Below are 288,358 nucleotides of genomic sequence, written 5' to 3'. Positions count from 1 at the left end.
ATTTTGTGAAAAATGCTAACTTAATAGCATTGTGGAGGCCTATTATTTTAATGTGGTCTAACAAGCCTTATTCTAACACTTTATTGTATTTGGAAATACATATTGGCCCACTAATTTATGCATTTTCTGAAGATGCTACCTTGGTGTTGATGTTTCTTTGTGTCCTTGGCCCATGTTGATAGGAGTTTATTTGCACACATTCATATTCTCTTCTGATTAAGATCAGTTGGCAAGAAGGCCTTAAACACAGTTATGGATCTTTCATAAACCCTCTCTTTCCTCAATCACATTGGGTATTTTGCTTGACTAACTCCGGTCAGTCAAGAGAAAGAACAAGGAGGAAAATGAACTTCAGTTCACACACTGGGGTAATTGGGTGTCGTTCCTGCCCCCGGCAATGATCAAGGCCAGCTCCCATCAAGACATCTAAATGCATAGATAGAAGTCAGCAGTCCTCTGAATGGAGTCCCAAAGTCAGCTTGTACCAAACTCCGGTTTCTAACATGCATTTCAAACATGAGACATAAGCACGGATTGCAAATCTGAAGACATTTTCATTTTGCCCCAGGCCAGGATTTTTAATTTAAAAAAAATAAACCTATCAAGGTCTGCAAGAAAGGCTGTTAGGTATTCTAGCCAATGGTTTATTTAAAAATTCAATAATGCAATTTTCACAGCACCAGGAAGCGAAAAACCTTCTCTAGACTGAATGTCCCATAAATGGATGGTGGCTGGATTTCCAGTATATGAAAGAGAAAGAACTTTACAAACAGGATCTACCTCATGGGCCTAGGGCAGGGTATTCAGAATGTCATTTCTGTAAGAAATAGCTATATATATGGGAGCAAGAAGAACTGGCAATTAAGTCTCACAATCTTGTTAACTGTATGAACTTGTCTCTTGATATGGATAATTTGAATGTAAGATTTAATCTACCCAGATGTCCATCAACTGGTTACCACATAAAGAAAATGAGGCATATACACAATGGAATACTATTCAGCCATAAAAAAGGAAGCACTGCTGTCTTTTGCAACAAAACGGGTATAATTGGAGATCATTAGTCTTAGTGAAATAAAAAATTCCCAAAAAAGACAAACATCATATGTCTTCTCGGGTATGTAGTTGTTAGTTAATACAGAATACAAATAAGGATAAGAATGAAACTGATAGCTTGTGATATTATTGTTGTTTTTAGCATTTATTTATACTCCTGTATAATCAAAATCATTCTACTTTTGAACATTATAGTTAGCGGGCACTGAGCCTATGAATATAAAATGAACTGAAATTAGATTGTTGCAAAGGGAGCCAAGATGGCGGAATAGTGAGGGCGCGCACTGATAGTCCGGGAAAATTTAGTTTAATAAAAGGGGAGTTACGGTAGCCGCAGAAAAAAGAACCAGGAAAAAATTGCACGGGAATCGTGAATCAGAGGACCTACTGGGAGAACAAGGTCGCCCACCGCGCGGAAGCCAAGTCGCGGGACCCAGCCGCAGAAGCCCCAGTGCTCCAAGGGGAGTGCATGCCACACAGACAACAGCGGGGAGACTTGGGACGCTCAGGGCTCCGAGTCCACACATCGGCGCTGGAAGGGGAGGTGAGCTCAATAACCCGAGACATTGGTGGGGAAACGGGGGTCAGAATCTAGAGGGGGGCCAGAAAGTGCAGCAAACTCACTACCGGAAAGAAGGAAAAAAAAGCTTCGGGGTTTCTCTTCCCCCTAACCTTGCAAAGGTTACAAGGCTGTGAGGCTAGAAGAATTCCCAAGAGACAAAGAGCAGGCCTGCTCTCTGGTTTTACATATCAATGGGGGAGAGCTAAGGAACTGAGTCACTACAATTCAGTAGCCTAGGCAACCCAGTGGGAGTCCAGAGGAGCCAAAGACTGGAAGCTAAATACCATCAATTCTGCACAGCCGTGCCGTGCGGTGTTACTTACCCCCTGAATAAATAAAATAAATAAATAAATAAAAAGAGAGAGATTTACCACGCATAACCTGAGGGTGTCACCTTTGCACACCCTTAACCTGGAAGAACCAGGCAGAGCTCTCAGGCCGCACCCATCTCAAGCCTCCAAGGCTCCTCCAACAGCAGGCAGTCCACTTAACACGGACACAGTATAAAAAAAAAAAAAAAACGCACAGTGACGCAAGAAGAATTAACTATGCCGAGTAACAAACACAGAAATAGAGGGAGCAAGATCAACGATGACACTATGATGCCTCCAAATAAGCAAAACACCCCAAGCCAAGAGTATGAAGATGATGAGATAGAAGAAATGCAAGATACGGATTTCAAAAAATTTATGATAAGAACATTTAGAAGTTTTCAAAAGCAAATCCTTGAACTACAGAAATCCTTAATGGACAAGATTGAAAATCTCTCTCGTGAAAACGAAATTTTAAGGAAGAGTCAAAATGAAACTCAGAAACTAGTAGAACAGGAAAGTGTAATAGTCAAGAGAAATCAAAATGAAATGAAGAGCTCAATAGATCAAATGACAAACACATTAGAAAGCCTTAAAAACAGAATGGGTGAAGCAGAAGAGAGAATATCGGACTTAGAAGATAGAGCACAGGAAAACATACAGTCAAACCAAAGAAAAGAAGAGGAAATTAGAAACCTAAAAAATATTGTTGGGAATCTACAGGATACTATTAAAAAAACCAACATTCGAGTTCTAGGAGTTCCTGAAGGCATGGAGAGAGAGAAAGGATTGGAAGGCCTTTTTAGTGAGATACTAGCAGAGAACTTTCCAGGTTTGGAGAAGGACAGAGATATCCTAGTACAGGAAGCTCATAGAACCCCCAATAAACATGACCAAAAGAGATCCTCACCACGACACGTGGTAATTAAACGTACCACAGTGAAACATAAAGAAAAGATCCTAAAATGTGCAAGAGAGAAACGTCAGATTACTCTCAGAGGATCTCCAATCAGACTCACAGCTGACTTCTCATCAGAAACCCTACAAGCTAGGAGGGAATGGCGAGACATAGCACAGGTGCTAAGAGAGAAAAATTGCCAGCCCAGAATATTATATCCTGCCAAGCTCTCATTTGTGAATGAAGGTGAAATAAAGACCTTTCATAGCAAACAGAAATTGAAAGACTTTGTGGCCACTCGTCCGGCCCTGCAAAAGATACTTAAAGATGTGCTACACTCAGAAACACAGAAACACGGCCATCAATATGAAAGAAGGGAAAGGAAGAACACCTACCAGTAAAAGAGCATGGGAAGCTCAAAGCATATACTAGAAAATATTTCCGGGAAAATGGCAGGGCAAAGTCACTACGTATCAATAGTCACATTGAACATTAATGGTCTGAATTCTTCAGTTAAAAGACACCGTTTAGCTGACTGGCTCACAGAACACAACCCAACTATTTGTTGCCTACAAGAAACACATCTCTCTAACAAAGAGGCATGCAGACTGAAAGTGAAAGGTTGGAAAAAGATATTCCATGCCAACAGAAACCAAAAAAAAGCAGGTGTAGCCATATTAATATCAGACAAAATAAACTTTAATACAAAAACTGTTAAGAGAGACAAAGAGGGACACTATATAATGATTAAGGGTTCAATTCAACAGGAAGATGTAACTATTATAAATGTATATGCACCTAATTACAGGGCACCGGTCTATTTAAAAGATATGTTAAGGGACTTAAAGGGAGATTTAGATTCCAATACAATAGTACTGGGGGACTTCAATACTCCACTCTCAGAAATAGACAGATCATCCGGACAGAAGATCAACAAGGAAACAGCAGATTTAATTGACACTATTGCCCAAATGGATCTAACAGATATCTACAGAACTTTCAACCCTACATCTACAGACTTCACATTCTTCTCAGCAGCGCATGGAACCTTCTCTAGGATTGATCACATACTAGGCCATAAAGCAAGTCTCAGCAAATTTAAAAGAATTAGAATCATACCATGCAGCTTCTCAGACCACAGCGGGATGAAGTTGGAAATTAGCAACTCAGGAAACCCCAGAAAGTATGCAAACACATGGAGACTGAACAACATGCTCCTGAATGAACACTGGGTCATTCAAGAAATCAAAAGAGAAATCAAAAACTTTCTGGAAGTAAATGAAGACAACAACACAACATATCAAAACTTATGGGATACAGCAAAAGCAGTATTGAGAGGCAAATTTATAGCAATAGGTGCCTATACCAAGAAATTGGAAAGGTACCAAATAAATGAGCTTTCAGCGCACCTCAAGGACCTAGAAAAACTGCAGCAAACCAAACCCAAATCTAGTAGGAGAAGAGAAATAATTAAAATCAGAGAAGAAATTAACAGGATTGAATCCAAAAAAACATTACAAAAAATCAGCCAAGCGAGAAGCTGGTTTTTTGAAAAAATAAACAAAATTGACACCCCATTGGCCCAACTAACTAAAAAAAGAAGAGAAAAGACCCAAATCAATAAAATCAGAGATGAAAAAGGAAACGTAACAACAGACACCACAGAAATAAAAAGAATCATCAGAAATTACTACAAGGACCTGTATGCCAGCAAACAGGAAAACCTATCAGAAATGGATAGATTCCTGGACACATGCAATCTACCAAAATTGAACCATGAAGACATCGAAAACCTAAATAGACCCATAACTGAAACAGAAATTGAAACAGTAATAAAGGCCCTCCCAACAAAGAAAAGCCCAGGACCAGATGGATTCACTGCTGAATTCTACCAGACATTTAAAGAAGAACTAATCCCATTTCTTCTCAAACTATTCAGAACAATCGAAAAAGAGGGAATCCTCCCAAATTCTTTCTATGAAGCCAGCATCACCTTAATCCCTAAGCCAGAGAAAGATGCAGCACTGAAAGAAAATTACAGACCAATATCCCTGATGAACATAGACGCAAAAATCCTCAATAAAATTCTGGCCAATAGAATACAACAACACATCAGGAAAATCATCCACCCAGACCAAGTGGGATTCATCCCTGGTATGCAGGGATGGTTCAACATTCGCAAATCAATCAATGTGATTCACCACATTAACAGACTGCAGAAGAAAAACCATATGATTATCTCAATTGATGCAGAGAAAGCATTTGATAAAATTCAACACCCTTTCATGATGAAAACTCTAAGCAAATTGGGTATAGAAGGAACATTTCTCAATATAATCAAAGCAATTTATAAAAAACCCACAGCCAGCATCCTATTGAATGGGGAAAAGTTGGAAGCATTTCCACTGAAATCTGGCACCAGGCAGGGATGCCCACTCTCACCACTGCTATTTAACATAGTTCTGGAAGTTTTAGCCAGAGCCATCAGACAAGAAAAAGAAATCAAAGGAATACAAATCAAGAAGGAAGAAGTCAAACTATCCCTCTTTGCAGACGATATGATTCTGTACTTAGAGGATCCAAAAAACTCTACTAAGAGACTATTGGAACTCATAGAGGAGTTTGGCAAAGTGGCAGGATATAAAATCAATGCACAAAAATCAACAGCCTTTGTATACACAAGCAATGCCATGACTGAGAAAGAGCTGCTAAGATCAATCCCATTCACAATAGCTACAAAAACAATCAGATACCTTGGAATAAACTTAACCAAGGACGTTAAAGATCTCTACGATGAAAACTACAAAACCTTAAAGAAAGAAATAGAAGAGGATACCAAAAAATGGAAAAATCTTCCATGCTCATGGATTGGAAGAATCAACATCATCAAAATGTCCATTCTCCCAAAAGCAATTTATAGATTCAATGCAATCCCAATCAAGATACCAAAGACATTCTTCGCAGATCTAGAAAAAATGATGCTGAAATTCATATGGAGGCACAAGAGACCTCGAATAGCTAAAGCAATCTTGTACAACAAAAACAAAGCCGGAGGCATCACAATACCAGATTTCAGGACATACTACAGGGCAGTTGTAATCAAAACAGCATGGTACTGGTACAGAAACAGATGGATAGACCAATGGAACAGAATTGAAACACCAGAAATCAACCCAAACATCTACAGCCAACTTATATTTGATCAAGGATCTAAAACTAATTCCTGGAGCAAGGACAGTCTATTCAATCAATGGTGCTGGGAAAACTGGATTTCCACGTGCAGAAGCATGAAGCAAGACCCCTACCTTACACCTTACACAAAAATCCACTCAACGTGGATTAAAGACCTAAATCTACGTCCTGACACCATTAAGTTATTAGAGAACATTGGAGAAACCCTTCAAGATATTGGCACAGGCAAAGAATTTCTGGAAAAGACCCAGGAGGCACAGACAGTCAAAGCCAAAATCAACTATTGGGATTGCATCAAATTGAGAAGTTTCTGTACTGCAAAAGAAACAGTCAGGAGAGTGAAGAGACAACCGACAGAATGGGAAAAAATATTTGCAAACTATGCAACAGATAAAGGGTTAATAACCAGAATCTACAAAGAGATCAAGAAACTCCACAAAAACAAAACCAACAACCCACTTAAGAGATGGGCCAAGGACTTCAATAGACATTTTTCAAAAGAGGAAATCCAAATGGCCAACAGGCACATGAAAAAATGTTCAAGGTCACTAGCAATCAGGGAAATGCAAATCAAAACTACAATGAGGTTTCACCTCACCCCGGTTAGAATGGCTCACATACAGAAATCTACCAACAACAGATGCTGGCGAGGATGTGGGGAAAAAGGGACACTAACCCACTGTTGGTGGGAATGCAAACTGGTCAAGCCACTATGGAAATCAGTCTGGAGATTCCTCAGAAACCTGAATATAACCCTACCGTTCGACCCAGCCATCCCACTCCTTGGAATTTACCCAAAGGAGTTTAAATTGATAAACAAAAAAGCGGTCTGCACCCTAATGTTTATTGCAGCACAATTCACAATAGCCAAGACCTGGAACCAACCTAAATGCCCATCAACGGTAGACTGGATAAAGAAATTATGGGATATGTATTCTTTAGAGTACTATACCGCAGTAAGAAACAATGAAATCCAGTCATTTGCAACAAAATGGAGGAATCTGGAACACATCATGCTGAGTGAAGTAAGCCAGTCCCAAAGGGACAAATACCATATGTTCTCCCTGATCGGTGACAACTGACTGAACACCAAAAAGGAAACCTCCTGAAGTGAAATGGACACTATGAGAAATGGTGACTTGATCAGCATAGCCCTGACTGCTAATGGACAACTTAATACATTATCCCTCATAGTATTTTTTTTTGTCTGTTCTACTTAATATGACTGGTTTAATTCTGTAATTATCACACAGTTATTCTTAAGTGTTGAAAATTAACTGAAATGTGATCCCTGTTAAATACAAGAGTGGGAATAAGAGAGGGAAGAGTTGTATAATTTGGGGCATGCTCGGGCTGACTTGCCCCAATTGGTAGAGTTGGAAACATACCAGGGGATTCCAGTTCAATCCCATCAAGGTGGCATGTGCCAATGCCATCTCACTACTCCAAGTGATCAATTTCAGTTCACAATTGATCATAATGAAAAGACTAAGAGTCAAAGGGAGCACATAAACAAGTCTAGTATCTGCTAACACCAACCGATAGAATAAATAAAGGGGAGAGTGATCCAACATGGGAAGTGAGATACTCAGCAGACTCATAGAATGGCGGATGTCCTAAATAGCACTCTGGCCTCAGAATCAGCCCTAAAGGCACTCGGATCTGGCTGAAAAGCCCATGAGAGTATTTCAGGCATGGAAAGCCAAGACACTCTGGCAAAAAGATCTCTGTGAGTGAGATCCCAGTGGAAAGAACAGGTCTTCAAAGAGGGAGGTGCCTTTCTCTGAAGGGAGGAGAGAACCTCCACTTTGACTATGACCTTGTCTAAACAAGATAAGAATCGGAGAACTCAGAGGGCTTCCATAGCCTTGGAAACTCATAACTGGTGCATAGGGAGATTACTGATGCCATAAACAGGAGTGTCAATTGGTAAAGTCCACAACAGGAGTCACTGTGCACTTACTCCTCATGTAGGATCTCTGTCCTTAACGTGCTGTACACTGAGGCTTAATGCTATAACGAGTACTCAAACAGTATATTTCACTTTGTGTTTCTATGGGGGTGCAAACGACTGAAATCTTTACTTAATGTACACTAAACTGATCTTCTGTAAAAAAAAAAAAAAAAAAAGAAAGAAAGAAATTATCAATTCCCAACTTGACTCTCACTGGGATTAAACATGACAATAGGTCTGATCTGATTTCATCATCATTTAAAAAAAATCATCTATTATTTTTCACTTTATGTTTTTGTGTGGGAGCAAACTGTTGAAATACTTACTTAAGGTATACTAAGCTGATCTTCTGTATATTAAGATAATCGAAAATGAATCTTGATGTGAATGGAAGGGGAGAGGGAGTGGGAAAGGGGAGGGTAGTGGGTGGGAGGGACGGTATGGGGGGGGAAGCCATTGTAACACATGAGTCGTACTTTGGAAATTTATATTCATTAAATAAAAGTTAAAAAAAAAAGATTGTTGCAAAAATTAAAGAAAAAAATAAAGAAAGAATGGGAGGAGGAGAGGATTGGGGAGAGAGGAAGAGAAATATGGTTATCTTCCTTGAATTGTTATTTATGAAATGCATGAAATCTGTTCTCTTTATATTAATAAAAATCTGAAAAATAAAAGTAAGCATAAATTTTAAAGAAAAAAAAATTGAAGTTTGTTATAGTAGCCAATCATATTCCAATTCTGGCCATTTATAGTCCACGAGAAGATAAAGTGCTTCTCTACAGCACTAAGAAGCAACACAGAACCAGTCAGTCAGGCAGTCAGACTATCAGACTCCTTCTTTCTGGATTTTAAAACCCCTAAATTGAGTTAAGGACTCAGTTAGCTGTGAAGCTATAAGAGCCAATTATCTTAAGGGCTAAAACAACCATTTTGGAGTAACCTCGATGGGCTATCATTCATCTGAAGAAGAGAGTCCCTAAAAAGACTAGGGAATCTGAGTAATAATAACAGAGATGGGAGGCCATATGCCCCACAGGAGGGAGAGAGAGAGAGAGACAGAGAGAGAGAAAGAGAGCAAATAATGCTGCAGTTCCTATCAGAGCTGAGACTCAGGTTCCATTAGCGTTTCCCACTTCTCTTGTCACAATTTTCTTTGAATAAATTTTTATTCCTAGAAACCGACTACAAGAGAATTTGTACCTTAATATAACTTTGTACCTGAACAGACTTTAGGTATCCTATGTCTTACCAGTTAATTCAGTTAACAAATATTTACTTAACATATTTCATGAACAAGAATCTATACTGAAAGTGCAGACAAAATAATGGACAATTCAGGCACATGGTTTGACCTCCTGGATTTTGAAAATTTTAATGATGGAAGACCAAAAGCAAGACATGAAAATAAATCCCATAAGTAAATAAAGAAGCAAATGAACACATTAACAAAACTGCTAAATGGACTAAAGAAAACTATAGGAACCTGAGGAATAGGATAAGAAGAGGGATTTTTTATTTTATTTTATTATTTTTTAAACTTTTATTTAATGAATATAAATTTCCAAAGTACAGAATATGGATTACAATGGCTTCCCCCCAATAACGTCCCTCCCAACTGCAACCCTCCCTTTTCCCACTCCCTCTCCCCTTCCATTCACATCAAGATTCATTTTCGATTCTCTTTATATACAGAAGATCAGTTTAGCATACATTAAGTAAAGATTTCAACAGTTTGCTGTCGCTCCCCCACTTCGTGGAGGAACGACACTAAACCCTGCCTAGGCTTCATATCCGAGTCACGGCACCATTATGTCGCTCCCCGTCTTCGTGGAGGAACGACACAGGACCCTGCGCTGTTCTTTTGTCTGCTTGGCCCTCCCCGGGTTTGCTGCTGGTTCTTCCCAGGTTGGCTACCATCCCTTCCACCTCCGTGGAAGGGCGGTTCCCCCTAGCCACTTCCCCCTAGCCACTTGCCCCACTTCTGCGGGGGAGCGGCACACCGCGGGCCGGCTCTCTTGGGGGCTGCACAGGTGTTCCTTCAGATAGATGTTCCTCTTAGATGTTCCTGGTGCATGTTGTCTCTCTCCTCCTTTATAGTCCTCTTCCACCAATCCCAACTCTGCTACCCACACGCCGAGTACGCTGCTCTCCTCCAATCAGGAGCAGGTCCTGCAGCTTGTTGGTTGAACTGGAGGCAGCTGAGTAGAAGCTGTTTCCTCCTCTCCCAGCGCCATATTGTGGGAGACCAGATGCATAGAATAAGTCTTAATTCCAGTAACTTAGTCTAGTCCGAGTTGCTCCCAGTTGCTCCCCACATTTGCTCCCACACAGAAACATAAAGTGAAAAATACTGTTTGAGCACTAGTTATAGCATTAAATCTCAATGTACAGCACACTAAGGACAAAGATCCTACATGAGGAGTAAGTGCACAGTGACTCCTGTTGTTGACTTAACAAATTGACACTCTTCTTTATGGCCTCAGTAATCACCCTAGGCTCTTGTCATGAGCTGTCAAGGCTATGGAAGCCCCCTGAGTTCACTGACTCTGATCATTTTTAGACAAGGCCATGGTCAAAGTGGAAGTTCTCTCCTCCCTTCAGAGAAAGGTACCTCCTTCTTTGATGACCCATTCTTTCCACTGGGATCTCACTCGTGGAGATCTTTCATTTAGGTTTTTTTTTTTTTTTCTCCCAGAGTGTCTTGGCTTTCCATGCCTGAAATACTCTCATGGGCGTTTCAGCTGGATCCACATGCCTGAAGGGCTGATTCTGAGGCCAGAGTGCTGTTTAGGACATCTGCCATTCTATGGGTCTGCTGTGTATCTCACTTCCCATGTTGGATCAATCTCTCCCTTTTTTATTCTACCAGCTAGTATTTGCAGACACTATTCTTGTTTATGTGATCCCTTTGGTTCTTATTATTTTATGAATGACAGTAAAGGAATGATTAGAAGTAATGCAGAAGCCAAGAATCAATGAATGAGGAGGTATAGACTTCAGAGAATTGAACAGAGTTTCAGACAGAATGTTGGTGCACCTAGTAAACATAAGCTTGAATGTAATAACTCAGAATTTTATGCTCTTGTTCTTTTTCTATGTAGAGACAAAAGCCATACTGATTTTTGAGTGAGATGGAAGTGGATGTACTTCTTTGCTTTGATACATAGCACCGGGGACTGCAATTTGTTGCTCTGAATACAATTTCTTATTTAAAAATGAGGATAAGCTGTCTCTCTTGCAGAATTATTATGAAGTTTAACAATAATATATGCAAAGGTTTATCTCGTAGACAATAAGCAGTGGCTATTCTTTATGACTATTATTCTCTCTGAGACAACGTGACATGTAAATAGAGGAGTAAAAATTATCTCAGCTTCTAAACTCATGAGATTTTGGAAAAAGAAAAGCAAGCTAAATTAAAAGTGAACAGAATGAAGGAATAACAAACATTATGGAGAAAAATGAAATGAAGCAGAAAATAGAGAAAATCATCAAAAGTAAGACTCACTTCTGAAAAGATCAACAAAACTTCAGTTAGACTGGCAAATGTTTAGACTAACAAAGATGAAAAGAAACATTTACATTAGAACATTCTCATTACTAAAATCAGGAATAAAAGAGAACTAATTACTTGCTTTACAAAAACAAAATGGTTAATATGGAATATTATGAATAATTATTTTTCACAAATTAGATAATTTAGAAAAGACTTACAGTGTCCTAGAAAGATAGATCCTACAGAAAGATACATTCCACTGAAGAAGAAAAATAAAATCCAAGCAAGAAATAAAGAGATGGAATTAATACCCACCATGCCAAAAAATAAATAAACAAAAACAATATGCACAAATAAAAGTATAAGGCCAAAGAATCAACACCAATTCTTCACTAAGATCTTTGAAAATTCTAAGAGAAGAAGGAGCTTTCCAACTCATTCTATAAGATCAGTAATGTTCTGATACTACACTCAGACAAAGACATCACAAGAGAGAAATACCAGTATCTCTTAAGAGTATGGGTGAAAAACTCCTTTCAAAATACTAACAAATTGAATCCAGCAGCATGTAAAAATGATTATTTAGTATACCTAAGTCAAATTTATCCCAGAATGTAAGGTTGGTTTCACATGTGGAAATCAATCACTGTAATGCATTACATTAATAGAACAAAGGATCAAAACCCTCTGATAATTTCTTTTTTTAAAAGATTTATTTATTCTCTTAAATAAATACTGTTAATGAACAACTTAATACATTATCCCTCTTAGTAGTTTTTTTGTCTGTTCTACTTAATATGACTGGTTTAATTCTGTAATTAATACACAGTTATTCTTAAGTGTTAAAAATTAACTGAAATGTGATCCCTGTTAAACATAAGAGTGGGAATAAGAGAGGGAAGAGATGTATAATTTGGGACATGCTCAAGCTGACTTGCCCCAAATGATAGAGTTAAAAACATACCAGGGGGAGTCCGGCGCCGCGGCTCACTAGGCTAATCCTCCGCCTAGCGGCGCCGGCACACCGGGTTCTAGTCCCGGTCGGGGCGCCGGATTCTGTCCCAGTTGCCCCTCTTCCAGGCCAGCCCTCTGCTGTGGCCAGGGAGTGCAGTGGAGGATGGCCCAGGTGCTTGGGCCCTGCACCCCATGGGAGACCAGGAAAAGCACCTGGCTCCTGGCTCCTGCCATCGGATCAGCGCGGTGCGCCGGCCGCAGCGCGCCAGCCATGGCGGCCATTGGAGGGTGAACCAACGGCAAAAGGAAGACCTTTCTCTCTGTCTCTCTCTCTCACTGTCCACTCTGCCTGTCAAAAAATAAAAAAAAATAAAAAAAAAAAAAACATACCAGGGGATTCCAATTCAATCCCATCAAGGTGGCATGTACCAATGCCATCTCACTATTCCAAGTGATCAATTTCAGTTCACAATTGATCATAATGAAAGGACTAAGAGTCAAAGGGAGCACATAAACAAGTCTAGTACCTGCTAACACTAACCGATGGAATAAATAAAGGGGAGAGTGATCCAACATGGGAAGTGAGATACTCAGCAGACTCATAGAATGGCAGATGTCCTAAATAGCACTCTGGCCTCAGAATCAGCCCTAAAGGCATTCGGATCTGGCTGAAAAGCCCATGAGAGTATTTCAGGCATGGAAAGCTAAGACACTCTGGCAAAAGATCTCTGCGAGTGAGATCCCAGTGGAAAGAACAGGTCTTCAAAGAAGGAGGTACCTTTCTCTGAAGGGAGGAGAGAACCTCCACTTTGACTATGACCTTGTCTAAACAAGATAAGAATCGGAGAACTCAGAGGGCTTCCATAGCCTTGGAAACTCATGACTGGAGCATAGGGAGATTACTGATGCCATAGACAGTAGTGTCAATTGGTAAAGTCAACAACAAGAGTCACTGTGCACTTACTCCTCATGTAGGATCTCTGTCCTTAATGTGCTGTGTATTGAGATTTAATGCTATAACGAGTACTCAAACAATATATTTCACTTTGTGTTTCTATGGGGGTGCAAACTGTTGAAATCTTTACTTAATGTATACTAAACTGATCCTCTGTAAAAAAAAAAAAAAAAAAGAAAAGAAAAAAAGAAATTATCAACTCCCAACTTGACTCTCACTGGGATTAAACATGACAATAGGTCTGATCTGATTTCATCATCATTTAAAAAAAATCATCTATTATTTTTCACTTTATGTTTCTGTGTGGGAGCAAACTGTTGAAATCCTTACTTAATGTATACTAAGTTGATCTTCTGTATATTAAGATAATCGAAAATGAATCTTGATGTGAATGGAAGGGGAGAGGGAGTGGGAAAGGGGAGGGTAGTGGGTGGGAGGGACGGTATGTGGGGGAAGCCATTGTAACACATGAGTCGTACTTTGGAAATTTATATTCATTAAATAAAAGTTAAAAAAAAATTATAAAAAAGATTTATTTATTCTCTTGAAAGTCAGAGTTACACAGAGAGAGGAGAGGCAGAGAGAGAGAGAGAGAAAAAGAGAGAAAGAGACAGGGAGAGAGATTTCTTCCATCCTCTGGTTCACTCCCCAATTGACCACAATGGCTGGAGCTGCACCCATCTGAAGCCAGGAGCCATGGGCCTCCTTCGGATCCCCCACATGGGTGCAGGGGCCAAGGACTTGACCATCTTCTACTGCCTTCCCAGACCATAGTAGAGAGCTGGATCAGAAGTGGAGCATCTGGGTCTTGAACTGGCACCCATATGGGATGCAAGCACTTCAGGCCTACATATAATAATAAATAATCTTGGGAGGAAAAAAGAGAACAAGTAGTAAAACTGTTTCTGATTTCAAAACCCAACACAAAATGACCATATGTAGGGCTGTATGATAAGGGTATCAGAGAATAAATATTTATACAAATGGAATAGAATTGAGGAGCCTCTCATATTTCTGGTCAATTGATTTTTGAAAATACTTTTCTTTTTTTTTAAATTTTTAAATTTTTATTTTTTTGACAGGCAGAGTGGACAGTGAGAGAGAGAGAGACAGAGAGAAAGGTCTTCCTTTACCGTTGGTTCACCCTCCAATGGCTGCTGTGGCCAGCGCACCGCGCTGATCTGAAGCCAGGAGCCAGGTGCTTCTCCCGGTCTCCCATGGGGTGCAGGGCCCAAAGACTTGGGCCATCCTCCACTGCCTTCCCGGGCCACAGCAGAGAGCTGGATTGGAAGAGGAGCAACCGGGACAGAATCCGGCGCCCCGACAGGGACTAGAACCCGGGGTGCCGGTGCCGCAAGGCGGAGGATTAGCCTATTGAGCTGCGGCGCCGGCCCAAAAATATTTTTTAACAAATAAATCCAAGACAATGGCATAGTAACTTTGAGAGGAATAAAATTGGATCCATTCCTTGCAACATGCACAAAATTTAACCAAAATGGATCAGATCATAGATATGAATGTCGGAGTTAAAACTACTATTAAATACTTAGAAGAAAACATTAGATAACATTTATGTGACCTTAGCTTTGGCAGCAGTTTTTTAGATACAACACCAAAAGCACAAGTGACAAAGAACAAATAGATTCCACTTGACCAAAACTAAAAATTGTCATGCTTCATAGGATCCAGTGAACAATGTGAAAAGACAACCCTCAAAGTGAAGGAAATATTTGTTAATCACGTATTTGATAAGGGATTTATATGTAGACTATATAAAGAACTCATATAGCTCAATAATATAATGCAATCCCACTTAAAAATGGGTAAGAATATGAATATGTGTATATCCAAAGAAGATGCACAATTGGTCAATAAGTACAAGAAATGATGTTAAATATCAATCATCTCTAAATAAATGCAATCAAAATTACTTCATATACATGAAGATGGCTATAATTCTAAAAGTCAGATAATAACAAATGTTGGCAAAGATGTGGAGAAACTGAAGCCCTCATACACTGCTCTTGGCAATGTAAAATAGTATAGCCAATTTGGAAAAAATTTGGTAGTTCCAGAAGAGGTTGTGGGAAAATGTGGATTGATTACTTAATACACATGGCATTTCTTTTAAGAGTAATAACTTTTTTTTTTTTTGACAGGCAGAGTGGACAGTGAGAGAGAGAAACAGAGAGAAAGGTCTTCCTTTGCCATTGGTTCACCCTCCAATGGCCGCCGTGGCCAGTGCGCTGCGGCCAGCACACCGCACTGATCCGATGGCAGGAGCCAGATACTTATCCTGGTCTCCCATGGGGTGCAGGGCCCAAGCACTTGGGCCATCCTCCACTGCACTCCCTGGCCACAGCAGAGAGCTGGCCTGGAAGAGGGGCAACCGGGACAGAATCTGGTGCCCCAACCGGGACTAGAACCTGGTGTGCTGGCGCTGCAAGGCGGAGGATTAGCCTACTGAGCCGCGGCGCCGGCCGTAAATATGTTCTAAAATCAATCATGATAGGATTGCACAATCCTGTAAATCACTAAAAACTACACTATTTTATACTTAAATTGAATCAGTTGTGGATTATGTAAAGAATACCTCAGTAAAACTGTTAAAATAAAAATATGATTTCTATTATTTTTTTTCCATTTTTAAATGGTGCAGTGGAGTCTTAGATAGGTTAGGTAGCTTACCCGAAGTCACATACTCAATAAGGTAGGTTTGAAATACGAAAGCTAGGTATGTTTGATTAAAAAATTCACAGTTAACTTCAAATTACGCTACTTCTTAACAACTATATTTGAACTTTTGGTTTGTTTTTCTATTGTTTTTATGCTTTAAGTACATAATTAAAGCATTCTCATTGTAGAAAATCTGAAAAACATTAGAAATCTCATAAGTCATACTTGGGGATAACTGGGCACTTGAAATTGCTGGTAAAATTATACTATAACTCATTCTTAACACTATTAATTAAAACATGATATATTAAGTGAAATGTAGGTTATAAAGCAACTTACTTGTATTATGTCTTTACGTGAATTGTATGTATGTTTTATGTTACTTAAACACATTATAGAATAGTTTAAATATACTAAGTATGTAGATTACTTAAATGAAAATATTTGCGAAGAGAAAGGTTTAGAAGTATATATACCAAAATGCCAACTGTCTGTAAGTGTATTTAGGCAAGTATTCTTCTTTTTACTTTTCTGTATTTTCTAATTGTTTTAATATGATCTTCTTTGAATTCTGGGTTAATCAGTTTCAATGCTTTCCATTTTCTTTGGAAATATGACTAATGTCCCCTGTAAATTAGACCCTCCTAGCCTAGTAGACTGCTCTTGAATGCTCTAGCATACTTCTGCTTTTAAGTGACTTTCCATTAACCTACAATTACAGATCTTGATCTCATCAGATAAGAAGGATTTTATAGTAATGGGGGCAGGGGGAGCATGCAATGTCAAACAATTAGTGAACAGACTCTAGTCACACAGTTTTGTTCTTTGAAGGGAAAGAACCTCACATATGAAATTTCCAAATGACCATGTTCCATGTTCCCAGGCTCTTTTGTTGTGCACCTCCTCTTACTAGTCTTTGAGGTTCTTCTTTTTCCTCATCAGTTCTCTCATGCTTTTAACCTGCATTATGTACAGGGAAATCACAGCAACAGCAGCCAACAAATCACACTTTGGCAGCTCAATTAGTTAGTTAAAAAGGAAAAAAAAAAAAGAGCTTTAGCTGTGTTTTGTGCAAACTCCACAAAGTATTTTCTAAATGGAGAACACATTGGCAATATTAGAATATTTTCAGCTCACTTTTTGGAGTAACTTGGGAAAGCAGAAAAGTCAAGAAGGTTGATGGCAGATCCATCAGTTTTTAGGATTAGAGATTGCATTCACAAAAATGACAACAACATATGCATCCACCCCTCTGCAGGGAGTTCAGAAAAAGGTCACTGCTTTTCCAAAAAAAGTTATTGAAAGTGCAGTTTTTTGCTCATGAGAATGGAACTCAGAATTCTAGAGCAGAAAGGGACCTTAGATATTAAATCCAACTCAATTATTTTTACAAGCAAGACACAGAGACTGGGGTGAGAAAGCTATTGACAATTATTGGCAAAAGCATGGAGCTGCACTGAGTTGCCTTGCTTTTCATTTTGGGTTCTTTTCATGCAGAGTCAGGCAATTAAAGTAAATAGGGAGCACTTACTAGAATATTACAATAGAGAATGGTATGGACTGTGGTTAACTGGAAAGAATATGAAGTGCTATTGTTCTGGAAAGTATACATCTATAGACAGGATTTAGACTCTAGTGCTCCATGTGTAGTCTACTACAAAAAAAAAAAAAAAACTCTCATTAAGAAACTCCAACAGTTTGTTTATGGCTTATTTTACTTATATCAGGTGAAACACTTCAAGATTTTAATGAAAGGGTCCTAGAGATCATTTAACTCAGTCCTCAGTTAAAATAACTTTTTTAGTCACCAATCTTAACTTGAATCCTTTAAGTGATGTACAGCTTACAATCACACAATTTAACTTATTTGGTTTTCAGATGACCTAGTCATTGAAAATTTGGTTTTTTGAAGCAAACAAACACAAAAACTTCCCTATAACTTTTACTGGCCAAATTTTCACTCTGAGAGCCCATGAGGAATAAGTCTCATCCCTTTTAAAGCTGACCACTTTTGAAATGCATGAATGTGGCTGGCATGCCCTCCCAAATTTTCTCATCTCCCTTAACCATTCTTCATATGATGTATGATATTCAGCGGCATAGTGTATTCAAAAAAGCGGGGGAATGTCCCCCCAAACCAAAATAGCTCTTCTGATAGTCCATCATCATGCCTACAATTAATCCATGGTACTAAAGTATTCAAAGAGATGTCAAAAGAAGTAGAAGAAAGGTTCAGAAAGGAAACATGGGGAGGGTATTTGAAGTTAATATTAATAATAATGGCATTGACCATCTATCAAAATCTTATAATATGACAAGAACTCTGCTAAAACCCTTACATATATTATTACATTCAACTTTCAGAATTATTTCAATACACATTTTGCCACTGATTTATAAATGAAGAAACTGAGCCTTGAGGATGTTAATTAGCACCAAAGTGGCAGAGCCAGGACTTTAATCAGTCTGTTTAGTTCCCATACCAATGCTTTTATTTGCCTTCTTGGTAAAAATTTTGGAAAGACACTTGAATTTGAGTCAAAGCACTGAGTAGATCTACCATTGCTTATTGTGTCCCAAGAAATTTATTTAACCTATTTGAACCTATCTTTCTGTACTTCATATGTTTCCTGTTCTCTCTTCAGTTTACAGAAATTCAATTTCCAAATGAGATCTGGATATTTTTCTGTGAATAACAATTTGTGATTCTTATTGGACAAGGATAATAATGTATAAATTCATTTGCATAAAGTGAAGACTTTTTTCCTCTAAGCTCCTATCCACCTTTACAGAGATTTTTGCAACTCTTCAGTGAAGTACCCAATGCTCTCGGTATGCATGACTACCTGCTGCCCAGCAAATTTGCTATACGTTCTTAGCTTTGTCCCTTTTTCTCTGCTTTGAACGGCTTTTTATACCTAGAGAAATTATGTCATTTTAGAATCAGAGCTTAATTACCTCCCCATTCCTCTTATGTCCTGGACCCACCAGAACTAATTCATCCTTACGGTCACTTAATCATTACATTCATACCTTTATCACCATAACCCTGTTTACATGCTGTTTTTACTAGTGGGCTGAATTAAATCAGAGGTTATATTCTAATTGTTACTTTTTTTAGCCACCACACATAACACAGGACTTGCATATTAAAAACATAGCTCCTACTATGTACAAGATGCAATTCATGCATGACAGTGCTTAGTTCTCTAATGAATGAACAAACATACAAAACTTGAAAGACCAGGCTTCCTTCCTCAACATCAATTAGCATTTTATTAAATGTGATGAATTCTGTTTGCTGCAAAACTACAGCCCTTAAATGATTATCATTTGGATATAGAGATGTGCTTTCACATGCAGAAAGCAGAAAATAAAATCAGATGCCCTGTCATTATTACAACCACTGTCATTATGGTTATGAAGATGAATATGAGATTATTATTATTTTTATTATCTTTAGTAAATGAGTTTTCTTTCTTTTCCCCAGAGCTTCCAGGAACACTTCTCACATGTTTTCAGCAGCCCCATCTCATTTTGACACTCTTGCCAGAGATCTGTGTAGATGGGGGAGACAGGAAGGGGACCTGGAAACTAACCTTGGACTTGGGCTGGCCTGTTAGTAACAGACTGCCCAGAGGCTGCTGCCAGTACTTTGTCTCTCCCTCCACCGCACTCAAGGCTGCCATTGATCAGCTGGCTGAACGCTTTACAGCTGCAACCTTGGACAGGCCAGGCCATGGGAGAAATTGATTGCAATCAATTCCTAGTAGATTAAGCCACATCGACTTGTCTCCTGCTCTCACCAAAGAGCATCTTGACTCCCATTTTTAATTACCTTGTAGTCTTCTGCATTTGGACTCGGGCACAGACTGATATAAAAGAGAGAGAGAATGAGAGCAACTGTTGAGAGAGAGAAAGAGAGAGAGAGAAAATTTAGGGCCTGAAATAAAAAGGCCTTTCTCAAAGCATGGTGTTTTCTTATCTTATATCAGCAAACTGGACCACAGTTTCACATTATGAATTTATTACATGCATTTTTAGAAAATTTGATTATAGAATCAAGAATATATTTCAGTTTGAGAACCAACTTAGCCAACTAATTTTGTAAATCTGCAAATGATTTAATAAAACTGGACTCAGTTTCACATCTTTAAAGAAGGAGGAGGAGGAGGTAAGGTAAAGTTGGTATCTACAAATCTATGTAAATATAAACAAAATCATCACCACTACTTACAATTTGATGTAGACAAAGATGGTGATGAGCGCTAATACCTATTTAGCAATTAGAGGCACTAAGCAGCATGATAAATGGGTAATTTCTTTCTTAACAGCTGGTAGGATATCACCCTTTGATATGATACAGGGAAATGAGTTTCCTCTGTTTCATGTCAGCAGACACTGAGGCCAGGATTTTTAGACTATTGTACAAATATATAAATTAAGAATCAAACTCATATTCTCATATACTCAGAGCCCTGTTTATTTTGTCCAAGTGAGATACCAGGCAGCTTACAAAGCAAGTTTACATAAATTCCCTGATTTTATGTTCAGCCCTGAAGTTCTATAGAAGCAACATAGCAGGTACGGTTGATATAGGCATCTCGGCTAAATATTCTTGTGGTCAAAAGTCCTGATGTCTATTTCTTTTTCAGCAAGAAAGGAAGCTCTATTCTCCCAATATTTACATACTTGCATCTTTGAAAGTTTGAAATGACAGTTGTTTCTACCTTTCACATCACTCTCATCAAGGCCTCAACATCATACAGTGACTGATTCTTATAGTATGAGTAGCAGACTGCCTGCATCAAAGTCTCCTGGAGAACTCGTTCAAAGATACATTTCTGGCTTCCTTCCAACACCATTTAGTCAATTCATAGAGCAGGGGCCCAAGGCACTGCATTCTAACAAAGGCCCCTAGTGATTTTTGGGAACATGAATATTTGAGAACTGCTGACAGAGAACCAGATTTCATCTATGGCTTAAATACAAGATAATATCTCACTCTCAACTTATCCAGCAAGCTGTGCATACCACAGTCTTCACAGTGGGATTTGGGGTCTTCTTTACTCTTTGCGATCTGAAGTCTTGGCTACCTACCCATCAGCCAACATCATCTGCCTTCCCTCCTTCACATTTTCTCACACAAGAGAAAACTACATAACGGGACAATTTTTCACTTTTAACACAGATCATAAGTATGTGATGCTTGAAGGTAATACATCTGTCTTACCACTATGAGGTGATATATGAGAAGACAGCATGGTGAGAATCAAAAAGTTAAAAAATGCAAAGATCCTGTGTCCAAGACAAGTTTAGAGCCACTCAGACAATTGTAAGTTCAACTGACTCTGTTTCAATTATATGAATAATAAATATCTTCAGGTTAAACCACTGTTAGTTAAGATCTCTTATTGCAGCCAAAGACGTTTGGAAACTTTCTCCTTTCTTTCTCTTGCCCTTCAGCACTTCTTTCCTGCCAAATCAATGTAGGAAATTCATATTGAAGCTTTATCAACCCAGCATGCTACCTATCATGTGAGAGAATTAGATGAAGAGAAATTAACATGGCCATTTGACTTTCCTGTCAAGTATCATACGTCATAACTACTCTTTGCCAGACTCCATATTGTAGTAAATTGATGGCAGAATACTCTAACTAGAATTGGTTCTGATAAGAATTCTGAAAATTGGGGCCAGCAGGTCAATTCTGGACCACTGCCTGTCTCTATCAACTTTCTTGGAACACAGTCACACTTTCATTTGCATATTGTTTTTACACTACAATAGCAGAGTTGAGTAGTTGACACAGATATCTAATGGCCCCAAATTCTCTCTCTCTTTCTCTCTCTCAATATACATATATATATATATACCTATATATGTATAAGAAATAAGATTGAATGTAAACAGAGTCTGGAACCTTGAATATTCTCCAACTTTTGGACAGACAGAAGCTAGAAAATTGCAAAACTGAGGCCTAGAAGCATTCCAGGGAAGCAGGAGAACCCAAGGGAAACATTGGCATAAATTAAGAATGAAGCTGGCAAGCAATTACTGGGATTCATCAGAGAAAGCCATCTCAAATTGAGTACTGTGGTTTATAAAATTATCAACTTAAAGTTGTAGGATTTGGAGAATCTGGAATGGAAGGTCAAGTGGCCCATCCTAAGTTTGCTTGACTGTAGCTTATGGACATGGAGTTGCCATTTAACTTGCTTTGAATGGGTTTCCTAGGGATATCCTGGCATACAAATACCTGCTGGGACACAACTTGGAAGCTGATGGGTTACCCACACCTTTGGATAGCGTGTGAGCAACTACATGAGCCTCATTTTCTTAGTTTTGGATCTTTCCAGGTAATCTCCTTATCTGTGAAGGATTATTTAGGCACACAGGCAGATATATTGTTTTATTAAAAATTCTCCCAAATAAGAATATATCTGCTTTTTAGTCTTTAAAGGGGGCATTTATGGTCAACAGAGCTGCATGTAAGCCCAGACTTGCCATCTTAGGCATCAGCTCTACCTCTGAGCCTGCTTTCCAGTCTGTAAAAGGCATCATAGGGGGTATTGATAAAACCACACAGGTGTAAGATATTGAATTCAGAAACACATATAAAAATGCTTCCTCAATCATGAAGTGTTCTGCAAATGTGCAATGTCACTGTTATTCTGAAACAGAACTGCATTCTGATAGACTTGCAGTTGAAGTGGCCATGAAAGTTCTCCTAAAGCAGCTGTCTAAATTAACCTGTTGTATGGGGATAATTCATGACTCTCTTTAAGATGTTGGTGAGAATGCCTGCTAAAATAGGCTTTCTCTGTTTAGGGTAATCGATGCAGAGGAGATTCTTGTGATAGTCCCTAGCTACCAGATTCAATCTCTTCCAAAGACTATTTCTTGTCAGTAGTAAGACATCTTTTATTTATTTATTTATTTATTTTTATTTTTTGACAGGCAGAGAGGACAGTGAGAGAGAGAGACAGAGAGAAAGGTCTTCCCTTTGCCGTTGGGTCACCCTCCAATGGCCACTGCGGCCAGCACGCTGCGGCCGGTGCACCGCGCTGATCCGATGGCAGGAGCCAGGTACTTCTCCTGGTCTCCCATGGGGTGCAGGGCCCAAGCACTTGGGCCATCCTCCACTGCACTCCCTGGCCACAGCAGAGAGCTGGCCTGGAAGAGGGGCAACCGGGACAGAATCCAGTGCCCCGACCGGGATTAGAACCTGGTGTGCCGGCGCCGCAATGCGGAGGATTAGCCTAGTGAGCCGCAGCACTGGCCAGTAAGGCATCTTACGTATATGGAAGTGTATGCCCATTTCTCTGCTTGTTAAAAGGAGATTGTGTATGCACCTTGGTCTCCTAATAGTTCCAACACGCAGATCAAATTTAATACTGAGATCTATCTAGAGCAAGCCCACAAATGCATGCATGGGGCACCAGGATGTTCATAAAAGCACTATCTGGAAAACCAGAGACTACACTAACACCCAGCACCAGTTGAAAGGATGAGGGCAGTTGAGCAGGATGCTCCTGGCAGAGGTGACATACACATTTAGGCAATTCATGGTGTTATGTCCAGGGAGAAATGGGCAGAGTTCAAACTATGAAGGTGAACGAGTCAGTGAGAAAGGATTACAGAGCAGGGCTGGGGACTTTTGTTTCTTGGGCAGAGTGATTCATTTGATGTTTAGTGTAGGGTTCATATCTTTCTAAAGAAATCCTTTGAAATATTTCAAAATTCATAATCATGTGTAAGCTAGTGGGTCCTGAATAGTACATAGTCTTTACTGCAATATACTTACATGATATATCTAAAATAGTCACAGAATCAAAGAACAGAATAAGACTAAGAGAACGGAGAAATGAGGAATTACTAATTGATGGGCATGAAGTTTCAGTCTAGCAAGATGAATGAGCTCTAGAAACCTGCTGCCTATCATTGTATCTGTAGCCAACAATAACGTGTTTTGCAGTTAAAATTTGTAAAGAATGTAGGCATCAGATCAAGTGTTCTCATTACAATAAAATTCCCCAAAATAATACATGAATCGGATGTTGAGCCTGCAGGGTGTTAGTTTATTTCATTTCTTTGTACTTTTTAACACACCTATAGCCTGTGTATAGCTGTAGTATCAATCCTATTTTTCCAGTTGTTGAATATTGTGATTATTCAGATTCACAGAATTTTCTCTGTGGAAGAATTGCACATGTCCAAGTCCATTTAACATTGAACTTAGAGGTCACCTATGTGAAATACCTCATGAGAATGAGAATAAATGATTTATAACAGCAGCTAACAGTATGTATGAGTCTCATATACATATGTTGATCTAAAGAATCTAAGCACAAAATAATGCATTCTGTATGATTCCATTAATATAAAGTACTAGAACAGAAAACAACCCATACTTTGATCATCACAATAGTGTTTAATACCAGGGAAGCAGTGACAAGAAGGGATGCTAAGAAGAAATTTTAGGGTGCTTCTATGTTCTTTATTTCAGTGCATGCATGTATACACTTTTTTTTTTGACAGCAGAGTTAGACAGTGAGAGAGAGAGACAGAGAGAAAGGTCTTCCTTCTGTTGGTTTACCCCCCCAAATGGCCGCTATGGCAGGTGCGCCGATCTGAAACCAGGTGCTTCCTCCTGGTCTCCCATGTGGGTGCAGGGCCCAAGCACTTGGGCCATCCTCCACTGCCTTCCCGGGCCACAGCAGAGAGCTGGACTGGAAGAGGAGCAACCGGGACAGAACTGGTGTCCCAACCAGGACCAGAACCCGGGGTACCAGTGCCACAGGCAGAGGACTAGCCCAGTGAGCCATGGCACCGGCCACATGTATACACCTTTTATAAACTCATTAAGCCATGCACTTGTGATATTTCCACTTTTATATGCATATTTTGCTTACATAAAAAGTTTTTAAAACAATAAAGGAGTCATGGATATAGAATAATCAAGCCAATACACCACTCAGCCACAAACGAGCTGTTGTACTGTGAGCAAGTCATTTTACCCAGCTAAACCTGGGATACATTATCTATAAAAGAAATTTATGACTTTTGTCTCACTGGGTCACTGTGAATGTTATTGAAAGGAAACAATACACATAAGCATTTAGTACTGTGCTTGGGTACAAACAGGCACTCAATGCCTGGTTGTTACTGTGGTTATATATAGTCCTTACATTTTCCAGACTGACACCATTTCAGAATGAGAGACTTGATGCCAATCCTGGCCTCAAGCCTGTCAAAAGTATTTCCGTGTGCTGAAGGGCAACCAGACAACACAATAAAAGCAGAGAAGAGGTGAAGAATGGTATAAGACAAGGAAATAAATCTGGAAAAGCTTATTGAGAGACAGATTATTAAATTTAAGGGACCCCAGAGGTTGGATTTTATTCTGCAAACAGAAGTTACCAAAGACCTTTCACTTGAACAGAGAAGTTACACAGAGCTGAGACATAGACACATCAATATTCTAGGAAAGTTAAAAGATTAAAACAGAGAGTATCTGAAAATGAACCTTAACTTAGAGAAAGTGTTTCATGTCTGCAGAAGTCAGAATATGATAGTGTTGTTCTTCCTGTAATTATCAATATTGTGAACAATAGCAACTGTTACAATCACCATTATTTTATTGTGCATCTGCTGGGTACCAGATATGTAAAAGCATTATCTCATCTAATCCTTTCTCAAAGCACAATGAGAATAGTTGTCCTTTATCATATTCTTACAAGTGCTAGGCGCCCTTCCAAGCCTTTTATACATATTAATATATTTAATCCCCATAACAGCCCTGTGAGATAGACAGTATTGTTATCTGGAGTTTATAAACGAGAAAATTGCAGCAAAGAGAGATTAAATTACTTATCTAAGGCCATACTATTATCAAGTAATGGGACTGGGATTCAAATCCTGGAAGCTTGACTCTAGTGTCCATTATCACACCCACTGTATTATATCAACATTGTATTATCATTCCCAAGCTCACATGAACTAACTGAGACAGTCCAATCACCTTCTCAAAGCCACAAAGTGGAGAGACTCTAGCTACATGATGATAAGGCTTATGCCATCCTCCCCTATTCTATGTACTAAGAGAACAGTTTCTATGCATGGCTGAGGACAAATGAAATATCATTTATATGTTTTAGGGATGAAGGGAACAGCAGTAGCAACAGTGATCTCTTACTGAGCACTAAAGTGCCAGGAAATTTGTATGTTACCTATGTTTGCATATATTAATTAGCTCTTTAGGCAATTCAACAATTGTCTAAGGCAGCTGCATTTTTAATCTTTCTTTCAGGAGTAAGGAAACTGAATCTAAGTGAGATCACAAAACTAGTAAGTGGAAGATTCAAAATTAGGTCTTATACAGTTCAAGAAAAAAAGAATGCTGGTATCACTCCATTCAACTATCACTGTCATCAGAGCTGAATCCAGGATCTGATTCCTCTTCTCTCCACCCCCATCTCCAGTGAATTCTGTACTCACTGGTGTCCTGGGGCAGTTTTCAAAGCATTCCAAGTTTTAACACTCATGAAGAATTCTCAGGTAACCTTTCCAACTTGAGCTGCTGCAGCATTCCTTCCCAGGTTAGTAGAAAGCCTCAGGCTCCAGAAGAGCAGGTGCTTGCCTGGCCCAAGTGTCACTTGCATCTGATATATCTCATTAGCCTCGGGGAGAAACTCAGTCTGGTCTGTTCCTTCTCTCAGATGCAGCCTGGTTCAGCAGAAGGAAGAGTCAAAGGCCTGCCTGCAAAGCAGCTAGGGCTGCTCCTCTTCTAAGAGCATGGGAAGGGAGTGGATCCTCCTTTCTTCACACCACCATGAATGTCTTGGGCCCTATTATATGGTCTATGGAAACCACTAGTCCAACAGCGTGGCCATGGCCAGCTGTAGGATTTGAGGAAACAGATTCTCCCATGGCAGCCCATGAGAGGAGTTCAAGGATTCCCTTTCTAGTCCTGTCTGAGAGTCCAACCCTCCCCCATGTAATGAAGTCTTTGCATAAATTTACCTTGTGTCAGTTAGGGTGCAAGCAGAGAAATAGAAGCAAAATCAGACTAGAAGCAGAGCTAGTAGGACATACACACACACACACACACACATGCACACACTCTATCATCTGTCAATCTATCAATCATCATTTATCATTATGGGGCAGGGCAGCAGACAAGAAACTCTAGGGTAGGAGCTATCCTCATTTGGCAGGATTTCTTCTTCCTCAGGAAAACCTCAATCTTGCTTTGACGGTCTTAAACTGACAACATGATGCCCATATTAAGGAGGGTAATCTCCTTTGAAGTCAATTGATTGTACCTGTTCACATCCACAAAATACAGAAACACTCATTTTAGTGTTTGATTGCATAACTGGGTAATACAACCTATAGAGCTAGGTGCATAAAACTTGGCAACACATCACCTCTTCATGGTATAATGGAAAGCATACTGTTACAGGTGAAAGTGCAGCAGAGAAAAGACGACCTTGTATCCTGTGAAAGAAAAATTTCCATGTGGCCAAGGCAGAGGGTGATAAGCATGATTTATTTAAGTCAGAAAGCGCCTGCTGAAGTGGTCTGGAAGGGGGTCCAAGAGAAGCTGGTGAAAGTGGGATTTTTTTAAGCACAGTTTTGGGGAAAAAACTAACAATAAGCTAAGGATCAGAAGGCGGGGACAAACCCCATCAAATCTGTCATTTTGTCCGGCCTGTCTAGCTTGTTCATGATAAAACAAAAGAGCCATCACAAGGGTGGAATCTCTTTTCCGGGTAAACAGAACTCGGAAGGGCGGAATTACCACTTCCTTGCTACTCTCGTGATAGAACTGGAAGTTTCCAAGGAGTGGAACAGGCATTGTGTCTGGTGAAAGGCAGCTCTGGGGGAAACAAGCAGTGGGATTTGGTATCTTGATCTTGCTAAGGATAACTTTTGGGGGAAGTAAGCATTTTGTACCATCTTAGGGGGACTCTCCTTTCCTCATTTTCCACCAGGACCAACCTGACTGTCTATTGACCCATCTGACTCCTCACCCTACCAGAATGGTAACTATGGGACTAACTTTCTGTTTCTCAGTTCATAAAATACTTTACACTGGGTAATTTGTAAAGCATAGAAAGGTATTTTTCACAATTCTGTTGGATGGAAAGTCCACAAGAAAGGAATCCACAGATTCAGGATCTGGGAAGGCCTGTTCCACATAGAAGACACCTTCTTGCTGAGTTCCCATGTCCAGGAAGGGCAAGGGGTTTCACAGGAGCCTCTTAAACAAGCGCAGCAATCCTATCCATGAGGGTGGACTCCCACAACAAGGCCCTGTCTCCTAACACTAACACTGGTATTGTCGTATGTCTTGAGAGGGGGCAGAAAAATTCAGACTGTAGCATTTCTGGGAGTACTTTCTTCATTCTGAAACATTGTGAACTGAGGAATGGGTGGAGTGTAGAAAGTGAAAATGAAGAAAGGCCGGCGCCGCAGCTCACTAGGCTAATCCTCCGCCTTGTGGTGCCCGCACACCGGGTTCTAGTCCCGGTCGGGGCGCCAGATTCTGTCCCAGTTGCCCCTCTTCCAGGCCAGCTCTCTGCTGTGGCCAGGGAGTACAGTGGAGGATGGCCCAGGTGCTTGGGCCCTGCACCCCATGGGAGACCAGGATAAGTACCTGGCTCCTGCCATTGGATCAGCACGGTGCACCGGCCACAGCACGCCAGCCGCAGCGGCCATTGGAGGGTGAACCAACGGCAAAGGGAAGACCTTTCTCTCTGTTTCTCTCTCTCACTGTCCACTCTGCTGTCAAAAATAAAATAAAATAAAATAAATAAATGAAAATGAAGAAAGCCTGAGCCACCTGAAATATTTGGAACCTTGGGTCCTGAAAGTAACACCTATGCTTTCCTATGGAAATACAGAGGCCAGTAGTAGGCCATTACATTGAGGTAAAACTTGCCATGTAGGCTTGTCGTGGGAAGTTTATCTTATGATGAGATTCCACCAAGACAGAGGCTGCTTTATGAGATAATGACCCACTTGCCCTAGAAGACATTAAAACAGTAACTGAAGGAGAATTTATTTTGGGGAGAACAACATAGAATATGTTACATAAACTTAAAAATGCCTTTCAGCGTGATTATTCTTTGCTAGTAGAGAGGTTTGCCTTCTCTTCTTTCCTCCCCGGGGACCCTTCTCTGCACTCAAAGTTTCTCAACTTACTGTGCTTGGCAACACAAAATGGAAACACATCCTGGAAGAAGTATTGCTCATTAGCAACCATCAAATGCATTCTTTGGATTTATTCATGAGATTAACTATCACCAGGGTTATCTCTCAAACTAATTTAGATACTCTTATCCAGAAAGGCAATGAAAGATGAAACACTGTAACATTTTTTTGATTTGGTGCATTTAGTAGACGTTGATGGCTACAGCATGCAAAATAGTGCTTTGAATAAAAATCCATCATAAGCTAGGTATGGCTCCTGGTCATAGGCCACGTGGTTACTGAGTAGTGATAAAACGGAAGCCTATAAAAGGTGTCTTATCAGAAGTCCAGTTGGATAGCACATGGTATAGGGAGACATTAATTATGATAACAAGAAGCGATTACATTTTTGTGGATAGCAAATTTTAGCTGATATTGAAGATGTAAAAGACTTGGACACACAGGTCTCTGGATGAAAGTATTTTAGATGCAGAGTACAGGTTGATAGATTCATGGTAACAAGTATTGTTGAGCTGGAGCTGAGATAGTAAGAAAGATAGCATGAATGACATAGGGATAAGGTGACATGGTTCTTATAGAAATGGAAAAGAAGATGAGGCCCCAAACAAGGGGAACATTGAAAAATGAAAACAGTAACAATTTCTAGGTTTTTTTTTAAGTAAAATGGGGCAGACTTTTTAGTTTTTCTTTCCTTACTGCCGTTATAAGCCTCCTACATGAAGGTGGCACAGGGAGTTTCCACTTGGCCAAAAAGACCACTATCCCTGTACAGAGTGTGTTAAGCTCATTATGTGGTGTGGTACCTGTCAAAGCCTTGGTTTTCCAGTGTGCAAGACACATGTGATGTCCCTCTGCTATGCAGGTCTGCATGAATGCTGCTTTATAAGTTACTAACCTCTGTATAGACACTCATATACTCAGGGATAGGTTGTGTTGGTCCTGGGGGAGCTCATTGCAGCTTGAGACCAAGTCCAAAATGAGCTAAATCTTGTCACCAAAACACAGGCAGGAGAGTTTGACATGGAGCCTGGTGGCAGAGACGTCCACCTTGTGGCCATCAAAGCTGTGTGCTGCTGTCCGTGGAGCATGTCAGCTGCTTGGATTGTTCAGTAAGAAATTTAATTTGGGCTTCTGGGTGAGCAGGGAGGAGGGCGTGAAAGATATGACACTGGTTAATTTCATGTTTTACAGGCCCAACAACCCCAAACGTACATTTCTCAGTGAAAGCTGAAAACCTGCAGGCCACTGCATGCAATGATATGCAGTCCAGAGGGAAAATGAAGATAAAGAGGGGGGAAAATAACATGAAGAATATATCATTTCCTGAAATCAAATAAACTCAAAAACCTTCCATTTCAATGGGTTCGATTGACAGGCAGAGAGAGAAAGGGAAAAGTGGTTTCTTTTAACTCTTGCCAATAGATTTGCAGATAACTGCAAACACTCCTTAGCTTGGCATTCGACACCCCTACTCCTTACCCTAATCCATCTTTTCCATAGTCAGATTGGATCTTCGCTCACTCTTGTTTAAAATTGTTCTATGCCTCCCTATAAACCATAGAATTAAGCACAAACTCCTAAATGCAGTACCAAAGACCCTCTGCACAACTGGCCCTCATGCCACCTCAACCTCTTGCATGGTGCCTTTCAACTCTCTTTCCCAGCCAATTCCCTTTCTATCAACGACATTGAGTAATGGGTTCTCAAAACTTCTGGCTCTTCTACACCTCTTTGCCTTTGTGTGTGAAATTCTTTCTGCCTATAATTCCTTTTGGACCTCTCCTGGGTTTCAGGGAAACTCAGAGAGTAAATAGACAAGACTTTGGCACCAAGTAGACCTGACGTTGTCTGGTCAATACACTCAACGCTGGCTTCCTTCACAGCTTGACATGTTCCTTAACTTCTCTCTATCTATGCTTGATATTATGAGTATATGGATATATGGAGAAAATGCCTAACACATAGAAAATACTTCATAAATGGCTTATTTCCATGACTAACAATATTATTTAATTATTATTAATATTACTTCATTTATGTAGTCTCCCTAATTCCCATATGCAGATGTAGGTGATGTTTAAAGGAATGATCCAAATGTACCTTGAATTTGCATCAATTTCTGCATTCATTGTGTTGTGTGCATTGTGTGTGTATATCTATCTATCTATCTATCTATATCTATCTATCTATATCTATCTATCTACCTATCTAACCTGTATGCAGTCTGCAGTCCACCATAGTTAGATTGTGTGTATGTGTGTGTAGGGGCATGGATGAAATTTGTTCATATCTATACTCCTAGTATTTACCCAAAAGCCCAATATTTAATTGGTACTTGATATAATTCATAAATGACTGACTGAGTGAATTATCACATGTATGAATCACACTTCAGTGTCCAGATCGGGTACCAGATCATCCTTCTCTTCCTCTTCTTTATAATCACCATTTCATGGTGCTCAATTGGGACATCATCAAGGTGAGAACAGGAAAAGAACATGCCAGATGCAGGGCTGCTATGTGGGTGGGTTTAGTGCATAAACCACACATACAAATGCAGGCTGTGACAGGAGCCTGCACAAGACTGTCCTTGGCTGCTACGGAAAATCAATATTCAGGAGAGACTATGAAAAAAGAAAACCAAAAAGCTTTACTCATAAGAAAGAGAAACTGTGTCAGCTCATGTGTAATATCTTGTGCCATTTTGACTCTGCTTATGAAGTTATTAATTGATTCAAAATTTCAGAACAAAGAAAAGCTTTTAAATGCTTCCATATAAACAATGCAGGAATTAAAAATAATTAATGGTTTGGTACATGAGTATTTTAAACTAGTTGTAGAATGTGTTTGTACATGAGGGAAAACAAGCATAATACAAACAGTGTATTTGTGCTGTATCAAGCACCGTCCTAAACACTTTTTATTAACTCACTTAACACACATAATAACCTGATGAGGTAGGTATTATTAGTGCCATTTTGAAAATAGGACTCAAGTACAGTAAGTAACTTGTTAAAGGTCATGTGATTAGAAGGTAACAAATCTGCATTTTCATCTGGGTAACTTACTACAAATCTCATGTTGTCAGTACATGTAGAAAATATTTGTGGACTTTTTTTTTTTTTTGACAGGCAGGGTTAGACCGTGAGAAAGAGAGACAGAGAGAAAGGTCTTCCTTCCATTGGTTCACCCCCTAAATGGCCGCTACAGCCAGCGTGCTGCGCGGATCCGAAGCCAAGAGCCAGGTGCTTCCTCCTGGTCTCCCATGCAGGTGCAGGGCCCAAGCACTTGGGCCATCCTCCACTGCCTTCCTGGGCCACAGCAGAGAGCTGGACTGGAAGAGGAGCAACCAGGACTAGAACCCGGAGTGCCAGCGCCACAGGAGGAGGACTAGCCTAGTGAGCCGCGGCGCCAGCAGATTTGTGGACATTAAGATTATTTGAAGCCAGCGCCCTGGCTCACTAGGCTAATCCTCTGCCTTGCAGCACCGGCACACCGGGTTCTAGTCCGGGTCAGGGCACCGGATTCTGTCCCGGTTGCCCCTCTTCCAGGCCAGCTCTCTGCTGTGGCCAGGGAGTGCAGTGGAGGATGGCCCAAGTGCTTGGGCCCTGCATCCCATGGGAGACCAGGAAAGTACCTTGCTCCTGGCTTCGGATCAGCGCGGTGCGCCGGCCGCAGCGCGCCGGCCGCAGCGGCCATTGGATGGTGAGCCAATGGCAAAGGAAGACCGTTCTCTCTGTCTCTCTCTCTCTCTCACTGTCCACTCTGCCTAACAAAAAAAAAAAAAAAAAAAAAAAAAGATTATTTGAGAGTGGGGCCGGCACTGTGGTGTAGTGGATAAAGCTGCTGCCTGCAGTGCCGGCATCCCATATGAGCGCTGGTTCTAGTCCTGGCTGCTCCACTTCGGATCCAGCTCTCTGCTATGGCCTGGGAAAGCAGTAGAAGATGGAAGATGGCTCAAGTCCTTGGACCCCTCCACCCAAGTGGGAGACCTAGCAGAAGCTCCTGGCTTCTGACTTCAGATTGGCGTAGCTCCAGCCATTGCGGCCTTCTGGGGAGTGAACCAGCAGATGGAAGACCTCTCTCTCTCTCTCTGCCTCTCCTTCTCTATGTAACTCTGACTTTCAAATTAATAAATCTTAAAAAAAATAAAAAAGAGTATTTGAGAGACACATGTATTTGGCAAGATTTAAAAAACACATTCAATAGTTAGATGTTTATTGAGTACCCTTTGTTATTTCATGTGCTAGGTTAGTAGGGTAATAACAGATTAAATAGAACATAGTCCTTTTTTCAAGGAGTTTAGAAGCTCATGAAAGAGAAGGTAGACCTATTAAGGCAACTGATTTAGTTCAATAAATTATTTTTACCATTGATTCTGTGTTAACTACTATACCAAGTCCTGGAGAAATAAAAATAAGTAGGACATGATCCAGATTTTCAAGATAATCACATTGTGTCTGATCATGGTAAATTTCATAGCAAAGATATTAAATGCTCTGGGCTCATTCAACATTGGCTTCCTCCGTGTGTTAAATTCATTACTCTTCTTTGCTGATTACTTGTTGAGAAACATCCTCACCCTTCACACACACACATTTCATATCTTCTCCCTTTGCCCTAATACTCACCCCAAACCATTCTTTGTGTTGAGTGAAGGTAATGATTTCAACAGTGTCTAAACTATCAATGTACTTTGGGTGTTTGCTCCCACAAAGAGAGAGAAAGCACTTTTAAGAGAGCCAACTAGGAGTAGCATACAAAAGTAAATCTCAGGGCAGGCATTTGGCCTAGAGGATAAGACTCAAGTCAGAGTGCCCAGGTTCAACGCCCACCTCTGGCTCCTGATTCCAGCTTCCTACTAATGCAGATCCTGGAAGACAGCTGTGATGGCTTGAGTAACTGGGTTCCTGCCACCCATGTGGGGGACCTGAGTTGAATTCCTGGCTCTCAGCTTTGGCCCCTGCCCATTCTCAGTAATTGCAGGTATTTGGGGAGTGAACCAGTGATAGGAACACACACTCTTACTCTCTCTCCCCACTCCCACGCCCATCTTTCTTTCTATTTGTCAAATAAAAGAATTTTTTAAAAAATGTTCAGGCCAGTGCCACGGCTCACTAGGCTAATCCTCTGCCTGCGGAACCGGCACACCAGGTTCCAGTCCTGGTCAGGGCACCGGATTCTGTCCCGGTTGCTCCTCTTCCAGTCCAGCTCTCTGTTGTGGCCCGGGAGTGCAGTGGAGGATGGCCCAAGTGCTTGGGCCCTGCACCTGCATGGGAGACCAGGAGAAGCACTTGGCTCCTGGCTTCGGATCGATGCAGCGCACCTGCTGCAGTGGCCATTGAGGGGTGAACCAACGGAAAAAGGAAGACCTTTCTCTCTGTCTCTCTCTCTCTCACTGTCCACTCTGCCTGTCAAAAAAAAAAAAAAAAAGTGTTCAATAACTCTTGAGCATCCACTTTAGGCCAAGGATACAGAGGTAAAACCACTGCCCTGGAGGACTTCCCAGACTTGTGAGAGAAATAACACTGTAAACAGAGAGAATATAGCTTAAATCTTGAGAGAAGAAGCATTGGCAACTAGCCAGGCAGTAAGAGTCAAACAAGTTGGCCTAGAGAGGGAGGGCAGATGTGGGGTGTGTATGGGTGAATGTATGCAGGTTTCAGCATTGGTCAGGGAAAGTTTGGAGGAGGTAACCAAAGATCTAAGTCTTTTTTAAGTTTTATTTATTAATTTGACAGAGTAACACAGAGGAAGAAAGAAAGGCAGAGAGAGAGAGAGAGAGAGAGAGAAAGAGAGGTCTTCCATCTGCTGGTTCACTCCCCAGTTGGCCGCAACGGCTGGAGCTGTGCTGATCTGAAGCCAGGAGCCAGGAGCTTCTTCCAGGTCTCCCACATGGGTTCAGGGGCCCAAGAACTTAAGCCATCTTCTACTGCTCGCCTAGTCCAAGCAGAGAGCTGGATCGGAAGTGGAACAGCCAGGACTCGAACTGGAGCCCATATGGGATGCTGGCACGGCAGGCAGCAGCCTCACAAGGTATGCCACAGCGCCGGCCCCAAAATCTAAGTCTTTAAAAATAAGGAGGGGTTATTTATCAAAAGTAGGGAAAGAACAGAGGTACCAGGGCAATCCTAGAGATAGGAATAACACATGCGAAAAGAAGTTACAAGAGAACAGCAGAGATGAAACAGCAGATGCGGCAGAAGAGGCTGATTTTTTCTGTACCCTCTTGGAGAAGGGCTCATTTTCATCAAGGGAATGGCTGACAAGGTGTGGGACCTTCATTAGTGCTGGACACCTGATAGCAGAAACCTGACAAAGCTCTGCAGAGCACTGCAAGTTTAGGAAGAGGGTACAGACCTGATTGCAGATGGCATGAGTGCACTTTTCCCCAGAGAGGCAAGGACCTGTGAAGAAATGTCTAGAGGTCATCCTGACCTGGGTTCAAATGCCCACTTGGTAATGGTCTAACTGTGGCTGTGGGCAGCTCCTGTCACTTCTTAGAAATTCCTCTCTCAGTTGAAGAACAAGACTTAGGGAAATCAGTTGTGAAAGATCTGGCTGTATTTCATGTTGTCTGTTATTTGTTGGCTAATAGTAAGTAGGGATGTGTGTGTGTGTGTGTGTGTGTGTGTGTGAATGGATGGTATCTTGTGTAGCTCTGTGAAGGAAATTAAGAAATGTCTGAGACCTCAGATTTATCTCAAAGATGAGTGGAAATATTCACTACCAAAAAGCCTGATTCTCATTCTCCATAAAACCACAACCACAACCACAAAAAATCTCATAGATAGAGCAGCTGGCACTGACTCCAATGTGTCCACATTCTTTGCATCAAGCAGTTTTATTTATTTATTCAAAAGAAAGAGTGACAGGGAGTGAAGGAGAGTTCCTCTATCTGCAGGTTCACCCCCTAAATGGCCGTAAGAGCAGGGGGTGGGCCAGGCAGAAGCCTGGAGCCTGGAACTCTGTCTAGATCTTCCACACTTTTGGCAGGAGCCCATGTACTTTGACCATCTTTCACTGCTTTCTCAGCCACATTAGCAGGGACATGATTGGAAGCAGAGTATGGGATGCCACCGTCACAAGTGATAGCTTAGCCTGCTGCGCCACAGTTCTTGTCCCAAGTATGTTCCTTGGTACTTTCACAAAACCACCCTGTGGCCCATCAAGACACAGAGCTATGAAATGTTCATCATTAAAGCTAGATCTGAAGCCAGACATCAAGCAGAGGCATCAAATACAACTTTTAAAACCTCTCTCTCACTCTCTCTTTCTTTCGTGTGCATGCACGCATACACACACATACACACCTTTACAAATTTTCTTTTTTTTTTTTTAAAGAAAAGCAGTCAAACTGCAGAAAATAATTTTAATCAGTGTCATGCTAGTGTAGGCTGAGGGTGAAATAGGATATTAATGCTTTTATCTCTGCTGGGGACATGGCTGACTTCACCATTGATTCCATTCGAAGTTGCACCCCAGGTGTGTTCCCATAGCATTTCTGCATTAAGCAGCTGCGAAACCAGGTCTAACATCTTTTATTATCTCAGCAAAGCTGCACACACTGAGTGGTGGGGCCATAATAAAAAGATTCAATACCCCATTAGCGCAGCTAAATATTTGACTTCTAAACTCAAGTGGAAAATGAAACTCAGTGCCTGGAGAGGAGCTGGTAAGGAGTTGCAGTGTCTGGGAATTGAACCACAAATCTTTCTTGTTTTATAGCGCTGTATAGTTTATGTAGACTTGCAGATGCATCTTTTCATTTAATTTTCACAACTGCCACTGGATGTAAGCAATATGATTCTTATTCACAGGTGAAGGGACTGAAGCTTGGAGAAGTGGGGGAACTTGTAGAGATGACTGGGGCTTGAACCCACATGGTCTGACTGCCAGGCAGATGAAGTCTGTAAAGTACATTAGTGTCACTGGAGCCACTGATTTATATTGGTTTCCTTTTTTTTCCATTCTCTGGTACAAACTTTCAGTTCTATATTGAGAAATTTCTAAGCTAAAAATAGGACTGCAATTTCACAAGGGGGGAGGAACCTACCTTCTTTCCTCCCTTCTAGTCCTCCTTTGTTATACTTCCCTTCCAACAAACAGTCACCATCATGACCTACCAGGTTCTAGTCCTGTGTTGGTGCTTCAGATGGGTACTAAGACAGGTAATACCTGCATCACCATGGATCTTCCCATTTATCAGGAAGCATAGAATTGCATTTCTAAATCCTCACCTTATAACTGAAAGTCAAGTTTGTATCCTTTTCCAAAAGTGTGCTTAAAACCCCAGTACCACCAGCTCCTTTGGGTTTTGCCTCTCTCAGAACCCGCCCCCCTCCATGCCACTCTGGCTAGAGGTCTTTGACTCTAATAAATCATGCTTTTAAATTTCATAAATAAATAAATAAACAAATTTTTATAGAAAATGGAATCATAAAGAAATGCCAGAGAACTTCAAAAAGTTCATGGAAAATATGCATTATAGAATTATGCATGGATTTCAAATTTTTGCACCAAAGTAGACTTGTTATTTAATTTCATGTTCTATGAACTTTTTGAGTTATTCTCATATAAAGGGTTAGAAAATTTGAGGTGATATAGAGGGTAGATGGATTTTGGAAGTGATTAAAAATGATATCAAAACTAAATTTAAGTAGGACTCAGCCATGAGAAGAAGGGAAGGGTGTGCAGATAGATGGAATCCCTCAAAGAATCAGCACTATGCTGCTTCACTTCAAGTGCTGAGAAGCGTGAGTGGACATGTGACTTGAGTCCCTGAGCATCATTTATGGTGGCTGGAGGGTACATCAGTGGTACACTGGCCAACCAAGCAAGTAATGGCCAGGTCTCAAAGGGTTAGGAGACTTGGTGAAGAGACTGCTTTTCTAATAAAAGGGAGAGTGAACAGTGGCCAATGGAAAGCATAAGACCTTCTGATCTTGTTAAAAATGCAGATTCTGATTTAGTGGATTTGAGAAGGAGCCTGAGATTATGCTTTCAATCTCTCTGGTATTGCACAAGTTATAGTCCATAGCCCATACTTGCATGAGAAAGCCCAAATCTGTGCTGTTCATCTTAGTAGTGCTAGTCAGTGGTAGCTATTGAGCATTTAAAAGGAAACTGGTTCAAAAGGCAAGGTAATAGTGTAAAATCCACAATTACTCCTGAAGACCTAAATAGAAAAATAATCTAAAATGTTTCATTTGTAATTCTTAGCTTGCATGGTGAAATACTATTTTCTATGTATTAAATGAACTATACTTATTTGTGGTTTTTGAATGGCTAAAAACATTTAAATTTAGTATAATGATTATATTGGTTTACATAAAACATATTATTACAATTAATTCTACCTACTCCTTTCTACTTTTTAAAATGTGGGTGGTAGGACATTCAAATTACTTGTAGTGCTGTCACTATTTGCAAGACAGAACTACCTGGACTATCTGTCTGCAAGGGTTAATTTGCTCACTGTTCCTGTAATCAGTGTACCTTCCTACCCTGAGATCTGTGTTGACTACCTCTCTTTCTTAGAATGACCTCCAAATTTTAAATATTAGTCAACTAGTTTAATGTCGGTTCACCTAGAGCAAAAGTTCCTAACCTTGGAATCTCCTCAAACTTGCAATACTTGTGATACTTCATCTCCTCAAATGGTTTTATGTGTTGCAAAGTATGACTATGCTTAAAGAGAATTCAAACTTAACCCTTATTTTGCAAAGAGATAAACCAAGGCTCAGAGACAGATTTTGTTAAGATCACAAAACCACTCAAGTTCCTTGATATTTTTCTTACCCTCCTTTTCTTTTTTTTCCATTTTATTTGAAAGGTAGAGAGAGCAGAGAGAGAGACAGACAGACAGACAGAGATCTCCCATCCACCGGTTCACTCTCCCAAGTGCCCACAACAGCTAGGACTGGGCCAGGGCAAAGCCAGAAGCCCCTAACTGAATAGAACTCGCCTATATGTGTGACAGGTACACAGCCACTTGAACTATCATCTACTTCCTCCCAGGGTACACATTAGCATGAAGATGGATTGGAGGTAGAGTAGCTGAGACTTGAATCAGGCACTCCAAAGTGGGATATGAGCATCTCAATGTGCAAATTAACTGCTGCAGCAACCCCCCACTGGCCCACACAGTTTGATTATTCTCCTGCTTCAATAATATTTGCATTTTAGTGCCAGGATCATACCTGAAAGAACACTGCACAGTGTGGACAGGCTGGGGAGGTGGAAAAAGACTTCCTTCAAGGAACAGCATATCTGTGAATCCATGAAAGACCAAGGTCACATACCAAAGGAATAAATGCCCAAACACTATTAAAACAAAAGGGTGTTCTATTTAGTAATTGACAAACATTGTCTGACAAATTTAGTGTTTTTTACACACATGCACACACCTATGACTTCACACAACTTCATTTGTAGATAATGTCAAAAACCTGAGGCCTTCCATGAACATGAAATGGCTTGTCACGTAGGGCTCCAGGGTTAGGACATACCTGGAACCCCACACAGCATTCCTTGCAGGCTGCCACCTACTTTACCGAAGCCCAATTTGGTTGTAGTTTATACGGAGAGCTGGTCTCTTGTGGATTGAACAATTCCCTGGGTTTCCTTCTGTGGTCTCTGAGGGATTATCCTAATTATAACCTCTGAATGGATTTTGATAGATGATCACCAGGCAGCTTTGGTAGCGGGACAGCAATTCTGTTTTCCTTAGAAGGGTGAATCCTTCCCCCTTCTCTGTAGATCATATTTTAAGTTTGACACAACACATTTAGAGAATTTTCCATTATTCTAATTTTCCCTGAATGTCCTTCTTGGCAACAGTTAGTGTTTATAAACATACCTAATGACTTCTAATAAATTAGAAGGTAGTTCAAGGCTAACATCTGATGGGATATTTGGGCTTAAGCTTCATCATTTCAGTTTCATAGGATTCCAGGCCAAGATGGGCCCCAGAAATCATCCCGATCAATTTCCTTATGTTCAGATTGGTGAGAGGTGGGGTGATTTAGTCCTCTGCGAGGCAGTTAAGCAACCAAGAGCAAAGTATTTAGACATCCACCTCTCTTCAGGACTCTCCATACAATTGTGTTGAAAAGAGGCTCAGCCAGGAACAGCTAACATGTTTCTCAACTGACCAGGCACACCAAAATGTAGAAGTCCTGCTCTATTCCTTAAAACGCTTAAAATCGATCTGAATTTGTGACTACAACTGGGGCTTCATTCCACATACTTTGTGCCTCTGGTTATATGAGTTTCCATCCTTGAGAGATTTTCATCTTTTTCATTTGTTGTTATATCTCATGGCACCTCTGTTGAACAGAAATATAATGTGAACTATATATGCAATTTAAGATTTTCTAGTAGTCACATGAAAACAGTAAAAAGAAATGTGTGAACATGTTTTTAGTATCTTATTTGAATGAATATATTTTAATGTTTCTTTTAACATGTAATCAATGAAACTAATATTAATGAGATATTCTACATTCTTCTTTTCAACCTAAGTTTTTGCAATCTGCTGCACATTCTACACTAACAGCACAATTTAAGTTTATGGTGGCTCTATTTCAGTGGGCTGAAGCCAACGTGGCCTGTGACTACCACATTGGACAGTTCAGCTCTAGAACTTAGAAAAGTGCCTGGGACTCAGTAGGAAATCAAAAACGTGTTTAGGAATGAACATCTGAGACAGCTCATCAGTATCAGAGGAGGGAAAACAAGTCAGAGAATTGCAATTTGCTCATTAAATTACCTTCCTCCCGGACTAGAAACTAAGCACAGAGCTCACCCAGGGAGCAGGTCTTGCCTACCTTGGGCCATGATTACTCCGGGGCTCAGCAAAACCTCTGACATATAACAGATGCCCACAGAATGTATGTTGAGGGAAAGGTCACCTCACTAATTGGTAAGAAAGCTGGGTAGAGAACCTGGGGCTCCTGCCTCCTGCCCAGGACTCTTTGTATTGTACCCTGCTGTCATGAAAATTGATTTATGTTCAGGATCTGGAAGCATGGATAACAATTGCACGAAGAACATGCTAGTGGGATGCAGAAGCTGAGGCTCTGATTACTATTTAAATTTCTTTGTGAATAGGTGTCCAGTGGGCACAGTTGGAACTCATTGTGTCAGGATCTGAATTTGCCTGTGGAAGGGATGCTGGATGCCATTTACATAGCAGAAGACAGGCGCCTGCTACCCTGGCTCCTTTTAAACAAACATATGCTTTGGGATATGCCTGGGGCTCCCTGGATTCCAAACCTTCCCTCTTAAGCCACAGGGTGTCAGAGCTACAGAAGGAAGTGTGCCTCTGAAATTTTCTCCTCTCCTTCATTCTGTATATACTTTTCCCCCATTCCTCAGGGCCCAGTCAAGAGTAACAGCTACAACGCTTCCCCAGACTTGCCCTCTGCCTCCCCAGACTTGCCCTCTGCATCCAGGAACACCCTCTTCCTACTCTGATTGAGACAGGGCAGAGTTCCCATCTCTGTCCCTGTACTGCTTTCTGTTGTATCTCACACAAACACTGAACTCCCAGGGAGAAGTTGTCTCTAAGAATCAGGTAAGTATAACATATCTGAGCTCAACGAGACCTTGCACATCTTCCAACACAGTTCCTCAAACTTCAAGTACTTGCATACCCACTCACAACCTTTGTTATAGTTATTGCTGCATTCATAATGACACATTTTCTTTAAATCTTTCTGATTTCTAGCATTAAATAACTTCACTTTTGAAGGAATCAATAATAACCTTATAAATATAGGTAGGATATGTACCTTATATAATTTATCCATATAAAATAAATGGATAGCTATTTTACTACAATCATAATGTATTTAATGTTTATAAATGGCTATATAAAACTATAGTCTCTATGCTCCTTATCCACACATGTATGACTTTTAAGAAATTTTACAAGAACCTTACACCCATTAGACAAAGCCTGCAACTGAGGCTCAGAGAAAGCAGGCTCTGTTTTGTAGAGTTTTGGTGCAAAATTGTGTTAGCATTTTTACTGCTGGTTCTATGACCAAAACTCCATCAGCACATTCCTCCCCAGTAGTAGCAGCCAATGATGTGCTCCATGCCTCAGCTTAATATTACAAGAAAACAGGCCTTGTAAGTCATAAGGCTTGAATCTCAGCTGCACTTCTGTGTCAGCATGAGTTTATGCCAAATTTTTGTGGAACCCTCCCCATCTTGCTCCCTTTTAGGAAATGGGGATGATACATTTCTTGCAGTTGTGGGAATATTTTCATTCTTTTAACCAAGCTCACTATGACCCAATTCTCATAGACTAGCCAGGAACAGTCCAATAGCAATGTAAAAGCAGTCACACAGGTGATTTAAAATTTTCTAGTGGCCACATTAAAAGGAAGTAAAAAGAAACTTGTGAAATCCACTTTAATAATGTTTTGTTTAATCTAGCATATCCTAAATATCCTTATTTCAACATGTCATCAATTTCAAGTTTATTAATGATATGGCTTCCATTTTCATACTAATATTTCAAAACCTGGTGTGCATTTTATACTTAATGCACATCTCAATTCAAACGCTGAATTTTTATTGAATAACTTGACCTAAATTTAGATTTCATGATTTATACACTTGATAGATGAGATTCATATACTCAAGTTCCCCAAAAATACTGAAAATTATTCTATTAATTGAAGTATCTGCAGTTAGTCTTATACTTAAGGAATTTAAAATTAAATAAAATGATTACAAATTCGATTCCTAATTGACCTGGCAATATTTCAAACAGTCAATAATCAACTGTAGCTAGTCTCTACCACACTGGCCAGAACTTATCTAGCATCTAACCTTGTTTCTATATGTCTTTCCTTGTGTAATGGCTGACATACGTGTGGAACGTAAACACCTTTAAAGCGCTTGCACCTGTGAGGGTTTAGTTTCTCATCACTACTACTGATGAGACAAATTACATAGACATTAATATTTCCATTGTGGAGATGGCAAGAACAATATTCAAAGAGGCTAAATGGCTAGGTTAGGGTCATACAGTTAGCAAATGGCAGAGCCAGATCTAGAACTCAGATTACCAATTTCCTGAACAGAGCTTTGCTTGAAATCTTTATTGAAAATTCTAAGTTTAGCTACTATTTAAAGCACAGCTAGATTCAGAGATCAAGCCATCAAATGTATTCATTTAAAGTACTCATTTTATCCTATACCTAGCGTTATATGCTAATAATGTGAACCCATCATTTTTATTTTAAGCTGGAGGTAAGAGAAATGAGGTTATTGGCAAAATGCTGAACTAATTAGCTCCACTGTAGGTTTACTTAGAAGGCTCATTTTAGCAGCTGTATTATTTAAGCATCAGATAACTGATTTGTTAATAACTCTTTTCTTCCTCTAGTGAGTATAATTTTCTTCTCTAGAGTTCAAAAAGGTAAAACTTTTCCCACATAGAAGCCTGATTGTAGTGTTCATTCTTTGATAAGGTTTATTCTTATGCCAGGTTTTCTAGTTTTCTTTCTCTTTCCCTTTCCCCCCAGGTTGTGGGTGTGTGGGAGTGCTAATCTATATAGGATCATTTTTTCTCCACTGTTTGTCTTCCTTTGACTACTTTCTCATGTGAAGGCAAATACAATAATAACATCTTACTTTCTAAGGCTCTTTTCATCCTGATCCAGTTCCGAGTGCCACAGAGCACATTGCATTTCAAAACTTATGGAAATGCAGTCTTACAGGTTACAAATTTAGACAACATAAAAAGTCAGACACACAGAGTCCTTGAAGCACATTAATTCACTCACGACATGCCCCATCCTCTGAACAGCTACAATTAATCGTCTCTGAGTAAAGCCAAACCTTTTGCTAAAGGTAGCACAGACCTTGTTAAAGGAAGGGAAATGATGTTTATTTATATGTCTACATTTCCATGTGATTATTGGGAGCACACACAGATCTATTGGGTTCAAACCTGCAGTGTTAGAAGAGGAGCTTGTACTCTCGCAGTAGGCAATTCTGCAGACAGACTCAGCAGTCACATCTTTTCTAATGCTGCCTTCTTTCAAGGAGTCTATTTCCTTTTACAAACTGCAAAGTCTCCCTATAATCATTCAGCTAAATAAAACCCAACTTCTATTACATTGTACAAGGCTATACTTAAATAATAGCCCTGCCTCATCTCCAATTACGAGTACTTTTACCCACACTGCCCAGCCTCATCACCTTAGCTGCCTGCACTCTCTACTCTCTAATATGATGGGATTTTTGTCTAGACCAAGCTCCTTTTAATCTCCACTTCACCAGCATATCTCCCGATGTTTCCTTCCAATCTCACAGGTCCTTGCTCAAATTGTATCTTTGAAAATGAATTTACTGTATGCACCTGCCATTATTTATCATGCTTTCCTGTATTACTGTTTTCTTTTGTAGCTCTTCATTATAAACCATTTGTTCTGTTGTGTTAATTTGTGTAATTGTTTAGTGTTGCATTCTACCCATCAGAGTATAATTACAGCCATAAAATTGAGTGTGTCATGGTAGCCCCAGAAGCCTGGTCTCCTCAGATGCATCAGAGGCATAAGGAATCCTCTCAATGTCTTGTTTCTGCAAATACCAGTTTTAGGATCCAAGAGTGATTTTTCAATCCATCATACATGGTATAAGGAAGAGACTTCAAGAGCTGTGACTCTATCCATGTCCCCTCCACCTCATGGCTGGATGAAATCATTGCTCAGCTGGTCAGATCGATCAAGGAATATAACCAGGGGGATTTTGAATAATTAAGTTTACCATCCAACTACCTTACATTATTTTTTCCATTAGTATTCTCTCTGGGAGCATCTTATCCTGCTCTCATATTTATAACAAAATTCTTTCAACTGTGTGAAATGTAAAGAAAATCCCAAAATGAAAAGGAATATAAAAGGCCGGCGCCGCGGCTCACTAGGCTAATCCTCCGCCTTGCGGAACCTGCACACCAGGTTCTAGTCCCGGTTGGGGCGCCGGATTCTGACCCGGTTGCCCCTCTTCCAGGCCAGCTCTCTGCTGTGGCCAGGGAGTGCAGTGGAGGATGGCCCAAGTACTTGGGCCCTGCACCCCATTGGAGACCAGGATAAGTACCTGGCTCCTGCCATCGGATCAGCGTGGTACGCCGGCTGCAGTGTGTCGGCCGCGGTGGCCATTGGAGGGTGAACCAACGGAAGAGGAAGACCTTTCTCTCTGTCTCTCTCTCTCTCATTGTCCACTCTGCCTGTTAAAAAAAAAAAAAAAAAAGGAATATAAGCAAATTCCTTTTACTACTTAAATCAAGACTTAAGCTGATTTTTGGCAGCAGAAATGAACATGTACTACACTACAGACACCTAAACTTCAGATCAGAGAGGGATATGGAGGACAGGGAAAGAAGAAAATTCACCTTTGTTTAATATCAGGACTTCCAAAAGATTTTTCACTCACAAATACTATTGTTTCATTTAAAATTTAAATGAAGCTAAAATAGGGATTATCATGTTCATTTTCTACTTGAAGACTATGGGACACAGACAGGAAAGAAAATCCATGTTTGGATAGACTGATGGGTTGCTGTATGCAACATAAGGGGTATGTTTGTATGTATGTGAATATGCATTATATTTGAGTTTCAATTCAACTGTTTGATACATTAGTAGTAACTGTAGAGAGAACTGCTAGAAACGATTCTAAAGCTGTCAAGGTATATCCAGAAAGTATAATGATTGATTAGTAATGTCTTCCAGGGACATTGCAGTGGTGGTGATCAAAAGGAAACACATAGACAATATAATTTAAAAGTTTAGTAAATCCAAAATCCCAAAGTATTAGCCACTGGTATAATCTGGACTTTGAATCATTGAGACACCTACATTTGATTTCTGACTCCTCCAACTTTGTTTTTTATTTTTTATTGTGGTTTTCAAATGATTGGTTCCTTCAAAAAGGTTATTATTAGTATGTAAAATCAGATATTGGAGGAGATGACTGATAAGACTTCATTCAGCTGAAATAGTCAATGATTGACTTTATATGTTCTATATTATTAGAATAACATATTCTTGTATAATGGTACATTCCATTCTCATACAGGAGCACATTTTTTCTCTTCTTTTTCACTTGAATAGATGGCTTAAATGGAGCATTTATTTAAATAAATAATGTAACTATTTAAAATAACCAGTATTGACTCATTTGGTGTAAAATTTGAAGTATGTCATGTATTTGCTCAATGCATAATGGGAGGCAGTCAGGTTTTTATTTATTCTTATTTTTCATGGTGACAGCAGTTAACCTACACTAAGTGCTCTGTGCATTGGATGTAAACTGATGATCATGAAAGTAGCAAAATAATGCAAAAGAGAAGCAAACTTGTAAGGAAGGAGAGTCAAAAAAGACACTATCTTTCATGAAATCACTAAGAATTTTTCTCTTTTCTTTGATAAATTATAACATGCATTATACAAAGTTTAGGAAATGCAGAGGAGGAAACTGTCAACTCATATATATGTTGTACATAAGAATAAAAACTATGTCTATCTTGAAAATTGTTTAATTGATGATTTGTAGAGTGCCTGATACTAATTAACAAATATATTCTGAATATATGAATAAGTAAATGAATGCCAGCAAGAAGTAAAAACAAAAAAATCACAACTTACCCTGAAGCAAAGATAATCAGCATCAACAAATAGTATACCTTCACCTTGATTTTTTATTGAAAACTATATTCATTTTTAAAAACTAATTTTTTCAAGTATAATTTTTATGCAATAATATTCATCACTTTTAAGTAGTGAAACTATAGTTCAATGAGTTTTGACAAGAATGTACAATAATGTAGCACTACAATTAAGAATGAGAAGATTTTCTTCACCCTCAATAAATCCTTACGGCCTTTGCATTAAAATTCCTCTCTCCATCCCTAACACTTGTCACCACTGATTTGATTTCTTTTATTATGGTTTTGAATTTCCTAGAATTTCACGTGAGTGAAATCAAATAGTATTTAATCATTTTTGTTTGGCTTAAATCATATTGCATAAAAGTTTTGAGATGCACCCTTGCCATTTGATCAATATTTTCTAACTGATTTTTTGTGGTTATACAGCTATTCGTTTATCCATTTACCAGTTGTTACATATTTAAAGTTGTTTTCTGTTTGGCTATTGTAATGAAGCTGTTATTAACAATGCTGTACAAGTTGGTGTGTGGACAAAGGTTCTAATTTTTGTCAGGCAAATATTTCAAAATGGAAATGCAGAGTTAAATTTTGACTTAGTAAGAAACCACCAATTGTTTTCCAAAGTGGTTGTATCATTCTGCATTCCTACTAGCAAAATATGAGAGTTCTATTTGCTCCATATTCTCAACATAATGTACTGTTGTCATTCTTTTGCATTTTAGTCATTCCAAACAGGTGAGTAGAAGTCTTTGACTGTGGCTTGAATTTACCTGGTAAATTCATCCCTTCCTGTGCTTATTTGTTATGTACTATGGTTTGAACACAGTTTGATTTGTTGTTGCTCCAAGGATTCTCTTCCCACTCTGGAAATCCGGTTTCCAGTGTGGCAGTGTTCAGAAGTACTGGATTCTGTAAGAAGTGGGGTCTGGTGGGGGGTCTTTAGATCACTGGGGGAGCTGTCTTTGGAAGAAAGCCTGGTAGTTCTCATGGAGCACTGAGTTAGTTCTCTCAAGAGTAAGTTTTGATAAAGGAGCTTCTCCTTCTCTCTGACTTCCTGACTCGCCATTGGATCTCTACCTCTCCTATGTTCTTCCAGTCTCTTGGTGTCATCCACCATGAGACCTTCCCCATTGCTGAGCTTTTAAACATCCAGAACTGTGAGCTAAACAAATCTCTCTTATTTATGAAACTTATTTTATTTATGAACATATTTTATTTATGAAATGACTCACCTCTGATATTTCATTAGAGTAACAGGAAACAGACCAATACACCAGCAGTATCTTCTTTGGTGAAGCATCTGTTCAGATTCTTTCTTCCTTTTTTTCTTTCATTCTTTTTCTTCTTAAAATCTAGTTGTCTATCATTTGGTAAGGAAGTTTCATGGTGTTTAATATATGCATTTATGATTTCTTTTTCCAGATATATATTTCTTATGTATGTTTTCCAGCCAGTAATTTGCCTTTTTATTTTCATTATAATGTCTTTTGAGGAGCAAAAGATTTCAATGTTGATGAGGTCCTACATAAAAATTCTTTATGGTTTGTGGTTTAGGTATCCTGTGGATGAAATCTTTCCCTAACTCAAGGTCACAAGGATTTTTCTCCTTCATTTTCTTCCAAAATTATTTTTAGGTGTTACATTTTACTCTGATTTATTTTGAGTTATTTTTTTGTGGCTGGCATTGTTACTGCTGATTTGAACACAAGGAAATTGTTCTTTCAATGAAGAATGTGTCCTATGAATGAACAGATGAGAATGTAAATAACAAAGAATTTTACTAGAAAAAGTGAAGAAACAGAAGTTACTACACCTGATAGATCAGGTGGGTCTGTCAATGAAGGAAGCTGCATTCAGACTAGGGTTTTTATGGACATGATATGGGTCCCCCGTTTACTTTACCCTCCTCCCTCTTCTGGGAAAGATTGAGTAGGGGATTTTGGGATGAGGAATTCCCCTCAACAAACCACTTGGACCATACTGGACATTGGGTTCTTATCTATTGGAGAAGCAAATGACTCCTTGAGTCTAGTAGGGCTACCTGTATCACTCTTTCACTCCAGTGAATTTCTTTTCATGAAGGACAGGCAATGACATCTTGGGCATGGAAGGAAGACAAGAGGCTGGGTCCCGCTTTCAGGACTTGTTTCCTCATTCCATTGCACATAAATTTATTTTCTTTAAAACTTTTCTTCAGCCCCTGTTACACACATAAGGCAAAATCTACCTAGCTGCCTTAACAGTGAGGTTTACATAGGTGCATATTCAATTGTACCAGCACCATTTTCCCCAAACAGATTGATTTCCTGCATTGAATTACCTTGGCTCCTTTGCCAAAAAATCAATTGATCAATTATATTTGAATTTACTTCTCATATTACACTCTGTTTCACTGATCTATTTGTTGTCTGTATGCAAAATAAGCATGTTTTAATTCTGTAACTTCATAAAGTCTTCTAATCAGGTAGTTTAAATTCTCTAACTTGTTCTTTTTTTTAAAAGATTTATTTGTTTATTTGAAAGAGAGAGAGAGAGAGAGAGAGAGAGAGAGAATCTTCCCTCTGCTGTTTTACTCCAAAATGGCCACAATGGCCAGAGCAGGGCCAGGTCAAAGCCAGGAGCCAGGAGCTTCCCCCAGGTCTCCCATGTGGGTACAAGGACCCAAACTTGGTCCATCTTCTGCTGCTTTTCCCAAGCTATTAATAGGGAGCTGAATCAGAAATGGGGAAAGCAGGACACAAATTGAAGCCCACATGGGATACTGGCATTGCAGGCAGTGGCTTTACCCTCTGCACACAATACCAGCCCTCTCCAATTTATTAGGTTTCAAGATTGTTGAGGATTCTGAATTACTTGAGTTGTTGTATATATTTAACAAGCAACTCCTGAACTTGAACAAAAACTGCCGCTAGGGATCTATAAATCAGTTTGAGGAGAATTTACAGCTTAAAATATTCAGTCTTCTAATTCATGAATGTATCATTTATTCACTTTTTCATTATCATTTATTCATTTTTTATTTTTTCATTAACATTTTCTAGCATTCAGTGTACAAATATTTCCATAGTTTATTAAATTAGTCTCTAAAAGTTTCATTTTTGGTGCTATTCTAAATAATATCTTTAAATTTTTGATATCTTATTCCTTGCTAGTATATACTTATGGAAAGAATATTTTTGTATATTTACCTTATATCCCACAATCTTGCTAACATCACTTCTTGGCTCTAATAGCTTTGTAACAGATTTCTTCTGTGATTTTGTACATATAGTCATGTAATCTGAAAATAAGACAAACTTACTTGTTATTTTTTTATCTATATATCTTTTTTTCTTTTGTTCTAGTCTTATTGAATAATATAAGGCCTTCGGTAAATAATAACTAGAGCAGTGAGAATAAATAGTCTTTATTTCTTTCTGGCTTTATAAGGAATAAATTCAGTCATTTAAAATGAGCTATACCAGTATAGGTTTTTTGTAAATGAGTGTTTTCAGAGTGAGAAACTTTTTTTCTTTCCAGTTTGCTAAACGTTTTTATCAAGGTTAACTATTTAATTTTTCCAAATCTTTGCTCTGCATTGCTTAACATAATTTTATGGGCTTTCTTGTTAGCCTAGTAATATGGTTGCATTGACAATTTTTGAATACTGTGTAATAAAGAATTTGTCTCTGTGTCAGTGTTGTGACATAGTAGGTAAAGCTGCCACGTGCAATGCCATCATCCCATTTCCATCCAGCTCCCTGCTAGTGTTCCTGGGAAGGCAGCAGAAGATGGCCCAAGAGTTTGGATCCCAAGGGGCCGGTGCTGTGGCTCAGCGGGTTAACACCCTGGCCTGAAGCGCCGGCATCCCATATGGGCACTGGTTCAAAACCCGGCTGCTCCTATTCTGAGCCAGCTCTCTGCTATGGCCTGGGAAAGCAGTAGAGGATGATTCAAGTCCTTGGGCCCCTGCACCCACGTGGAGACCTGGAAGAAACTCCTGGCTCCTGGCTTCAGATCAGTGTAGCTCCAGCCGTTGCGGCCAACTGGGGAGTGAACCAGCAGGTGGAAGACTTCTCTGTCTCTGCCTCTCCTCTCTTTGTGTGTAATTTTGACTTTCAAATAAAATAAATAAATCTTTAAAAAAAAATAAGAGTTTGGATTCCCCCCACCCATATAGGACACCAGGAAGAAGTTTCTGACTCCTGACTTAGGATCTGCCCATGTCCGACTGTTGCAGCCACTGGAGAGTGAACCAGGGGATGAAAGATTTCTCTGTCTCTCTCTCTCTGTCTCTCTGTGTTTTCTCTGTAAAACTCTGACTTTCAAATAAGTAAATAAATCTTAAAAAAAAAAAAAAAAAGAATTTGTCTCATCCCTGTTCCTGGAATGGATCTTCAAAACCCTTCTGATTTCCATATTAATGAGAGTGTCTTTTTTATTCATGGTGGGTCCGTACACATGGTTTCTGGAGGGTGGCTGGCCACACTGGAAATATCAACAATGTAAATAGATGCTAGAGGTTTTGATCTAGATGACAGTGATATTAGCATGAAGTTGGGAGAAAGATAAGGTTTGGATACTGAGTTAAATATTGTTCCCCTTCTATAAATCATGTCTATATGATGAAACCCAAACAAAAACTCTGAACACCAAAATTGAGCTTCCTAGTTGAGTAACATATTGGTGCGCCAGGATGATGACACAGCCTGATTCTACAGATAGAGGGCCCAGAATCTCCATTTCAGTACTCTTCCATCCTCATCCAAAGAATTTCTTCCTTTAACTAGTCCTGATTGGTATTCTTTTTTTAAAGAAACCACTTATTTTTATTTATCTGACAGGCAGAGTTACAGGGGTAAACAGAAAAAAGGAGAGACAGGGTGATCTTCCATCCCCTGGTTCACTACCCAAAAGACTGCAACAGCCAGGTCTGGGACAGGCTGAAGCCAGGAGCCAGGAGTTTTTTCTGGGTCTCCCAAAGAGTTCAGGGGCCCAAGTACTTGATCCATCCTCCCGCTGCTTTCCCAGGAGCATTAGCAGTGAGCTAGATAGGAAGCAGAGCAAATGGGACTCAAACCAGTGGCCATATGGGATGTCATTGTTGCAGGTGGCAGCTTAACCCATTACACCATCACACCAGCCTCAATTTATATTCTTGATAGCAAACCTGTCGTTATTAAGTATAGCATGTTCCTGAGTACTGAGAGTCATTCCAGTGAATTGTTAAAACCAAGGGAGCAGTAAAATCCACCAAACTTGAAGCCAGTTGGTCAGAAACACAAATTGCCTTGGAATCCTGAAATTTGTGGCCAGTGTGCTGTTGGGGACTTTTCTCTTAACTTGTGCAGCCTGTGTTGACTCAGGGTAGTTAGTGTCAGAGTTGCATTGCAATATTGCAAATATTAAAACAACTTTTTAGTCCTGAGAGAAAAACTCTGTTCACTCATAAAGATTTGAAGTATCATTTGAAGTATCTTTGTACTCACTCTGTTAATATAATCAGTACTCTTGAGCTACAACTTCTATATCTGCTCATTCCACTAATGGCAGACTGAAAAACATTCAGGTAACAAAATTCTAGAAAATTCCAAAAAGCAAAACTTATATTTGCCATGCCAAGTGCTATGCTGAGTCCATTTGAATCAAGTGATGTGAAAACATAGCTTATGACAGCTTCCTTCCATTTCTCAGATCCTCAATTTCTCCAGCACGGGACTGGGGGTGGGAGGGCAGGTATGGGGGGAAGAACCACTAGATTCCTAAAGCTGTACCTATGCAAATTGTATTCATTAAATAAAAGCTTTCTTAAAAAAATAAAAGAAAGAAAAAGAAAAAAAAAAAGTTGACTTTACAGCTCAGTTTGTGTAGTATTTACAGTTATGTGTCACTGAATTGAGATGTTACCACCACTGTAAATGCAGTCCATCATTGACTGGAGCATTATTACGCAGTGCCTGACTGCAGTTCAGCTTACGAAGATTGCATCTGTCCTGATTATGTACAGGCTTTCTTCTTCTTCTTCTTCTCTAAACAATACAGCATACTAACTACTTAGAGTATGTATATGAGGTATTATACTTATACTAGATATGTTTAAAATGTATAGCAAGATATACCTATGGAAATATCATGTCACTTTATACATATAAGATACTTGAATCTCTGCCAGTGTTGATGTTTGTGGGGTGTCCTGGATCTTAGAGATCCAGAAGAGTGCGTTTTGCTTAAGTTTCTTACATGTACCTTTATGAAAAACATTTCTCTGTATTTTTCTTTTTCTTTAATTATCTCAGGTAATTTTAACAACAGGGTAATGCTAAATTTGTAAAATGGGTTGAGAAATTCTCTTTTTAATCTGAAGTGTTTTTGTAGAGTTGGTATTATTTTTTCCTCAAACATTTGATTGAATGTACCATTGACAATACTAAGTCTACAATTTTCTCTTTGAGAAGATTTTGGAATATAAACTCCATAACTTTAACAAATATAGTGTAGAAATTAGAATTAGTATTTTTAGTGGGATATGGCAATTAATGTTTTTTGACTGCTTAATATATATCATTTGAGTTGTCAAAATTTGGGGCACAAAATTGTGATGTGATGAAGTCTTACTATTCATTTACTGCATGAGGTTATGTAATGTAATTCCCTTTTCCATTCCTGATATGAGTAATTTGTCTTTTTTTCAACCTCTAAATCTGGATAGAGTTTTGTCAAATTTTATTATTTACTAAAATAAGAATTTTTAATTGATTTTCTCAGCTATATGCTTTCTTTCCATTTCTTTATCTCCATTTTTATCATTAGTGTTTTCCATTATCCCTTCTTAATGTTAAATTTTACTGAGTTTTCTTTTTCTAGCTTTTAAGTTGACATTAGAACATATATATATATATACATATATGATTTATCACAGTTTACCATCAAAGAACATTTTGCTAAATGACACATCACATAAAAACTTTACAAACAGGGGCCTATGTTATGGCACAGCAAGTTAAGCCACTATCTATAACACCAGAACCCCCTTTCAGAGTGCCTATCCTAGCTGCTCTGCATCTTATTCAGTTCCATGCTAATGAGTCTGGGAAAGCAGCAGAAGAAGGCTAAAGTAGTTGGGCCCCTGACACCCAAGTGGGAGACCAGAATTGAGTTCCTGGCTCCTGGCTTCAACCAGGCTCAACCCCAGCAAATGAGCCCATTTGGGGAGTAGACCTGCAGATTGAAGATCTCTCTTCCAGCTCCCTTTCTCTCTGTCACTCTGACTTTCAAATATGTAAAATAAATCACAACACTATACTTCCATTTCTCTTATTCTGGCCTTTATGCTATTTTTTCAAATATTTTAACTTACACATATGTTAACCTATACATATGTTAAAAATTATGAAAATATAATATGTTGTGCTTAAAATAGACACATATTTTAGTGATATTTAAATATTAAAAATATATTAAATATTAAAAACTAAGTATATATCACCATATACTTAGTTTTTGGTTCCTTGTTCTTTGTATGAGTCCAAATTTCTGCATGATGTTATGTACTTTACATGTACATGTGGAAGTCTTTGTTTAATATTTTCTATAGTCCACATGTGCTGGCAAAACATTATCTTGACTTTCTTTTGTTTGAAAATTCTTTGTTATACTTCAAAAATATGTGTGTGTGTGTGTGTGTGTATGAGAGAGAGAGAGAGAGAGAGAGAGAGAGAGACTACATTGATGGGAAGCTGGATTCTATAGTTGAGCTGAAAAATCAAACCCAGGCACTCCAATGTGAGACATAGATTCTTAACCATGAGGCTACAGTCTTTAAGTTCTTAAAATATATTTCCATTGACTGCAGAATAGCTGCTTGATAGGGTTTGCTATTGGCCCTTTAAAACTGTGGTTCCATTGTCTCCTGACCCTCATGATTTCTGACAAACTGTCTGCTGTAATTCTTATCTCTGTTCCTTTGAAAGAGATGTGTCGTTATGTCTGACTACTTTTAATGCCTTCTTGTTACTATTGATTTTAAGAAATTTGTTTATAATATGTCTAAATTTGGTGTTCTTTACTTTTTTCTGCTTAGATTTTGTTGATGCTATGGGATATTTGGGTGTACAATTTTCAACAAATTGGAAAAAATAAATAAGCCACTCTTCAATTTTTTGTCTTTATCACTCTTCACCTTGTCTCTGATTATGCTCACAATAGTTTGCTTGATCTTGTCTCATCTGTCTAAGACCTTGTATTTTCTTTTTATTCTCCCTTGTATTTTCTCCTCTGTGTTTTATTTTGGACTGTTCTCATTACTTTATCTCAAATTCATTGATATTTTCTTTGACAGTGGTTAAAAGTATCTAATAGCTAACAAAATATTATAGTAGCTAATAGTGTCTTTTCATCTTAGAGTTGTATTTCCTATCTGTAACCTCCATTTTTATGTTTTTAATCTCCTATTTCACCTCCTACTGTATTTGTTTATTTTTCTGAATATATTTAATGTTTTTATAATAATTGCTTGAAATTCCCTGACTTCACATTTCATTATCCACAATATAGGTTTTATTCTATTTGACTTTATGGTAGTTGTTATCACAGCAACATCTTCTAGCTATTTTTCATTCCTTCTAATATATTGTGAGATGCTTTGTACTTTGAGTTTTGTCATTGGAAGCTGAGGATTATATACAAGATGTCAGGTTTATATCTTATTTTTCTTTGGTTCTCGCACATATTACTATACTTGAGAATCAGTTTATTTCAATACTTACTTTTAAAAACTTCTATTTTGACTAGTCCTGAAGCATGTATTCTGAGACTAATTTAATCACACTCTTAAGGAAATACCATTTTCAGAATTTGGCCCCCTGCCTCACATATTGCAAGTTCTTTTTGCCATATCTGGTGAGAATAGGTACTATTCTTAGCTCTCTATGAGTTTCAGAAATTGTTCAGTCTACTGCTACTGGAATTTTTTCCTCTGGTCTCAGTTAATTTTATATCACACATGTACAAGTCATAATAAACTAAAATCTTAAGAGAAGTTCTATGCAAAACTCTAGAAATCTTTCTTTGTATAAATACTTTCTCACTAATAGTATGCCCTGAAAATTCTAGTTACCTTGGCCTCCCAGAAATACAGTCTTCATTATCTCAATTTAGAGAAGGTCCCAGAACACAATTCTGTTTTTCCTGTTTGTGCTACAACCTGGAAAAGTTCTCTAGGATTAACTAAGGTATTTATTTATGTGTGCTCATTTCACAATTCTGCATTGTACAGCACTCAAAGTCTTATCTTTCATTGGCTTTTATTTTGTCTAGGTTTTTAGTTACAAAGGCTAATTCTTATAAGTGGGTATGGAAGTCTTATATATACATTTTGAAAGGGATCATATGCCTTCTGATAAACAGTCTTACAGATTGTTTTATTTTTCTACTCATTGTGAAATTAGTTTCTAGAACATTGATTGTTCTTCAACAACTCAATTATAAATGCTGTTTAGTAGTAGACTTCACTTAATTAATACTTTATAGTTGCCACTGTAGGTAATTTCATTATCATAAACAACACCATTGGTATTTGTATACTCTAAAAATAACCCCAAAAACAAACAAAAAACTTAATTATAGCTGTCTAAGAGTACAAAACAACTAAAAAGGAATTATAGAATATTTATCAGGTATGACCTTAACCAAAAAATGGATTATATAACTGGCTTAAAAAAGAGATCTGGGGCTGGCACCATGGCTCAATAGGCTAATCCTCTGCCTGTGGTGCCAGCACCCTGGGTTCTAGTCCCGATCAGGGTGCCAGATTCTGTCCCGGTTGCTCCTCTTCTAGTCCAGCTCTCTGCTGTGGCCCGGGAGTGCAATGGAGGATGGCCCAAGTCTTTGGGCCCTGCACCCTCATGGGAGACCAGGAGGAAGCACCTGGCTCCTGGCTTCGGATCAGCGCGGTGCACCAGCCGCAGTGCGCCGGCTGCAGCTGCCATTGGGGGTTGAACCAATGGAAAAGAAAGGCCTTTCTCTCTGTCTCTCTCTCTCTCTCTCACTGACTAACTCTGCCTGTCAAAAAAAAAAAAAAAAAAAAGAGAGAGATAGAGATCTGGAACAGAGAGACATAATACACAGTAGCAAATATGCCATTGAAGTTGGAATTTTATCCACTTGATTTCTTTGAGCAAAGTCTTTTGTAAAGACTGTGTACTTCAACCTTATTAGAGAAAGAGGAGATACATAAAAATGATATAATTAGTTAATTTAAAATGTATCCCCTAAGTAATGTCTTTATATTAGAATAGTTTAATTCCATTTTCTTTATCTTCACTATCTTCAATTGTTAAAAATTTATAAAAGCATGACAACATCCCTTTAGAGACATAGTCTTTGTAATATGGTTGTTAGTGCATCCCTAACAATAAAAATATCTTATATATATATTCTGTATATAATTTATTTATTCATAAATATAATACATTGTTACGTTTATATAGTGCTTGCTATTACCTATGAGCACAACAACAACAAAACTTCCAAAGAGTGAGTTTACAGAAATAGAATTCTAAAATCTTCTTCTCAAAATTCAAAATGGATAATCTTTCCATCTCTAAGATATATCCATATTTACTCACTTTTGAGGTCGCTGCTTTCAAATATAAAATAACATAAATAGATGAATAACAGGCCAATGACTTATTAAGTTGACAGCCCAAAAGGTGCAGGGTTGTTATTCACTTTGCACACACAAGGAAACTGAAGCTTTGATAGTCATGAGATACTGAGTATTGCATGTAAGATAAAAAAGAGCCCAATATACATGCAATTTCCCTCATTCTGAATCCAATTAACTTTCCTTTTGCACCACTGTGTCCCACCCTTTGAAACAAGATATATCATGCCTGGTATATGCAGACAATATATTCAAGCAGTTTGCCACCACTAACTAAAAAAATCCATGATATGATTACAGCTTTAGTTTCCAAAACAAAACACATAAGATATCTTATGTAACTAATACAATTTAATGATGATAAAAATAACCATATTAGAATATACATGAGATGACATTTAATTCCTTGCTTCTGTGTCATTTGCTGTTCATTCTTTCTTTCTCTAATTTCAGGTATGGGAGGAACTGAGGTCAGTGGGAATTAAATTTCATTTTCAATTAATGGGGGGAGGTTTTTTAGAGAAAAGTAGAAATAAAACAATGGCATGGAAATGGGCTAGAAGGTGGGAGGGAGAGCACTTGGAGAATAGAGGAATCTTTGGGGGAAGTTTTAAATCCCGGCTGCTATCCACCAAGTAATCATATACAGCAGACAGTGAAAGACTGGACTAGATCAGTCACTGACCTGGAGATGAAATTCTCTATTTTCCATTATCAACTCGGCCAGAAATCTGCTCCCCCTGGAGCCATACTTAGCCAACTTGCTATCTCCCTCTACCCTGCCTGGTTCATAAACACAGATACAGTCATGGAGGTGCACATACCCAGCATTGTCTTCCCAAAGGGTGAACTATTTTTGTACTGCATCAAGCAGAGTGCAGGGGCCAGAAATGGTTGTAGTAAATAAAATAACAGTATTAAGTCCTGTTCACAGTCCTGAGAATGATAGGTAAAAGGAGATAAGAGGAGATGACAGAAAATCAGAACTGAAAATCTTCAGCCCACTGGCTATAGTAAACACATATTAGAGAGATCCTGTTTGGTAGAGACAGAGCATGGGTTTGACAGTAGAAAGGCCTGTGTTTATGCTCCCTATCCTATCATGTCCTGTGGCTAGATTTTTAGCACATTATTTCAGCTTTACTGACTTCAGTTAGAAGACATTTCAAGTGAGAATGCAATTCTTGATGTCACCATAGAGTTGTTCTGAGTACCAGGATCATGCTTAGTTAGCATTTATCATTTATCTTCTACTATGCTCCAGGGTCATGACTAAGTTACTCCTCCCTCCACTCTCCACTACCTTCACCTAAAATGAACATTTCCTCTTCCACAATCCTTTGCAGCACTAGTAGTTGCATTAGAAAGGATAAAATGAAATGGATGAAATCAATTATAATGGCATTTTATTAAATCTCATATATCAAAATGCCATAATTTCCATGGGTAACCAATATAAAAGTTATTATAGACATTTTACATCCCTTTTCCATACTATGTCTTCAATATCTGGAGTGTATTTCACACTTTGGTTATAATTCAATTCAGACTTGTCATACTTCTGTTGTTTAACAGTCATGTGTGCCTATCTGCTGTCTCTTCCAAGAGCTACTCCAAGGAGACAGAACTTCATTTCTGTAGACTTGATGCTGAGTAACAGGAATCGTTCAGGGTTCTGGGGAGTTCTCCTAAAACCAATCCCATTTGGGGTTTTTAATCAGTATAAACATTTTTTCTGATATTTGAGATTCAAGCATCAGGTTGAAAATGAAATGGAGCAGAATGCCAAACTTGACCTTTAAAGATCAGAGCAGCCTTGATTCAGGGGTCTGTGGATACTTCTAAAGCTATGCCCTGTCATTCAGATAAGTAAAGGTAGGAAGAGAGTGGACCATCCCAGATTAGAACCCCAGTGATCCTCTTTCTTATCCAACAGTGTTCAAGAGTTAGAATGCCATTGGATTCTAAGGGATTCTATTTGTGCAGTGTGAATGCAAATATACCCAAGTGTATGAGACCCCTGCTCAGTGTACCATATCCTAAATTTGGCAGGCTTACTAAGGCATGGAGGATTATGCAGTTTAAATCGGATGAGAATGGTAAAGGTCATTTTAAAATAACATTAACAATAGCAAAAATGAAAAACAAAAATAAAACAAACTCACTTACTAATAAAAATCATATTTTATCTTAAGTATCTAGATTAAACCAAAGATTTCCTAGAACCAAATACTTTTCATAAAATCTGTTTACTCTGAGGTTTGGTAGCTGTTAGTGTTTGGAAAGTTGCCCTTAAATTTCTAAAACTACAGATGCCCTTGGAAGGGTCTGGATTTTCCTGTTTTTGCAGAGGTGTGGGAGTTAGAGGCCTATGGTCATTTAGTAGGGAATGGAGGCCCACTGATCTTATCGAAGGTAGACAGCAACTTCCCAGGAGACAGATGTTTGTGCGATGAATTCTAGGCACAGTGAAATGGGATCAGTACTTAGAGGGTCATTTGTTTACAGAGGAGAAACGCAACTAGCATTCCACTAGAGACCAAGAAGGATGCAGAATATCAGGGCAGCTCTCTAAGGAGCCCATACAACTGGGTTTGAATTTGTGATGAACAAGCATAACTATTCCCACTTGACTATGAAAATGAAAATGGTTTGGAAAAGAACACCTCCTTGCCTCTTCCCAGCTCACAGACTGTGTTTTTTGAGAACAGTGAGAAGAGCAAGAAATCAGGTCTGATTCTAGTGCATCGATCAAGGGACTTTGCAGTGAGTCTTGTCTACAGAATGTCAATGGGAAATGAAAGGTCCCTTCCTCAGAAAACCCTTGGCTCTTTTCAAAGAGACTCTGAAAAGCAGACAGGACTTTTGTTGGCCTGCCCTTCATGGTCTCTCAGGGACCTGGGAAACAGCCAGAGCTTCAACACTTGTTGAGCCTCTTTCCAGCAATCAGGTGCACTTTCATTTGCAGGTATATTTTTTTCAAAAGACTGAATTAAAAAAAAAATAGGTGCTTCATCTGTCTTGTATAGTTGCCCTTCCTCACTGTACATGATAACAATAGTAACATTGTACACAATAGGGGAATGTTTTCCACTGTTTGACAAATTTTCAGAATCCAGATTAATGCAGAAAATATATTCTAGTTGTTCACTAAGTGATAGAAGCTTCTATTATCTTTGCACCCAGAAAGAAAAAAAGATGAGATTAAATGTTGGTGATCCTCGTTGCCTGGTTGTGTTATTTTTCATTCAGTCACTCAAAAGATGTTTACTGAATGCACATCCTGTGCCATATGATGCCCTAAATTCTGAGTGTTAATCCTGAAACTGCCACTTACAAACTACACTATCCAGGGCACTTTCTACAGGTTATTCTTGGCAATGAGCTAACATACAATCCGAGTTAGTCATACACTGAATTAAGAATAAAGTGTGTCAGGTTCTGCGCCACATAATAATATTTTTATTCTTTATCTAGTTAGTTCTCTAAACTAAATGTTACGTGGCTAGTTTTACATGTGAGGAAAAATGAGAATGACACAGATGAAAACAGCCTGAACCAACTGAACTAATGGCACAGATGGAATTTGAGACCAGGTTTATCTGGCTCCAAAGATTATATTCTTAGCCACCATGTGAAGGTCTTTATTACCACCTAGATCTGTTCTATGTTTTGCTATGATAAATATTTCTATGGTACCTTAGGAGATTTGTGGCTGCTTTTGCCAGCCATGTTTAGAAGGTTGGAGATGACCTGGTAGGTTTTCAAGTATGTTACTGTCCTTTTTGTGTCCAGTGCATCAGAATAAAGTATTATCCAGGAATGCTGTTGCCATAGAGCTGCACTTGGGCAGCGGAGTTTCTGTCACACCTGATTCTGTATCTATAGCTTCTAAATGTGATATAGCAAGCTGTCATGCTGCCAAGAGCTGATGCATATACGATAAAGCTCATGGGCTCACCAGCTGGCAGGGATGAAGGTACACTTGAGATGTCTTCATTCAATACTCTCAAAACAGAGGTCCAGTAGGATCGAATAATTTCCTTAGAGTCTGTGTTAGAGTACTCCAGAGAAACAGAACTAATAAGATAGATAGATTGATAGTTAGATGATAGATAACAGACAGATGATAGATACATAGCTGATAGATAATGGCAGATGCTAGATAATGCATGGATGATATATAGTATATAGGTGATAGACAAATACTGAAAGTTCTGCAGGGTGATGTGACAGGCTAGAGATCCAGAAAAGCTGAAAGTGAAGGGCTAGTTTGAGTTCAAAAGCTGAGAACTAGGTGATTAAGTATTTCAGTGCAAATATGAAAGAAGGAGAAAATAATCACTGTTCCAGTTAGAAGGCAATCAGGCAGGAAGAATTCTTTCCACTGGGGTAAAATGGTTGCTGGCCAAGTTAACCACTTTGGTCTCTTCAGGCCTTCAACTGATCAAGTGAGACCATTCACATTAGGAAGGGCAGCTTCTTTGTTCAATCTACTGATACAAATGTTATAGAAATAAAAAAAGTCATAGAAATACCCAGAAAAATGTTTGACCAGATACCTGTGCCCTCTGAGGCCTGGTCTACTGGACACATAAAGTTAGCTATTATAGGTCAGACTGTTGAAAGAATGCAAATGCCAGCCGGCGCTGCAGCTCAATAGGCTAATCCTCCGCCTTGCGGCGCCGGCACCCCAGGTTCTAGTCCTGGTCGGGGAGCAGGATTCTGTCCCAGTTGCCCCTCTTCCAGGCCAGCTCTCTGTTATGGTCCGGGAGTGCAGTATAGGATGGCCCAAGTCCTTGGGCCCTGTACCTGCATGGGAGACCAGGAGAAGCACCTGTCTCCTGGCTTCAGATCAGCGCCATGCGCCGGCTGCAGTGTGCCGGCCGTGGTGGCCATTGGAGGGTGAACCAACGGCAAAGGAAGACCTTTCTCTCTGTCTCTTTCTCACTGTCCACTCTGCCTGTCAAAAAAAAAAAAAAAAAAAAAAGGAATGTAAATGCCATGAGGAGAACCTGGGCTTCTGGATTAAATTCTTGGGTTCTTTCCTTTTTTTTTTTTTAATTTTTTTTTGACAGGCAAAGTGGACAGTGAGAGAGAGAGACAGAGAGAAGAATTCTTTCCTTTTACACATTGATTTCGTAGATTGCTCAACATATTGACTAAAAAATGGCCAGTTGTGTAAGTTAAATAAACCAATACATTAAAGGTATTGATAGAGATAAAGCATTAGGAGAATGCCATAAACAGGTTATTGTTAAGTATTTCATTGACATTTTCAATACATAAGTTATATAATTTTTCTCTGCAATGTGCTTGAGCCAGGAAAAAGAAGCAATTAAAAAAATTTAGCTTCCAATTCCTAATCACATTCAGTTTCCCCTTTTCCATAATGCTTGTGAGTTTGGGCATGTAAAGTTAAAAAAATAGAATCAATTTTTTACTATCTATGGTAATGTTTAATAACATCATTAAAATGTTTCAAGATTAACTGTGACCATTGAATTGTAAAATGTGTAAGGTTCAGCAGTATTTAAGAATCTTGTCTGATAAAGTATTCTGGGATTCTGAAATGACCCTGAGAAAGATATAAGAAAAACATTATCTCAACATTCAAAATGAAGACACCAGTTCTAAGAGGTTAGTGAGGTCACCCAAGTAGCTAGTGGTGAAGGTGACAATCTTAAACTTTGCCAAGTGTTTTTCAGGATAATGCTCTAAGATTTTAAATATATATACATATGTGTGTGTGTGTGTGTGTGTGTATCCATGAAGGCACACACATATACACATGTACATATATCCATATTTAAATTAAAAATTATATGTATATTTGACTGTGACTCATTAATAGAAATATTTGAGGAAGGCGTTGGTGATGTGGACATTTGCAGTTTTTGTAACTCTTTTATGTTCTCCCTGGTTCTGTTAATGGCAGCCTCATTTTTTGAGGAGCTACCTTTTCCACTTAATCATTCTGGATGAGATAATGTTGTTGCTTTCTAGGTTTTGAGCACTGGAGGATCAGGATGAAAGTTCAGTGATGGGAACACAACCCTTTCATAGTCATATGGACCAAATCCTAAAACTTTGGTTGTGATTATGGGGAGAAGTTAAGATGGGTACTGAAGCTATGTGTGTAAAGTCTACCAACCAAGAAGTGGAAAGTGCTGAGAAAAGTAGGAGAGGTGGTGGCAATGTGGGTCAAAACCTGAAGCAGGTTCAATCTTTGGATTTTTTATTTACATGCATGCACAAAATTCTATTTTCTTCTTCATTCAATTTCATGTTTCTTATCATTTATAAGCAAGAGCATATTAGTTGACACAGCAAGTTTGATTGACTACCCCCTCCTACAGTCTGTCTGAAGTTGTTATAGCCTCCTGAAGTATGTAGTGATTTTGCAAGATGAATAATATGGAAACACATATGGCTTGGTTGTATCATGGTCTGATTATTAATAGTGCTACTATCGATGATATCTAATATAGGCAAAATGTCCTAGCACAGAAGAACAATGACTAAATTCATTAACCATGACATTGTTTACTCTCTAATTGCTAAATCAAACAGACATAATTTGTTTCTTAGGACACTTGTCCCTAGTAAAGCCTTCAGTGCCCACATATTAAGGAGAGACAAGTTTGACATCTACAAATATGTCTGAATTCCATAAACATTGCATTTTGCACATGAAATTGGGGGAGGGGCACCCAGGCACTGTAGGCAATCTTCAGTGCCAATATCTCCAATAAAACAGTGATACAAGGTATGCAATTCTGGACTTACTTAGTAAAAAGATAGTTTCCCTTAATTTATAATTTTTATAATTCTTTCTATTCAGTCTTTTTTTCCCAGGAAAGAGCGTGAACGCAGTCCCTCACTACCACAAATTATGCGATCGAGTTTCCCACATTTGGGGAAATCGCAGAGGTCTTATTGAATGTACATGCTGTAGCTTCAAAAATCCACAAAGGGCCTCACCTGTCTCAGGAAGAGAACATACAAGGCTAGTGACACAGGTTTCATCACCTGAGTCAGATCTAATGGATAGGTAGCTGTTATTTGATTGCTGTACTTAAGAAGTGCTTTAGAATTTTCAAAGGGGAGTATCATAATCGATTAGTGATGACTGTTCCAAGGAACATACTGACAAGAGGTGATGCCCAAGAAACATCAAGAGCATTTTGAAAACCTGGGACTCATATTGTAGCCTATGAGCTTACACTTCTGCTTACAAGATTGGCATCCCATGTAGGAGTGCTGGTTCAAGTCCTGGCTGCTCTGCTTCTGATCCCACACCATGCTAACTCATCTGAGAAAGCGGCAAAAGATAACCTAACTGCTTGGATCCCTGCCACCCATGCAGAAGGCCCAGACGGAATTCCTGGCTCCTGACTTTGGCATGGCCCATCCCTGGCCATTGCATCTACTTGGAGACTAAATTAGCAAATGAAAGATTTTTCTCTTTATTTCTCTCTTTCACTCTGCCTCTCAAATAAATAAATCTTCAAAATTAAAAAAAAGAAAACACGTGATGAACATGCAGCAAAATAAATATTAGCTAGATGAACTCAAGCAAATTGCATAAGTCAAATATGAAGTGACAAATATATATTCTATATAATAAAATAAGAAGCCAACCATATGTATCTCCTTAAAAATGTGAACCTGAAACCATAAAGAAAATGCGTTTATGTGCCTATGTGATGTCAGTTTGAGTCAAGTAGATTAGATTCACAGTCTCTTTGTTACATAGCACAGTTTGGAAAAGTGCAACTGAGGTGAACATGGAAGAGCATAGCAATTAAGAACACAGATTACAGGGTTGGGGTGAGCTCTTGCTATTTGTGTATTCTTGAGCAAATGTAGTTCCCAGTTTCATCATCTCCCATAAGTAGATAATCTATGAATTAGAATTTTTTTTTTGTAAATTTCTTTTAATTTATTGACAGTATTTGTGAATCACTTAAATTTTGAGGAATATTATAAGCATGGAATGAGGCCGGCACCGTGGCTCACTAGGCTAATCCTCCGCCTGAGGCGCCAGCACACCGGGTTCTAGTCCCAGTTGGGGCGCCGGATTCTGTCCCGGTTGCCCCTCTTCCAGGCCAGCTCTCTGCTGTGGCCAGGGAGTGCAGTGGAGGATGGCCCAAGTGCTTGGGCCCTGCACCCCATGGGAGACCAGGAGAAGCACCTGGCTCCTGCCTTCGGATCAGCGCGGTGCACCGGCTGCAGTGCGCCGGCCGCGGCGGCCATTGGAGGGTGAACCAACGGCAAAAAAGGAAGACCTTTCTCTCTATCTCTCTCTCTCACTGTCCACTCTGCCTGCCAAAATAAATAAATAAATAAGTAAATAAATAAATAAATACAGTCAAGAACAACAGCATGGATGGTAATGTCATTTAGTCTAATCCTTGATCTGTGGTGGTAACTGGATCAGGATTTGTTATGCTTGGGTGGGGCTCTCAAGGTGTGGAAGCAGCATAGGTAATTGAGGTATGGGGAAGCTTTCACCATTCAAATGAACGGAAGCTCTCTACTGTCTTACGTTTCTGCTCAGAAAGCAGCCACTGACAATTGATAGTGGCTAGGTGCATTGGTTATCTGAATTTACATCTTTGTTCGATACTTACTAGTTCTTTTTCATTGTGGATGAAATAATAGTATTTACCACCTAGTATTTTTGTGATACATGACAATATATGTAAAGCACTTGGAGAAATACCTGACCCTATGTGAGTACTCAATAAATTCTACTATTTGTAATTAAATAATTCCCATAGTGAAGCGTGGCATCTGTAAGCTTCACTCCCTTTGACTTTGTGCCAGGCTCCATACTAAACACTTACCTTGTTTAAACATTACAACAACCTTACAGGGATAAATATTACTTTCTGATGAGACTGTACATCTTCAAAAAGTTAATGTTATCATTTTATCTTTTTTGTTTGTTTCTTTTTTATTTTCAGGTTTTTATTAACAAGAATTATAAATGTTTATAGGCTACAGTGTGAAATTTCAACCCATGTATACAATGTGTACTTGTCAGATCAGGGTAATTAACATTTCCCCTTTTTTAACATTACTTTTATGACTGGAGGCCCAGAGCGCTTTTTCTGTTTATGAATTATCTTTTTTCTCTTTAAATATTTACTTATTTATTTGAAAGAGTTACACTGAGAGAGAAGGAGAGGCAGAGACAGAGAGGTCTTCCATCCACTGGCTCACTCCCCAATTGGCTGCAATGGCCGGAGCTGTGCCAATCCAAAGCCAGGAACCAGGAGCTTCTTCCAGGTCTCCCATGTGGGTGCAGGGGCCCAAGAACTTGGGTCATCTTCTACTGCTTTCCCAGGCCATAGCAGAGAACTGGATTGGAAGTGGAACAGCTGGGACTCAAACTGGCATCCATATGGGATACAGGCATTGCAGGCAGTGGCTTTACCAGTTATGTCACAATGCTGGCCCCCTATGCATTATCTTTTAAAAATATTTATTTATAAACCTTCATTTTATTTGAAAGGCAGAGATACATATAAAGAGATTCAGAGACAGATACAGAGAGATTTTCCATCTGTAAGTTCATTCCCTAAATACTTTTAATGGCCATGGTTGGGCCAGGCTGAAGCCAGGAGTCTTGAACTCAATCCAAGTCTCCCATGTAAGCGGCAGGTAACCAAGAACTTGAGCCATCACCTGCTGCCTTCCTGGGTATGCCTTAACAGGAAACTAGATTGGAAATAGTTTTGCTAGAACTTGAACAATGCATTCTGTTATGGAACAGAAATGTCCTGCTTGGCAACTTAACTGACTATACGTATTTATCTTTTAATTCTATTTTCTAAGAATTTTGTGAGACCCCTCATATGATCCAAAAGGGAGTGGGTTGTTCCGTGCTGTGGATCAGATATTTGAATCAGAGGTGGGATTCAAAACATAAGCTCTGAATAAAAAGATTGGGTCCTCATTTGCCAATGAGGATATTGAGACTAGACAGAATTAGTTACATGTGTATATTCCTGGTAAGGCTTATTGTGTATCTTCTTGGGTGTGGCAATACCAGGTTTGGACTCACATCTATTTGGTGATGCTAGGTTGGCCTCCAAAATGCATTTTTCATATCCTGTATGCTCACTGCCTTGAAAGTAATTAGTGTTGGTTCACACCTTAGAAAAAAATGATGTCAGTGGATTGGAAGACCATTTTACTATGGGCAAACTGTGGGGCAAAAGGAATTCATTTTCATACCCCTCACCCCCAGTAATTGTACATTCAGATGGAACTACAAAACTAAGTATCAACAGGGCAGTGCTCTATATAGAAGAGAAGTCACTGGATGAAATAGCTTTGAAAGCTGAGTGAGAGGATTTATTTTTTTTTTTATTTCCTAGCCTGGGGGTCCTTTACAAATGGACATGAAGTGGGTTCTCAAGGATTGGAACAAATTTTAGGAATTTCCAGATAGTTTAGCACCAGAAGATATTGCTATCTTATCACACAATTTTAGAGCTGAAAGAGAATACAGTAGATATTACTTGATCCTACTATCTTTATAGATTTGTCTTGCTGTGCAACAAATTTAGTAGCTTAAAATGCACATATTTATTGTTTCACAGTTTCTGTGGCTGAGAAGTTCATACATAGATTGTGTGGATTCTTCTGTCCGAGTAACATCAGACTTAAATTAGTAAATCAACTAGCAGTTGTCATCTGGGACTTGTGTCCATTCCCAAACTCACTCATTGTTGGCAGAATTCACTTCCTTGTGGTTGTTGGATTAAGGTTCCTGTTTTCCTCCCAGCTGTCAGTCAGGCAGACCTAGAGGTCATTCATTACTCCTTGCCATGGATGCTCCTTGCCTCTCATACATGGTGCCACACAACCTGGGAGTCTGCTTTCCGTCAGATTAGTTGGAATACATTTCTCAGACTTCTTTTTCTTCAAAGACCCAAAGAAAACTCTCTGCATTTTTTTAAAAGATGCATTTATTTATATGAAATGCAGAGTGGCAGAGTTACAGAGAAAGAGAGAGAGAGAGAAATATCTTCCATTGGCTGGTTTTCTCCCCAGATGGCTGTAACGTCTGGAGCTGGGCTGATCCGATGTTAGGAGCCTGGAGCTTCTTCCAGGTCTCTCTGGGTGGGCACAGAGGGCCAACGACTTGAGATGTCTTCCACTGCCTTCCCAGACCATCAACAGGGAGCTGTATCAGAAGTGGAGCAGCCAGAACTGGAACCGGCATCCAAATGGAATGCGAACATTGTAGGTGGCACCTTTTACCTGCTACACTGCAGTATTGGCCTCAACTCTCTGCTTTTAGAAGATAAAATAATTTACCTGGTCCACCCAGAATAATTTCCCTTCATTCATATAATACTACATAACTTTGAGTTATCTCCAAATTATGTGAAGATACTTGAAAAAGCTAGTGAAAATGGAATTTAAATATAAATTTATTTTGGTGCTAAAATTTTTGAAATCTCTACAGATGAGAGGGTCTTCAGAAAGTTCATGGAAATGCATACTATGAAAAGATTGCACAGCTTTAAGCATCTTTCCATGACTTCAGAATCCACTGGATCCATTTTCTGATTAGTTCATTTCCATGTTGCCTTCATTTCTGATCAGTCTTTCTCATTGTGATGGAACTCTAGAGTCAAATCCTGTGAACTAAGTGCTAAGGAGTACTTTTTTATAATAGTCCTACCATGTGTTTTCAAGGTCACTCTAACTGGACCAAATTATATTAATCCTCATCTCTGACCCAATCACAGTAACCACTGGGATAGAACACTGATTGGTCAGCCTTGGTCATGTGTCTTAGAGGGTAGGTGTATCACCTCTAGAACACAGTGAAGTGAGAAACTTAGAAGGGTAGTTCTCCAAACATAAATAAAGGTGCAATTAGCAGAAGAGGGGGATAAATGTGAGGTAGAAAAGCTAAAAATAGCCTATGTAGGGCTCCCCCTAGTGTCATCTGGCAGAGAATGAGAGCTGGCATGCTTTTTAGCAGTTACTGGGACAGAATAGAGTGGGAAAAGATTCATTATTCAGTGACTGACATTTTGAGATTCAATTATTGTTTACAGCCCATCTCTATTGTTGAGGAACAGTGCTTTTTTTTTCTTCATACTATTTGTTGAAATCTTTATTTAGTATAGGGTTAATCTTATGAGTATAAAGTAAACTGAAAATAGATCTTTGTAAAAATTAACAGTGGGGATAGGAGAGAGAAGAGAAAGAAGGCTGGGATTATGGGTGGGAGGGAGGGTGGGAAAAATCACTATGTTCTTAATTCTGCATATATGAAATGAATGAAATCTGTATACCTTAAAAGATTTTAAAAAAGAGAGAAAGGTCTTCCTTCCATTGGTTCAGCCCCCAAATGGCCGCTATGGCCAGCGCACTGCGCAGATCCGAAGCCAGGAGCCAGGCGCTTCCTCCTGGTCTCCCATGTGGGTGCAGGGCCCAAGCACTTGGGCCATCCTCCACTGCCCTCCTGGGCCACAGCAGAGAGCAGGACTGGAAGAGGAGCAACCGGGACAGAATCTGGTGCCCCAACCGGGATTAGAACCGGAGTACTGGCGCTGCAGGCAGAGGATTAGCCTAGTGAGCTGCAGCACCGGCCCCTTAATGAGTTTTAATATCATGCTCAAGCTTTTGGTCCCTCAAGACAGAGTGTAATCTTCATGCAAGTCATTCTATGGTTATGAACCTCTTTACTTTTCTGTAAAGTGGACCACCTCCTGTGTTTGCCTCATTTTCAGTCATTGTAAAAAGGTAAAAATTTCAAAAAACAAAGTAAGGGATAGGCTATCTAATGTTACAAAAATTTCTGAATTATTAATTCAAATAGGATATTGAAGGAGTTTGAAATAAGGATATTCACTAGGCCTCAGCCAACAGGATAGTGTTTTTCTGTAATCTCCTTTTTTAAAAAAAATATTTATTTATTTGAGAGGTGGAGCTGCAGACAGAGAGAGAGATAAAGAGAAAAGACTACCATTCGCTGTTTCACTCACCAAATGGCCACAACAGCTGTTGCAAGGTCAATCCAAAGCCAGGAGCCAGGGGCTTCTATCAGGTTTCCCACACTGGTACAAGGTCCCAAACACTTGGGGCATCTTCCACTGATTTCCCAGGCCATAGGCAGAGAACTGGATCAGAAGAGAGGCAGCTGAGACCTGAACCAGCACCAAGATGAAATGTGGGTGTTGCTGAAGGAGGCATAGCCTGCTATGCTATGGCGTGAATCCTCTGGAACACTTTTTATAAATTACATGTCATCAGGACAAAGGTCTCGTTAGTAGACCCAAGCTATGAAAGTTGGAACTTTAGCAAAATGAAAGTGGGCAAATGCAGGCATAAAGAACAGCCATGTCTAGCAAAATCAGTGTGCATATGCTTATATCCAAACACTTTTATTCTTGTGGCTGGGACAGATTGATGTGAGATCCAAAGGTACAACTCTGGTAAATGAGTTAGTAGGGAGCATGGCTCCAGAATTTCACTATGCTTGCTAAAATACCACAACTGACAGCTGGGAATACCTAAGGCAAGGTCCACATAAGCAAACAGCCATCATGAAAAGGAAAAAGTGAACAACCATTCAGATTCAGGAGAGAAATAATATACATATACATAAAGCTTGAAACTGAGAAGAATTCTGTTTTGGATAAATATATCCTGGGTCTTTCCCACATAAAGTGCTACATAGCCTTGCGGTCATATATTTGATGGTATAGCGTAATAGTCTGGGTTTGAATCTTAATTTTGTATGTGATATTGGGCAATTTATTGAATCTTCTGTACCTCAGTTATCCTCACCTCAAAATGAGAATGATAATTGTAAGAACATTAGTGACATCACAGGTCTTTTTGAAGGATTAAATGAACTAATATTCATGAAACATACAGAGTAATTTCTGAGACATAGGCAATAGTTAACATGTGTTTCCCGTATCTTTATATATCAAACTTCCATCATGAAGGTATCCTTTATGTCTTTGAGTTTTAATTTTAACTAAGAAAAAGCACAGTAAACAATGCTACCAATAATTGTTTAATTATATGGGTGATACATATAATGAAAGAGACATCCAGGGTTGTGAGAGAACTAATAGCCTTGGTTTGGGTTCAGGAAAGTTATGTTTACAATGAGACTTGATGAGGGGGGAAGACTTGGCTAGGAATAGAAAGTTAGCACAAGACCCTAGAAGCAGGAAGGAACTTGGTAAACTCTCATAACTGAAAGAGATACAGTATGTTTAGAAAGTAGAGGAGTCCTATCATTATGATCAATTGTGAACAGAAATTGATCACTGGGACTAGTGAGATGGCATGGGTACATGCCACCTCGTTGGGATTCAATTTGAATCCCCTGGTATGTTTCTAACTCTACTGTTTGAGGTAAGTCAGCTTGAGCATGTCCCGAATTGCACATCTCTTCCCTCTCTTATTCCCACTCTTATATTTAACAGCAATCACTAAGAACCAAAGGGATCACATAAACAAGACTAGTGTCTGCAAATACTAGCTGATAGAAGAAAAAAGGGAGAGAATGATCCAACATGGGAAGTGAGATACATAGCAGACCCATAGAATGGCAAATGTCCTAACAGCACTCTGGCCTCAGAATCAGCCCTTAAGGCATGCGGATATGGCTGAAATGCCCATGAGAGTATTTCAGGCATGGAAAGCCAAGACACTCTGGGGGAAAAAAAAAACCTAAATGAAAGATCTCTGCGAGTGAGATCCCAGTGGAAAGAATGGGTCATCAAAGAAGGAGGTACCTTTCTTTGAAGGGAGGAGAGAACTTCCACTTTGACCATGGCCTTGTCTAAATATGATCAGAGTCGGTGAACTCAGGGGGCTTCCATAGCCTTGGCAGCTCATGACAAGAGCCTAGGGTGATTACTGAGGCCATAAACAAGAGTGTCAATTTGTAAAGTCAGCAACAGGAGTCACTGTGCACTTACTCCTCATGTAGGATCTCTGTCCTTAGTGTGCTGTACATTGAGATTTAATGCTATAACTAGTGCTCAAACAGTATTTTACACTTTATGTTTCTGTGTGGGAGCAAACTGTTCAAATCTTTAATTAATGTATGCTAAACTGATCTTCTGTATATAAAGAGAATTGAAAATGAATCTTGATGTGAATGGAAGGGGAGAGGGAGTGGATAAGGGGAGGGTTGCGGGTTGGAGGGACGTTAAGGGGGGGAAGCCATTGTAATCCATATTCTGTACTTTGGAAATTTATATTCATTAAATAAAAGTTAAAAAAAAGAAAAAAAAGAAAGTAGAGGAGGAGGGGACATGACATTAAATAGAAAGTTAGCACCTTCATATCCTTGTACTTCTCATGTGAAAGTGTGATTTATCCTATTTGAAGTGGTAGGAGAGATAGTATGTGTATTTAAAGAGAGGTCAGATTTAGTCAGGCGGAAATAAAGGGCTGCTGGGGAGAACATGAAATGGAAGGAGAGGGACCAGCATGAGTAAGGTGTGAAGAAAGAAAATCTCAGCACTGAGAGCTAGTGAACAGTTAATTGTGGCTGACAGAGAAGGTACAGCATGATGACTAGGAATAAATAAGGTTGCAAAAAAATACAAAGGTCTGATGATGAAAGCATTGAATTCTGGACAGAATGATTCTGACTTTGATATGCAGTTACAAGTCCACCAGAATTTGGAAAGTAGACTGATTAATGAGAATTTCACTTCAATCATATTATTTATTATGGTTTTGATGGGCTAAGAATAGGAAGGGAGAGAGGGGATGACAAAGAGGGATTAGGAGAGATAGAGATAGGGAGACAGATTGAATGACTGACTTCATACCAATGAAAAGATGCTCTTAAACAGCCTAAATGAGAGTCATGAAAGGCTTGAGTGCTACTCACATTTAGTAGTCACTCAACAAATGCTAGTGCTTGTTAATTTAACTGCTTGTAAAGCTAAATTGAAATGCTTTTGACAGTTACAGAATGCTATACATTACATGGAGGCAAAATTTTCCTCCTCTTAGCTTTTCTAGTATTTCCTAATGACCCCGAACATGCCAACTGCATCCTGTTCCGTGATTACTTAGGCATTAATATGCGTACTAATCAGCTTTTCATTCCTTTAACTGAAATATTGGAGGGAAGCTACTCATGAGAGAAGATTTATTTTGGCTTATGGCTTTGGAGATTCACAGCTCAAGTTTGGGAAGCTCCATTAATCTGACATCTGATGATGGTGGCAGAATGCATGTGGAGGATCATGTGGAAAACCAAGAAGGAGAGAGAGAGAGAGGAGAGAGAGAGAGAGAGAGAGAGAGAGAGAGAGAGAGAGAACAGCTAGCCCAAACTCAGCTTTCATCATCAATCCTCTTATGAGAATTACCTTCCAAGGGCATTTTTCACAATCCTAAAGACCTCCTACTGGGCCCACCCCCCAGACATCATAATTAGATCAAGTTTATACCATTAATTTATTAAGCATTAGTTAACAGCAATCCATTAATAATTGACATAAGACTTTGGCGGTTAAGCCCCCAGTACATGGGGATTCGGAAGACACTCAAACTACTATGCCAATCATAACAGTATAAATCTACAATAGATGTCACTTTGAGCAGGCAGAGACCAGGCAAGACATCCATCTCTAAAGCTTTCACACTTCACTTTAGTAGGCATTTAAGAAATGTAGGCTTCTTTCTGTACTTATTCAGTCAGTTCTGAAACCAAAGGACCTCAGATTAAGGGATTTTAACTCCTTTGGGATTTGATAGGAGTTGTAAATTTAAGCCTTTGAGGCAGTAGCAGGTGGCTCAGAGTCCTGCACAAACACAGAAATATCTTCTTATCTAAGGAGGGGGTAGCAAAATCTCCATTTCATCATCAAACATTTATCTATATTTCTAGGAATAAAACATGACTGCTTACCTGCTTATTGATTTCCCTGCTGGCTTCTCCTTTCGAATTTTTAAGCTAAAATTTAAATGATTCAACCTGTAAAAACTAAGGTCAAGCTGGAGACCAGAAAAGCCATCTATTCTAGAGATACTAAAGATGGGGTTCAGTGATATTCATTCATGAGTAAAATCAGTAAAGAGAGATTCAGTGAAATTCTGTGCAAAATTTTGTGAGCATATTTGTAAATACATTTTCTACAAAAGAGTGAAAGGCAGTGTTGGTATCTTAAATTTGGTCTGTAACATTAAAAATATTATCCCTTGTTTGTCAAATCCAATGTATTATGAGTAGGATGCTATGAAACATCCCTTTTCTTAGAAATTCCCTTAAAATAAGGTCCTATTCTAGTATCATTCCAAGATTTACAGACAGGAAGTTCTTTCCTAAGTCTACCTTAATTTTTTGGCAACTCCTCCCCATGTAAGCCCTTAGTAAATTCAGTGGAAATAGCAAACAGCTGCTCACCAACACCCACCCCAAAGAAAGAACAAGACATTTCTCACATATCTCAAGCTGCTTTAAATGTTCTTTCTTTGGCAAAGAAGAAAAAAAGAGAAATATATTTTTGGCCTCTAAACCTTTTCCCACCCATGTGTATTTCTGCAGAAATGTTATCCATATGGTTCTGATTGCTTTCTCCATAAGTCATTAGGAATGCTTTGCGCTAAGAACTTTTCTGATGACCAAGGAATCTTCAGAGACATTTTAAAATGGCCCTCTTAGTCTTTTTTTCATAGAAACAGAGAAGCTAAACAGAGCCAAATGCAAATGAACTAAGACCTGGAAAGGTTGGAGTTTTATTCAAAACTCAGAAACCATAAGGCTCGGGTGAGCCTTAAATCTGTCCATGCAAAGCCCTCACCTCCTCCTCTAGGGACAAGAACTACTAAATCCTCCACTGGTTCAAATAATACAATGGTCAAAGCCATTTAAGTTGATGTTTAGGGTCAGGTGCAGTGACTTAATTAAATTCCAACACTTTCCAATCACCCCAGGGCTTTGAAATTATTCCTAGAGGACACAGTAAAGATTTTAAACTTAGACATAGGTGTAGAATTCCCAGCTCCATCCTCTATTGACCAGCTGCATGTTGGAAAGCTAGTCAAGCTCTCCAAAGTACAATTCTCTATAATTTAAAAACAGAGTAGCATCATATATCTCATGCTTTACAACATTTTTAGAATTATAAGCAATCATAAAGGGATTCCAAATGAAATTTTTGCTGCCTGGTAAATTTTGAAAATTCTCTCTCCTCTTCTGAGTACCAGTTGTTGGATTGAATATATTTTTGTTTCTTGAAGGTGATATTGACTGCGTATGGTGGGATAGAGGAAGAAGGAAAAATTATCCTCATCATTAAGTCTCATAAACATAAACCATGTTGAGAGATTCTTTATAATGGGAGAGCAAAGAAAAAGCATTTGAAGCTGCCTGACTTGGTTGTCTCGACTGATCTCAAAATTGCCTTACTAGCTAGGCTGTTGTTGCCTATTTTAACTCAAGGAGGCAGATCTGAGCTAGTCACGATGGAGAAACAGAAGGAAAGGGAGGGAGGAATAAAGGAAGGATTTGGGTACGGAAACAGAGAAATGTATGAGAAAGCAGAGTGTGGCGTGTGTATTTCTTTGTGATCTGAATCAGTCGGATCATAATCAAAGCCATATCTGCCTTGAGAAGCACTTTCCAAGCACTTTTCCAAGACCAGAAGCCAAAGGAAGGAGAAAGGTATCCAAGTCACATGGGAGAAGTTCCTGCCCGGCAGAAAAGAGAAAGTCCTGTTGGTCAGTGGCCATAGAGCTGTCCGTGGTGCTGACTTCTGAAGTAGAGAAGTGGAGAGCTCTAGAGCTCTGAACGGGTTGCTCCTCTTTTCTCCTCTTGCTCTCCTCCCTCCCCCAGCAGTCCTGCACTCTTGAGGACCAGACTTATTCTGGATAGTTCTGTATCGGACTTTCTCCTTCTCCATCGCTCTTTGTCAAGTAAATATATTTTCTCAGTTTGTCATGCAAACATTTCTCTTCCATTTTGTTTCAAGAATTCTCTTTCTCTGATTACTTTATTGGCTCCTAGATCCTCCTAAGTCTCCCTGGAGGTCACATCTTTCTCCTACCAGACTTTGGACAATAAACGAAGAAGCCTTTAATTACAATAGGAAGCATAAACGCAGACTAGACACATTGAACATTCACCAGATGTCAGGGAGTATTTTATGCACTTTCACATACATCAACTCATATAAATCCCACACCAACAGTATTAGATAGGTAGTTATATTATCCTACTAAACAGATAAAAAATTGAGCTCATAGGGTAATTTGACCAAGACTGTGTAGCTACAGAATTCCCCTCTAAAGCCTGCACTTTTGCTGTATTTGGTCTCCTTTAAATTTCTCATCACTTTTTGCTTAGGGTTTCTGTTCCTCCATCAGGTAGATTCGTTGACACTGATGCTGCCAACCCTTGCCTAAACTTTAAGAAACTAGGAATCTGCATTGCTGACATGGTTTACATCTCAGAGGAAACAAAGTAATAAAAAACGCCATGACACTCGCCCCACGGGCGTGAGAGGGCCTTCCTTTCTGCTTCAGGGAGAGGCCTAGTGTTAGCCACCTGGGTTCCCACCTCAAGCAGTGTGCGGGGGCCTTGACTCCCTCTCTCTGTGTCTTAGTTTCATTACTTTCGCCCCTTCCCTGCCTCCGGTGGTCTCCAGAGAACTTTGCGTTCCCTTGGGCTTCTCACTCCTACATGCTGCCCACGCAGAAAAGCACTCGCTGCAATCTGGGAGGTTATGTGGGCTCTCGCCTCCACCCAGAAACAAGCTCAAATAACTCAAGAGAGGCACAGACAAGCACGGACCCACACAGGCACCTCCCCATACAGAACCCACACTCGGATAGCTGCACACCGGCACACACTAGCGCCCGCGCATCCGGAGACACCGGGACAGAGGCGCCACGCACGGCGGCAGACTCGCCGCGAACACCACGATCCGGGGCTTGGGTACACACACAGTCCCCACTAGACGCTGCCCCAGAGACGCGCCGCTCTGTCCACCCCCAGACCCCGGAGACTCGCCAGCTGCCCACCCAGGCCGCCCCTCCCTCCCAGGCGGTCTCCCTCAGCTCTGCTCCCATCTCCTCCTCCTTCGCCTAAAGATGTACAAAACACTCCTCGGAATCAGCTCCGGCTCTCGGCTCCTCCCTCCCCGCCCCCCGGCAGCCGCTCCCCCATTCATTTTCGCCCGTCGCCGGCTAAGTCCCTCCCCCGGCGTAGCCCGGCCTCCGCTGCTCCCCGCCCGGAGACCGCGGCGCACTTGGACTTCCCTGTCCATTCGCCAGCCGCCTCGCTCCCGGTCCCTACGGCTGCGAACTGATCCGGCGCGGGGGGAGGAGGAGAGCGCAGGCGAGCAGGCGAGCGGGTGCGAGCCAGGGCAGAGCGCCGGGGGCACAGCGAGTAGTGACCGCCTTCCGGAGCCGGGATTCATGCCTGTCCTCGGGACCAGCGGAGGGGACTTGACGGCTGAGTATGAGCCAGGCTGCTAGGAGCCAGGTACCCCCACGCCTGCAGTCCCCGCGCCGTCCCCGGTATGCGAGCTGGACGCAGGGCTCTCCCAAGTTCCCACCGAGCCGAATAAAAAGCGTCAGCCCGCAGCTCTCCACCCAAGACAGACATTGACTCCAGGTAAGGCGGCGCCGGCAGCAGCACCCGGCAGCCCCGCTGCCCTTGGAGTCGGCCCCGGACCGCAGTCGGAGCGCCCCCTCCGCCCCGCCCCTCCCCCTCTCAGCACCCTCGTCCGCTCTCCCCGTTTGGCCTCTCCGGTTGCTGGCTGGGCGCGCGGCTTGGAGGGGGGGGGGATAGGATCCCTGTGCCTGGGGCTCGAAGGGTTAAATGCGGGTTTCAGTGAGTGGCGTGTGTGCCCCCGCGCGCTCCCGACGTGTGTACCATGGTGGGAACTTGATGTGGTGCTGGTGTGTGTTTGCATGTGCGGCGTCGTTGGCATTTGATGCGTGTGTTTGTTGTGTGCGTGTACGTGTATGTCTGTGTATGTGCAAAGGAGGTGGTGAAGAGGGAAGTCCTATAACCTACTTATGTTGCGATGTATGTGTGTGCATGTTTGTACGTATGTGTTTGTATGTGCGCGTCTGTGTGTCTTTTTAATTAGGTCTCTCTAGCTTACACAAAACCAGAGATCTTACTACAGAATCACGTAGCCATCGGGAAACCTGCTGTGGACTTCCTCCTGGGGCTATGGGTTCTGGGTTTTGGGAAGATGCTGGGATATGGATAGCGCCTTATTTAGCCTAATGTGGGTACCCTTGAAGAAAAATTCCTCCAAACGATGGGGTCTGCTACACTTGGACCCACCGTTTAATACGAAAGGGAAATGACCAAACCTTGAAGCAAATGAGATGCTGTCACTTTAAATTCCACACTGGGCAGACTCCAGGATTCTGATGGGAATTTGGAGACACTGGCAGTGGGTGACAGAAAAAGGGGGAAGCCGGTGGTGTGCTCCTTATCTGGGGCTTGGCAAGCCTGGGGTAGAGCTCTGCCCTGTCTCTCGGGTTGGAACCAAGCAGCAGAGCAGCCCCTCCTGCTCCTGCTGCTTTGGGGAAGGAGGATCTGGGCAAGTTTGCATGGCTCCCTATCAGGGGAGAAGGGGAAGGTGTCCCCCAGGGACTTGCTCATCCATCACAATTGTCCAGGGTCTCAGAGGAAATCTCATTTGAGCGCAGATTTGGGTGATAGGGAAAGAGATGGATGGGGCACTTCCCTAAGACAAATTCCTCTTTGATCCCCCATTTCAGGCAGGCTTTGGAAGCCCCCAGAGAATTGTTTCCAAACTGTGCTTCCCCATGGCTCCACTGGAATTAGAATACTGAAGGAAGGCAGAGAAAGAGAGAGAGGGACGGAGAGAGAGAGAGAGAGAGAGAGAGAGAGACGGGGAAAGAGACAGAGAGACAGAGAGAGTGTTTTAGTGCTGAAAGAGACAGACCTTCAATTTGGAAGGGCCTTGGGTGGGGATCCCAGGAAAGAATGTGGCAGTGATTGACTTAAACTGCTGGCGATTTGCACCTCACATTTCTTGCTTGGCTCCAAAATACTGCCAAGGGCAGGGGGATTCTGGGAGGAATCTCAGTAAAGAAGATAGTTTGTGCCAAGGGCCTCTGTCCTCTACCTTTTAGGAGCCTCCATAGGTAAGTGTCTCAGCTACCCTAGCTAGGTGCTGTTGAGCTTGGGCTCTGGGGCCAGCCATTGATTTGATTCCCGGCTGCCTCTGGAAGCCTTGCCCTACTCAGCAAAAATGCTGAGTTTTACTGCTGTTAGCATGGCTTCCAGACTCGGCAGCTGTTACTTTCTCAAGGTAAGCGGCAGCTGTTCTGCTTTCAGGCAGTGAAGCTGGGAGAAGACAAGGGTTGACACAGTGGGACACAGTCCCTTGTCTACCTCTGCTTGAAGGGACCACTGAAAAGGCCTCTTGGGGAAAAATTGTAAACATATACTTAGCTTAAATATTATATGTATATAAATATTATATGTATATCTGTATCTTCTGGGGAGTGATAAAAGCAAACACGTGTTTGCAGGAACCTGCCGTGGCAGATGGATGATTGTTCTACCTGCAGGCACTTGCAAACATACCTTTCTCTGGCCAGAGGCTGATACCTCTGGCTGAAGCCTTCACACAGCCCGGGGAATCGCTTTCAGGGAGCTCATGTCAGGGCAAAGCTCCTCAGTTCGTTTTGGGCAGGCATTGCGGAGACAGAAGAGGAGACCCTGTGTTGGGAACTGTTCTCATTTATTTTTGCTCTTTTCCAATTCATAGACAATCGAAGCTGGAAGGAATACTAAAGAGCAGACAGGCAGGACTGTGTGGCCCAAAAAGGGAATGAGAATTTCCCAGCATTCTCTGGCAAAATGATGGCAGGGGCAGCACTAGAACCTAGGTCTCCTGTCCACTAGATTGATGTCCTTTCCATTATGCCACACTGCTCTGGCACTGTGTATGCTGCCACCATGTTCCTATCCAAGATGATCACTTGTCTTCCCTCATCAAACTTCACATTTCAGACATGCACTTCAGGGCTTCTCCATGTGAAAGCACAACCCAAGAGAGAAAGGGACAGATGCCTCGATCACTCTCCATGCTAAACACACACACACACACACACGTGCACACGCACACACATGCACACACATTCTTTCTCCAGTGTCTTCGGAGAATCACACACAAGCAGAGAACCAATGCTGATTATAACTAATAGTCAAAACCCAGCAACTCCTCTGGACTTTACTTGTTTTACACCCAACAACTGATGCAAATTCTTCAGTCCAATGAGTTTCTTTATAGTAATTAGAATATCCTTCCTATATATTTATGCAAATGACAATCACAGGAATATGTGGAAGCGCACATGCATACATGCATTCATGCACACATGTCACATACAGATTCAGACACCTTTTCTGCTTCCTACATCCCCAAAAGAGAATTTCAACCTCCACACTAAATTGAGTTCCCCCACATAAAGGTATCTCCCATTTGAAGACTGAGACTCATAACCCTTAGGGAAGATGAAATACAAAGTGTTTGTGCAAGAGAGGCCTTTGAGAAGTCAGAATCCAGATCACTCAAAACTGCTCCCAGACTTCCAGATGTTCCTTCTAGGGTACAGGCAAGTACTGAGAAACTTGAGGGTTTTAGGCCCATCTGCAATAGAACCTTTTCCACACAGGCTTTTCTGGGGCTGGATGGCACTTTAGCTCCCAGAAGGGGGAGCTGTGACTCCATTTCAACCACAGAGAACAAGCTCAGATTCCGGAATCAGATGTGGGCCCCCGTTGAGTTTAGACTGTCCAGCTCAGGCTGCAATGAATATTAGCAGCCTTTCAGGCAGGGACCATAAAACCACTTTCCCTTGTTCAGTCCAAATACGATGTCTCTTTCTCACTGTTTGCAAGAGTTTTTGTTATTGACCACAAAGTCCTCTACTTCTCTGAAAAGGTCTTTACCCAAAGGCCTTTCAGTTGTCTGAGGAGACATTTTCTGATTTGCATGCTGTCTCTTTTCCTCTCCCACTTATTTAGGTGAAATCACTTTAACTGGTCACTAGGGTTAGCCATATCCTGTTCTTCTTGTTTCTCTGTTTCTCCTTTGCTGACACCCCATGTGTAATAGATTGGCTACCAATCCATGGTAACCATGTTAGAGTCAAGATGGGGGTCATAGTAAGAGGACACATCTTTAAATGTCACTCTTTAAATAATGACCCTGACCCTGATGATTTTCCTCTCTAACCCTCTGCGAGGAATATTTTCATTATTCTTTGCTCCATTTTTCACCTTCAGCCTGTTCTTTTGTTAAAATTCTACCCATATTTCAACATTTACTTCAAATGACCCTTTCAATAAGTCTTCCCAAGACCTTATTTTGGAATTAGTTTCTTTCTGTCCTGTTTTTCTATATAATTTTGTCTGAAACTCTATTTTAATTTCTGTTTTTTTAGCTCCGTGGGTGTAGGTCTATCTTGCCCTTATCAACTTGGTTTTCTTAAGAGTTTTCTATTCCCATGGACTGACACATGCAAATGTTTGCTTTTGCATTTCATGTCCAGTCTCCACAGCAGCTGTCATCTCTTTCTGTCTCTCATTCTTTCATTCTGACAATTGCTTCATATTCACTTGAAGCAATGCAATTATGGTTTCAAAATTATACCCTCCATGCCAACAACACAGTGATACAGATAATGATACAGAAAGGTAAATTAATGTCTTACCTGGAAGTGATCATTGCCCTTCTGTGTACCAGTGTCTTTAGTTTTGTTCTGTTTAATCTTAATTCTCACCCAGTAAGGCAGACACAGCTTCTTTTACAGAAGTGAAACTTATTCTGTTTAGATCTGTTGCTCAAGGTCACATAATCAACTGAGCTAGAATTTGAACCTAAGTATGCTTTACTTCAGCATCTATGCTCTTTCTTCTGTGCCACTAAATTAATGGAAACTGGAAAAAATACAGTCTTCTTTGGGAGATTTCTCTGAGGAAACCTCTGATGGTATCTCACAACCAAATCATGCTCCTTACTCAGGAATTGAGAGTCCTTTTCGTGATAACCATAATACATGACACTCAGCTTCAGCTTCAGTCCTCTAGGCAGCATATTATCACATAGATCAGCCTATGTTCTACTTGGAGAGTTCTGTTGGATTATCTTCCAACTCTGACCTTAAATCTACTGACCAACCATTAGTCTCTGAATTCACACAAGTGTAATTCTCTTCCAGTTATAAGTCCTTCATGTAATATGGAAGAATAATTATACCACATGTATTCTCTTTCTATATACAAGGGCCTGTCTCCTCATCTCTACCGCCCTATCTCCTGTTGCATTGGTTTGGAAGCTCCTTACTCCTTATCATACTAGATATTATCCTGTGGGAATTCCCTAGTTAGTCTTACTTTTAAGATTTTTGAAGAGGGAAAAGATGAGCTGAAATGGAATGGAGCTCACTAAGAGGAAATTCATCATTTATCCACAAATAGCTATTGGATGTCTCCTATTTGCTAAATATTGCTCTAGCCCACACTGTTAAAATTCTCTGTGCTGTGCAGCATGTGGTATCCACATGTGACCACTGAGCATTTGAATGTGACTTGTGTTACTGATGGACAGAAGTTTTCATTTTATTGAATTTGTATTATTTGTCTTTTTTTAATTCCTAAAGTTCATATGTATGTGGTCACTCTATTGAACAACACATGTCTTGCATTCAGAAATGTAGTATGAGTGTGGTGCTATTTCCATTCAGCTCATGCTCTAGTGGGAGATATGGATAATAAATGAGTAAACAGATAGGCAAAGTAATTTCATACAATATTAAATGTTACACAAATAATTGAGGTAATAGGCTGGAAAAGAATGTTGATGGCATAACCTTAAATTGGGTAGTTAAAAAAAGCCTTCTCTGAGGAAGGGATATTGAAGCTGAGATTTAAATGAGGAGGAACCAGTCATGGGATTATGTGGAAGAAGGACATTAGAGGCAGAAAGAAGAAGAAAAACAGTCCTTGCATAGGGGCAGGCTTAGGAAGCCTAAGGGATGGGCCAAACTCAGTGTGGCTGAAGCTTTTGAATGAAAAAAATGACATTATACGGGTAAGAAAGGTAGGCAGGAACTAGATTACAAAGGCCTTGTATGAATGAGTGAAAGGCCTTGACATCTCACCCTTTACATCTCCTTGATTGGGAAGCAGGTAGTCTGAGGACTGAGGAGAGTTAAAGAATTCACAGAAGCTCATCATCAGGTGTTTCCATTGGGTCTTTATCATATCCAGCTTTAATTAGTCTTTTCAATGAGTTTTCCTAACCTTAAACTCTGGTTCTGCCTTGAGTGTCATGCCCTGGAAATACTCCAGGGTCAAGGGAGGGGGAGAAATAGGAATAGAAGAAATTGACTGAATATGAGGAAGAGAATCAATAACTGGGGAGAATCTATAAAGTTTGATGAAAAATGATAAAAATTGGAATCTAGTTGAATCATCAAGTATTTATTGTGTATCTTATCTTGGAAAGACCCTGACTTTGGGTGTTGGGATTGAATCCTGCTACTTACTGGCAATGTAATAGAAAAGATCTGCATATCTACAAATAGTTATCATTTACGATAGACTGATAATGGTCATTTTCAAAATTCTGATGAGAGTTTGTGGAAGACCAGAGAAAGATTAGCAGTGCTAGAGGTGGTAAAGAGGAGGAGGGCAGTAACTAAGATTTTGAAGAGTCGAGACTATATCTTTTCATTTTATTTCTTCATTGTTTCAAATGTCATATAAGAGAGAGCACAGGGGTCTCTCTACCTGATTCTAGTCCTGGCTCGTACCACTGCATATCTTGACATCCTTATGAATATATTTTTCCTCTCTCTGGCTTCTCCTTCTGTAAAATGAGGAGAAAACTGTGGCTTGCCTCACTGAAGAGATGTTGCCAGTTCTGGGGAAATGTCACATCACAAAGTTCTTGTAAAAGCAGAGAGACACATGTATGGTGGCCGTGCTGCACCATAAAGTTTAGATGTCTTCTCAACAATGAGCAAATCTGAAAGAAGTCATACCTCAGAGCACTGAGTGTGACTCCAGACAGGGTGGTTGAGTGGATAGATGATGACCTTGTGCTGGTGTTGCAACCCTTAATATCAAAATGATTAAGTGTTAGCATGAAATGCTCTCTTCTCTTGAGATGCAGTAGCCCAAAAAGGCTGCTTAGAAATCCATGGGCATTCCTTGCTACTGAGGGAAGAAAGATGACAATTAAGAAGATAATGAGTCTGAGGAAAAGAGAAATTAATTTTTTTCATATGAGGGTAAAGTGGATCTTTGTCTCCTAAGGGGACCGTCTTTTGGAGATTGCAGGTGGACTTAAGGAGAATAGATTGAATAGCACCGGGTGTGAGAAAGTTAATGGTGGTGAATTCCTGTGCCTGTCTCCTAGCCACACAAAATATGTCATTCTGAATAAAATCTGTTGTCAGTGTGTGTGTGTGTGTGTGTGTGGTGGGGAGGGGGTTTCTACAGGGTGCAGACCTGAAAACAAGTATACTGTCTTGAAACTCACTAGGAGACTGAATCCCCCAAGGGTGGGAGGTAGATACATATGGCAATTAACAAAATCAAGGTGCAGTTGTTTGGTGGAAATGCAAAGGTCTGAGCGGCAGGACTCCAAGTAAATGGCCCATCTGAACAGTTAGAACCCTCTGTAAGGTTTAACCCAGTACTGGCCCCCAAGAGCTTCCTGAGATATAATTTATCTAGCTTTTAAAAGGTCCTGCAAACAAGCCAGTGGAAACCTTAGGGAGAAAGAGTGGATCCTAGGGGTAATGTGAAACAGCCGAGTTACAGATTACATTTGGATTCAGATAAAGGCCAGGCGTCTAGGTTGTGATTGCTGTTTAGAGTACCCTCTCCACTCAGTGGTGAGTTCGCAAGTCTCCATTCTAAGAACTAGCCATCTGCAAAAGTAGATGGAACTTTGGAAGGGCTGTGGAATTCCTGGAGTCTGCTGAAGCTCCTGGAAGAGCATTTTGAGAACTGATAGAGACGTCTGCCTTGAGTAAGCACCGTTCCTTTTAGATGGTGGTGGATAGGCTAGATTTCTCAGGGAATTCTATGAGTTCTGAGTTTACAGGCACATCACAGAGGAAGGACCTACAAGGAGGTTTGGCTGGTAGTATAAACATCTGCACAGCCGGCCACAGCGCAACGGCCGCGGAGGCCATTGGAGGGTGAACCAACGGCAAAGGAAGACCTTTCTCTCTCTGTCTCTCTCTCTCACTGTCCACTCTGCCTGTAAAAAAAAAAAAAAAAGACATCTACACATGCACAGCCACCATTAAAAAATGAAAATCAGCAGTTCAGTATGTTTAGGAGGGTCGGAGGAAGATTGAAAAATAGATTACCCGGCAAGGGTTGGTAAAATGGTTTTTGCTGCTGGGACACATTTTAGACATGACTCTTTAGATGAAGTGGTCCTCATCAAATGCCATTTCCAGAGATGGCTGAGGCTAGGGAGGGCTGTGAGGGGTCGTAAAGAGTTTTATTCTGAATGCATATCAACAGGACAGCATCATTCAAAGTCCAGTGAAGCCTTACAAATGATTCCTGAAAATATTACCAGGTCAGCCACAGTTTTGTTTGCTCTCTCCACTCTTGCCTGACAGTGGGAATTACATATTTAGGCAGAGCATAGGATCTTTACCCACAATGGTTAGAGAGGCTGATATGTCACCTTCATAAAACCATTCTTGGAGTGAAAAGGTGTATGTGCCAAGCATGTCACATGTTTTGTGCTATAATGGGCACCTCTGTAGATTTCTCATTGAATATTTTCAATAAGCTCATGCACATGTAGTATTGTCTATCCTTCTAGGTAAGAAGAAACTGAGGCACAGAACAGTAACTACACCTAAGGCCACACTGAGTCGCAAATGTGTTTTTGAGGATTTGAATCCGTTTCTGTTTGTTTTGAGAGGATAGTCATTGAAAACTTCCGTGCTGCCCTTTGAGTACCTGCTCTGTCACTTACTAGCTACATGACCTTGGCCAGATTACTTAAAGATTCCATGCAGGATTCCTGATCTGTAAAATATGGGTAACAACAGCAGCTTCATATAGAGGACTGTGGGGATTTATGCACTTATATGATAGATGTTTCACACAATGCTTGACAGACTATCAAAAGTATATAAACATCTATTATTATTACTTTTTATGACTGCTACGCTCTGTTGTGTTGGATTAAGCATTGCCCATATTTAGGTATGCTCTTAGGGAAATATCATGTAGCAGGAGATTATTAGTAGGTCCCAGACACTATTTTACAAATTAACTTAATCATTTTTATCAGACTCTCCCCAAATATGGAGGTATGATAGCAACATTTGAGGAAACACTGAGAAAGTGGAAAAGGCATGGAAAGACAAAAAATGATGGTAGAAATTTTTTTAATCCTCTGTGTTACCATGGATTAAGACCAGATGTAGACATAAAATAATCTGCCATCAAAGTCATCTTCCACGTAGTCTACTTCTTCTTTCTCTTGTATTTGTTTTTGTCTGGAAGTTAATATAAACTCTCACTTTTAAAAGATAAAGTGGCATCTTAGTTGGATCAAGAACCCTGGCCCCTTACAATCTAGCTCACTATTTCTCTTGACTTAGTTTTCTAATCTATAGGGCCATGGTGTAAATCAGGCATATATGGGACAGTGGTTGTTTGATAGCATGCAGGATACTCTTGTACCAGCCATGGTTACCTTCCTTCTGTATAGGACTCCCCTCTTTATCATTATTGTCATTTATTTTTATTGAGGTTTTGCAAGTCTTGACACATTTTCATCTAATTTAGCCTTTATAATAGCACTCTGAAGTTGGAGTGATTCTTCCCATTTTTCCAATGAAGGCATTGTGTCTCAGAAGTGAAAGAACTTTCCCTTGTTCTTTTATTGAATGGCCCTCATTCCACCCACAGTTCTAAGACATTGTCCATCCACCTGTTAGAAGCTTGGTGGCCCCCCAAAGCTGAGGTGGATTATAGCTGTTTGGTCTCTGCTGTGTTGGCACAGGTCAGACATTACAAATCTTCAACCATTTTGTATCCCAGGCTCTGCCCTCAATCCTGGTCTTGTATAAACTAAATAAGAAAGGCATCCATCTTCCATGTTTCAAGAGATGTTAGAAATTTTGCCACTGGGGATGAAGCTTCTTACATTTAACAACCTTCATTTTACTTTCTTTGCTGTATCTGTCAGCATCATGACTATCTCCCAGGTTTCCAGTGCTTTCTGGCCGCTGACTTCATAGCCTTTTAAAACAATAATTTAACATCACAAGGCTTGGCAGAGCACTTTAGCTTAGCATGTTTATTTCTAACCCTAAGTTGTTGAAATCCAAATGCTGATAAGACCAAGGCCAGAATAACCAATGTCTAACTCTAGGCCAGATCCAAAAGCCAAAATCTCTTACTTTTCTTGGGAATAGAACCACTCAAGCCACACTTGATAGCAGGAACAAAGTTAAAACAGTTCCGGAGATTAGCAGGGTGGATGTGGCATGAATGGTGACAGGTAGATATTGCAAGAGAAATATACAAATATATATTTTCTCAATTCATCTCTCTCTGTCTCTACCTTTCTCTTTCTCCTCCCTTTTCTGCATTTATGCTACACAGGGTATTTCCATAAAGAAAGGAGAATTGAACATGATTGAGAAGGGTTGGAGGGAGAAGAGCAGTGGGCATAGGGGAAAATGTCTAAGACAGAACGCTCTTAGTCATGGAACATGAGCCCATATGTGGCCTTAAGATCACGTAGTATCAGAATTTGATTTGGGAGTGGAATCTCCAACTAAAAATGGAATATACATATATACATATGGCCAGTAAATACATAAAAACCAAGATATTAAGATTCCTTATATATCATAAAAATAGCAAAGTAATATATTCAAGCATCATCAAAATGGCTATTTTTAATGGCAACATTCACTTGGGGCAACAATCTAGGGAAAAGGAAACTTTCATTTGGTATTGATAGAAATCTATATGAAACATTGTCTTTTATGAAACATGACTTTCCTTTTTTCATTAAAAATCAAACAAAAAAGAGAAAACCTTGCTTACTGAGTGCTTATTCTATGTCACTGTTCTAAGATCTGTGGATACAGCAGTGAATAAAACTGACTATGTCCCAGCCATGTTGTAGCTAATGTTCTGATGGAGAGAGAAGATAGATGGCATGGTGAGAGAGAGCTTGCTGTTTCATATAGATGGGAAAGGGAGCCTCACTGAGATGCTGACATTGAAGAAGAGATCTGTAGGAGGTCAGAGAGAGAGGCAGGAGGGAAAGCATTCTAGTTGGAAGCAGAAAGAATAAAGTTTCATGGTTGAGACTGCACTCAATGTAGGGAAGCTACTGCGGCTAGAGTGAGTCGTGGAAGGAGAGGGAGATGGAGGAGATTCATTATCAAGAGAACAGGGAATAGATCTCTATCCCAATCTCTATCTTCCCCTCTTTCCTATCTCTCTATCTATTCATCTATCTATGTATCTTTCTATTTATTTAAGACTGTATCTGTCTCTATATCTATCTATCCATCTATCTTTATCTCTGTCTCCATGTCTGTATCTCTAACTCTACCCCTATTGCTAAAAAAGAATGTGCAACTACTTACATTTTACAGAATACCCCATTGTAAGATGTCAGTTAATTAAATGTGCACAAGTTTGTGAAGAAGGAAATTTATTAGAATATTTGGGTAAAAAAGATAAAGAAACGAATCAAAACACACAATAGAATACTCTACTGTCCTTAAATGGTTTTGTAAAACTTTGTACCTTTGTCAAACCAATGGTAAAGAATGTTAAACTACTATAGTTTTAATGATCTGTGGTTAGTTTAAAATATGCTTTATATGAGCAAAATGGTCATTTTCCCATTCAATTATTGTTTATATTCCCACTAAACTAGGGTCTTTTTGTGTTTTACTTGTTAAACTTCTTATCTGGTGAAACAAAAAAGATAAAAATATATAAATAAATAAATATATAAATAAATACAATCATGAGTGAACACATACACAAAAAGAATGACATCAGAGAAGCAAACAAATGTCCTGTACATGGCACTAAGGATATTTACCAATCTCGACCTATTTTTGGTGAACTATTAAGTCAAAAGAAGCAAAAGGCACAAAACATTATGTATAGCATAGCTATGTTTTAAGATACTCCTGTTTAAGAGTGGTTATCTTTTGGTGATGGGTATGAGTGAATGTAATTCTCTCTTTTATGCTTACCTGAATTTCCTAGTATTCTTTAATGAATGTACATTACTTGGGTAATCAACATTTTAATTAGTAGGATGTGAAGGATCACTGAGCAATCCATGGTAGGAAAAGGGACAAAAGCAGAGAAGCACACACTGGTACAGAGTTTTCTAAATTTCTTACTAATGTGTCCTAAATCAGATTTAAATGGACTCACATTTTGGTATTTTTTTTTTCTCATGACCTTGGCCTGAGCAATAGCAAAATAAAAACTTAAGACTTTCTGAGAGATTTATGCTTTCCAATACACAATTAATTAGTTATCATACCCTTAAAAGAAATGTTATGCTTTTTTTGTGTCACCTGGAATTATTTCATGTACTGATAGTACTTTGTGTATTGCAATTTGGAAAACATAGATTTAGTATTTCTTATCTTAGAGTCAGAAGACTTTATTTCCTAATGCTATCTTCATTTTTAAGTTGGGGTAAATCACATCATTTCTTCAGTCCTCAATTTCCTCACTTGTAAACTGACAGCTTGAGATTTAATAGAATTTCTAATGGACCTTTGAAAGTCTATCATGGGAGTGAGTGAAGCTGGATCGCAAACTGCTCCTGCTTTCCACCTACATCAGGGCACCTCCCCTTTTCATACTTCACTTCATTATACTTTTGTATGATCTGAATAAGGGATCCCAAGTCTTTAAATTGATTTGAAATCATTGGTTTAAACTTTAAATAGTTTCTAAAGTGGACTTATGAGTGACATATTTTGTCCTAGATTAAGTCATTGTACTGAGCTTTTTGGGGGCTATGACTAAGGCACATCCCCAAGGGCTTAGTGGGAAGATTGTGCCTTAGTCACCTTTGTAATCACAATGCATAGCATATAATTGCCATCCACAGATGAAATGAATTCAAGAAAGTATGTGCTATGTTTAAGACAGCATCTTACAGAAATGTAACATTTGCAAGGAAGCTTATGGAATGAAAGAATGTTAGTTCAAGTTGACAAGGAAAAACTGGGCTAGTGGCAGTGGTAGAGATGGGCCTGGAAGGTCCTGTAAAAAGGTGGCAGGCATACCAGGTAGAAGAAATGATGGGCACAAAAACTTGACTCGAAGCTTGCATCTGTCTTTCATCACAGAAACATGCAGAATGTTAGAGCTGAGTTAGAAAAGATTGTAGGATCCACTGTATCCATCCTATCATGTTATCAGAGATAGGAAGATTCACAAGGGAGACTGTCTTGGCAAAGACTATGATCTTTGTTAATAGGGACAGCAAACTGAGAACCCCAAACTCCTGTTTCTCAGACAGCAGTCTTCCTACTGGTAGAACATGTTTATGTTGTTTTTCATGGTGCATTAGTTCTTTGAAAACACTGAGAAAAATATGTTGAATGGCCAAACAAATTTGGAAGGAGTTTCATGATTTGCCCTTTTCTTGGAAATCATAATGTCTATTGAGACACTCAAGACTGACAAGTCCTGTAATAGAGATCACTTTAACAATCTTTAATTCAAGCTTTCTCACTTATTTGACCTCAGAACTTCTAAGTCTTCTATATTTTTTCTTTAATTCTTATTGATACCATGTATAATATATTCTAGGAAACTCTGCACTGGACAAATCTGTTTTCCATAAAAAATAAGAATTAATATGTGTGGAAGAATTATATAAGCAATTTGATGGTCCACATTACTTCAGACATGATGGGTCATATTAGAAAGTTATCAAAGGGCCGGCGCTGCGGCTCAATAGGCTAATCCTCCACCTAGCGGCGCTGGCACACTGGGTTCTAGTCCCGGTCGGGGCGCCAGATTCTTTCCTGGTTGCCCCTCTTCCAGGCCAGCTCTCTGCTGTGGCCCGGGAGTGCAATGGAGGATGGCCCAAGTGCTTGGGCCCTGCACCCCATGGGAGACCAAGAGAAGCACCTGGCTCCTGCTTTCGGATCAGTGCAGTGCGCTGAACGCAGCGCACCACCCGCAACGGCCATTGGAGGGTGAACCAACAGCAAAGGAAGACCTTTCTCTCTGTCTCTCTTTCTTACTATCCACTCTGCCTGTCCAAAAAAAAAAAATGTTATCAAAGAATAGTAAGAAGAGAACTTTCCCAGATTTAATGTAAGATTTACTTTTGTCTTCCCTTGTCTCTTTAGAAGCTCTTCCCTCCTCTCTCTTTCTTTTTCTTCTGTCTCCCTATATTATTCCACTTTCCTGCTTTTTTTTCTTTACATCCTTCTTCTTCTCCATTATCCTTCTTTTAGTTTATTCTTACTCTCTTTTCATCTTTAATCTAAAGAAAACCCACATTTTTAGGAGCTATTTTGTTCCAGATTCTGGATAAGCTCCAATGAATAGTACATTTTTTCTAACCTGAAATTGCTACCAATCTGATAAGGACACAGCTGTGCAAGCTGAGGAGAACAGAAAAGGTGGTGCTGCAGTTAGAGCATCCACAGCATGCTGAGTCCTAGAGAAGTCTGTCTGTGTGAACCATGAAGGCTGAGTGGCCAGCTGGATTGGTGGGGGAAGTCAGACCAAATAAGAGTGAAAGAGGCAGTGGTTCAGTGACTGGAAAGCACATTAGGGAGATAAGGGCAGACAGATGATTTAGGGGTAGATTCTATCAAGCTTCAGAATTTATAGGAAGTAATCTGTAGAACTGATGATAACTTTTAAGTCAAGAACTGACTTGACCAGATGTGGAATTAAGAAAGACAAAAGTGAGAATAGGAGGAGGAGTAAACCTTTAGTAGATTATAGTGATGGTTCAGATGATAGACATAAGATGTCCTTGTAGACTAGAGCAGTGTGAGGGGAGCTGATGAAACCCTGTGATGGTGGGACATGGAAAAGGGAGGGGTTAATGATGACTTCTTCCAGGGTTGCACCAGATCTAGGCCTGCTCTCTTTATATAGTGCTTCCAGAAACAGCAGGGTCTCAATTATCTCACCGTGGGCTGTGAAATTCTAAAAAAAGTTCTCAAAACAAAATTAAGTTTAATTTGCTTTAATTGAAAAATAAACACATGCCATGTACAACACTCTCAAGAGGAGAAGAAATGGCTAGAAAATAAAATGAACAGTTGGATATGGAAGGCCCAATCATTGGATATCCTGGAATGGGAGTTTGAAGTGATTGAGAAGATGAATTTAGAATTAAATGCAGAAATATAATGTACTGGTGTTCTCTCTAACCACTGGTTTTCTTAATATCTTTTTTGACATCATCATCATTATTATTATCACTGTTATTACAAAGGACATTATAAGACAGTAGTAGAATAAAGAAAGGAGCTCTGAACTTAAGTCAGAAAATCTAGATTTGATCCTTTTTCTATCATTTTTCTATCCTTTGATCCTTTTTCTATCATTTCAGTTATGTGATCTTTGGTCAGTTGTGTCATTTCTTAGCCTCAGACTTCTCACCTGTGAAAAGGACATGATAATCCATACATGTGAGTTCCTATGGAAATTGAATAATTAATATACATAGGTATTCTAAAGTGCTATTGATAAAAAGGAAAAAGAGAAGGATGTGCAAGTGTTGGAAGGTTAGGAGATGACAATGACAAACAAGAAAATGGAAAAGTACTTACTACAATAACTCCAACTGATTCAATTGCATGGTGTTTACTGATGGCCTATTATGTTCAGGCCTTGTTGTAGTTACTGAAGTAAATGACAAGAAACAGCTGAGACTTTCCTCAATGGCACCTGTGTTCCAGTAGTAACTATTCTCAATCTTTAGGTGATAGAATGGAGCCCAAACAGGATGATTTGACTAAGGGGAGTTTTTGGAAACTCTTGAGATCTGCTTTAATAGCTCTTTTCTTTACTGGGGATTCTTTTTTTTCATGACTACTCTACCTTCCCTATTTAGATCTCTTTGACCTTGACTTAGGCATCTACTGTCTCATAATGAATGGGAACTGAAAATTTTAAGTCCTATTATCATTTTAGAATACTGGCATTTTAGAATCACAATAGAATTCTAGAATTTTAGAATACTGGCATTTTAGAATCACAATAGAACTCTAGAATTTTAGAATATTGGCATTTTAGAATCACAATAGAATTCTAGGGCCGGTGCCATGGCTCACTAGGCTAATCCTCTGCCTTGTGGCGCCGGTACACCGGGTTCTAGTCGGTTCTAGTCCCTGTCAGGGTGCCGGATTCTGTCCCAGTTGCCCCTCTTCCAGGCCAGCTCTCTGCTGTGGCCCAGGAGTGCAGTGGAGGATGGCCCAAGTACTTGTGCCCTGCACCCCATGGGAGACCAGGAGAAGCACCTGGCTCCTGCCATCGGATCAGCACGGTGCGCCTGCCGCAGCGCGCCAGCCGTGGCGGCCATTGGAGGGTGAACCAATGGCAAAAGGAAGACCTTTCTCTCTGTCTCTCTCTCTCACTGTCCACTCTGCCTGTCAAAAAAAAAAAAAAAAAGTCACAATAGAATTCTTGAACTGTCAAGACTTGAAATCAGAGACTCTTAGAACAATGAAAATTCAGAGTCAGAATCTTCTAAGTTCCTAGAACGAAAAATTCATCAACTAAAAAAGTCAAATCTTGGCCCTATGAAACCTTAAAAAAATCATAGAATGATGAAATTAAGAGGCTTTCAGAAGAGAATAGCATTTTGTGGTTATCTGGTGATCCTCCTTCCCAATTCATAGAAAATCTTATTATAGCAGTAAAAATACAAATAGTATTGAAGAATATTTATGGGGAAAATATCCATGAAGGAGACACATTGCTTAATAACAGAAAGGGTAAATATATTGGCCAGGGGATGCTGATGGCCGAGATAAATGGAGCTTCTGAACATTATAAAAGTTCTTGGTGGAATGATTCTTGACTTTACTAATTCTGCAACATATCTTCAAAAAGTTCATAGAAAGTGTGTATTATGCGAAATCTGTGCATGGTTTTCAAAAAATCTTTTACACCAGAAGAAACTTGTCTTTCCCTTAAAAATAAAGATTTATTTTATTCACTTGAAAAGCAGAATTATAGAGAAAGGGGGGGCAGAGGGAGAAAGGTATCCTCCACCCTCTGGTTCATGCCCCAAATGGCCAGCAACAGCTGGGACTCGAACCCGCACCAATATGGGATGCCACATCACACTAACCTTCTATGCCATAATGCTAGCCCCAGAAACTTATCTTTCAATTCCATTTTCCAAAAAATTTTTGAAGTGCCTTTGTACATGTTAACTAAACTTCTCTAGAAAATATTCCCCTAAATATTGATCTTTCTTTGGACTGTAATCTCCAGGAAGGCAGGAATGATTCAAAGTTCAACAGGATTTCTATAGGGTTTCTGAGTAAGTTGTTTGCAAAGCTCAGTGCTTCAGCCATCCAATCTTATTATCTTTTTACTCAGAATATTGTGTCTTCATGAGACATTGCTTTTGATCTATGTCCTTGCTTCCTCTAAAGCTTCGATTTGTACTGACAGAACTCCGTTTTGAAGAACTAGGCATCCATTTCGTGTATTATAGTTGTTTCTTCCATATTCTCCCACGTTCTCCATTTTGTCACAGGACCTCAGATGCAGTCATACATTTTGACAGGTACAGAAAGAACTTGAAAGAAGTGCATAAAGTGAGGAGAATTATTGGTTGAATATCAAAGGAGCTGTGTGTGCATGTGTGTGCATATGTGCAGCTTACATGAACTGTGATCTGGGTGTTTTACACATGACATGCAATTGAGCTTGAATGGATTCATACATGCATTCATATCTAGATACACTTGTATGGAAATCAATGTGCTTATCAATAGATAAGGTAGTTAAATACACGTGTGGTCCTTGACACACATTTGCTGAGGATCTACAGTGTCATTGACAATGAAATGACTGATTTCATGGATGTTAATATATTTGATTTTACAATTATGAAATAGGCATTTTGTTTTTTATTTTGAATATTTGTTAATACAAGCTCACAGTATTGATGTGATGGTTGTTATTTGAAACGGGGCTTATGTGTTTGCATGTGTTCAGTGTACAAGTGTGGGGATTTTGTGTGTGTTCATACATTTGTGCAACATGCAGTCCTTTTTAATTCTGCATTTCTGATACATGTGAAGATACATAAGCTTATTCCCGAGTATATAATCATGCACTATATATAATATTTTGGTAAATAACAGGCAGCATATATGACAGTTGCTCTTATAAGATGTTAATGGAGCTGAAAAATTTCTATCATCTGGTGACATTGAAGCTGTTTTGAAGTCATAGTGAAACACTTTACTCATATGTTGTGATGACGGTGGTGTAAATAAACCTACTATGCTGCCAGATCAATAAAAGGATAGCACATGAAATTATGTACCGTACATAACACTTGATAATGATAATAAACAATTATGTTGCTGGTTTATGTATTTGCTACACTATACTTTTAATCATTCTTATAGAACACATTTCTTATACATATAAAAAGTAGTTTACTGTAAAATAGTATGTTGTGTTATGCTGCCAGCATATGTGATTATCCATGCAGGAAAAATGTATGCACCAGCTGGAACCCAAGTCATCCAGCAAAGCAAACCTGTGTGGTTGGTCTTGGGGACTAGGGTAGTTTTGATTATGTCAGCTCTATGGGAAAAGCATCCAAGAGACAGAAGATGGCAATTTAATATAAATTCATCCACATTATTGCCATGACTGTGTGCTTTTCAGGGATTCTATACCCTGAGTTATTAACCCCCAGAGTCTTTTTTCAAAGCTAGTATTTCTGGGCCCAGCTCAGATCCACTGAATCGGATTTTCCTGAGTAGAGCACTGCCTTGAGTGTTTTATAAAAGATCCCCTGACGGTGCTGAAGAGCATCCCAAGCTCAGAATCTGTGTCTGGCAGCCTTCATCCAGAGCAGAGCAGTATTTCAAAAATGCGGCTGTGTGTCCTCAACTCTGGGATGTTGATTGGCAGGCAGGATCTCAGCTTCCAAAGTGTTAGACGCCTTACTCAGAAAATCAATGGTCAGAATCCAAAATCATTTGTAAAGTACTCAGGTATGTCCATGTCAGGAGAGACTGAGACTGCAATTTGTGAGTTATTCATCTAGATATTAAAGTAGAAGAAGTTGGAAGAAGAGGAAGCAGAAAGAAGCAAATCCCAGAAAGAGTTCCTGATTACTGAAGATTCAGGTAAAGAGTTAGGAGAGTATATAGGAAGATAATAGGATGCTCATGTGGAGTCAATTTTGGATGGTGTAGGACACGTGCAAACCTGCATGGATTATTTTGCTTGTGTCCCAGTGACATTATTTCATCTCAGACCTGTAGGAATCCCTGAGGCAGGTCTTGTTTTTCCATTTCACAGGTGGCATAAATGAGACTCAAGGTTAAATGATTTTCTTGTAATCACATAGGAACAGAGCTGAGATCTAAATCAGGTTTTCCTGCCCACGCACTTTCCTCTGCACTTCCCCTTCACAGTTGTCTGTACCAGGGTGGGGGAGGGGTGGCTTCTCAAGCAACAGTGACCTGAACCCACATAAATCTCAACCAGTCAGACACTCAGCCAAGCCACATAAACATTCCACATTCACTGTGCTGACTCTTGGAGGGGCTGAAATAGAACTTTGAGATTTTCCTTCACTTTTAATTAAAAAAAGATTTAGGCCAAGCCTGGGTTTCCAGTTCTATTTAGCTGAGACTGCTTTTAATTGTTGCTGTATTTTTATTTTTGCAAATGTGACTCACTGATCCATTCCATCTTTCTTGTAATGCTTCTTGGTTTCTGCCCCATCTGTTGGAGAGAAAACACTTGCAGAAATCTCTCGGCTTCTCTCCAAGGCCTGGAACTTAGGTTGTGGCAAGAAGTGCAGTATAGGAAATGGGGCTGGCCTTTGGTGGAATTAGGAAATTGATGAAATCTGTATTCAGTATCTTTTTTTATTGTCTTTCCCCCAGACCAAAAGCTATCCCATATACATAGCTCATGTTATTTTATTCCCCTGTGTGTATCTGTGACTATGCTGGGTACTACACATTTAAGTTTTCCCACTATCTTTTATTATAATGAGGCCATCAATTCTGTTCTCATTTTTGCTTCTCCCCAATTCTTGGCAAGCTCCTACTCTGGTGTTTATCTAATGAACTATCGTTAGTTCTTAATAACAAGTGCCATGTTTTAGTGTGGAAGTCTGGAGTTTAGGTCTTTGATTTGCCAAATTTTGACTGGGAAATTAATTCAACTCTCTGAGCTTGGACTTTATGCAAAAGCCCAGGAGGTTCTGAGGGTCAAATTTTTTCACTGAAGAGCAAATACTTTGCAAATTGCAAAACACTACACTCAACTACACATACTCATCCAAGCCATTTTGTTTGTTCATTTATTTCTTTTTAATGGGTCATGTGCTAGATGAATACTATGCATCTGACTCTGCATACCTTTCTTTGACACGGAGATGAAATGAAAAAAGCAAGTCCACAGCCTCCAAAACCTCATGCAAATGGCAGCATGGTAACTGTTGACATAGAGTCATGGAAAGACTTGTTTCCTATTCATTCGAAACTGGAGGATTACTTAAAGAGAATGTTACTTTAAACTGAATTTTAAGGGATACACAGTTATAAAATCCAGAATACTTCCTATTTCAAGTACTGGTGAGGCTGTAGCCAACATGGATCTCTTTTTCATTGTTGATAGTGGGGCAAAGTGATAAAGCTACATCTACAAAACTAAACACATTCTTTTTTTTAACTTTTTTTTTAATTTGACAGGTAGAGTTAGACATTGAGAGAGAGTGACAGAGAGAAAGGTCTTCCTTCCATTGGTTCACCCCCAAATGGCCGCTACGGCCGGTGCACTGCGCCAATCCAAAGCCAGGAGCCAGGTGCCTCTCCCCAGTCTCCTATGCAGGTGCAGGAGCCCAGATACCTGGGCCATCCTCCACTGCCTTCCCTGGCCACAGCAGAGAGCTGGACTGGAAGAGGAACCACCAGGACTAGAACCCAGTGCCCATAAGGGATGCCGGAGCTGCAGGCAGAGGATTAACCAAATGAGCCACGGCACTGGCCCCCTAAACACATTCTTACCACAGGATTCAGGGTCATGTCTATGGTATTTAGTCAAAGGCACTGAAAATATATATCCACACCAAAACATATATATGGATGTGTATAGCAGCTTTACTCATAATTTCCAAAACTTGGAATCAACCATGATATCTTTCAGTAAGTGAATGGATAAATAAATTGTGGACAAAAGAATATTATTCACAATTGAAATGAGTTATTGAGCCAGGAAAGGTATGGAGGAAACTATAATGCAAATCAATAATTGAAAGAAACCAACCTGAAAAGGCTGGATACCATTTGATTCCAAACATATGACAGTCTGGGAAAGGCAAAGAACTAAAGCCAGTACGAATATCAGTGTTTGCCAAGGGTTGTGCTTGGGGCAGAAAGGATGACTAGATAGAGCACAGAGGACTTTTAGGGCAGTGAAACTATTATGTGTGATGATCTAGTTGGGGAGACCTGTCATTATATATTTATCCAAACTCATGAAATGAGCAGCACAAGAGTGAGCCCATTTGTAGACTATGGACTTTAGGTGATAATGATGTGTTAATGTAGGTTCCTTAGTTGTTAACTAAAGTACGACTCTTATATGAGAAGTTGATAATGGGAAGGTATGTAGGTATGTTGGCAACTGGAACATGGGAGATCTCCATATCTTCCTCTTAATCTTGCTGTGGATCCAAAACTGGTCAACCCATATGAAAGCCTTCAAGCAAGAGGAATAAAAGGATGTGGGATTTATTAGATTTGGGGTGGAGATAAGGTAGAAAAACCATTATAGGATAAGAAGGAGCTTGGGAAAAAGTGGCAAAGGGGTGACACAGATAGGGGACTTGCTAAATATCTCTGAAGTGAATTCAAAAAGCAAATTCAGAGGTGAGGGAATGGTGGAGGTGAGATGTGAGGAACAATGTTCACATGACATTAGTTTACATTTAGAGATGAGCGGGAGCTGTTGATCAAGGAGTAATCAAGGAAGTACTCCAAAATAATGACAGCTGCTGAACACTTCCCATGTGCGAGATGCCGTGTTCATGGTTTATAGTTTTCACTTCATTTCACAACAAGCAAGGCCCTATAAAGGAGGTATAGTTTAACTTAAATGGAAACTGAGTTTGAGAAAAGTTGCTGTGACATTCTCACATAAATAGTTGGCTCCATGGCTTGAACTCAGCCAAGTTTGTCTGTTGGTACTCTCTGCTCCTAATCTCACTGTTAAGGTTGGCATGTGCTGAGTTTCTGGATTGTTCTGAGAAGGAGTTGATACAGGCAGAGCAAAGAAAGGATTATGACTACCCCCCCTTTTTTTGAAGATTTATTTACTTATTTGAAAAGTCAGAATTACAGAGAGGCAGAGGCAGAGAGAAGGGGGGTGGAGAGAGAGAGAGAGAGAGATCTTCCATCCACTGGTTCACTCCCAACAGCTGGAGCTGGGCCGATTGGAAGCTAGGATCCAGGAACTTCTTCTGGTTCTCCCACACAGATGCAGGGGCCCAAGCACTTGGGCCATCTTCTGCTTTCTCAGGCCATAGTAGAGAGCTGGATTGGAAGTGGAGCAGCCGGGACTTGAACTGGCACCTATATGGGATATACCGTGAGTGGTGGCTTTACCCAGTACAACACAATGCTACACCCTGGATTATAATTACTCTTGAGGGTAAGAAAATCCCCTAGAACTTTAAAAAAGAAGTCATTCAAGTAATGGAATTCCAGGAAAAATTTTGAGCTTTTCAGGATGATATTTTGCAGCAAGAAGGAGTATCCCAGAAATAAGTCTATGTGAGCAACTTCCTGCTGCACCTGGAGAGGAGATGGATATCTGTGAGGGAGTTGTGCTCCGTCTGGCTTATGTTAATTAATATATTTCACACTGAGCCTAGTGGGTTCTGCATAGATAGCTAACATTTCTGGATAATGTTGTGGCAGCTGTCTTCTTTGGCAATCCACCAAACCCAGAACCCCAAAGTGAAAAAGCCATACAACATCAATACTTTTTATTTTTTTCTTCTATAATTACATTTGCATAGCATTTAAGGTCCTTGGAGGAAGAGCCATAGAATCAGAAACTGATCTGAAATGTCATTGAGATTTTTTACCTCTTTTTCAATTTGTGTGAATATCAGTGTGGGGACCCCTCAATTATGCCACTTCCTCTTCCAGTTGGGCATTTCTTTCAGTTATGTACCTCTCTGTTCCATCTTCCTTTTCCAGCCCTTGTTGGCTGATGACTGTCAAATGATAATCTAAAACTCAATGTCAAAATTTGAAGGACAATCTTTCATTTTTTAATTGTTCCCTTCTTATTATGTGTTGGTGACTAAACTATATTCTCTCTTACAGTGTTGTTGATGGTAATTGTGATTTCTGTTTAATTAAATGCCCCTTTTTAGAAAAATAAAATGTTTATCATTTTATGTTTGTTTAAAAATTCAGCTTTACACATTTGAATGGCCATGGACAAAAAGTTGATGCTGATGCTGTAGGTTACACAGAATAAAGTCAGTCTTTCATTCCATTTTTGATTCCAGAATGTTATTACCATAATTTTATATATTGTTTTATCTCTTGTAATATATTGGTAATGTTTTGCCCATAGTGGGCCACCATTATATATATGATAAGCAAGTGAATCTCCAGACAATCAAAGATCTATTGTGTACCTTTGTGTTAAGGCCTGTTTACTGTATGTCAAATAAAATTCAATCTGATATGAAACTTACAGTCAAGATAGAGTTGAGTAAAATTAGTGTTTAAGAGCTGAGATTCTGAAGGCATATGTTTTGGTGTAGTGGGTTAAGCCGATATTTGAGGTGCCCACATTCTGTACTGTAGTGCCTGGGATTATGTGTGCTTCCTGCTTATACCCACCCTGGAAGGCAGCACATGGTGGCTCAAGTACTTTCAGTCTCTGCCACTCTCTTGGGATACCAGGTAGAGTATCTGGCTCCTGGTTTTGGTAGACTGCTCCAGCCTTAGCTGTTATGGGCATTTTGGGGAGTGAACCAACAGATGGAAGATATTATCTCTCTCCTTCCCCACCTCTCTCTCTCTCTCAAATAAATAAAAATGAATACATATTCATTTTATAAGTTTTGAGAGCTCAGATTCTGGAACAAGCATATTTGGATAGAATATGCTTTCCTAGGATTAAAGAGGAGTGAACGCTCCAACATGGGAAGCAGTCCATACAGCAAACTCATGGAATGGCAATCACTTTAAGTAGAATTCTGAGCTCAGAGTCAGCCCTAAAGTCATTCTGGTCTGGCTAACAAGCCCACAAGAGCATTTCAGGCATAGAGAGCCAGACACTGTGGCAAAAAGTGTCCCTATGTGAAGGACCTCTGTGGGTGAGACCCCAGTGGAAAGAAGCAGTCATCAAAGAGAGATGTGCTTTTCTCTGAAGGGGGTAAGCACTTTGCTCATGACCACTTTGTTTATGGCCTTTTCTAAATACTGACAGAGTTTGTGGATTCAAAAGGCTTCTATAGCCTAGGCAGCTCATGTCAAGAGCTTCGAGTGATCATTGACATATTTATGAATGTTAATTGTTTAATTAACAACAGGGGTCACTGTGTACTAACTTTCCATGCAGGACCTCTATCCTCAAAGAGCTACAGTATTTGAATTAATGGTAAAACTTGTTCCCAAAGATTTACTTTGTCTTAGTGTTATATTCTTATGTCTCATAAGTTTTAGTTATGTGTAAGTGTCCAACTCCATTGCCTGTATTCTTAGGTTCTTCTTTGAAGTTAATTAAGTGTCTCAAATACGGACTCTTGAATACATGTCTCTGTGATATTCCCGTCTTGTATGTTTCAACATAAGGTCAAATGGAGCATACAGAATGGTTCAAGACCTCAGGGCTACTAATGAGACAGTTGTATCAATGCATCTTATTGTGCGCTAAACCTTTGCCTAAGGGATAATTTCTTCTGCATCCCATTAAACCCAGAATCTGGGAAAATAATATTACAGATTTTGCCCAATAAAAGTTCAGGTTTCTAAACAAGACATAGATTACTTGGGATATATTCTAACCTCAGGAGAGCATGCTCTTTCAGTCAGGGGAAAGGAAACTATTCTCTGCATAGGATCACCGCAGTCTTAAAAGCAGTTAAGGACATTTCTAGGAATGGCAGGATTCTGAGGAATATAGATTCCAGGATTTGGATTCTAAGCTTTTGTCTGAAGCTTTAAAATGCCCTGACACAGACGTACTACAAAAGGTGTTCCAAAGAATTTAAGAGCTTTTAACAGAAGCTCCAACATTAGGAATCCCTGAGTAAGCCATTCACATTCTCTATAGAAGGATTCCCTTCAGACCAGTTGCACCATAATTGGAAGGGATCTTACCAGGTGCTACTGGGCATTACTACCTCAGTGAAATTAGGATTAAACTTCTACCTCTTGAGTCTTCACAGGTAAACTCAAAAGATATGTCTGCTTATTCCTCTGACCTCTTCAAAAGCAAAAGATTAGTAAAGCCTTTTTTTGTCACATCAAGACTGCTTCACCTTAAGGCAGACATGTTGTACCTATCTCTCCTTTTGATTCTCTCTGGGAGCTGTTATTGGCAAGAAAATTCCTTCATGGGTTCTTCTATTGTAATTTCTTCATGCCCAGGCTAAAATGGTTTTATAACTGCATAAGGATAGCTTATCACCACTCAATATCTAGGAGTCTATATGATATGTTCTTTCCATCTTAAGGGGCACTCCACTTGAAATCAGTTTTGTTACAGTTTTGCTTATGCTGACTAATAAACTTAGATGTTTCAGAACTCAACGACTTCTGAGAATAACTATGACTATGCTGGGGACACAAGCATTGGCAGTGACTGAGACTACTCCAGCTCATGGAACAAATTCATTAGATGAGATAGGAAGACACTTCCAGACCCAGGGCAGGCAGGGCCTGTGGCCCTGATAAGCAGGAAGTAGCTATTGAAGATATGATGATTCTATGCCCGTCAGCATCCCTTAAGATTAAGGTCTGGAATCCCTGAGGGGGGAATGATGTAGGAAGGCAGATAGGATTAAATCAATTAGACTGATGAGCTGGAAGCCCATGCTTTTGCCCTGCCCCCTTTTGTGATCTCATCATGCCCCTGCCTGATCTTACCTGTATTTGTCCACTACATAACCACTCCTCTTTTGGAAGTAGATAAAAGGTGTGGAGTGCACTGGGCCCTTCTCTTGTCCCATGCCTCCAGACATGCTGCCTTCTGGCCGCCACACTCTGCTGTCCTGCCTGCCTGCTGTGCTACCTGTGGCTACTCCTAACCCACATTGAGCTCCATGTGGCTCTCAGCGTGCTCTCTGTCTAGATGGACCTAGTTTATGCTTCTAGACTCCTTCCTCTCTTAAATAAAGCACTCACTTTCCTGTGTATTTCTCTCACTAAATATAAATGTTAAAACTTAAAAAAAAAAAGAATACACTTTCCCATTAACTAGTGTATAACCTCAGACAAGTTCCTTCATAATGTCTTTTTTTTTAAAGATTTATTTACTTATTTGAAAGAAAGAATTACAGAGAGGCAGAGGCAGAGAGATCTTCTATCCACTGGTTCACTCCCCAGATGGCTATGATGACTGGGGCTGCACTGATCTGAAGCCAAGAGCAAGGAGCTTCATTCAGGTCTCCCATGTGGGAAATCTTGTGTACAGCTTTCCCACACCATAGCAGAGAGCTGGATTGGAGGTGGAGCAGCCAGGATTCGAATGGGCACCCATATGGGATACCTGCACTGTAGGCAGTGGACTTACCCTCTACGCCACTGTGCCAGCCCTAATGATGTCTTAATAATGCAATATGTCACTTGCTCTGTCAGTGAGGTGAGTGTAATAAGAACTTCAAAGAGTTGCTTTGAAGATCACATGCATTTATACAAATAAAGACTGAAGAGCAATGCCTGATTCAGAGTCAATGCTCAGTGGAGGTTAATTCTCATCATCAAGAGTTATACATCAGAAGTACTATAATAGGGCCGGCGCCGTGGCTCCCTAGACTAATCATCCGCCTGCAGCACCATCACCCCAGGTTCTAGTCCCAGTCAGGGTGCTGGATTCTGTCCCAGTTGCTCCTTTTCCAGTCCAGCTCTCTGCTGTGGCCCGGGAAGGCAGTGGAGGATGGCCCAAGTGCTTGGGCCCTGCACCCGCATGGGAGACCAGGAGGAAGCATCTGGCTCCTGGCTTCGGATCACCACAGCACGCCGGCCATAGCGGCCACTTGGGGGGTGAACCAACAGAAAAAGGAAGACCTTTCTCTCTGTCTCTCTCTCACTGTCTAACTCTGCCTGTCAAAAAAAAAAAATAATAATAATAAAAAAGAAGTACTGGAATAGGCAGTCCAACTTGAATTGGATTAGAAGATCTAGGTGCAAATTTCTGCTCTGCCATGTAATTAGTTGAGTAAAGTTGGAAGAGTCATGTGACTCTTGTATATAAAACAAAATCCAGATCTAACAATCGCTTAATCTTCATAGGAAGCTAATGTGAATGGGATGCCTTCAAGAATAATGTGAACAGGTGAATAGGGCATTGCTATGAAGAAGGCAGTGGGATCGGCAAAGAGGTCAAATAATCTATGGAAGTGATTTGAAGCTGTTTAGTGTCCTTTTTCCTGAAAGTTCTTTGAGGAATGAGTAAGAACACTCTTTTCTTTTGAGCTGAGGGATATTGAAAGATATAGCTGATCAGGTTTGCTATTCAATAGAGACACTAGACATAAAATTTCCACTCTCTCTACAAATTCACTGCCAAGATAGAAACCTTCTTATCATAAGAGTTGGTACAAAGATGAAACTGAAGTTGAAAATCGAATTAAAGGAACTTACATTTTAGAGGGATGTTCAGGCTGGAATTGTTATTGAGTATACTTAAGCTGGGATCAATCTGGAAAGGGCTTCTGCATGACCCTAGTGGAATCAGATGTGTGTGTAAATATTCAATGAGACAGTAGTTGTGGGTGCTTCCAGCTCTCTGGATTTTGCTTGTTGCCGGAGATTAGGCTGCCATCTGGATGCTACCTGCATTCAAGATGTTGCATGGATTCTTGACGATTTTCAGAAGTTTGTCAACAATCCCTTCAATTTAATTTCATGCAGGAAAGAAATAAATGCTGTGACATGAAGGTTCTGAGAGGAAGCTGATTGCGATGGGGAAAAGGAAGTTCACTGCAGTAGTTTTTTACAAGCTTGGGGGCTCTTGGTAAGCTGCAGAAAGGGTTGGGCTTTAAAAAATCAATCCTGAGCAGGCATGCAGAATGGAAAATCTTACTGAGTACCCCTCTTAGTCAAATAAAGGTATTTCACAATTGAGTGATGATTGTAGTATTTGAAATTCAACATATGGTCTCAGAAAATAGGAGGGAGACAAGTGTATGACCTCAGCCCTGGCTATCAGGTAAGGATTTTAACTCTACCATTTTGGAAATCCATGGATGTGCCCACATGTTTATCCACTCAAGCAATGAGCACATGTGGAAAGGCACCTCTTTGTGCTACAGGATGTAGTTAGAGTTCGAAGGCAGATGGGTCTCTTCTCTGGAGAAACTCGGCAAGGTGATAAGTGTACACTGTACACCTTGTGTGAGTCCTGGTGATATAACTCTGACCAAGGCAGTGTGACTTTTACTATTAAGGAGCTTATGCTTTATGAGGAAAGTTAATAATAGGGAGATAGAGTATAATATGACAGTGTCAGAGTACGCATGGGAGTATTATATTCCAAATAACAGTAGTGTATATTTACTGAATGTTAACTATGTTATATTCAAGACGTTGTTCTGAAATGTTTTCAATGTGCTGACTAAAATAATTCTGCTACCCCCCCAAGTGAAGCCAAGTGAAGAAGAAAGAGGGTCCAAGTCTCTAATTGTAATATCAAAGGGGAATTGTTGATTCTGTTGTTTTGATCAGTACACATTGTATACAGGTACCAGAATATCACACTGTAGCCCAGATATGTACAGTTATTGTTAATAATTTTTAAAAGTCATCACCTGAATTTTATCAATTAGAAAACAGATTCTGGGATATTTAATAGCTACTTAAGGAAACTATAGGAGTCTCAGCAAAGAGGGAAATAAACTAAGGTCATCTGCCTCTAGTGCCCTTCTTCTTCTCTCCATTGATACTCTCTCTCCAGCAAACTTTTGGGGGTCTGGGGGAAAGAGCAACTATGAGGATTGTAATCTGGAAGTGGGTAGAGGCAGGCAAAATGTTCAACCTGGGTATTTATTTTTTAAGTTTGATTTTTTTAAACTTTTATTTAATTAATATAAATTTCCAAAGTACAGCTTATGAATTACAATGGCTTCCCCCCCATAATGTCCCTCTCACCCGCAACCCTCCCCTCTCCCACTCCCTCTCCCCTTTCATTCACATCAAGATTCATTTTTGATTCTCTTTATATACAGAAGATCAGTTTAGCATACATTAAGTAAAGATTTCAACAGTTTGCTCCCGCACAGAAACATAAAGTGTAAAATACTGTTTGAGTACTAGTTATAGCATTAAATCTCAATGTACAGCACACTAAGGACAAAGATCCTACATGAGGAGTAAGTGCACAGTGACTCCTGTTGTTGACTTAACAAATTGACACTCTTGTTTATGGCATCAGTAATCACCCTAGGCTCTTGTCATGAGCTGCCAAGGCTATGAAAGCCCCCTGAGTTCACTGACTCTGATCATATTTAGACAAGGCCATGGTCAAAGTGGAAGTTCTCTCCTCCCTTCAGAGAAAGGTACCTCCTTCTTTGATGACCCGTTCTTTCCACTGGGATCTCACTCATGGAGATCTTTCATTTAGGTTTTTTTTTTTTCCTCCAGAGTGTCTTGGCTTTCCATGCCTGAAATACTCTCATGGGCTTTTCAGCCAGATCCGCATGCCTTAAGGGCTGATTCTGAGGCCAGAGTGCTGTTTAGGACATCTGCCATTCTATGGGTCTGCTGTGTATCTCACTTCCCATGTTGGATCATTCTCTCCCTTTTTGATTCTATCAGCTAGTATTTGCAGACACTATTCTTGTTTCTGTGATCCCTTTGGTTCTTAGTCCTATCATTATGATCAATTGTGAACAGAAATTGATCACTGGGACTAGTGAGATGGCATTGGTACATGCCACCTCGATGGGATTGAATTGGAATCCCCTGGTATGTTTCTAACTCTACCATTTGAGGTAAGTCAGCTTGAGCATGTCCCGAATTGCACTTCTCTTCCCTCTCTTATTCCCACTCTTATATTTAACAGAGATCACTTTTCAGTTAAGTTTCAGCACTTAAGAAGAATTGTGTATTGATTACAGTATTCAACCAAAAGTATTAAGTAGAACAAACAAAAAAAATACTAAGAGGGATAACATATCAAGTTGGGTATTTTAAGTATTATAAGAGTTTATTAGAAAGATACATCAGAGAAAAGCATTTCAAGCTGTGGGAACAACATGTACAATCACACCTGTGGAAGAAGAATAATTAGCAGTGAGCATAGTGATACTTCCATCATATACATTACATTTTTTATACTCCATTAGTTATCACAGATCAGGGAAAAATGATATTTGTCTTTTGTGGACTGGCTCATTTCACTAAATATAATGGTTTTCAGTTGTATCTAGTTTGTTGCAAAAGGCAGGATTTCATTATTTTTTATGGCTGTGTAGTATTCCATAGTGTATATATGCCACATTTTCTTTATCCAGTCATCAGTTGATGGACATCTGGGTTGATTCCTTGTCTTAGCTATTGTGAATTGAGCTGTAATAAACATGGGGATACAGGTAACTCTTTCATATGCTGATTTCATTTTGTTTGGGCAAGTTCGCAGGAGTGAGATTGCTGGGTCATATGGTATATCTATTTTGAGATTTCTGAGGAATCTCTATATTGTCTTTCACGATGGCTATGCTGGTTTACATTCCCACCACCAGTGTATAAGGGTACTTTATCAGCATTTATTGCTTTTTGATTTCTGTATGAGAGCCAATCTAACTGGGGTAAAACCTCATTGTGGTTTTGGGTTGGGGGCAACAGGGAGACAAACAGGAGAGAGGCATTCTAATCTCTGTGGCAGAGCTATGGGCAGAGAACAGCATCTCTGATTCAGCATCTGCCAAGGATCACTTACGTCTCAGGGCTGGAATGAGGGAGGAATGATTCACTGACCTGATTAGGAAACACCTACAGAGATGGATAAAGATGTTGCTTGGGCTTCCAGGCTTACAAATTCCCTAGGGCGGCAGAGATGGCTTTCAGACAGGGTGATGGTACTGTTCAGGAGGGGTAAACCTGTGGCAGAAGCCAGAGCCATAAACTTAAATGCAAATGCAGTGAATGTGTTCGGCGTGAGTGGGTAAGTGGGGGGAAATGCTTCATGGTGTCAGGCAGAGAATGGAGCAGTTCTTAAGTTCGGGGTTTATGACTTGAAGAACGTGACCCATATAGCCAGCTTTCTCTTACTGATGTGTTTTTAATCGGATGTTCTAAAATTCACCCTTCGCTGACTGCATATCTCATTCCCTGGAGGCAAAGCAGAGCAATCTGTTTGCATGTGCACTTTTTACAGCTGTGGGTCCGTCTACCGTCACACCTGGTGGATTCCATCTTGGACACAGCACAGCCACAAAAGTACTGTTGTGCTGAATGATCTGGAAGAAACTCAGCTTGAAGCTTTGTCCTAATAATAGTGGAAGCATTCAGTGTTTCCTTCCTATGTTCCAGGCACTCTAATAACTGCTTTACAAGTGTTAATTGATTTGTTCCAGGCAACAGCCCAATGTGTTTTAGTATTCTTTGTTTCATAGATATGTAAACTGAGGCAAATAAAGAAAAAGCAATGTGCCAAGGTTGAATAAAGACAAACCTAGGATTTGAACTGGGATCTCGGTTCTAGAGCTTCCTGCACAATTTCTCTGGCATGTTGTTTGCTTGAGGTTGTGCATGGATTTTTCTGGCACAAATGTAGGTAGAGGTAGCCAATGTTAAAACAGTTCTGATATCTTTTTTTTTAACTTTTATTTAATGAATATAAATTTCCAAAGTACAGAATATTGATTATAATGACTTCACCCCCATAACGTCCCTCCAACCCGCAACCCTCCCCTTATCCACTCCCTCTCCCCTTCCATTCATGTCAAGATTCATTTTTGATTCTCTTTATATACAGAAGATCAGTTTAGCATACATTAAGTAAAGATTTCAACAGTTTGCTCCCGCACAGAAACATAAAGTGTAAAATACTGTTTGAGTACTAGTTATAGCATTAAATCTCAATGTACAGCACACTAAGGACAAAGATCCTACATGAGGAGTAAGTGCACAGTGACTCCTGTTGTTGACTTAACAAATTGACACTCTTGTTTATGGCATCAGTAATCACCCTAGGCTCTTGTCATGAACTGCCAAGGCTATGGAAGCCCCCTGGGTTTACTGACTCTGATCATTTTTAGACAAGGCCATGGTCAAAGTGGAAGTTCTCTCCTCCCTTCAGAGAAAGGTACCTCCTTCTTTGATGGCCCATTCTTTCCACTGGGATCTCACTCATGGAGATCTTTCATTTAGGTTTTTTTTTTTTTCCTCCAGAGTGTCTTGGCTTTCCATGCCTGAAATACTCTCATGGGCATTTCAGCCGAATCCGCATGCCTGAAGGGCTGATTCTGAGGCCAGAGTGCTATTAGGACATTTGCCATTCTATGGGTCTGCTGTGTATCTCATTTCCCATGTTGGACCATTCTCTCCCTTTTTGATTCTATCAGCTAGTATTTGCAGACACTATTCTTGTTTATGTGATCCCTTTGATATCTTTTTTTTAAAAAAGATTTATTTATTTATTTGAAACAGTTACACAGAGGTGGGGGGGAAGAGAGAGAGAGAGAGAGAGAGAGAGAGGTCTTCCATCTGTTGGTTCACTCCCCAATTGGCCGCAACACCTGGAGCTGCACTGACCCAAAGCCAGGAGCCAGGAGCCAGGAGACTCTTCCAAGTCTCCCATGGTGGAGCAGGGGCCCAAGAACTTGGGCCATCTTCCACTGCTTTCCCAGGCCATACCAAAGAGCGAGGTTGGAAGAGGAGCAGCCAGGGCACGAACCTGTGCCCATATAGGATGCTGGCACTGCAGGCAGCAGCTTTAACTGCTAAGGCACAGCGCCGGCCCCAAGTTTTTGTATCTTATGAACAGTGATGAAAGTAACATTTGGCCATCACAAAAATCATTCAATTAATTTTGCTCATAAATCACTAGTCATGCACAGAGGGACTCCTTCTAGACTCATGTCTAGAGGTCACCCAGATGCTAGATATATTAGCCTTGGTCTAGCTTCAGATCAGGGAGCAGTTGCATGTGTTTCCCATTTTGTGAAGATGTAAATGGAATCTTGGGTATGTGATGTGATAGTCCCTAGGTAGTTGTGGCGTTGGCAGATGTGGGCCTCAGACTGAGGCTGACTTGGCTGTGGAATCCTTGTTCTGAAACGAGATGCTGTGCAAGCCATTTTCCTTCTTTGCCTCATTTTTTCCTTAAAACAAAGACACTGGATTAGATAAATGTTTCTGAAATGTCAATCTTCCAACTACTACTTAACATTTCTGATTTTTACTCTCTGTAACATTTAATACTTTTCTTTGACTCCATCCATTCATTTAAAGGCACACATTTCCATAAGAAACTTCATATCATTACAACAGATTTTCAAAATGGTGTTCTTTTCACTAAATAGATTATAACTGTATAAATAAAGTGAAAGCAAAAACAGTACAATGGTATTGTAGTATGGAGTATAGCTTATATATCTCTGTGTTAAAAAGGAGTAGTTATGGCTGGAGCCACGGCTCACTAGGCTAATCCTCCGCCTTGCAGCGCCGGCACACGGTTCTAGTCCCGGTCGGGGTACCGGATTCTGTCCTGGTTGCCCCTCTTCCAGGCCAGCTCTCTGCTGTGGCCAGGGAGTGCAGTGGAGGATGGCCAGAGTACTTGGGCCCTGCACCCCATGGGAGACCAGGATAAGTACCTGGCTCCTGCCATCGGATCAGCATGGTGCGCCGGTTGCAGCGCGGGTGAACCAACCGCAAAAGGAAGACCTTTCTCTCTGTCTCTCTCTCTCACTGTCCACTCTGCCTGTCAAAAAAAAAAAAAGGAATAGTTATGGCCGGCATCACGGCTCACTAGGCTAATCCTCTGCCTGTGGTGCCAGCACCCTGGGTTCTAGTCCCGGTTGGGGTACCCGGTTCTGTCCTGGTTGCTCCTCTTCCAGTCCAGCTCTCTGCTGTGGCCCGGGAAGGCAGTGGAGGATGGCCCAAGTGCTTGGGCCCTGCACCCCATGGGAGACCAGGAGGAAGCACCTGGCTCCTGGCTTCGGATCAGTGCAGCACACCGGCCGTAGCAGCTGGGGGTGAACCAATGGAAGGAAGACCTTTCTCTCTGTCTCTCTCTCTCTCTGTCTAACTCTGCCTGTCAAAAAAACAAACAACAACAACAAAAAAGGAATAGTTATAAACACTGCAGAGAGGCTAAAGGCAGTAAGAACCAAACTAGTCTTTCTCCTTGATATAATCAGAATTGAAAGGAATTTTTTTTACACTATTTGAATGAAAGTTAATTTAGGAAAAATTGGATCTCAACTGAAGCCATGTCTTCTCCGGCCATTGCAAGTAGCTCTCGTTTTGGGTAGTGATGGATGTGGGATTCAGCTGCATTTTTTCAGCTTCTTCACCCTTTAATGCTTTAAAGGTCCCCACATGCTTAGAGATGCAGTTTAACAGAAGTAGCCTTGACTGGATGATGAAGTGAAAGGCAGGAGTCTAGACTGAGATTCATAGGTAGGAATTGAAAAGAGAGCTGATTCTATGTTCTTTTTTTTAAAAATTTATTCAGTAAATATAAATTTCCAAAGTACAGTTTATGGATTACAATGGCTTCCCCCCCCATAACTTCCCTCCTTCTTGCACCCCTCCCATTTCCTGCTCCCTCTCCCATTCCATTCACATCAAAATTCATTTTCAATTATCTTTATATACATAAGATCGATTTAGTATATATTAAGTAAAGATTTCATCAGTTTGCACCCACACAGAACATAAAGTATAAAATACTGTTTCAGTACTAGTTATAGCATTAATTCACATTGGACAACACATTAAAGACTGATTCTATGTTCTTGGAGATGAAATGTTGGGATTGGACCCTTTAAAATAACCACTGCTGGAAATTCAGTTTCAGAACTAAGATTTATTTAGTTATCAGAAAGGCAGAGTCACAGGAAAGCAGAGGGAGAGAGAGAGAGAGAGAGAGAGAATGAATCTTCCATTTGATTGTTCCCTCCCCAAATGGCCACAACATCTGGGGCTGAGCCAAGCTGAAGCCGGGAGCTTGGAACTCCATCTGGATCTTCCACATGAGTGTCAGGAGCCCAAGAACTTGGGCCATCTTCTGCTGCTTTCCCTGGCACATTAGCAGGGAGCTGGATAGGAAACGAAGCAGCTAAGACTCAAACCAGTACTCATATGGAATACCAGTTTTGCAGTTGGCAGCTTAACCATCTGCACCACAGTGCTGGCCCCAAGTCATATCCTCTTACTCTCACCTTTTCACCCTTACCCTTTTGCCTTTGATGTCCATTAAGTTCGTTCACCTGATTCTTACCTAATTATTCCTCTCTTATTTTCCAAGACCTGATATCAATTTTAAAAGCTATGTCTAATGAGAATTGCCTTTTAACAAGTATGTAGGAGAAATGAATATGAACTACAGGTTTACTCTGTCCCCATCATTAGTTGAGCATTTGGCATTTATTATTTCACTTTTTCTCAACAGCTCAATGAAGTAGGCAAGGGTTACTGTCTGGTATTTGGAGGGTATCCATCACTCAGTGAAGTCCCAAATTTCTGAGGCCCATGACTTGTGACTGTCTCCAAATCTGGGGCTCTATTTTCCTTTTGGTATGTTGAAGAGTTGCCTGGGTTGGGGTAGAGGAGGTTCTTGGATTGGGGGCAGAGCCTAGAGCCTTCCCAGCACCCTGGAGGTGGGGCCCACTGCCACATCTCTCAGCCTTGCTTTGTTCAGTGGTTGGAGTCTAAAGCTAATAAGACCCTGCGCATGGATTTTCTCCCCGTGGGGGCCAATTAACTTCACTTATTTCAGCTGCCGGGAACCTCAGAACTAAATCCAGATCAATTAGTTCATCCCAGGTGTCTGTTAATACCTATTTCTTCGCTCATTTTAACTATTCTTTGTTCCATTTTTATTTTTAATTGTCCTGATTTATATCTTATTTAACTTTGTAATATCTCTTTAACTGTGTCTTGAGGGTAGATGGGGTGTAAGTTCTAAATAAATAAGAAAATCATATTCATTGTCATCTCTGGAAAGAAAGCTCATGGGTCCTCTTCTGGAGGGACACTGAGTTTGCTTCTGAGCCAGTGGCTTGGGGAGGTGAATCGTTTCTGGAATACAGGGACACTTGGGGAGAATCAGGGAAAAGGAATGGATGTGGGAGCCACTTGGGAGACAAGCCGAATCCACTTGGGTTAGTGAGTTCAGCTTAAACATGAAGCAAGACTGTTGGCAAGAACTCATGAGGGGACCAAAACTCCAAGTACCCTGGATATAGCCCATGACATTCATTCAATATTTATTCATGCATTCATCCCCCAAATATATATTGAGCTCAGTCTCTTTGCTGGGTACTATTCTAGGAGCTGGGGTATAGGGTTAACCTAGACAGAGTTTTTGTCCTCTTGGTGCTGCTGTTCTAAGGCAGAAGACTGAAAATAAGCAATCAAATAAGAATTGGGGCCCAGGTAGGATGTAACCCTGAAAATATATTTCAGAGCAAGTTGGATTTGCTGTGATATGGTGGGATGACCTTGGATTTGAATCCTTGCTCCTTAACTAATGAGTGAGCTGTGTGATTGTGGGTTAGTCACTTAACCTCTCTGAGCTTGTTTCCTTATGTGTAAAATGGGAGAATTAATTCAAGCAGAAAAGTAAAAAGACAATGAAGTTTGGTGCCCAGCACTTGCAAGGTAATAGCTGATGTCCTTCATGTTTGCATTTCTTCATGCATTCAGTCCAGAGGTATGTATTAAGCTCTCTGCTGGGGACTGTTCCAGGAACAGATGATACAGGATTGTCTCAAACAGATAAATGTTCTGCCCTCTTGGTGCTGATGTTCTGGTAGAGACTGAAAATAAGTAACCAAATAGGTATAAAAGCTGCCAGCAGGTAGTTGCAAGTTCTATAGGGAAAGGGAGGGAGAAAGAAATAAATATCCAGCTCAGAAATCAGCAAACTGTGGCCCATAGGCCAAATCTGGCACTGTCCCCATTTTGGCAAGTGATGTTTTACTGGAACACAGCCACGCTCATTTGTTTACAGATTGTCTGTGGCTGCTCTCTTGTTACAGTGGTAGAGTTGGGTAATTGAGACAGAGACAATGTGATCCATAAATAAAATGTCTACTCTCTGGACCTTTACAAAACAAGTTTTCCATTCTTGGTCTAGAGGAAAGCAAGATTATTAGGCACTGCTGTCCAGGTAAAACGAGAAGCTAAGGTTTTCTGTGTATCGTCCTCATTTGTCCTTTCCTCCCTATTTATTCTTCCTTCCACTCTTCCTACCTTCCTCTCTCTCTCTTTCCTTTTATTCTTTCCCTCTTCCCCCTCCTCTGGTATTTGAACTGAAAGATCTCTTGTAGTGCAGTCTTGCTCATTTTTGTGGGGCACACTGAGCTCCAGAAACAAGAAGTGATTTCCATGATAAAGTAGCCATGAAGAGCACCCATTCCCAATTGGTGCTGTTCTCCATGCCTTGTTCACTATGCACCAAGCACATTGGAAGGTATATGAATAGATAAGAGATATACAAATACAGAATAAGCCTTCAGTATAATGCCTGACATACAATAAATGGTCACTGAACATAACTGAGGTCAAGCAAAGCTCAGTTGAATTACAAGGCCAAAAATATCAGGTACTTACAATCTGAATTCCAGAAACTAGTCAGAGCCTTTTTTCTTTATAATGAGAGAGAGAGAGAGGGAGAGAGAGACAGAGAGAGAAAGAGTGTTGGCTCACTTCCCAGATGCCCACAATGGCCAGGACCTGGCTAGGCTGAATGCAGTAAAGATCTCAATCCCAGTCTTGTGTCTGGTAACTGGAATTCAACTACTGGAGCCATCAGCTGCTGCCTCCCAGGGCCTGCATTGGAAGCTGGTGTCAAGTGCAGGAGCTAAATGTTGAACCCAGGTACTTCAATATGGGATGTGGCATCCCAACTGGAATCTTAACCACTAGACCAAATGTGCACTGCTGGTTGATGTTTAAGGCAGAAACAGCTTTGTAGTGCATCTTCATCCCAACATCCCTCTCAGTATTGTGGACACCTCTGAACCCATGTTCAAACTGTCTGGTGTAAGCTAATATCCTCATTTCAAAAGCAGTAGAAATTGAGTGTCAGAGAGAGAAGGTGATTTGCCCAAGGCTAAACAACAAGATGTGGGGATAGCCAGGATAGTGAGGATTAGAAACCAAACATCCTGGGGCCACCATTGTGGTGTTGCAGGTTAAGCTGTTGTCTGCGATGCCAGCATCCCATGTGGGTGGTGGCTTATTTCCTGGCTGCTCCAGTTCCAATCCAACTCCCTGCTAATGGCCTGGGAAAAGCAACAGAGGATAGCTCAAGTGCTTGGGCCCCTGCCATTCATGTGGGAGAACTGGATGAAGCTCCTATCTCCTGACTTTGGGCTGATCCAGTGCTGGCCATTGCAGCCATCTGGGGAATGAAACAGTGGATGAAAGATCTCCCCCACCCCACCACCAAGTTTTGGAAATGAGAAAATGCTGATACAGTCAGAAAAGGACTGAACTACCTGGAAATGGCAAGGCTTACACTGTATTTGAGCTATGAGTTCATGATGGGAAAGCAGGAGGCAAAATACTCTGCATCTATAAAGACAACTGCAAATCTCCCAATGGGTTGATATTGGCTTGCCTGTGGTCAGAGGATAGAAAGCCAAAGCAAGACTAGGACTAGATCTAGTTAAGGGAGAGGTTTGGATTTTTAAGATATCTGGGCTCATCCCCTAACTAGAGATCACAGGCATGTGCAGCTGTCAGAATATGGTTGTGTTGTATTAGACCTTCACAGGCCAGGGATGAGTCATTTGTTAATTCTTACTAATGGAGAGATTTTATATACAAACCTGGATTTCCTCTGGCTTCTTCTGAGAAACCATGTGGCCTAGCAGCTTAAACATCACATTCCGACATGGAAATTTGTTGCCATACTCTTTAAACTCTACACTTGGCCACTTTGTCTCCTCAACTTTACTTCCTGGACACTCTATGTTTTGAGTTTGTATTCCCTGTAGAAGTGGTGATGCACTAAAATTTTTTCATATTGACATGATTAAAGCAATGTTTAAAGATGGTTATTTGCTCATCAAACATTTATTGAGCATCTATATCCTGCAAGGCGTTAGAAAGGAAAGGGTTGAATTCAGGAGCTGAGTTGGAAGCCTGCTCCAGTCAGATGAGAGAACACGCAATATACTTGTGACTGCAGCCACCACAGTGAAGAAGAGGTTGGCCCCTTCTCCCTTGATTCCCTTAGTACTCCTTTTAAAAAAGAAGGCTGCCCATCCCATTTCCATAGAATCCTGTACCTGTGCTTTGAGACATGTTTTGTATATTGCATTCATTTAAGAGGGATGGATTCATATGTTCATTCTTGTATTCTCTCTTCCTCTCTCTTTCTGTCTTCTCTCTCATCCTGTCAAGTGAATGCATCCCATCTGGTTCCCATTCCCCCCATTCACCTTCTGAATACTAATTAGAAAGCTCTGAATCTCTGAGGGTGGGTATCTGCCTTCACAGACCCGCAGAGAAGACCTGCTGAGAGCAGACCAGGAAGAGCCAGGCTGGCAGCACCAGCTCAGTGAGCTGCCTTTTCAAATCAATACAACTGCTTTATTTCCACTTCTGCATTTGACTGCAGCATTCTCCTTGCCTCTGCTCCCCAGAACAAGCTCCCTCTCCTGTGTTTTGCTCCCACCCTTGCAGCCCACAATTGTGTCACCTCTCCAATGAGTTCCCTACAGATAATATCTCTTCATCCCTCACACACATTACAGTATTATTGCTCTCAGAGTGATGACAAGCTGAATTTGGAAAGTTGACTTCATTAAAAATGGTGTTTATGCTAAAACAAAGGAAACAATACTTGACTAAAAAAATCAATGTCTGTAGCAGGGGAGGATGCACAGACCAGTAAAAATAGTATGAACAAGGGGGCATGGTAGCATTTTGTATACTGTTGGTTTTTTGTGTGTGTTTTTTTTTTTTTTTTTTTGACAGGCAGAGTAGACAGTGAGAGAGAGAGACAGAGAGAAAAGTCTTCCTTTTGCCGTTGGTTCACCCTCCAATGGCCGCCGCGGCCGGCGCGCTGCGGCCGGCGCACCGCGCTGATCCGATGGCAGGAGGCAGGAGCCAGGTGCTTTTCCTGGTCTCCCATGGGGTGCAGGGCCCAAGCACCTGGGCCATCCTCCACTGCACTCCCTGGCCACAGCAGAGAGCTGGCCTGGAAGAGGGGCAGCTGGGACAGAATCCGGCGCCCCAACCGGGACTAGAACCCAGTGTGCCGGCGCCGCTAGGCGGAGGATTAGCCTAGTGAGCCGCGGCGCCGGCCTATACTGTTGGTTTTTGCCACTAACTACCTGTGAGACTTTGGACAGGTCATAGTTTCATTGTTCCTAGAATGGACGAGTTGTATTTGATTCTACTGAAGGACAACTCAATCTACAACATCCCATGGCACTAGAAGGAAATATCATCCTGACATTTCTGATGGATTTTCTTTTCAATCTGTACTTCATATGTCTATGGTGATGTCAGTAAAAACAGTAGATAAGCATAACAAGAGACATCTACCTGTATGTATCAGTCTTAGCAAGGATAATTTGCAGAGAACAAGGAAGACTCAGTGAGATGCAGAAGAGGAAACCCCCAACCACCTGATATCTCAGTAGCTTTTAAGGGATCTCTCACTCCTTCCCTGTGGTTCATCAGGAATGAGATGAATATCAAACCACGAATTTTAAGACTTTATACTTCCTGAAGACAGAAGGCTAGGATCGATGGTACCGTTGAGCTATTCCCCCATCTTGGGAGAGTGTTGGTAGTTTCACAGAAATGAGATTCTAGGTTTTCCCAAACCAATTTCCCATTCTCTAGCACATTGGGAGGCACAGGAAATGTGGCCAAAAAGAACTTGTTGAGTGAAAAATCATTGTTGATTTTTGTTGCTTGTTTATCAAGTGTGATGTTGAACACCTGAGTGAAGAATCCTTATAAATCATTGAAAATTTCCAAATGTTATCTACACAAACAGGTTTGTGAGTGGGATGTCCCTTGACCCAGATCATATGATGAATTGGAAACCAAGCTGGCACTTGAGTCCAGGGTTCCTGACTCCCAGACCAGTGCTTTTTTGCATCCAACAACATGTAACTTGGCTCAAACAGCCTTAGCTTAACCATTTCAAGAGACCCTTCAGGATTTTGTGTAAATTATCTGAGCTTTTTGAGGGAGGTCCAGCTGGTGCCTTCTATACTCCTCCTGGGCTGGCTCTTTCTATTGGTCTCAGTAAGGAGAGCATTATAATCTTTCTCCGCACTCTGCAACAGCACACGGCCACCCCATCACTCACTCTAACAGACCCTGCTGAGCACCCACACTATATCTGGAAGACATTTTCTGTTTGGAAGTCAGTGGCGGTCAGCCAACATTTCAGTAATATTTGCTTTCCTAAGGCTTAGACAAATCAAATCCATTCACTTCCTCGGACTCATTCTCTCCTGTCTGGCACAATGTGCCCTCATCCAAGGCGAGCCAAGATTAAACATGGCTCTCTCTCTCTCTCTTTTTCTCTCCCTGCCCCTCACACACACACACACACACACACACACACACACACAATGTGTCAGTTTATTCTTTATCTCACCATTATAGAGTCATAGCTCTCAAGCTGAGGTTAAATTTAGAAGAAACCTAGGAAAATACCTAAGTCAACGTTTCTTATTATACAGGCCCAGGGACTAAGTTCTAGAGAGTTGGGGATATCAGTTACTCCAAGTCTCTACAGTGGTAGTATTGGGGTAGAATGAGGACATCCTGATTCAACTGGGTGCAGTGTCAGCTAAATCTCATGCCGTACTCTGGTTTATCTTCCACAGATAAGCTTACTTCAGCCTTTATTTTTACCTTGCTGATTGTTCAGGGGCTGGGGCCAGATAGAAGATCCATGAGCCAGTGTTTGGGTAATCTTAGCCATACTGCCTCTACTCTCTGGAACTCAATTTCCTTGCCTGTGAAGGGAGGACTCAGTTTCTCCACTGTACCAGCCACACAGTGTTCCTGTGGGAATTGGATGAGGTAATGTGCCTGCTCAGGTCTAAGGCACTAGCTGCTCCTGCTGCTTGGCATTATTAGTCTTCCTTGAGCAGGAACTGCTAGTATTTCAAAGTTCTATTTATTCTATAATGAGCGTCTGGAACATCCTAGCAAGGAAGCAGGTATGATATTTTGGGGCAAAGCATCTCTTTCAGGAAACTTCCTATTCATCTAACTGCCTACTGTGTGCTAGACCCCAGTCCCAGCAGGGAAGCAGCCCTGTTCTCACACTGCATGTAAAGCTGCCTCTGTCAGAGAGTGTTTGGGCTAGAAATAGACCAGGTGTTGCCTTTGGAGTTTACAAAAATGGATCTTTTGGGTCAAAGGCCCCTTAATCTACAAAACACAAGCTGTTTGCCTGACTTGAGGCCTCAGCAGACTTCCTAGGCTTGAAGGGGTTTTGGTATGGAAAATGATTTGTGTTTTGAAGATTAAGGGTCCTTTTATCCAAAAGATGCAATATATATATTTTTTCTCTCCAGCTCCCTATGAACCCTTGTTCGTTTCTGGCTTAAAACCTGTAAGCTTCCTTTCTTATGTAGAACTGGATTAGGTTTGATTCCATATTCACAGCCAATGTGATAGAATCTCAGGGAACACTGGATGCCCCCATCCTTTTAGGCTAGCCCTTCTATCTCCAAATATGGGATGGCTGTCACCTCTAACGCATGAAATAACAACGGAATGTTTTTAAAACTTTGAATTCTGGGGTCAGCACTGTGACGTAGCCGGTAAAGCTGCGGCCTGCAGCATTGGCATCCCAAATAGATGCCAGTTTGAGTCCTGGCTGCTCCACTTCCAATATAGCTCCCTGCTAATGTGCCTGGGAGAGCAGTGGAGGATCTCCCTGCATCCACAAGGGAAACCTGGGAGAAGCTCCTGACTCTTGGCTTCAGATTGGACACACTTCAGCTGTTACAGCCATTTAGGGAGTGAACTAGTAGATGGAAGATCTCTCTCCATCTCTCTGTATCTGTCTCTGTCTCTCTCTGTAACTATGCCTTTCAAATAAATAACTAAATCTTTTAAAAAATAAAACTATGAACTCTGGAACCTGTTTTCTAGAATTTCTGATAAATTACAGAGGGGAAAACATTTTAAAAGCAGAGACTGCTAGGTGCTTACTAACTGCACTTGCTTACAGACACCCAGCTTGGGGACCAGTGTGCTTAGCCCAATAGCTGTCAGTGTAATGTGAGCTAAGAACCTAGGCTTTGTTAGTTACCACAGATCAGGGAGAACATATTAGTCTTTTTGTGACTGGCTTATTTCATTATGGTTTCCACTTACATCCATTTTGTTGGAAATAACAGGATTTCATTTTTTTTTACTGCTATGTAGTATTCTATGGTGTATATATACCATAATTTCTTTATCCAGTCTTCAGTTGATGTACATCTAGGTTTATTCTATAATTTAGCTACTATAAATTGAGCTGCAATGAACATGGGGATACAGATACTTCTTCAGTATGTTGATATCATTTCTTTTGAGTAAATTCCCAAGCGTGGAATGGCTAGGTCATATGTTAGGTCTATAGTCAGTTTTCTGAGGCACCTGCACACTGTCTACCACAGTGGATACACCAGCTTACATTCCCACCAACAGTGGATTAGGGTGACCTTTTCCACACATTCTCACCAGTATTTGTTCCTTGATTTCTGTATCAGAGCCATTCTAATGGGGAGTGAGGTGAAACATTGTGATTTTGATTTAAAAGGTAATCTATAGGATGAAAACTGACACTTTTTTAAAAGATTTATTTTATTTATTTGAAAGACAGAGTTACAGAGAGAGATAGAGACAGAGAGAGAGGTCTTCTGTCCGCTGGTTCACCCCCCAGATGGCCGCAACAGCCAGAGCTGCACTGATCTGAAGCCAGGAGCCAGGAGCTTCTTCTGGGTCTCCCACACGGGTTCAGGGGCTGAAGGATTTGGGCCATCTTCCACTGCTATCCCAGGCCATAGCAGAGAGCTGGATTGGAAGAGGGTAGCTGGGACTAAAACCGACGCCCATATGAGATGCTGGCACTTCAGGCCAGGGCATTAACCTGCTGTGCCACAGTGCCAGCCCCAAAAACTGACACTTTGTGATGGCAATGATTTGAACAGCCCTTGTCTTAACTCTTGAGGAATAATCTTTTGTTTATTTTTTCTTCAATCTATTTGTTGAACTCTCTACTTACTGTAGGTTTTATCTTATCAGTATAAAGTTAAAATAAAATAAATGAAAATAAATCTTTGTAAAAAATAAGAATGGGAATGGTAGAGGGAGGAGGAAGAATTTAAGAATATGAGCAAGAGGGATGTAGGGTGGAAAGAATCACCATGTTCCCAAATTTGTATATATGAAATGCATGGAATTTATATTCCTTAAATAAAATTTAAAACCAAAGAACCTAGATTTTGGGTAGACATGGTATCAAATTGCATTTTGAGTATCTCTGATGTAACTTTGAACAAATTCTTTGCTCATACACCTACCTACAAAATTTCCCTACCTACAAAATGGCAATAATATTACCTAATATGTGGGTGAGCTATTATAGCAAATTTGCTGAGTAAAACCCTATTCCTATCTCATTCCCCAATTAAGTAGCTTTAAGCAACTAGCACTTATTGTTACTCAGGTATTAGTGCATCAGCTAGAAGCCAGCAGAACTAACCCAATGCCTCTATACTGGGCTGGCCTGCTCTTGCTCCTGTAGTTCAGTGGCTTGCTGAGGTATGTAAGTTGGGTGGTACCTGATTATAGGGAGGAGTGATGATTTAGGGGTCATTCAAATAATCTGTTGCAACAATCTCATGATAGAGATCAATTGAAAATGCCATTTAAGCTTTTGACACAGCTCCTGTTACATACAAAGTGCTCATTTTTTTTTTTTTTGCTATCATTAGTATGATAAGGACTCAAAAATGATGACTAGAACTATTAAATCCAGAATTCTGGAATCTAGCATTATAGACAGGAAAACAAGCATTTAGAGAGGTGATGTAGGTTTCTCAAAGTCACACAGATGGGGTGGGCTGGACTCTTACAAATCAGACAATGCAGTATCTTTTGGAGAAGAGTAGGAAGGGTCCTGGTTCTAGTTCATTGTGATATTTGGCATTCTAGCAATATGAAGACTTTTCTCAGAGTGAAGCCAAGGCCTCAGTTGACCTTGTCCATCTTCTGCCTCAGTTAGGGGAGTCTTACACTTGATGTAAATACCGTTCACTGGGAGCATTTACTAAAGTGATAATCTCTTCTTACTAGAGACTGTGACCCAGTGGGTCTGGTGAAGGGTCCACGAGCTTGAGCCTGTATTAAGCATCCCTCGACATTGTGACCTATGTTTCTGGGCTGGAAATAAATTGCTCTTTGTCAATGTACAGAATGCATGGAAAGATTGGAAGGCCAGTCAGGGGTCTATTGCAAGAGTTTAGGTACAAGTCGGTTCCTCATCTCAGTAGAACATAGTAGAGGTACCGGTGCCTAGTGGATTGGAATACAAGTTCTGGAATTGGACTGCAAGGATTTGGATTCTTCTGCTGCCTCACATGACTTTGAGTACATGTGTAAATTTCTTGACCTTCTGGGTTCTGCTCCCTCATTTTTTAAGTAGCAACAAATGTCATATTTTTCTCCAGAACCTAAGTGAATCATAAATATTTTATCAAAATAATTTAGTGGTGTTCACTTCCTTGGCTTATTTTTTTCATCTCTTGAATGAGAGGTATAAATTCCTGTATGTTAGAAGAGGCTATTAGATCAGGACTGACCCCCTTTGCAGCATGAAGTTTTGTTGGAATTCAAGGCTGGTATGAGGAATGCTCTGAATGAGCATGAAGAGGCAGAGCACCCATAGTCTTCTAACTAACCACCTTGGTCTTTCTTTCTCCCTCTTCCTTCCTTCCTTCCTTTCTTCCTTCCTTCCTTCCTTCCTTCCTTCTTTTCTTTTCTTTTCTTTTCTTTTCTTTTCTTTTCTTTTCTTTTCTTTTCTTTTCTTTTCTTTTCTTTTCTTTGTTCTTTTTTAAGTGAATGATTGTTAACTCAGGCACAACCAGCATCTGCTTAAACACTCACATATGTTTCCTGCCATCTTCCTTGAATTCGTTATTGTCATAGACAAACAGCAGCTGTAGCTGTCCTTTTATTTAATCACCTAAAAGGTTTTCTGTAAAACAGTAGGGCCTTGCACAAGAAGTAGCAGAGCCCAGGAAAATTCTTTTCTTTTCAAATGGATCTGCTAGAAACCTTTCAGCTGATTTCGTTAGTGAAATACTAGAAACATTAGGTCAAGGGTCACAGATTCTGATGAATAAATATAGAACTGTATATTCAAATGCAAACTTAAGTGTTTTTTATTTATTAGCTCTGACTATTAAGAATAGATTACTTTTAGGGAAGAAATTCAGAGCCATTATCTCAACAGAAAACTCTATGAGCACCATATTTTGAGCACCTGTGTAATGCCAGTTCCTATCTTTGATATCCCTTTCTTCCTCCAGGTTCCTGAGCATGCCTCTGTGGTGACATCAGCCTTTTTTTTTTTTAAATATTCATATGAAAGACAGAGAGACACAGTGAGACAGAGCTCCCATCTGCTTGTTCACTCCCCAAATGCATGCATCAGCCACAGCTGCTGGGGCTCAAACTTGATCTTCTATAGAGAGGCAGAATCCAATTATTTGAGCCATCAGTGCTGCCTCTCAATGTATAATCAGTAAGCTGAATCAGGAATGAGCTGGAAATCAAACCAAGGCACTAGAATATGGGACATGGGCGTCTTAACTTCTAAGTCGGACTCTCACCCCAAGATCAACATTTTCTTGCTCATTTCAATATTCCCTGAAACATCTAGTTCAACGGTTGGCATATAGTAATTGGGTTTTGATGATTCTGTGTTTGTTCTCACACTAGTTGAACAACCTAGAATGCCTTTGCTGAAGGCACTTGTTTCTCTCTTTAGCTGGCCAATCCCTACCTGAATTATTAGATCCCAAGTCAAATCTCAGCTCCCCTGAGCTCTGTTTGAGTTTCAGGTTTCCTTCTTTGATCCAACAACTTGTTTAGGAATCTGATGAAACTTAATCTGTTATTTTCCAATTTGGGTTTTACAGATTCATATCCCTTGTCAGTTTATGGCCAAGGACATTTTCATATTTCTTTTTGATTACCCAGTGGCTGGTGTAGAGTTCAAGATTCTACCCCAGTATCAGGTTCTGTGCTTCTTTTATACTCAGTTCTAATTTGCTTTCCTTCTTATATTTTTATTTTCTCTTTTTATTCTAGGTGTATCCTTTGAGGCATAAATATACTAAAGCTTTTTCATATAAAAAAAATTCCTCCATTTATGGTTGGCTTCCTGTTTGGTAGGGAGAAAGGAGAAAGTTGCCTACTGCTCTTTTGCTTTTTCCTTCATAACCAAGTACTCCACACTTTGTCTCCATTTACTTATGCCACATTCATGCCTTTATCCATTTCAGTGAATCTTCAGTTCTCATCAAGCTTTTGACAACTGTCACCTCCTATGTATTCTTAAGTCCAATAGATGTTTTGAGTTTTTATCTGTACCACTGCAGCTTTTGAAATTTGAGAGTCTGCTGTTCTTAAACATCCTTGCTCCCCTGAATTTGATGATATTTTCTCTCATGGTTATCCTCCTGCCTTTAGTGTAATCTCTTCTCTATTTACTTTATGAAATTCTCTTTCCTTCATGCTGCCTAAAAATAAGGATGCTCATTTTTTTTTTTCTGTTACTCTTGACTCATTCATGTTCACTGGTGCTCTCGTCTACTCCCAGAGCTCTAACTGCCCTGTTCCACAGTGATTTACAAGTCTGTACCATCAGACCTGGCCTCTTTTTTATGTGGACCCAAAGATTCAAAATCTTACTGGAAATCCTGGTTTGGATGTTCAACAGGTACCTCCAACTCAACGTATCTCAGAAGAAAATTATCACCATTCATTCTAAATCCACTCCTTTTTAAAAATTATTGTGTTTATCATGAGTGATCCCGTCAGGTAGTAGTTAGGAGTTAGGAGTCATCACAGACACTTCTGTTGCCTTACCTTCCCTACCCAGTCACTGGATCTTGCTGATTTTGTGTCTCATTTGTTTCATTCTGCCTCAACTATAAAATCTCTCTTTCAGAAATACATAGCCTAGATTGTTGTGATATTTGCCTCCATTTTATCCTTATGCCTCTTTAAATCATTCAGTTACCTCCTGCATTTGGAGTAATCCAGCTAAAATGAAAATGTACCCAGAACCCCTCTGTTTAAAGACCTTCAGTAACACCTTATGATCCTGTGGAGCCAATCCTAGCTCTTGATTTGTACAATTCATTCATTCAGTAAATATAAATTTAGCATCTACTGTGTGATCAGTACCAGATCCTGGACATACAAAGAAGGGAAGAAGAATCTGTCTTCAAGAAACTTCCATTTCGTGTGTAAAGATCTGATTATAAAGCAAATGAGCTTGTGTGGCTCTCGCTTCATCTCCTGCCACTCTTTGCCTCAAAATTTCCACTGCAGAAGCTCTGAAAGGTTTGTAGATATTATATCCACACCATACTCCTTCATTCACTTTCACATAATTCTCTTCTTGACCTAAAATGCAGGGCCGACTTTTTGAGACCTCTCAAATGCCTCCTTGTCTTATTATGACATTATATTGAAATTACCTGATTCTGTGTCTATCTTATATTCTGGATTGTGAGAATCAATTAAAATATAACATGGACTCAATAAATACTCTTATTTGTCAAAATTTGCCATACTCTGCAGAATAAACACTCCAAAATATTTACTTTTCTTCCGTTTTTGAAAGATATCCTGCAGATTGCTGATAATTTGGGGAGAAAGCTCAAAAGTCAGGAATTTAGATCTTCCTGTTTCTAAATGTGTCTCAGATGAAATATTTATTAAGAAAATTTGCTATATTTAACTTATGCTTTTTTATTTTTAAAAAAAGTATGTAAGAACAAAAAATAATATTTCAATTTTTATTCAGGTTTCATTGAACTTCTCTAGATTCAACATTTCAAGAAGTTCTACAACTCAAGCTGACTTCTCTGCCATTCTCTTTTTTTTTTTTTTTTTGTTTTTTGTTTTTGGACAGGCAGAGTGGACCGTGAGAGAGAGAGAGACAGAGAGAAAGGTCTTCCTTTGCCGTTGGGTCACCCTCCAATGGCTGCCGCGGCCGACGCACTGCGCTGATCCGAAGGCAGGAGAGAGAGACAGTGAGAAAGGTCTTCCTTTTGCCATTGGTTCACCCTCCAATGGCTGCCGCGGCCGGCACACTGCAGCCAGCGCAGCGTGCCGATCCGAAGGCAGGAGCCAGGTGCTTCTCCTGGTCTCCCATGGGGTGCAGGGCCCAAGCACTTGGACCATCCTCCACTGCACTCCCTGGCCACAGTAGAGAGCTGGCCTGAAAGCGGGGCAACCGGGACAGAATCCAGCGCCCAGACTGGGACTAGAACCTGGTGTGCCGGAGCCGCAGGGCGGAGGATTAGCCTATTGAGCCGCGGCGCCCGCCTTCTCTGCCATTCTCTTAATTAACATTCTTATATTTGATTTGTGGTAGTTTGCTGTTGTCATAACACGAAGACTATAGCTGGGAATAATGTGGTTCTTTGTCTTTATGTAGTGAATCCTTTTGTCATAGAACTTAGAAATGATTTAGTTTAAAGTTAAATTCTACCATGTTTAAATAATGTTACACTGGGAAAATAACAATTTTTAGAAGAGTCTCATTTTCATCACCTGCAAATTAGAAATAATGCTCTCTGTTCTCATAGGATTTTTCTGTGGATTTAGTTTTATGGATCATGAAAATGACTTGTATCTAGTGTGTACCAGGTGCTCCATAGTTTTTCACCACTCTTTCTAATGTATTTGAAACATAATTTGATGCATAGCTTATTATAAATTTGGAAAATGAGGACAAACATTTCAGAGAGTGAATGGCTTAAGCAAAGGCACTGAGGCGTGAAAATTTATAGAGTGTTTATAGAGAATCTGGAGAACAGGGTAGTTCATCTGGGAGTTGAGGGGTAGTAGTAGAAAAAGTATACCACTCATTGCTGAATATAAGACTAAGGGAGTAGGGAGATCAATAGAGGATGATTGTGTCTGTTTACATAGGGGAATGTCATGGCCAGATAAAAAAAGTATAAAAATGAAACTGACATCTTATGGTTTCATGATTGCTTTTTATTTGTTGCACATTATGGTTAGTGGTAAGTTTAGCCTGTGATTATAATGTGAATTGTATTATATTATTGAAAAAATTAAAGGAGAAAAAAATACAGGAAGGAGAAGAATTGAGGGAGGGTAGGGAGGACTAGAAGGGAAGTATGTTTATCTTCTTAGAATTCTATCTATGAAGTACAGGAAGCCTGTTCTCTTTATATTAATAAAAATTTTAAAAATAAAAAAGAAAGACATCTCTGGCAACAAGTACTTAGGATGGAGGTACAGATACATAAAATAGGTAGACCCATGGAAAGGTAGTTATGCTAACCCAAGGAGAAGTCAGGTTTTATTTACTTTTGTTTGTTTTTGTTTTATTTACTTTTTCCTTTTCTTTTTCAAGTTCTAAATCTATTGACAGATGTCAGGAATGGACAAGCTCAGAAAAGAAATGTCTCTAAGTAACATGTATAAATGGAAGGGAGAAGTATAGGATCTCTCCGAGGTTAATAGAGAAGACAGGAGAAGAATAAGACTGGGAAGAAAGTGGATGACCATGAAACAAAGTTGACAGGATGTGGAGATGATAGCAGTACAAGAACAGTTGACTAAACTGGAGGTGGAAGGTAGGACATGTCCCAAGCCTCTCACAGGCATGATTTGGGAGAATGCTTGGTTCAGTTGCAAGGGGAGATCTAGGAGAAGGCAAATTTGAGAGGGTTATCATAGATTTAGTTTGGTATAATTTGGGTTGGAGAATCCCAAGGGAATTTTTAGAGATGCTGATTACATGTTTAAAAGTAATATTACAAAATATGTAATAATGAACATTCATTCTGGTAGGTTCTAGACAGTTGTACAATAAACACACATAATTGTCAGTAAAATATTTGACCATATACCTTCCTATAAATATGTATATGTGAATTCCTTACAATATGTCATCTCCAACAGCTAACATTTCAGTTCCACAGTGCTCAATATGTACTCAGAGCAAGGGAAAGCATTAATAATAGCAGATGTAAATCCAGATTTTAATTATCCATCTTGAGCCTTTTTGTCCAATTCTTGACAAATCTGATTAGATCTCACTGCTTTGATTTCATGTTGTAGTGTGGCTTATCCTCTGCTGTTTTTTCTTTTCACGTTGCCTTGAATTACTATCATTACTACAAAACCACTGTTTCTATACAAGAATCTTTTTAAGAGACTTGCTTCTTTTGTGAGAGTTGGTTTAGTTAAAATCATATAATACAATCTTACACTACTTACCACTAGTCTCTTATAAACATAGGGGTCACAAGAACCTAGAAACATTAAAAAGAAGGAAGCCAGCCTCTGGAAGCACTAGGGCTCCTCTCTTCATGCCAGGACCTTCGATGATTTGGGACTGTCTGATATGAGACCATTCCAAAATGTCTGTGGAAAAATGCAATTAAAAAAGCTTAATTTGGTGCAAATAAATTTTGAAGTCTGAGTATAGTTGGTCCATGATAAACATTTTTCACATATTACTTGAAGACTTCTCATATTCACAAATTTCAAAACCAATTTGCTCCAAAATAAACTTATATTTTAATTCCACTTTTCACAAGCATTTTGAAGTCCTCTTATATTTGTCCTGAGTCTTGTAAATGGATAGTAAGCAACTCTAGAAATTCTAATATTTTTTCTTGCCTTGTATGCCTAATTGGTAAATTCTGATTGGACTTTCATGAACATTTGCATTGAGTTGGGCAATTAGTTAAGTGTTTTAATTCATGAATTCTTCACTGTGGCTAGACAGGATGCGTAGGGGTAAGAGCAGATAAATGCAAACAGGGACAAGTGTTATGACACAGCAGGTTAAGCCTATGCTTGGAATAGCCATATCCCATATCAGAGTGATGAGTCAAGTCCCAGCTCCTCTGCTTCTGATCCAGCTTCTTGCTAATTTGTGCTTTAAGAGACAGTCGGTGATGACTCAAGTACTTGGGTTACTGCTACCCATGAGAGAACTTTAATAAAGTTCCTGGCTTCTGCCTTCAAGCTCATCCAGTGCTTTCTGTTGCTGGTATTTAGGGTGTGAACCTGTAGATGAAAGATATCTCTCTCTCTCTGTGTCTCTTTTTCTCTCTCCACCTTTCAAGTATATGAAAATAAATACATACATAAACATTTAAGAAAAGGAAACCATTTGATGCTCTTCTGTTATTTAAATTGTGTCATATTTACCCTGATATTTGGGCAAAAGTTAAGGTAAGACTATATTATTTTCAGGTTGCTTTTTTAAAAGATTTATTTATTTAATTGAGAGGCAGAGTTACAGACAAGGAGAGAGAGAGAGACAGACAGAGAAGTCTTCCATCTGCTGGTTTGCTCCCCAAATGACTGCAAAGGCCAGTCAACCAAAAGCCAGGAGCCAGGAGCTTCTTTGGGGTCTCCCTCGTGGGCTCAGGGGCCCAAGCACTTGAGCCATCTTCCCAGGCCATTAGCAGAGAGCTGGATCAGAAGTGGAGTAGCTGGGACTTAAACCCAGTGTCCATATGGAATGCCGGTGCCTCAAGAGGAGGCTTAACATACTATGCCATAGCACCAGCCCCTGGCCCCCAAGATACTTTTAAAAGTTTCCTGTTTGCCTCTGTTGTCCACACGTAGTTTTTGTTCAGTAATTAACTTGTCCAATACTTGATATGACAACAAATGTGTCATATTTTATTTAAAGTGAAAACTTCACTCTTCCTCCAAATTCCCTTTTTTCCCTGAGTTAGGATTTTACCATATCTTCTCCATCTTGCTAACCTTGATCTCTGACTTCTTCAAGGCACAGTTTGGTTAAGGATGGTGGGGTAAGGAGGTACAAAGCTTCTTCTTTGAATAATTTGTACTTTTTGTAAATTGCACTTCAATGATCTGTAGTTTTGAGAGCTGTTCGGTGCCATCCTCTTTTTGCAGAATTTGGTGATGAGGGGGAGGCTTCGTTGGAGTGGCCCTTCTCTAGAATCTGTGAATAATGATTCCTTGGGAATAGGAAAATGCATCTCTTTTCAGCTGCTTGTCTCCCACTTACTCCTTGCATCCTTGGTGAATGGTGGGACCATACATATTTCCTTTGGCTAGGATTCCCTCTCCTTTTGCTGGGGTCCCTTCCCTCTCCACTCCTTTTTCTGGAATCTTGGGCAACTTTACCTGGGTTTTTCTTGCATGTGGCCACCTCTGATGCCTGCAGGTGCAGGGGCAATTCCTTTTACCCGTGAGTCAGGCAGTTAATTCCCAAAGTGCAACCCCTGATCTGCTACCAGGTTTCAGCCTGCTCCTCCTTTTTAGATTCTCTAGTGTGAGTTGGGCAACAGCACCATGGTCCCCCAACACTTACCATGTTCTTTTTCTAACTTTTATTTATTTGAAAGGTGAGATGTATAGAGAGATTTTCCATTAGTTGGTTCACTCCCCAAATGGCCACAATGGCTGGGGCTGAGTCAGGCTGAAGCCAGGAGCTTCTTCTGGATCTCCCACATGGGTGTGGGTGCCTAACTACTTGGGCCATCCTCCACTACTTTCCCAGGTATGTTAGCAGGGAGCTGGATTGGAAATGGGGCAGCCGGGACTTGAACTGGTGCCCATATGCAATGCTGGTGTCAAAGGCAGCAGTTTAGCTTGTTATGCCACAGTTCAGGTACTGAGTGGTTGTTGAAACTTGAGTTGAGGGGCTTCTAGCTCTCACTCTCCCCTGGATGATTTTTGGAACAGGGCAACGGACTCAGTTCTATGTTTCCACTCCACTTCTAATCCCAACATCTTACCTTTTTATGCTGTGATATGAGATATTAAGAATCACAAAACACACTTTTTGGTCTTTTTCTTTCTCATAAATTCTTTATGGTGGTTTTACACTTTCCTCTTTGGAAAACGGTACCTATAACTTTTGGCTTTAATTACAACCAAGACTAAAATATTTATATTTTAAAAATTCCATTTAATCCTGCATGAACTCCAAGAAGTGTTCATCCTAAAATTGCCTGCATTTTGTAGGTGAGAAGACTGAGGCAGAGAGAGTATTAACATGTCCAGGTCACCCAGCTTTGCAGGTCTGTGTGTCTGTTGAAAGGTCTCATCTGGAAATCCAGGCACAGAAGTTGAAGCCTACATGAGATGATTGGGTTGACCCAGGTTCGGGAGGTAGGTAGTGTGCGTTGTACTTCAGATACAGTCATCAGTCGAGCTGGAACCTTCAGGGTAAGGTGGGAAGAGTCCCAGGATATCAGCCATGGCCCAGCCATGCATGGGGAAATCTTCAGAGGGTGAGCTTGGTAATGGTGCTGCTGGAAGGCAATTCTCTCTCATTTCTTTCTCTTCCTGAGTGTGCATTTTGGATGTAAATAATTTACAATGTTAACAATTAGAGAGTGCCCTCTGTGTGGGATGAACCCAATTCCCTTGATGATGCTGCAGGTTTATATATAACATGGTTCAGCCAGGAGCCCCACGTGACAGCCTGTGTTGACCAGAACACAGCACAACAGCAGGCCTGTGACTCACTGGAGGTCACAGGGGTTCAAGGGCACTGCTAGGAGTAGAAACAGTCTCTTTTTCAAAGGCTCCAAACTGCAGAAGCAGGACATTCCCTTTGTGAATCTTTTAGAAGAATCTGGGGATTAGGAGCTGTATTATTAGTGGTATGTTTATTGTTGTGTGTTGATTGATTTTGGATGTAGGAGGCAAATGCATAGTGGGTCACCCAATGAGCTGTAAGGGATGGTGAGTTGGGTTCCCACTGCTAATGGAACTATGAGGATGGATGAATGACACCTTCCTGAGCAGTGTCATAAAACACAAAGGTTCAATCTAGCCCCAGCTGCCCAATAGAAATAGAATCCCGGATTCATGTGTAATTTCAGTTTCTAGCAGGCACATTAAAATAATTTCAAAGAAACAGGTGAAATTTATTTTAATATATTTTACCAACTCATATTTAACCCAATATACCCCAAACGGTAGTTTTTCAAAATATACTCATTATAAAGTAATGAGATATTTTATATTCTATCATTTCTACTAAATCCTTTTTGTACCATGTATGTTTACGCTGTTTCATTTGTGATTATGATACATAATGCATTGGTATAGACATAATTAATGTTTATGAAAATACATTTTTAAGGATCTGGTAGCTCTGTAAATTAAAAACAATATTGATTATTCACAAGGAAGGACCATTCTCATTCATCTTGGCCTCTACCTTTCATTCTTCCATCACTGATAGAGCCGTGTCTGAGTTCTTGAAAATTTCAATGTCTGTGAACACTCAAATCTGGAACAACTGGATATCTTATGTATAAAACAGTGCAGAGAGTAGTATGAGATGAGCGATGAGAATTGGTTGGAGGTCAGAAAATGTTTTCTTTTATAGTCCAATGTCATAATGGGCCAAGACAGATGTGGATGAGAGTCTTCTCCAGCACTTCTTGGAGCTGTGAGTCAAGGCAGGGGTTGCAATCACTTCTTTAAACCTAGAGAAAAAGCTCACAAGTACCACATCCAGAAATAATACTGTGATACATGCTGCTAGGAGTGACTTTTCAGATTCCCATTTCCAGTTTATCCTCATGAAGGCTATGGGTGTTTATTTATTTTAACAATTTATTTATTTGGGAGGCATAGTTATAGACAGAAGAGATCTTCTGTCCACTAGCTTACTCTCTAAATGGCCGCAGCAGCCAGAGCTGCGCCAGTCTGAAGCCTGGAGCCAGGAGCCTCCTCCAGATCTCCCACCCGGGTACAGGGGCCCAAGGACTTGGGTCATCTTCCACTGCTTTCTCAGGCTATAGCAGAGAGCTGGATCAGCTGGGACTCAAACTAGTGCCCATATGGGATGCTGGGACTGCAGGCAATGGCCTTATGTGCTATGCCATAGGGCCAACCCCTATTTTCTAATTAAAGCATATTTTGGTTTGGCCTTGCCACATTTAAAGTGCTTGGTAGCCAAATGGGCTGGTGACTCCCTTTGAACACTGTGACCCCCAATTCCAAGGTTGTCATTTGGTAGCTGTGTGATATTGCACTAGTTACATAATGTTTTTGAACCTCAGTTTCCCCTCCTCTCCATGTGTAAAGTAGGCACCATAATCCCTTCTCACAATATTGCCATGAGGTCACATGTGTAAAGCAATCATTTCAGTTCCTGACACATAGTAAATGTTCATTTAATGCAGAATTCCTTTCTCTAATTGACTTTCAGAGCAACTAAACTGTGAGCTCCCCTTGGGTGACTGAAATATTATCTGACCTCTGAGTACATCTGAATATAAACTTATGCTGACCCTCTGTCATTCCCTTTCTTTCACTGACATTTCTTTATCCCTGGGGCATCTGCAATACTTGTTTCTTCATTTCCTTCAGGCTTTGTCCAGGGGCCTCTTGAGGAGAACATCTTGTATAGATCCTGAACACCTCATATAAAAAAAAAAAAAAATCCTCAATTCAACCTTGTCAGACTTGCTTTGATTTTCTTTAAACCACTGTGTACCACTGTGCACCACCACACAGAGTCACTGGTCACTTGTTTACTGGCTGTACAATAGAAAATAACCTCCTTGAGGGTTCAGGTGACCCTGTCCAGTACTGAATCCCCAGCTTCTAGAACAGTACCTGATGATTGGCAGATGCCCAATAAACAGCAGTCATGTGACCTTTATAGGATCTATTGGTGCTACTGTGGTTTTGTTTATCGAATGGGGCTCACAGAGTCTGCAATCATATTTTATATCACAGCATCTAGGTAACAAACATCCTAGTTATTGTCCTAGTCCAACGAAATATCCATTCCTATTACAATACACTTTATAGAAACTTTCATAGTGCTCTGTGGGCTATTAGGTTAGACTAAGTCAAGGAAGTATTTCCTGACTTCTGTGAAGTATTCTTCACTACTTGCTGAAATGTACTTTGTATCACAGACCCCAACAACAATGCAGATTCAGACAGAGCCACATACACCCACTGCCGTGCCGAGACAACAGGGCAGGGTGAAAGCTCCACCCCACAAACTAGGAGATAAGAATCTAACTCAGTCCACCACTCAGCTCATGAGCTATAAAAAAGATTGAATTAGAACAGAATTTTTTCAATTTTGCACCAGTGCTGGGTGGATCAAAAATTTTTTGTTGTGAGAGGCTGTCATATACCTTGTAGGATATTTCATAGTGTCTCTGGCCTGTATGCATTAACTATTAAAGTCACCCCTAAGTTGTGACAATCAAAGATACTCCATGCAGAGCAAAATGATTCTCACTGGGGCAACAGTGGATCAGATCTTTCAATTTTCAGCTAAATCTAGGACTGATAGCTGAAGTTTCACTCTCTTATACACACATGCACACACGCACACACACACACACACTGCTGCTCCACATATAGCCTCCTTCCACTTTTGAAATCTGCAATCCTTGCAAACAGTCTAACAGCTAAGCATTCTCACAGGCTCCCACCTGCACCCACTCACAACAGAAGCCATGTAGAAGGGCTATATGGGAGACATGCTGTGATTTCAGAGTGTTGTAGCGCACTACTGCGCTCCCTGAACAATTGCCTCCACCCCCTGCCTGCCACTCCGGTGGGCTCTGGCAGACGGTCTTGGCAGCTGTGGCTGTTACAGTCTGCATTCAACATGTTTGGCTTTGTTTTAGGCTCTGAACGAAACTTCGGGCCACAGCTCTTGCCAGCCCACTCCTCTGCTCACGTGCCTCTCCCCTTTTCCCTGACAGCTGGGGCTTGCAGTGACAAGCGGGTTTTTGTAGCGTCTCGTGATAAAATGATGAAATTGGGCAATAGAGGGAAATATCCAATTGGGCAGAAATCCACAGTCTTTTCTTTTTGACTTTTTTTTTCTTTTTAGCTTTATTTTCCTCCCATATACAGCTGGAAGAGTAGACAAATAAGGTTTCTTATTTAATCACGTGTAGCCATGGTCTTACAGTTGACAAAATGTTTGTGCCATCATCGTATTTTAAAGGGCATACATAAGGCCGGCGCCGCGGCTCACTAGGCTAATCCTCCGCCTTGCGGCGCCGGCACACCGGGTTCTAGTCCCGGTTGGGGCGCCGGATTCTGTCCCGGTTGCCCCTCTTCCAGGCCAGCCCTCTGCTGTGGCCAGGGAGTGCAGTGGAGGATGGCCCAGGTGCTTGGGCCCTGCACCCCATGGGAGACCAGGAAAAGCACCTGGCTCCTGGCTCCTGCCATCGGATCAGCGCGGTGCGCCGGCCGCAGCGCGCCGGCCTCGGCGGCCATTGGAGGGTGAACCAACGGCAAAGGAAGACCTTTCTCTCTCTCTCTCTCTCTCTCACTGTCCACTCTGCCTGTCAAAAAATAAAAAAAAAAAAATAAAAAAAAAAAATAAAAAAAAAATAAAGGGCATACATAAAAATCAGAGACTTAGTGAGGGGGAAAGTGTGTCCAGAGCACAATATTGACTTAGAAATGAGTAAGTGCAGTACAAGATAATCAGTGTTAACACACAGATAAAATTTGAGCAATGAGAGCTTGGAGTCAGGAACACCTATCATGGAAGTGGCTTTGAGGACATAACCACAACTGGCAACTGAAGGGTAGACAGGCCTTGACCAGGAAGCAGGGAGTATGTGAACACAAATGTGCCCTAACAGGGAATAAGTTAACAACATCAGTATCAACGTGTGTCATCCTTATCATCATTCCTGCCCTTTATCCACCACTTACTCTGTGTCGGGCATGGGTGAGAATGCTTTATATAAATTATGTCGTTTAGTTGTCACAGCAGTTCTATGCTAACGGTACTGCTGCTGTAAACCACATTTTGTGGGTAAGAAAACTAAGACTCAGAGAAGTTAAAATAACTTGCAGGAAATGGTACTGTGTATAACTGATGGAGCCTGATTCAAAGCTGCCTTCAACATAGGATAAAATAAGCTCTGGGGGAGACAGTAGGGTGTTAAGCAAGTGGGTAGAGTGATAATGACATGATACAAACAAATTTGGAAAATCCCAAAGGCTGGGTATGGTCTGGTGGTTTCTCTTCTATCCTACCCACAAGAGATCTCTATCTAAGCTCTCTTATTCTCGAGCCTTTCTCCAACATAGCACCACTGTTCTGTGACTGCACCCAATAACGGGGGTGGACAAAGCTCCACCTAACTCTTCGACCTTTGCTTTACCTTGAATACCAGGGAAAATCCAGGTTCAGAGACACTGACAGATGAATTCTATGGCCACACTTCCTTGGCTTTGAAGTCTAAATCTCTAAGATATCCAGTCCACAGAAGCATGATAATAACCCATCATAAGACTTTGCATTAATCTGATTGTGCAACAACAAAGTGTGCACTCAGTGGATACATATCTGTATGAGAGGAGAAGAGAAAGGATCTCTTGTTTATTGAGTCTGCATTATAAGAGGAAGCCTATTTGTGTAGTTGACAGGTGGGACAGATACCTGTTCTGTCTCCATATCCTTTACTGGCTGTACAAGACTCTTTTTTCCTGACTTAATTCATTTCATTTATTTCAACAATATGCCTTGAACATCTCTGATGTGCCAAGTCCCATGATATAGGTATTAAAGTTTATCCTCATTTTTATAGAGGAGAAAACTTCATCTGCAAGAGATTAAGCAGTTTGTACAAGTCCACATTACAAGGGAACAGCCAAGCAGGAATGTGGACCTAGATGTCTATATATCCTTTGCTTTTTTCTAAATATTTATTTATGTAATTCTTATTTGAAAGGGAGAGAGAGAGAGAGAGAGAGAGAGAGAGAGAGAGAGATCTTTTGTCCGCTTCTTTACTCCTCAAATGCCTTCAGCAGTCAGGGCTGGGTTAAGCTGAAGCCAGGAGTCTGGAACTCCATCTGAGTCTCACGTGTGGGTGGCAGAAGACTCAAGTACCTGAGTCACCATTTGCTGCTTTCCAGGATGTCTTATTAGGAAGCTAGATTGAAAGTGGAGGAGCCAGAACTCAGAGTAGCCCTCTGATATGGGATATGGCTGTCCCACCTGGCAGCTTAACCAACTGCGCCATAACACCTGCCTCAGAATCTCTGCTTCTAAGTAAAATCAGTAGAAAGTTTTGTTTAAGATGCCAGTATTGTGGCACAGTGAGTTCATTGCTTGCAAATCTTAAACACTGTACTGTCAGAGTATTATTATAAAGATATATTAATAATCTTTTTAAATTTTCCTTTGTCTCTCTTTCCCCCTACCCCTCTTCTTTCTCTGTTTCCTCCTTTCTTTCTCTTCTATACTTTTCTCTACAGGACTCCACAGAATGGAGCAAGAATGAGAGGAAAAAGGCCGGCAGAAAAGCATGAACTGGAGGTTTGTTGAGCTCCTCTACTTCCTGTTTGTATGGGGCCGTATCTCAGTGCAGCCCTCCCACCAGGAACCAGCTGGGACAGACCAACATGTCTCCAAGGAATTTGATTGGCTTATTTCAGACAGGGGGCCTTTCCACCACTCCAGGAGCTACCTATCCTTTGTGGAAAGACACCGTCAAGGATTTACAACCAGATATAAAATATACAGGTAAGATGTGGGCTAAGGTAGCTCTTGCCTTTCATTCCTGTAGTGCTGTGTGGGATCAGGCATTGGTATGGCCCCTGCTCTGTAGAAAGGTGCCTGGGTCAACAGAATGTACCCCTGCTACCAGATGTTTTCACTTACTTATTTACTTTGCTTAAAAAATTAACAATGATCTTTTCTGAAGGAAAAGATCAAATAGCTAATATTTATTGAGTACTCACTGTGTGCTGGGCATGGTGCTTGATACTTATTACACATTATCTTTTTTCAATCTTATAACAACCTTTGAATGTAGATATTATTTGTTTTCTCCACTTGACAAATTGGGTAACCTAATCTCAGCTAGGTTAATTAATTTATCTAATGTCACACAGTCACCAGGTGGTAAGACTGGAATTCAAACCCTGGGTTATCCATTTTCATAGTCATGATAATTCTAATAACTATATCAGATGTAGTTAGAAATACTATTAAGGCACCCCGTATCCCATTTACGCATTTGGGAAAAAGTATGGACATTCAATGAACGAACAACCTTTTCTTCAGCAGTTCTTAATTGGTTCTTGGCTAATTGTAATCTTAATCAAAAAAACACTTGATCCCAAACCTTTCTTTGAAAGCATCTTAGTTTCTTTCTTTTCATTCCATTTCCTAAACATCTCCTTAATATATTTAAAGCTTTCTACACTTATCTTTCTTTAACTTTAACCAATTTGGAATTAGAATATATTCTTGTATTTCTTTCTTGTCTAACTGGGAACTCTTTGAGGGAAGCACTTATATATAATTCATGTCTGAGTCCCCAGGGTAATTTTTTGCTCTGCTTTGTTGTCATAAGTACACAATAAGTGCTGTGACTTAAATGAATTGGAGAATGCTAAGCAAAAAAATTCTCTGAAGATATGATCGTTGTCTCAAGGAAGAAAGGGCAAATCCTAGCACTTCTAGATCAGTTAAAATAAGTGAACCAGAAAGCATGGTGCTGTAAGGAGACCTGGCCTGCAGCCAAGAAGATACAAGTTCAGATCTTATATTATGTAAATAGTTGGAATGAAAAATGTGAATGTCTCCATTTCACATTTTGTGGTATTGCAGACTAGGGGTGAGTGGATCCTGAAATGTCTGACAGCTGCAAATGTTTATGATTTTATATGGAATATGCAAATCCTAGTTGGGAGTTGGCCCAATGATGACTGAGGTCTTAAAATGATTCAGTCTATACAGGAATTAATGGAAGAACATTCTTTGAACCTTGAAGAATGGTAAATTATCAGAGTTACTGGAGAAGGGTGTCTCTGGGCATGATGAACTGTAGGAACAAAAATGAAAGATGAATATAGGGTGTTTGAGACAAGCAAAAAAACCTACAAGGATGAGATATATGGGGGCATTTTTTCTCTCAAAATACAAAAATATCAAAATTTCAAACATATAATTATTGATTCAAAGGGCTGCTCCTTGGAAGAACTATTTCTTTCTTTTTTTTTTTTTTTTTTTTTTTTTTTTTTTTTTTTGACAGGCAGAGTGGACAGTGAGAGAGAGACAGAGAGAAAGGTCTTCCTTTGCCGTTGGTTCACCCTCCAATGGCCGCCGCGGCCAGCGCGATGTGGCCGGCGCACCGCGCTGATCCGATGGCAGGAGCCAGGAGCCAGGTGCTTTTCCTGGTCTCCCATGGGGTGCAGGGCCCAAGCACCTGGGCCATCCTCCACTGCACTCCCTGGCCACAGCAGAGGGCTGGCCTGGAAGAGGGGCAACCGGGACAGAATCCGGCGCCCCGACCGGGACTAGAACCCGGTGTGCCGGCGCCGCTAGGCGGAGGATTAGCCTAGTGAGCCGCGGCGCCGGCCATTGGAAGAACTATTTCTAAGTCACTCAGAAATAATAGCCATCTAGTTAATTTTAAATTTGGAGGCTTAAAATATTTTCTGGCAGCCTACAGCTACCACTGTTTGTGCTTATGAATAAGCCAAATATGTGTATTAATTGACTACTTGACCAAATGAAGCATTATCTGAAAGGCCTGGTACTGTGGAAGATGTAGCCTTGAGATGTTGGGTTTAGGGGAACAGGTCAAGTAGCGGAGATCCCAGTATCTATTTGTGTTTCTTGAAATAATCACAACCTATTTGTTCTATGTATGATTTCTTCTTCCATTTGAACTTCTCAAGGACACTTTCAAGTTGGGATAACTGGGAGCCACATTTCTGCCTTAATGATGAGGAGATGATTGGCTTACATAAAGTCATATAGCCAAGAAAAGGTGGAACCTGGATTAAAAAGAAAGTATAAGTCGATAACTGTATGAATATACTATAAATATAGGCACCTATTTACTCTACATTAATGTTTCCTAGCAAAAATTTTATGCCTGAGCCTGTGCTAAATACTAAGTAGTGATGATATGACATGGTGGTAAATATGCTACAGTTTTGTAAAGGGAGCTGTGGCCCATGTTATATGATTAATACATGTTTCTTATAGCTCTCGAAATAGCTTATAAAAAAGAAATAACTTCTTCTCAAATACACACCCTGAGTAGAGTCACAGATACAGTAGCATCATTTTATTGATCACTTATAACATTCCATGAGGGAGGGCATTCAATCCTTACACCATCTTTTATGAGGCTGGCAGTGTCTTGTTGTTTCACAAATGGGAAAATCAGGACTTGGGGAGGTTGGGTGTATTGCCATAAGTCATCTGTTTGGTAAGGAGTGGAGCTGGGATCCAAACACTTAGCTACTTGATTCCAAGTCCTTCTTTGAAGCAGTATTTTGGACGCCCCTCACACTCTAGTATGGCTTCCAGATGTAGAGTGTTCCTGAGCTCTGAAAGGGTTCTGCCAACCATTCTTTCTTATCACACTTTGAAAACACTTCTGGAAGCAGTTTTCTAGTTGCTGAGTTGTGGAAGGTACTAATGAGGTTGGGGATCAGGACATTAATTCCAGTTCTCCATGCTCTAATCTTGTGACATTAGGCAGGTCCCCTTCTCTCCTAGGTCCCACTTTCCTCACTTATCAAATGATGAGATTGACATATATCAGTGGTTTCGAAACTCTGACATTTGAAACATTGAGGATTAAAGTAGCCATAGAAACTGGTCTAGTGTGGGGAGAGAGGCAAAAGGGGACAAGAACCCTTCTCCTACAACCCCTTATAGGAGACATTTGTGTGCTCCTTTGTGGTCTGATTTCATGCAAACTTGACTTAGGATTCCACTGCTAAAACAGTTTTTAATCATTCAAATGAGTTGATTTCTTAGATAATGCCTATCTCTAAAAGTTAAATATTAAATGTAACCGAGGTCACAAGGTTAATTAAATGATGGAGTTCAACCCAGAAGTCAGAGCTTTGATCATCCAGTTACTCCTTTCCTCTATTTAATCCTCAAGTAATTAGTGAGCAGCAGCTACAGGCTGAGCACTGTGGTTAGGGCAGATGATACCATGATGAGTAAAACAAACATGGTTTTTGCTCTCTTAGGACAGAGTGAGATTAATTAAACACACATGCATGCACACACATATAATAAGTGCTGTAAATAAAAGAAGTGTAGGAGAGAGATAACTAGGACATCATGAATACCATACACATTGATTTAGTACCTATGGTATCTAAGTATTAGGTGAGGCTCTTGACATAATTTGCACAAGGACACATACATAAATAGGTACGCAGAGACATGGACTCATCCAAGTACAAACCAGAACAAAAGAGATTTAAGACATGTTCATGGGGACATTTGTCAATTAACATTTTTCCTCCCTACGTGCAGCTTTGTTGGTTCTAAAGAATGTCCATATGAAGTTTCTAGTGCTTTTGCATTTGTATTAGACAATGATATTTGATTAGAAAATTGATATTTTCATCAGGAAAGAAATGTCTTCCTGCCATATTGCCTTATTTCTGTCACTAGAGAGCCAGCCTACTGAGATGGTCCAGACCTGAAGCCTAGGCCAATACTGTCCTCCCCAGAAGCCAGGGTGGAACCCAGGGTGGGTTGAAGGTTTCAGAAAGATACTGAGAGGAAGTCTCCTCTCCTCACTTAAGTAGGTCAAGACCATCTTCCTCTTACACATACACATAGAGCTTGTCTTCCACTCATAGAGTCATGGTGAGAAGTGATAATGCAAATCTTCCAAATAAAATCCCAGCATAAGTTTCCTCTTATGTTGTTTTATGAACCAAACAGTAACAGATGCACATGCCATGATTTGTGTACCTAAGGTTCAAGCCCTGTAACTCACAAGCATGGGATGCTACATAGAGGCTGGGGGAGATGTATCTCCTCTTGAATTTGCAAGGGTGCCTTGGAAGCACCGTTGACCTCTGACTCAGGGAACCTGTATGCTAGTCTGGCTTGCCTAACTCCTCACTATATGATTTTGTCCAAGTGATGGAACTTCTCTGAGTCTCTGTTTCCTCATCTGTAAAATGCTGGTGTTAGCCAAGGTGATCTAATAGGTCTTTCCTCAGATGACAAATTCCATGATCCTGTGAAATGTTGTCATGTGATAGTATTGCTGGGGTGTTGGGGAGAACCCTGGATTTGAAGTCCAGTTTTTAATCAGTTTGTAACTTCTACCTAGCTTTTCTATCTTAAGCACACTAATTGCAGTGCCCTGTCACTCATATATATTTTTTTTTAAATTTAACACCAACCATATGCCATGAAGTGTGCAATGACCAAAAGAAAACAAGATAGCATATACATTACAAACCACACCTTCTTCCCCAACTGAGCTCAGAGTTTGGGGTCAAGGACACGAGAAATGGTGAATAAGCAAACAATTATGAACCCTTGGATAGGAATGATCTTTCTTTCAGACACTCAATTTTCTACTGCTTAGGAAGATAGTGATATTTGTCTTAACTAGTAGGTCAAATGAGATGCAGTATGTGTGAAAGTGTTTTGTAAATTTAAATTATTTTATGACTTAGTTTTTTATTGTAGACCCACACATTTATTCTAATAAAATAATTTATTTTTAATTTTGTTAAGACCATGCACATATTAGTCATTAATTTTTACAGACATTCTGTGAATGAAATACTGTTTTCTCATATTATGAATAATATTCATATATATCATATATATCATTTATATATCATATAATATGAGAAAACAGAGACTAAGCAAATTGTCCAAATCACCACTGGGAAGTAGCAGAGTTGGGATCCAAAATCAGGCCTCAGAATGTTACAACATGAGCCCTTTATTCTGAGCTGGCATGATTCTCATTGGTTCTTAATTACTGTGTTACCAAATACCATGAGACCTCCTTTGACTATGAACAAGTTGCAGCCTTTTTGAGATTCAGTTTTCTCATCTGTAAAACTGAGATGCCAGAAATGTCTAGTGTAGTTGCAGTGATGAATAACTTACATATCAAGTATATAAGGTTTGGGATTTTACAAGAACTACATAAAAGTGAGTTCTTTGCTCCACAGCAGGGGCTAGTTATGCCACTAGATATTATTTTTTCCTCATAATTTAAAAGTCCATTTTGTCTAATGGCATTTCCTATGTCCTCACTGCCTTTTTGTGTTTTGTTTTCTCTTGACTTGTGCCTGACTTTAAGATCATCAGTAGTTGCTATAAATTGAGCAGTTATTTCAGAGGTTGTTTTAATAGGATCATTATGGTACCATGTGTAGGCACTGGTTCTGCAGAAGCAAAGCAGAAGGGAGATAAAGGTAGAGGTGGCCACTGTGCCACAGAGTGGCACATGGTTTCATATTGAGTGGTTTTCCTTGCAGATTGCAGAGCAAGTGGTTTGTGGCTTATGTGACACCACCCTTTGGGATCTAAATATTTACCTGAAAGTTGAGTATAAATCAAATCTCGGTGAACCAAGTGTAATTGCCCAGACATCTTGCATATTCATTTCAGAGCTGTGAATCTCAGTTCTAACCTATTGTCCTGGTGAATCCTTCCTGTGTTTCACAAAGATGCCTGTAACAGGTTTTGTGGTAAAGCTACTTGGTCAGATTAATGGGGTTGGGAAGAGTGGATCACTCCACTAAGATAATGAGATGTGGTCCTTCTCTGGCAAGTATTCTAGAGTTCAAATTGGGTACCTAGATATGCCAGATACTGTGCACATGGGAGTCAATGATGAACAAGACAGACAAGGTCCCTGGCCTTGAGGAACCTATAAACAAGTGCTAATAAGAAAGAAGTCTGCCAATAGGAACTTGTGGCTGAACTTGAAATCAGTTTTCTTTCTTTCTTTCTTTCTTTCTTTCTTTCTTTCTTTCTTTCTTTCTTTGGACAGGCAGAGTGGACAGTGAGAGAGAGAGAGAGACAGAGAGAAAGGTCTTCCTTTGCCGTTGGTTCACCCTCCAATGGCCGCCACGGTCGGCGTGCTGCGGCCGGCGCACTGCGCTGATCCGATGGCAGGAGCCAGGTGCTTCTCCTGGTCTCCCATGGGGTGCAGGGCCCAAGCACTTGGGCCATCCTCCACTGCACTCCCTGGCCACAGCAGAGAGCTGGCCTGAAAGAGGGGCAACCGGGACAGAATCCGGCGCCCTGACCGGGACTAGAACCCAGTTTCCCTGCGCCGCTAGGCGGAGGATTAGCCTATGAGCCGCGGTGCAGGCCTGAAATCAGTTTTCAACGTTTTAATTCCAGATAAAGTCTTGACATCATGTGGTACAAATGATATATCTTTATTAGTGTGGCTAAAATTAGTTTCAGTATTTCTTAATGTATATGGAACTCTAGCTTAATATGATGTCAAAATGTGTATTCTGTGGAGATAAGAGACCTCATAGTCAAATAAGTAATACTTTTAACAATAACTAATAAATTAATTTGTAGCATTAGAATCTTAAGTGCTTAGCATCACACTGCACCTGATATAAAAATTACTCTTCCTTATCCTTACAATAATCCTGCACAGTTGGTATTAATATAATCTTACTTTATACAACCTGTGCAGTGTGAAATTGACTACGAGGTAGATGAGGATCTGTCAAGGCAAACTTGATTGCAGAGACTGTATCCTTGACCATACTATGTTCCTTCTCAAATGATATTCAAGAATACTTCAAAAAAGTTCTTGGAAAATGGAATTAAAAGATAAGGTAATTTTAATGCAAAAATAGTTTTGAAATCCATGCATACGAGGGCCCTTCAAAAAGTTCATGAATTTCAATTATTTTGCACCAAAGTAAATTCATCTTTTAACTTTATCTTCCATGAACTTTTTAAAGTATCTTTGTACACATGAGAAACATGGACAAAGTTAAATAGGCTTCCCTTACCAGGACTTTCATTCATAGTATAGTATTTAACAAGTTTTTTTACCAAATAATTTCTTTTCCTTCTGGTTGTAATTTTGGTAAGCAGGCATATGGAATGCCTGGCTCTGACTGGCTCTGACAGTGTTGAGTGTTGCTTCTTTGGATTCCAGATAATACCAATATGCTCTAAAAGGTTTAGCCCTTGGACAGTGGCCTTTCTACTTTTTTACTTATTGAACATTATTGTTAGTGGTGCATTAAGCCTGTGATTATAAAGTAAGTTGAAATTATGTTATTGCAAAAATTAAATGAAAAAAAAGAAAAGAAGGAAAGAGGGGGATTTGAAGGAGGGAGAATTATGGTTATCTTCTTAGATCTGGGAAATACGTGAAAGCTGTTCTTTTTATATTAATAAAAATTAAAAAGAAATAAATAAAAGGGATATCTTTTTGGTTGGGGAGCTTACACCAAATTGAGGAAGTCTGTCTTCCCATTGAGATTTTAAGTACTTTGTCTAAAGAAAGGAGTTAACCGCTTCAGTTTTCCTGTCATAAGCATTATCCCTAACTTCCTCCCCACAACTTTCCTCGTGCTATACTGGGAGATGGTTTGATGAATACTCCAAGGATTTGTGAGTTGAGAAGTGGTAGGACACCTTTAATCTGATTGGGGGTGGGGTGTCTTTGGGAGGTTCTTGAGCCATCAGGAGTGCTGCCCTCAGAAGGGATTAAGAGAAATTTTATAGGATCCTTGAGCTCTCATGAGAGCAAGTTGTTATAATAGGAAGCCCAATTCCTGAAGTGTCTGGTGGCTTCTATGAGAGGTGACCTCTTCCTCCTACACATGCTCCCTCCTTTGTAATGCCGTCTACCAGGAGGTTCTCACTAGAGCTCAGGCAACGCAGGCTCCTTACCAGTGAATCTACAGAACGATGAGCTAAGTAAACCTCTTTTCTGTATAATATCAGCTCATCTCAAGTATTTTATCATACTAATAAAAAATAGACTAATGCACTCTTTTTCATTCCTTTTTCCAGACTTTCATATTGCACCCTGTGGTATAGATACAGGAAACTGTAAAGAAGACAGAGGCACAAGACATGGACTCAATATGTGTAAAAGTAATTAGACATTAGAATAAATTGCATTACTTTTTAAAGATACCAATGCTTGGATCCTTACCAGGACTTTACATTTATTCAATTTAGTGTACATGAGCTAGAGCAATACTTATCAGTGAGGAGTTGTTCCTTTACTTTGGGAGACATTTCACAATGCCTGGGAACAGTTTTTTCATCCAACTGGTGGAAAGATGATATCTTGTGGCTAGATATCAGAAACCAAGGAAACCACTAAATATCCTACAATGCATAGGACAGCCAGCTAAAGCCAGAAGTTTTGATTAGTAGAAAATGTCCATTGTGCAGATTGAGAAAAAAAAGTTTGGAAAATAGAAAACCGAGAACATTAGAATAAATGTTCTTGGATTTTGGCTTTTATGAGTTTGAGTTGTGATGGCATAAAAATATAGGCAACACAAAAATGGCTGGATGGCCATAGTGTTTAGCTATGGGATCAAATGGAGAAGGTAGTGTCCAGGTTTTCAGAAGTACCCTCACACCAGGATGGCAGTCGACACATTGGTAGAGGTGTATCAATTTCTGCTCTCAGCTGCAGAAAGTAGTGTTGAAGGGAAACTAGTTCTCTACTCCAGAAAAGCAGTCTCTATTCTTCTGGGAATTTTGATGGGTTTATATTCTGAGTACAGTTATTTCTTTTTTTTTTTTTTTTTTTTTTTTTTTTTTTTACAGGCAGAGTTAGACAGTGAAAGAGAGAGAGACAGAAAGGTCTTCCTTCCATTGATTTACCCCCCAAATGGCTGCCAAGGCCGGTGTGCTGCGGCTGGCGCTGCATTGATCCAAAGCCAGGAGCCAGGTGCTTCTTCCTGGTCTCCTATGCGGGTGCAGGGCCCAAGCACTTGGGCCATCCTCCACTGCTTTCCCGGGCCACAGCAGAGAGCTGGACTGGAAGAGGAGCAACCCAGACAGAATCTGGTACCCCATCCGTGACTAGAACCACGGGTGCCGGCGCTGCAAGTGGAGGATTAGCCTAGTGAGCCGCGGCGCCGGCCATGAGTACAGTTATTTCTTACAAAGTAAGATATTTAGGCTCCACATAGCCTATATCATTAAAAACCAGTTTAGATGAAGTACGTTTGAAACTTTTTCTTCCTTTTAGAGAAACACTAGTAGGCTCAAAAAAAAAAAAAAGATTTGAATTGGACCTTTTCTCATGTTTATGTCTATAAATTTGAGCTATTTAGAGATTGTCAATATTTATGATAATTATGAACTATACTCTCCTCATTTCCCGTCTACCCTCCCCATGTTTTTCAGTTAATCCATACTTTTGACCAAGAGCTCCCTTAATTGGGACAAGTGAAAGACATTAAACAACTGTCTTTGGAGCCACTTGTGATCAATTTGATGATAATCTTTAATGCTGATTATTTGAAATTGATCTTCCGATTCCAACACTACTAGTGCTATTGCTACCAAATTGGTACTTTTGCAGCATTTTTGCCTCTTATCTTCAATGCCATTACTGAACTGACTTTTGTGAGTTGCAAACATTGTTTATGGCTGTCTCCAAAGAGCAGTGTCCAGCTTGGTGATGAATAGTGACTGAAAACAGACCTAAATGCCAAACTTCTGTTAGAGACAGACTGACATAATGTCCTTAGACCGATGCAAAAGATGGTCATTGCTATGGAGAGATTAAAAGGAGAAATGGAGACCAGCCCTTAGAGCTTTAGACAGTGCTCCATATCTTGACTAAGAAAGCAAGAGACAGACTGGATCTATGATTTGCAGAGCAACAATTTATTGAACTTTAACTCCTGCTGTTCAAGGAAATCATGGTGTCTTGAGGCAAAACTGATGGGGCAGCAATAGCCACAGTGCCCTGTGATGAGTTCCCTGACTGATTAATGCCATGGGTGCTATGTTTATGTAGGGGAGGGAGAATTCCCATAGCATTAGAGTGAGAAGGATAGGAAATTGCCAGACTGTGATGGCATACTAGAAGGGGTGTTGAATATAGTCTTTAAGAGGGAATGAGAGTTCATAGGAAGAAAATGAGGAGAAAAGCACTTGAGGCAGAAAGCTGGAACAATACCTGCAAAACCAAGAGACAGGAAGAAGCCTGGAACCACAAGTCTTTGTGTGTTAAGTGTGAGTTGTGAGCACTACCATGGTAGGATATATGGCTGGAGAGCAGTTTGGAGACAACAATAAAAGAAGTTTGAGATGACAAACTGATTTCAACTAACCTTCAAACTCTGATCACTTAGTAGTGTTTTACTAGGTAGCTGTTTAGAGAAGTGTTTTTACGGTTGTGATACTTGTTTTTTACATTTTTTTTACCTTGACCCAAGTAAAGAAATACATTTTCTATTGATATTCAGTAAATCTAGCCAGATTTAGACAAAAACATGTAATTGAAGTGAAAATTCAGGAAAACACTTAACCGTACTACACTTGAAGCATATTGATGTTTTTTATTCTATTCAAGTAGCATCTGTTCTTTTCTGATTCATTTATTTATATTTTAAGTATTGGTACCTACCAAAATTGATTTCAGTCTCTTATATGAGGTGGGTCTTAAAGTTTAAAAAACACAGACTGTGAGTCTACGTTGTACTCATATTTTGGCTTAGAGGAAAGCTGTACCATGTTCAGTTAGCAGAATTTGCATTGGTTCAGGGTAAGCAGTTTAAAACCTGTGTCTTTTTTGATGAGAGTAATAGGAAAGCAGTGAATGGTTTGAATCATGAGGCTGGCATGAACTGATACATATATGGGAATACTCCTCTAGCTGCGGTGTGTGGAAAGGTTGAAGGGAGAAAAAGAAGAGTTGGAAAGATGTGGCAGTTAAGAAAGCAGCAGAAAGATGATCCAAGTCCTTGGGCCCCTGTGCTCATTTGAAATATCTGGAGGAGGCGCCTGGCTCCTGTCTTCAGCCTGGCTCAGCCCTGGACATTGTGGCCATGAGAATGAACCAGTAGATAAAGGATTCTCTCTCTCTCTCGTTCTCTCTCTCTCTCTCTCTGCGGCCAGCACACCGCGCTGATCCGATGGCAGGAGCCAGGTACTTCTCCTGGTCTCCCATGGGGTGCAGGGCCCAAGCACTTGGGCCATCCTCCACTGCACTCCCTGGCCACAGCAGAGAGCTGGCCTGGAAGAGGGGCAACTGGGACAGAATCCGGCGCCCCCCGACCGGGACTAGAACCTGGTGTGCAGGCGCCGCAAGCGGAGGATTAGCCTAGTGAGCCGCGGTGCCAGCTACCTTCTGTCTCTCTCTCTCTCTCTCTCTCTCTCTCTCTTCCTCTCTCTCTTTCTCTCTCTCTGCCTTTCTGTAGCTCTTCTTTTCAATTAATTAAAAAAAATGAAAAATGTGGCAGTAATTCAAGGAAAGAAAAAGGAGCACTGGAACCAGGACAAAGGCAAAGAGAGGATGGAGTTCATTAACTCCCAAGTGCCGCTCAGTACCACCCACAGCTGCTGCAGGCCTATGGGTCAGGCAGAGCTCTCCTCTTCTGAAACTAGGCTTACTTGCCCCAATTCCATTCTCTTCATTCTGTGGCACAATGCATTCTTTTATACAGTGTCCTACAGCTGCTGGTTACCTTTAAGCCTCAAATGAAAAGAACTAGAATGCCCAGGCTTCTGCCTCCAGGCAATTTCTTTATCTCTCAAGGTCTTCCTTCTGGGCACTAGAATTACTGGGTCTCATTAGCAGTGTATTCCCAGACTGGCTTGGAGGAAGCTTTGCATTCCACCTTTTATCTGTGCCTCAACTGTCTTTTTTTTTACTTTGATGGAAACTTTCAGCCACAAGGCTGTGTTTAATCTAATGAGAACCCTAAAATGGTCAATATAGCTCAGTGATGAAGAGTATATCTTTAGATTCAGGCAGACTTTAGTTTGAATCCTGGCTCTGCCACTTCCCACCCATGAAATCTTAGGCACTTATGCAAATTACCTGAGCCTCAACTTCTCTATTTTCAAAATGAGAATAAATTCCAAAATTGTCATTAATATTTAATAAGATAATACTTTTCTCTGTGCATTATGCTTGAGGAATGGTAGCCAAAACAAATATCTGAGGCACTGATCCTAGGAAATTCAGCCAGAGGAATTCTGAGAAATCTTGCTGAGATCAACAACAGGGAGTGTGTGCTCTGTAGCACAGATACCTGAAAGGTAGCATTTGCTCCATTCTTAACCTGAAAGAACACTTCTTAGGATGAAGAGAAAGAGAACCAGAGTGTGAGATTTCCGGTTCCCTGAGGCACACATGGCACACAAGTCCAGAGGGCAACGTACTGGCAAGATATCTTTATGCTGTCAGCATTCATCAGTTCGTGTATATAGTGCATGCCTTGTGATTTTCAAGCATCTAATTTATTAATCAGACCAGGTGATGGGAGCAGTCTGTGACATTCCGTCTTCCAGTTACGCTGCACGGTGCTCACCAGGTTGTCTTTGATGTGCAGGGCTCAGGTGACATTGGTTCCTTAGGGATAGCTTCTCACCCAAGCACCTTCGCAGCAATCAGCAGCATTTCAGGGCAAGGTGTGTATGTGCAGGTGTGTCTGTTTTGTGTGTGCCCATGTGCATTGAGGATTGGGTAACTCTGCTTTTCCTTGTATTGCATAGGAGGGCAGTAAGGTGCATCTCTATTCCTGAACAATTGTGACAGTTTCTCTGTGACTCTAACATAACACCCATTTATATCATACTGATAAGGGAGTGTGGTTTGTGTGAGAAAGAAGGAAGTGAATGCAAATAATTATGAAAATCTCCATGCTATGAATAGTTTGAGACTGTCTAACTTTATAGAAAGAAGAGCTCATCTGTGCGTTTATTCAACAACTATTTATTGAGTCCCTACTGTGTGCAGACACTTTGTTAACACTTGAAGACACTAAAGCATCATGGATTTTTGCCCTTCAGAACACAATAGGAGACATTCTGCAGTCAAATTGATCCCTGGTATGAGATTTGCTAGGATTTGCTAGGAAAGAAGTATAAAACTGAGCAATAATGCAAATAAGGGGCACTGAAATTGGTCTTACACGATTGAGGGAAACTTCACAGAAGAAAATGTTAGGTGGATGTATATGTGTATGTGTATGTATTTGAAGGAGTGTCCAGAGAAAGACTTGTTCTGGGATATGTAAGTAATTAGCATGGGTGATGGGCAGGAAAAGAAAATTAACATACAGGCCAGAGAAGTCAATAGCAGGGTCATGAAGCCCTGTGCTTAGTAAACAAAAGACTTCAAACTTTTATCAAAGTGATTTCTCCCACACTTTCTTATTTCCAGATATTTAAGCTTTAGTGATTTTTTTGACAGGCAGAGTGGACAGTGAGAGAGAGAAAGAGACAGAGAGAAAGGTCTTCCTTTTGCCCTTGGTTCACCCTCTAATGGCCGCCACAGCCGGCGGGTTGCGGCTGTTGCATTGCGCTGATCTGGAGCCAGGAGGCAGGAGCCACGTGCTTCTCCTGGTCTCCCATGTGGGTGCAGGGCCCAAGCACTTGGCCATCCTCCACTGCACTCCCTGGCCATAGCAGAGAGCTGGCCTGGAAGAGGGGCAACTGGGACAGAATCTGGTGCCCCGACCGGAACTAGAACCTGGAGTGCCAGTGCCGCAGGCGGAGGATTAGCCTATTGAGCCACGGCACCGGCAGCTTTAGTGATTTTTAAAAGATTTTCTTTGTCAAAGAAATGCTAGTAATTCTATTTATTAAGTAGTTATGTCGACCAGACAACTTATGAAATATTTATGTCCTAACAAATTTAGGAGCCATTTGGAAAAATAATACAAATCTAAAGAGAAAGCAATCTGTGTGTTTTATTATGAAATAGCCACAGTTACTTACTACTTCTTAAACTCTACCATTGGATATACACAGCTACCCTCACATCTTGTTCCTTACTAATTTCTGGTTGCACTTTCAACTTGCACAACTGCCAGAAACTCATCTTCACAAACCTGCCAATATTGAAAGGAATGTAGTGTGTTCCCATACTGAAAGTGTGAAGGACTTTGAGTTAGTAGTTCTTGTAATCCCCCAAAAATGTCATATATCCCTCATTTGCCTGAACATTTTAAGTCTCCTGCTGTGACTTTCTACAGCTTCCCAGCATACAATTTGTGAGCTACATCCTAAGAACAATAAGGAGCTCTCTGGGGGATTTTGCCCAAAGGAGCATGTTCAGGATGTCCTCTCAAAAAGATCATTCCTTTTAAAGTGGAGAGAATAGATTGATAGGGCAAAGTTGGTAGAGAGTACAAAAAATATGGTAAGAAAATGAAGTGCTATGTCAATGACCCTGGTTACAAAGGAAAAAGTTTTGAACACCATATCATATACACACACAATTTTAAAAAAATGTGGATCTGAATGTAACTACAAGGATAGTACACAGAACTCATGCCCCCTTCACCCAGGTTTCTTCAATGGTTACATCCAATGTTAACTTTTATATTTACTTAAAGCCAGAGGAGGGGCTGGCGCCGTGGCTCACTTGGTTAATCCTCCACCTGCAGCGCCAGCATCCCATGTGTGCGCCGGGTTCTAGTCCCGGTTGCTCCTCTTCCAGTCCAGCTCTCTGCTGTGGCCCGGGAGGGCAGTGGAAGATGGTCCAAGTGCTTGGGCCCCTGCACCTGCATGGGAGACCAGGAAGAAGCACCTGGCTCCTGGCTTCAGATCGGCATAGCTCCGATTGTGGTGGCCATTTGAGGAGTGAACCAACAGAGGGAAGACCTTTCTCTCTGTCTCTCTCTCACTGTCTATAACTCTCTCTCTGTCTCTCTCTCTCTCACTGTCTAACTCTGCCTGACAAAAAAAAAAAGTTATATAAGTGGATAAGTGGTTTAATAGCCTGAGACACTTGTCATAGACAGAAGAATCAGTATTTGATAATGTTTGAGTTTGAAGATTGAGAGGGAGGGAACAAAACTAGGGAATTGTCAAGTCATACCTTAAGTGATGAAACACTGGGTTTAGATTAAATAGGAGAGGGGAGGGGGAGCATTTTTGTCTAGGTCAGTTGAAGGGTTGCTGATTCTTTCCATCAAGGGTTGGAAGCTCTGGAAAGCAAGGACAGTTTTTAAGACTGTATGTATTTGAAGATGATGAGTCGCCTTTGAAACTATTGAATTTAAACTAACTGGATCATCCAAATACAGACTCAATAGGCAATTGCATAAATGATTCTGAACATTAAAAGGGAGACCTGGAATAAAAAAAATTAATAGTATTCAGAGTCATCATATTACCATTGGTAACCCTGCAGGTTATGCTTATTCTAAGAGGAGCCTGCTCAACATTTACGGAGAAAAGCATGGGGAAGTCAAGGAATGGTCAAGTGTACAGGAAAAAAAATCAGAGATAGTTTCTACCATGGAAGCTATAATAAATGCATGCTTTCAGAAGGAAGGTGTAGGTAGAGAAGAGTGACAAAATCTGATCCATTTTATAAAACAAAAACTGAAAATAGTCTTTAATCCTTAAAATCTTGACCCCGGAAGAAACTGTTTAAATAGAATGTTGGGAGAAAAAACTAGACTGCTAGATTGCAGTAGGTTGAGAAGTGAGAAGAAAGGGAGTAGACATTATATTTTTTTTAATTCTATTTATTGGGGCTAGTGCTATGATGTAGTGGGTTAAACCTCCACCTGCAGCACCAGCATTCCATATGGGTGCCAATTCAAGTTCTGACTGCTCCACTTACTATCCAGCTCCCTGCTAATGCACCTGGGAAAGTAGAGGAAGATGGATCCTGCAACCATGTGGGAGACCCAGAGGAAGCTCCTGGCAATTGGCTTCCATCTGGCCCAATCCTGGGCATTGTGGCCATTTGGGGAGTGAAACAGCAAATGAAAGATCTTTCTCCGTGTTTCTCCTTCTATCTCTGTAATTCTTTTAAAGTTTTTCTTTATTGATTTCCATTTTCTTTTGAAAGGCAGAGAGAGCAGGACAGAGGAGGGAGTGCAGGAAGGAGAATAAGAGAAAGAGAGGTCTTGCATCTGCTGGTATATTTCCTAAATACCCACAACAACCAGGGCTAAGACAGGCTGAAGCCAGGAGCCTGGTACTCTGTCTGTGTCTCTCATGTGGGTGACAGAGATTTAACTACTGGAGCATCATCTACTTTCTCCAAGGATGAACATTAGCAGAAAGGTCGACTTACGCCAGACACTCTGATGTGAGATGCAGATATCTCAAATGATGATTTGTGCTGATGTGGCAAAAACAAACCCCTTATTTTGCTTTATTTTTGTTCTGTTCTTCCCTTATTTTTTTGAAAGAAGCACAACTATGAAATGGAACAAAGATGTACAGTGAAGAGCAGTTTAATTTTATTTGTTGGTTTTCAAGAGGAGGGGTCAGTTAAGGGAGAAAGGCACTGAGGATACGGGACAGTATGGTGTTGTTTTTAATGAAACAACTCCTGAAGAGGCAGGAAGTGAAAACTATAAACTCAGGTAGAAGTAGAAGGAGAGATGTCTTTCAGTTGAAATAAGACAAAATAAAGGGAGAGAAATGTGTGCAGGTTAAATCTATTGACTTTAATTGCAGTGATTTGAAATGACTTCTGATGCCTTCTGTTGTTTTTGTGAAGTAGGATATAAAACCAATCACTGAGAAAGATAGTACTGGGAAGTACCAAAAGTGTTTTTAGTTTTTGGAGATATTTTGTCATAGTTAGCATGCAGTGTATTACAAAGATCTGATTAAACAAATGTAAAAGTGTAACAGGAAAACAATTAGGGCTTTGATAAGTTTAGTGACTTTTTTTTTTAATGGTTAAAATCTGTGTTTATAGAATATCATTATCAAAACCAACAGAAAAATTTGAGTAGCAGCAAGAATAGTGGAAGTATTTGCTTATACAGGGTATGCCACAGGGTTGAGGCAGGACAGTTGGGCAAGGGAATTAAGAGTATCATAGAAATATTAAAAATAGAACTATCATATAACTCAGGAATTCCACTACTGTTTATAACCAAAGGATACAGAACATGTACATTAAACATATGTCTATGTAGCCCAATACACATTGAAACGTTATTCAAAATAGCTTTGATATGGAATTAACTTGTGCCCATCAACAGATTAGTGGATAAATAAAATGTGGCATATATGCCCAATAGAATATGATTCAGCCTTAAAAAGGAAGGAAATTCTGCCTCTTGTAACATCATCCAGGAACCTGAAGGATTTTTTAAGTGAAATAAGTGAGGCACAAGCAAATAGTGCATGTTATCTCTGATATGTGGAATCTAATAATTAAGTTAAACTCATAAAAGCAGAGGTTAGAATGGTGGTTACTATGCTCTTGGGAGGAATATGAGTTGGGGAGATGTCAGTAAGAGGATGTAGCATTGTAGTTAGGAGGAATAAATTCAAGAGAGCTATTGTACAACAGGGTGATCATAGTTTATAATAATGTATGTGTGACTGAAAATTTTTACTGAGTAGATGTTAAGTGTTATCATCACTTAAGTGTTATCATCACAGAAATGATAAGGATATAGGTAATGTGCATGTTAATTAGTTTAATTTAGTCATTCCACAATGTATACAATTATCAAAACATCAGGTTTACATTATAAATGTTCACAATTTATATTTATCAGTTTAAATAAATTATTATCTTTTGAAGGTATTGACCCAAAATAATTGGATCACTGAGTTGAAGTTGGATACAGAAATAAGCGAAGGCAATAGACATTAGATAAAAGGAGAGGGGAGGATCATGGGCTTACAGTTCTTAAAGAAGTGGAGGAAAAGGTGTTATGATAGACAAGTTAGAGTTCAAAATGCTTTAATATAATGTCAGACTTAGAGGAGCTTTGGGAATTCTAGTGTAGCCATGGGAGGAGGTGGGGCCTCAAAAAGATTGGAGTCAAGATTGTTGAGATGGAGTCAAGGGGCTGAGAGACTGGTGGTATTTGGTGCAAGGCATGCAGAATGAAGATGGGATCTGGAATAAAGAATCTGGATGTCATATGTTCAAGTGTTGAATCAACATGAGTGAATATTCTAGAATTTTATTATTGCATTGGTCAGTTTCCTATTGTTACAATAAAATACCTGAAGCCTGATACTTAGCACAAAAAAAAAGAGGTTTGTTTAGCTCATAATTTTGGAGGTCCAAAAGCATGGTGCCACACCTGCTTCACTCTGGTATTGGCCTTCTGGTTGCATCACAAAATGGTGGGGAGCACATGGAGGTGGAGGGGGAAAGAGAGAGAGAGAAATAGAAAGAGAGAGAGAGAGAAAGGGGGAGAGAGAGAAAGAGAGAGGGAAAGGAAGGGAGAGAGAGATCAGATAGTGAGACTGGAAGCAAGAGAGAGTTGTGACAGCCAAAGTTGCTGTCACAACCAACTTTTTAGAGATCTAATCCATCCCTGGGAACAGAATTAATCATCTGAGGCTGGAAAAACCATGAATTAATTACTTTCCACTGGACACTTAAAGATTCCACCACTTGCACACACTGTACTGAGAACAAGCCTCCAGCACATGATCCTGCCGGGGGCAAATCCTACCAAATCATAGAAGTTATTGAACATCTCAAGGAAGAGGTGAGGGTTAAGGGAATAGGAGAAAACTCAATCTGTGAAACATTTGTGTTTCATTCTTGTTCCATTCTCCCTTGGATCTTTGCATAGTTATTTGTCCTCTCTGAGCCTCATTTTCTTCATCCTCAAAGAGGACCATAAAATTGTTACTGCTCCCAGAGAGCTGTGAAATGTGATGCTCCAAAGTGAAAGTGAAAGTAAACCTGGTGGTAGCCTTTGCAAGGACTCCTAAGCACTAGCCCTGTTGTTCTTATTCACTGATACCAATGAACTGACCTTGCATTTCTTCCACGGCTCTGATGGAGCATGGTGCTTTGGTGCCTAATAAGTGCATCCAAATGCTCAGATTTCAAAATATAATTTTAGAATAACAAAATGAACAGCAGCTGTAATATGGGACACAAACCATTGTATATCCTGTCTTTTAGATGTCCAGAATAACTGTGCAAGAGCAGTTGACCTGACAAACTGTCATATGAAAGGATAACTTGTGCTTCAACATAATGAGTTTGATATATATATATTTTTTTTATGAAATGGCATTGGGCCACCTCCAGGCCTGGATGCTTGTCAGCAAAAGGAAAATGGAAAATGTATTGCACTTCCTATAGACAGCACTCAGTTCTCTTTCTAACAGCTTCAGCCCAATCTGTTTTTAACTGTTTTTGTCATTGTGTTTGTCATTATTAAGAATGGTAAGAGAAGGAACTGCTAGAGGCCAGAGATTTCCAAAGTGAGATTGTTTAGGAAGTGGCTCATCCTTACCCTGTGAGTCTCCTACCCTTGATCTTCCAAGATGAATCAAAATAAACAGAGTAGTGGTAGGGGAGAGGGAGACATTCCCAACAGAGACTCCAGTTGGAACCCATTTCAGAATCAAGAAGAATGTTAGGAAATAAAGCAAAGTACAAGAAGAGTGGAGCTGGCTGGTGCCACGGCTCAATAGGCTAATCCTCCGCCTGTGGCGCTGGCACTCCGGGTTCTAGACCTGGTCAGGGCACCGGATTCTGTCCCAGTTGCCCCTCTTCCAGTCCAGCTCTCTGCTGTGGCCAGGGAAGGCAGTGGAGGATGGCCCAAGTCCTTGGGCCCTGCACCCGCATGGGAGACCAGGAGAAGCACCTGGCTCCTGGCTTCAGAGCACTGGCTGCAGTGCACCGGCCGCAGTGCGCTGGCCACAGCGGCCAGTGGGGGGTGAACCAACAGAAAAGGAAGACCTTTCTCCTTGTCTCTCTCTCTCACTGTCCACTTTGCCTGTCAAAAAAAAAAAAAAAGAATGGAGCTAATAATCTAGTTTTCATGGATTCAAATATGATATTCATAACTCAACCTAACATATAGCTCTATTAAGTCATTTAGACTTCAAAACAGCCCTTTGTGACAGCTACTATTTTTAACAAATATGGAAATGAAGGCTTAGAAATGTAATATACCCAAGGTCACACAGCTGGGGGATCATGTAGCAGTGGTTCAAACCCAGACCCTGTTGCTTACAGAGACTGAGGTCATGGCCACAGAGTGATAGGGAGGTATAGGGAGAGCAGCCCTGGGAGTTAAGGAGCCTGTGTCCTACTGTGTCCTCCATATTCCACTGCCTTGTGACCCAACCATATTAGCACCCTATAACTTGCCACCCTTGTACATAACACTAGAGTTTTGGACAGTAATTGGTAAAATGCTTTCATTTTTTAACTTTATTTATTTATTTTAAAAGATTTATTTATTTATTTGAAAGAGGTACAGAGAGGCAGAGGCACAAAGAGAGACAGAGAGAAAGAGAGAAAGAGTGAGAGAGAGTCTTTCATCTGCTGGTTCACTCCCCCAAATGGCCATAACTGCTGGAGTTGGGCTGATCCGAAGCCAGCAGCCAGGAGTTTCCTCTGGGTCTCCCATGCAGTCACAGGGGCCCAAGCACTTGGGCCATCTTCTACTGCTTTCCTAGGCTGTAGCAGAGAGCTTGATCGGAAGTGGAGTAGCTGGGACTTGAACCGGTGCACATATGGGATGCTGGCATTGCAGGTGGCGGCTTTACCCCCTACGCCACAGCATTGGCCCCTCATTTTTAAAATTTATGTTTTCTGCTTTATTGAGAAATTTTATATATATGTATATATAGAGAGAGGAATTATATATGCATATATATGTTGCTTAACTTTGTTTTGATGCATGTATGTATTTACAAAATGATCACACAATCAAGCTAAGTATCACTCCAATCATCTCACGTAATAATCATTCTCTCTCTGTCTCTCTCTGATTTTCTGTCTTTTGTAAGAACACTTGGGCTCTATTCTCTTATCAGATTTACAGCATAAAATATAATAATCACCATGCTACACATTAGATTTCCAAAAGTTCATCTTGCATGCCTGAAACTTTATACTCTTTGATCAACGTCTTCCTATCTTCCCTTTCTCCCCACTCTTGAAAATCACTGTTCTGCTCTCTGCCTCTGTGAATTTGACTCTTAGATTATAGATATCAGTGAGATAGTACAGTGGCTGGCTTATTTTGTTTAGCAGATTCACCTCTGTTGTTACAATGGAAGGAATTTCTTTTTCAGGGCTACATAATATTCCATCACATATTTGTGTATGTGTGTGTGCTATGTTTCTTTTAAAATTTTTTTATATGAAAGACAGAGTTATGGAGAGAGGGAGAGACAAAGATAGAATGGAGGATCTTCCTTCTGCTTATTCACTCCACAAATGGCTGCAATGGCCAGGGCTGGGCCAGATTGAAACCTGGAGCAGGAGCTTATTCTGGGTCTCCCACATGGGTGTATCCCAAGCTTATTAGCAGGGAGCTGGATCATAAGTGGTGCAGCCAGAACTCGAACTGACACTCATTGAAGATGGCGGCTTAACCTGCTGAACTGCAACACTGGCCCCTCTGTTTTCTTTATCCATTTATCTGTCATTAGACATACAGATTATTTCCATATGACGGTTATTGTGAAGTCAATGAATCTGGAAGTACAGATATCACTTTAACATACAGTATTGATTTCATCTTCTTTAGATACATACCAAGAAGTGAGATTGCTGAATCATATGGTAGTTCCAGTTTTAATTTTTTGAGCACTCTTTATACTATTTTCTGAAATAGGTATTTACATTTCTATTTCTACCAATAACATACGAGGTTCCCTTTTCTCTACATCCTTACCAACACTTGATACCTTTTATCTTTTTGTAGTGACCATTCTAACTGATTTGAGGTGATAACTCATTCTGGTTTTGACTTGCATTCTCCTGATGGATAGTGATTTTGAACTTTTTCATGAACGTATTGGCCATTTGAATATCTTCTAGGGAAAAATGTCTACTTCAGTACTTAGCTCATTTTAAAAATGAGATTACTTGTGTTTTAATTTTTTTGTCATTTTGTTTGAGTGTACTTCAAAAAGTTTGCCCATTTTTGAAATTCATGAGTATTTTTTCATAATATGTGTTTCTATAAACTTTTTGAAGATTTCTGTGTGCATTAATTTTTTGTCCACAAATCAACTTACCTTTTAATTATATTTTCCACAAAAAATTGAAGTATTCATGTGTATTTTGGAGATTAGCTCCTTATCAGATATATGGTTTGCAAATATTTTCTGTCATTTCTTAGGTTCCCTTTTCACTCTATTGGTTGTTTCCATGCTGTGCAGAAGCTTTCTAGCTTAATGCAATCCTACATTTCTATTTTTGGTTTTGTTACCTCTGCTTTTAGTGTTAGATCCAACCAAAAAAATATTATCCAGGTCAATATCAATATCAAGAAGCTTTCTTCATATGTTTTCTTCTAGTTGTTTAGCCATTTCAGATCTTACATTTAAGTCTATATTCTATTTTGAGTGGATTTTTTTTTTTTTTTGACAGGCAGAGTTAGACAGTGAGAGAGAGAGAGATAGAGAAAAAGGTCTTTCTTCCCTTGGTTCACCCCCCAAATGGCTGCCATGGCTGGTGCACTGCGCCAATCCGAAGCCAAGAGCCAGGCGCTTCCTCCTGGTATCCCATGGGGTGCAGGGCTCAAGTACTTGGGCCATCCTCCACTGCCTTCCCCGGCCACAGCAGAGAGCTGGACTGGAAGAGGAGCAACTGGGACAGAATCCGGTGCCCTGACCGGGACTAGAACCCAGAGTGCCAGAACCACAGGTGGAGGATTAGCCTAGTGAGCCACGGCGCTGGCCATGGATTTTTGTATATAATGTGAAATAAGGGTTACATTTAATCATTTTGCAGATGGATGTTCAGCTTGCCAACAGTGTTGAAGGAATGAACCTTTCCCCTGTGTTTTGGATATTTGTCACAGATCAATGACTGTAGGATGCGCATCTACCTCAGTGCCTAAGACACTGCTTGAGGTGACTGCAACCCGTTTCGGGGGTCCTAGGTTTTGAGTCACAGCTCTGCTTCCAGTTCAGCTTCCTGGTAATGCATACCCTGGGAGGCAGCAGGTGATGGCTCAAATACCTGGTTCCCTGTTACCCACGAGGGAGATCTGGATTGAGTTCCAGGCTTCTGACTTTGGCCCAACTTTACCCACCGATGTGAGCATTTGAAGTGTGAGCAAGTGGATGGGAGATCTTTCTCTCTGCTTCTCTGCCTTTCAAAACAGTGAAAGCAAATGTAAAAATTTTGAATAAAATAATCACTTGACCATATATGCATAGATTTGTTACCCTATTACACTGAATTGGTTAGTTTTTCTATGTTTTGGATAAGTGCCATATTATTTTGATTACTGTAGCTTTATACCATATTTTAAAATCGGGAAGTTTGATGCCTCCAGCTTTGTTCTTGCTGATTTCTTTGGCTATTTGAAGTCTTTTGTGGTTCTATGTAAATTTTAGGATTTTTTTTTCTATTTTCATAAAGAATGCCATGGGAATTTTGATAGGGGCTGCACTGAATATTTAGACCACTATGGGTAGTGTAGACAATTCAACAATCCTTAGTCTTCCAATCCAGGAGCATAAGATGTATTTTCATTCATCACTATCATCTTTAATTCATTGCATCAATGTTCTATAGCTTTCATTACCTCTTTGGCTAAGTTTATTCCTAAATATTTTATTTTTTTTCTTGATATTGTAAATGAAGTTGTTTTAATAATTTTCCTTATAAATAGTTCATTTTTAGTGTATAGAAATGCTACTGATTTTTGTGTGCTGCTTTTGTGTCCTTCAACTATTAAATTCATTTACAAGTTGTGATAGTTGTTGAGCCATTAGAGTAGTCTACACATAATGATCATATCTGTGAACAGAGGTAATTTTTCTTCCTCTGTCCTGAACTGGATATCTTTGATTTCTTTTTCTTGTATGGCTGTTCATGCTAGGAATTTCCAGTACTATGCTGAATACAAGTGGTGAGAACTGGCATCCTTACTTTGTCCTGCTTTTTAGAAGAAAAGCTTTCAGTTTCCAGTCCCATTACCACACAATTCTAGTTTCTCTTCCTTTTTAATTTTCTCCTTTTTTTCCCTCCCCCTCCCACTCTTCTTCTCCCTGTCAAATATACCATCTGAAACTACTTTAAAATTTAGAGCATACTTTCTTTTAGGTAATAATATGACATTTTATAAATGAAGTAGCCAAAGTATTTTTATTTTTTAAAAATTTTCTTTATTTATTTGAGAGGTAGAGTTACAGACAGTGAGAGGGAGAGACAGAGAGAAAGGTCTTCCCTCTAATGGTTCACTCCCCAAATGGCTGCAACTGCTAGAGCTGCGCCGATCTGAAGCCAGTAGCCAGGAGCTTCTTCTGGTCTCCCACACTGGTGCAGGGGCCCAAGGACTTGAGCCATCTTCCGCTGCTTTCCCAGGCCATAGCAGAGAGCTGGATTGGAAGAGGAGCAGCAGGGACTAGAACCGGCGCCTATATGGTATTCTAGCACTGCAAGTGGAGGATTAACCTGCTGCAACACCGCGCCAGCCCTGTAGCCAAAGTTTTGAGTGGCCAAGTGATGTGTCCAGTATAATGCACCTTGCAAGCGATGGAGGTCTGATTTATTTCCAAGTCTTCTGACGTTCCTTTCAGAACACATTTTACTTTATTTTATTTTTTCAGAACACACTTTAACTTTTCTACAGCTGGATTTTTGTTTGTTTTTCATTTGTTTTTGATGCACCATTCTTATCACTGGTTCTCAGTTTAGGTACAACACTGGTGTATCTTGCAATACTTTTCAAGGGAGAATACAGAAGTTGCAAATATTCAATACCTATCCATGCACAAAGAATCTAGAGATGTTATTTGGAAAACAGAGAATGGAGCATATTTAACTTCCAGATAAAGCCCTAGAAGACTTTCAGTTTCCTTAACTCCTGGAACAGACCATAATCTCAGGATGTGTATTTTAACATGTAGTTTCTTTTTGTAATTTTCATTTTATTTGAAATGGAGAGAGAGAAAGAAAGAAAGAAAGAAAGAGGGAGGGAGACAGAGAGAGAGAGAGAGAGAGAGAGAGAGAGAGAGAATTAGTTTGAACTAAATTGAATCATCATCTGTTGTTTCCCAGGGAGAGCATCAGTAGTAAGAGTAGTAAGCTGGGATTGGAAGTACAGCCACGACTCAAGCCCAGACACTCTGATATGAATGGAGATATCTCCAGTAGTATCTTAACTGCTACACCGACCTGAGTCTCCTCCACCACCACTCCAAGTAGTCTTATAATAAGTCATATTTCAGATCTGGGAGTGTTACTTTCATTCATGCTGCACAGTGGGAGATTTTACAAGAAGCTATATAATCTTTTAGGAGACTTGAGTCCAGAATGTAATCTCCACAGGGGCATGAAGGCTTGTCCTTTTGCTGAGAGTCAGGAGAAGTATTTGGTATATAAGAGCCATCCCAGTAGGTCTCTGTAGTTAACAACTGCTACTAATTCAGTAAGTGCATTGTAATATTCTCAGGGCAAAATCTGATAAACTATGCTCTGACTTCCATTTTTATATTTCTTGATCTCAGCTACATACCTGATCTTTCATCTAATCACCATCCTAAAAAACAGACATGCAAAGCAAGCATAACTCTTGTCTTTTGTGTGTATACCCATTTTATAGATATTTGAATATAAAACTTCTGTCCATTTGCCTCTTATGTAGACCTGGGACATCACTTATTGGATAAACTATACCAATCTGAATAATTTTCAAGCAAGAAGTTGGGTTTTTATTTGTTGGTAGATGCTATGAAAGACTGAAGTTAAATAAACTATAGACTATGAACAATGAATTAGTCCTCTGTATTTATCTCCATTTATTTTCTCTTGTGTTTTTTTCACTTAGGTATTCAATCTCTATTTTCTGCCCAGCACTCTACCAGTTAATTTGGGTATAACTAGTAACATAACTTCTTAGCTAGAGGAAGTAATGGATTATGTTGATGACAAATAATGTTAAAATGATACAATCAAGTTAAAATAGAAATGTATTCATATTTTGTCTTTTTCTTATTGTTTCTATTTTGACTTTGTCTATTACATTTTTCTACTCCTCAATCTATCACCTTGAACATAGGCGGTGTGGTAATATTGTAATGGAGCAAACATTAAGATAGAGCATATGATACCTTGGTTCTAGTCTAGCTTGATATAAAATTTATTAAATGGGCTCATTAATTCCAGTGTCCTTTGTGTTTCCCCACTTCTAAAATGACAAATTAAGGCAGAGTATTTGCCTCGCTCATTTCCAGATTTTATGTTCCATGTTTCCAGGGGTCCTTTGCCTTCTCAAAGGTTTCAGGAAATTGACTATCATTGAGGGTCATCGCTTCCGACTCTAGAAGCGAAGTAGTTGTTTCTTTTTTTTCTCTTTTTAATTAATTTATTTATTTTTTATTTTTTTGACAGGCAGAGTTAGACAGTGAGAGAGAGAGACAGAGAGAAAGATCTTCCTTTTTCCGTTGGTTTACCCCCCAAGTGGCTGCTACAGCCAATCCGAAGCCAGGAGACAGCTGCTTCCTCCTGGTCTCCCATGCGGGTGCAGGGCCCAAGGACCTGGACCATCCTCCACTGCATTCCCGGGCCACAGCAGAGAGCTGGACTGCAAGAGGAGCAACTGGGACAGAATCCGGTGCCCCAACCAGGACTAGAACCTGGGGTGCTGGTGCCGCAGGTGGAGGATTAGCCTGGTGAGCTGTGGCACCGGCCTCTTTTTTTTCTCTTTTAAAATATTTATTTATTTGAAAGACAGAGTTACAGAGAGGCAAAGGCAAAGAGAGAGAGAGAAAGAGAGGAGAGAGAGAGGAGGGAGAGAGAGAGAGGAAGAGGGAGGGAGAAGAAAGAGAGAGAGAGGAGAGAGAGGGAGAGGAAAGAGAGAAGAAAGAGAGAGAGAGGGAGAGAAAAGAGAGAGAGAAAGGAGAGAGAGAAAGAGAGGGAGAAGGAGAGGAAAGAGAGAGAGAGAGAAGAAAGAGAGAGGGAGAGGGAGAGAGAGAGAGAGAGAGAGAAGAGGAAAGGAAAGGAGAGGTTGAGAGGTCTTCAATCTGCTGGTTCACTCCCCAGATGGCCGCAACGGCCGGAGCTGTGTCTATTTGAAGCCAGGAGCCAGGAGTGTCTTCCAGGTCTCCCACATGGGTGCAGGGGCCCAAGGACTTAAATCATCTTCTACTCCTTTCCCAGGCCATAGCAGAGAGCTGGATCAGAAGTGGAGCAGCTGGGACTTGAACCTGTTCCAATATGGGAGGCTGGCACTACAGGCGGGACTTTACACAGTGACCTCATATGTATTTATTTCTAATACTGTTTGCTTAAAATGAGCAGACTAATGTCTCATTAAAAACAGCTCATCATGCAATGTGGTAAAGATCATTTTGTCTCTTGTTTATTGAGGATGTAAGAGAGACAGTCAGGGCTGTACCTGTTATGTCATTCTGCTTCAGCCTTCTCTATAATTCCTTCCCTTTTTTGGGTCTTATTCTTTTGCTAACTACCACCCACCTACTTCTGGGAGAAAAGGGCAGGTAAATGACATCCTCATATGTCTCAACTGCTTTCTCATCCACCTGCCACTAAGAGGTCTGTCCTTCCTTCCTTCCTTCCTTTGCATTAATATGGGAGCTTATTTCTCAAAGAGTACTGAGAAAAAAGCCACTGGCACTGAGTCAATATTTCTTACCTATGTGAACCTTATAAATGTGTATGTACAGAACCTGAATTAGGGAGCCGAAATTTTCTCATGAGTTAACTCCCGAGACAGAATTTGTCTTGGATATAAGAGAAGGTCTTGTGAGAAAAATTGTTTGATGTTCACATTTTCCAGAAGACTGGTTGGGGGAGCCCCTTGCTAGAACTGAGGGGACAGTCCCTCTCCTGTTACCAAAGGACCTTAATTAGCATAATCTGGCCTAAATTGAATGCAAGCACAAGTGGGAAAGTGGCTTCAGTGACCTTTGCAACCCTTGATAATCCAAGGTTGGTGTTCTGGGTCGCATATACAGTTATACATTTTGTCCACTGCACAAAGGAAACTTGAAGAAGGTCAATGGATATTGCATCTTAGAATAGGACTGGATACTTATGCCTGAAAGGGATACCTTTTTATTTCTGTTTTGCAATTTATCTGCCTAGAGAGTACCAAATATTAATTTCCATATGGCATTGGTTGTATGAATGGAAATCCTGATAGTCTGATTAGCAATCTAGGGGATACTCTGACTGGAGATGTTTATCTAAGTCAATCTCTTCTCTTCAAAGTATCAATCAAATGCTACTCTTAACTCCAGCCTCCTTGAGTAATCATACTCACTCCTAAGCTTTCTATTACACTGGCATTCCAGCAACTCTCAAATATTTATCTTCAGCTTTCATTTCTTGTCCAAATTCTGAAATCCTTGCACCTGCCTGCCAAATGCATGTTTCCATTAGACTACTCCATGAACTCGGAGTCCCCATTTTCCTTCTTTTAGATCTGCTTCGATTCTTAGGTTATTTGTCTCCAATAATGGCATTAATGGTCAGCAATACAAGCCAGAAGGTTCAAAATTATTTTTGAGTCTTTACTCTTCCTTGCCCTATAATGACGATAATGTAATTTATGGAAACTGCTAAGATTTATTGTGTGCTTCTCTGTGTTTCAGACTTCAGGTCTATTCCTGACCTCTGTTATCTGCTGCTTGGAGCCTGTGATCATGTATAATTTCACTAAAACTTACTGCCTTGGTTTTAAGAAGCATCCTCCAGTCAGATTCATAGTTGTGCAATTATTACCTTTTCAAGTTTCAGTTAGTTCTCCTATGATTTTGAGTACTTTCCGTAGTCTTTAAAGTGTTGCTGTTCTTTTAAATTTATCTAGCTGTTATAATTGTTATCTATAGGGGGATTTTCTTGACCACTCTCTTTACTGCCTTTACCAGAAGTTCCTCATTTTCTAGTAGCTAATCACCGCAGTTGAAGTGACCAGTAGGGGGAACTAGAGTGCCAGCTGGGATGAACAGCTCACCACAGGGTGTCTGTTGGCTAATGAGGTCAAGGCCCATATTCTGGTTGTCCATTCTTTGTCCAAAGCATCCAGTATTTGTATATTTCACACATCACATCATAAGTTCATATATAGGGTCTGTGAAAGTTTTTCAAGAGGCGAAAAAGTGCTGAGTGGTGATAGTTGCCTTTTACTAGACTCTAGGAGTCACATACTGAGATCAGTTATGGTGGATTATGTACAGAAGTGCATTGTGAGGTTGAAGTTATTTGTCTTCCTTAAATTAATCTTTTCCAGTGAGGTGGGAATAAAGTAGGATGGTGAGAATAAATCCTTGCATTCTAATGGACTAGATATTTAACAACCTCCCACTCATCTGTTCTCATTCTACAACATAACATCTAAACCTTGCCACAAACACATGTGTTTGCGTGATCAACAACGAATTTTTAAAAGTAATGATGGTTCTCTGATGTTTTTAAAAAAGGAATATTTCTGGGAAAAATATAAATGTCTGTCTTTTCTTAAAAAATCATTAAAGCCTAATAAAATTTGCCATCATTGATGCATATCAATAATGGGCAGGAGTTGTGTTACAACTTCTATCTTCAGATTGTTCAAGTTTCCTCATTAATATGTGGTAATAGCAGATCATGTGTTCTGGTCTATCTCATCAATTAAATTATCATAGCTACTGTTCTACCATACAGATGCAATTATAGCATTTCTACCAATAGCTTATTTTCTAGTCAGAGCAATTAATGAACTTGTCCCAGGTAATGCAAACAATGATGAAAATAGCTAAAATTCAAATTTAGAGCTTTCTACTCCCAGAATAGTGTTTGGAATAAAAGTAAAAAACAAGAAATGTGATGCATCTCTGAGCAGGAATAATGAGAAATTTCATCTTTCAATGATATATTTGGCATGTTATTCAAGAGCTGTTCCTTGGAGCCAGGCCTTTCTTATGATGGAACACTCTCAAAAGGGAGAGTTTAAAACATCATGTGAATTCTTTAAAGCTAAAATTCTCTGTTATCTTTAAACTGAGCATGTTTAATAATCCAAGATTGGGTCCCTAGAGAGAAGGGAAGAATCAGATGAGATTTGCAAAATGATTTCCCCCCATCTCTTTTTATCTCAATTCTTCTTTATCCTTGATTACTCAAGGTGAAATCACCCTGACTATTTGGTAATCTGGGGAACACATTCAGCCAACCACATGTTTATCTAATTTAAGTGTTACAAGAATCTTTATATCTAGAAAAGTGCTTAAATTCTACCTAGCACTTAGTTTTCATTTTCCATTGAGTAACTAAAGCCAGAGGTTAGGTGACTTGATCAAAATCATGGAATTAATGACAGAACTGTCAGTTCCATCTGGTGTATTCCCCTCGTCCTCTTGCAGGTGTGACTGTCTCTGAACTTTGAAAATGTCAAACAGCACTCTTTTGGTATTTAAAATCAGAGCCTTGTATTGTCAGTTACCTTGTCTACCACCTACATCAAAATTTCATATGTACAAAAGCTATATCCTTTTCTCTACATATTTCCAATACATGGTAGACACATGTTGAATTTGTTGCTCTTTGTTAAAAATGATTTTGGTGATAACACGGTACTGTTAGTTATGCAGAGGATATATTGTTTATGGTGGGAACAGTTGCTGATTATATTGATATTGGTGATGGTAAAATCAATGGTGATCATTTTGATGCTAAAAACATTAATGTTATCATCTATTGGATCCAATACCATTGTTCATATTAATGATGATGCAAGTTATGGCAGTGATGATTTTGAAGATTTTGATAATTGGAGGAGGATGATAAGTAGGATTCTGTTTCCAAGTCATACAGTTTTTGGCCCAGGCATGTTGATGGTTCTATTTAAACTCACTTAGGGTGAGGGAGCATTGTGGCACAGCAGGTTAAGACAGCTTGGAACACATACATTCCATCTTGGAGTGCTAGTTTGAGTCTTAGCTCTTCCACTTCCGATTCAGCTTTCTGCAAATATACCTGGGAATTCAATAGATGATGGATCAAGTGTTTGGGCTCCTGTCACACACATGGAGGACCTAATGAAGTTTTGGGCTCTTGGTTTCAGCTTGTTCAGTCGTAGCTGTTGTGAGCATTTGGGAATGGAACAGTGGATGCATAATCTCTCTCTCTTTCTTTCTTTCTCTCTCTCTCTCTCTGTCTTTCTGCCTGGGCCTCTCTTTGTGACTTTGCCTTTCAAGTAGATGAGAATAAAGAAATAAACACTTAGGCTTCCTTTTTAGTACAATCTAACTTCTCCCTTTAAGAAAATAGTGCTACTGCACATCAGAAAAGAGCCCCTCAGAAGCCTCTGGTGAAATTTTGTCTCTTCTTAAATCCCAGACAGTATCACTGGGATACCAGAAATTCATCAAGGACTCAAGAAAACCTGATGTATCATGGATGAGCAAGAGAGGAGAAAAAGACAGAGAATGAATGAGTAAATAGGAAAAAAAGAATAGAAAGAATAGGGAATAGGACATTTGATGCAGCAGTGAAGGCTCTGCATCCTATTTCAGAGAGCCTGGGTTCTGATTATGGCTACACTTGCCGACTTCTCTTCCTATTCTGGCTCCCTGCTAATGCATGCCTTGGGAGGCAGTAAGTGATGTCTCAAATACTTGGGTCCCTGCTATCCATGTGGGGTACCTGGGTTGAGTTCCAGGTTCCCAGAATTGGTCTGGGAACTATTGTGGACATTTGGGGAGTGTACCAATAGATGAAAGATCACCCTATGTCTGTCTCTGCCTCTCTGTATTTCTCTTTCAAAGAAGGAAGGAAGGAAGGAAGGAAGGAAGGAAGGAAGGAAGGAAGGAAGGAAGGAAGGAAAGGAGAGAGAGAGAGAGAGAGAGAGAAAGAAAGAAAGAAAGAAAGAAAGAAAGAAAGAAAGAAAGAAAGAAAGAAAGAAAAGAAAGAAAAGACAGAAAGAAAATATAGAGGGTAGTCTCAGAACCAAAAAACCTGAAGTTGAAATTCCCTTAATGCTATTTATTAATTCCCAAGTGCAATCTTTTAATGATCAAAAGAATGCTTAGAATAAGGGTTGTGAGGAGGGTCTCTGGAGTCAGAAATACTGAACTGAAATTGTACGTCTGCCATATACTAGCTATGAGGATCTTAGGTCAGGCTGTTCACTGCTCTCAGCTTCAGTGGTCCTTTAAGTGCAGAACGGGAGCATTCATATCTATTTTCCCACTGACAAAAGTTAAACATATACAGATGCAGGTCATCAGGAGCCTCCGTGCTGACACATGCATGTGGTTCTCTCTCATTTTCTTGATTCCCTTCTGCCATCCCTGTTCGATTTTGAACACGCAGATCCGTTCTCCAGCCTCCCAAGAACCATGATGGTCTTTTTCACAGGTTTGTTCCATGTCTGGATTTCAGTGATTCTCTCAAACTTATTTATTTTTCTCATGCCTGCAAGAACTTGATTAGTATGCGAAGGAGTGGCTGGTCCACTCCACACTGCAGCAGGAGCCCAGAGCCAAGCAGAAGGCCTTGGGAACCGTGCGCTGCATTTCTCAATGGCAGGAAAAATGAACCCGGCATCGCTAAGCTTTGCTTGTTTCAAAAACTCTGTCATAAATTAACGTAAAGATGCTCTTTTTCCTCACCAGCCAGAGGACGGGAGCGTTTCAGTAGGCAATTAATCTTGGCTGATCTATATTAAATATTTATCTGCTGAAATGAGCCCAGTATTGTAGTGGTATTTTTCATTATAGGACTTTATCGTTTCCAAAGAGATTTCCTTGTGCCGGCTCCCTTGTATATATTAAACCCAAATTTCCTGTGGAATGACACATCTTTCTTGGTGGCGACCTTTTCTCTCTGTAACAAGCTACTGATATGTTGGAATTTACAGGGTGATAAACACATTTATTGAGAAGGGAGTGGAGCAATCCAATGTTTGCTTCTCTAATAAAAGCCCTGGGGATGGGCTTGGAAATGTGGAAGTGTGTCCCGATTTTCAGCAGCACAGGGTGTTGGGAAGGCAAATGATTGAGATCTGTTCTTGAAAAAGCCCCAAGGAAAAGGTGAGAGAAAGAGCTACTTGGATAATAACCAGTATTAATTCCTTGCGTTTGAATTGGGCCTTTTACATTCATTTCCATAATCCCATTTGAGCCTCACAACTACCTCAAGAAAAAAAAAAGTATCTCCATTTTAGAAATGAATCCTCCAAAGCTACAGATGTTTTTGTCAAACACAGAGGTGGGGCAGAGCTGTGCCTGGGGCTTCAGTCTGATGATGGCCAAGCTTCAAGCTGAGTCCAGCACTCTTGCCTGTACCACAGTGCCTCCCACAGGGGGAAGAGAGAAGTGTGGCTTCCGGGGCTTCTGGCTCTGGGTTTGAAATATTGAAGTTTCTGAAGAGTATGCAGTTTGTTAAATCTGAGAGTCAGCCTTGATCTGAGCCTTGTCTCTAGGACGCATGCACATTTCCAAAGGATCTGAAGAAGAAAGTGTTGCAAAATGAGCAAAAAGAGACATCAAGAAAAGAGAGAGAAGGGGAGGGGAGGTCTGGTGAGGAGCTTCTTTAAAGTTAACATGTATTTGAACCAGTTCAGACTCTTTTCTATAAAGACGGTGATGGTCGTTCCCTCAGTGTTGGGTGGGCTTAAGATTCTGAACTTCTGCAGATGAGTCTGAAGCTTACTGCTGCTGCTGCTGCTGGTGGTCTATGGACTGCAGAGCAGCAAGGTGGGATGGAACAGCCTAGAGGAAGGAGAGCATCAGGTATCGGTGGGGCACTTGGCCTGGGAGATCTCAGACAAGGAAAGGGTTGTGGCTTCATTTCACCACCCCTTTTATCCTTAGGGGAATGCCCTGACTGCAAAAGTAGACTATTTTGGTGCTTTTTTTGTTTCAAGGTACTCAAACTTTAGCCTATATTATAAGCACCAGGAGGCTTGCTAAAAACAGAGTGGTGAGCCCCACCCTGAGAGGTTCTGAGTGACTGGGTGTGGGGTAGGACCAGAAATTTGCTTTTCTGACAAGTTCCCAGCTGTTGCTGCTGCTTCTGCTACTGGTCCAGGGATACCAGGGGCCACTGTTTTGTTTCAATGATTTCATTTTACAGAAACACTGAAGGAGGCTCAGAAAGGAGCACTGATTTCATGTACATCCCCAGAACTGGTGAAGGGCAGATTTGGGCTTCAAATTCTGTGAATTCTTAGTCCAGTCCTTTTCCTTCCTCTCTATATCTCTGTACCCCTGGGCAGGTCCTAGCATCAGTTTCTATTCTGAAAAGGTTTAAGAGGAATCTAAAAAGCGGCCAGTAGGGGTGATGACTTCAACCACTGTCGTTAATACTGAAGAGAGAAAAAAACAACAAACCAAAACCAGCCTCCCACTTGGGGGTAGAGGGCTTTTGTGTTGCTGTGTGTCTGCACACATGCAGTCTGAGAGGTAATCCATCCATCTCCCCTGTGACCAGCTATTACTCTCACCTTGGTTTCACTCAACGTGAAAAACATTATTTCTGGGCAAAATTAAATTTGAGATTTTTGAAAATAAAAGAACAACATTCTTCTTCCCCAGTTCCCTTTCAGAATCTCTTTCTCTTTCTTCCAAAAGTGATAGCTGCTGGCATTACTGCATATTGAATTTTTTAAAAAGGCTTTACTATAACAATAACAGTGAAGATGGGCATATTTTTTGTTGCTTTTTTTTTCTTTCTTTTTTTCCCTTTTCTTTCCTTTTCCTTTCTTTTCCTATTCATGCTATGGATCTAATGTGTGCTTTTTCCCTTGCTGCACTCTCTCTCACCCGTGCAGTAATGCCTTTTGCTATGTATTGGTGTAGAAAGAAGGTCCCACCTAGATGCCAGCTCCTCCTCAAGCTTGAACTTCCCAGGCTCCAGAACTGTGAGAAATAAATGTCTTCTCATTATAAATGACTGTGGTATTTTTTATGCAACATAAAATGGAATAAGACAGCCACTGTGGTTCTTTCTCCCCATTCGTCTTCACTTTTACATTCTCTCCTTTATCCATTTACCTTTCTTCTTCAGATTTCCTTTTCAGCATTCAATATCTGGGCCAATTATTAAATTCGACTTCTTGTTTTCCTGATGGCAAGCCAAGGGCTGTAGTCTTACCTCCTATTGTTGGATCTGATAAAAAGCGCATGGCAGGACTACAACTCAAGGATCTTGGCTCCCTCCTCCCCTTGACTTCCGCCATTGTCCATTTGAAGGGGATTCGCAAGTTCAGAATCCTCTCAATCTCTTCTACACATAGCACTTCTCAAGCAAGGTTTAGAAATGGGTATGAGATAAGCACATGAAGGCCCTTGTCAAAAATTTCAAAACCTTAGATGGTGTGGAGCAGCACCATTTGCAGACCTCGTTGTTAGAAGTATAATTCTGTAATTTTTAAAATTTAAGATGTTATCTATGAGCTGTGACTTTGTAGTTTCACTTTAATAATAATTTCCAAGAAATACCACAACATGTTCAGAGGTGCACTTAACAGCAATATTTACTGAAAAATTATACTAGCCAAGAAAAACAAAACAAAAATGGAGGTATCTTGGGCATCTATCAGAAGGGAATTGCTGAAAGAAATTATAGCACATCCCTATAGTTTCACAATGCCATTAAGACTGAAAAAAAACTGTGTTTACTGATCTGCAAAAAGTATGATGTATTATCAAGTGGAAAAAATCAAATTGCACCCACATCATGGCCTGTTTTTTGCTAAAATAAGTTTATGTATCTGTATGCATAAATGTTAGAATTATATTAACAATGTATAAGGATGTCCTATGAAGTGGTAGAATGATGGGTAATTTTCAATATTTTTAAATTGAGAACACCCCCTTCCAAAATTTTTATATTACCTGGAAATGCTGTATTATTCTCACTAAGCCATAGAGAAACCTATACTGCCCTAATTTATTTTTCTCCCTCCCTTCCTTCCTATCTTTCTCCCTTCCTCCCTATCCTTGTCTCTCCCCTCTCCTCCCCCTCCTCCTGTTTCCCTCTCTCTTCTTTTCCTCTTTGTCTCAGTCTCCTACCCTCCCTCCCTTCCCCCTCAGTACACACTACTTAAATGATTTTGAATCTTTGCATCAATGTGAAAATATCCACAGAGGAAGAGAGCTAGTTTCCTGGTAGTTTTTCCAAAAAGCAGGCTGATTGATTACACAATGCAACCAGGTCCAACTTTCTGTCCCAAATGACAAATGAAAAGCTCTTACAAACAGAATAAAGTATCCCATATGCAGAGAAGTATGTTTGCCAGGCCAGGTATGCAAGGCGATGAACAATGAAGGCTGTGTGTAATTCCTGACCCATTGGTAGCAAGTCTCATTTCTACACTTACAGAACCAGTGTTAGCAGTGTTGGCTCAGCTCCTTTGTCATGCCCTCAAGTTCCCTTCACCATCAAGCCCCAAATCACAACTATGCCCATCACTTGCCTGTTCTGCCCCACATAGTGCCAAGTATGTCCCAAATTCCTAGGCATACTGAGGACACCCATACTTCAGTAGTGTTGCTCATATGTGTCCTGCATCTGTTAAAAGTCCTATGCCATCTTTAAGGCCTGGCTGAATGCTTTTATCTGTCAGAGTTTCTTTCCAACAACTCTGCTCTTTCAGAATTAAACACATCTCACTTGCTCTATCTAATATTGGAGCAATTACTTGGTATTGCATTTTATGCCACTGGGTTGAAACCAGTTGTTCACACTAGGTTGTTCTGGAGGACAGGCATCAACTTAGTGTATTATGCATGGTAGACGTTCAATGAGTGAAATAAAGAATGAGTGAGGGGGAAAATGATTAGCTGGTAAATGGAGTAGTGACATTCCTGCTTCCGTTAGGCTTACTAAATGCAGTCATGGGTTAGTTAATGATGGGACTATGTTTGAGAAATGTGTCGTTAGGCAGTTTTGACAATGTGGAAACATCATTGGATGTACTTCCAAACACTAGAATAGCTAGGATATCACTCAGCTTTATAACTTTAAGGGACCATTGTCATATATGTGGTCCTTCAATATCATTATGTTATGTGTGACAGTAATTACTATTAAATAGCAATCAGATTTACTTCAGTAGCTTTTAAAAACACTGGACATTCTGCTTGCACTCTTACCATTTTAAAACACTCACTGCATCCTTTCTCTTTCTTCTTTTCCTCCTTTTGTTTCTCATTCTCCTTCCTGTTATTATAATCAATTTTATCTTGAATTTACTTTTAAAGCTAACAGATAACACTATGTTTTTCATCATGAACAACATGATGTTTTGAAGTATATGTACATTTTGGGATGGTTAGATGTAGCTAATTAACAAATGCATTCACATATTTATCATATGTTGCCATACATCCATAGTGTTAACATTAAGGGCTGGCATGTCTGATAAAACTTACTGTTGTAAAAACTTGCTGCAGCAGCCATTGGAGGGTGAACCAACGGCAAAAAGGAAGACTTTTCTCTCTATCTCTCTCTCTCACTGTCCACTCTGCCTGTCAAAAAAAAAAAAAAAAAAAAAAAACCAACTTGCCTGTTTCTCAAAAAGTCTCTCTTGAGGTCATCTGCCATCTTACTTATGTTGGGCTTTCTTATTTTATTGTCACCTTTTCAACATTATAAACCAAGCTGACCTGACCCTCTTTGAGCACAGAACATTTTTCTAGTTTTGAATTACTTCCTTAGGATAGATTCCCAGGAGAAAGAATATTGAGCCAAAGAATATGAACATTCATATAAACCTCATTAATTTTGGCCCCACTAATTTAGAATTTGTGCTGATTTGGGCAGGTAGTGAGCTTTCCTTTGCTCTCTCTTGGAAATGAACATAACTAAATAATAAATTGGCTTCTATGTGGTTTCCAGGGCACCACTGACAATATTTCATGCAAACATTTTATACAATTTTGTTAGTCATCCTTTTCCTATGCAAGGAGTTGATATGCTAATTATAATTAATCCTCACTAGTTCATTAGTTCAGGCCTTCAATGATCAACATTTGTTTAACAAATTTCCACCTTTTTCTACACAGTTGATGTAGATGAGACTTTGGCTACCTGAAAGGTTTCCCACAGGTTTCATTTGAGACACGTGTATTACTTTCTGGGTATAATTTTAGGTGCTTAAGATACAGAAGTGAATGGGATTTTGCTCCTTCCTTCAAGGAACTCAATTTTCTTTTTTTTTACTTAATAAATGTGAATTTACAAAATGCAACTTTTGCATTGTTGTGGCTCCCCCCTGCAACCTCCCTCCCTCCTGCAGCCCTCCCCTCTCCCACTCCCTCTCCCATCCCACTCTTCATCAAGTTTCATTTTCAATTATCTTCATATACAGAAGATCATCTTAGTATATACTAAGCAAAGGTTTCAACAGACTGGGTCCACACAACCGCACAAGATATAGAGTACTGTTCGACTAGTAGTGTTATCGTTAACTCTCATAGTAATACACATTAAGGACAGAGATCCTACATGGGGAGCATGTGCCCAGAGAGTCCCGTTGTTGATTTAACAATTGACACTCTTATTTATGTTGTCAGTAATCACCCGAGGCTCTTGCCATGAGCTGTTGAGGCTATGGAGGTCCCTGGGAACTCAATTCTACTAGGAGAGCCTGGCATGTAAATAAGCATAGCCTGGTAGTTGAGGGAAATGGATGAATGGACAGGACAAAGTAGGAGCACCTCTGAGGAGGACAGCACACAGGCAGACACCAGGACAGGATTCCTGTGGTTCATTATGTATCTGGGTTGGGTTTCTAAAGCAATAGGAATTAACCAACTGGAGAGTTTCAATGGGTACATGTTTTTCAACAAGGACATGCATTAGATGACTATGTTTTCAAATATTAAGTTACTTGGCTTTGATTGTCTGGCATGGTTGGTTTACACTATATAAAGGTGTTGAAAGGTGCAATGTATCCCTTAAAATGTGCAAAGATTTCCATTAAACCAAAATAAAAAAATATTAAAAATAAATTATTTAGCCTTTTAGACTCAACTCTCCCTAAGTTGCTTGAGTTTATGATGCTTTATTTCTCTCTGGGAAACCACTGGGAAATCACAAAGGAGATCACTGTTCTCAGTGTGGCTCTGTTATTGATTTGCTATGAGCTCTGACAAACCCATGTATATCTCTGAACCTCAATTTGCTCATCAGTTAAATGGAAATAAAGTATTATATCTACTTCCTTGTTTGGGATATTACAAATATAAAAAATCAGTTGACAAAAATGATTTAATTATAAAAAGCGAGACTCAAGGTAAACAGATTAGTCTGTTTACTCAGTTCTTGCAGGGCCTCCTTTAGTTTCTCAGGCACCCCTCATCCATCTCTCTGTTTGAAGCTCCCCATTGGAGCAGAGTCACAAATATAATCTATGGAATGTGAGAACAGTTCTCTAATAAGCTCTATATGAGGCCAGAAAAAGTGCCAAACAAAATCAGCAAACAATCAGTCAGGGAGGCAGCGCTGCCTCTGACTGTGTAGGGGATGGTTCACTGCTCAGAAAGATTAAGACTCCAAATACAGTCAGTTCCCTGGTGCAGCTGGGCTGTTGGAGACATGCAGGGATAGGAGAGGGCATCCATGGGAGGCTGGGACTCAGGGAAGTCAGGGGTCTGGCAGGGACCCGAGAGATTACCCAGTGTGAACCCTGAGCTGTAAATACAGAAACATCCCAGAAAAGAGGAGAAAGGAGGACCAAGATTTATCTAAGTCGCCCAGGCACTAGGGTGGAAAACAGTAGGCCAAAACAGAGGGCATGGCTTGACTCAGTATAGATGAGGAATGAGCCTGGGGAAGTGGGGGATTGCCAGAAAAAAAACTTGGACATTCTTTAAGTGGAATTGGAGTGACTTCCTTATGAAATATATCAAACAAGTGGCTTGAGAGGTAGGTGAGAAGCATTAGTCAGGGTTCCACAAGGTGGCAGAATCAATAAGAAATGGAAACAGGTGAATGAAGGTGGAGTTCTTAGGGTGGTTGCCTCACACCGTTATGACAGCTAGGAGGCACTTTGACAGATCATCTACAGGTGGGATACCCTGGCATACCTGGACCTCAGAATCCAGGGAGGCAGGGGTACAAAGCTCAGTTCCAGGTACAAGCCTTATGCCAGCAGTGTAAGCCCTTCCAGCTGCCAGTTTAAGTATTGGAGTCCATAGGCCAGCAGCTGACATCTGAGTCAGGAGCCAGGTGTGTCCCAGCTCTCAGAGCAAGATACCAATTTTTCTTATGAACTTACTCTCTCTAGCTCCCCAGCCAGTTGATGACACCTGCCCACCTAAGCCACTCAGCCTCCTGTGCTAATCTCATTGTGAAACACCTCAACAGACACACCTCAAATGATGTTTGCTCAGGTTCCTAGATCTTCCTTGATTATTTCAGGTTGATACCATAAAATGAACCATCACAAGTGAGAAATGGGGGCATGGCATGTCTCTTCATGGGCTTTGTCACAGAAGTGCCCTTCCTAGGTTGAGAGATCCCTTCAAAACTTTCATAGAAAAATTGGATTAAAAGATAATGTATATTTTGCTTGATATTTTGGAAGCCACCTTGTATACTTAGATGTGAGGGTATCCCTTTTCTTCTAAGGTATGACATATTTGCCCTGTTTGTGGATGCCTCTGATCACCAGGCACTCTTCCATTCAACACTCACCTGTATGGATCTGTACCACTCAATCAGAGCCTTAAAAAAGTCTTTGGGACTTTTCTCTAGTTCTGTCATGGTAGGTAGTCTCTTGGATTCAGTGATATGCCCAATGACTGTTTCTGATGTTTAACAGTTGGTAATATTGCTTCCCCATTCCTCTTCATAGTCCTCCCTTCCAATAGCTGTGATTGTTAGTGTCTGCCACTTCCTAGGGTATAAATATTGCCTCCAATAAGCTACCAATTTATGTCCCTAAATGTGGATTTAGGAAGAGAGGAACATACTCAGCTTTCATGATCCAGTAAGAACCGACTCTGGCAAACGATTGTCTGGAACTATTCTCAGCTTCTTTTATAGGGGTTTCATTTCATCTGTTCTATTGGAAGAAAGAGGGAAGAAGGAAAGGGGAAAGGATGGGAGCAAAGGAAAAATAAAGATGGGATGCAATTTAAGTGTCGCTCAACAGGAGAATACACTGCTGCAACATGTACCACTCTCAGAGGAGGGAACTATTAATAAACCAAACTGGGGTGACTCAGAGGCATTTTTGGTAGGTGAATGAAGCCAGACTCAAAAGGCTGCAGACTCTATCGTTTTATTAATAGGGCAGAGCAGTGGGAGGAAGGTTTAACCACAAAGGAAGATGGAGATGATGCAATAGTTATTTATCCTTTTAAAAGATCTTTTAAAAGGATTTATTATTTATTTGAAAGGCAGAGTTAATTAGAGAGGGGGGAGGGAGAGAGAATCTTCCATCCACTTGTTCACTACCCAAATGGCCGCAGTGGCAGGGGCTGGGTCAGGCTGAAGTCAGGAGCCTAAGACTCCATCTATGTCTCCCTCTTGGCTTCAGGGGCCCATGTACTTGGGCCATCTTCCCCTGCTTTCCCAGGTGCATTAGCAGGGAGCTGGATCAGAAGTGGAACAGTCACTCTGTCACTCTGATTTTAACCCCATCCACTCTTCTTTTTTTTTTCTTTTGTTTTGTTTTTTGTTTTTGTTTTCTGCTAAACTTAAACCAGAAGTGGAACAGTGGGATTAGGAACTTGAATTGGTGTTCCTATGGCATGCTGATGTCACAGGTGACAGCTTAACCTGCTGCACCATAATGAAGGTCCCTATTATTAAAAAAAAATTATTTATTTACTTGGAAGGCACAATGGTGGAGACAGAGAGAGGGGGGCGGAAAGAGAAAAAGATCTTCTATCTGCTGACTCACTCCCTTATGCTAGCTGTGCAAGCAGAAGCTTAACCCACTGCAGCACAATGCCAATCATTGTTTTTATTCTGATGGTAGCTAATCACACTATGCACTTGTCAAAACCCATAGAATTGTATACCAAAAGTTCAAGTCTATGGCCTATGAATTTTAATTACAGTCATAACAACAGCAGCAATAATAATAATAATAATAATAATAATGGAAGTAAAGTGAATAGAAAGAAAAGATTAAGCAATTAAGAAGAGAAACAAAAGTTTAAATTTGGGTAGCTGCTTTGGAGGAAAGTTGAGCAGTATCTATATATTCTAACTCCCTCTGACCCAATAATGTCATCTCTCATGTCTGCCATGGAGAATACATGCAACTGTTGTGCAGAGAGGCACAGATGAAGGTTTTCACTCCCAGATGATTTGTAAAATAATGGTGACTGGATTAGAAGTGACATAAATATCCACTAATAAGTTAATAAATACCCACTGTTAATAAGTTAATGCATAAGTAAACTATAATTTCATCATGGTGAGATAGAATACTCTGCAGTAATTTAAAAGAACAAGACAATATTATTATTGACATAAAAAGTTCTATAGGAGATTTTGTTAAAACAAAAATAAAAGGTTACAAAATAATCCAAGTAGTATCATTCCTCTTATATATTAAGCACAGACATATTTATCAAACACCTTACAGTTTCTAAGAGTATATTTATGTACATGTAAACATGAACAGAAAAAATCAAGAAGCTTTCCCCATGATAATGGTGATTATCTATAATTAAAACTTCCTTTTAAACAAAGAAATTGTATTCACACATTGCTTGGATAATTAAACATAAATGAACTGTCATTAGGAAATATTATGATGGAAACTTATGGACCTTGTTTTAGATGTATTTAGGAAAGTATCCAATTAAGATGACTGTAATAGATATTTCAGGGAAACGAGTCCTCCAGTGAAGATGATTTGTCTGGATGCCATGAGGGAGGGAGAGTATAAAGGAGAAAGGAGTCAGAAAAAGAGAGCTGATAAGGAAATAAAGGAGACAACGACAAAAGTAAATGTGAAAAGAATCAGAGAAACTGGATAGCAAGACAAAGTTTGAGGGAGGGAAGAAATAAGGACAGAGGTGAGTGCATGACTAAATAGGGAAACAAGAATCCCTCTGTTGGGGGATTGTCTTCAAGGAAATACAGAGCTGCATGACACCCATTCCCACTTAATAAGCTCAATTTCGAAATGCCTAATGTCTGTATCACATACAACTGAGCCATTGGCAGATCATGCTCCCTGCAAGAAATAGATGCCCAGAAACTCACAGCTCCTGCTTTGGGATTAGGGTTAAAAGGCTACAGGAGATCCCATGGTGTGGAAAGTCTTAAGGGTAAGCATCCAATGGGTTGCATTAAACTAAACAACAGTGCATTCATCTCAGAATTCTCAGAATTAGTCTTGGAGGACTCATCATGTAAGGACCCCATCTCTCCTCTTAGTGCCTTAGGTTTATTTAAGGCAATCAGTTGGGACAGAGCACCTACATGGACTCAATACCATTTTCACAAGCTATTGCCATGTGGTAGGCACTGTGATAATGAGTGTCAAAGAGGGCAGAGGAAAACAGAATAGGATTAGGACCATAAAGGCACAGATACCCACTTTTGGTGGGAATTAGGAATATATACATAGCTCAAGGTGGGACGAAAAGTAAGGATTTTTAGAGGTGATTTGAAGTTAAACATACTTCAGTGTTTCCTCATTGTTTAGAAGGGGTCTACTTCTTTGAAGGCAGACTTTTATGATACTGAAGTATTTATTAAAAAGAAAGAATGTGAATTTTCTTTTTATATGGGCATTATGGACTTCAAGCTTGTATGATAAGGATTCAAGTATTGTAATAGTTCAGGTACCCAAGATCTGGAGTTGGACAACACTGGGTTCAAATTCTCTCTCTCATTTTATTTACTGAGGTTCTTGGGTAAGTCAGTTCAGCCTCAGCCTCAGCCTCAGCTTCAGTTCCTTCCTTATAGATAGAGATAAGATTTAACCTCTAGGGTCATTATGAGCATTGTATAACATAATTATATAATTACATGGCAATGTATATGTGTTTGTATATATTGTGCATAATAGCACACATATGTACATTGCACATACCTGTTGTATGTATGGTATATGTATGCCTATATGTGATTTAATTAGATAAGTACTACATTCACTCTTAATGACTTGGAACTGTCCTTTAGTGTTTTATGATTCTGACAAAGTCGTTTCTCTGAGCCCCAGTTTACCGGTTTGTAGAATGGGCATGACATTTATTCTGTGCATGTTTTTTTTTTTTTTTTTTTTTTTTTTTTTTTTGGTACCTAACACTGCTCTGTGCAGTAGGCAGGGATGATACAATCCCTCTCACCTTACAGAGAAGGACACAGCGGAACAGCACATTGGAGTGACTTTCCCAGGGTTTCCCAGCAAAAGAATGGGGTTTCCTCTAGCTCTTTCCATGGTCTCTCCCATATCAGGGCCAGCTGGTCTCAGTCCAGTGAAATGGGTCCAGCATCGTTGGCAGTAGCACATAAACTCTCAAAGATTCTCTGTAACCACAACCAAATCTGTTTCTCAGTCACTCTGTCATTCTGATTTTAACCCCATCCACTCTTCTTTTTTTTTTTTTTTTTTTTTTTCTGCTAATGGTTGTTTCTCCCTGGTGAATCCTCACATCCCAGGGTCCTGCCTTTCAAGGCAGGACCTTTCAAGGCCAGCAGAGGGAAGCTGGCTTCTCCCTCCACCCTCCTCTGTGGTGCACTCTGTATTTCTCTGAGCTGGGAAGCACCTGCTTCTTAGAGAGCACAGCCGGTGAGTGGGAGGAGAGAAGGAAAGCAGAGGTTTCCTTGGCTGGGCAACCTGGGGAATGACTCAGGATAAACAGAGTATGATTGATTCAGTGGGGTTGCCAATTGCTTTCTCCCTCCACTTTTGCTTCCTAGATGGCTACAATCTATACCTCCACCTAGGCATTCAGTATCATCTTGTTTGGGTTTGCATTTTTGTAATAAGCTTTAACTCTGCAAGGTTCTGAGAATGTAGAGGTAGAGATGACTTGTTACTAGTGAGCCCATGACTCAGTAGAAAAATAAACCATAGACAAAAGGAATGAAATAACTGCAAAGAAATTTAGTCCAGCTAGATGATCTTGAACATACAACCTGACCTCTCTGAGCCTGAGAGTTTTGCATTTTTACTTAACTAATAATGCCATCCTATTCCTTTTGGTCAAAAGCATTAAAACACGTGGCTCAGAGTGTTTGGTCACTCATGAGTACTAATGAAATCTTCAAAAGAAGATTAGAAATCTGGCATATTCCCTAGAAGAAGCAGCACTGGGCTGGACCTAACCCTTGAGTTAGACAAAGCTGGTCCTTGCATGCCTTTTTCTTTTTTCTTTGAAGATTTGTTTATTTTTGAAAGAGTTACAGAGAGAGGGATGGAGAGATGCATAGAGAGATCTTCCATCTGCAGATTCACTCAGATGGTCTCAACGGCCAGGGCTGGGCCAAGCCAAAGCCAGTAGCCAGGAGCTTCTTCCGGATCTCCCTGATGGGTGGCCAGGGCACAAACACTTGGGCCATCTTCCACTGCTTTTCCTAGACTAATAGCAGGGAACTGGACTGGAAGTGGAGCAGCTGGGGCATAAACAGGCAATCATGTTGGATGCCATCATTGCAGGAGGCAGCTTTACCTGTCGTGCAACAATGTTGGCCCCGTTGCATGCCTTTTTCACTCCTTCTTGTCTCTGCCTCCAGAGGTTTTCAGTCCAGCCCTGCACACATTGCTCCCCAACCATGAACTTCCTACATCCTTTTTTGTTGCAAACTTGAATCCTTCCCACCCTCAAAATCCAACAAAAGTCTGCCCTTCCATTTGCATCATCTAAGCTCCTTTGGCCTCATTTTGGTTCAGACTGAGAATCACCTAGAGCTCACACTCACTTGTTGTCTAAGGGTTTTGAAGATTCATGCACGTACTGTAAAGGACTTCAGAGAAATATTCAAACTGTTCGTTTGAATGGGGAAACTGAGGCTCAGAGAGGAGAAACAGCTTGCCTTGGTTAATAATACACTTGGGTAACAGAGCTAAAATTGGATCCTGGATCTGTTCTGTCTCCCAGAGCTTACTGACTTTTATCTCCTCATGTTCTAGACTTCCAAGCCATTTTTTTCTTATTCCTGTGCCATAGATGCTGACAGCATGCAGAGCTGTGCTCAGGAAACTGCAGGGCCCTGAAGCCATTTCTGCTGGTGTGAATTCAGCTCCAACTTGTTAGAGGAGGCCGAAGGGGAATATTTTAGCTCTGCAAAAATTTTGTGGGAACGTTTCTCTCAGAACCACTGGAGCTATCTTTAAAGATAGAAGAGCTGTACGCTAAGACGTAGCTCAAATTACTTTCACCTCTACTCATATAAATGAGCAAATATAGCAAAATGCAGACTACCTGGAACTATCAAATGGATAGAGGGAGCTAGTTTAAGAACAACATCTAGGGAGAAGTATAGCTGGCAGTGTGGCTGCTAGGGTCAATTTGAGCACCACAGAAGCTGGTCTTTTATGTTTATTGTTGCATCAGGCAATGGCGTGGAAAGAAAATTCCTGGACAGCAAAATCAGCACACACAGCTCGTGCCGCCTTTCAGCTGTGCCTGCATAGTGGCTTTCCCTCATCTTGGAGCTAGCATGGCAGGACTTACAAGTGGAGCCCTGAGGCGTTCTGCACAGTGTTCAAGGAGGAGCAGGTTGTGTGTGCTTTGCTCCTTCTCACACCCATTTCAGCCCGACTCAGCCCTTCTACAGGATGACACTTGCAAGTGCCTGTGTATGCAAGCACTTCAAAAACTTTGTGGAAAATGTAACTAGAAGGTGAGTTTATTTTCGTGCAAAACACTTTTGAAACCCATGTAAATGAGGGTCTTCAAAATGTTCATTGAAAATGTATGTTATAAGAAAACAGCATAGGTTTCAAATGTTTTGAACCAAATTAAACTTACCTTAATTCTAGTTCCATGCATTTTTGAAATCCCCTCATATATACAGCAATTCTTTTAAAAATAAATCACAAAAATAATTCCTATCAACTTTTTGTTTTGGAAAACATTTTCAAAATCATTCTAAAATGGTTAAATTTTTAAATAAAAAGAGAAGGAAATAAAAAAATCAACAGCTATTACTCTTTCCTAAATTTGCCAGTCATTAGTCATTAATGTTTTATCACATCTGTTCTCTCTTCTGAAAAGATAGAAAATACACTGCAGATCTCCTAACACTCCCATGTAATATTTTGACAAGCTTCTTCTAGGAATGAGGCTGTGCATAAACAGTAAATACATATATTTATTAATCGAAATTGTGTATTCTACTTTAAATGTCATGATAAATTATGTCATTAAAACTCTGTTGTTAATAATAGCTGTATAATATAATCTAATAATCAATATATTTATTCAGATATCTCTATAGTCTCTAAGACTCTTTCATTGCTGTTTTCTCTTTCTAGGATCCATTCAAAGGCTACATATGACTTTTTTTTTTTTAGATTTTTCTAGACTCTGTACTGTGTCCATCTTTCCAATATTATCTCCCACCACTTTCACTCCACCCTCTCCCCTTTACTTACTTTAATACCTTCTGAACTTTTCTTACTCTCTCGGAGATACCATGCACATTCTCCACACCTGAATGTTCTCTCTGCCTGAAATATTCCTCTTCTGCTTTGCCTTGAAAGAGGGTAATCATTTCATCCATCAGGTGCCAGCTTAAGTAGTAGTTCCTCTAGAAAACTTTTAACAAAACCTCTAGGTTGTATCAGATACCATGGCTAAGTACTCCCATTACTCACTGTACCTTTGCCACCAAAAGCCTTGTTATACTATGGTACAATCATACTATGCTATAATTTATTTATTGCAATTACTTCTGATACTTACTCTGTCCTACATGTAGACTGTAAACACCCTGAAGTAGGAACCAGTCCACTTTGTCCCAGCCATGTCAACATCAGACTCTCTTGCAGTTCCTGCTGAACAGTAGACATATTAGATGAATGATAAATTGTCATTCAAATTATTTTTTAAATATTTATTTTATTTATTTCAAAGACAGAGTTACAGAGAGAGGTAGAGATAGAGAGATATAGGTCTTCCATTCACTGGTTCACTCCCCGGATGGCCGCAATGGCTGGAGCTGTGCTGATCCGAAGCCAGGAGCCTCTTTCAGGTCTCCCACATGGGTGCAGGGGCCCAAGCACTTGGGCCATCTTCCACTGCTCTCCCAGGCCATAGCAGAGAGCTGGATCAGAAGAGGAGCAGCAGGGACTAGAACCGGCACCCATATGGCACATTAACCCACTGTGCCACAGTGCCGGACCCTCAAATTGTTTTTGAAAGTGGGTGGAGGTATCAATAATATTTCTTGCCCCAGTCTTTCTCCACAAGTCTGGACTTGTATACTCGTCTGCACCCTGGCCACCTCTACCTGAAATGCTTGGGAGTTTATCTTGTCAAAACCTACATCTGTCTTATCTGTGGCCTTCCCCAGCTAAGCTAACAGAAAGTTCAAATTTCTAGTTGCTCAAGTTAAAAATATTTTACTTTCTTAGTTCCATTCATTCTCTCACACTCACTTCTAATACTTGAAAAAACAAATCCAGAAGCTGTTATCTGCTCTCCAGGCCCTTCCCTGGTCAGAGCTACCATCCTCTAACTTATTATGATACTTGCCTACTGTTTGGTTTCACTGCTTTTGGTCTTTGCTTAAAAAATATCTATTTATTTGGAAGTTAAAGCTATGGGGGTGGGATAGAGAGAGAGAGAGAAGCTTCAATATGTTAGTTCACTCTCTGACACATACAAAGAAGCCAGGTTTGGACCAGGTCAAAGCCGAGAGCCAGGAGCTCCATCCTCGTCTCCCACATGGATGGTAGGGGCCCAAGCATTGGGGCCTCATTCGCTTGCTTTCCAGGTGCATTAACAGGAAGCTGGTTCAGAAGTAATGTAGCTGGGGCTAAAACCAGCACTCCAATACAGATGCCAGCATTGAAAGTGCCAGCTTAAGTTATTGTGCCGCAACAAAAGCTCCTGCTGCCTCTAGTCTTGTCCTCCATAGCCTGTTCGCAACATGGAATGAGCTTTGTAAAACCTGAGTAAGACTGCATCACTCATCTAGCTCAATATCATGCAAACAGCTCCTCATTTATTACATAGTAGTCTCCCACATCCTTACAGTGGTCAACAGGGTCCTAAATTGCCAGACACTTGTGTTTCCCCTGCCATTACTTCCTACCATACCCTTCCCCTCACCCCCACTCTCTAATTACCAAGTCTCCTGGGTCATCCGTGCTTGGAAACCCCTTCGGGTGTCAGCATAGTCTCTTGCCAACTCTGCCAGGTGTTTGGTCCAATATCACTTCCTCAATGAGACCAACCGTGACCATCATACTAACACTTGCATCTCCTACTGCCAGTACCTCCACTACCCCTTACTTTGTTTACATCTTCCCTTTCTTCCATAGTATTTATCACTTTCTAATTTACTTCTTTAAACAATTACTACTTGTTTATCTCCTGCTGGAAAGTAAGCTTCACAAGGAATGATCTGTAAATCTTTTATGCATTAATGTGTCTCAAGTGCTTAGAATAGTGTCTAGTGTGTAATAAATAATTATATGAATTTCTGCATGAGTGAATTAATGAAAGATTGTATGAAGGAAGGGATGGTGTGGCATAGTGGAGAGACCAATGAGTATAAAATTCATATATACCTGCAGTATCCTCCTGGTCGTCCTTCTTTCTTGCTCTTTGGTCCTTATACAAGTCATGTCACCCTTGGAGAATGAGCTCCTACATTTTAAAAATGAAGTAAGTAAAAATCTCTACCATGTAGGGTAGCCTTGAGGATTAATCAAGGTATTTGATATGTGCTTTGTAAACTGGAAAGTACTGTATAAATGTTAGCTTAAAAAGAGTAAGGTGGGAAAAGGCAGAATAAAGGGAGAGAAACTATGGAGTAAGAGTGACCAGCAGGGGATTACATGGGTAAACTCCCACAATCCCAATGCAAGCACTGCAGGGATAAAACAGTAGTAAAAATCAAGTGGAAGAAACTCAGGCTAAAAATGCTTCCTGTCCCTGATGAAGTGAAGGGTAAATCAGTCCACAAGTGTTTACGTGGAATCTTAAAATTGCAAGTCACTGGACTCAAGCAGATCTGAATTCTCATGGATAATTTCACAGAGTGTGATCAGGACAAGGCTTATATGTAAAAGAACTGTGATTCAGTGTCAGGAGAAATTCCAGTGCTGCTTCGGGAATGCTCAGGAGGGAGGGGTGATTTTAAAGTTCAACATTTATGAACACCTTTATGTGCCTAGTCCCCTGTGTACATTATCTCTAACAAGAAATCTGTGGAGAAAGTCTTTGTAATCCTCACTAGCCGGGAAACAAGCTGAGAATTTATATGACCTAGGCAAAGTTACACTGCTGATTACAAATAGATTTGGGTTTGAACCTCACACTGACTTGATTTTCTGTTCTTTGCTCTTTCTACTGCATTTTAGTGCCTTCCATGTTTTGAGTTAGGAATGGAGATTTTAGGGAATTTTCATAAATGAAGTAGGATTTTGTTTTGGTCTTGATGGATAGAAGTTGTACAGGTGAACTCTTTAACATGGTCAACAAATAAATAAAGAGCAACTATTTAGTGCTGGCAATTAATAGGTCTGTGTGATGAACCTTGTGATGAATAAGACAATATCATTATCCTCCTGGGGTTCTTGTTATGTGAGGAAAAGTGTTGAGACTTGGATAGCATGTGGAGGAAGATAATAAAGTACAAATAAATCGATAAAATAATTTCAGTGAAATACTGGCCATAAATAAATGAAAACTGGGGAAAGGAATGTGGGCTGTTGGTGGGCAAAGATTGCTGGTTATCTTGAGCTTTGAATGAGTGGGGCAGTATGGCAGCAATCTGGGTGAAATCTGCCCCCTACAGGTTATAAAGACACAGAGCACCAACATATCTGACTATTTGAAACCTGAATGAAAACACTGTGATTGGAAAATAGTTAATAGGAGAATGATGAAAGATGAAGTTAGAGAGGTAAACAGGCCCATACACATAAGCTATGGTAAAGAGTCTTGACTTTTTGCTAATTGAAATTCTTTCCTTACTCAATTTTTCTGTCATTGATCTTCCTTGTTCACTGGGTTAAAATCCGTGTCTTTGATGGATTCTTCTCTTTTTAGTCTGTAGATATTGGAGCACCGGAGTTTTACTCTTTGAGCCTCTTATTCATCTATGCCTATGTTTTGATGATCTCATCTGTTCTTATGACCTTATAGAATCTACTCTGACAATTCACATTTGTATTTCTAACCTAGATAAATCCCCTGAACTTCAAACCCATAAACCCAGTAACCTAATAGGCTTCTTAAATGTGTCATTTCAGAGTGTGAATTATTGGCTTCCCCAGTGAAATGTGCTCATCTCCCAATGTTTCCATTTGAACTATAAGCCACAAAACATCCATGATTCTGCACTTCCTTTCATTCCCACATCAGTAAAGTCTATAGATTCTACTTAGAAAAGACCTTTCTGGTGTATCTGCTTATTGCCTTCATCCATGCCACTATCAGCTTTCATCTGGACCACTGCAAAAATCACCCAGCAGCTTCCCTGTTTCCAATTCTGTCCTCCTCCTGCCCTTAGCTCTTTTCTACAGTGGTCAGAGCGATTATTCAAAAATCTATTTTAGATCCCATCACCCATTGCTCAGATGCCTCCTACATTTGGAAGAATACCTTGAATGGAGAAGCACTGAAAAATAGTGGTTACTTGAAAGATCAGAGAGGAAGCCATGACATCAACTAAGCATAAAAGAAATATGGTTATTCTTCCCTCAATTATTTGAAAATCTATATGTTAGGCCCAGAACTTGATAGGTGGTAATTAATTTTGTTCATTGACTTGATTGGGCCAGTGATATCCAGGTAGCTGATAGAACATTTTTAAGTACATTTATACAGGTGTTTCTGGAAGAGGTTTGCATTCAAATCACTGGACTGAGTAAAGACCTTCCATCTCCAGCTTCAGCAGACATCATCAACCCATTAAGGACCCAAGTAAAACAAAATGATCAAGGCAGAGCACATTGCCCCTCCCACAACCTCTCTCTCTTTGAGGAGCAACATCCATCTTCTGCAATTGACCATTACAACTCATCAATAAGACTGTGGACTCCAGGACTTACACATGTACTCCCTTTGTCCCACCTTGCCATTCTCAGGTCTTCACAATTGGTTGGGACCACCATCAGCTTTTCCATATTTTCAGCTTATATATCCTATTGGTTCTGTTTCTCTGGAGCACCTTGATGATTGCAGGTACTAAGGATATCCTCAAATGCTACCCCTTTCCCTTGTTATGTAGAGTATGTCATGTAACAAGAAGAGCAAGAAATAAATGACACCTTTATTACAGGGTGATATATACTTTTTTAAAAAAGATTTATTTATTTGTTTATTTGAAAGGCAGAATAACACACAGAGAGAGAGAGAGGTCTTCCATCTGCTGGTTCACTCCCAAAATGGCCACAATAGCTGAAGCTGGACTGATCTGAAGCCAGGAGCCAGGAGCTTCTTCTGGGTCTCCCACACAAGTGCAGGGGCCCAAGGACTTGAGTCATCTTCCACGGCTTTCTAAGGCCATAGCAGAGAGCTGGATCATAAGTGGAGCAGCTGGGACTCTAACAGGTGCCCTTATGGGATGCCAGCACTGCAGGCAGTGGCTTTACTCATTATGCCACTGTGCTGGCCCTACGATACATACTTTTATTGGAGGATTGCAAGATGCTGTTGGTAATAGTGAACTAGGTAAAGTAGAGCAAGAATTTTCCATTGACGGAAACTTCATGTGGGTAGAAAAATTAGTGGTTAGAGTGAGTTTGCACATGCAATGGAGCTTAACAGTGAACCTATAGGAGGGAAACAAAAACACACTAACTAGAAAAGTAAGTGGATGGGGCAGGTCACAGAACATGTCCTAATAAATATAAAGACATCAGGGTTACATTATAGGTAGTGGCTATTTTTGAAAAGTTCACATGTATGTGATGTTTTGGTTCACAGAGCAGTTCAGTTTAACTGGAATGAGTACCAATAGAGGAACAAACTGGGGGTTTGAAGTGCAGCCCTGAATTTGAGGGATCTTAAATATAGTCATATGTCTTAAATATAAACATAAAATATGTATTTATAGAAATATAAACCAAGAGAGTTTCCTTTTTATTTTACAGACAGTAGAGTTCATTGAATGCTTCCCAGCAAGCTGGATGAGGTGGCATGAGCCAAGTCACACCTGAGAAGATAATTTTGGCTGTAATATTTAGGAAAAATTGCAAGGTTGTCAAGGTGGAATCAGGGGGACCAGGTGGATGGCATTTGTACTTCCTTGCATCTTGGTTGTGTGTCTTGTTTTATTTAATCCCATAAGACTCCTTTCCTGAAGATCTCTGGGCTTATTAGACATGCTACTGATTGGGAAAGGGAAAAATGAAAGCACTAAGGTGTTAAAGATTAAATCCAAAATGCCTCACTTCTGAGGATTTAATTGCCACCTTTGCCTATGTGTGGAACGGGGCACAGTAATAAATAGAAACAGGAAGTTCCTAAAGGTGCAGGCAGTTTGGAAGCATAGTACATCCAAAGGTAACTTGCCAGACTCCAGGGGCTCAGTGTTGGCTGTGAAACAAGTTCATTGTGGGAAATGTCTAAAACATGGTTCTTACTGCTGGAAAGGAGAGAAGATCCAATCATAAGCCCAGTTGTGTCACTTTCAATTTTTAAGAAGTATTTGTTGGGTACTTTATAAGTCCCAGACAATGTACCAAAAGCTGAAATAAAACACAGGTACACTCCCTGTGCCATAGAGGTTACTACTAGTGGGGAGGAATGAGGATGCAATCAGCACAGAATAAGTAATCACCAGCTGTGTTCTGTGGTGCAGGAGACCTGAGCTGGCACAGGAGTCAGGGGGACAGCTCTTTAAGAGTAATCTCCAGGCCCACACCGGGTCAGCTGGGAAGGAATTTAATAGGTAGGAGTAAAGGAGAAGCCTGTTGGAAGCAGAGGCAACCATAGAAGCCTTGTAGTTCTAAAGTTCTCAGTTTTGCTCTCTAGCAGGGCTTGTTTAAAAGGCAGAGGTGGAGACTCTGAGTTGCTAAGTTTGAGTAAGCAAAAAGCACAGACGAATATTTGAGTGTGATAGTTTTCAAATTGTGCCCCTTGACCCAAAGGGCAAGTGGTGAGGACAGAGACAATGGTGTGCAAACTCTATAATCCTCTGAGAAGTTCTACTTATATATAATTTACCTATTTTGTAAACTATCTTTTGAAATATTATCAATTTTGTTTTCCCCACTGCAAATTCTTTGTCTACATTGTTTATTCCTATAACTCTAACACCTAAAATAGAGACAGAATTGTGGTAGATGTAACTCGAAGAAAAAATAATGAGTTAATGTTTCATGTATAAACAAAATTCTGAAAGTCATTAATCAAGCCCAACTCCCCATTTTGTACATGGAGAAAGTGAAATCCATACAGGAATCATTACTGGTTTAAGATTGTCCTAATTATTATGTTAGAGTAGATGGCAGATTTATACCTTTACCCAGTCTAGCACTAGTTCTGGAAACTGCAAGTTAAGCTTTTAAGGAGACCAAAATATTGGCAGCACCTTGAAAAAATGCAAGTAGGAAATACAAGGTACTTTCAAAACCATTCATATACATTCATAATGGGCAATTAGCTTGCTGGACAGTATCCTTGTTGAAAGTAGTCTTAAGTTAGATCTGGTGTACATGTAGTATAATATAGAGAGTTAAACCAGGGTCGACATCTTTGAGTCTTGAGTTTCTTTATAAGTTAAATGGAAATGATCACAAAGAGCTACCAGAGTGCAAGTGCCTATGAATCCAAATTCCTCAGTCCTTTTAGGTGGCTAGTATACATTTATCTGTAGGAATACAGATTTTGAAAATCAAATGTGTTCAATATTGGAAAAAAAGATATCCTTTTTATTTTAAGATATAGATTTAGGTACATAAAATATCAACATGCATCAAGGATGGGGAGAGAGAATGATGAGAGAGACCGGAAGAAGGAAGAGAGGAGAGGAGAAGAGTACTATATTTTCTTTTGTAAAGTACCAAGTGAGCTTGCAGAAGAATTGTTGCTAGGCAGTGGCTTGTGTAGGGTGTGGCCATCAAAATGCCTTTATGCCCAAGAAGAATAATATTGGGCAGTCGTAGAGACATGAAGAAAGAGGAGCTGAGGGATAATTTGATGGAGAGGAACCCTTTTCTTTGCTGTAGAAGAAAGAATGGTTAAAATTCAGACTCTGGGGCATGGTCTTGAAATAAAACAGAGGAGTGGTGGTTTTCACTGTGCTTTGGAATCTGATCCATCTAATTCGGAGCTTTAAAAAGCTAAGTAGGGCCGACGCCACGGCTCAGTAGACTAGTCCTCCGCCTGCGGCGCCTGTACTCTGAGTTCTAGTCCCTGTTGGGGCGCCAGTTCTGTCCCGGTTGCTCCTCTTCCAGTCCAGCTCTCTACTGTGGCCGGGAGTGCAGTGGAGGATGGCCCAAGTGCTTGGGCCCTGCACCCCATGGGAGACCAGGAGGAAGCACCTGGCTCCTGCAGCGCACCAGTCATGGAGACCATTTGGGAGGTGAACCAACAAAAGGAAGACCTTTCTCTCTGTCTCTCTCTCTCTCTCACTGTCTAACTCTGCCTGTCAAAGTAAAATAAAATAAAATAAAATAAAATAAAATAAAATAAAATAAAAAACTAAGTAGGTCATCTCTTCTGTAACATTCACCAGCCTGGAGCCTATGTGAGCCTAACATATATTTTTGGTGGCCATCACAATTACTAGTTCCAGAATGAAATGTTTCCAGTTCACCTGGGCATTCAGAAGGCAGTTCCTAGTGATTCATATACATTTCTTCCTTTCTCAAAAATCAAAGCATCTCCTAGTCAGTAAGGGCAGCCACCATAAAGTATCCCCACCACCTTTCGGATTCTGACTCTGTCTCATAAGCATCTATGCCAATCAGTTATGCAAACTCTGCTAAAGTGTCTTCAAGGACAAGGAGGGACAAGCTTACTTCCTAGGGCAACCGGTTCTATTCTGATCCCTTCTGACAGTCAGAAAGAGCTTGCTTTAATGAGTGAGATTTTGTTGTGTCAGTTATTCTGTTATTCTAGTTTTAGCCCTCAGAGTTGTGTTTTACCATATTAACATTTGCCAGATCCCACCAACTAGAAAAATTGGTGGTATCTTCCTTCTTGAGTTTGGGCAACAAAATGCATCTAGGAATACTTAAAACTTCTCTTTTCTAGATAGTATTTTATCATCATTATGTACACTGAATCATGTTTATCTACTTAACTTAGGTGTGTTATAGGTGTTTTAAAATGTGTTTTCTTGTGATGTGAATTTAAATAATGACTTTGTTATTTAGGTATAAAAGCCTACAGAAAGGTTATATGGCAAAACATCCTTGTTTTCTAATTGGCTTTAGCATAGTCATTTTCAAACATTTTTTGGGGAAAAGAGTCTTTCTTTTTGTCCACAAACAACCCCCAAAATGAACAGAAAAGTCACAATCTACTGACCTAACTCTCTCGCTGAATAACTCAATCTATAAGTGATATCCTTGATATGGTATCCTTGATTAGTTTCTTAAGTATGTTATTTGGCCTAATCAATGGGTGAAATCAGTATTAGCAAACTTTCCCTTTTAAAGGTCAGATAGTAAATACTTGAGATGTTGTGGGTCTTACGGTTTCTGCTGCAGTGATTCAACTCTGCTGTTATAGTCCAAGAGCAGCCATAAATGATATGGTACACAAACAGATGAGTGTGACTGTTCTCCCATAAAAATATATTTACAAAAAAGGCAGTGGAACAAATTTGGCCTGTGGGCCACAGTTTGCCAACACAAGTTAAATAATTTTTAAAGATTTTCATGCATTTAGGTTAAATAAAGGTTGATTTTTTATTCCAAATTCCTAATGTAGGACCAGATATTTAGTGAGTGTTAAATGAATTGAAGAGAAAGGTGTTTATTAAATTACTTTTAAATGTTTATTTATTGATTTTTATTTCACTTGGAAGGCAGAGCAACAGATGGAGGGAGAGAGACAGAGAGGGAAAGAGATTCAGAGACATTGTCCACTGACTGGTTCACCCCTTAAATGCCCACGAACACAGGGCTGGGCCAGCCCAAAGCGAGGAGCCTAGAAATCCATCTGGGTCTCCCTTGTGGGTGATAGGGGTCCAAGCACTTGAGCAATCATCTTCTGTCTCTCAGGATGATTTAGCAGGATGCTGGAATAGCCAGAACTAGAACCAGCACTCCAATATAGGATGCAGGTGTCCCAAGTCATGGCTTGACCCACTGTGCTACAATACCTGCTCCTTAATTATTTTGAAGCAGGAACAGAGAAAGCTTTTGTAAAGAAAAATGAAGGGAGGGTCTAACTGAGGTGTGGATTTGGGAGAGGATCTTAGATGGCAGGATGCTTGCTACTCCTAAAATATCTAACAGGAAAGAAATTGGCCATTAAATGCAATATTACTTGCTTGGGAAATATATAGATTTTTCTACTTAAAAAATGTACTGTAGCAGAGGAAAATAAGCAATGATCTGGGTGTGCAAGACCTGGATTTTATAAGCAGCTCTGCTGCTGACAACTGTGTGTCTCTGGGAAAATTATCTCGCCTCTCAGAGTCTTTGAGATTCCTTCTATAGATGGAAGGCAGTGATGAAGACATTCTCTATGGTCCCTTAGAGCTCTCAAATTTTGTAATCCAAAAGGAAAATTCATATAATTGCAATGTTTAATGGGATTTATGATAATTGGAAAATAATTGCTGCTTCAAACTTTTATTAATCTATATTTAGTTATGAGTCATGCTTTCACAATAGATGCTTTGGAAATAAGCAGAGAGACAAATCGAGTAAACAGAATTTTAAATATTTTATTTATATGCAATTCATGTAATCCCTGGAGCCCATGGGCATATTAAGATCATTTAAAATATCCATTAAAAGTTATGTGTTATGAGACAAACTCCCCTTTCAGAACGCCTTGCCAAAGGATAAATAGCTAACATTTATTGAGTAGCTACTACTGCCAGATTAATTGCATTCATTATGTTTAATCCTTCCAGCAACCCTGCAAGGTAAGTACTAAGATTCTTCCTGCACTGACAAAGCCCAGAGAGGCTGAGGAATCTGTGAGTTATCACTCAGTTAATGAGTGGCTTCCTGCTGAGAGTCAGAGCCAGGCCTGCTCAGCTATAAAAAGTCTGTGCTTACCTGGTGGTGCCACAAGGCCTTCAGCAAAGGACCTATTTCCCATCCCCTTTTTCAGATGCTCAGGGCGGTATGTGTTTCCTTGTTAATGACACCCTGTTTCTTCTGTGGAGCATTGAAGGGCTTTGGCAAGGGGATTTGGGAGCATCAATACTTGTCTTCCAGAATGGTGAGCAGGATGGCACCAAAATGGGTAGGAAAGGAGAGAATAAGAAAAACAAAGAGGAACTGAGACCAAGAATCATTAAATCTGACTTTCTGTCCCAACTCTGGCTTAGATTTGCCAAGGAGTCTTCACTGCTATAGGCCTCAGTTTCCCCAACTAGTGATGGGGATGGTCAGACTCCTCATCTTCCAGGTTGCTGGGAAGATAATGAACACAATGCCAAAGGTTGATCACAGACCAAGTGCACCACAGACCCCACAAAACTAATTAGGTAATGGGATAGGACAGTGAATCAGACTAGAGGATACTGAATCTGAGATCAGAAAGCTGGATTCTAATACCCTTAACCAGCAATAGTGTTATGACCTTGAGAAAGTCCCCTTTTCTCACTGCGCCTCAGTGTCCTTACGTGTGAAATGAAACTGCTGGCCTTGAGTGCTTTCTCCAGAAGCCCTTCCATCTGATAGTTTGGATTCTGTGCATCAAGGCAGTGAGCAGGGCACTCAGGGGCTTGGAGGGCATCTGAGGAAAACAGAGCAAGTGCCTTCTGAGCTGCCTTCCCCGTGATTAATTCCCACAACCTCTGTTGTGGCCCCCTGCACTCAGGAACAGTGCTCCATGACAAAGCCCACCTGCTTCTCTGGAAATGGTCCATTTGGCTCCTCCAAGTGTGCTTGTTCTGTCTCTATTTTTCCCTCCCAAGTTTCCACCCAACAAGAAACATGTGGCTCCACTCCAAGATGCTTTCCTTGGATTAGAGGCCCCATTTCTCCGGAGTTTGTTTCCTTAAGAACGTTCAGAACTCCTGTGGGACTGACAGAAGAACAAAAATGTCATTCTTTAAATGAACACACTTTGAAAAGTAGAGGGACTTACATATACATTATGAGCAAGGATTATTTTATTCTCTAGTTAAGTCACTGTCTTTACTTGTAATTAAAACAATTCTGTTCCTAACCACGTTTTCATGAAGAATTCATTTTTTTTTCTAGTTTTCTGCTTTACCTCTTCTCACCCCTTTGGGGCCAAAACACTCTGAGAGATTCGCTTGGATGCTGCAGCTCCTCAGCTGCCCTCCCACTTATGTGCTGGAGCATGGAGGCAGGCAGGGGATTTGGCACTGACACCCTCTCGTTAAGATGCATCATTTCTGCTTCACATGTGCCCTTGGGTTCACCTTTCCCTGAGCTGGCTGGGGATCGTGTGAGGAGAGACTGGGAACAGTAGGCAAGAGAAATGCCCTCTCTTTTTCTCTCTCAGCTCAATAATTTTCATCTCTTCATTTCTCCTCGTCTGCAACCTCCCTTGCTCATCTCTGGGGATAATTTGCTGCTAACAATAACAGCAGCCGTCTCAGAATTCTCCTCCATCGCCCTGATACTCAGAGGCTTCTTTTTATTCCACTTCCAATGATTAGTTAATGCAAGCAAAGAAATAAGCTGCCAAGGAACAAACAAATGCAAACATTCCATAACTGTAATCAATCGTTCATTCAACAAGCATTTATTGGAGTGTCCAGTGTCTACAATGTATACCCAAATGTATTCCTGAATTAAGTCAGAATCCCCAAAGAACTACATATCTAGACTATAATATTTTGATCCTCATGAATGCTTTACTGAATGGTGCTATGGCATACACATTAGGCTAACTTGTAACTTTGTAGCCACCAAACTTCTTGGGGGTGTTATTGAAGACATCACCCACCAGCATCAACTACATTTATCTCTTTAAGAGAAGCTGTAGGGTATGTTTGTGTCTTACTGTAGGATCCAGGGAATTTTATTTACTCCAGCAATTTTATCAGCAGCTACTTTAGTGTCTTTTTGATTGTTTGGCTCTTTGGGCTGTGATTCCCTTTTTTGTTTGTAAAGAAGCTCAGAGACATTTGTAGTTCACTTGCATCAAGTGCTCAGGACTTTATGGAATTAATTTTGCATGTAATTATTTTAAATATTTTACCTATTTATTTGAGAGGTAGAGTTACACACAGCGTGAGGGAGAGACAGAGAGAAGAGTTCTCCATCCACTGGTTTATTTCCCAAATGGCAGCAATGACCGGAGCTGAGCCAATCCAAAGTCAGGAGCCAGGAGCTTCTTCTAGGTCTCCTATGCAGGTTCAGGGGCCCAAGAACTTGGGCCATCTTCTACTGCTTTCCCAGGCTGTAGCAGAGAGCTGGATTGGAAGTGAAGCAGCTGGGACTAGAACCGGCACCCATATGGGATGCTGGCATGGCAGGCAGAGGATTAACCTACTGTGCTGCAGTGCTGGCTCCTTGCATGTAATTTTTAACCTAAATCTTAATTTCTATTCTTCCTTTCATTTTTCCTATTGTCTCTATATTTTAAAACCCGTAGGATATGTATGGTTTTTAAATTTTTCTTGAAAACAGAGATATTAGTATCACACGATGAGGGATTCATGACAATGATCATCACATGTGGTATGATTCAATGAAGTGATGTTTATAACTGTTTACCAAATGATATAAGTTTTTGAAAATTACCTCCAACCATATCTGCTAGAAGTTCAAATTCAAGTAAACAAATAAGCCATAATGTCTGCTTTGTGGAAAAGAGTATAACAGTCCTTCACTTATTCAAAGGTTACTAATAGCCTCAATTATATAGAAAACAATTATTGACTTTTTCAGAGATCACTAGCAGCCTTGATTATCTAGAAAACCATGGAGGAAACTCAAAATTATCCAGCACCTTGTATGGACCCAAAATTGCCAAGGGAATTTTCCACATAACCCTAAGAAGTAGAAATTATAATCCCCCATGTCACAGATGTGGAAGCCAAACACATTTTAAGCAATAGAAACATCATAAATTATAAATGTGCTGTATAAAAATAATAAAAATAACACAAACACCAACACTGGTTAACAACTGCCCATCCTTATTGCAATTTGGAAATATGTCTTCCCACAATTATTTCATTTAATGTTTACAGTTTGCATCATTGTGCAGTGTTTGTCTTCATGCCATATATTAAGAAATAGACTTGGATGGAGTTTATAAAATGTTTCATAAACTCAGTCTTACTTTACAATATTCCTCACAAGAGTCAAACCTAATCTTTCCTCAAAGTTCTGTCTACTGTGAACTTTAAAAAGCTCCTGATCTTTCCCTCTCTTTTCTCACCCCACCACCATTTATCCACTCTCACCCCACTTCCCTTTAGAGCCACTCATAAAACCATAAAATAACGATAGTATGTGTAATAACTTTACACTAACATTTTATTGAAAACTGATTATTTCCCAGATACTATGCTTCGCGATATAATGTTAAACTCCTCGCCCCAAAGTTGGTACCATTTACAGTTTACAGAATTCAAACACTAGATAGTGGTTTTATTTATTTATTTATTTATTTATTGACAGGCAGAATGGACAGAGAGAGAGAGAGAGAGAGACAGAGACAGAGAGAAAGGTCTTCCTTTGCCGTTGGCTCACCCTCCAATGGCCGCCACGGCCGGCGCATCGTGCTGATCCAATGGCAGGAGCCAGGTGCTTATCCTGGTCTCCCATGGGGTGCAGGACCCAAGCACTTGGGCCATCCTCCTCTGCACTCCCTGGCCACAGCAGAGAGCTGGCCTGAAAGAGGGGCAACAGGGACAGAATCGGGCACCCCGATCGGGACTAGAACCCGGTGTGCCGGTGCCGTAAGGCAGAGGATTAGCCTAGTGAGCCGCGGCGGGGGCACTAGATAGTGGTTTTAACCCAAGATATTTAGCTCCAGAGTCTAGGCTAGAGGAGGCAAGACCAAAGGTGACCTTATTCAAATCAATCAGCTTGGGTATCCAGGAGAGGAGACAGGTTCCCAAGAGCACAGGGGCAATTTTCCTGCCTGTATCATAGGCTTTCCTTCTGCGCAGCCTCATACTCAAGGCGTCATGAGTGAGAGTGTGTATCTGTGTGTGCATGTGTGTGAAGGAGCAGGGAATAATAAAGTGGAAGAAGGAGGACTCCTATAAAGGCAATGCTGAGCTCTGAAAAGAAAGCCTTAGCCTTTAGTTTCCTCTGTGGACTTTTCTTAAATCTTGCAGCCCTGGCTCTGGTCTACATCTAGTGCCTGTCCCTGACATCACTCTCCCCCCTGCCTTCAGCTCCCCCAGTGGGATGGGCCTTGCTGTAGACACCCCTTGCCTTCTATCCACTACCTTTTTTTAATCTCAATCTAATTGGTTCGCCCACCCTGCTGGGGTGCTTAATTGGTCATGAGCACATTTGGCAGATCCTATGCCATTGTGAGCTCTGCCTTCTCCTCCAAGGGGAATTCGCTTACTCTGTGGGCTCAGAAGGAAAGACTATTTTGTGCACAGTTCACTGGGAACTTACGTCATGAAATTGTTCATGGACCAGAAGAGCAGTTAGACAACATGGCAAGAGAGTCTTTTTCTCTCTCCTCATCACTCTTCTCCTCTCCCCTCCCCTCTCCTCTCCCCTCCCCTCCCTTATCCTCTCCTCTCCTCTCCTCTCCTCTCCTCTCCTCTCTTCTCCTCTCCTCTCCTCTCCTCTCCTCTCCTCTCCTCTCCTCTCTCCTCCACTCTCCTCCCCTCCCCTCCTCTCCTCTCCTCTCCTCTCCTCTCCTCTCCCCTCCCCTCCCTTATCCTCTCCTCTCCCCTCCTCTCCTCTCCTCTCCTCTCCCCTCCTCTCCCCTTCCTCCTCCCCTCTCCTTCCTCTCCTCCCTCCTCTCTCCTCTCCTCTCCTCTCCCCTCTCCTCTCCTCTCCTCTCCTCTCCTCTCCCCTCTCCCCCTTCCCCTCTCCTCCTCTCCTCTCCTCTTTTCCTCTCCTATCTGTATTTTTAAGGTATTGGAAAGGGTATTGAACTTGGAGTCATGGTTCCCTAGGCTCTGAGTCCTGCTAGGCATGTTCTCTGTGATCTTGGAGAAATGATTCAATCTCTTTGATATTCAGTTTTCCCATTTGTGATTGAGTGAGTTGATTTCATGACTTCTTTGAATGGAGTCAGAGTGAAGCTTTAAGACAAGGGTCATACTACATATGGGCTACAGCTGTCCCACTGATTGCTTTTGTAAATAAAGTTTATTGCAACACCTACTTATTCACATATTGTCTATCACTGCCAGTACTCATAACAGAAAGGACAGAGCTCAGTGGTTGTGTCAGATATCTTATGGCTGAAACCTAAAACATTTACTATTTAACAGAAAAAGTTTCCAGGCTTTCTTTTAGAATATAAATCAGATTGTTTGATTCAAAACTTCTGTTGACTCTTCATGTTACTGAGAATTTAAAAATAAAGTTTTTGCCAAGACCAGCAAAGCCTTTTGAGATCCATGCTTGCCACATCACATCCTTAGATGTCACCATTATTTTTTTAATCATTGTTCCTTTCATCTAACCCATGCTACTCATCTAAGTCTGCCCTCTTGACACCCCTCAAACCTAGCAAACACTTTCCTACCTCAGGGCTCTTGCACTTACTGTTCCTCTTTTCTAAAACATTCTTCCATTAGCTGGTTCCATGGATCACTGTTATTTCCTTCAAATCTCTCCTCAGATGTCATCAAATCAGGAAGACCGTTACTGACTTACATGTAAAACCACTCACCTTTGGACTTCCCAACCTTGTTCTGCTCTATTTGTGTGAATGTGACCATGTCCCCCAGTAGGTTGCACATTTGTTTCTTTACTATTTGTTCACTCTTACATGTCAGTAAGCTCCTTGAGAGCAAGACTATTACCAATTTTGTTCACTGTGATATCCTCACCGCTGGATAAATAGTAATTGTTCAAGTTCCAAACGCATAAGTCAACTCGTTCAGCTCTCATGCTGATAGCTTCTGAATAGATCTAGGTGCCAAGCCCTTTTATACTTCAGTGTATTTTGATAAGAGTGAAAAGACATAGAATACTGTAACTTGATGTTCTTTTTTTTTTTTTTTGAAGATTAATTTATTTATTTGAAAGGTAGAGTTACAGAGACAGGAAGAGACAGAGAGAAAGGTCTTCTATTTGCTGGTTCACTCCCCAAATGGTTGCAACAGCTGGAGCTGGACCAATCTGAAACCAGTAGCCAGGAGCTTCTTCTGAGTCTCCCACGCTGGTGCATGGGCTCAAGCACTTGGGCCATCTTCCACTACTTTCCCAGGCCATAAGCGGAGACTCGGATCAGAAGAGGGACAGCTGGGACACAAATTGGTGCCCATATGGGATGCTGACACTGCAGTCAGAGAAGTAGCCTACCACGCCACTGCCCAGGTCCCATAAGGTGATGTTCTTCACTCCAAAATCCCTATAATACTTACAGAGCCATATAAAAACAGATTTTTGTAGCTGGATTGTTGGGCAACATGAACAGTTTACAAGCTAAAATCTAATAATGTCTTTTGACACACAGTCTTTCATTCTGTGGTCCCCAACTACCTCTCTCTCTTTACCTTTCATCATTTATATATCACACATATGCACATACACCCATCTCTTTCCAACTGTCTTATCCTTCCTCATCCCCCCCCCCCCCCCCACTGTATTAAACAGAACTCATTCTCCTGGAAACTACTTCCTCTATCTTTGGCCAAATCCTACATTTCCTTCAAGATTCAATTTTTTTAAAGATTTATTTATTTGAAAGGCAGAGTTACAGAGAGGCAGAAGCAGAGAGAGAGGAGTCTTCCATCCGCTGGTTCACTCCCCAGATTGCTGCAAGGGCCGGAGATGTGCAGATCCAAAGCCAGGAACCAATAGCTTCTTCTGGGTCTCCCATGTAGGAGCAGGGGCCCAAGCACTTGAGCCATCTTCTACTGCTTTCCCGGTCCACAGCAGAGAGCTGGATGGGAAGTGGAGCAGCCAGGATTCAAGCTGGCTCCCCTATGGGATGCCGGCACTGCAGGTGGCAGCTTTACCTGCTACGCCACAGTGCTGGCCCTAAGATTCAATTTGTATAAGAAATTTCACCCAGCCTTGTTTCTAGACTCTGTCAGGGATCCTCTGTTCTGACCTTCTGTCTCTAAAAATACCATTGTAATAGTTCACCAGAGTTTAATAACTTACCTAAACAACCACTTGAGTTGCCTTTGTCATCCCACCTCCCCAAAACTGGACCAGTTCATTGGGGTGAGGATCACTATCTGTGGTGTGGAGCAAGCAGTGCCTGGTTAGGAGTTGGTGCTTTATAACAACATCTCAGCTACTGAGCTTGTCCAGAGAGACTGGTTGTGTGTGCAGCAGTTCACATATTCCCTCTCCTCATCCTTCCAGCTTCCCTGGAGGGAGAAGCTGAGTCCCCAGCATCTTTGCTAGGTTTTTCAAGGAGGCCACACAGATGGCAGGTGTTTGATCTATAGCTGGTGAACTTCATGAATACTGTGACAGTTTTTTTTCTTAAAAGACATTGAGTCGTGGTCTTATAATTTGGTGGTGAGAATGGCAGTATTCCTTTGTACTGGGTCCACAATGTTTGTATGTTCTACCTCTCAATATTTATCTTCAAGGAGAGATTTAAGAATCAGACTATTCAAGATAACTGTTTTCTATACTCAGCTCTACCAGTCACTAGCTGGGTGACCTTTACCAAATTACTTACCTTCTCTATATGTAAATGAGAATTAATTTTGAGGAATATAGGCAGGGGTCATATGAAAAAAAATTCCAGAGAGTAAGTCTTAAATAACAATGATGCACACACACACACACACACACATACCTATGTCTACATGCTTATAAATGTCTGTTCCCTGAATATATATATATTTATATGGATAAGTATACATTCATAATTATGTGCAAAGCCATTTTATAATGTTCAGGGATAAGCTGATTAAGACTCTTCCTTACCTATAATTCGTGATTCTCTTGCTTGGTATTGATCACTGATTATACATTCCATCACAACTTATTGACTTAAAACAGCAATATTTTCTCACAGTTTCTGCAGCTGAGGGATCTGGGTGTCTTGCATCTGGGTCCCTCCCCAGGCTGTTGTCACCTCAAAACTGGGCTTGCAGGGTCTGTTTGTTTCCTGGCTCACAGGGCTACTTGCTGCTGGGCTTTTCTCCTGAGGCCTCCATTCCTCAGCAGCAATGGACAGAGGCTTCCCTCTGCTCCCCGCCATGTGGTCTTGCTATACCTTGTAGCAGGAGGCAGGAGGGAGGTGAGACGGAGACAAACCGATAGTCAGCCAGACACAGAGAGAACAAGAGAAATGGCCAGTGAGAGAGAAAACAAGACAGAGAGAGCAAGAGTTAAAACAAAGTGAAAGAGAGAGAGATACACAGAGATAGAAAGGGAGCCAGCAGAAGAGAGAGCTAGCAGGACAGTGGGAAAGAGACCGAGGAAAACAGAGCAAAATATAAGTCATACTTTTTGTGACCTGATCATGAAAGTGATGTTCCATCGCCTTCACATTCTACTCATGAGGGACAACTCAGTGGAGGTGGGGAGGGTCTCTGGGGCTCATGTCATAGGTGACCTGTCTGCTGTGCCCATCAATTCCCCTCCACTGGCTATTGAGGTCCCTTCCCCTCCACCCTTGCTCTGTCTTATCCTCTCCTCCATCCTGCTTTCCTTCTGTTCACCTCTTCCCACTACACATTCTGTACCCTCCTCTCATTCACTCTGCTCCTACCCTTTCCTTCCTGTGGTTTGGTTTTCTTTATTTTTTTTATCACATATTAATTTGTCTAAATTGGATGCAAACTTCAAACCTGTAGTTCAAACATGACCACAGCACTGAAGCTTTCTCTGGAGGCCAGGCAAATATATTTCCCTATTTCTGTGTCCTATGCTCCTTGATTTACAAGCAACTTGAAATATTTCATCTTCCTTGCCAGACTGAGAGCTTTGTCACGCTATGACTGTGATGTGCCCATCCTCCTCCTGTGTATTTCAGAAGTTATCCTTAGTAGGTGCCTTGCAGGGATTCACTGCGTGCAGTTGATGGATTTATGTACCTAAGATGTGCAAAGTACTGAGTTGACTTAGAATTTGAACTGTGCTGTGAATTACAGACTGAGATTCGGTAAGCATAGACCATTCACTCTGAGGCTTGGAAGTGTATTCGAATGTTAAAGCTCTTTCAGACCCAGTTTGCTATGAATCTGGGGTCAGACTCCACCACTGAATCACTGGGGCATGTTCTGGCCTGATTCCCATCCTGTTCTGCTTTTTCTTGCCCCATGCCCCTTTCTTCATTCATCTCTCCCATCTTGTGGCAGGAGAAAGAGACCTTTTCATTAAACTCTGGTTCCCATCGTTTATCTAGGCTCACCTTCTCACCCCTTTGGTTGGTCTCTTTTTCTCAAGGGATCGGAAGTGTGTAACTCAGGCAGGTTGGAGAGCTGGCTGCTCCGGGGCAGCTGCATCTTTGGTAGGAACAGTGATGATTATTTGAGAAGCAGCAGCCTGCTGAATCAAGTTCCTTTAAATTTCTACTTGTACTCAGTTTACATTCTCCAGGGTCCCTATTCATGAACCTTTCATGATTTATATGTGCATGTCTGGGGGTCTGTGAGGAAATAAAATTATAAAATAATATTTCACATTAGATTAGTGCCTTTCAGTTTCCCAAGGTATTTTTACAAGCAATGTTTCATGTAATCCTTGAATCACCAATAAGAAATAAGTAATATGAATTGGATTTTAAGAAATGTAGATCCAGAGGAAAGACATGTTTACCCCCAATGTCACATCAAAATAGTAGGTGCTCAATAAATACATGTTAAAATTTTGGATTAAAGTGAGACCTAGACTGAATGTTTAATTTTTGAATTGTCTTAGCATAAGTCTCACAGTGCTTTGAGTTTCGGGTTTATTTTTATGTGGTCTGCCTGCCACTCTACCTCCCTCTTTTATTCTCTCCCTCCATCCTCTCTTCCTCCCTCCCTCCCTCCTTCCCTCCCTCCCTGCCTCCCTTCCTTCCTTCCTTCCTTCCTTCCTTCCTTCCTTCCTTCCTTCCTTCCTTCCTTCCTTCCTTCCTTCCTTTTGTCTGGCTTATGTATTCATTCATCTAGCATTATTATGAATACTGTCATGCAACAGTCACTGAAATGTTTACAGAAGTAGGTTGGAGAGTACCTGAGAACATTCCATCTCTATGGTATGGTTCACAAACTGGTGAGAGAGTTGGACAAACAGCTGGAAGACAGCATAGAACTAGGTCCTGCAAAAGGTACCAGAATTATGAGGCTTGTGTGACAGACAGGACATTAGCCATGATATTCTTGTGAACTATGAAATGCCATGAAAATCTTCATTCTCATAACCACCGCCATTAATATAGTCACATTGTTATTAATAATACTGTCTTCTCTACCCATAACATAGTGAAAATGACTCCTAATTCTACAACCATGATGCTCTATAAGGAACTTGAAAACATGACTTCATAGTTCCATGTCCCAGGGATAAAAGTAGTACTCAATAAATATTTGTTGACTAAAGAGGGAAGCTCCAGATCAAACATATATGAAAATAAGTGCAGACATTCTCTGACCCAAGGAGAGATGCCCAAGTGGGCTGGCTGGGTGGACTTGGACTTCAGGGAAGGGGCGGTAAGTTGAGGAGTGTCACTCATCTCTCCTGCCCAGGGAGTTTGCCCGTTGGAAGGTGAGGAACACAGCCATTGAGAGGAGAGATCTGGTCCGCCATCCAGTGCCCCTCATGCCGGAGTTTCAAAGGAGCATCCGCCTGCTTGGCAGGAGACCCACCACTCAGCAATTCATCGATACCATCATCAAAAAGTACGGCACGCACCTCCTCATCTCTGCCACCTTGGGAGGTAGGTCAGCAGCCACTGGATAATCACTGTGTCCTGACTTTGGGTCTGGGGTGGAAGGGAGAGTGGGATCTCCTGAGAGCAAAGCCCTCTTAGCCTCGCATATGTTGCTAGATAAGCCAAATTGTCCTGGTGACTGTGAACATCTCTGAGCAGCTGATTCTGTTTAGGAGACAGTCTAATTGAGAATTTACTAACTTTCTTGTCAATACGGCTTAAGTTTAGAATTGGATCATTTTATTAGGAATGCTCAATCAGTTAATTATCTCAATTGTTTTGAAATGGGGTCTCTTCCAGGGAAATATATTTCAGATGTTCTTTAGGGAATTGCTTTTGCTTATTGCCTTTGCTTACTTTAGGGATTGATTACTTGAGGTTGTCGTGTTATTAGAGGGCTATCTTTTTTTGTTTTAATAGTTATCTAACACCAAACATTTTATTGTGATAAAATACATAACTAAATATTGGAAATTTTTAAATCTCATTTTGGTATGGAGTCAGTTAACAGGAAAACTGAGTACTTGTTCCACCTTGTTCACTCTTCCCTACCCCTTCCTATCAGGCCCGAACAATCTTTGAGGGAGAAGAAATAAGAGGAGTAGATAAAGGGAAGGGCATAATTGAAAAGAGAGTGGGAAATGGGGCAAACTAGGGCATTTAGGGGAGCATGGGCCTTGCCTATTGCATCATTTCATGAACAATCCCTTAGGTATCAGTTTTGTGTCCCAGTGACTGGGTCTACTGAACACTGAGAAAACCCCATGGGTAGAAGAAAGCCATTCCACCTGCTCACATATCTGCTGAAGTACATTTAGATATGTCTCATTCCAGCTAAAATAGATTGGTGTATTGACTGAAGAGGGTTGATTTCTACTAACTAGAATGTTGAGTATAAATTTCATGGGATAAGTAGCATTTTAGTGTACAAGAGCTAACTAGAAACAAGAAGGCAGCAGAGCTTTCTAGGCTAAATATACAGTATATATTTTGAAGACAAAGAGTTTAACAATTTAGTAATGTGGGGAATGTGGGTTGGAAGATTTGCTGGGTAAATTCATTCAATCCTATAATTTATCATTTACTATTTACTGAGTATTTGCCATATAGAAAGCATTATATGGTGTCTTCAGTATTCAAAACTTCATTTTGTCATATTATCTCCATTTTATCAATGAGGAAGCTGAGATTCAAAATAGCTAAGAAATGACAAAGCTACATTTTTAATTTATGATTTTCTGTACATAGAGCTTATCTTGTTTTACAATTCAGTGGCAGTCTACTCTTTAACCAACTGGCTCACCCATTCCAATCACTGACAAATTAGTGTTTGTTTTCTGCTGCTAGTCAGATGCAAAGTTAAATAGGACTTTAAATGTGAGATTATCAACATAAATTTTCTTCTATTGTAGAGAGAAAGTGAACTTGTTTCAACATTGAGTGTGGCATTAGTCTGAACCCTTTCCTTTGAATATTTCTACTTCCCATTTCACTTTGAAAAAAAGTGTAACTAATTCAATTCTTTCATTAAAAAACTGTGCTCTGGTCTGAGTCCCTAGAAATCCCAAATAACAAAGACCTTTCTTTCTCATTGAAATATATTTTTAATTTCTCCAAGGCAAGATGGTGAATTATTCACAGAGTCTTGTTTCTCTCCTGTTTTTACAATGCATTTTAAATATGCAAAGCTTTGTATGGAAATCTAATGTTGGACAGCAGGCCCTCAAGGCTCCCTCAGCTCTCAATATAGAGGCATAGGAAGAGGGAAGGGAAAGGGATTTAATGTTGATCAAATGCTATGTGCCAGAAAATGTGTGATGTCCTTCTGACATCATTATTTCAGTTTCTCATTCATGGAAAAATATTTCTTAAGGGTTTTCTCATGCAACATGAGAGAAGGGGGGGTGGGAGGTACAGTGAGCAGAACAGATCCTGTAGATTGATTGCCCCTGGTTCAGTCCTGTCTCCTACTCCCTATAAGCTTTGTGTCACCTTGAGAAGAACCTGATTTTTAAGCCTAAGTATCTTCATTTATAAATAATCATAATAACAACACTTCCTTTATGCATATCCTGAAAATGAAATTAAATGATGCATTGAAAGTGCTTAACATATAGTCTGGCACCTGTTAAATTGTTGCTGCTGTTGATGTAATTATTTTAGTTTTCTTTTAACATTTTATTTATTTATTTGAGAGGTAGAGTTACAGACGGTGAGAAGGAGAGTCAGAGAGAAAGGTCTTCCTTCCGTTGGTTCACTCCCCAAATGGCCGCAACGACGGAGCTGTGTCAATCCAAAGCCAGGGTCCAGGAGCTTCTTCCAGGTCTCCCATGTGGGTGCAGGGGCCCAAGCACTTGGGCCATCTTTTATTGCTTTCCCAGGCCATAGCAGAGAGCTGGATTGGAAAAGGAGCAGCTGGGGGGTGGGGGGTGGCGACGCTATGCCTAGTGGGTTAACACCCTGGCCTGAAGCTCAGGCATTCCATTTGGGCGCCGGTTCTAGTCCCGGTTGCTCCTCTTCTGATCCAGCTCTCTGCTATGGCCTGGGATAGCAGTAGAAGATGGCCCAAGTCCTTGGGCCTCTGCACCCACATGGGAGACCCAGAGGAAGCTCCTGGCTCCTGGCTTCCGATTGGTGCAGTTCCAGCCATTGTGGCCAACTGGGGAGTGAACCATCGGATGGAAGACCTCTCTCTCTCTCTCTCTCTCTCTCTCTCTCTCTCTCTCTGCCTCTCCTCTCTCTAACTCTGACTTTCAAATAAATAAATAAATCTTAAAAAAAAGGAGCAGCTGGGATAGAACTGGCGCCCATAAGGGATGCTGGCACTGCAGGTGGCGGATTAACCTACTGTACCACAGTGCTGGCCCCATTATTTTAGTATTATTGCTATTATTACTTAATGGGGCTAAGGAACTTGGGGACCAAGAATGGAAGCTCAGTACTACCATTCACTTGATAAGTGAGAGACATCAAGAAATCTATTTTCCTATATGGACATCAGTCTCCTTGTGTATATACAGAGTTGCACAAAAATATTTTCACCACATTTTTTTCCTAAGAACATTGTATTTCTTGAAAAGAAATGCTTTGATAAACTTTTAAGGTATTAGGTAAATCCTGAAGAGCATAATCAAACCACAAAAGCTGATCCTTCAACCATCACCTTTGGTGAGAATAAGCAAATTTGTTTGACTCTTTAGGAAAAGGATACAGCAAGGAAAGGGCGTTTAAATGAAGTGGCACTGACAGAAGGGTGAACAACTTAGACGTTTTCACGGGATCCCCAAATTTTTGGTGAACTGCATAAAATACTTGCAGTGAATGATCATAGGAAGGGTAGCGAAGGGAAAACATCTGCCTCTGGAGCCACACACAGGGAAACAAGGTAGCAATTTTCTGTAGTCTCTAGCAGGATCATAGTTTGGTACAAAGAAACATTTCAGAGACCGGATAAATGTGTGACATATATGAGTACGCTTGTGTGTTTCCATGGTCATCATGTTTATTGCATAGACAGGTCACACAAATGCCTTCCTATATTTGGATGTGAGTTGGGCTATACATAGGCATGTATACATATGCATCACACACATACAGATGCATCGCAGGCATCCATATAGATGCAAAGTATGTTTCTGCATGTGTATATATGAGTTTACACATGTTTGTGAATGTATTACCTGGATTTCTCTATATAATCCAGGGTGTGTGTGTGTGTGTGTGTGTGTGTGTGTTTTCATTTCTCACCCTGAATCTGGAACAGTGTCTCCTTGGCTAAGAAAAAAAATCACAAGGCTCAGAAGGAGCAGATAAGGGATTCTCCAGAAATCCCCATCCCTCACCTGGGAGCAACATTCCCTATTGACTTGAAAGGTAAAACAATCAGTTTCCACCTCATCCTCCATCCTCTGTGTGTCTGAATCATATTTTTTTCTTCTTGGGGAGAAGGTGTTCCTGAGACTACAGAAAACTCCCTTGGAGGACAGGAAGACAGAGGAAAGACCTCTGTGGGTTGAAGAGGCAATTTGCAGGAATGCCCAAGTGGGAGAGCAACTCTAAACAGAACATTCTCTTAATAAACAAGAAATTAAGTCTTAATAATGCAGCAAGAAGCCTATTAACCCCTCTTGATCTAAGGTTTGCTTCTGCCAGTTCTCAGCCCGGAGGGAACTGGGTTTGTTTCACCTTCTGTTTCACAAGCCCCTAAGAGAGCCTGAGCTGACACATGGAATATTTATTTCCTCTGCCTCTTAGCTCTTACTCCTAGTGTACTGTCTTATTTAGTCATTTACCTCTCTACCCATTTATGCATTTAGATATCATTCAGTCATCTATCTGTCCAGCCATGCAACCATCTATGCATCCATTTATTCATCTAATGGTAACTGAACATCTGTTCTTCATCAGGTCCTAAGAGAATCATTGGGGGACATGAAGAAATGAATTATGTAGAATCATTTTTGCTGCACCTCGCCAGCCACACCCATTGGAACTCAAAGCCTAATTACAAAATAAAGTCATTTTTAATCCAAATATATTCAGATGGTTGTGGATTCCAAAGGGTAGATATCACATCATACTGCTTAATAGTGAAGGCTTCCAAGATAAAGTGTAAGCATGAGTATCTTACTCTTTTTTTTTTTTTTGATAGTTAGAGTTATAGACAGTGAGAGAGAGAGAGACAGAGAGAAAGGTCTTCCCTCCGTTGGTTCACTCCCCAAATGGCCGCTATGGCTGGCGCTGCACCAGTCCGAAGCCAGGAGTCAGGTGCTTCCTCCTGGTCTCCCATGTGGGTGCAGGGCACAAGAACTTGGGCCATCCTCCACTGCCCTCCTGGGCCACAGCAGAGAGCTGGACTGGAAGAGGAGCAACTGGGACTAGAACCCGGCACCCATATGGGATGCTGGCGCCGTAGGCAGAAGATTAACCAAGTGAGCCACGGTGCCAGCCCCAATAGTATCTTTCTCTTAACTCAACTGGAGTGTAGGCATGTGGGACCCAGAGAAGAATTTTGATGATGATGATCAATCTCTCTGCTGAAAGATTTCATTCCAATTGAGGGAGTTATATCAATTAATTAACTATATCAAAAATTAACTATAGAGTTGGACCACCTGAATTGTTACTCATTCATGTGTAACAACTCCCCCCCCCCTCAATTATTTGTGAAGTGCAATATACATGCCCATATTTTACTATAGCAGGGGATGGTGAAAGATTTTAACTCCTTGGCTTCACAGGGTTTCTGCTCGAGTGTAAGACACAGACTGTTAAACCAGAAGCCACCACCAGGAAATGTGATGCCTTGGAGAAATAACAGTACTTGTGGGAGCACATGTTTAGAGTTTATAACCTACTTCAAGTAGTGAGTGGGAGAATTCAGGGAAGGCTTCCCAGAGGTGATATTTTAGGGGACACCTAAGTCATGCATATAAGTTAAAAAAAAATAAAACAGAAAAGCAGAGGCTGCACAAAGAGAGGAAATGGGGCACATTTGTCCAAGCCAGAACATCCGTTATGTTCAGAAAGAGGGTACAGCTAAAGAGACCAGATCATCAAGGGCTTGTGGCTGACATGACCTGCATGGATATGGGCAGCATTTATCTGGCCTGCCCTTCACCCTGGGCATCATTCTCTCTTTGTCATTTACCTGGTGCATTGCAATGACCTCTTTCTGCTCATGTCTCTTTTGACTATCATAAAGCAATAGAAATAAAATGTAGCACCAAATGTAAACTTCATTTGCCATTATAAATTTTCTTACAGCCCAGATTTTAATAAGGAAAGGGTTTTGAAAAAGTGAAATCAATTTACTAATATATTTTATTTAACATCGTTAACATAATATATCCAAAATATTAGCATTGTAATATGCAATCAAGAGAATAAACCATAAGTGAAAGATTTTACTTTTTTTTATTATAAACACTTTTATTTAGTAAATATAATTTTCCAAAGTACAGTTTATGGATTAAATGGCTTTTTCCCCCACATAACTTCCCTCCCACCCGCACCCCTCCCATCTCCCGCTCCCTCTCCCATTCCATTAACATCAAGATTCATTTTCAATTATCTTTATATACATAAGATCGATTTAGTATGTATTAAGTAAAGATTTCATCAGTTTGCACCACACAGAACATAAAGTGTAAAATACTGTTTGAATACTAGTTATAGCATTAATTTACAATGAATAACACATTAAGGACAGAGATCCCACAGAGTAAGTACACAGTGACTCCTGTTGTTGACTTAACAATTTGACACTCTTGTTTATGGCGTCAGAAATCTCCTTAGGCTCTAGTCATGAGTTTCCAAGGCTATGGAAGCCTCTTGAGTTCGCTGACTTCGATCTTATTTAGACACGGTCATAGTCAAAGTGGAAGTTCTCTCCTCCCTTCCTCCCTTCAGAGAAAGGTACCTCCTCCTTTGATGGCCCGGTTCTTTCCACTGGGATCTCACTTGCAGAGATCTCTCATTTAGGTGTTTGTTTTTTTTTTTTTTTTTTTTTTTTTTTTTTTTTTTTTTTTGCCAGAGTGTCTTGGCTTTCCATGCCTAAAATACTCTCATGGGCTCTTTAGCCAGATCCAAATGTCTTAAGGGCTGATTCTGAGGCCAGAGTGCTGTTTAGGACATCTGCCATTCTATGAGTCTGCTGTGTATCCCACTTCCCATGTTGGATCATTCTCTCCCTTTTTTATTCTATCAGTTAGTATTCGCAGACACTAGTCTTGTTTGCATATAGTATCTCCTATATGCCAAAAACTCTGCCATATGCCAGGGATAAAGCCATGGCTAACATAGACCGTGTCTGTCTTCACAGTGATGACAAACTAGTTTTATTTCTCACTATAGAGACAAAATTTCCCCTATTTGTCTACTTCTGACTATCTCTGAGAAGTTTCATCTACTTATCTGTTTGTCTGTTGTTCTGTCAGTTCACTCATCCATCCATCTATGTACAAAGGGATAAAGATGAGAAAAAGAGGAGAGAATGAGTGAACAGAGAAGAAGAGAGACTGGGAAAATAATAAACTGGAGAATAATGAGGAAACAGGAGGAGGAAGAGGAAAGAATGAGAAGAGAATGCCTATGCTGAGTCCATCATTTCAAAGAAAAGACTAAACATTTTCGTTAGAGGGGAAGAGGACTGTGTTGTAAGATGATGCTGGTGAGAAGAACGAAGTGAATTAGTAGGGATTGGGCTCAGTTGCTAGTTTTTCAATGATCCTTATCCTAAGGGAGACGTGTTTTCAGGCAACTCTGGTTTGTTCCTTTTTCATTGTGCCTTGATTTTTAGAGATTAGTTAATTGGAGACTCAGGTTGTTTCTAGCATCCCAGCCTCAGTGCCTCTCTTCTCTCATGCATGCTGACTCTTTGACAGTCTTCTTTTTTTCTTTTCTTTCCTGTACAGGGGAAGAGGCTTTGACCATGTATATGGACAAAAGTCGCCTTGACAGGAAGTCAGGGAATGCCACTCAAAGTGTTGAAGCTCTGCACCAGCTTGCATCATCCTACTTTGTTGACCGTGATGGCACCATGAGGAGGCTCCATGAGATCCAGATATCAACTGGAGCAATCAAGGTATGAATTGAAGTTGGATTTGGTGAAAGCTTCTTAAAAAGACAGCACTACAACACAGACATTCTTTTCAAAAAATATTTATTTATTTTAAAGTCAGAGTTACAGAGAAAGAGAGAAAGGCAGAGAGACAGATTCTTCATCTACTGGTTCACTCCCCAGATGACTGCAACAGCTGGGGCTGAGCCATGCCAAAGCCAAATAACATAATTATTACTGAGTGAAAGTTAAAATTACCAATTTATTTTACTAACAATGACAATGGTGGATAGGATGGGACATGGGCAAAAGCCAGGATCCAGGAGCATCATCCAGGTCTCCCATGAAGGTAGCAGGAACCAAGTCGTTGGACCATTCTCTGTTGCTCTTCCCAGGCCACTAGCAGGGAGCTAGATTAGAAGTGGAGTAACTGGGACATGAGTGGGTACCCATACAGGATGCTAGCATCACAGGCTGCAGATTAACCTGCTATGCCACAACACCAACCCCAATACAGACATTCTGAGAGTACACAGATACAACTCATGACATCATATCCATTTAGCTCATGATATCCCCTGGCAACTACTCTGATTGACGTTGCCATGTGCCCTGTAGAATCATAGACATTATCATTAGGGTGGCCATATGGGTAGGATCTCATTTGCTGGATCACCATGGCTGTGATTGTAGCATTCTTCTCCTCCTCCGCCTCCTCCTCCTCCTGATCCTCCTCCTCTTCCTTCTTCTTCTAAGATTTATTTATTTATTTGAAAGTCAGCATTACACACAGAGAGAAGGAGAAGCAGAGAGAGAGAGAAAGGTCTTCCATCCGCTGGTTCACTCCCCAGTTGGCTGCAACAGCCAGAACAGTGCCAATCCGAAGCTAGGAACTTCTTCAGGTTCTCCCATGCAGGTGCAGGGGCCCAAGGCATTGGGCCATCTTCCATTGCTCTTCCAAGGCATAGCGGAGAGCTGGATCAGAGGTAAAGCAGCCAAGACTTGAACTGGCACCCATATGGGATGCAAGCACTGCAGGTGGTGGCTTCACCTGCTATGCCATAGCACTGGCTGTAGCATTATTATACAGTCCTCTTACTTACTGTTAAAGTTCTCCTGTATGGAGGATGATTGGGCCCCATTTTTAGGTAAAGACACTGAGGCCATGAAGGGCTAAATCATTGTCCTGAGGTCACCAGCTACATAAGGTTGGATTACTTGTACCTAACTCAGCTACTTTTCAAGCATCTGTGTCTTTTATTCCTTCTTCCTTACCTTCACGTTACAGATGGGAAAACTGAGTCTAAGGTTTAGCGCCTTTGTTAGCTAATACCTTAGCAGGTATTAGGCCTCTATTTTCTAGACTAAGGACCTGCAAATCTTTAGTATAAGGGTCAGATAAAGTCCAGCTTTTGCATTCCATATGGTCTTGTGTTGATACCACTTAACTTTGTAGCATAAAAGCAATCATAGATAATACGCAAAGAGGCCAGGCTGTGTTCCACTTAAAATTTATTTGCAAAAATGGCAGTCTATTGTTTGCTAATCATTGTTTATCTACACCAATGCTGTCCAACAGAAATTTCTAAGATAATGAAAAAATTTGGTTTCTGTGCTGGCCAAGATTGTAGTCACCAGCCACATGGGATCATTGAACATAAACTATGGCTACTGAGAAATCAGCTTTTTAACATTGTTTTATTTTAATGAATTTTATGTGGGTCACATTGGATACAGCAGCTCTAGACTTTTGAATTCAGTACCTTTGAGTATAGGACCTTTAAGAAGTTTCCATTTTAAATACAGTAATTTCAAAAACTACCTCTATGAAGGCAATTTGGGAATATGTTTCTGATGTAAAGAATTAGCTCTCTTGGGGATTTCAATGCAGATTTTTCTATCTCAAATTTTCTTAAACCAGATTATGGCTACATTTTACTCCCAGTTACCATTCTGATTTCTTCTTAATAAATGCACAATTAGCCTCATAACAAGTCTTCCAAAAATACCTCCTGAGAAAAGGGTGGGAGTTAGATCAAGGGAGACTCCGGTGAGTCAGAAACTGACTAAGGGACGAGAGGAGTGTGGGAGGGAGAGAGCTACTGAGGAGGGGGACAGTAAGGAAAGAAATAAATCAGATCAACAAACAAAGGCTGGCTTATCTGAGAAGAATTTCCTATATTGGGGGGATTATGTTGTTAGAGAACTCGATGCACAGAGACGGATCTTTATGAAGCCATCAGAGTCAGGTGCCGTGAAGGACTGGTTTTCATTATCACCAAATGGTTTTCTGCCCCCTGGATGGGATGCAGAATTGAGATATTGAAGCTCTGTCAGAAGATAATCCTCTTTTGTGCCTCCTGGAAGAGTAGTCTGCCTCCCTAGGAGGAATTTCTCAGACAAATTGCACAGGGCCTTCTGTAGTAACCATTCTTACAGTAGGCACTATCTTCCCCACTCAATTTGGCTCTTGGATTTTTCTTGCCATTTATTGCCACTACATTAAGACCCAGCTAACTAGATCTTGTCTCTCTACCAGATTTGTTTGAGGCTGGCTGCTGACCTGGCATTGGGGGTGGGGGAAAGCAGTTTCCTGTGTCCCCTCCTCCCCACCATGGACAGTATTAGTAAAATAAATGGCTAATTTTAACTTCTACTCAATAATAAGCATGTTATTTTGCTGTGCTAAAAGCAATACATTGTAAAACAAAACAAAACCTAATTGTCTTCCATTTATTTACTGTGTCCTAAGTGATACACATTTTCAAAATATGGTCACATTCCTTGTTGTGGTGTTGCTAATATTTTATAGTGGGGAAGTTCAGACTTAGAAAGGGAAAGTTATGATCTAAGGTTTCATAACTGAAGAGGGTAGAGGAGGTATGTGGGACTGTTTTTCAATCATCATTCCATACAAAAGATGCTGTTTTATAGTCGTGTGCAAAGCTCAAATCAACCCTAAATAGTGGGAAGTGAAGGCAGAAGGATGGAAAAGCCTCTCTTTATACCAACCTATTCTTATTTCAAAGTATCAACGTTTTAAAACATAGTTTTTATTTTTAATTGACACATAGTAACTGCACATATTTACAGGTGCAGTTTAACACTAATGTAAGAGTAGAAGAAGCATGGAAAGTTAAAAGAAGCTTGTTTTGGTGAAAAAAATTTTTTTTGAAATCCAGTCATGGATTTTTTTTTCACAAACATATTTTCCATTAATTCTGTGAAGACCCCTTTTATGTATGGAATTCAGAAGCTTTGCAACAAAATAAACATATCTTAAACTTCAGTTTTCCATAAACTTTGTGGGGTACCTACCTACATGTATACAATGTAATAATCTGGTGGAGTGATAAGCATATATATCACCTAAGACATTTATCTTTTTTTTTCCATAGGAACATTCAGAATTCTATTTGCTATCTTGAAATATTAAATTCTCATTTTTAAAGATTTATTTATTTATTTGAAAGGCAGATTTACAGAGCAGAGTAGGGGGAGATAGAGAGAGAGATCTTCTGTCCATTGGTTCACTCTCCAAATGGCCACAATATCCAGTGTTGGACCAGGCTGAAGCCAGGAACCAGGAGCTTCATCTTGGTCTTCCACATGTGGGCAGGGACATAAGTACTTGGGCCATCTCCCAATGCCTTCCCAGTCCCATTAGCATGGAGATGGATAGGAAGTAGAGCAGCCAAGACTCGAACTGGCACCCATATGGGATGCCTGTGTCACAGGCCTTGGCATTATCCAGTATGCCACAATATCAACCCCTCATTTGTTATCAACCATAGTTGTTATACTATGCTATAGGATATTAGATATTATTTCTTCTGCCCTATGTTTTTAAATTATTTAAATTTATTAAATTTAAATTTATTAAAAAATATTGATTTATTTATTTGAAAGGCAGAGTTATGGGGCCGGGGGGAGAATCTTCCATCCACTGCTTTACTGGCCAAATGGCTATAACAGCCTGGGCTAGCCAAGCAGAGGCCAGGAACCTGGAACTCCATCTGGGTCTCCCACTTGTGTGGCAGGACTCTGAGTACTTGGACCATCTTCTGCTGCTTCCCCAGGTGAATTTTGAGGGAGCTGGATTGAAAGTGGAACAGCCTGGGGCGGACGCTGTGGCATAGATTAAACCTCTGTCTGCCATGTAGGCATACCATATGGGTGCAAGTTCAAGTCCCAGCTCCTCCATTTCCCATCCAGCTCCTTAATAATGTGCCTGGGAAAGTAGCAGAAGATGGCCCAAGTACTTGGGCCCTGCGCACCCACATGAAAGACCTGAAAGAAGCTCCTGGCTCCTGGCTTTGGCATGGTCTAGCCCCAGCCATTGTGGCTATTTGGGGAGGACACCAGCAGATGGAATATCTTTGTCTGTCTGTCTCTATCCTTCTCTATATATCTCTGCCTTTCAAATAAATAAATACATCTTAAAAAAAAAAGTGGAACAGCTAGAATTCAAACAGGTGCTCATATCTTATGCCAGCATTGTAGGTGGCTTAACCCACTGAGCCACAACCCTGGTGCCTCCTCCCATCCTGTTGTGGCCCTGCATCCATTAAACATCTTCTCTCCATTGTTTCCTCTCCTGCAACCTTCCCAGGCTCTGGTAACCTCTATTCTATTCTCTGCTTCTTTGAGAGCAACACATTTAGCTTCTATGTTTATATGAGAACGTGTAAGATTTGTTCTTTTATTCCTGATTTGTTTCACTTAACATAATGTCCTCTAGTTCTGTCTATGATGCTGCAAATGTTTGAAAATATTCTTTTCTATGGATAAAAAAAAATCCCATTATGTATATGTAACACATTTTCTCTACCCATTCATAAATCGATAGACACCTAGGTTGATGATTCCATATCTTGGCTATTGTGAGTAGCGCTACAAAAACATGTCAATGCAGATGTCTGATGGCACTGATTTCCTCTAGGTACATACACAAGTAGTGAGAAAGCTGGATCAAGGTTACCTTTTTGAATAGCTCATCACCTATTGTCCACCACCTCAAGTCTTCTAAGACAATTCTTAGGAAATGTGTGGCCATCGAATTGGGGCATTTTCTCCTGTGGCAGCACTGATTATGCTTGCTACTGAAATTTAATTTGGGGAATGGGGATAATTTTATTGCTCTTGCCTAATCATAATGCATATGTTCTCATTACAACTTATGAAGACCTTTTATAACCTGATGGCCCATCATTAACTCATGCTATGTGCCAGGCGCTTAACATCTATCATGACTAGTCTCATACTCTCCCTGGAAGAGACTTCCTTATTTAATAACTCTCTTAGGTCACCCACTAAATAATTGGTCCAGATAGAATTTAACACAAATTTCTCTAACTCCAAAGCATACGTTTTTGAAATATCTTACAGTACTTTGACTTTTAGTTTATATGACACTTTTGATGACCTTGTGAGGTAAGAACCAGAGGTGGACACCAGATATTTTGGCTCCAGTCTGTATGCTTGACCATCCCACTATCTTGTCTGGTAGGTGACTGCCAGGCTCAGTCCCAGGCATATGCAGTGTGCTCAGGAAGTAGACACTGACCCAAGGCTTCGCTGACTTGGGTTTGCTAGGGATGACTCTTCAACGTCTGTACTAGGCAAGGACACCTCTTATGCTTGCCTCACTTTGTGTCCAATTCAGGTCACAGAGACACGTACTGGGCCTCTGGGCTGTAACAGCTATGACAATCTGGACTCTGTGAGTTCCGTCCTTCTGCAAAGCACGGAGAGCAAACTGCACCTTCAAGGTAAGAAGCCAGTACGTGGAAAAAGGGGCCAGAAGTGGGAGGGGGGTTGGGGTAGGAAGCAGCTCCAGTGTGACAGGGAGAGAAGAGAATGGGGGATGGCATGGAATGAGAATGGAGAGATGATGGACAGAAAAACAAATGAAAACTACAAATGTGTAAATAGGTGGTTATGAAATGATGAGATGTTTTTAAGAATTTTTACATATAGGACATCAAATTCATGGTTATTAATTAGTTTTCAGATAGAAATATGGAAATGTGAGCTTTATCTGATTATTTTGATGAAAAAAAATCAGTATTATTTATAGATGTCCCAGACATCTATAAATCATTTCATATAGTCTGAATTTTCTGCATTATTATTTTTGATTTTCAATGTGCTTTGGCAAATATTATTTGAATTCCAAGAAATATAGGACATTTTATGCAATTTTTTGATTTTCTGTAATCTCTATTTCCCTTTACTTACAAATAATTTGTATTATTAAATTCACAAATGCACATACACACACATGTATGCTTTTAGCAGAGTTTACAAGTGTGAACATTCAATGCTGGCTTAGATGTAGAAAGACATTCTCAGATAATAATGGTGAGAATGTATCCATTTTAGTGATTTATTAGTTAATATTTATAAATATTTTCATTTATTTGATGTCTATTATAAGTCAAGTTTATGGTTAGTGCTCCATGCACACACACACACACATATACATGTATATATATGTGTGTGTGTATTTATGTATTGTGTGTGTATATATATATATATATTTCCTTAATGAAAATAAATATTTTACAACAGTAATTTCATCCTTATGAGTCCATATGATAAAAAGGAGATGTAATTCCAGGACAAAAAAATGACATGGCTTTAAGGACAAATAGTACTGATTTAAAAAGTATAATTTATAATATCACGAAAACAATATAAAGTAATCAATTTTCCACATGAAAAGACTGTGAATTATTTTGCATCCATCCAACATAATATTAGACTAGAAAGGATTTGTTACATTTATAAAGATTTCTAAGATTATGTGAAAGTGATTTGCTATGATGTTACTTAATAAATGGAAAGTTTCTGTTGTAGGTATTTAAGGTATGGCATGATCTTAACATTGTAAAAGGATAAGTAAAAGATAAGTAAAAATGATATTGCAAAGAAATATATTGAGACCCTTAAAGAGCTTATGTCTAAATGGCTAGATATAGATAGATAATTTACTTTAAATTTCTAGTTCTTTTTCTAACTTTTCTATCATGAATATGTATCAACTTTATAGACATGTTTAACTTTGAGCAAACTAAAAATGTGACCTTCTAGAAAGGTATAAGATAAAGGTGATGCTGAATATCAGTGGGAGGAAGTTGAGTTGAGATTGGCAGGTAGAGCTAAGCAGAGCCTAATAATGACTTTTATATTCTGGTTCCTTAGCAACTCTTTGATTCACGCTCCCATTATAGAAGGTGGCTGGAAAAACGGTGCACTGAGGGTTTCTTGGTGTCACTTGGGAGCAGTGAGTGAAAATCCCTCAGGGAAATGCAGGCCAAGAAAGTGGTTCCGTGTTAAAATAAAACACAACACAACAAAACCTCAGGTACATGAAAAATATCCTACCTCCTTTAGTGGAGGAAAGAAACAAAAGGGTGAATTAATGATTGCTAAGAAGGTACACAAGAGAGATCTGCCTTGGTGTGGTAGGATTTTCAACATGTTAGTTGAAACATGTTAGTTGAAAATACAATCTTCTGACGTGAGAACCATGATTTGAATTCTGTCAGTTTGGCCTTGTTCTGTTTGTTTGCCCTGCAGTAAGCATTGAGAGTACAGAAAACTAACTGTAATTAGAGTAAACTTAGAAGGAATTAACAGAATATTATCAACAAGGAAGTTTTTGAGATTTTAGTGAAATTTAGGGGCTAAATTTCACGCAATGTAATGAAGTTTAAGGTCCAGAGATCACTTCAGCATCTTGGTTGAACACACGTGGAGGATTGGGTGCACGTCCAAGCATCATAGTTCAAGATGGGTGTGAAGAAATCTCAGTATTTGAAGAACGATGTCCTATAATAAATAGTGGAAGAAGATTCAACCAGAGCATAAAGGAGTTGTCTGTAGATACCTGGAGAGCCATCCTGCAGAGAAGAGTCAATTTCAGTAATCTGGATAAATTGGGCCAAACCTGATATAGTAGGAGAAATTAGAAGGATCCTAACTTTGAAGTCAATATAATACAGATCTTATAAAGAATTACATTTCTGCCCAAGCATGTAATGGCTTGCTAAAAGTTGGTGTGATTCCCTATTGTCAGGGGGGTGGATATAAGAAGATGATACTTGGTTAGAATGTCACAGAGGTTATTTAAGCATCAATCAATTAGACTGGAGGAATGAAACGGCTGTGAGTTCTTCCCAATGCTGTTTCTTGGACTTTTCAAATATGAAGAATCATCAGATCTTTTTGGGGATTAACTCTGTGCCAAATCCAATATACACCCTGGGCATATTATCACAAATCTGTTCAACAAATACTTTTTATAACAACGCATCTTGACAATGAGCTAAGCAAAAATGATGAAGTAGTGAACAAGATAGCATGGTTTTGGCCTCAAGAAATATGTGTTCCATCAGAGAAGATGGGTTTTTCAACACACAATAATAAGTGTAATGAATTTTAATATAGAAAAATAATGAGAGTTGTGTAGCACTAGGTAATATGGAGACTTAACCTGTAAGAGAGTCAGGCAAGTTTCCTGAAAAAAGATGCATGAAATTAAAACGAGGGTGAAAAGGAGAGAAAGGACCTGATTTTTGGAGGCAGATGGAGTCTTTATGAGAAGGAATTTGAGGAAATGAAACATTCTTATGAGATTACATCAGATACATCAATGGTGAGACAAATAAGATAATCCTCCAAATCCTGGAAGGCATCCATGGCACACTAATGAGCTGAACATTAATTTGAGAACAGTGGACACCGTGGAAAGGATTTAAAGAGAAAGTAGCATTATAAGACTGGTAGTTTGGAAGAAAGCACTGATTTCCATGTGGTCAATAATTTAGAAAGGGATAGACATGAAGTTGGTGACAGGTAGGGAGCTATCACAATAGCACCGGCACACCGGGTTCTAGTCCCGGTCGGGGCGCCAGATTCTGTCCCGGTTGCCCCTCTTCCAGGCCAGCTCTCTGCTGTGGCCAGAGAGTGCAGTGGAGGATGGCCCAAGTGCTTGGGCCCTGCACCCCATGGGAGACCAGGAGAAGCATCTGGCTCCTGCCATCGGATCAGCGCAGTGCACCGGCCGCAGCGCGCTGGCCACAGCGGCCATTGGAGGGTGAACCAACGGCAAAGGGAGACCTTTCTCTCTGTCTCTCTCACTGTCCACTCTGCCTGTCAAAAAAAAAAAAAAAAAAAAAAAAAAAAAAAAAAAAAAAGATGAAATAGTGATTTAAGCCATGGAGGTAGTAGATTGGGTGGAAAGAAATAAACTAGTTCTAAAGATACTTAGGAAGTATTTTAAAGAGGATTTAGCAACAACAACAAAAAGACCATGAAGAATTTAGAGAACTCGGTGAATGTGATGTAGAGATGAGATACAGGATGGACAGGCAAATAGCTATGATTCATGATAAGACATAACATAACAGGGATAATGAAAATTATTCATGGCATTATTGGGATGCAGGAAAGAGTAATTCATTCTGTCTATCCACGTTGAAAAGCCAAAGAAAAAAATAGATATCCGAAGAATAATAATATTCCCCTGGTGGAAGGTAAAACAAAGAAACTTCTTAAATATTAGACAAGAGAATATCTCATGACTTTTGAGTAGGCTGATATTTATTCAGTAGGCTACAAAAAGCATTAAGTATAAAAGAAGACTGAAAATTATACTGTGTTAAAATTAAGATTCCTTTTCATAAAATATACTATTAATAGAATGAAAATGCAAGGCACAGAGTGGAATAAAATATTTCTAATATGTGGATCTGCCAACTCATGTACAGAATATATAAAGAACTCCTAAAATCAATAAGAGAAAGTCCGTTTGGTAAGAAAAGAAAATGAATAAAATGCTTCAACAAATATTTCATAGATAAGAATATCAAAATAATAAACATTTGAAAAAAGTGTTCAGAAAAATGTAAATTGAAATCACAATTCAAAAATATAACATGGTGATCATTGTGATAAATGAAAAAGACTGACAAATATTTAGGAGTGACCATGTGAAACACTGGGAACTTGCATGACTTATGGAAATGCAAGTTAGTACAAACCTTTTGGAAAGCTCTTGGCAGAATCTACTAAAAACTGAATTTGTCCTTTCCCCCATGGCCTCAAAATTTCAATTCCTAAGGATATTCCCAACAGAGGTGTGCCCTAAGTTCATCAAAACCATGGATGTTCTTAGACGCTTTATTCAAAACAGTTCAAACTGTAAACATTCCAAATGTCTTTTCATCAACACGATAATAGATAAATTTGCCATACATTCGTATAATGAGCTACCATACAGAAATGAGAAAGAATAAACTACTTCTTCATGAGACAATATGGAAGACTCCCCTGAATATGACATTGAATGAAATGATCCACACACAAATTATGTGCTGTATAATTCTATGCCTATACAGATCAAAAACCGTAAAAACAAGTACATTGCTTTAGGACTCCAGAAAGAATGTTAGCCTTTGAGGAGGTAATCGAGGCAGTAATGGAAAGGGATGAAAGGCGTTTCTGGAAGTATTGATAATGTTCTGTTTCCTAATCTGGTTAGTAGCATGTGAGTGTGTTTGCTTTCTGAAAATTCATAAACTATATATTCATTATTTATATGTATGCATTTCTATATATGAAATATGTATCTGTTAAACATTTATTTAATAATGTGATCCATTTGACATCCTCTGCAAAGAGAAAACTGAATAGAGCGGAGAGGCATGTAAGAATGGGAAATGACCCAGCCTAGTTAAATGTGAGCTTGCATGGACTGAGGAGAAAGGGTTCAGAAATAACAACTGATACTGTTTCACCCAGTGCTTCCCTGTGTGTCAGGGCCTGCACTAATTTATGATTACTATATTTATGTTTGTTTATTTTATTATGTAATTGGATTTACTAAGTTTTTAATCCTCACATGATCTCTATAAAGCAGGCATAAATAACATCCCATTGTGTGGGTGAGAAAACTGTGGTCTACAGAGGTTACTTAATAAGTGAATGATACAGAATTTTAATTCAGTCTAACTTCAAAGATCTTACTTCTTGAAATGTTGATGCTCTCTATCCGCCTATTCCTCTTCTCATTCCTTTGAGTGATACTGGGAGGGAGATAAAGCAGAGGTTTGTTGTGGTAGATTGAGTACAATGTGAATGACACTTTAATGACCTTCACCTTGTGGTATTTCATGAAATGTTCATTAAAACAGTGCAAAGGTAGAGTGAAATAGAATAAAGAAAGAAGAGGGTTGGGGAAGGAGATTAGAAATGAGAAAGAAAGGATCATGGAAATGATCAGAGGCTATTAGTAGTCATAGCAGCAACAGCTGAACTAGTAGGAATAGCACTAATGGTATAATGATAACTTATTTTTATACTTCTCTCTCCAAGAAGCCATTGAGTGCTTTACCGACATTGTCATGTAATTTAATCTAGTATCCATCTGGTGAAGTACACAGAAAGCAGTGCTCTGCCTCAGTAGCTCAGTGATGTGGAAAAGAATGCAAGGAGAATATTTTCCTGAAACATTTTAATTCTCCAGAAATTTATTCATTTATACATTGATTTGTTTATTTAGAAATATTTATGGAGCATCAAATATATGCTATAGAATTTTTAAGAAATGTGTATATAGCAGTAAATCATTTGGAGTTTATATTTAGTGTGTGGGTATGGGAGAAACAGATGATAAACAAGTAAACAAAGGGATATATTTTCTTTACAATCGGAGATGTAGTGAGGAATCAGATCATGTAGAAATTTGTAGACCAAGGCCGGTGCCGCGGCTCACTAGGCTAATCCTCCGCCTTGCGGAACCGGCACACCGGGTTCTAGTCCCGGTCGGGGCACCAGATTCTGTCCCGGATGCCCCTCTTCCAGGCCAGCTCTCTGCTGTGGCCAGGGAGTGCAGTGGAGGATGGCCCAAGTCCTTGGGCCCTGCACCCCATGGGAGACCAGGATAAGCATCTGGCTCCTGCCATCGGATCAGCGCGGTGCGCTGGCCGCAGCATGCTGGCCGCGGCTGCCATTGGAGGGTGAACCAACGGCAAAAGGAAGACCTTTCTCTCTGTCTCTCTCACTGTCGTCCACTCTGCCTGTCAAAAAAAAAAAAAAAAAAAGAAAAGAAAAGAAATTTGTAGACCATGGAAAAGACTTAGAATACATTTTACTCTGGATGAAACCAGAACCATGGTAAATTTGGTCTGAGGAGTAACTTGGCCTCTCTTGTATTTATTTAATTGGATCATTATAGCTATTGAGTAGAAAAGAGTATAGAAGGACAACAAAATTCAAAAGGACCTCAGATGGGAGGTGATGTTTTAGAGAATGATAGTAACAATGAAGACGGTGAGGAGTGATTAAATTTATGGATATATTTTAACATCGTGTTAATTTTATTCAGCAATGGTGTGAAAAATGGTTGTGAGAAAGAAGTCAAGGGTGACTTTTTTTGCCTGAGCAACTGCAATGGCAGAGTTTCCACTTAGTGATAAGGCAAGGCTGGGAGAGAGACCAGTGTTTGTGGGATATGAGGAAACGGGTTTGAACCTAGTTGAGTTTGACTATAAGGCTGAAAAGCAGTCCATTAAATGCCCAAATGTAGATGTTGAATTGGCAATTGAAAGGTCAGAGGAAAGAACTAGAGAAATAAATTAGCATCAAAATGCTACTTCATGGCATGAAATTAGGTAAGATTTTCTCAAAAGAGAGCATAGAGAAAAGAAAGGGATTCAGTTTTTGATTCCTGAAGAATTTAATACTAAAAGGTTTGGGATAATGGGGTAAGTGTAAGAAACAGGAAAGAAAACTAGAGATTTTACAGGGAGGAGGAAAGAGAGCCAAGATAATGTTGTATCCTGGAAATCAAGTTAAGAAAGTTTGTCAAAACAGAGAGAGTAGTCACCTGTGTCAAATATTGCAGATAAGATGGTTAAGATGAGAACTGAGCACTGAGCACTGGATTTAACGACATGGGGATTATTGAGGACCATGCCAATAGATGTTTCAATCAACTCTCCAGATGAGATTCTGAGTAAAATGAACTCAAGGCAATTCTAGAGAGGAATACACAGTAGATGATAAAATAGCATGGATGATGTGGACTCAGTTGATTTTTTTCTTTTTAAATAAAAACAACAAAAAATTTGTATGATTGATTTTAAGATCAAAGTTGAGAAAGCAAGGGTGAATATGGTCTTTTGTGTAATTGGAATCACTGGACATAGCTAGAAGTGCATATTCATAATAAAGACAGGGAGAGGGGAATATATGGGACCAGACGTGGGTACAACTAGTAGGTGTGGTAATGGGGGCATTTTATGAACTTCTTGATTACTTTCCTTAGATTTTTTTGTATTTTAGTATTACTGAAGTTAGAATGCATCTTGTGATTGACATTATATCACAGTTTAATTGGTGGAGTATTATTTTCTTAGTGCACATAAGATAATGATATGTTTTGTAATGAGTGATATCATAAGTCCAATAGCATATGGTATTTTCTTCAGTGAACAGAAGTTAGATCATTAGCCTATTCCTTGTTTCTAAAAGAGAAAGGCAGATGGAAGGAGGGTGATGAAAGTTAAAAAATGGGAGACTAGGCAATTGCAGGGAGATGAGTTCAAAGACTGCTAATTTTAGCCATCATTTGCCCCCACCTGAAACTCCAAGCAGGCCACCTGAGACCTCCTCCTAATCTTCACATTCAAATGATCGATTTTGTTTCTCAAAAATTCTCCTCTTCCTCCTCATTCTTACTTCTTTCCCTCTTCAATCCTCCTACCCTCCTTTTCTTTTCCAGTGGTTCTGCTTGAAATTTCAGTTCCTTCCAGACCAGGCTCTATCTCCAATCACTCATGCACCCAGGACCTCCTCATGCCTTAAGTGGAAAGCAATTTTAAGAAAAGGCTCTGGAGTGAGAAAATCCTTAGTTAAAATATGAGTCCTACCATTTCCTAGCTGGGAAAACTCAGAAAACTTACTGTGGACTCTGAATATCTATTCCTCATCTACTTTGTATCATTATGAACATTAAGCATGTGAAAATATATATCGCTTCTGACTCAGATTGAACATTCAAAACTGTTAGGTATTATTTTTACTCCATTAATGTGTTGCTTGCAAAAGATTTATTTACCTTTGCATCCTCTAGTCTCTGGCATATGTGCTTGGACAATATTGTGCTGACAATATTGTGCTGGACAAATATGTGCTGAATGAGTAAGTGGAGTGTTCCTTACATAATAGGAACTCAGTAAATCAATCCACAAAACCTCAGCAATTATTGAGAACAACTGCTGTGCTCATCACAGTGGAGGACCACAGTGTAGATGGTTACACCATACATGTACATAAGAAGCACACATAACCACCTCGAAGATAAATCTCAATTTGATAATTTTTTTCCTTATGGATCAATCAAGTTATTAATATTTTTAATGGATCTGTATTGAAAGAATACTAATTCATCCCTTGGGCTTAAGCTTTCTAAAGCAACTCTATTAGGATTGACCCTTTCCTGAAACCTTTCAATGGCTCCCCCAGGTCTTTGAATTTAAAACTAACTTCACTTGACATTTGAGGCCTTCCATGATGGGTTCTATATTAGTAGGCTTTTCATTACTACAACTGAAATACTTGAGAAGAGCTTCTTAGGAAGGAAGAAGGTTTATTTTGGCACACAGTGCAGAGGTTCACAGTCTAAGATTAATAGATGGCTCCATTGGTTCAGCCATCAGGAGACTGAAGATGATAGTAGGATGAACATATGGCAAGTCAGAAAGTAGAGAAAGAATCTCTGGAACACACCCAGACTTGTATCATGGACACTTTCATGAGAACTACCTTCCAGCAGCAAGCTTTCAATAACCTGAAAGCCTCCAAGTAGACCCTCCTCCCAGGTGCCAGTGTTAGACCAAATCTCCATCCTTAGTCCATTAACCATTAACATTAATGTATTAACTGTTAACATATTACTTTGCAGTTTTGAACATCTGCATGGGCTTGGGGAGCCAAACCCTGTTCAAACCCTAACAGGACACAAGCTTCCTTTCTGTTTCGTCTCTGAAGCCCAGTGAAGCAGTCCAAGTTTCCGATTCCTCTGTTTGCTATGAACACTTTACCAAGTAACTATTACAGTTAATGATTATGACTGATATGCCTAGTCATGGCAGACCATCTTTCTTCTAACTCACCCTATTCTTTCCCAAAGTCTGCCTTTGCTTAGACTTATCGTCTACCAGGAGTGTTTTCCATCCCCATATAAAGCTACTGGCATTGTACTTAGTCTTCAGGAGCCGTGTTAAATGGTATCCTACAAACAAGTATGGACACATGTAGGACTAGATAGAATTTTCACTCCCTGGCTCTTTGATTGCATCTCTTTTGTTTCATGATGTTTTTACTCAACTTGCAACATATTCATCTGTGCTTGGGCTTTTTCTTTCCTGTTATATTATATTAGAGAACTCTTTAAAGGAAGAAACTTGGATGGGGGTTCCGCTTTGGATCAGTGAGTTAAACTGTCACTTCCAACACTAGCATCTCATATTATAGTGCCAGTTCAAGTCCTGCTGTTCTACTTCTGATCCAGTTTCCTGATAATGTATTGGGGAAGACAGCAGAAGATAGTCCAAGTTCTTGGGTCTCTGCCACCTATATGAGTGACCAAGATGGAATTCTTGGCTTCTGGCTTCAGCTTGGACCATACCTGGTTGTGGCAGGGGAATGAACCAGTACATGCAAGTACATTCAAGATCTCTCTCTCTCTCTCTATCTCATCACTCTGCCTTACAATAATTAAATAAACCTAAACTAAATTACGGTATTTGGCTCTACCAACTTTATGCTTCCTATGAACACAATATGTATTTGCTAAGTTGAGCTCTTGTATATGATTTGTGCTAGTGTTACAAAGGAAGGAGGGAGGAGAAAAGGAAGAAAATAGGGAAAAATAATGGGAAGAGAGAAAGGAAAAGAGGAGAAGAAAGGAAAAGAAGATGGATTAAAGGGATAAAAGAAGGAGGAGCAAGAAAACCAGTTTAAGGAAGAGTCCTATCAGCGGTCCTTTGCTTTCAAGTAGGCATCAGAGATGGAGTGAAAAGTCATTGTTTTCCAGATCTTCTTGGAATAAGTACTAAAAAGAGAAAGTGTAGGATAAGTGTCTAATGCATTCTTAAGCATTGTGCTTATATTCATTTGTCCATTTATTCAGCCCATTGACTAACAGTGATTATGTTCCCCATTATACAGATGAAGAAATTGAGTCACCAAGAAGTAATATCTCTTTCCCAAGATTCTTCAATTTGTGATTGTTAGTTGCCAGGATTCCAAGTTTTCTTTATTCTTAGCTTAACACACTCTACATTTGGATAGAAGAAGGATTATTTTGTGCTCAACTGTAGTAGTGATAGAAGAGGAGACAAAGAATAAACAGGTCTTCTTTTTATAAAGTCCTCTTATCTCTAACTCTCCTTTTGCCCTGTGTGTCCTTGTGACCCCATGGCAGTCACTAAGTGTATGCTGCCAGTGCCTTCTCTAGTTAACAGCTTTGGGGTGAGCACTCAACAAGAATTAGCCCAGTAGTATCCATTCCCCATGGAGACTTTAAGTATGATAAAGATGTTCTAAATGTGATTGTGGTGAAGGTTGTAGAACTCTGTGATCATACTAAGAACTACTAGATTGCACACTTTAAATGGGTGAATTGTGTGATACATGAATTGCATCTCCATAAAACTGTTATTAAAAAAATGGAAAAGGAAGAACTGTGCTAGAATCACAAATAGTGACTCATGATGAAAGACCCTCTTGTCTGATTAGTAGGGGCCTGGGAGGCACTGTGGAGAATCTATGTTTCTCCTATGGCTCTGTCTGTCAGACCTGTTCTATAAAAGTGCAGTGCCTTTGTGACAAATGTGATTGTTAATTTCCACCTGGCTTGTTGCATCCAAATGTTGGTTTTCCTTTATGAGCTGAGGAGCAACATTTTCTCTGCCTTGTCAGAAGGTGCAGAAGAGTTCTGGTGAAGCAGATTGAAGATATCAATCACAAAGAAAATAGAAAGGGGGAAGGGGAGCTAGAGAGAAGGATTGATGCTAATAAGACCTTAGACTGGTTAATTAAATCTCCAAACTTCCCTGGGTATTTTAATCTGCAAAATGGGAATAAGAACACATCTGCCTCAAAGCTATTGTTCTACATTTAATTGCAAAATATAGAGAGCACCTGAACTAAAAACCAACAGGGCTGATATAATAAAATGCATAGCCATGATTTATGGACAATTATCATGAACCAGGTGCAGAGCCTATTTCTTTATATCAATATTTAATGCAAACCTCAGCACAGCCCCATTTCACAGATTTGAAAATTTAGCCTCATACAAGTTAGCTAACCATCTTGTTAGATGGACGAATAGGAATGTGAGTGCAGGTCCACTCAGTGCCAGCGCTCTTAAACTCTATACAATATCCTTCCACAGCCTGGAACATATAAATAACAATTATAGCTTTTATTGGAGCATGTATTTATTATTTATTATTTAACACCTTTATGTATTTATTATTTAACATCCCTATTAACTTGGAAAGTTTTGATATTTACTTTAGGGAGTCTATTTTTTTTATAACTTACTTGCTAACTTGTGTATGTGTATAGATATGACTGATTTGCATGACTATTTCATGTTATCAAAAGGATCTATACCTAGTAAAGAACAAATATCCTAAAATAGATGACTACTATCCTGGAACACTCAAGAAGCACATGACTATAAATAGTGCTGTCTGTATAGAAACCTAGAGCCTGGAGGGAACTCAAGACTCAGGCTTGGGCAGGAAGGAGGTGGTAATTCTGAACAAATTCAACCTGATGGGCTATAAACTGATGTGGAGAGAGTAGATGTCAGGGAGTTGTGTCTTCATATGGGGTCATATGGGTCTATGTATTTCAAATAAACTTATGATCAAGATGCAGCATGGAAATCCAGACAGATGAATGATAAAAGTGACAATTTAGTCTATTTAGAAACCATCTCCCATTAGATTCCTTGTCAATCTCATTGATTTTGTAGAAATAAAATATCAGGATGTTCAAAACCTAGACACGTCATGCATGATAATTAATTTACTGACTATATGGATATGATACCTGCTTTACTTTGTAAGATGACTGAACAATCCTTAGGGTTTTTTTTTTTTTTTTTGCTTCACAATTAATACTGGAATTAAGCTTTCTGTTTGCATTGCCAAACAGAATTTTATGTGCTTTTATTATATTCCAAATGCATTCTATCTTGCTTTATGTACACATATCTGCCATTATATTGAAATTGAGAGTCGAAATCATATGCTTTTTAATTGTTCAATATTCACTTCTCCTTTGTACAGTGTTTAGCTCATAGTAGATGCTCAATAAGCATTTACTGATTTATATTGACTTAAAGTACCAAATCAATTTGATTTGAAACTGATAAAAATATGCAACATAAATTCAACATTTCAGCCATTAATGTATACAATCCAGTGGCATTAAACACATTCACAATATTGTATAATTATCATCACAACTTATTTTATCACCCCAAACGTAACTTCTTTTATGCTTAAGCAATCATTTTTCATTTGCCCACTCACTTTAACCCCTGATAGCTACAAATCTGCTTTTGTCTTTTTGAATTTGCCTAAGATAGATAGATAGATAGATATTAAATAAATAGAATGAACAGTATTTGGTCTTTTGTGTCTCTCTTCTTTCATTTAACATATTCAAGGTTCACTCATGTTATAGCATATTTCAATACCTCAAGTCTTTTAAAGGCGGAATTAATGTCCCAATGTATGGATACACCATACTTTATTTATCCATTCATTGATTGATGGGAATTTGGAATATTTCTACCTTTGATTATTGTGGGTGGTGTTGCTGTGAATGTTTGCATTCAATTATTTGTTTGAATCCTTGAGTATAATTCATTTGAGTATATACTTGGCAGTGGAATTGCTGGATTATGCAGTATTTAAATGATAAAGGGGTCTGGTGTCCGTGAAATAAGTGTACTTTGTGGTAGATTTCATTAGTGCATTGCTGTTCCTTCCTCTAACAGGAATGTGTGTGTGTGTGTGTGTGTGTATTTTTTGTACATATATGTGACTTGCCATGTGAGTAGCAGTGATGTCCCATGGGAGTAATATATTTCTCACTCATGTAACATTGTCTTTATCCTTGTGATTTTCTTTGAATGGTAGAATTGTGACACAGTATGATACATGCCACATCTGAACTGACACTTTGGTAGACACTACCTGGCTTAAATTTTGCTCTTTCTCCTGTCATGAAAAAAATAAAAAATAAAACTACTCTTGATAAAGACTGCTCCTTCAACCTAAATCCAAGGTGAAGAAAACATCTGGAACAGAGCCAAAGATGACAACCTCCTACATGAAACATGAATATGAATCAGCCTTTGTGGTTTTAAGCCACTGAGCTTTTGAGGTTATTTTTGCCCACACAGTAATTCACCAAAAGCTCCCTAATAATGAAATACTGGGTTAAATAGCATAGAACACATTTATTTATTGCAGGTCTTGTCAGTGCCTTAACTGTGTTGAAGTATATTATGAGACTCAAAGGTAGATTATACATACATAGTCTCCTGAATATATTTGAGCTTAGGAATATATGCAGATCTGTGATTCTGGAGCATCCCTGTTGACAAGTGCTAGACCATACATCCCATTCAATCCTGTCCAAAACAACTCTTCAGTATTTCTCTATTTTTATGAAAGTAGGGGACTCTTCTTTTTGTTTCTTACTTAAACTTATATATATGTGTATATATATATATATATATGTATGTGTGTGTGTGTGTGTATCCTTTTGTCATTGGACATTTATGAATCATGTTCTGCCAATGGAGCCCCTTAAGGTTATAATGTCTTTCATTTGCTTTATCTCTAGATCCTACAAAGTACAGTGTCTAACTCTAAGCTAGCAAATGAAAGGACTTTCATAATAGATGTTGAATTGAGTTGTTATACATTTGTATGCCTACTATGATCCAGCTCTGTATGTGTTATCCTGAAAGGAATGCAGAAAATATAAGATACAACTTATCCCCAAGAATCATAATTTACAGCAATGAATCCAAAACAAAATATGTGCCACAGTTAGCAGTCAAGTCTTTTAGCACCATTGCTCTCTCAGGATGTTTTCTTTATTGGGTCTATTTTTTCCCTCATGTCTTTCTGGTCCCTTGTCTCTGACTACTGAGATGAAGTCAAAATAGCTGCAGGTATCAAACTGTGATATTGAGAAACAATGATACAGGTTCTGCTTATGAGAGATGGCTTTAGAGGGGTGAAGCATGCTAAGGATGAAATAGAGGACCCCAATCTGCTCTGAAGCACTTTGTATCTAAATTCATCTTCATTTAAAACCATTTCCTGGATACTCACTAATGTGTGAGAAGATGGAGAAACAGATGAATGACACACTACCTGTTGCATTTAAGGGATTTACAGAGTAGGACATGAACATAAGGTTGTGCAATATGATGCAATAAGTTTTAGACTTTGAGATAGGCACAAGGTATAGTTGGTTGCCAGCAGAGGAGCTACCTGAGACTGCCCAATGCCTCCAGAGAAAGCAATACAAAGTAGGAAAAGAGCAAGAAATTTACATTAATTGAATACCTGTCCTGTACTAACAACTTCCCATATGTTATCTACTTAACACTGCTTTTAACTTCATTGGTACATAATGGGTACAAATTTAATCCTTTGAGATAGGCCATTCTATGAATTTGACAAGCATATATGGTCATATAACCACTGCCACAATGAAGACATGAAATAGTTTATTGAACTTGCACACTAAATCAGTGAGGGAAACTGAGGATCAGATCATTTTAATCTTTTAGCTTTTGCAAGGTCATGCAACTCAGAAGAGCTGGAGGCAAAATATGGATAAGAGAGAACTTAATATGTTTGGAGGACAGAGGCAGTGCTGTGGCCAGGATGTTGGAGAGAAAGGGAGCTTGGTAAAAGAAGGATGTAGAATTATCAGCTGATCTTGGGGTCAAGTAGCACAGAATTTTAGATGCATCAAGTTTGGTTTTTATCATGAATTTTGTGAATAGCTTACATTTTAAATTGAATCAACCTCTTAAAGCTCTAAAAGTATCTGCATGTTGAAATTTTATGCAATTGAATAATGTATGTTGGCTCTCTTATCCTTGGTGATTTCATAATTTAGACTATATTATCTATTTCAAAGCTGAAATTGTCCTTTAGAAGGCTCCCTGTCTCCAATCCCTTTTGTCAATATAAATCCTTCCCTGTTTTTACTTATTCATGTATTGTCTGTCTCTTTCACTAAAGGTTAAGTCCATGAAATCAAGTCCAGGATTTCTAGTTACTTGCCCTTTCTCCAGATCCTAGAACAGTGTCTCAGAGACGTTAGATGCCTGATCAGTCTTTGATTAATAAGTGAATGAACACTAACACACAGTAAAATCATATAATAATCAAGATGAAGAAGATTCTTTTTTAAATTTAATTTTATTTTTATTTTTTGCCAGGTAGAGTTAGACAGTGCGAGAGAGAGAGAGAGGCAGAGAGAGAGAGTTATAGACAGTGTGAGAGAGACAGTGTGAGAGACAGAGAGACAGAGAGACTTGGTTCACTCCCATAATGGCCGCCACGGCTGGCGCTGTGCCGATCTGAAGCCAGGAGCCAGGTGCTTCCTCCTGGTCTCCCATGCGGGCGCAGGGACCCAAGCACTTGGGCCATCCTCCACTGCCCTCCTGGGCCACAGAAGAGAGATGGACTGGAAGAGGAGCAACTGGGACTAGAACCCGGGGTGCTGGTGCCACAGGCAGAGGATTAGCCAAGTGAGCCATAGCGCCAGCATGAAGACTCTTAAAAAATCATCTAGTATAGGAATTGGTAAAGTTTTTCTTTAAATAATGAAGTGGTAAACGTTTTAGCCGTTGTAGGTCACATAGTATCTGCTGCAACTACTCAACCCTTGTATCTACATATCTGTATTCCAGTGAAATTTTTATTTATTTATTTATCTATCTATCTATCTACCTATCTACCTACCTATTTTAAAAGATTTATTTATCTTATTTGACAGGTGGAGTTATAGAGAGGCAAGGGCAGAGAGAGAGAGAGAAAGAGAGAGAGAGAGAGAGAGAGAGAAATCTTCCCTCTACTGGTTCACTCCCTAGATGGCCAATCTGAAGCCAGGAGCCAGGAGTTTCTTCCTGGTCTCCCACATGGGTGCAGGGGCACATGCACTTGGGCCATCTTTTACTGCTTTCCCAGGCCACAGCAGAGAGTTGGATTGGAAGTGGAGCAGCCGGGACTTGAACTGGCGCCCATATGGGATGCCAATACCTCAGGCAGTGGCCTTACCTGCTATGCTGGCAGCTTTACCTCCTCCACCACAATGCCATCCCCTACAGTAAAATGTATTTACAAAAATAGACTGCAAGTCAGTTTGATATGTTGGCCATAGTTTGCCAATGCCTACATCTGTCAGTATATACTAGCTTATGCTGTGCTATAAAACAATTCCTGAATCTCGGTGTTTTATAAAAGTAAATGATCATTTCCTACTCATGCTGCATAGAGGTTGTCAGTCTGTTATAATTCTACCACTCTGGTAGCCTCTGTATGGAATATTACTGGTCTTGTGAACAGAGAAACAGATGAACCCCCTCTGTTGGTTCTTATAGTTTCATTTTGGAAATGACAGCATCACTTACATTCCCATTTCCTTGGCCAAACATGTCATCTGAATTCAGAGGGCAGGAGTGTGTCATTATCTCAAGAGGAGGACATTTCAGGGAGGGGAACCAAATAGGACTTAATGATAATCTAGCATACCACATACCATATGAATCTTGTATTAGAGCAATCCTGTCATTTCTAACTCTGCTTGTACACTTAGAGTGATGAGAAGTCCTCTATCTACTAAAGCAATCTGTCTCACCCTTCAAAATTGCTGATAGTTAAAGAGATTTTAGTTATATTGCCCTGAGTCCCATGTACTATATTTTTCACCTATGGGTTCCAAGTCTACTCCTCAAGATCCTGCAGAATAGATACTGATACTTGTAAACACAAAATATTACTCTTACCAAGAGGGGGCATTTCCTGATTCTTATATTGAGGGAGCCAAAACCCAACTTTTTCTCCCCCAGGTAGCTGCCTTTCTTCATTTCCCAGAGTGTAAATGACCCATCACAGAGACAGGACTGAACTTCTGAATGAGATCATAGCCTTTTTGCCCTTTCTGCACAGTTTCACCCGGTGAATTATCGTCTTATTTTCATTCCACTCCAATGAGCTGTCAGCGATGGATACTGTAATTCACAGCAATAGAAACACAAACAGATGGGTAATTGACCTGCATGCCTTCATTACACTGGAGTTCAGCCTGGCTGTTGGAGCCATAAAGTCCTTTCTATGCCAGTCTGAAATCCCTGGGCTTTCACGAGGAAAGGGAACAAGCCGACTCTTTTCTTTTTTTTTTTTTTTTTTTTTTTTTGCAAAAGGTGCAGTCCTTGTTGTTGTTCTTGCAACCTTGTGCATTTCAGAAATGGACAGAGTTTGACAAGCAGAACTTAGCAGGTACAAGCAACAGCTGGGACTCCTATGGAGCTCAGAGGCATCTACAGGGGGCCACATTCTGATGCAAGCACAGGATAAAAAAAATTTATACTCAACTAAAATAGAACCCTTCAACATTGTAAAGAGTTGGAATTCAATAAAATAGGCCAGAAAAGAACAAGTCCATCAAAATATCACTGTTTTAAATAATTAGGGTACAGAATGAAATAAAACAATACTGGGCAATACCAACCTAGGATAGCTCATAACCCTTGCCTTGAACAAGACTTAGATTGATCCAGAATATTTACCCACGGAACTATCTTTGTTCAAGTTATATACTTTGCCATGATATCCACAACTGCCCTTCTTAATCTGTTCAGACCATATTCACCTTTCAAGATTCCACCCATATCTCACACCCATTATCAGATCTTCCATAGTTATTGTCTGCAGTCTTCTTTCACTTCTATACTAGATCAATATTCAATATTTGAAATATGTTTATAAAACACCTACTAAGTTCCAGCCACAGTACAACTTTTAATGTTGTAACAATTCTCAAATCCTTACTCTCTTTTTCTTGAATTTTGTGCTTAGTTTTGGATCTCCATGTACCCCCTCTGTTTCCTTAGAAGGTGAGGGGCAAATATTAAACCTATGCAACCACTTCTTTTTCTCCTCCAACACTTGGGATTAGAGTAAAAGACCGTACTTGGATTATATCTGCCTATCTTAGGTGCATCTTTAACTTCTAGTGGTTGAAACTTCTTTTCCTGAAAATAAATGCTTCCCAGCCTCACAGAGTAAGGTTAGGTGAACCAGGTTTCTGCTCTAGACAGCTATATTGACATTATCTTTGAAGGTCTCCAAAGATCCAGTGTAGGTTTCCAGGAAAGTTCTGTTTTCACTTGAGTGCCCCCAAATGGTTGAAACTCAACAACGTAGTGAGCGCCATTCCTTTTCGTGAATCTTAGAATCAATCCCTCTGTAAAACTGACAAAAAATGCTGTTCCATCAATGATCCTGTTACTCTTCTTTCAGAATTCTGATCTTCCTTCCGACCAGAACCTTTTCTTCTTTACTCCAGGAAACTCGAGAATAAATGAATAAATAAAGATGAACCTTAATCAGAAAGGAAAGTGATAAACAGTTTGGTTCTCAGCTGGAAGGAGTTTATTGCCCGAAGCCTTTCACATGCTATTTCTGTTTTATACACCACTTTCTGTGGATCTCTCATCCTTTAAAGTCTGTTAGGTCTTGGTTTGAATGCCGCTTCCACTGGGAGAGGGTTTTTGACCACGCCTACTTTGCTGCACGTTAGATGTTCTTCCTCTCTGTTCCTCAAACAACCTCGTATTTCTGGTAGGGTACTGATCTCTGTGCATCTAAGCAGCTTCTGAACATCCTTGGTGTCCAGACATGATGCCTGACAAATAGTGGGAGTGGACTGACATGTGGAGAGAAGAGAGGAAAGAAGGACGGGAGACGAGAGGGAAAGAGGGAAGGGAGGAAAGAAGAAGAGGAGAAAATGAATAAAGGAGGAAGGGAATTAATAGAAGAAAAACAATAGAGTGAATAAATAATGGATAATTTCTGTATTACTTTTTGATACTAGAATACATGAGTCAGTGCAAGGGGGATCTTCCTGAGAAAGAATCAGGCAGTCCAGGCAGTAGATTATGATCTCATGTGGAGTAAATGGAGGAAACATGAGATTTACCGGTGTCTCAGTGTGCCTGGTATGCCAGGGTCTTGGTGCACCTGGGCTGCAATAATAGAGCACTGTAGGCTAGGTAGCTTAGACAAAATATATTTATTTATACAGTCCTTTAGGTTGGAAAATCCAAGATCAAAATGCCCACATTCTGATAAGGTTGCAACCTCTTGGCTTGTATCTAGTGCTCTTCTCGCTATGTACTCACATGGCCTTTCCTTGGTGTGGGCTCATGGAGAGACTCAGCTCTGCTATATCATCTCCTTATAAGGGCATTAGTCTCATCCTGATGACTCCACGCTCATGACCTCATCTAAACCTTATTACTTCCTGAAGGCCCCATCCCCTCGAGTATGACATTGAAGGATAGAGTTACAGTATTCCTGACTGCCAAATTGTGATTTGAGTGCTTTTTGTGCCTCTTCTTTCCTCAATGGTAAATGAGAATTTGAAGATTTGACTTCACAAGTAAAAAGGATAATCTGTGGTGTGGAGAGGCTAAGACATTCCCAGAGGTTGCTCTATGCTGGAGCCACAATGGGTTACTAAGCTAGGAGCTTGTCTCAGTCCCTGGGAGAGATGGAAAGACTGTCAAGTGTTGCAGAACTCAAAATTACTTGATTTGAGTGCTGATTCTGTTACTGTAGCTGTGGGGTTTTAGACCAATTACTTTGTTTTCAGTTCTCACATCCCCAAAGCCTAATGGGTCACCTTTATTTTCAGTTGGAATGAGACAGAGAATGGTTCTTTTATTCAACACATGAGTGCTGGCAGCACTAGGTCTAGCTTTATTTTACACTTTGGGGGTGTGTAGTGGACAGACAGGCTATTCCTTCCCTGAAGCTGACCCTCTAGTGGAGATGGAAAATGCACCATAAAGAACAAACTAACAAGTTAATTTCTTCCAGTAATTAATTACACTGATTATACTGAAGAAGATAGAAGAGGCAGTTTGACTTGGGTGGTCCCAGAAGGTCTGCATTATAGGGAGCCATGCAGGGGTCTGGGGGGAGACTATTCTAGGCACAAGGAAGGACAAACGCAAAGAAGAAAGAAGAGCAACACCAACGTGCTGGAGAGGCTGAGAAAAGGGCAAAGCATCTGGTGTGTTCTCAGTACAGAAGAGAATATTTGGGGATTTGAGGAAGGAGGCAGGCAAGAAAACTGAGATCTCACATCATGTGATGGAGAGGAGAAATAATATCTCAGCACACAAAGGCTGTGCAAAATATAAAAAAAAGTATTGAGAGATGTATATGTTGGGTGAGGCGGCAGGGAGGACTGAGGGGATGGAGCAAGGTGGAAAAGAGAAGGAAGACGGCTTTGTGTCCCTACCTGTCTGATTGCCCACTGACGCTATGGATCAGTGAAGCATTCCACTTTAAAATATAATATGATTTTTAAAAATATAACATGATTTTTAAAAAATGTTAGAGATTGAGGAGGAAAATATTCCATATGTTCAGCGTGGGTGAGTTGGTGTTCAAATGAAACTCAACTCTTGCCTTCCCAGGTTTTTTGAGGCAAAATTTATAAGCTTGGCAATAATAGTGTCTTTTTTCTCTCTCGTTTTTCTGTTTTCCTTTCCCCATGTATATATGTGTGTCTTTGGGAACTGTAGGGACAGACTATTCCACCCCAGCCGGCAGCTGTATATCTTTCAAACTGTGGTTCCACAGGCCAAGTCCCCCTCCAAATTATTTATGACTCCCATTGAAGCCAGCAGGATTCAGGCGCCCATCGAGGAGGTCAGCAATGGGCCTCTTTGTTGGACACAGGTCATCAGGAGATGACTCTGACTGTGACTGCTATGTGAACCTCCGCTGCTGTAGAAATGGTTATGTAACTTTAAACAGTAATGACATTTTGCAGAAAAGTGCTTTTTAATTGCTATGTCTTCATTATTCTTTTTCGAAATTGCCCAGGAGATTCTGCCTCAGAGACAGCTCCGCATGTTCTGAGTTTCCATTTTTAAAGAGCAGACAGTTTTGTGTTTCAGCTGCTCCCAGAAAACCCCCCACCTCAAACTTCATCTGTTTTCAGTTGCCTTAAATGGGGTAGGTAATACTGCCTTTTGTATCCTTGCCAGTGAAAAGATTTGACGCAATTTTCTAAAAATGCTCTCCCCAAATTCCTTTTGGGTTGGGACCAAGAATAGAATATTTTATCCCCTACAAAAGGGAGAAAGAAAATGATGAGCAAGCTAGAAAAATAGGACTGAGAATATAGTCTACAGAGTTCTGTTAAGCAACAGAAACTTAACCCCGATCCATAGATTCAGTTGCCTGTAAGGGATTGGGATCAGCTAAAAATAAATGTTGCTTTGGAAGAGAAAATGGTGATAGAGATAAAATGAATCAATAATGCATACTCTGAAAGAATCATAGGACCAGTTTAGAAGGGACTTTGCAACTTGATTTCTTTTTCCTAACCTTTTGGTATCTGTATCATGTCCCTCTCTGTGTAGTAGCCCTTGTGAGCAGTTACTCAAACTTAAATGGATCCATTGCTCATCAGTATGGAGGTCACCCAGTCTTCGAGCCGTTTGTTGCCCAGTTGTATAGCTCTATCTGCTAGAACATCAAGCATCATATGACATATGCACCTGTCTGAACAATCCTTCCAAAAATGCTAGTTCAACAGTCACAGAATTCTACACCTTCTTCCTTATAAAACTCACAGTACTTGAAGACTACCTTAAGAGTATTTTCTTCTTCTGATTACATATCCAAAGTTATTGTTCCTCATTACCTGAGTGTTTTGTTGGACCTTTGGAAGCTTTAATGAGAGGAATGTCATCATCATCATCGTCACATCAAAAACAAGAATATGTAACATATATTGCTTGCTGCGTGGCAAGAACTGGTCCAGATAATCTGCAAAGATATTTCACTTAGTCCTTTAAGTAACATTCTGATGTAGGAAAGAGTATTTCCCTTTTATAAAATATAAAGTGGAACTTTAGAGAGAGGCTGAGTTATTTGCTTGAGATTAGGTTGTAGAGGAGCCGGCTGTAGTGAGGCCCAGCTCTTGACTGCAGTATTTTGGTTTCCAGCAACAAGGCATGTTGGAGGCACAATATTTTTTCCCCACAATGCCTCTCTTAAAATATTGTGCTTTAGGGCCGGCGCCGCGGCTCACTAGGCTAATCCTTCGCCTAGCGGCGCCGGCACACCGGGTTCTAGTCCCGGTCGGGGCGCCGGATTCTGTCCCGGTTGCCCCTCTTCCAGGCCAGCCCTCTGCTGTGGCCCGGGAGTGCAGTGGAGGATGGCCCAGGTGCTTGGGCCCTGCACCCCATGGGAGACCAGGAAAAGCACCTGGCTCCTGGCTCCTGCCATCGGATCAGCGCGGTGCGCCGGCCGCAGCGCGCCGGCCGCGGCGGCCATTGGAGGGTGAACCAACGGCAAAAGGAAGACCTTTCTCTCTGTCTCTCTTTCTCTCACTGTCCACTCTGCCTGTCAAAAAAAAAGAAAATTAAAAAAAAAATTGTACTTTAGAAATCTATGAAGACAGGTTGAAATGATGGTGCATTGCTGTTTTGTTTGATTTTTGTTGGAAAGAATGCAAAGGAAAGACAAAAATCCAGAAACACAACTGTGGAAAGGAACATGAAAGAAATAATTAGCTTTTTTAGTAATCCTTGATGGGTAGGATTAGGAGGTGTTCCTAAAGCATAGATGAGAAAAAATGTAATATGAATAAGAATATAGTTCTCTTCTACATAGGGGATAATAAAATCATTACTCCTATATGTAATAGAGGATGAAATAGCAGCTCCAAATGTGGTATAGGGAAATGTCCTTGGTGAGAAAGGTTTCATGAGGTATGGCAGTCTAGAATTGTCTGGGTACCATAGGCGATGGTCCACAGTGCTGACCTTTCAAGGACACCAGAGTAGTACTTATACCCAGATAGATCCTTCTCTACCATTGTCTCTCAGGACCAAGAACTAATTAATTATTCTGGTAAAGAGAGAAGGTTGTAAGATATGGTCAAGAGTGCTCATCTCATAACCTTGACCAATCAGTTACCCTTAGTGGTCTTTGGTTTCTTCACATTTAGAGCCAAGAAGTAAACATTAATTATCTTTGAAATTCTCCACTGGTATTTTGTTTTCTATGATCAAACACCATAAAGTAAGTTATTAAAATATATCACTCTATTTATGTCAATCGTACCCTGGAAAACTACCAATGTACAATTGTGATCCATAGGATAATTTCCAAATGCTCAGCCTAAAAAGGATTTTTTCATACTGATTTCTAACTTTTCCTCCTACACCACACCCTCCCCCTTCCAAGCTCATTTCTTTTTCCAAGACTTTCCATGAATGTACATTATGTTTAGTGGAAGAGAAGAGCTGGTAGATTCCAAACACAAAAGATAAGAATAAGGAAATAGAAAGCGTAATTTTTGCTATGATTGGTTTATGCTATATATATATGTGTGAAAGTATTGCCCTGTACCACATAAAAATGGTCAAGTATGACATGTTACAAAAAATAGAATGGGGGCTGCGCTGTGGCATAGCAGGTAAAACCACTGCCTACAGTGCTGGCATCCCGTATGGGAGCAGGTTTGAGTCCTGTCTGTTCCACTTCCAATCTAGCTCTCCACTATGGCCTGGGAAAGCAGTAGAAAATGGCCCAAGTCCTTGAGCCCCTGCACTGTGTGAGACACTCAGAAGAAGCTCCTGCCTCCTGGCTTGGAATTGGCACAGTTCTGGCCAGTGCAGCCATCTGGGAGGTGAACTAGTAGATGGAAGACCTCTCTGTCTCTGCCTCTGCCTCTCTGTAATTTTGCCTTTCAAATAAATAAATAAATCTTTAAAAAATAGAATGTTCTTTTCTGTTCATCTTTTAACATAATCTCTTGCATTTCAACTCACCCAAATTACATCTCTTCCATAAAGGCTTCCATGCCACCCGAGCAATGTTATTTGCACTCTTCTGCTGCCTGATTTCTTCAAATGACTGTCTCTGCTATAGGCCTATAAAGCTGCGTTATGATGATACGTGTCTATGTTTATCCCTGCAGATTCTATTGTAAACTCCCCAAAGGCAAGGTCATGCTTTTGTTTTTGTTTATGTCAACATACCTTGTGCTTAGCTTAGGACTCATGCTTCATAAATGGGGTTCATAAATATTTTGGAAAGGGGAAATGAAGGAAATAAGAAAAGATAAACAATGGTGCTGAGTTTTCTGTAAGTGTTTTCTCCCAAAATGGAGAAGGTTATACCAGATCAAGCTCTAGGATCAGCCCATTTTTATCAGAGTAGGGTATGTGTTTCAGAAATGGACAAGGTCATGACCTGAGAATTTTAAGTGAGAGTGATGCCACTGAGGCCTTGCTGGTCGTCCCCTGTCTGGATTTAGATAGGCTTGGAAAGATGTTGGTTCCAGTACACAGGGAGAAATCTAGCAGCTTCAGATTCCCATGTATCACTTTTGGAAACTGTTAATGAAACACCTTTTTTTAACCTTTTCTATTTTCCCTTCTTGCTATTCTCAAACAGGTCTTCAGATAATCTTCCCTCAGTATCTGCAAGAGAAGTTTGTCCAATCAGCCTTGAGTTACATCATGTGCAATGGTGAGGGAGAATATGTGTGCCATGACAGCCAGTGTCGCTGCCTGTGTGCAGAGGAGTTCCCACAGTGCAACTGCCCCATCACCGACATCCAGATCATGGAGTACACACTGGCCAACATGGCCAAGTCCTGGGCTGAAGCTTATAAGGACCTGGAGAATTCAGGTATGGAGCACAGCTTGGTACTGCTGAATGCATGGCCCTGAGTCAAGTTGAGAAACAGGGAACAAGCCTACGTAGAATTAGGAATTAAAAATCAGTGATCTCAATTCTTTCACTTTGGAGAATCCAGAGCTAGGTTTAGTAGTTTTCATGTAGTAACCACTCAACAAATCTGTATTGAATTCAATAGTGACTTGCATCATCCAATATGTGGTCATTTGTTATATTCAGAAGATAGAGATTCACACCTTGTAAGAAGTCTCTGAAGAGTGAAGAATCAAAGATAGTTTTATTGATTCTTCTGTATCTAGAAACAAATATATACAGATGTTTGTATATAAATATACTATATGTGTGTGTACATGTGTACTTCAAAAAGTTCATAAAATGGAATTAAAAGTGATTTCACATTTCCCTTAAACTTTTTGAAGACTTCTCGTGTATGTATATCTCCAAAGAATTCATGAACTATCAAAGCTTGAAGTTACTTTTTATTTATGATTTAGTTATATCCTGCCTTTCATGGTTGAGAAATGTTAGGAAAAGATGTGCAGACTGATACTAAAAATGTTAGGAAAAGAGATACAGAACAAAGAGGAGGCAGTATATAAATCTACAGCCAGACCAAATTTATTCAGAGAAAATAAATTCATAGAGGTTGGTGACCAATTGCCGGCGTACACATTGATGGAACATGTACCAGAAGGCCCTAACCCCAGGGGTCAGGCCTTCTTATATTTTAGGAGAGCTAGGGACAGGGTAGGGGTAGGGGGCAGCAGGCAGAGGTGAATTCCTGGAACTGGTCTTACAGGTGGTCCTAGGTCCTCCAGAACCTAAGGAAGAATGCAGGGGTGGGGTGTGAAGGCAATAGGGTGTGAGACCCAACTGAGATTCAAGGGCAAGCAATACATTCCAATGTTTATCTTTTGGGCAAAGAGCAAGAATGTCTAAGGCTTATTTATTTGTTCCACTAAAATATTAATTTTAATGGCGGAAAGTCAGTCATAGCATGGGTACAATCCAAGGCTGAATCTGCCTTCTTGGAACTCTATGAGAAAATTAGGCATTAGTTAGATCATGATTCAAATGACTGTGACATTGAATTCAAGGTCAATGCATAAAGAAAGGAGGAGCCATTGTGAACAAATGATATCGAGTCACGGTCAGTGTGGTCAGTGAAGCCAGAAAAGGCCAACTTGAGGGATAGGCAAAAAGAAATCTAAGTACCTGACCTTGGTGATGATATCAGAAAGTGGTAAATGGAGAAAGAGAGATGCCTGATATGGAGGAAGGAGATGGTGTAGGTTATGGACACAGGAAATGTGCAGAGTTACTGAGGTATTTAAATGGAAACATCAGCAGGTTTTGATGTTAGATTGACTATGAGAATTGAAGGGAAGAGGAATATTGAGATGAAATCTAGGAACCTTGTAGACATGCATATTAGACAAGTTGATAGATACTGGTACCTTCCCTGAGCTAGACTGTCCTAGAAGAATTGGGAGGAAGACCTTTATCAAGATACTATCATCTTGAGAATCCTTGACACTTCCAAGAAGAGGAGCCTAATAGGTAGTTAGACTAGAATATGTGCTCTGTTAAATAAATGGACTTCCTTATAAAGCATTACTGTTTTTCAAAACAACTTTATATTCCTTAAGTCTGTTATCAGCAGTATTAAAGTAAGCAGTGATATTCCCATATCATAGAGGAGAGAGGACATAAAGCTTATGTCTTCCCCAGGGTGACACAGTAACTGACGGTGCTGGTAATAGAATCCCAGATTCCAAATCCAGTGCTCACAGCAGCTTTTGTAACGTTAATTCTATTTTACCCCCCAGGCCTTAGTTCCCTCATCTGATAAATGAAGGGACATGTTTATGTTTTTAATATTTGAATTTATTTAAGTTTTTATCCAAGAAGCCCTTTGATCAAACAAAATCTTACCTCGGAGCCACTGTGTACCACAGAGAAAAGCAGAGCTCTGCGGAGCAGCATTTTCAAATGACTGGTTTCCATGAACTCTGAGTCCCCAGCCAGCTTTGAGAGCCCAGGATGCATCAAGGATTCTGCTCTTATAGGGTCATGCAGCTCAAAGGAAGCTGTGATGCCTTATGAACCTGCATTCATTAGTTCGTTTAAAATTCTGGGAATTCGTGAAATAAAAACATTTGTGATGGAAACACATTATGATAATTACTTAGCCTCCAACAAAAGAAGAATTTAATGGAATGTTTTTCAAAAGTGATTCTAGTGGATGCTACAAAGCAAAGGGGAAGCAAGCTGTGTGCACAAGGAGTAGGGATCTTTAGCATACCCTCCTAATTCTCAAAGAAAAGGCACCACTTTGAATAGGTGCACCAGGAAACAGAAAGCCAAGAAGCTGCAGAATAATCTGAGTAAGCCAAGAAATGATTTATGTCACAGTTTCCCCACAAGGCATACAATCCTTCTAGGTATTCTGTGTTTATCCACTTGGAGTGGCTTTACCCATTCAGGCAAATCCATCTATCAGTGTATCTGTGGCTTCTGTGTGTATGTGTTTGTGGTAGTGGGGACGGGGATGGGGGAGTTTGTCTCTTCATTTGGAGCCCTTATTTAATCTTAAAGATCAGGGTGATCTGGATGGATTAATGACCAGCCCAAAGCAAAAAAAAAAAAAAAAAAAAAAAATTGATTCTCTGACAGCTCCGGAGTGTTGGTGTAGAAAGAGAACCTAGTTTCCATTCACAAATGGAGGTCTATGCCCTTTCTTTGCAGCGGGGAGCTCTTCTACTTTTAGTAAAGAAAATAAAACATTCAACTTTTAAGTTCTGTTTTCATATGAGACTGAAATTCAGGTTGATTGGAAGGACTGCTATTCCCTTTGAGATTGATAGAGCCCTCTGTAAGATGAACTGCAACGATTCATGCTGTGAAAATCAGTCAGGCCAAACAGTGCCAGGTCATTCTGATGGGTCTTCTGCTTTCGCCTAGCTCACTGAATAAATCAATCAGTGCAGCATCCTGTGTTATCCTGTCAATCCTTTGCTACTATCCACCCAGTACTGTCCAGGTGTCAGGAACTGTTTGGGCAGGTATCATCCTATGTCACTTTCTAAAAATTTGGATTAGGTACAATTACACGTCTTTGTCACATGGGGAAACTGAGGCCTTAAGAAAATCAGTATCCTGCATCTGTTTAGTGGTCCAGAAGTGATTTGATTTTCTGTAATATGGAGGCTGAAGTCTTCTGGGAGTCAGAGACTCATGCTTTTGGCAATTTTTATGATTTTCCCCCAATTCACTGAGCCTCAGGATTGCCTTCAGCATGTGTTGAATAGAAGTATAATTATTAAATAAGAATAAAGTGTTTTGACCATACTAGAACCATAATTTTGCCATCTACTCACTCTGATTTGGACCAAGTGAGCTAACTTTGCCTTAGCTTCTACCAAATGGGAACACTAAATGTACCCGCCTCAAAGATTTACTGTAAAAATCAGTTTTATGTTTTAGGTGGTTTGAACCACCTGGCACTGATCAAGAGCTCTGAAAGTATTTTTTTTTTTTATTTAAAAAGAAGATTTTATTTATTTACTTGACAGGTAGAGCTACAGACAGAGAGAGATCGAGAGACAGAGAGAAAGGTCTTCAGTGCATTGGTTCACTCCCCAAATGGCCACAATGGCCGGAGCTGGGCCTATCCGAAGCCAAGAGCCAGGACCTTCTTCCAGGTCTCCCACATGGGTGCAGGGGCCCAAGGACTTGGACCATCTTCTACTGCTTTCCCAGGCCACAGCAGAGAGCTAGATCAGAAGAGGAGCGCCTGGGACTAGAACCAGCACTCATATGGGATGCCAGCATTGCAGGCAGAGGCTTAGCCCACTATGCCACAGTGCTGGCCCCTGGAAGTGTTTTTTTAAATAAAATGAATGCACAATATACCAGAAATTCCCTTGTAGGTTCTATAATGCAAAGTAAAAGGTTTAAGCTATAAATACATATTTTTAAAGATTTCTTTGTTTAAAAGGCAGAATTAGAGACACAGAGAGAGAGAGAGTGAGAGAGAGAGAGAGAAATCTTCTATATGCTTGATCGTGTTCCGAATATCCACAATGACCAGGGCTGGGCCAGGCTGAAGTCAGGAACCAGGAGCTTCTTCCAGGTCTCCTATGTGAATATAGGGGCCCAAGCACTTCGGCCATCCTCTGCTGCATTCGCCTCTGCTTCTCAGTTCATTAGCAGGGAGCTGGATTAGAAGTGGAGCAGTCAGGACTGGAACCAGCAGCCGTATGGGATGCCAGCATTGCAGGTGCGGCTTTACTGCCTATGCCAAAACACCAACCTCTATATACACATATTTTTAAAAAAATCTATCCAGTGGCCTATTTTACTGGAAAATGACCAAGCCCTTCTTCAACTTTCCCAGTAGTTGGTGGAGAATGGGGGCATGGGAATGGTGTAGAGTATTAGATTGGGAAATAACAGCTCAGGTTTCAGAACAGACTCCAGTCAGTCATTGGCTAGTTTACCTTCAGAAAATCATTTCCCTACTCTGAGCTGCAGCTTCCCTCTCCTACATCTAGAATGAGAAATCTGAACGGGAGAGTTTCTAAGGCTGTTGTACATGCTAATAGCCTGAAATGCAGCATCACAAATGGAGACTGAAACCTGCATCCAGGAGCCCCAGGCGTTTGTCCTCATCTCTTAGAGTTTTCCAAAATGTGTGATGATGTTAGGTGGTGCACACATACAACTTCAAGTACCACTTAAATCACTGAGTGGGGAGGTTGATTCATTTCAGTTCTGTCAGACCTGCGGATTACATCAAAGAGAAAGTTTCAGTTCGGTGCTAATATGCCTTTAACACCTCTCTAACAGTTGTTAATTTCCTATATTTCAAAGTGAAAGCAGGCATGGGGGTTTGATCACTTAGCAGGCAACAGTTTCTGATTCGAATTTATTAACATTGTTTTCATCATATTTATTTTTGCAGCTACCATTCTACTGAAGGCATGCAAGAGTAATTTTCTATGTAGAATTAAATAGAATAGGGTTTTCCAAAAAGTAGTTATTTGATTCAAAGAAAATATTAAGTAAATGCAAGTTACTCTTAATATAAAGTTGGTATTCAAAGGACAGAAGTTGGAGAGGTGCTTTCTTAAGCAAGGATGCACTGTGCAGAGTCACTCTATTAAAAAGCATGGGTGGGACAGGTGTTTGGCCCAACAGTTAAGATGTGGTTAGGATGCCTTCCTTCCCATATCTGAGTGCCTACGTTCAAATTCTGGTCCTGCTTTAGCTTCTTGCTAATGTGTCCCCTGGGAGGCATCAGGTGAGAGCTCAAGTTGTTGGATGCTTGTCACCCATGTGGAAGATGTGGATTGAGCTCCTGATTCCTGACTTCAGCCCTGGCCTGTCCCTAGCCTTTGTAGGCATTTGGGAAGAGAAGCAGCATATGTGAAAATCTCTCTGTGTCACATAAATTAAATTTTTAAAAAATGCACAGTGATTTTTCCCTGCCTGGTAGGAGCAGGGCAGTCTAGTGCAATGATCTACTGATGTATGTGCCATGGATGCCCTGGCTTTCTTTGGTTTCCCTGCATTTTTAACAGGTGAGACTAAGTGTTAGAGGAGACTTCACTGTGAATTGTCCTGCCTAGCCCTTCTCTCTTGGCTTTTGTCTCTTGCTAGATGAGTTTAAATCATTTATGAAGCGTCTCCCCAACAACCACTTCCTGACCATTGGGAGCATCCATCAGCACTGGGGCAATGACTGGGACCTGCAGAACCGCTACAAGCTCCTGCAGAGTGCCACCGAGGCTCAGAGGCAGAAGATCCAGCGTACTGCCCGCAAGCTCTTTGGTCTCAGTGTCCGCTGCCGCCATAATCCCAACCACCAGCTGCCCAGAGAGAGGTCAGTGCTGCCACATCCTTCGCCTCCTCCACCCCCGCAGGCACCTACCTGGCTTTAGCTTACACTGGCTTGCGGCAGAGGGACGTGCGATGTAGATGGTGCATGGGGGAGTGTTTAGCAAGACCTTGCATGGTCCAGACCAACCACTTTCTGGATCATTTCTAGCTTTGCATTCACCTACTGCTTCAGGCCACATTGGATTTTTGCATTGTTTCCTGATTATACAGTTGCCTGCCATACTTACAAGTTCTGCATTAACAAATTCAACCAATTGTAAATTTAGAGTATTTGAAAAAAAAAAGTGTGTCTGCACTGAATATATGCAGACATTTTTCTATTCATTATACCTTAAAAATGCAGTATAAAAGTTATTTACATAGCATTTACATTATATTAAGTATTACAAGTAATTTAGAGTTGATTTCAAGTGTGCAGGAAGATTATATGTAGGTTATATGCAAATATTACATCATGTTGGGTAAGGGACTTGAACATCCATGGATTTTGGTATTCTTGGGGGGGTCTTTGGAACCTATCTCCTGTGGACACAGAGCAATGACTTCATGAGCTTTCAGCCTCCGTGTTTTCTCTGAGTAAAGGAACAAATGCCCTAACACACTATGTGGTATTATTCTGGTTGCTTAGAATGTATTATTTCTGTTGAAAATTATTTGGCAAAACATTTTTTGGCATTTCCGTCTTTGTGGTGAAGAAACTGGGTTAAAGGACTAATCAATTAACTTTTTTACTGAGGGCCTTGGATCAGGACCTGGAATAGTGTGAAATGAATGAGGCACCTACAATGCGTAATTTAAAGAGGCATTCCCACATCTGCATCCTTGAGTACATAGTCCTCACCCAAAGTGAAAGCCTCCTTAATGCCTCCTTGCCTAACTTGCCCCACCTGGTCTCAGGTCTGTTCTAGATAAGCCACTTGCTCTGAGAGATGGTGGAGAACAGGGATGAACTTGACGGGCCCCTGCCTGTACAAAATTCACATTTACTACCCTCTTAAGGGCTCACAGGGAGAAACCCAGACTCCAATCCAAGTCTTTCCAACTCCATTCTCCCAGGAGACTTCTGATGTTCAGCTGAGAGTTTTTGGAGGCAGAGTCTTCAGGGTTTCTACAAGACATCAAGAAGGCAGATCTCAGCCCTCTCCACCCTGCTTCAGCCAGCACAGCTCTGCTTTCCTTTGTTCTGTACTTGGGAGTTCTGTCTTCAGTTTCATTGGAAGAAATGAAAAATTTATTCTTAAAAAGATGCAGCCATGTGACACTTACATTGCAGGGTCTGTGTCAGCCACATACATGTATGTGCCGTTGTGCATGTACAGACCAGAAAACTGAAGTTCAGGATTTTCAAGTAATGGGTCCAAAGTTATACTGTAAGTGGATTGACATTGTCTCAGGGGACATTGGATTTGTTGGAAGACATGTGTGATTGTCACAACAGGGAACTGAAAGATATTGCATGGATGCATGGGGCAGTTTCCACATCAAAGAATTTGGTCACCAAAAGTCAATGGTGCTGAGGTTTAGCAACCCTGAGAGAGGATGAAGCAGTGTTGCCTAAATCTGTAAGGCTCCCTCCTCCTCTTAACCATCAGTTCTGCCGAACTCAAGATTTAAAATAAACTTCACTCTTCTTTTTTTTTAAGATTTATCTATTAATTTGAAGGGCAGAGTTACAGACAGGCAGAGAGAGAGGGAGGGAGAGAGAGAGAGAGAAGAGAGAGAAAGAGATTGAGGTCTCCAGTCCACTGGTTCATTCCCCAGATGGCTGCAACATGGAACAGCTGGAGCTGTGCTGATCCAAAGCCAGAAGCCAGGAGCTTTTTCTAGGTCTTTAGGAGGGTGCAGGGGCCCGAGGATTTGGGCCATCTTCTATTGCCTTCCCACAGCAGAGAGCTGGATCAGAAGTGGAGCTGCTGGAACTTGAACCGGCACCCATATAGGATGCCGGCACTGCAGGTGGTGGCTTTACCTGTTAATGCCATAGCGCCGGCCCCGCAACTGTACTTTTCTAACCAGTCCCTTCAACTTAACCACTCCCACCACATACCCTTTACTCATTTTCCCTGATGTGGAATTAATGCTACATGAAGTCTTTCTGATTGCAGCAGCCAATACAAAGGGCTTCTTGTTCTCAGCCCCCATTTATCTAGAACCGTTTAGCATACTTTCTTCCCCCTTTTTCATTATGAAGCCTCACCCTGTTCTGTGCTCACCTGCCTTTTCTGCATTCCCTTCAATGCTGAGCCCACAGCTTCGCACCTTGGTTGTGGTAATTGTTTCATGAATCAAATAGAAATTCTTCTGCCCTTGCTTACTGTGGCAATGCTGCTAACCCAGGAACTAGGTATCCAGTATCCAGTCACAAAATGACTTTCTTGTCACATGCAGAAAACTGCCACTGTGAGTGAGGCTCTGATGTAGCTTCTGTTTTTGATGCATCAGGCACCTGTCATGTGACTGGTGTCAGGCCCTATGGGAGATTTATACACACAGTTAAGAATGCTGTGAAAGATGTCTTTGACAGTAAGTGGGAAGGCTTGTGTTGACAACAAGGAAAAATTCGCAATATGTGTTCTTTTGTGAGGGCCACCATAATAAAGTACTATGGTCTCAGTGGCTTAAACAACATAAATTTATTTTTTTCCACAACTGTGGTGGCCAGAAATCCAAGATTGAAGTCTAGACAGGGTCAGTTTCTCCTAAGATCTGTCTGTGGCTTGCTGAGGGTCAGCTTTTCCCAGTGTCATCACGTGGTCATCCCTGTGTGTGCCTGTGTCCTAACCTCCTTTTCATGTGGATTATTTTAATTTAATCACACATTGGCAGCCCTTATTTCCAGAGACAATCTTGTTCTGAGGTACTGGAGTTTAGGAATTCAACATCTTAATTTTGGGCAGGGGAAGACCGGGGTATATTATTCAGTACGTTACACCCTTAGAGGTGGCATGATCAGATCAGGAGGTGAAGCACTGACCAAGCTGGATATAAATCTGGTGGGAACAGTTAACCACTGCAAGACTTCAGACAGATCCACTTGTCTGTTTTATAGATAGCATCACAGAAAATGGAGTGTGGGGTCCAGTGGTCCAAAGGCCATTGTAACTGGAAGGCACATTTATTAGAGGTGCGTATCTCAGAGCACAGAGTATCACAGGCAGTCTATATAGAAGGTAACTAGACCAGCTTGAGAAGGAATTGTAAAGAAAGAGAGTGGAAGCCGGTATGGGGAAGAACACAGGGTAGAATCAGGAGACCTAGATTTGAGGTGGTATCTACCATTGGTGAGCTGGGCGACGCAGACACATCCATTTACTCTTCTGAGCACAGGTGTCCTCCTCTACGAATGAGTCTGCTCTTCTTGTGTAGATAGCTGGATACGTCCACCACTGAGACTTTCAAAAAAGAACTCTCCCTGTATTGTTCGCTGTCCTCCTAAATGAGAAAATTTGTCCTACTCATAATATTGTTCTCATCTGGAGAGGTGTCTGGAGGTCCACTATTGGAAAGTCACTCGATTAGATTCATTTAAGGAGTACCGACTGCTAGACACTGGCTGGGGAGGAGGAGGAGGATGCAGGAAGTAGGCTCTGAAGCCCCCGAGGAAAGCTGACCTTCTTTGGTGTGGCTGTGGGCTGCTTCCTGACATCTGATTCTAAGGCTTTAATGAACATTTCTCACACCTGCAGGGCACCTCTCTGCTGCAGAGCAGTGTCAGACAGAGGTGCTAACACTGGGAACCCTGGGCCACCTCTAGCTGAGCAGGTTGATATTTGCAAATGAACTGATTGCTTGGCTTCAATTTGTCTGCTTGCTGAACTCCATGGGAGATGTGTATACTGAGCAGGTGCAGTTCCTGTGACAGGCACCACAGAGAGTTTAACTTGTTTCGCAAAGAGGTGCCCCTGTTGAGGCAGAGTAGGGGAGGGAATGAGGAGACATGGGGTACTGGCTATGCAGGAACTGATTGTAATCCTGACTCCATCGCTTATTGGCCTCATTTTCTGTGAGTCCTTGCACCGCATTTCCAACATAACGTAACAATACTTACCTTCAGGTTAAGAATAAAGGTTGTGATTTTAAAACTTAAAGAGCCTAGTAGAGTGCCTGACTCAGGTAAAAGGCAAGGAGAGTGAGTGAGAGAGGGAGATAACTGTTGCTCCACATTTGTACTCTAAAGGTCAGGCACTGTTCTAAGCATTTTGTGTGAATTAACTAATTTCCTCCTTACCATGTCCTCACAACCTAGGTACTTTTACTATTCTTGTTTAGCTGGTAAAGGAATTGAGACATGAAGAGTTTTATAATGCACCCAAGATCAATAAATACTAATTTATTTTTATGTCATAAAGAGGTTTACCTGCAAGAGTTAGTGAGAGATCCACTATAAACACCTGAACTTGATTTTAAGGCTCGCTAGCTACTTAATATTGGGCTCTAAGGCAAAAAGTGTTGGTCATCTATTGATGCAAAACAATTCACCCAAAACTTATTATCTCAAAGCAGTACAATATTACCATCTCTCATGATTCTGTAGGTTGACTTGGCAGGATTGGCGGTCTCTCAATTTGGCTAGGGCTTGCGTCACCTGAGGCCTTTGCCTGGGCCCAAGCCTCCAGAAGAGCTTACTTCCAGACCTGGCAGTTGATGCTGGCTGTCAGCTGGGAGCTTGGCTGATGCTGTCAACAGAGTGCTTACACATGCCATCCCCATGTGGCCTGGGCTCCTTGCAGCCTGCCAGCTGGGCTCAGAGATGCAGCATCCTAAGAACAAAAAGATGCTGGAAATGTTCTTACAACTTAGCCTTGGAAATCAGACAGCATCATTCTTGTCAGGTCTGTTGTTCAAAAGCTGAGCCCATATTCAAGGGTAGGAATATTGGGAGATTTCATTGTGGGGACAGGAAATATTTTTCTTTCTTTCTTTCTTTTTTGAGATTAGGTATGATAGGAAAAATTTAGTATAATTAGAGCCAGTCAGAATATATATAAAATAAGATTAACACAGGGGCCAGCATTGTAGCACAGTGGGTTAAGCTGCTGCCGACAATGCCAGCATCTGTATAAGTGCCTGTGTGAGTCCTGGTTGTTCTACTTCTGATATAGCTTCCTGATAAAGTGCCTGGGAAAGGAAGTGAAGATGGCCCAAGTGCTTGGACCCTGTCACCTCTCTGGGAGACCCAGAAGGATTTCCAGGCTCCTGGCTTCAACCTGGCCCAACCCCAGCCATTGCAGCCATTTGGGGGGTAAACTCTTAGATGGAAGATTTCTTCTCTCTCTCTCTCTCTCTCTCTCTGTAACTCTGCCTTTCAAATAAATAAATTTTGAAAAGAAATAAGACAGTAACAATTATAATTATAAGGCAATGATAACTGTTTTAAACATAAGCCAGTACTGTGGCATAGTGGGCTAAAGACTCTGCCTGCAGTGCCAGCATCCCATATGGGCGCCAATTCAAGTCCTGGCTGCTCCTCTTCCCATCCAGCTCTCTGCTATGGCCTGGGAAAGCAGAAGATGGCCCAAGTCCTTGGGACCCTGCACCCACATAGGAAACCTAGAAGAAGCTCCTGGCTCCTGGATTCAGATTGGCTCATCTCCTACCATTGTGGCCATTTGGGGAGTGAACCAGCAGATGGAAGACCTCTCTGTTTCTACCTCTCACCATCTGAAACTCTACCTCTCAAATAAATAAGTAAAAATGTTTAAAAATTTTATTTATTTGAAAGGCAAAATGAGAGAGTGACAGAGCATGAAAGTACATGAAAGACATCTTCTATCCATTGATTCACTGCTCAAATGCTGCAGTACCTAGGGCTGTGCCAGGCAGAAGCCAGGAGTACTTGGGCCAATATTCACTGCCTCCCAAGTACATTAGCAGGAGGCTGGATCTGAAGCATGAAGTAGTGGGACTTGAACTGGCACTCAGATATGGAATGCAAGTATCCCCAGGGTAGGCTTAATATACCGTGCCATTATGCCCATCCCAATTACTACTTTTTGAGTAGTTATTATAACAGGTGATAGAGATGGCTATGTATCCAGACATATTCTGGGATCAAAGTTCCTAGGTTCAAATCCCAGCTTTGTAACCTGCTCACATTGTAATTTTACGAAAAATTTCTGGCATCTCTGAGCCTCTGTTTCCCCATCCTTAAAATAGGGCTAATACAGTATGGAGATATTTCAGAAATCTGAATATAGACCTACCATATGATCTAGCCATCTCAGTCTTGGGAATCTATGCAAACCCAGAGAATCAGTATATGAAAGTTATCTGTACCTACATGTTCATTGTAGCACAATTCACAAAAGCTAAGATATGGAATCAACCCAGATACCCATCAATTGTTGACTGGATAAGAAATTATGGTATATATACACTATGGAGTACTACTCATATGTAAAAAAAATGAAATCTTGTCTTTTGTAACAAGATGGATGCAATTGGAAACCATTATACTTGGTGAAATAAGCCAGTCCCAAAAAGACAGATATCACATGTCTTCCCTGATTCGAGGTAACTGATAGAGTATCTGAAATGTAATGTATTGGGTGAAAAGACATTTTGAAATTTGTTGATTATTTAGGGTGCTTGTCTCTTCTGTTGAGGAACAGTGGGTTTTATTTTGTTTGTTTTTTTCTTGTCTTCATATTATTTGTTGAACATTTTACTTGGTATTGGGTTAACCATATGATCATTAAGTAAACTGAAAATAGATCTTTGTAACAATTAAGAGTGGGAATGTGAGAGGGAAAAGGGGGAAGGGCTGGAGCATGGGTGGAAGGGAGGGTAGAGGGGGAAGTGTCACCATGTTCATAAATCTGTATATATGAAATACATGAAACTTGTGTAACTTAAATAAAATTGTAAAAAATGCTGTAAAAATAGGGCTAATAATAGTGCCTATATCATAGGGTTGTTTTGAAGACAAAGTGTCTTAGCCCATTATAAAGTACTTGGAAGAGTGACTGACACATAGAAGACATTATAAACATACTTTTCTTCTTATTTTTTCAGGCACCAATATCTGTCATATAAATTTCCAAGTACACAGTAATTACCTGTGAGACTGAGTGTTGATGACATATTTTTTCATGTAACCCTTGTGAGATCTCTCTGCTAAGTTTATTTTATAGATGAATGGACTTATGAGGCAGACATGTTATTTATCCAAAATCACATGGCAAGTAGGCAGCAGGGTTAGAATTATCTTGACCACGATTGATAGATTTGAGATCAAGACCTATATAAGAGCAATAAGAGCCTATATTGTCCAAGTAGGATGAGGCAGTAAAGGGAGGGCTGTCCTATGGTTGGAGAATCTTAGTTTGAGTAGTAGTGATGCCAAAAGTAGTGTTAGAACATCAAAGTTGGGAATGGTGAGCCAAGATTGGAGTTCATAGGCCTTATTTTTGTATGTTGAGATTCAGGCCCTTATTCCTAGCTCTGAATCGACTCTGGATCCCAAGCATAGAACCTAGCAACACATTACCTATAAGTACTGAGAAGAGGTGAAGTCCCATACAGGTCAACTGCATAAATCTTTTCTAAGAGCTGCCCATTTGCCAGGCTCTGGAAGCATCAGGGAATAAATTAAATCCATCTCACTTCAAGGCTGGGGCTTGTAGAGAGGAGGGCAGCAACATCATTTCTGAATACACTTGCTAATGAGGAATTCAACACCCAAAGAAATAGTTATTGGTAGCCAGTAATATGTTAAGTTCTCTCTGAGGTCCTTGGGACACTGTGGTGGTCTTCTGTTAGCATTTAGGAGGGCTAATCCGAGTTTCAGACCACAGAATTATGCAATTGAATATGTCAATGGAATCCATAGGAAGGCTCCTGTGTCTCCTCATCAGCAGATCTCAATGTTATACAGTTATAAATGGGGGAAAGACAGAAGATGGACTCTGAGTTTGGGTCCTGCTCTTACTGGACACTGAGACATTTTAAGCCTTGGTTTTCTCATCTGTAAGATGGATATAACAATTATTTCCTGCCTACCTCAGAGGGTCACTGTTGGTTTCACCAACCATAGTATGTAAACTTGTGAAGTCTTAGTGCTGTGTCAAAAAGGACTGTGCAAGCCAGGTACACTTGAAAGCCACACTCATAGAAAAGGGAATGGGACTGAGTTTAGGGTCAGGGCAATATTTAATAGTTAACAATTTTAAAGTATTCATTCTGCACTAGGCACCATTCTGTGCACTTTTACCTCACTTAGCTATCATAACAATCCTATCATATAGCACTAACTCCTCTTTATGAATGGGGAAGTTAAGGAACAGAGTTGTTAAATTGCTGAAGATTGTGCAGCAGGTAGGAGGCACAAGTGAAACCTAGGTATAATCCTTGTCTGTTATCCTGTTCTACCTGTCCCTGAGGCAAGATAGTCCAAGGTATAAAAACTGCATTGTGATAGAAACTGCTTCTTATTGCAAAAAGGAGAGGAAGGAAGGCAGAGGAGGAAAGAGGGAGCCAGCAAGGAGAGGAGAGGAAGAGGAAAATAGGGTAGAGAAGAAAGGAAAAGGACAGGAAAGAAGGGAGGGGGAGAGGAAGTTAAAAAACACAAAATCATGTTGGGCAATACTGAATTCAGCTCACTTCTGCATCATACCATGACTGTTTACTGACTACCTGGTTTCCTAGCACTGTGCCAGTTCCTGGAAGGCATTTAAAGATAAAAGCAACATTACCTTTGCCCGACAACATCATTAGCTAGCCTCGGGGTGTGCTGAAAAGGATGCTGTTTGGTGAAGCAGGGGGCTTGAGTTCAAATACTCTTTCTGCCCTGTGTGGGCTGGACTAAGTCTCTGATCAGTCCATAGCAGACTTTCTAGAGAGCACTGGAGACAAGCTTCATGAATTGCTGGTGGGTACAGGTTGAGTAGAGACAATTGTACCTCACCTTTAACTATGGCAGCTTTTTAGCTATTTTCTTCAGGGGAATCCTGAATTAAAGCTCATTTTGGGGAAAAGAATAATTTTTTTTTTTTGCTAAAACAATTTGAAAACAATGGGGCTTAATTGTCTCTGGGGTCATTCACAACTCTAGGAGAAATAACACTCACAGACAATGGGAGAATAATAGTTCAAATAAAAAATATTGGTAGAAGGTCAGTAATTGAATCTTTGAGCATTATTGCCTTCAGATGATGCTAATTAGTCAATTTTAATGAGTAGTCTATAGTTCAAACTAAGATCTTCTTTTGCCTGAAATTACAATGGCCTTTTAACTAAGCTTCTCAGAATTTACTCTGATCACTTTCCAATTTGTGTTCCATGAGGCAGTCAGAATTATTACTTAAGATGCCAGTTCAATCTTGTCTTCTCTGTTTAAAACCTTTGGGGGGGTCTTCACTACTTTTAGGAGAAAACACAGGATGTGAAGGTGACCTCAGATCCACTCTGACCTAGCCATCGCCTGGCTCTGACATCATGCTTCATAGCTTCCCTGCCTCTCTGTTAGCATCCCTGACAATTTTCTTTCAGTTCACAAAATGTTCCCTGCTCTCTCCCACTGCGCAGGCTTCACACCTGCCGCCTTTCACCAGGAATGCTTTCTTCCCTTTGCTGCAGTAGTTTCCACTTATCCTTAGATCTTGGAGCAAATTTTCTTCTCAGCAACGTGGTTCCTCTCTCGAGAGGCTGCATTGTGCTCGTTGGGTTGAATCCTACGTCCCAGTTGACCGTGATCTCTTTTTCTATTTACTAATGAATGTCTCCTTCCCCTGAATCTGTCAGCTCCACATCTGCATTTTTCCCCATGTTATTTACCACTTTATTTCTCACAACTTTCTAGCACAGGACATGGTACTCAGTAGCCATTCAAAACACGTGGTTCAATGAATGTACAAACATGTGATTTCCTGATCAGAATGTGCCTCAAAGGCATGTTGCCATAAACTCCTGAAAATTGCATCTCATTATCATATAGATAATCTATGAATTTTCCAAGTTTGTTGAATATGTTTAGATTGTCTTCCTCATTCACAAATTAAAAAAAACTGAGATCAAAGAGAGTTAAATGACTTATCCAATGCCACTCAGGGAATTCTTGAACAGATTGTAACTAAAATTTGGGTCTTCAGACTGACAATCCAAGCTGTTGTTAAAATGAAAACTGCAGATGGAGGTAGTCTTCCACAGATGTGTATCCAAATCCTGAATTTAAAAGGGGTCTTCAGAATCTTCATGGAAAATGCATAGCATGAAAAAGGTGCGGATTATGAGATTTTTTTCACCAAAATGAATTGATGTATTAATTCTAGTTTTACATGAACTTATTGAAGTACCCTCATATATCATGCAAAGTCTCTTACTTTGGGGCCTGTTCCATACTGAAGAAAAAGGAAAAACACACAAAAAAGCCACTTCTTACAATTAAATTCAATGAAGTGAAGTAAAATTCCCAAAGTCAATTAGGTGCTTAGCATCAGTATGATTAAATATTTCTTCTCTACATGCTGATAGCACACATTTTAGAGATTATAGTGTTGTGGAGCAAAGCAGATCTGAGGAAGCTTGACTTGTGGACAGCAGCATAATTATTTGCATTTTCCAATGACTCTTTGTTCTTTGGTTTGTTTTTACTTCTCAGATTCACATGGCCTTGACCTAGTAGTCCAGGCTGTAGCCAAGTACAATGTAATTATGCATTGTTGAGATGAAAATTTCTTGGAGGCATCAACTTCAGGCTTCAATCTTGGGGCCATGGCATTCGAACTCATGTCAGCTTTTAATGTATTTTCTTTTCCACATAGTGTTTAATTGGTGTCTACAGAAAGATTCTGCCTGCCAGGATAATCCTTGTCTCTATTCTGATGACCATCAGTATCTACATTGGCTTTGATTTTTCTCTTTGAACCCAATACTTATTTACATGTAGATTTTTACCTCCATAGACTCCTACAGTGAAACACAGGGATATGGCTTATTATGATTTATGGAACTCACGTCATTTTTTCTTTATCTGATGATAGTCCTGGCTCTGACCCTTATTACTTGTGTGACTCCAAAAGTCTCTAAGCCTACCTTAGCCCTCTGTTTCCACATCTGTTTGGTCAGGATAATAAGAGTAGCTACTGCACAGACTTACAGCCTAGTTAATATATTTGATATTTGTGACAACTTTTCATTACCTAGAAATACATGCACTGAGATGATACAAATATATTCAAGAGTACATGAGATGAAGACCTGAAATATTTGATGCCAGTACAGTTTCTGCAGATGCTTCAGTTGTATATGACAAAAAATGAGCCTAAAACTTTTAATTATATGGTGGAGAAGCAATCGAACTTAAAATATTAGGGCTTTCAGATTTTGGTCACACAAGCCAAGGTAGGTGAACATATTTACTGTCTGTGTAACAGTGGCACAGTATTAGAGTGTCCAAGTTTCTGTTTCCTAGTAGAATAATGGAGAGAAACTAGTACCTAGCCAAGGAAAGGCATAAACAGAACATCTTTCCCTTTTTTACCCCTCATCAGACAACACTGGAGACCAATAAATAGTTTTTTTTTTTTTTTTTTGGAAAGTTAAAGTAGAAAATAATACCATGTACACATGCTGCACATGTATGAGTCATTTGATTTTAACACAAAGCATATAAAGGCACATTCCTTGGTCAGCCTTTGGATATAATGTGAAAATCTTTTTTAAAAAGGTTTACTTATCTATTTTTTTTTTTTTTTGACAGGTAGAGTGGACAGTGAGAGAGAGAGAGACAGAGAGAAAGGTCTTCCTTTTGCCGTTGGTTCACCCTCCAATGGCCGCCGCGGCCGGCTAGCTGCGGCCGGCACACCATGCTGATCCGATGGCAGGAGCCAGGTACTTCTCCTGGTCTCCCATGGGGTGCAGGGCCCAAGCACTTGGGCCATCCTCCACTGCACTCCCTGGCCACAGCAGAGAGCTGGCCTGGAAGAGGGGCAACCGGGACAGAATCCGGCACCCCGACCGGGACTAGAACCCGGTGTGCTGGCGCCGCAAGGCAGAGGATTAGCCTAGTGAGCCGCGGCGCCGGCATCCAATGCCTTCTATAAATTTTAGGAGTGCCTGTATTTGGAAATATTTCTTGAATATCTAACACAAGTGTAAGCCAATTAAAACAGAACTGTTAATAAATTTCCCATGTAGACATACAATCTGTATACACATATAACACATTACAAGAGAGAGAACCTCAGAACAGTTTCATTTATTAGCAAAGCTATTTTGGCTGCCACTAGGCAAGGCAGGAGAAAAGACAGAAGGAGGCTAGGCATATAGCATTTTTGGAGCGAAGTTGCTCTGGACTTACCACTGTTCTGGAGTTTTTCTTTGCTACCCCTGCCAAATGTGTTAATGGAGATGGCTGGAACAGATGTTTTGCCTTCCTGTGAGATGTGGCTCCACTGGGTTAAGTTTTAGGATTTTAGTGTTCCTGTAAGAAGAGGAGGTAGTTAAAGAAGACACTATTTTAAGGAAGACAGAATGGTGGGTAAAGGGAGAGGAGGGGCTGAGCTCGCCCCAGGGAGGGGGCGGGGTGGGGGTGGGGAGGGTTGAAGTCAGACTTCATTGCCTTTGACCAGCAGGCAGAGTCCTTTCTGGAGCTGCTTGTTGGGGGGGGGGGGGGTGCGGAGCACCACAGGGGCCTTGGTAAGGTGGGCAGGAAGATGTGAGAGGGGCTCCTGGAAGTTGGGACAGGGTGTGGGGGCAGGATGAGTAGAGGTCATGTTCCTGAGGGGGCAGCAACCCTGAAGAAAGAGCAAGAGTGAAAGAAGGGAAAGTCTAGGGTTCAAGAGGAGACTCCAAGCCTTTCTCCTGCCCAAGGGCTTGGAATGAGGAGAGTTGCCAAGGTGAGAGGGAACAGGAGCTCTAGAGAGAGGGGGGAAGTGGAGTGAGTGGAGGGCTGTGTGTTCCTGAGATGCAGGCTTCTCAGTGGAGAGGGATAAGGCAGAGGTGGGCAGGTAGAAGATTTAAGGGGAGGCCCTAGGCCTTCTTCCTCCATGAGGACTTGGAGTGAGGGAAGTTGATCCGGAAGCATGAAAAGGGCTTGGAACAGGGGACCTCGGACCATTTGCCATTTCTCTGTGTGAGGCTATTAAAATCTTAGATAATTCTGAAATGAAAATGCCAAATTAGAATCATTGCCCAATTTATATTGAGGCCAAATTTTAATGCAGAGATGAATTAATCACTCTCACTTTCCCTCACCCCTCAGGCCCAGCTTGCACAAGAATTAAGAGGTAGGCCAGAGGGAAGTTAAAATTTGGAACCCATGGATTAAGCAAAATACAGTCTGAGGGAAGAGGGTCCTTTCACAGGGCATCCCCCAGGTAAAGAATCACCTCAACCAAAAATCTGAGTTGTGAGTCCTCTAAGAGGAGAGAGCAAGAAGCCCCACGCTTAGACTAGTGTCCTAGTTCTAAGCTGTGGCAGAGAAGCAGTTCCCCAGAGCGAGGAACACTGACCGAGCACCCCAGGCCCTATGGGGGGGATGAACTGGTCACAAGCCTCACCCCAGCACGCAGGAGGTGACAGAGACCTCTCTCACTAATCCGATGGGTTGAGAATTAGGTCCCATGTGGGCATTAGGGATGCGATCTGGCAAAGGCGAAGTACAAGCGGGAGTGAGAAAGTGTTCTGGAGAGGTGTCTCTCAGGGCCCGTCTGGTTCAAAAGGGAAAAAGGAGATTGTAGGAAAGGGAAGGTAAGGGGTGGGTAGAGACAGTAAAAAGTGGAAGGAGTTCAGAAAGGAGAAGAAAGTTTGGAGGAAGGGTGGGCAATCAGCTCTTACTGAGTCCTCCACTCCCCTCCTCACACAGGGCACAGAACAGAGAGGAGACAGAATACAAACTCTCAGCCAGACTGAATTTATTCAGAGAAAATAAACTCACAGAGGTCAACCAATTGCCTGCGTGTACATAGACCACGCACGTGGCAGAGGGCCTAGACCCCAGCAGGCTGGGCCTTTTTTTGTCTTAAGTGGGCTGGACTGGGGATGGGAGCCAGTAGGTAGAGGTGAACTTCTCTATACTGGTTCTTCAAGTTTGGCCCAATGACTTCCAAACCTGGTGCCAAAATGGGGGAGTCGGGGTGGGAGGGACGGGGAGAATACAGGGTATGAGACTGAACTGGTCTCTTGAAAGAAGGCAGGAGTAACAAGAACCTAAAATGGCTGAGGCTTATGTCCTTGTTCCATAATATATTCTTTCTTTTTTTTAAGATTTATTTTATTTATTTGAAAGGCAGATACAGAGAGGCAGAGGTGGTGTGGGGCACAGGGGCTTCCATCAGCTGATTCATTCCCCAGATGGCCGCAACAGCCGGAGCTGTGCCGGTCTGAAGCCAGGAGCTAGGAGCTTCTGGGTCTCTCACACAGGTATAGGGGCCCAAGACTTGGGCCATTTTTTACTGCTTTCCCAAGCTACAGTAGAGAGCTGGATAGGAAGTGGAGCAGCTGGGACTCGAACTGGCACCCATATGAAATGCTGGCACTGCAGGCCGTGGCTTTACCTGCTATGCCATAGTGCCAGCCTTCATAACATATCATTTCTAACTTTAATTCATTCAAAGTGACACAACAGTAGAGCCTCTTAAGAACCAACATATCCCGGTTGCCCCTCTTCCAGGCCAGCTCTCTGCTATGGCCAGGGAGTGCAGTGGAGGATGGCCCAGGTGCTTGGGCCCTGCACCCCATGGGAGACCAGGAAAAGCACCTGGCTCCTGGCTCCTGCCAGGATCAGCGCGGTGCGCCGGCTGCAGCGGCGGCCATTGGAGGGTGAACCAACGGCAAAGGAAGACCTTTCTCTCTCTGTCTCTCTCTCTCACTGTCCACTCTGCCTGTCAAAAAAAAAAAAAAAAAAAAAAAAAAAAAAAAAAAAAAAAAAAAAAAAAAAAAGAACCAACATAAATATTTCTAGATTTTAATAAACTCCCAACTCCCAATATTTTTCAATAGCTTCCCCTTTATTTAAATCTGTAGCTTTTTTTTTTTTTTTTTTTTTTTTTGATAGGCAGAGCAGATAGTGAGACAGACAGAGAGACAGGTCTTCCTTTGCCATTGGTTCACCCTCCAATGGCCACCACGGCTGGCAAGCTGCAGCCGGCGCACCGCGCTGATCCGAAGGCAGGAGCCAGGTGCTTCTCCTGGTCTTCTATGGGGTGCAGGGCCCAAGCACTTGGGCCATCCTCCACTGCACTCCCGGGCCATAGCAGAGAGCTGGCCTGGAAGAGGGGCAACCGGGACAGAATCCGGCGCCCCGACCAGGACTAGAACCCGGTGTGCCGGCGCCGCTAGGTAGAGGATTAGCCTAGTGAGCCACAGCGCCGGCCCAATCTGTAGCTATTTTTGTCAGCAACTGGCCTGTATAGAATTTTCCCCCAAAATTCAAATTAGTTTCTGTGAGGAGCAACTCGGACTAGACTAAGTTACTGGAATTAAGACTTATTCTATGCATCTGCTCTCCCACAATATGGTGCTGCGAGAGGAGGCAACAGCTTCTACCCAGCTGCCTCTCACCAACTTGACAAGCTGCAGGAGCTGCTCCTGACTGGAGGAGAGCAGCGTACTCGGCGTGTGGGTAGCAGAGTTGGGATTGGTGGAAGAGGACTATAAAGGAGGAGAGAGACAACATGCACCAGGAACATCTAAGAGGAACACCTGTGCAGCCCCCGAGAGAGCCGGCCGGCGGTGTGCCACTCTCCTGCGGAAGTGGGGAAAGTGGCTAGGGGGAACCGCCCTTCCACGGAGGTGGAAGGGACAGTAGCCAACCCGGGAAGAACCAGCAGCAAACCCGGGGAGGGCCGAGCAGACAAAAGAACAGTGCAGGGTCCTGTGTCGTTCCTCCACGAAGACGGGGAGCGACAGTTTCCACAGGAAAAATCTCAAATTTCACTGGTTTATTTAACATTTAATCTGATAATATAATGACAGTAAGTGCAACAGACATAAAGAAGTTTGAGAACAGAAGCATGTGAGACTTGAAAGCACAGGACCAAACACCAAGAGTATTCAATGCGCTGTGAAATCACACACACCCTATTTAAGAGAAGGAAGGGAGAGAGTCATTTTTCTGGCAGTCATTCACAAGGAGGTCAATTATGAGAGCTGGTTTCACCTGAGACAGAGGCTGTTCTACCCAATAACTTGCTGCTATCAGTGGCACAACCTCCTCAAGGTCATACATCAAGGAAAAAAAAGATAATAATAGTTGACACATTTTAACCATTTATTATGTGCCAGACGTAGTTTTAAATGCTGTGCATATATTAGCTCATTTAGTCCCCTACAACATCATTGTGCAGCAGATTCTTTTATGTTTCCTGCATTAAATGGAGTTTGAATAGACGTAAAGATGAATGCTGCAAGAGAAGAGAAGAGGGATAAAAGGACTCCTGTTGTGAAGGCTGAGAGCTCCCTTCCCTCTTTGCCTGGATTGCTCTATTCATGCCTTAGATTTAAGATTAGACCTTGGTTTCTGAAAGAATGTCGAACTGATACATGGATCAGGTTGCAGCATCTCACTATATGTCTTTACGGTATCTTTGACATCGTTTTTTCCAACACTTCCTGTATTTGTTATTGTGCCATTAATCCCAGACTTCTCCTACCAGTATACAAGTTCTGTGATGAGGGAGACCCTGTTTTTCTCACTAACCAATGTATCCCCCATGACAAGGAGGGAGGCTGGCACAGAATGATACAGCATTTGCTCAACTGCAATGAGGGATCCTTTTGAGATAGGAGCTAAGAGATAATTATGCTTTGAACTTGCAGTGAGGAAGAAGGTTTTCCATTCAAGAAAACAGCATATGCTGATGCAGAATTGAGGGTGATATGAATTTCATACAGAAAAGGGAAATCAGAAATCAGAGGGAGTGCATAAATTAAGATTAATTAACTTATATGCGCTTTGGAGGCAGACAATCTGATGAGAGATCCCAGTGAGCTGTGTGTTCAGTGTCTTCTGACCCTAATTGACCTTATCTGTAAAATGAGGATAATATTAGTACCTTCTCCACAGGGTCATGATGAGGATTACCTAAGATGTATACATGGAGTTCTTAGCATATAATAAGTGGTCAGTAAATATTAATATTTAGCATAACTGTCCTCAAGTTAGTTAGACCCCTGTGGTGGGATGAAACTCTGGAGGGTTTGTCTACTTAGCTGTGGAGTTTGTATACTGTTATTTAGAAGTTGGGGATAGAAAGAGTGTTGTGGTTTAGTAAATGTTCTTGGGGATCCATTTGAAAGAACTAGGGAAGCAGTGTATCTCTCTTCTGCATGTAAAAGAATTTTGTATTCTTTCCCTGAATTAGAGTAGTGGCTTTCACAGTGGAGTAAAATCACTGGAGGGCTTTGTGAATACAGATGGCTAAATCTCAGGCCAAAGTTTTCAAGAGGTCTGGGCTTGGTATATCCTAGGTGATACTCATATTGGTGGCCTGAGGACCCAGGCTACACTTAGATTAGGAGACTCTTCTCAGTGACATGCACCTGCTAGAAACTGAGCAAAATGAGTTCCCCTTACTGAATCCTGCAAGACTTCATAAAGGATGGGTGGGGTCAGGGAAAGTGATGTCTGTGGTTGAATAAATTTAGAAAATTTTTATCTAAAAAAAAATCAGTAGAGAAGGCAACAAGTTTGTCTAAGTTTTTCAAACTATTTGGCAAAAGCACCCTGGTCTTTTAAGATTCATTTATTTACATATTTATTTGAAAGGCAGAGATACAAAGAGAGAGAGAGGACAGATTGAAAGAGAGAGAGAGAGACAGAGAGAGAGAGATCCTCTCTCTGTTGATTCACTCCCCAAATATCTGCCACAGCTGGTGCTGGGCCTGGCGGAAGCCAGGAGCCTGGAAATCCACCTAGGGCTCCCACATAGGTGGCAGGGTCCCAAGTACTTGGGCCATTGTCCACTGTCTTTTTTTTTTTTTTTTTTTTTTTTCAGGCACATTAGCATGAATCTGTATCTGAAGTGAAGCAGCCAAGATTCAAACTGAGGCTTTTAGGGGATGCTGGCATCACAGGTGGTAGCTTAACACACTGTGTCACTACTGCCAGCCCCAGGACCCTTTTTCTTGAAGTTGTTTTTGTTTTGTTCTGTTCTGTTTTGTTTTTAAGAACTTGGGTTCCTCAGAACACAGCCTTGAAAAAGAATGATTTACACCAGAATCAGAGGCAATGGCTCAGATTATTTGGTATGATATTACATATTGTGATTTATCTTCTTGTCAAGAGAGATCCTCATCCTCCTGCTAGTCTTTGAGATTCTAACACCTTCTGCTTAAGCAGATGCTAATGGCTTTGCATCCCTGCAGGTACCGCCCCTGCTGGGAGGTGGTGTGACTGCTAACCAGCAGTTGCCAGAGCCGCAGCAGGAAGATGCTCCATTTCTGTTATAATTAGGGTATAAATTTACCCCATTTGCCTTAGGGACATTACTAACCTTAAAAAGTAAACTATTACTAAGACAAATACAAATGGATAAATATAGGTTATTTTAAAATTGAAAAAAAAAGTTTTGCACGATATACTTATCTGAACCTTATGATAACTTTGAGAAGGCTAGAGCCATGATTAGTCTCCTCATTTAAGGTGAGAAAACTAAGGCTTACAACAATTGATGATTTTCTAGGATTATGAATAATACTTCTGCTGCTATCCTACATGGTCTTTATTCCCTTTTCTTGTCAAAGGGAATAACATTAGCATTTATACTGAATCTTCATGTATTCATTCATTCGTTTAGTCATCCCTTCATTCAATAAATGTTTAGTGAAGACCCCTAAGTACCAGGTGTTGTGTAAAGGGTAGTGATAGAGTGATGAGTAGGAAAAGATGTGCATAATAGAACATTCTCCCAGTGAATGGAGAACTAGAAATTTAGAAAATTAAATGAGACTGGCTTCTGACTGGTCCTGCACCATGCTTTAACTTAGGAATCTGAAGTCTGAAAACACTAAACAACATAGCATCCTGAAATCATAAGATAGCATGCCTGATAGGGAACCTAATAGATTGTCTAATATAGTCTCATCATTTTTAAGTTTATTTTATTTATTTGGAAAGCAGAGAGAGAGAGAGAGAGAGAGAGAGAGAGAGAGAATGAGTTAGAGAGAGAACCTTTGAACCGTTTGTTTGTTCACTCCTCAAACAGCCAGAGCCAGACCAGGCTGAACCAGGAGCCTGGAACTCCATCCAGGTCTCCCACATGAGTAGTAGGGCCCCAAGTATTTGAGCCATTGTTCATCATTTACCCAGGTGCATTGGCAGAGAGCTGGATCAGAAGTTGAGCAGCTAGGATGCTGCATTGCAGGTGGTGGCTTAACCCACTGCTCTACAACACAGACCCCTTCTCAATATTTTATTAAAGAGTAAAACGAAATAGTGGAAAATGTTCTGGCCACAGTGAATATATTAGTATTGGATTGCTTTGTAACAAATTATCACAAATTTAGAAGCTTAAAATGACATAGGTTTATTATCTTACCGGGTCCATGAGTCAGGAATCTGAATGTGGTATAGCTGGGTCTTCTGCTTATGTATCACAGGCTGAAGTCATAGTATTGGCCTGACTGAGTATAAAGCTCTGATCTGTTGGCTCTGGGAAGAGCCCACTTCTAAATTCCTTTGGATTGTTGGTGGAATTCAGATCTCTGCAGTTGTAGGACTGAAGCCGCCCTTTTCTCATGATTGTTGGCTTAGATTCACTCTGGGTTTCTAGAGATTTCTCCAGTCCTTGTACGTGGCCCCTACATTTAAAGGGATGAAGGTATATCCAGTCCTCATATCTCTGATCATTGACCTCTGCCACCAGCCAGAAGAACAATTTTTAAAGGAATATCTGTTATTAGAATAGGTCCACCTAGGTAATCTCTCTATCTTTGGGCCATCTGTGCTGTAAAAAGGAACACAACTGTCAAAGTGATACCTCATCAAAATCACTTGTCCTGGGATTCTGGGGACTGCAGTAGCAGTTTTTTAATTTTCCCTATTATAGTCACATAGCTTGGTAATACTACAATAGGGAAAAGATACCTTGAGTTTTCTTTGGGTTCATTGAATTGGGGTTTTGAATTTCTGTTGCTGTGTAGTGAATTGCTCCCAATTTTGAAGCTTAACACACTAATTGTTCTATTATGCACAAGATCCGTGGATCAGGAATTCATGCTGGGGTGGCTAGGCAATTCTTCTGTCCCCTTTGGAGTTGACTGGAGTTACTGATTTGTGTTCAGCTGGTAGTGGGGCTGGACTAGAGGTTCCAAGAACACATTATTCACACGCTTAGTACCTTAACACAGATGGCTCAGGTCTCTCCATGTGACCCCAAGCAGGGTGACCAGAGTGCTTTAAAGAGCTTTCAGAACCTCAAGAGAGAGTTTCCCAAGACAGAGAAGGTGGAAACTACTTGTCTCTTCAAGTCTGGGTTGCTAAACTGCTGAATCATTCAACCTTGTGGCACTGGTCAAAGCTGTGGTAGGGTCTGCCTGGATTTATAGAGAGGGTACTTGGCAGAAGTATCAAAGGCTGTGTGGCCAACTGACACATATAACAGAGTTTCCATTCACTATTTTTGTAGTGTTATACATTTTAGTAGAGGAGGAGTACCTTCTTCAGGGACTCTGTAAAGAAATATTTTATAACACAAAATTGCCATTTAGACCTTTGTCAATCAAGATTGTTGCTTAGTGGACTAGTAAGGTTCATGCCCCTTGCTCTGTGTTTCTCTCTAGGTACATGCTTTTTTGTTGTTTGTTGTCATTGTTCTTTATTAGTTTTATCAAAAGCTGGTTAAAGGGGGAGGGAGAATATCCAATAAGCTACTGTTCTTTTATTATTTATTGGGTGTATGTGTAGGGTAAGAACAGGAAGAGAGAAAGAAGGAGATTCTGCCAGCATTCCAATTCTGGAATGATCCCAAATAGCCATTCTGGAATTAGGCCAAGGCCACAGGAAATAGCCCTCAGACCTCCTGTAAGATAGACTTGAACTATAACTGCCTTGATCACTTGACCACCACAATCTCCCATTCTGCCTGCTAGATGAGTGTGATATTTTTCAGTTTTTAAAAAAGATTTATTTATTTTATTTGAAAGGCAGAGTTAAAGAGAGAAGGAGAGAGCTTCCACCCACTGGTTCACTGGCCTCAATGGACAGGACTGCTCCACGTTTAAACCAGGAGCCTAGAACTTCATCCAAGTGTCCCATGTTGGGGGCAGGGGCCCAAGCACTTGGACCATATTCTGCTGCTTTCCCAGGCTCATTAGCTGGGAGCTGGATTGAATGTAGAGCAGCTGGGACTTGAGCTGGTGCTCGCATGGGATGCCAGCGTCGCAGGCAGCAGCTTAGCCGGTTACACCACGTCAGCCCCCAGAGTGACATTTTTCATATCTTGGAATTAGTGTCAGTTCAGAGCAAGTGTTCAGTAATCCCTGAAAATTGTGATTATTTCCTTTCCCCCAGTGCACAGTTACCCAGGTAAAACATTGTAGATTTCAGAAAAGTCTGGGAGAAAAATTAACCATGTATACTTTTGGCAGTGTGCAGAGTCCTCCTCAAGGGAAGCATTCTGGTTCTGGGTTCCAGGTACTCCTTGTGTGACCACAAGCAAGTCGCATAACATTTCTGTACTCTTTCCTGTTTGTCACATGGACCAGACCTTGATAAGCATCATTCAGCTTTGGGATTCTGGAGTTCTGCCACTCTAAATGCATAGGCAGCTCCAAACTGCTACTCTGATAGTCCCTGACTTCTTATTTTTGCCTGCTTTTGTGTATATGTGTGTGTGTATATGTGTATGTGAGGGGAATTTTGGTGGCAAAGGCTTATCCTGAATGTGCATTAAATTGTTCTATTAAATAGAGGACACAAATAAAACCAGGCAAGCTCAAGGCAGCTAGCTGTCAATCATAAGAGCCTACAAGTGCCCTCCCAACCATGCGACAATGAAGTTTTTAGTTAAGAATATCTTTGGCATATATTTATGGAGCAAAACAGAAGGCAACGAGACCCAACATGGTGTTAAACAAAGGGTGTGCAATCTGGATGAGGGGCATGGAGATATGTGCTGGGGATGAGCTTCACCGAGGGTGCTATGCAGGGTGTATTGAGGCTGACACCACTAGTCATATCTCCATTTCCATCCGTGTTTGTTATTCTGCATGTGTGGCAAGTAGGGCAATTGACTCACTTGGCTGACGTAAGGCAAGAAAATAAGCATTTCCAGATCTTTTTCGTTGTTTTTAGTTTTTGCTCTTTTTTTTTTCCTGGGGCGCGGAAGTAGCTTCCTGTTCAGAATAGAATCTGGAGGCTCAGGGGAGTGAGTCAGAAATAGAATTGAGTTCTTACGATTTCTGTGGATAGCTCTGTCTTATCCTTCTTCAGGGCCACCTCTCAATTATTCTTCCCACCTCCATGCTCCCAGTCTAGCCAATCAACTCACACATGGGTGAATTGTAATCCCAGTGATGTGACAAGTCCCTAGTGACCATCAATGCTTGACTTTTCCTCTCTGAGTTCAGTTTTTCATACTGTTAAAATGAGATTCATAATACTCTCTCAACCCAGCCTAGGATATGGAGAAATTGTAAAGATAATAATTAAAGAACAAACAGAAGAGCTTTAGAAAGCTTCAAAGGAATAAAAAAAAAAAAAACTAATGTATCTCTTACTTAATAGTTATTCTGGTTTCTTTAAAGGACTTATTTTGTAAATTTTTCCTTGAAGTACTACATACAAATAAAAAGTGCAAACATACTAAGTGTATAAAAGCATTAATTTTCACAAACCAAATCCACATGTAACCAGCACCCTGATCAGGATATAGGGCATTATTTGCACTACCAAAGGCACCTAGGAATTCCTCTGGGCACTATAAACCATTTCCCTAAGAGAGTTACTCTTTTCATTGTCACATTCACCATAGGTCAATTTTGCCTTTAAAAAAACAAAACAAAACAAAAACATGTATATGGTATGAACTCGTTGTGAGTGGCTTATTTCCTCTTTCTACTCTTCTATGAGATTCTTCCATGTTGTTTTGTGTAGTTTGGTCATCCTTGTGTCCTATTGTGTGTATGAAAGTCTTACTGCTGGTGGCCATTTGTGTAGTCTACAGTGTGGGGCTATTGCAGAGAGTACTACAACCTTATATGTGTCTGTTGGTGCACTTGTATATGTGTTCCTGTTAGATACATAGTCAGAGTGGAATTGCCTGGACATGGTACTCATACACTAAGCTTTCTAGATAGTTTAATAGATATTTCTTGTTTTCCAAATTTACTGAAGCAAATTCCATTCCTACCACTAGTGCAGGAGAGTTACAGTTATTCTATATCTTTGCTAATATGAGCATTTTCCATTGTTTTGATTTTAGACCTTAGATTTTAAAAATTTATTTGTGAGGCAATGAGACAGACAAAGCTCTCATCTGCTGGTTCACTGCCCAAATACTCTCAATGGCCAGGACTGGGCTGGGAAAGAAGACCAGAGCCAGGAACTCAATCCAGACCTCCCACCTGACTCATTACCTGTTGCTTCCTAGGGTCTGAAATGGCAAGAAACTGGAATTGGGAGCCATAGTCAGGGATCAAGCTTAGGCATTCTAACATGGGATTTGGGCATCCAAACCATTAGCCCAAAAGTATTTTTAATTTTATTTTAGCAAAATGGTAAATTGTGTAGTCTCTCTATAGGTTTTTTTTTTTTTTTTTTTTTTTTTTTTTTTTTAAGATTTAAAGTCACACTTAGAGAAGGAGAGGCAGAGAGAAAGCAAGAGCGAGAGTGAAAGAGAGAGAGAGGCCGGCGCCGCGACTCACTAGGCTAATCCTCCTCCTTGCGGCACTGGCACACCTGGTTCTAGTCCCGGTATGGGCGCCGGATTCTGTCCCGGTTGCCCCTCTTCCAGGCCAGCTCTCTGCTGTGGCCAGGGAGTGCAGTGGAGGATGGCCCAAGTCCTTGGGCCCTGCACCACATGGGAGACCAGGATAAATACCTGGCTTCTGGCATCGGATCAGCGCGGTGCATCAGTTGCAGCACGCCGGCCACGGTGGCCATTGGATGGTGAACCAATGGCAAAGGAAGACCTTTGTCTCTGTTTCCCTCTCTCTCACTGTCCACTCTGCCTGTCAAAAAAATAAATAAATAAATAAAATAAATTAAAAAAAAAAAAAGAAAGAGAGAGTTCTTCCATCCTCTGTTTCACTCCCCAAATGGTTGCAACAGCCGGAGCTGAGCCTATCTGAAGCCAGGATCATCTTTGGTGGCAGCATTGTAGGCAGTGGCTTTACCCGCTATACCACAGCACCAGCCCCTATAGTTTTAATTTGCATTGTTCTGATGATGAATGGAGTTCCATGTGTTTATTGGCTTTTTAAATATCCTTTTGTAAGGAAGTAATTTTTATAATATATAACATTCCATTTTAAAAAAGATTTATTTATTTGAGATGGATTGTGGGGAGGAACAGAAAAAGAGAGAGAGAGAGAGAGAGAGAAAGAGATCTTCCATCTGCTGGTTCACTCCCCAAATGCCTACAACAGGTGGGGCTGGACCAGGCTGAAGCTGGGAGCCAGAAACTTAATCCATGTCTCCCATGAGTATCAAACAGACTCAACTTCTTGAACTATCACCATGGCCTCCCAGGGTACACATTAGCAGGAAACTGGAATCAACAGTGGAACCAGGATTCAAACTCAAGCACTCTGAAGTGGAACGTCGGCATCCCAAGTAGCATCTGAATCACTAAGTCAAATACCTACTCCTGCAATTCATCTGTTTTAATTTTGTAGTAGAAAAAAAGATTACATGTCAGATTCCTTTTGTTTAAAATTCATATTCAATTGATTCCAGCAGGACTTGTTGCTTCCCAGTCCCTGGGATTTGTGGATCCGTAGTTACTGTTTTCAAAGGGATAATTTACCATGTGAGTTCCATGCAAGCATAATAGTCATTTTCATGAGAGACACTGAACACCTACAATACATCAGGATCTTTATAAACATTATCATTTCTGAGCCTCAGAGCAACCTTGCAACCAGTATATTATAATTCCCTTCTACAGCCGAGAAAACGGAAGCCTAGAAAGGACTTAGTTCAAGGTTAAATAATGAGTACCCGAGCTAGGATTCAATGCACAATGTTTTCTGACTCAAGGCCCACATAGCTCTTTCTTGTGCAAGCATCAGAGTGACAGCATTCATTAAAATTGCAGCATGAACAACCAGTGAACTAGGATATTAGGTTGTAACCAACTGGGCAGTTCTAGTAACCAAGAGGACTGTTTTTATCTGAAACATTTATAGAACATTGTTATTCCTTGCCTTTAGTTATGATAATGTTTGATGGTCAGTTATACCTTCCTCTCCCTGGAAACCTCCTGGAGCTTGATATCCTCAATTCTAGGTCATAAGCCGAAGGTGCAAGATATGCATTAGTTACCCCAATTGAGAGATCAGTAAACAGAGACAAAATGTTACATGACTTACTCAAGGTTAAATAGCAAGGTCATTCAAGGTCAAATAGTGGCAAAACAGGTTCAGAACTCACTCAGCTTATTCCCACACCTATGATCAAAGCAACTCATTCTTCAGATCATTGATCTAAATGACCATTATTGTTAAGGCCAATTAGGTCCTGATTAGTCCGTTCTTACTTGGCAGCCTCTTGGTCTGAGTCTCTCCTTCTCTAATTTGCCTATTGCCCAGGAAGAATAAAGCAATCTTTCCATTCTTGGCTTTGGAGCACCCTGCTGTTTCAGCCCTTCTGTCATTCCTAAGAGGCCTCTGCTCCCTCCTTCACTGTCTTCAGCATGTCCATGCCCCAAAGCAAAGTATTGAATTTGAATATGCAGCTGATGTTGCCTGTCACCTCCTTCCTGACAGAGAACTATGTAATTGCAAAAATTGTTTCATAACCCTCCCCAATTAAGCTCCTGACAACCTAATTTTAAAGACCCTGTTGAATTTTTACATTGCTGCTCTCCACATTCCTCCTTCCACTCTCCTGCTGTGTTCGCCAAGCAAGACCCCAGCACTTCCAAGTTAGGAAGTATATTCTGTATGGTAAGAGATGATAAAATCTTTCAGTTCACCCTTCTTTTTGTTATGAGTCACTTAATGTGGTGCTGGCATCTTGTGAAGAACTGAGAGAAGAAGGGAAAACACATTATTAAGGGAACGATAGAAACTCAAAGAGAGGAATAATTGAAACCAAATATTTATCTGGGAAAATGACAGGAAGAGTGGGCCAATTGTAATTCTGTTTTTTCCAAGCATTTATTTATTTATGTGAAAGGAAAAGTTACTGAAAGAGAGGGAGAGACAGAGAGAAATCTTCCATCCACTGGTTCACTCCCCAAATGGCTGCAACAGCTAGGGCTGGGCCAAGCTGAAGTCAGGTGCCAGGCCCTACGAGCTTCTTCTGGGTCTCCCACATGGGTACAGGGGCCCAAGGACTTGGGTCATCCTCTGCTGCCTCCCCAGGTGCATTAGCAGGGAGCTGGATCACAAGTGGAGCAGCCAGGGCTCGAACTGACACCCACATAAGATGCCAGTGTCTCAGGTAGCTTCTTCTTCTTTTTTTTAAACTTTTTTTTTCATTTGACAGGTAGAGTTATAGAGAGTGAGAGAGAGACAGAAAGAAAGATCTTCCTTTTCCATTGGTTCACCCCCCAATGGCCGCTACAGCCGGTGCACCACGCTGATCCAAAACCAGGAGCCAGGTGCTTCTCCTGGTCTCCTATGCGGGTGCAGGGCCCAAGGACTTGGGCCATCCTCCACTGCACTCCCGGGCCACAGCAGAGAGCTGGACTGGAAGAGGAGCAACCGGGACAGAATCCAGTGCCCTGACCGGGACTAGAACCCCGGGGTGCCGGCGCTGCAGGCAGAGGATTACTCTATTGAGCCACCGCGCCAGCCTAAGGTAGCTTCTTACTCCACTGAGCCACAAAGCCAGTCCCTTAGTTTTGGTCCATAGTAGCACATACATACACCGAGGTTCCTTTCAGTTGAGCCCCACTATTCTGACACCACTGATGTGCGCATCATTTATCCGCACCATTCCTTTAAAATACACACACACACACACACACACACATACACACACAGCACGAGCTAAGGACAGTGCATCATCAGACACCTAGAAACAACTATTTGTCTTCCCAGTTGAGTCTGTGGCCTACAGAGCACACCGTGGAGTCATACAGAATTGCTAAGGCACCCATTACAATGTGAAAGAAATGCCAAGAAGAAACACAAGACATAATTCCGAACAGCAGTTTCATTTTTTTCACTTTCTCTCCACTTTTAAATACATACTCCTCATAGGCAAATGGGAGTTATGGATTATGGGTTTTCTATTTTTGCTGAGATCTTTTTCTCCCCTCTCTCTTCCTGGCACTCGATTTGTATGATCTTCCCTAATGTGCCACAGGCCAGGGACTGCATCCTCATCTTAGGCAAAACCACCAATTAAAATCAGCAGGGAGTTTGCTTGAATTAGGATTCCCAACCTGGGCTCCCCCGCCGGGGGGCTCTGCCTTTGAAAGCGCTGATGGGAAGCCCTGGGTGGCAGAGCCTCTGTCCTCCAAATGATGGTGACTCCATGCTGTGTGTTGGGGAGACCTGCCAGGTTGCCAGCAAATCCTGGCCAAGGTCAAGACATAGCCCTCACGGGAGCAGCTGCAGTGTCTCCACGGCTCTGAGCCCAGTTTTTCTAGAGTCTGGGGTGTGGAGGGTTAGGAATGTACAGCCAAGTAATTGAGGGAGCACTGAGTTTGGATCTAGAAATCCTGAACTCTGGTCTGCTCTGCCCATGCTGTGTGATCATGGATGACTTACAGTCCCTCTCAGATCTTCAATACTTCCATCAGTGAAATGGCAATAGAGAGGGAGTCCTATCTCCCGAGGTTGATGTTGCATAAAGGGACACCTGCCACAATGCAGAAAGCACTCAAGAAGCATTGATTTTTCTACCTCAGCAACCAAGTCTCAGTGCGTGGTTGTAAACATGAGGGGGATGGGCTGACCATTTCCAAGGCTTCTTCTGGAAGGTTCTCTCTGTCATAGGTCCAATTTACTTCACTGGGAGCACTTGGCATCTATCAGTCAGACTCTAGAATTGTGCACTTTAGAAATGAAAATGCAGCTTCCCTGTCTCTCCTCCTTCTTCTTCCCATCCCTTCTTTGATCCCTTGTCGTCAGCATGAATTGAAATCCCTTCCAATAGAAAGATGCTGATTTGAACGTATTGGAGTTCAGCTTTGGCTGAAAATGGAAGATGCTGTGGACCCCTAGGGATGGAGAAAAGCCTTTTAAAACCTGGTCTTTGCTGCCTCACACTGACTGCCTTTCAGAGGGGCTGTGCCAGCCTTGGTGAGACCCTCCCCTCTGGAGCTGGCCTATTAAGATGCTTTTCTGTTGCCAGGGTTGAGGCAGGCTGTCACCAGATAGCCTGGGAAATGGTATTTATAGATCACAGTCCCTCCTACACTTGGTCCCCAGCCTCTCTCTATGCACTTGTCCGTGATCCCCAATTATCTGTGGATGGAGGAGAGGGACGCTAGCAGGTCCAGGATAAGTGAGGAATGTGATGATAATAGGCCCTTCGCACACTCAAACTTTCAGTATTTTTCCATTATTTCAATTTATTTATCTTTTTGTGGTTTGCTTCCTTTCTGCTCATCTTATCATTGTAACTTTACAATATGATTTCTAATAGTGCACCCATGCTCAAAGTAGAGAGTCTGGTATTTGAATGTGGAAACATGTAGTAACTTTTTGATCTTGTACAGGTTATGTCCGTTCTCAAGGACTAATTATCTTCATCAGTAACACCGAGACGTTGCACACGGGGCTTCAGGAAATAGTATGAAGAACCACTTGCACTTTGCCTACTCTACAGGGAGTGCTTGGTAGATGTGTGCCATAGAAGACTTCACTTGCTCTAGGGAACTGCCTGCAATTGAAACTTGAACTCTTGATGGTTTCTAGTCATAACACTGAATGGAGGTGGAGAAAATATAGGAGATTGTGCTGATTATTGAAATTTGTGCTCATTATTGGAATTTGCATGTGTTAAAAAGAAACTAACAAATGGATGTTTGTTTTTCTGCTTTTAATCATGCTTCAAGGTGAAATATTAAAAAGTAAAGTGGTGTATGTAAAAAGTAAAGAGGCTGGCCTTGGACATCAGGATTCAGAAGGAACATTGCTCCCCATTTTGGGTCCACCCCACTCTACTTCTCCAGAAAAAGTGGGGGATGGATGACCAGCCCGTCTTCAAATGGACCATCCAGTGTCCACATTCCCTGAATCTGTGTGTTGTGACAAATGAAGTCTTGGCTGAATTCCTGCATTTCTGTCCTCCGCACTCTGACTTCCTTTCAACAATCTCCCCTCCAGTGTGTACTTCTCTGTAGCCTCTGTCTGCTTCTCTGTTCCATCTTCTCACTATCTGCAACACCCAGTCCCTTTCTCCCCTCTTGTCACCCTTCCCCATTCTCCACCTTTCTCCACTGTGTTCTCTTTTTCCCTCTTTCCCTCGGCCTCGTGCTCCCTGCTCCCCCTGAACACCATCTCCTTTCTAAATCCTCTTGCTGTATCCTTAATGCCTCCTTTGATGCAGCCCACAACCTCATGATTATTCTGAGGTCAGGAGATGCAGGTGCCATGCCACTCGCTAATGCGTCTCAGAGGGCCTCTGTCCCCAATCCCTCCTGCTCGACAGGGCTGGAATCCTAATTTGCCATTAGCCCCGTCGCTTGTTGCAGCATCACCAGGAACTTTCATCTTTTTATTTCCCCCACTGAGGATTCTGAGAGTTCAGCCACAATGAACCATTGATTCAAGGAGTGGGGGCTGTGCTGCTGACAAAGGGTCCCAATGATGAGACACGAGAAAGGGGGCGCTCTACGGGGTTACAGAGTGCCTTGCAGATGGGAACAGAGGAGCTCTAAATGGGGCACTGTCCTGTCATTTGGAGAGCGAGTGACAGGGGCAAGTGTGGGCCATTGGAAAGAGGCATTTTGAAATGACGCTCCCGTCAGATGGAACCACGCAATCAGACCGGTGTGGAGAGCCCCTGCAGCTCGCAGAAATATCAGATGACTCATCCCCCAATATTCAGTCAATGTTCTGGTTTGGGAGGTGGGAGCCGCACAGCTCATTATTATTCTAGCTCCGTTTGCTGAAGGCTGGGCCTGCTGCTGTTCTCCAGGCTGTAATAGGATTGGTCTCACGAAGCAGAGACGGGAAGGCCTGGAGCTGTGTGGGTGGATGGGGTGGAAAACTAATACTGCAGTCCCAAGGGGAGAAGTTTGTTTTTCTTTTTAAAATGAAAAATAAGAAAATTATTAATATTCTTTGTACATTCATTCAGCAAACATTCATGCATTCAGTAAACATCTATGGAGCTGGGCTCTGGGCTGGGTGCTGGGGCTTGGGGTGAGGGAGCAGAGACCTCCGACGTGAAGCCTCAGAGCCCAGAGAGGACACTGCCAAGGGGTCTCAATACCATTTTTTGGATGTTGCTAGGGATTTTTTTATAGCTAGGGGCGGAGATGGTTCTGTGAATTTAAAAGGCACAGTGATTGAAGGAGCAGCACTGATTATTCCGCCATTTTCCCTCAGTTGATAAGCAACTCATTTAAAGCAAAGCATGCTGGGAAGCCATTTCAACAGTATCCATTTTCAAATGGATATAACAAATGGTTTCCCTCAAATTCCAGAGAGATAGTGAAATCCCTGCGAGTGTCAGTACCTTCAAAGGAAGAGCTTATTCTCTGGCATAAGAGTACTTTTTATTATTACCTTTGTCATAATTGCTTTATGGCAGGCTCTTCTAAGCACTTTCAATCTATTATCTTATTGGAGCTTTTCACCAGCTGCTTAAGCTAGGCTTCATTATCTTGGTGTTAGGTATGGATACTGAGGCTTAAAGAGATGAAGGGACTCCTTCCTGACTGTGGGATGGAGCTTTGCTCCCAGTTCTGCTTGGGCCAGTATTCTTTTGCCTCTAAGCTGCACTTCCTCCCCCTGGCCCTTGGTGCTTGTGTTTTAATCATTGTGGGAATGATAGATTACATGGATTGTGGATACTTCCTACCATGGGGGCACCATGCAAATTACCTTCTGTCTCCAGCTTCATGAAATGGGGATCAGAAACCATTAAGACCACCATCATCATTACTGCCAACATCACCACAGCAAACCACTCATTTAAGAAAGGTGTTCATGGCCCTTGCTTGACAGATAAACAAAAGCCATAGCCATGAGTCAAGAGACTAATCACTGATCATATGAAGTTGAGTCTGTCATTTCGGCTCTGAACTTCTGTGGCCATGTCTGCAAAATACAGTTGGCAGTCCCTTTGCAGGAATAACAGAAGTTAACATTCATTGAGCCCTTTGTGCCTTCCAAGTTTGGGACTAAGCCTTCACATAAAAATGCATGTAATCCCCACAACAGTTCATTGTGGTGAGGCGATTAGGAAGGTGAAGGAAACTCCCCAGTATTACCTCAGCTTGCATGTGAGAGAGCCAGTGTTTTACGTGATCCCTGTCTGACCTCAAGTTCCAAGCTGTTTTCAGGGTGTTGTTGTGAGGCTCAAATGAGGAAACGCGAACGAATATGCCCTGTGCTGAGTAAAAAGTGCTAGACACATGTAAAGGATTATTTGTAGCGTGGAAGACAGCCAAGAGATGACTTGCACAGAAATGAGGAAAGATGAGAGGCCTCTAGGCTGACTGCCTTACATATTTTTACCTATTCTTTTGTTACTTCTTATCTGATCAAGTATCCATCTTCATTGCAGTGTTGCAGTGGCTGGACTTTGGGTGGAGATTCCAGTATCATTTGTAGTCTTGAGGGGCACAGGGAGGGAGGCCTAGAGATATATGTTGCAATGGAAGCACCACTTTGTTGCGACTTTGGAGCTCTAGAAAAACAGAGGAGTAGCAGCTTGAATAGCCACTGTGAGGATCATGGAAGATGATCACCATGAGAGCACAACATGATTTCTCAAGTATAATAAAATATAATTTCTTTTTTGAAGTTGTAACCTCATGGGAGCAATCTGTGAAGAGGTTAAAAAAACACAGAACCTTTCTATTGCTGCTGTTCTTGTTTTTGTTTTTTAATTTGTTGTCATCCAGGAGGGCCATTTGAATTTAGACACTTTAATTTCCTGAATCAACTGTCTTTGGAGCTATTGGAAACAAAGGTTGGTAGGAACAAGGGACATTTATTCCAATCTCCCCGTGGTATGAGTGAGGACACCGAATACTAGGAGTATAAAGTCAAACAGCTGGTTTGGGGTAGGCAATTGGTTTAGGAGTTAAGACACTTCTTAGAGCTCCCACACTCCGTATCAGAGTGTTCGAGTTCAAGTTCCAGCTCTAATGCTGACCCCTGATTCCAGCTCCTGGTTAATGTGCACATTAGCTGCTGCAGGTGATGACTCAAGTAGTTGGGTCCCTGCCAACCATGTAGGAGACCCAACAGCTGCAGCTCTTTTGGGCATTTGGGGAATAACCCAGTGGATGGGATACCTGCCTTTCTCTCTGTCTCTCTTTCTGTGTCTCTGCCTTTCAAATAAATATATTTTTTAAAGTAGCTGGGTTGTGACATTACAAGAAACCAAAATGTGATTCTTAACAATTCCTATTCAGCCACCTTTCTGTTGTAATGGCTCCATTCTGTCCTGTCATTCTTTGAAATTGGTGGCTCTAATTTGCATTATTAGTTGGAAAACCACAACCCACAGCCTCGCTCTCAGTGTTTAACATTCTCGGTTTTTTCTTTTTCCTCCAGAACCATTCAGCAGTGGCTTGCAAGGGTACAGTCGCTTCTCTACTGCAATGAGAATGGGTTCTGGGGAACCTTCCTGGAGAGCCAGAGGAGCTGCGTCTGCCATGGTAGCACCACGCTGTGCCAGCGCCCCATCCCCTGCATCATAGGCGGGAACAACAGCTGTGCCATGTGCAGCCTGGCCAACATCTCCCTCTGCGGCTCCTGCAACAAGGGCTACAAGCTGTATCGAGGCCGCTGTGAACCACAGAACGTGGACTCGGAGCGGAGCGAGCAGTTCATCAGCTTCGAGACAGATCTGGACTTCCAGGACCTGGAGCTCAAGTACCTGTTGCAGAAGATGGATTCGCGCCTCTACGTCCACACCACGTTCATTAGCAACGAGATCCGCCTCGACACTTTCTTTGACCCTCGGTGGCGCAAGCGCATGTCCCTCACACTCAAGAGCAACAAGAACCGCATGGACTTCATACACATGGTGATCGGCATGTCCATGCGCATCTGTCAGATGCGCAACAGCAGCCTGGACCCCATGTTCTTTGTCTACGTCAATCCATTCAGTGGGAGCCACTCTGAGGGCTGGAATATGCCCTTCGGAGAGTTTGGCTACCCACGTTGGGAAAAGATCCGTCTCCAAAACAGCCAATGCTACAACTGGACTCTCTTGCTGGGCAACAGGTGGAAAACGTTTTTCGAGACGGTCCACATCTACCTACGTAGTCGGACTCGGCTACCTACCCTCCTGCGAAATGAGACTGGCCAGGGCCCTGTGGACCTGTCGGATCCCTCCAAGAGGCAGTTCTACATTAAGATATCAGATGTGCAGGTATTCGGATACAGCCTGAGGTTCAACGCCGACCTCCTCCGAAGTGCAGTGCAACAGGTCAACCAGTCCTACACGCAAGGCGGTCAGTTCTACTCCTCTTCATCCGTGATGCTCCTCTTGTTGGATATTCGGGACCGAATTAACCGCCTGGCCCCTCCAGTGGCCCCGGGGAAACCCCAGCTGGACTTGTTCTCTTGTATGCTGAAACACCGACTGAAGCTCACCAACAGCGAGATCATCAGAGTGAACCACGCCTTGGACCTCTACAATACCGAGATCCTCAAACAGTCGGACCAGATGACAGCCAAACTCTGCTAACCCGGACTCCTTGCTGTGACTTTCCCTTTTGATGTACAAACACAACAAAAACGAACAAAACAATAATTTGTAAAATGTAATTAATAGTCAAAGAAAAGGAGGAAAATCTTCATGTGTTGGGAACTAAGACGTCCTAGCAGCTGTATAAAACCGTTGGGCATGTTTGTGATTTCTATACTCTGTCACGAAGAAAGGTCTCAGCCTTTTGTGGAGCTTTGAGCAACTTGCTTCTTAGGCCTCAGGTGCTGTATTGAGGGGGGAGAAGGGGAGAGCATATGCAATGAATTGTAAAGATCTCTGCTGTGCAGGTGCTAAGATTAAACACTAAAAAGAAAGAGAGATATATGTAATGTACAACCGACACTGCCATTTTTCCTTGTGGGAGGAAATGGACACAGATAAAGAAGATATTTCTTCGGTTATGATTTCTTCCCTCTTTATGCTTAATTCCTTGTGGTTCTTTCGACTCATTCTCACACAGGGCTGGCATGCAATGCCAGTGCTATCTCATACACGTGGCTTCCTTCATTCTCCAAAATTAAAATTACTGGAAGCCGACCAATAGGTAGGATTGGGAAGAGACACATTCCTGTCATTACAAGACAATGCACAACTTGAGATGTCATCTCCTCAAGCTCATTAGTTGGGAAATAGGCTCAGAGAGGAATGGGATGCCAATGACCACACCCTGAATAATATTACTGCCTGAATAAAAACCTGAGCCCCACCTTTACCTCCCTTTGCAACATACCTTCTTCCAAATCATGCTGGCCACTTTTGTGTTGTCTCTGCCAACATGGCTGTGGAAGGATGAAGTATTTTGCAGACTGAGGTTGTTTTGACAGGTTTCCATACTAGTGTGTATGGGTATCCCTCCCACCTACTTTCTTCAAAAAGGAATGGTTTCATATTTCCTAGAAATACTTTCAATATGAAAGAGTTTTAGTTTGAATAAAATCAATGACCAAAAATAGGCTAAGTTTTAGTGTTGCATTGGTCTACAAGACAAATTCCTCAAGTTAGCATCTACAAAAATTATCTAGAGGTCATCAGAATCTGTGATAATGTGACACTTTATCCTTTGATTAACACAGAATACACATACATACACACAGTACACTCCTGTAGAAGATTTGGCCAGATAGCACTTCATGGTCTTCAGGAACTCTGGTTTTATTTTATTTTATTATTTTATTTTATTTTATTTG

General features: G+C 40.7%; 1 protein-coding gene across 1 annotated transcript; it reads left to right on the top strand.

Moving 5' to 3' along the window:
* The first annotated feature begins 77,835 nt into the window (after nt 1-77,835).
* Nucleotides 77,836-287,575, top strand: BRINP1 (BMP/retinoic acid inducible neural specific 1). The gene is made up of 8 exons (XM_002720507.4): nt 77,836-78,250; nt 138,826-139,093; nt 208,473-208,663; nt 216,073-216,242; nt 221,884-221,989; nt 247,064-247,300; nt 252,974-253,196; nt 286,010-287,575. The coding sequence occupies exons 2-8, from the start codon at nt 138,876-138,878 to the stop codon at nt 287,148-287,150; spliced, it is 2,286 nt and encodes a 761-aa protein (XP_002720553.1). The 5' UTR covers nt 77,836-78,250; nt 138,826-138,875; the 3' UTR covers nt 287,151-287,575.
* The last annotated feature ends 783 nt before the right edge of the window (nt 287,576-288,358 follow it).

This window comes from Oryctolagus cuniculus, chromosome 1 (genome assembly GCF_964237555.1).
Source record: "Oryctolagus cuniculus chromosome 1, mOryCun1.1, whole genome shotgun sequence".
Lineage (NCBI taxonomy): Eukaryota > Metazoa > Chordata > Mammalia > Lagomorpha > Leporidae > Oryctolagus > Oryctolagus cuniculus.
Note: the sequence above shows the minus strand (reverse complement) of the source record. Positions and strands in the feature narration are given on the sequence as shown.

Excerpts from the sequence above, each read along its gene's own strand:
- BRINP1 (XM_002720507.4), top strand. The coding sequence starts at position 138,876 with ATGAACTGGAGGTTTGTTGAGCTCCTCTACTTCCTGTTTGTATGGGGC. Across the intron at positions 139,094-208,472 it reads ACCAGATATAAAATATACAG|GGAGTTTGCCCGTTGGAAGG; the intron begins GTAAGATGTGGG and ends TCTCCTGCCCAG. Across the intron at positions 221,990-247,063 it reads GAGCAAACTGCACCTTCAAG|GTCTTCAGATAATCTTCCCT; the intron begins GTAAGAAGCCAG and ends ATTCTCAAACAG.